The sequence below is a fragment of the Scyliorhinus canicula genome, chromosome 15, assembly GCF_902713615.1.
Source record: "Scyliorhinus canicula chromosome 15, sScyCan1.1, whole genome shotgun sequence".
Lineage (NCBI taxonomy): Eukaryota > Metazoa > Chordata > Chondrichthyes > Carcharhiniformes > Scyliorhinidae > Scyliorhinus > Scyliorhinus canicula.
Window position 1 is genome coordinate 28,439,339 of NC_052160.1, and position 288,358 is coordinate 28,727,696.

The 288,358-nt window shown below is 48.5% G+C and overlaps 3 protein-coding genes and 1 long non-coding RNA gene across 11 annotated transcripts in view; 2 read left to right on the plus strand and 2 right to left on the minus strand.

Moving 5' to 3' along the window:
• Positions 1 to 20,186: 20,186 nt before the first annotated feature.
• LOC119978557 lies at positions 20,187 to 140,686 on the minus strand. The gene is made up of 3 exons (XR_005463487.1): positions 140,542 to 140,686; positions 71,025 to 71,115; positions 20,187 to 20,261 (listed from the first exon to the last, which is right to left on the minus strand). It is a non-coding gene; the product is annotated as an uncharacterized LOC119978557 (long non-coding RNA).
• LOC119978556 lies at positions 138,402 to 229,196 on the plus strand. 4 transcript variants are annotated; one of them, XM_038820288.1, is made up of 8 exons: positions 138,402 to 138,538; positions 156,738 to 156,965; positions 162,861 to 164,078; positions 192,334 to 192,387; positions 212,275 to 212,338; positions 215,335 to 215,434; positions 218,859 to 218,917; positions 227,653 to 229,196. In XM_038820288.1, exons 1-7 carry the CDS (start codon positions 138,416 to 138,418, stop codon positions 218,899 to 218,901), a joined length of 1,830 nt encoding a protein of 609 aa, XP_038676216.1. In that variant the 5' UTR covers positions 138,402 to 138,415; the 3' UTR covers positions 218,902 to 218,917; positions 227,653 to 229,196. The 4 variants fall into 4 exon arrangements, with proteins under 4 accessions (XP_038676216.1, XP_038676214.1, XP_038676215.1 ...); XM_038820286.1 differs by lacking the exon at positions 138,402 to 138,538 and adding an exon at positions 140,975 to 141,506; XM_038820289.1 differs by lacking the exon at positions 138,402 to 138,538 and adding an exon at positions 150,494 to 150,529.
• A 10,336-nt stretch (positions 229,197 to 239,532) lies between these two features.
• LOC119978844 (glucagon-like peptide 1 receptor) lies at positions 239,533 to 286,531 on the plus strand. 5 transcript variants are annotated; one of them, XM_038820734.1, is made up of 13 exons: positions 239,533 to 239,606; positions 241,001 to 241,100; positions 253,275 to 253,382; positions 257,273 to 257,397; positions 257,669 to 257,775; positions 258,657 to 258,813; positions 259,405 to 259,564; positions 263,458 to 263,518; positions 264,972 to 265,041; positions 276,749 to 276,837; positions 282,005 to 282,143; positions 282,982 to 283,023; positions 285,278 to 286,531. In XM_038820734.1, the coding sequence occupies exons 3-13, from the start codon at positions 253,301 to 253,303 to the stop codon at positions 285,536 to 285,538; spliced, it is 1,293 nt and encodes a 430-aa protein (XP_038676662.1). In that variant the 5' UTR covers positions 239,533 to 239,606; positions 241,001 to 241,100; positions 253,275 to 253,300; the 3' UTR covers positions 285,539 to 286,531. The 5 variants fall into 5 exon arrangements, with proteins under 5 accessions (XP_038676662.1, XP_038676663.1, XP_038676660.1 ...); XM_038820735.1 differs by having other exon boundaries at positions 253,275 to 253,359; XM_038820732.1 differs by having other exon boundaries at positions 239,536 to 239,611.
• Positions 286,335 to 288,358, minus strand: part of ift140 (intraflagellar transport 140 homolog (Chlamydomonas)) — a 174,426-nt gene continuing 172,402 nt past the window's right edge. Inside the window, exons 29-30 of the mRNA XM_038820731.1 lie at positions 288,029 to 288,170; positions 286,335 to 287,519 (exon numbers count right to left, since the gene is read on the minus strand). Of these exons, the coding sequence (XP_038676659.1) occupies positions 287,304 to 287,519; positions 288,029 to 288,170 (358 nt within the window). The 3' untranslated portion in view covers positions 286,335 to 287,303. The remainder of the gene's footprint in view (positions 287,520 to 288,028; positions 288,171 to 288,358) is intronic.

The window sequence follows — 288,358 nt, forward strand, 5'->3', positions numbered from 1 at the left end:
CAGCAGGCAGAACACTTGGGGGTGGTTTCCCACTATAAAAGGCACGAGGCACTCACACTCCACCTCTTTCCACTGGGGACGTCTACAGAGTGAGTCAGGGTGCATATATCACAGAACACCTCCAGCACGTGGCTAAGAGCTAGTCTGGTTCAGTCAGACAGAGTAATCACACCTAGGTTAGCAGAGAGTCGAACTCACAGAGAACTGAGCTAACTGTGTGACAGGTTCAATAAATCAGATTGAACTAACGTCAAGGTCTGGAGTATCTTTCAGTTAAAGCTGCATCCAGTTGCAGCCCGCGTTATCTCAGCGTGCTTAACATGACAGAGGCCATAAGTATAAGATTGTCATTAATAAATCTAACAGGGAATTCAGAAGAAATTCTTTACCGAGAGAGTGGTTGCAATGTGAATTTGGTACTACAAGTCTTTTTGTTTTGTTACCACAAGGATTAGTTCAGGCAAATAATGTGGATACATTTAAGGGGTGATTAGGTAAGTACATGAGGGAAATAGGAATGGAAGGTAGGGAATAGAAACAATCAGATCACCTCCTGATCATTGTCCAGTTAATCCTGTTAAAAAGCAGGAGCATAAACATCATGTAAGTGTGTAAACAAGACAAGGCTCCATTGTGACAGTCGATTGGTCAGGTAATGTTCACTGTCAAGGCTTACAAATAAAGAATGCCCATGAGTAAGATAGCGGAAGGTGACCACGATGGTTAATTTTTATGAAACTATACTCCAGCAAAAGTAAGCACCATCAGGTTAGGAAGACAATAAGTAGTTTAGGACAGATGGATATTGGAGGGAGTGCAACGTAGGTTTACAAAACGCCTGGATTACAGGAGTTGAGTTACGAGAGATTACTCAAATTAGACCTGTTTTCCCTAGAATTTAGAAGGTTATGGCATAATCTGATAGAAGTATTCAAGAAAATGAAATGAAAGTCGCTTATTGTCACAAGTAGGCTTCAGATGAAGTTACTGTGAAAAGCCCCTAGTCGCCACATTCCGGCGCCTGTTCGGGGAGGCTGGTATGGTAATTGAACCGCACTGCTGGCCTGCTTTCAAAGCCAGCGATTTAGCCCTGAGCTAAACCAGCCTCTGTGAAAATCGCTTATTGTCACAAGTAGGCTTCAAATGAAGTTACTGTGAAAAGTCCCTAGTCGCTACATTCCGGAACCTGTTCAGGGAGGCTGGTACGGGAATTGAACCCGCGCTGCTGGCCTGCCTTGGCCGGCTTTAAAAGCCAGCGATTTAGCCCAGTATGCTAAACCAGATATTAACAGAGAAAGACAGTGTAGATAAAGATAAACTATTTCCACTGGTTGGAGATTCTAAAACTTGGAGGCATAGTCTAAAAATTAGGGCCAGACCGTTCAGGAGAGATGTTAGGAAGAACGTCTTCACTCAAAGGATGGTAGAGGTATGGAACTTCCTCCCACAAACAGCAGTTGTAGCTCGATCAGTTGTTAATTTAAATCTGAGATAGATAGATTTCTAAGGGATATGAGATAAAGGCAGGTATACGAAGTTAGGTCACTGATTAACCATGATCTCATTGAATGGTGGCACAGGCTCGAGGGGCAAAATGGCCTTCTCATGTTTCTATGTTCCTCTATATTGACATCTAACCCTCTCCTCCAACACTAATGAAAGTTTTGCAAAGCTTCTCTCCCGGGGTTCCAGAGTTTCTGTGCAAGCCTTGGCTGGATACTGTGCAAGCGATCAAAACTTCTGGAGCACCTTGAAATCCTGTGCAAAGGAGATAGTGTGAAGGTGAAGCACAACAAACCAAGAGGTAAAAAGGGACAGGTTTTCTTTTCCGTCAGTGCCTGTCGATACAATGGAGCAATCCTCAAGGAGGCACCAAGTGAGACTGGAAGCACCTGTGACATCAGACAGCTGAGCCAATCTTAGGAGGAAAGCTGTCAGCTGCTGCCTCAATTAACGGTGGACAGGAACGGGGAGCATTGGTGAATAATGAGTGGTCCCAATGTGTTTGGATGCTAGCTGTTCCACACAGCAGCTTTCTCTTCTCAAAGATTGAATGGTGTTTGCAGCAAATCACCGGGTGCAGTTTATTTTTGGATGCTGACAGAGATGAATTTGCTGAGCCCTGGATCGGTTTGGCTGTTTGTTCCAGCGAGTGGCTCAGGTGCTATTATCAGAATGAGGACATCTGCATCATCCCACAGGGCCTCCTGCTGCCATCCAATTAGGGCAGTGTCCCAGCATCCCTTGCTCAGCACCTGTCACCAGGTAATACAGAACAAAAACAAAAAAAGTATGGAAATGCACAACAGGACCAACGCCACCTGAGAAAAGAGGTCAACATTTCAGGCGAAGATAAGTAGACAGAAAGTCCAAGCAACAAAGGGTTAATAAAGGGCTCCATCCCAAACGCTCACCTGGTCACTGTTGTTTGAATATGCTGTTGAACCTGTCGTGAATTTGTAGATTTTTTTAGTCACCTGGAATATATGGTAAGGAACGGGATTAGAAGCTGCAGCAGCTGGGCTGATTATTATTTTTTTTTTTAAATTTCGAGTACCCAATTATTTTTTCCAATTAAGGGGCAATTTAGCGTGGCCAATTCACCTATCCTGCACATCCTTTGGGTTGTGGGGGCGAAACCCACGCAGACACGGGGAGAATGTGCAAACTCCACACAGACAGTGACCCAGGGCCGGGATTCGAACCCGGGTCCTCAGCGCCGTAGGCAGCAATGCTAACCACTGTGCCACCGTGCTGCCCTGGGCTGATTATTTAATGTTAGAAGTGAGACCCTGGTGCAGCTGCTCAGAGGCCTTCATCTGATTTATTTTTCTTATCAGCGTAAAAGTTCAGAGAGCACCTGACTCTAGAACTTAATTGTATTTCCTCTATGTTTACAGCAAAATAGTGTTAGGTGGGCAATACTGAGCCAGAGTTTGGAAAGGAAGAAACAACAGGAGTTACTGAGCCATGAGACTCGGAGTGAGATAAAGGGGAGACAGGAGCTGTCGTACCAAGTTCTAAAAAAAAGGAAACAAGCCAAACTGGGGGTGCAATAATCTATTAACTTAGTGGTTTTAATATTTATTGGGTTTATTTTTACCATAACAACTTGATTTCAATAAGTAATTATTGCAATTTGTAGAGAAAATTTACAGCTGCCATTTTGTCTTTAAAACTCAACAGGTCCACTGATATCTTTCAGGGAAGGAAACCTGCCATTCTTACCTGGTCTGGCGAATGTGTGACTCCAATCCACGCTATTCAATTGACTCTAAACACCCTGAGGGCAGCAAGAGGTGGGTTATAATTATTGCCTGGTAGTGCCATCCACATCCCCAGGACAAGATCTATCTCCTTCGGCTCGGAGACCTCGGGCGATTGCCATTCAGTACTGGTCTTCACATAGAACATTACAGCGCAGTACAGGCCCTTCGGCCTACGATGTTGCGCCGTCCTGTGAAACCCCTCTAAAGTCCCTCTACACTATTCCCGTATCGTCCATATGCCTATCCAATGACTATTTGAATGCATTTAGTGTTGGCGAGTCCACTACTGTTGCAGGCAGGACATTCCACGCCCTTACTACTCTCTGAGTAAAGAACCTACCTCTGACATCTGTCCTATATCTATCTCCCCTCAATTTAAAGCTATGTCCCCTCGTGCTGGACATCACCATCCGAGGAAAAAGGCTCTCAATGTCCATCCTATCTAATCCTCTGATCATCTTGTATGCCTCAATTAAGTCACCTCTTAACCTTCTTCACTCTAACGAAAACAGCCTCAAGTCCTTCAGCCTTTCCTCATATGATCTTCCCTCCATACCAGGCAACATTCTTGTAAATCTCCTCTGTACCCTTTCCAATGCTTCCACATCCTTCCTATAATGTGGCGACCAGAACTGCACACAATACTCCAAATGCGGCCGCACCAGAGTTTTGTACAACTGCAACATGACCTCATGGCTCCGAAACCCAATTCCTCTACCAATAAAAGCTAACACACCGTACGCCTTCTTAACAACCCTCTCAACCTGGGTGGCAACTTTCAGGGATCTATGGACATGGACACCGAGATCTCTCTGCTCGTCCACACTACCAAGAATCTTACCATTAGCCCAGTACTCCGCCTTTCTGTTATTCCTTCCAAAATGAATCACCTCACACTTTTCTGCATTAAACTCCATTTGCCACCTGTCAGCCCAGCTCTGCAGCTTATCTATGTCCCTCTGTAACTTGTAACATCCTTCTGCACTGTCCACAACTCCACCGACTTTAGTGTCATCTGCAAATTTACTCACCCATCCTTCTACGCCCTCCTCCAGGTCATTTATAAAAATGACAAACAGCAACGGCCCCAAAACAGATCCTTGTGGCACACCACTAGTAACTGGACACCAGTCAGAGCATTTCCCAACAACCACCATTCTTTGTCTTCTATCAGCTAGCCAATTTCTGATCCAAACTGCTAAATCACCCTGAATCCCATGCCTCTTTATTTTCTGCAATAGCCTACCATGGGGAACCATATCAAACGCTTTACTGAAATCCATATACACCACATCAACTGCTTTACCCTCATCCACCTGTTTGGTCACCTTCTCGAAGAACTCAATGAGGTTTGTGAGGCACGACCTACCCTTCACAAAACCATGTTGACTATCTCTAATCAAATTATTCCTTTCCAGATGATTATACATCCTATCTCTTATAAACCTTTCCAAGACTTTTCCCACAACAGAAGTAAGGCTCACTGGCCTATAGTTACCGGGGTTATCTCTACTCCCCTTCTTGTACAAGGGGACAACATTTGCTATTCTCCAGTCCTCTGGCACTATTCCTGTAGACAAAGATGACTTAAAGATCAAAGCCAAAGGCTCGGCAATCTCCTCCCTAGCTTCCCAGAGAATCCTAGGATAAATCCCATCTGGCCCAGGGGACTTATCTATTTTCACACTTTCCAGAATCGCTAACACCTCCTCCTTATGAACCTCAAGCCCTTCTAGTCTAGTAGCCTGTATCTCAGTATTCTCCTCGACAACTTTGTCTTTTTCCTGTGTGAATACTGACGAAAAATACTCATTTAGCACCTCTCCTATCTCCTCGGACTCTACGCACAACTTCCCACTACTGTCCTTGACTGGCCCTACTCTTACCTTAGTCATTCTTTTATTCCTGACATACCTATAGAAAGCTTTAGGGTTATCCTTGGGACCAGACCGAACAGCACCCATGGGGGTCTTCGAGGGGATTGGAGGCACCCAGGTGCATGCCCTTTGGGCATGGAGGCACCCTGGCACTGTTAGTGCCACCCGGTTGCCCTGGCACTACCATCTGGGTGACAGCCTGACACTGCCAGCTGGCAGGGGCACTGAAAGGTTGGCACTGCCAAGATGCCAAGCTGGCATTTTGTGCATGGTGGCGAACCGGCCAGGGGTGCCCTGCACGGGTGTTGGGGGGAGGGGGGTGGCTTCCCATAATGCACTGGTACTTGCTTTGCGGGCTCAACATTTTAAAATGACGTCCCAATCTCCCACTGCATTGAGGTGTTCTGGCGAGTGGAGCTCCTTTGTGCACAAAACAGGGCTATGTGCTGCCTTGGCCGACGTTCCCTGCTGAAACCTCCTGTCTTATGTGAGTGCAGTTTTATAACAATGTGTTTCTTGGCACTGCGAGTGCTGGGAAACACACAGCTAAACACACTCGCTTTGGGACTTTGCGCAATGGTCGGGGGGCGGCCTGTGGGGCGGGGAAAAGCACTCCTTCACCTGGGAGAGGGCCTCCGATGGGGTCTGGCCCGCCGCGATCGGGGCCCACCGATCTGCGGGCCAGCCTCTCCAGCCCTGGCCCTATTTTATTACGCGGCCGGCCCCTCAACCCCACGCTATGTTGCGTCAGAACTCCCCTGCACATTCGCAGGTTGGCATGGCCCAACTGCGCATGCGCAGGTTGGCACGGTGCCAATTTGACACTGGGAAGGGAGGCTGGAGCGGCGTGAACCGCTCCAGCACCGTGCTGGCCCCCTATGGGGGCCAGAATCGGTAGTGCCCACGCCCGTTTTGTGCCATCGTGAAACGTGTTCACGACGGCGCGAACACTCTGTCTCCATTTCGGAGAATCGCGCCCCCTAAGTCTCCTAAACCCCAGAAAGGTGTTCTCCATATCAAGATGTAAACAGTTCTTTTTTTGAATAAATTTCGAGTACCCAATTCATTTTTTCCAATTAAGGGGCAATTTAGCACTTCCGGTTGCGGCTATGACTAGCTAAGTCGCACGTTTGGCTGCTCCTGTTAGGAAGGTGTTTTCGGGCCGATTGGAGGGCCCCTAACGGCGCTGGAACGGCAATTCCCGGTGGGGGAAGGTTCCCAGAGGAGAACCCCGTCAAATTTATGGTCGTCACCCGAAGTGGGGCAGGAAAAAAAGCGGCAGCAGCTCCCCGAAAAAAGCGGGGGAAGAAATCCAAAATGGCGGCCGGCGGCGCACCCGAGGACTGGAGGACATGGGCGGCGGAGCAGCAGGCCGCTCTCCTGCGCTTCTTCACGGAGCTGAAAGTGGAGCTGCTGGAGTCGATGAACGCGACGACCACCAGGCTGATGGGGGCACAGGCGACCCAAGAGGCGTCAATTCGGGAGCTGCAGCAGGAGATGACTGTGAGGGAGGAGGAGGCCACGGTCCTCGTGGGAAAGGTGGAGGTGCACGAGGCACTCCACCTGAGATGGCAAAACCGATTGGAGGAGATGGATACCCGCATGAGGCGGAAAAACCTGAGGATCCTGGGCCTGGCAGAAGGGCTGGAGGGGTCGGACCTTCAGGGGTATGTGGCAGAAATGCTGGGCTCACTGATGGGGGCAGGGGCCGTCCCTTCGCCCCTGGAATTGGAGGAGGCCTACAGAGTAATGGCCAGGAAGCCAAGAGCAAACGAACCCCCGAGGGCGGTGCTGGTTCGGTTCCAGCGATTCAGTGACCGGGAGAGGGTGCTGAGGTGGGCCAAGAGAGAGAGGAGCAGCAAATGGGAGAACTCGACGGTGAGGATCTTTCAGGACTGGAGTGCGGAGGTGGCAAAGCGGCGGGCCCGGTTCAACCGGACGAAGGCGGTGCTGCATGCCAGGAGAATTAGATTCGGGATGCTGCAGCCAGCGCGCTTGTGGGTGACCTACAAGGACCAGCACCACTATTTCGAGTCCCCGGAGGAGGCGTGGGCCTTTGTCCAGGAAGAAAAGCTGGCATCGAACTAGAACCAGGGGATACTTGGCGGTCGTTGCCGCTCTGGTACTTTAAGCTGGACACGTGGCTTTCTGTTGGCTGGATTTTCACTTGGCCGTATTTTTGGACCCTTTTTGTTCTATATACCAGTTTTTTCTCTCTTTTTCCTGTTATTTATAATGTTATGGTGGGGTGGGGGGGGGGAGTGCCGGGGGTATGTGTTTCTTGTGGGGTTTTTGGTTGTTTTGTATTTATCGGTGGGAGATCGGGGACGGGGGTGGAACTGAAGATGGAGGGGCGGGGAGGGGCAGGGCGAAAGCGCGGGCTTTCCTCTGGTTTCCCGCGCACGGGGCAGAGGAGGGAGGGGGGTGGGAGTAAGGGGCGTGGTCAGCAATGGCTCCCTTTCCCGCGCTGGAGCGGGGTCAAGGAGGGGTGGTAAGGGGGGGGACGTCCCCCCATGCCGGGAGGAGCCGGAGTGTGGCAGGGGCAGCCGGGTCAGCGTAAACCAGCTGACTCACGGAAGTACTATGGAGGGTGCGTCGCGGCTAGGAAGGGTCCTAGCCTGGGGGGGGGAGGGGGGTGGGGGGGGGGGGGGGGGAGGGGGGTGGGGGGGGGAGGGGGAGGGGGGAAGGGGGGGGCCACCGGGTTGCTGCTGAAAAGGCCAGGGAGGAGAAGTTGAGGACTGGAGGGGTGGGGGGGGGGGGGGGGGGGGGGGGGGGGGGGGGGGCGCCATCGCCATGGGGAGCGGGTCAGAAAGGGAGGGCTGACTCGGGGCGAGCAGGTGACAGGATATGGCTAGTCGGCGGGGGAAAGGGGCGGGCTGCCCTTCGACCCGGCTGATAACTTGGAATGTGAGGGGGCTGAATGGGCCGGTCAAGAGAACGAGAGTAATCTCGCATTTGAAGGGGCTGAAGGCGGATGTAGCAATGCTACAAGAGACCCATTTGAAGGTGGCGGACCAGGTCCGCCTGAGAAGGGGGTGGGTGGGACAAGTGTTCCACTCAGGACTGGACGTAAAGAACCGAGGGGTGGCGATCCTGGTAGGGAAGAGGGTGTCGTTCGTGGCGGCGGAGGTGGTGGCGGATAAAGAGGGTAGATATGTCATGGTGAAGGGTAGGCTGCAGGGGGAGAAAGTGGTGATGGTTAACGTGTATGCCCCGAACTGGGACGACGCTGGCTTCATGAGGCGCCTACTGGGCCTCATTCCGGACCTGGAGGCAGGGGGCCTGATCATGGGGGGGGACTTCAACACAGTGCTGGACCCCGTGTTGGACAGATCGAGTTCAAGGACGAGTAGGAGGCCGGCAGCGGCAGAAGTGTTAAAGGGGTTTATGGAGCAGATGGGAGGGGTGGACCCCTGGAGGTTTGGGAGGCCGAGGGCGAGGGAGTATTCCTTTTTCTCCCATGTCCACAGAGTCTATTCTAGAATTGACTTTTTTGTATTAAGCAGGGGACTGATCCCGAAAGTACGGGAAGTGGAGTACTCGGCCATAGCGGTCTCAGACCACGCGCCACACTGGGTAGATTTGGAAATGGGAGAGGTGCGAGACCAGCGTCCGCTGTGGCGTCTGGATGTGGGGTTGCTGGCGGATGAGGAGGTGTGTAAGAGGGTCCGGAAGAGCATTGAGAGATATCTGGACATTAATGACACGGGGGAGGTGCAGGTGGGGATGGTATGGGAGGCCCTGAAGGCGGTGATCCGGGGGGAGCTGATCTCCATACGGGCACATAGGGAAAGGAGGGAGAGACAGGAGAGGGAGAGGCTGGTGGGGGAGCTTCTGGACGTGGATAGGAAATATGCGGAGGCACCAGAGGAGGGGCTGCTGGGGGAACGGCGTAGTTTGCAGGCTAAGTTTGACCTGTTGACCACCAGAAAGGCGGAGGCACAGTGGAGAAGGGCGCAGGGCGCGATTTATGAGTATGGGGAGAAGGCGAGTAGGATGCTGGCGCATCAGCTCCGCAAGCGGGATGCGGCTAGAGAAATTGGGGGAGTGAGGGAGAGGGGTGGGAACATAGTGCAGAAGGGGCCAGAAGTAAATGGGGTTTTCAGAGACTTCTATAAGGAGCTGTATCGGTCAGAGCCGCCGACTAGGGGAGGGGGGATGGAGGGCTTCTTGAACAAACTGAGGTTCCCCAAGGTCCAAGAGGAGCTGGTAGAGGGGCTGGGGGCGCAGATAGGGTTAGAGGAGCTAGTCAAGGGGATTGGGCATATGCAGTCGGGGAAGGCGCCGGGGCCAGACGGGATCCCGGTGGAATTTTACAAAAAATATGCGGATCTGGTGGGCCCTGTGCTGGTGCGAGCCTTCAACGAGGCATGGGAGGGGGGGCTCTGCCCCCGACAATGTCGCAGGCACTGATCTCTCTGATCTTGAAGCGGGACAAGGACCCCGTGCAGTGTGGGTCATATAGGCCTATCTCGCTCCTAAATGTGGACGCCAAGCTGCTGGCAAAGATCCTGGCTACCAGGATAGAGGATTGTGTGCCAGGGGTGATACACGAGGACCAGACGGGTTTTGTGAAAGGGCGGCAGCTTAATACGAACGTGCGGAGACTGCTAAACGTCATCATGATGCCGGCAGTGGAGGGGGAGGCGGAGATAGTGGTGGCATTGGACGCGGAGAAAGCATTTGATAGGGTGGAGTGGAAGTACCTGTGGGAGACGCTGGAACGGTTTGGATTTGGGGAGGGATTTATTAAATGGGTGAAGCTGCTCTATTCGGCCCCGACGGCAAGTGTAGTGACGAATGGTAGGAGATCGGAGTATTTTGGGCTCCACCGGGGGACCAGACAGGGGTGCCCCTTGTCCCCCCTGCTCTTCGCACTGGCAATTGAACCGTTGGCGATGGCACTGAGGGGCTCAGGGGGGTGGAGAGGGCTGACAAGGGGCGGGGAGGAGCACCGGGTATCGCTATACGCGGACGACCTGCTGCTATATGTGGCAGACCCAGAAGGGGGAATGCTGGAGGTGATGGAACTGCTAGCAGAATTCGGGGACTTTTCGGGGTACAAGCTAAACTTGGGTAAGAGTGAGGTATTTGTGATACACCCAGGGGACCAGGAAGAGGGAATCGGGAGACTCCCGTTGAAGAGAGCAGGAAAGAGTTTTAGATATTTAGGGGTGCAGGTGGCTAGGAACTGGGGGACTCTCCACAAGTTGAACTTCACTAGGCTGGTGGAACAGATGGAGGAGGAAATTAAAAGGTGGGACATGGTGCCGCTGTCGCTGGCGGGTAGAGTGCAGTCCGTTAAAATGACGGTCCTCCCAAGGTTTTTGTTTTTATTTCAGTGCTTGCCCATCTTCCTCCCTAGGGCCTTCTTCAAAAAGGTGACGAGCAGCATCATGAGCTACGTGTGGGCGCATGGCACCCCAAGGGTGAGGAGGGTCTTCTTGGAGCGGAGTAGGGAGAGTGGGGGGCTGGCATTACCCAACCTTTCGGGGTATTACTGGGCGGCTAATGTGTCGATGGTGCGTAAGTGGATGATGGAAGGGGAGGGGGCAGCTTGGAAACGAATGGAGAGGGCGTCCTGTGGCAATATAAGCCTGGGGGCCCTAGTAACGGCGCCATGGCCGCTCCCTCCCACGAGGTACACCACGAGCCCGGTGGTGGCGGCCACCCTCAAGATCTGGGGGCAGTGGAGGCGACACAGGGGGGAAGTGGGAGGTCTGATGGAGGCACCGTTAAGAGGGAACCATAGATTCACCCCGGGGAACATGGACGGGGGATTTCAGAGCTGGCACAGGGTGGGCATCAGGCAGCTGAAGGATCTGTTTGTAGATGGGAGGTTTGCGAGCCTGAGAGAGCTGGAGGAGAAATTCGGGCTCCCCCCGGGAAACGTGTTTCGACATTTGCAGGTGAAGGCATTTGCTAGCCGCCAGGTGGAAGGGTTCCCCTTGCTCCCCAGCAGGGGGGCGAGCGATAGGGTGCTATCGGGGGTCTGGGTCGGAGGGGGGAGGATATCGGACATATACAAAGTGATGCAGGAGGCTGAGGAGGCATCAGTAGAGGAGCTGAAAGACAAGTGGGAGGGGGAGCTGGGAGAGCAGATAGAGGATGGGACATGGGCTGATGCCCTGGAGAGGGTTAATTCTTCCTCCTCGTGTGCGAGGCTTAGCCTCATTCAATTTAAGGTGCTACATAGAGCCCATATGACGGGGACAAGGATGAGTCGGTTCTTTGGGGGTGAGGACAGATGTGTCAGGTGTTCGGGAAGTCCAGCGAACCATGTCCATATGTTTGGGCATGTCCGGCACTGGAGGAGTTCTGGAAGGGGGTGGCAAGGACGGTGTCGAGGGTGGTGGGATCCAGGGTCAAACCAGGATGGGGGCTAGCGATCTTTGGGGTTGGGGTGGAGCCGGGGGTACAGGAGGCGAGAGAGGCCGGAATACTGGCCTTTGCGTCCCTAGTTGCGCGAAGAAGGATACTGATACAGTGGAAGGACGCGAGGCCTCCAAGCGTGGAAACTTGGATTAATGACATGGCAAGCTTTATCCAGTTGGAAAGGGTCAAATTCGCCCTGAGAGGGTCGGTACAAGGGTTCTTCAGGCGGTGGCAGCCCTTCCTCGACTTTTTGGCTCAAAGATAGGGTGCAGAGGTCGCAGCAGCAGCAACCCGGGGGGGGGGGGGGGGGGGGGGGGGGTGGCAACAACGGGTGCGGTGGGTTATTTAAGGTTGTAATGCGGACAAATTTGTTCGCAGTTCATGTTTGATGTTAATTGTTGCTTTGTTTGTTTTTTGTTTGTTTTTTTGGGGGGGGGAGGGGGGGAGGGACAGCGCGCGCGGGGGGTCGGGCGGGGGGGGGGGGATATCTGTTAAGAGGGAATATTGTGTAATAGTCTATGGTTAGGGGGGGTAAATATTCTCATGTAAAAAATCTCTTCAATAAAAATTATTTTTAAAAAAAGGGGGCAATTTAGCGTCGCCAATCCACCTACCCTGTACATCTTTGGGTTGTGGGGGCGAAACCCACACAAACACGGGGAGAATGTGAAAACTCCACACGGCCAGTGACCCAGAGCCAGGATCGAGCCTGGGACCTCGGATCCGTGAGGCAGCAGGGCTAACCCACTGAGCCACCGTGCTGCCCAAGATGTAAACAGTTCTGCTGGAAACAGTTCCTTTGTTATCCCCCGATTAGCAGTTTTACTTGGATACAAAGTTAATGGGAGCAATTCTCCAGCTGCATTGCACCTGGTGCAAATCCTGCCACGTGAGGAGAATGGCGGGACCCCCGAAATGGGATCTGTGCCTGCTGCAAAACAGTTTCTGATTCTCCCGGCCCACTCCAACTGGAGTGATCATGATCTTATTCAGAAAGGGTGAGAAACTGATCACAGCTAATTTGCATTCATTTAAATCTCATTAGTGAGATTAAAGTTGAATGCAGTGGCCCCCTGGTATTTTCCACCCAGTGGGAAGTCACCTGGGCAAGAATCACTGCTGGTCCTTAAAAGCCGGTACCAGGCACCATGCAGTCCAAGGGGAACAAGAAGGTGAGTATTCCTCTTCCCTTGCCTGCAGGAAGGATAAGGGCACAGCATTCGCTAAAGAGATGCTGTTGGGGGGTTCCTTCAAGGGAGTTGGGGGCTAGGGTGCTCAGACAGGAGGAGGTCAGGTCTCTCCAGGATTTGGATCGACTTGGGTCTGTGAAGCCTGCTTTCGTTCATGTTTAACACCCCATAACAGGGCAAAACACAGCTGCAGCCTGCCTGTCCAAAAATACTCTCCCTGGACAGATCCATTCTGCGGCTTGTTTCTTGGAGAAGCATTTCATTCCCCTTGAAGTTTTCCCTTTGTACTTGCTTTTTACAGTAAGAAGTCTCATAACACCAGGTTAAAGTCCAACAGGTCTATTTGGAATCACTAGCTTTCGGAGCGTGGCTCCTTCACGCTGGCATCGCCACATCATTGCCCCCCAGGGCACAGGCCCGCCTGCAGATCGGTGGGCCCCGATTGAGAGCCAGGCCACCCTGGGGGCTCCTCCCGGGGCCAGATCCCCCGTGCCCCCCTCCCCGAGGACTCCGCAGGCTGCCGGCAGAGCCGGGTCCCGCCGGTAAAGACCTTGTTTGATTTATGCCGGCGGGACTGGCAAAAAACGGACGGCTACTTGGCCCATCGCGGAGCGGAGGATCGACTGGGGGTGGGGCGGTGGCACTGCCAATGGCCCTCAACCGGCGCAACGCGATTCCCGCCCCCACCGAATAACCGGCGCCGGAGAATCCGGCAGCCAGCGGCGGAGCGGGATTCACGTCGCCGCCCCGGCGATTCTCTGGCCCGGCGTGGGGACGGAGTATCCCGCCCAAGGTGTGCAGTATATTTATTTTATATATATTTTAAATAAATTTAGAGTACCCGATTCATTTTTTTTCCAATTAAGGTACAATTTAGCGTGGCCAACTCACCTACCCTGCACATCTTTTTGGGTTGTGGGGGTGAGAACCCGCAGACACGGGGAGAATGTGCAAGCTCCACATGGACAGTGACCCGGGGCCTGGATCGAACCCGGGTCCTCGCGCTGTGAGGCAGCAGTCTAATCGCTGCACCACCGTGTTGCCGCAAGAGCGTTTATTTTAGACTGGAACTTTTTAAACCTCTGATACCTGTAAAGGCTCCTCACACATTGGGGTGCCATTTTGTCTGGCAGCCCCGATCTTTCCCTCCTTATCAGGACCCCATGCTCTTTTGATCCCACCTCATACCCCAATCTTGAGGCCCCCCGAGGACCCCCCTTCAAACCCCTGCTACCTGACACGGCCTCCCCCCCCTCCCGGCCCCTGGCAATGCCAACCTAGCACCTGGGCACCCTGACAGTGCCACTGGCACTCTGGCAATGCTGAGGGTGGCACTGCCCGGGTGCCAGGCTGGCAGGGGTAATGCTAGCTTGCCACCCTTCCCTATCACTGACTACCTGGGGGTGTCTAATGGCCTGGGACATTTGTGTGGACCAGTGCTAAATGGCAGCCTGGCAAAGTGCAGCCGGTGAGTCCTGGGTGCCGGGTGAATCTGGTGTCCGGGTATTTTGTGCACGGTTTTTCTGGTCTGGGTGGGAGGTTCTTCCTGCCAAGGCCGCACTTAGTGATTTTGTCCCTCTCAGTTGTCCCTCTCCCGCTTTTTTGGCCCACCTCATCTCGCAACCCTTTTGAGACTGCCAGGAACCCAACCCACCCCCTCTTCCTGGCAAGGGGATAAGGAGCTAATGGTGGGAATGGTGACTTCCCGCCTGTCCATGCTGTAGAATCCATGACCTCCTCGCAGATACATAGTTAATGAGCTGAACAGTGCAAGATTGAGCTTGTTCAGCCATCCCGTTTCACAGCGGAAATCACTCCCAATTCTGCGCCTGCCATTGAATTTAGACTTCAGAGCGGAAGATTCTACCCAGAAAGGACATGCATTTGCACATTCTCCCCGTGTCTGTTTGGGTTTCACCCCCACAGCCAAAGATCTGCAGGGTAGGTGGATTGGCCTTGCAAAATTGCAAAAATAAAAAAAAAAGAAAGGTCATGCATAAACACATACCCAAAGAGACCCAAGTATGCAAAACACATGGAAATACATTTACAGAAACCCCAGAATCGCACATACAACACATGGACACACAGGGACTGGCAGATGCATAGAGATGTGCTATTTTCAAGGTTTCCTAAAAAAGCATTCCATCCATTCATTCCAATGCTACCGACTGAACAGTTCATTAAAGATTTGCCAATTCCAGATATGCCTAATTGAAGGCATGTTGAAGTACAGTGTGATTGAGTATGAACGGCTAATGGCTTTTATTGTCCCACTTATCCTGTGGAATCTCTGCACACATTGAGTATGCCTTATAATTATTTATGAGGAGATTATTACGGGGAAGAGCAGGTACTGTTTCTGTGCCAGCTCCCTGCTGTGTCTTTAGGGCTGCATTTCTCTGTATCCTTCTGGCTTGTCTGCCTGGTTTATCACAGTCTACATGCGTCTCTGTGAAGCCTACGCTGTCCTCATTTCTGCCCTCCCTGCAGGCTCTGGATTGGAGCATGGCCTGGCCTTGAATGAGAATCAGGGCAACGCCAAAAATAAACATTTTTCACAAGTGTGCTCATCTTCGCCGAACGCTGGGCTGCAACTAGAACTGTGCACACCGTCACTGAAAATAGCAGACAACCCCCAACGTGCAGGGAAACGGGGAAAAGGCAGGCGAATGGCACTGAGTCATGGTGCTCATTTGGAGAACAGGTGCAGACACAATGGGCCAAATGGCCTCCTTCTGCACCGTAACAATAATAGGTGAATGGTTCTCCTCATTCGTTATTATATTGTGAATAGAACAGTTTTGGAAGGGTCAGCTCCACTGCCTTCTGAGGCAGCGAATTCCAAAGTCGTGCAATCTTCAGAAAAATAAGTCCTAATCTCTGTCCTATAAAGGCACTGCTAATTTTCAAACAGTGCACCCCTCTCCATGGGACCATCCTGGACATGGTACAAGAAAGGCATCGGGTCAGAGGTTCTGAGTAGCTGGAATTTCACATTCCCAAACACAACCAGTGCCATTACCTCTAAACAAAAGACTTTCTCCAGGACCCAGCCACATTGCAGAACCATTGGGGAGGCTCCCCAACCTGAGTTGTACCTTCAATCCCCAGAAGATCTCGACAAACACATCTTAGCACTTTACTCCATATTTGTTGAACACCTGAGGTAGAGCTGCGAATGAGACCACCAGATTGCAGAAGGGTAATGCAGGCAGGTATGGAGCAAGTAACAACCATCGCAGCAGAATGTGCCTGGGGTCCCTGAAAATACTGCTGAGTGTGCTTCATCCCACTGACCTTCATTAATTCCACCCCTTTTAAAAGGTTGACTCTTGGAGAGGCTGCAGGCAGAAAAACAAACTGATATGTGTGTTCAGGTCTTTTCCCCACATTCACCCATTTTGAACAGCAGTCTGGGAGAGCACAGGAAAAGGCATGCTAAAGTCCTGCCCCAGTACTATCATTAGTGTAAAGTGCACATTTTCGGGGCAATATTTAGTGTGCACCAGATATCACAATCCATATATCACGGGCTGGATTCTCCGCAGCCCAACTCCGAAATCGCGTTTAGTGCGGGGGCAGAGGATCCAATTTCACGCCGAAATCGGGCCCGGCGCCAGTCCGCCGATTCTCTGGGACCCGAGAATCAGCGAGTTCGCAGAGTACTCCGCGCGGCTGGGGGCCATTGCCAGAGGTCCGCCCAGTGATCCTCCGACCGGCTGAGTTCCTGACGGAGTGGTTCTAACCACCTATCACCGTTCGGGAAGCTCGTGTGGTGGCTGCGGACTCAGTCCGCGGCCGCCCTGGTGGGAGGCGGGGGATCGGACACCCGGGGTGGGGCCTTATGGGCGGCCGGGGACAGATCGGGGCACGGTCAGGTGCACAGCCGATCACGTGGGGGGGGGGGGGGGGGGGGGGGGGGAGGGGAAGCGGCGGGGGGGGGGGGGGGGGTGTCCACATTCTTCATCTGCCTCTGCGGTCCGAGTCCGCCATGGTGCTCAGTGTGGCCGCTGGAGGTCTCCACCGTGCACATGCACAGACTCAAAACCAGACGTGTGGGGGCCCGTATACGCAGCTAAAGCTGCGTCATTCACTCTGGGTCCCTGCTAGCCCCCTGCAGGTGAGTGAATTGGCTGATCTTTTTGACAGAAAACTCCAGAGTGAAACACCAACATTTTAAAGCCGGCGTGGGGACATATTCCAATTTTGGGAGAACCCAGCCCCACGTCTTATTACAGAAGCAACACAATCTTTTTAAAAAAGAGAAAGCCATCACTGGTTAATTTACAGAGAAAAAAAGTGTCACAAAAGTACTTAATTAACCCTTACCAGAATGTCTTTGAATTCTTAATTAATGCCTATAGTTACTCAGGTCAAAGAAAAAGAAATCTAGTCCAACCAATAACTGGTTCCAGTAGAGATTTCAAGAATTCAAAGTCTTAAAGAAATTCACACTTACACAATAATAGTAAAATTCATTGCACATCAAATGCACTTTCTGGATGTACTTACAAACAATGCAATTGACTACTACTAGCATACATAAAATTTTACTTCAAAATAGTTTTCTGGGTGTGTTTCCTCCAGAAGATAAATCTTGCACCTTCAACATTGCAATTTGACAGAATTCCATGGAGTGCAAACACTACTGGCAAAACGGAAAATTTTTCACTGACTCTGGATGCAAGGGATTTTGTGTTCAGACCTATTTCAAAGCTGTTGGCCAGCTGTCCTTGTTTTTCAGGTTTGTGAAAGAGACAAGTATGACTCTCCCATGTTTAGCTAAAATCAAACAACAGTACCCCCCCCCCCCCATCCTGAGTGATAAGGGATTGCAAGTCAGCGAGGTCAGCCATGACTTCTGCAGCATCATGATCCATGACCCTTACTCTGAGTTAGTTTGCTCAGTTGAAGGAATACTGTACATTCAAGTCAAATCATTGTTGAAGCAGGCAGTTGTTCGCGAGCATCAGAGATTCAAATAATTTGTTTGGCAAGGGAACTGAAATTAGTTTAACTTGAATTGCTGAGTTTCTGTTTAAAAGAAATGTGAACTATGCTGCAAGTTTGAAATTAAGCTTTACAAATTTAGAATGGAGAAGGCCAGTTTGTTCCGAAAACAAAAGATAAGTCTGCAGTTTGGAAGGGACCCAATTGTGAACTTTCCAAAACATTTGAGCTAAAAGAAATAAGATTCGGTTAAAAGCACATCTCAGAAAGAATTTTTTGCAACTTTGATTTAGTAACAAATATTGGAAATTGAAATTGATTTAAGGAGAAAACGGATAGGCCAAAGAGATTAATTTTGAGCGAAATTGAAGAAAATAGAACAAAAGGAATCTTTAAAATTATGTAAAGTGACATTGCATGACAAGTTTTCTCCGCCCACTCTCTAGGTTCTGCAGAAAAAGTTAACCCTTTCAGCGGAAGTTGATTTAAACAAAAATCTTCACACAGCTTTTATTTTTAATGAAACCTATGATTTGACGCATTGAGCTTTTGACCAGAGCCAGAATGGATTGTTTGTGTTTTGCCTTAAAACAGCTGATGATGGTTTCCAGCTCGAAATGAAGCCAGCAGTTTTGAGAATTAAAACACAGAATGAAAGAAAACCTTTCAGAAAACCGCCAAGCCTGCTTTTGAAGTTGGAATTGATAAATATCTGGACAGGAGTTGCTGTTTCAAACATTCGAAATGGATTTTTCCTAATGTTTAAGGGAAAGAACAAACAAGCGAAATTTCTTAATGCCTGAAATCAAACAGAAATGTATTTTTTTTTGTTTTAGAGATATTGGCCCGTAACTCTCATTAGCGCCGATTTTAAGATAAATGTGTGCACTTTCCTGCGCTCCGATGATGCGTCCAACCTTCCTTTCTCTGCAGCAGCCTGGGGCCTCCAGCGCCCTGGTCTGCACAGGCCCCAGCGTGGCGCACGTGGTGTGCAGCCCCACCCCCTTATGATGCGCCCAGCTTGGGAACGCCCATTGATGGCAGGTATTTAAACAGCAGGTCTTTTTTTAAACAAGAGTTTTAAAGGTATGTAGACATTTTTAAAAAGCTATTTTGCTCTTTCTTTTAAACAGGCATTACTATTGTCGTTAATTATTTTAAAGTAACTTTATATTTTTTTATGATTAAAGATGATAAGAGAACATACCTTTGGTTATTTGTTTTAAATCTGTGAAAATATTTAAATCTGCGCTATGTTACATAATTTTACGTGTGGCATGCTTAAAAATGGTTGTATATTTTAATTTTGATTGTGGTCATAAGATTTTAAAAGCGTTCCAAGGCTTTTTGCTGTCACTGTCCTGTAACATCTGGGCGAGATTCCCGTTACGCTGGCAGCTCACCCGTGCCTGGGGATTTCCTGACAGCATGAGGCTGCCCACAGTGGGAAACCCCATTGATCGGCTGGCAGGATGGAGAATCCCGCTGCTGGCAGGGTGCTCCTCACCAGAAAACTGGTGCAGTGGGACAGAGGATTCCGCCCCTGATTTTTTTTGATTAATGTTTATAGAATTGGCCATTAAGTCTGCACTGACACTCCGAAAGCGCACCCTACCCATGCCCCGCCTCGGCCCTATCCCCATAACCCCACCTAACCTTTGGACACTGAGGGGAAATTTAGATCATTTGGACTGTGGAAGAAAATCGAAGCACCCAGAGGAAACAGTGGTGGTACAGTGGTTAGCACTGCTGCCTCACACCGCCAGGGACCCGGGTTCAATTCTGGCCTTAGCTGACTGTCTGTGTGGAGTTTGCACGTTCTCCCCATGTCTGAATGGGTTTCCTCCGGGTGCTCGGGTTTCCTCCAGGTGCTCAGGTTTCCTCCCACAGTTCAAAAATGTGCGGGTTAGTTGGGTTGGCCATGCTAAGTTACCCTTAAGAGTCCAGTACTGGTTGGATTCCGGGGATAGGGCAGGGGGATGGACTTAGGTAGAGTACTCTTTCAGAAGGTCTGTGCAGACTTGATGGACTGAATGGCCTCATTCTGAACTGTAAAATTCTATGGTTCTATTACATGGTTCTAGGAAACCCATGCAGACACAGGGAGAATGTACAAACACCACACGGTCACCCAAGGTCTGAATTGAACATGGGTCCCTGGTGTTGTAGTAGCAGTGCTAACTAGTGTGTCACCGTGTTACCCGTGTTATGTATGTCTCTGTCTTTTTTACTTCAATTATCTTATTTATATATAATTACCTCAGTTAAATGTTGTGTCCTGATGTTTCAGTAACTTTATCAGCTGACCAATGACGTAAAACTACCTCGACTTTTACAAATTCTTGCAATAAAATATATTTTCTCACTTAAACATAACAGTTCTATCTATGTGCAAAGGGGAGGGAAGAGGAGAGGGAGGAGGGGAGGGTGGTAAGGGGGAGAAGGGAAGGGTTTTGACAATTGTTAATTGACAAGCTGAACATCCGAAAACAGCAGCTGCTGAAGCGCAGTGTCCTGGCATATATCTCCTCTGACATCATTTTGGGATGTCCTTTGGCAGTACACTCTTCAGGGTGAGAATTGATTCGCTGCAATGCCTGTCAGACAGATAGTTCACATTAGCTTACAGGAGGCTTGCATATATCAACCGAGGCATTAAATTTTTTAAAAACCATTTTAAATTATTGCTGAGGCTTCTAAGGATGAACGTTACATTAGGGACACTCGTAAATCACTCAGCCTAAAATATATTGCAAACTCCAAATGAAGTTTAGCTCTGAATCAACTGGAAGGATAGGCGTACTAACATGACTCCTTGAAGGAGTCAATAGCACCATTATCGAGGCCATGATCATCCAAAACCAACTCTAATAGGCCGCTCATATGCTTAGGACGATTGAGTCCTGACTGCCAAAGCAAATCTTCTTCACCCAGCTCAAGGAAGGATCCCAAATAAGAGGAGGACAAGAGAAGATCTTCAAAGACACCTAGTAGGCTTGCCTCAAGAAATGGAACATAGATGTCAATGCCGGGGAGACCTTTGTTCAGAAGAGACCTACTTGGAGGAACCTCCTGATTGAAGGGTCACAATTCGCCGAGAACACCCCACAGCAAGAGGAATAAAAAAAATACAGCACAGGAACTGGCCCTTCGGCCCTCCAAGCTTGTACGAAGCCTGGATTTTTTTTTTAAAATCTTTTTATTGGCTATTCTCATATTTATAAACAGTTGTGTATATACATTACATTTTTCTTGCCCGCACTAGTTTACTTTATTGTACAGACAGGTTTATTTTTTCCTTCATTTAACTAACTCTATGTACATTTTGTTGCCCTCTGGATCGGTCTATAATTCTACCCCTCCCCCCTTTGGCTTCAGCATCCTTCCTCTTCTCTTGTGGTTTCCCCACCTTCCCTCTGCCCCCCCCCCCCTCCCCCCCCGCCCCACCCCGGTTGCGCAGTCCTTTGGTTCCTCATCTATGTTGTTTTGGTTTTTTTTTTCTTCTTAGCTGGCCTCGAACAGGTTTTGGAACAGGCCGAAGAACTGCCCCCAAGTATCCAGTGCAGCGTAGACCCTGAAGCATTGGAAAGAGAAATGGGCCGTGAGTTTAAACGGCATGCCTTCCCAGCATGCATGCATGCCTGATTGCCTGCAATTCCAGGTCATCACGCTGCGCATGTGTGTGCACCAGTGGAATGTGTGTGCACCAGCGGCATGTGTGTGCACCAGTGACATGTGTGTGCACCACCGGCATGTGTGTGCACCAGCGGAATGTGTGTGCACCAGCGACATGTGTGTGCACCAGCGGAATGTGTGTGCACCAGCGACTTAGGGCGTGATTCTCTGAAAAGATTTCTAAGTGTGATAACGAGCGGAAACTGCGGCAAGCTTCACTGGCCCCAAGATTTGGCGATGCGGACCTGGCGAGGCTCCTAGATGCGGTCGAGGCTAGGAGGGTGTCCTGTTCCCCCGAGGGTCCCGGAGGATGTGCTGTCTGGGGTGAGGTGGCGGCGGCTGGAAGCTCTGGGAGTGTGACCAGGAGCACTAGCCTGCAGTGCTGTAAGAAGGTTAACAACCTACACTGGGAAGCACAGGTGAGTTGATACCAAAGCCCCCCCCTCCACCTGGGACCCCCAATCCTTCTTCACAGCACCCCCCCCCCCCCAAGCCCCCCCCCCCCCCCCCCCCCCCCCCCCCCCCCCCCCACCACTGTGAACCATATGTTTGGCTAACAATGCCCTCTTTGTGTCTCTGCAGGAGAAGCTCTCACACCATCGCCGGGTGAGGACCCAGACTGGGGATGGGGTGCTGAACTTCAGAATCCTCACCACCTTCTAGGACCGGGCCCTGGAGGTGACTGAGGTGGCCGAGGACAGAGCGGTCACCAATGCAGAGGTTGGCGGAAGCCGCAGAGGTGAGGAACCACCCAGCCCCACCCGGAGGACTTGTTAAATGTGAGCTATTATTGCCTTACTGACCATCCCTCCTACTGACCACATGTCCATTCTCCCGCAGATCCTCCAGCTGACGACGCCAGCCCATCCCGGGTGAACCCCTTTCTAGCCTCCCAGGAGAACAGCTCGTAGGAGAGTTCCGAGGAAGACACGATTGATGCATCACAGCTGTCATCCCACCCTCCATCAGTGCAGATACCAGCACCTCGGTGGGAAATGTTTGTCAGGCTTCTGGGGCACAATTTGGTGAGCACCACCCAGCTGCTGATGCACATCAGGTGGAGGTAGGAACCCCCTGGCGAGACAGCAGTCGAAGGTCCCAGCTGGGCCCTAGCCTGATGCTGAGCCTCTGGTAGCGGGTTGTCTGGAGCTGATGAAGACAATAGGGAGCAGCTGAAGCATTCAGAGGGAGATGTCAGCAATACTCCAGCAGGTCCACAGCCGATTAGAGGAGTCCCAGAGGCTACGGGTGCAGGAGATGCCGCCGGCAATGCGTGGCATCTAGGCCAACACTGTTAGGATGGCGACCGCAGTGAAGAGCCTGGTGCATGACTTCGGCATCATTAGTGAAGGGGTCCAATGTGTCATGCGGTTGGTGACAGCCATGGCTGAGGTAGAATGTCCGATTCGCTGGGGGATGTGACCCAGTACCAGGCTGACCTTGATGAGGTTCTGCGGGACATGCCCCTCTCTCAGATGAGAATGGCCGAGGCACTGCGGGGCTTGTCCCAGTCGCAGGTGGGCATTGCCAAGGCTCTGCAGAGCATGGCCCGATCACTGAGGAGCATTGCCGAGGGTGTCGGCACCTTAGTGCAGGCATTGAGGAGCCGCCAGGGCTGGCTGGGCCAGATGATGCAGGGGCAGCCGGGGCTCGAACCAGCTGCCCCTCCGTCCCGAGGTGAATCCCGGGACCTCATGGGCACCGAGCGGGAGGAGGAGGCGCTGGGTGCCAAACCGGACATGTCCCATGGGGCAGCGACTATGGCCACCAGCTCTCCCAAGTTCCACCCCTCTGATGAGGCCATGTTTTGAGGTCAGCACATGGGACAGGGCAGCACAGCTGTGCATGTGCTGCTGTCAAGTGCGCCAGGGCCCTCCAGCCCCAGAGGATGTCAGCCAGAGGCATCATAGGCCATGGGATGAGGTAAGCAGCTGGGTGCCTCCACCTCAGATGTGCATCCTGGGGAAACAACTTGAGGTAGTGGTAGAACTAGGAATGTGAAGCACATTGAGGATTACTGAGGGCACCCAAGGAGTGAGTGGTAGGTAGGGGGTGGGGGGGATGGTGGGGAGTGTGCGATGGCATCATCGGGAGAGTGGGGAACTGTACGACACCTGTGACACATTAAAAACACTTGAGCACAACCAGTATGATGCCTCTGTCACTTTTTTCTGCTATGCGGGCCGACCTCCGACCCTTGGTTCATCTCTTCAGGCATCTCCCCCTCCCCGTAGCACTCACCCACCCTCCGGCCGTGGACGTGTTCCCGGAGCTGTGTCCAATCCCCTGCGTATTCGGATGTTGGCTGCTGCCTGTGTGATGTTGCCTCCCGCAATGTTCAAGCACAGTCTGTGCATCAAGGTGTGATTGGGATGCTAGGCAATCACCCCCACATGTTGCATTGCGCACCCACCCACGGAAATCCACTTGGGTTGTATGATGTGTGCACTTAACCACGATTGTCAATTCCCTATTAGCAATAGCCTTCAGCCGCTTGCCCAGAGGCCTCAGCAGGTTGTGTTGCTCGTTTTGAGTAAGTGTGCTTAACACTCACTTGGCTCTGTTTCTCTTTCTATGCTCTGGAGTCGCCAGGTGCCGTAAAAGACACCGTCACAAGTATCAAGGTCAAGTTCAAAGCAATAAAGCTGTACACCAATTAGTAAGTCCAAAACAATTATAGTTTATTATAAAACAATTATAATAACACTCATGCACACGCTAAAGACTAACTTACTTCTACCACTAGACGACTAATACTTATCTAAGAAGGAACAGGCGAGGTCAGGGAACAAGGCCTTCGTTCCGTTCTGGTCTGCAAGCTTCGGGTCACTATTGGTCGGCAAGGGTATAAGTAATGCCGGGGTCAAGTAGCGATCGTCGTTTGGCACTTACTTATTGATGGCTGCTGCTCGACAGCTGGTGTAAAAGACAGGGGTCTGGAGGCTGGAGTCGGAGGCGGAGACAGGAGACTGAACCATGTGCGGGACCTTCTTTTATAGGTCCCAGGAGGTCCGCGCCCCTTGGGGCGGGCTTCCTCACCTGCTGGGGATCGATTGGGCCTCTTCCCAATCGATATGATTTGAACCCCCCTATCCTAGGGCCGTTCCTTGATGGCTGGGGCGGTTCTTAGGACTCATTGTCCTGGCTTCGCTGGCTCCATCGTGTCTGGTTCGCTATTAAAAGTATCAATTGATTGTTTGCACTGGCAATCGAGCCGCTGGCGATGGCATTGAGAGATTCAGAGAGGTGGAGAGGCTTGGTGCGAGGTGGAGAGGAACATAGGTGTCGTTGTATGCCGACGACCTGTTACTGTATGTGGCGGACCCGGTGGGAGGGATGCCGGGAGTGATGGAGTTACTAGCCGAGTTTGGGACCTTCTCAGGTTATAAATTAAACTTAGGCAAGAGCGAGGTGTTTGTGGTGCACCCTGGAGACCAGGAGGAAGGAATTGGTAGGCTCCCGCTTAGGAGGGCAGGGGAGAGCTTTAGGTACCTGGGGGTGCAAGTGGCCAGGGACTGGGGGACTCTCCACAAGCATAACTTTACCAGACTGGTAGATCAGATGGAGGAGGAGTTCAGGAGGTGGGACATGCTGCCATTGTCATTGGCGGGGAGGGTGCAGTCCGTCAAAATGACAGTGCTTCCGAGGTTCTTGTTCCTTTTTCAGTGCCTGCCCATATTTATCCCCAGGGCCTTCTTTAGGAGAGTGACCGGCAGTATTCTGAGCTTTGTGTGGGCACATGGGACTCCGAGAGTGAGGAGGGTGTTCCTGGAGCGAGGAAGGGATAGAGGCGGGCTGGCGCTGCCCAACCTTCTGGGGTACTATTGGGCAGCCAATGTGTCAATGGTGCGTAAATGGGTGATGGAGGGGGGAGGGGCGGCGTGGAAAAGAATGGAGATGGCGTCATGTAGAGGTACGAGCCTGGGTGCCATGGTAACGGCACCGTTGCCGCTCTCCCCCAAGAGGGTTACCACGAGCCCGGTGGTGGCGGCGACCCTAAGAATCTGGGGACAGTGGAGACGGCATCAGGGGGTAACAGGGGGCTCGATGGAGGCTCCACTGGGTGGCAACCATCGGTTCATCCCGGGGAACACGGGTGGGGGATTCAGGGGATGGCAAAGGGCGGGCATCAGCAAATTGAGGGACCTGTTTATTGGCGGGAGGTTTGCGGGCCTGGGGGAACTGGAAGATAAATTTGGCCTTCCCCAGGGGAACATGTTCAGATACCTGCAGGTAAAGGCGTTTGCTAGGCGACAGGTAGAGGGATTCCCTTTGCTGCCCTCGCAGGGGACGATGGACAGAGTGCTTTCGGGGGTGTGGGTAGGAGAGGGGAAGGTGTCTGACATCTATAAGGTAATGCAGGAGGTGGAGGAGTCGTCAGTGGAGGAGCTGAAGGCTAAATGGGAGGAGGAACTCGGGGAGCAGATAGAGGACGGGACTTGGGCGGAGGCCTTGGAGAGAGTCAACTCTTCCTCCTCATGTGCGAGGCTTAGTCTCATCCAATTTAAGGTGCTGCACCGGGCCCACATGTCCGGGACTAGGATGAGTAGGTTCTTCGGGGGTGAGGACAGGTGCACCAGATGTTCGGGGAGTCCTGCGAACCACGCCCATATGTTCTGGGCATGCCCAGCACTGGAAGAATTCTGGAAGGGGGTGGCGGGGACGGTGTCGAGGGTGGTTGGATCCAGGGTCAAGCCAGGGTGGGGACTCGCGATTTTTGGGGTTGGGGTGGAGCCGGGAGTGCAGGAGGCGAAAGAGGCCGGGGTCCTGGCCTTTGCGTCCCTAGTAGCCCGTCAAAGGATTCTGCTACAGTGGAAGGATGCGAGGCCCCCAAGCGTGGAGACCTGGATCAGTGACATGGCGGGATTTATAAAATTGGAAAAGGTCAAATTTGCCCTGAGAGGATCAACACAAGGGTTCTATAAATGATGGCAGCCTTTTCTGGACTTCCTGGCTCAGAGATAGGTAACTGGGTCAATAGCAGCAGCAACCCGGGGGGGGGGGGGGGGGGGGGGGGGGGTGCATTATTGTAGTGTTTATTCTGTAACTTTATAGTGTGTTAATTTGCGTTGTTGTTAAAATGCTGGGTTGTTCATGGGGATGGGGCGAATGTATATGATTGTTAATATTATTGTTATTTTCGGTATTTTACTAAGGTGCGTTATTGTTGTATAAAATCAAAATTTCTCAATAAAAATTATTAAAAAAAAAAAAGTATCAATTGATACCTAATTGTATCCATTGTATCTGGGACGGCCCGGTATCACCTCATTACTATGTTAACGGCTTTCCCATTTACAGCGCTGCCTGAACTCTGCAGCTGTCGGGAAACCGGTTTCTGCAATTGTCCCAATGCTTCTGCAAGCTGTTTGCTCTTTACCATGTCCGTTTTTCCCTGCACTCTTTGCAGTCTTCCATTTTGTGTTGTTAGTGGCCATCTTAGATGGCTACAGTTGTGAGGGTTATGGGTGTTCAATGGGGCAGATGCACAGGGGCTACACACGATCCAGGGATTGGCATGCCGGTGCTGCACGCGGTTGTTCCTCCCGTGTCTTCCCCCTCCTCATGGCGGCCCCTCCGGAGGGTGCCCCCTTCCCCAGCCGAGGATCCCACACTCCCCATCGAGTACTGGGGCAGCAAGCACAGCGTCCCGGGTTCCTTGTCTCTGGGCAAAGGTGGCAACTCACCTCCTCGACTCCCCGCAGAAGCCCTTCTGCCAGGTTCACATTTTCCAAAAGGAGTACTAATCGGCACCAGCGTGACCACATGCTAGGGAGGCCAACAAATGACAGGAGGCCGTTGGATATGAGGTCGCTCCCGTTAAATGTATGGAAATAGGGCTTAAGTGGTGATAATTGGTTTCTCGCCCTGCTATGGCGAGATCCTGAATTTGCCTACGGGAGCTGGCCGGTTGCATCGAAAACTGTTTGGCGCCTGGCACATGTGGTGATATGCCTGGAAGTAATATCACAGATGGATGGCGTGTGACCTCCAACCAGCAGGTGGCAGTGCAGACACACCATGCGATCTTAAGACCGTGGGTCCGATGACCAGGAACTCCCTTATAAGTGGAGACACTTCTGGCCATCAGGAGATGGTTACAGGAGGTGGTAGTAAGACGTACAGGTGAATGGTCGGTGCTAGGTGTAGCTCCAGAGGAGCATAAAGACACTCCATGATAACATGCTCTGTATCAGATTGTTATCTTGCCACACGAGACTCAATAAAGATCCAGGTTTGGACAGGTCAAGGTGTTTGTCGGATTCCTTTGCAAGGTATAGAAGACCAAACATAACAGCACAGTTCTCGTTGTCAGCCTCTCCCGCTATTCACCGGCTTCGTTTCACTCAAGCGAGAGCACAACGAGGTCTGAGAATCGCGCCCTTAGTTGCAAATGATGCAGGAATTTAAGGGCCATTATGAGATTGTTCTAAAACAAAAACAGAAAATTTTGGACAATTTCAGCATGTCTGACAGCATCTGTGGATAGAAAAGGGAGCTAACGTTTCGACTCTTTGTCAAAGTTCCAGCATCCGCAGTAATTTCCTTTATATTTATGAGAATATTCTATGTTTTATTCAACTGTAAAGATCCCCAAGAACTCCTGAAAGCGTAGTTCAATGGATTACATAACTTTGGGTATTGATAAACATTCTAGTGAAAGGAAAGTATAGATGAGGTGAACAAGATGACAATTTTCACTTGGAGATATTTGTGTCTTTGCCATTGAATATTTAAGAGAACCAAATTATCCAAACCACCATCTGAGGCATTGGGCTGGGTTCTTCCACCCCACCTGTTGAAAGGTCGCCATGTGTGAGACATGGACCATGGAAAGGTCCATTGATCTTGGGTGGGAATTTCTGGTCACTGAATGGACGCTGCGGGAGAATATCGTCCATTGGCCCAGGGAGAAATAAAGAAAGAAATATCTTAAGGCAGCGACAGAGACTGTGACCTTTGAGAAGAATTATTGAATTGTGCATTATTTTAAAGACAGTGGAATCCAGGATGATGAAATTGATTGGCAAAATACAATCCCTAGAGACCTGATAAACTGCCGCTGGTAGTGGAAGATACACACCGATTGCATGATACCCTAATTTATAGGTCCACCCACGCGTGTGGCCTATTAAATTCATCTCCTGATGTCTTACAGTAATACAAGTACTGCTAATTGTTGGCAAAACAGATGTAATCTAATTAGGGAATCTAAATCCTCACATAGGGCAATGCTAATGGTTCTTAATGTACATGTTAACAGAGATAGGAGATCTATCACATTGTGAAGGAGCAAGTCAATTCATTTGATCTCATCAGCACTGATAACAATCAATGTAACGACAATCAACGGGAGTAGTACAGCCAACAGAGTCACTGATAAATCAGGCTTATTTCTGAAAGGATGAGTGGAGAGGCAAGACTAAAGTGGGCGGTAACTGCACCAAGATCTGATTGGGAAGTGGAATGATTTTTAATCTAGATTTTTGTTCTATTGCAGTGAAGTGGGGGGGCCGGGGGGGGGGGGGGGGGGGGGGGGGGGGGGGGGGGGGGGCAAATGCTTTTAATAGTCGTTCATGGAATGTGGGTATTGTTAGTAAAGTCAGCAACTATTTCCTGCACCCTAAATGCCCTTGAAGTTGCCAGGGAGCTGCCTTTTTGAGCCACTGCAAGCAGTGTGGGAGTCCACGGTGCTATTAGGAAGGGAGTTCCAGGTTTCCTCACCAGCGACAATATAGGAATGGTAAATGAATATGTATGACGTGGATGGCGTGTGCCTTGAAGTGGTGCTTGCAGGTGGCATTCCCAAGCATCTGCTGCTTTTGTTCTTCCAGGTGGTCAAGCTTGCGGTTTTGCAAACTGCTGTTGAACGAGTTTTGGTGAGTTGCTGCAGTGTATCTTGTTGATAACTTGGAATTCTTGGGTCACCACCGAAGCTAGTTATGGGTCACACTGGATATCTTTCCCAATTATATCTGTATTTTATCGTGAGCTTCAATTTCAAAAATAAAGCTTTACATTTATATAGTGCCTTTCATGACTATCAGATGTCCCAAAGTGCTTTACTGCCAATGAAGCACTTTTTAAGTGTAAACACTGCTGTAATGTAGGAAACGTAGAAGATTTGTAATACCCTGGAACTGATGTGAAGTATTGTGGCTCTCATCTCTCTGAGGATTCCAGTTTCTATCTTGAAAATCCTTTTAGCTGAGAATAAAGTTCCAAATTCCAGGCAGATTTAATCAGCTTGCATCAGAGATTACACCTTAAACTTCAAAGCTGTATTTTAAAAATAAAATGTCATGTTTTATTTTAATTCCAAGCTTTATGGCTCACTAGCTTTCAGTCCTATACCTGATCTGGTTGTAGAACAATCCTCCTGCACTGAACCTGAAATTCCCAGACAGGGGTTGGGATTTAAAATGGGTGACAGGTTGGGGAACTGATAGGAATCTCTCATTGCTCTCACTGGGGAGACTCGATCGAAATAAGTGTCTGCCAGGAGCTGCTGGCCAATCAGAGAACAACAGCTCTCCAGTTTTGGCAGTGCCAATAAAAGTGGTGGCTGCTGCTGGTAATGTTCTGAGTACTTCACCGGGAATTGACGTTGGATCCCTGGATACAGGTGAGTGAGGGCGGGCTGGGGGCCACAAAAGGAGCAGCCAGGTGAGTAGCTTTCAGAAGCTCCCCGCCCCTCCTCCCAGATGCCAAGACTCTCCATTGGGCATTGAGTTCCTGACAACGAAGGACGCCTCCCCCCCCCCCCCCCCCCCCCCCCTCCCAAGTGGACCATTGGCAAACCCAATAGGGTTTTCTGGATGGTCTTTGAGAGGTTGGGAAAGCCCTCCAGCTCCCATCTAATCCCTGAGCTACCACTAAATTCCAATGGGCCCAGGAATAATTGCTATCAAGTGGCTTATTATTTAGTTTTATAAATTTTGAGTACCCAATTCATTTTTTTCCAATTAAGGGGCAATTAAGTGTGGCCATCCACCTACCCTGCACATCTTTGGGTTGTGGAGGTGAAACCCAAGCAAACACGGGGAGAATGTGCAAACTGCACACGGTCAGTGACCCAGAGCCGGGATCGAACCTGGGACCTCGGCGCCGTGAGGCAGCTGTGCTGACCATTGCACCACCATGCTGCCCCCAAGTGGCTGACTGTTATTAAGCTTAATGACATCCCTCTGCAAGCGGGTGATTTTCTTGCACTGGCCCCCAGGCAATTAACAATTATTTTTCGGGATTTTGAATTTATATAGTGTAGTACAGCATACTAAAGCAATAAAAGACAATTTTACAAAGATGTCAGCTAAAAGCTGATGTGCCACCATCTGCAGCAGTCAGCCATTAGGGTCAAGCAACATGTTCCAGTTAGACCAGTTTCAGTGACCTTAACAGGACCAGACCTAAGGACCAGACACATCCATGGAGTCTGGCATCAAGTAGGAAGGTTAGCGAGGAATCCATAGAAAGACAAAGGGTAGATTAAGGTAGATAACGCTCATTCTGCCTGGGTGCACATATGTAACTTGTTTAATGTAAACATATATGATCAAATGTAAACAATATTCTTGCCTACATAATTGACTCTGTATAAATGTTACTTGATTCCATGTGTTGGGCAGAGTCAGCTCTGGAGGTCTATCTCTGAAGTTTTGCTCTCATCATAGAATTTACATTGCAGAAGGAGGCCATTCGGCCCATCGAGTCTGCACCGGCTCTTGGAAAGAGCACCCTACCCAAGGTCAACACCTCCACCCTATCCCCATAATCCAGTAACCCCACCCAACACTAAGGGCAATTTTGGACACTAAGGGCAATTTATCATGGCCAATCCACCTAACCTGCACATCTTTTTGACTGTGGGAGGAAACCGGAGCACCCGGAGGAAACCCACGCACACAGGGAGGATGTGCAAACTCCGCACAGACAGTGACCCAAGCCGGAATCGAACCTGGGACCCTGGAGCTGTGAAGCGATTGTGCTATCCACAATGCTACCGTGTTCTCCCAACGCGTTGGTCAATAAACAATTGTTCTGTGCCTGAGACGCCTCTGATTATTTCGTGGAAAATAGAAAAACCGCAACACGCATGGCCACCATGTTTCTCATAACGACAATCTGGATTAAAATCCAGCCTGGATCTTAATTTCTCCTTTCCCAACTACCTCACTTTTGGGACAAGGTGTCAATAGTTGCCAAGTTCAGATCAGAATAGGACAATCTGGTTTTGAACCTGTTATCTCCCAGCCCTTAAAAACAAAGTATTGTGCATTGGGCCCTAGTGACATAGGAAGGAACATAGGAACAAAGCAGCAGGAGTAAGTCATTCAGCAAGTTGAACCTGCTCCACCATTTAACATGATATTAGCTAATCATCCACTTCTATGCCTTTTTCTCAGTTAAATAGAAAATAAGAGACTCCGATTTAATTCATTTAGAGGCTAGAGAAGGAAGCACCTTTCACAACTTCAGGACGTCACAAAGCCAATGAAGTACTTTTGAAGTGTAGCTGCTTGAATAATGTAGATCACTGATTTATTTTTTTTTGGAAATAATTTTTATTGAAAAATTTTGAATTTATACAACAACAACGAACCATAATAAAATACCAAAAATAACAATAATATTAGCAAACATAAACATTCGCCCCACCTCCATGAACACAGCATTTTAACAACAACGCAAATTAACACAATATTAAGTTACATAATAAAAACTAAAATAAGGAACACCCCCCCCCCCCCCCCCCGGGTTGCTGCTGCTATTGACCAAGTATCTTTGAGCCAGGAAGTCCAGAAAAGGCTGCCATCGTTTATAGAACTCTTGTATTGATTCTCTCAGGGCAAATTTGACCCTTTCCAATTTTATAAATCCCGCCATGTCACTGATCCAGGTCTCCACACTTGGGGGCCTCGCATCCTTCCACAGTAGCAAGATCCTTCGTCGGGCTACTAGGGACGCAAAGGCCAGGACACCGGCCTCTTTCGCCTCCTGCACTCCCGGCTCTACCGCAACTCCAAAAATTGCGAGTCCCCACCCTGGTTTGACCCTGGATCCAACCACCCTCGACACCGTCCCCGCCACCCCCTTCCAGAATTCTTCCAATGCTGGGCATGCCCAGAACATATGGGCGTGGTTCGCTGGACTCCCCAAACATCTGGTGCACCTGTCCTCACCCCCAAAGAACCTATTCATCCTAGTCCCGGACATGTGGGCCCGGTGCAGCACCTTAAATTGGATGAGACTAAGCCTCGCACATGAGGAGGAAGAGTTGACTCTCTCCAAGGCATCCGCCCAAGTTCCATCCTCTATCTGCTCCCCGAGTTCCTCCTCCCATTTAGCCTTCAGCTCCTCTACTGACGAATCCTCCACCTCCTGCATTAGCTTATAGGTGTCAGACACCTTCCCCTCTCCGACCCACGCCCCCAAAAGCACTCTGTCCATCGTCCCCCGCGAGGGCAGCAAAGGGAATCCCTCTACTTGTCGCCTAGCAAACGCCTTTACCTGCAAGTATCTGAACATGTTCCCTTGGGGAAGCCCAAATTTATCTTCCAGTTCCCCCAGGCCCGCAAACCTCCCGCCAATAAACAGGTCCCTCAATTTACTGATGCCCACCCTTTGCCACCCCCTAAATCCCCCATAGATCACTGATTAATGATCAGGAACTTGAGCAAATTTTTTCTTTCCCTGGTCAAAGTTACAGAAGCAAATCGTATGCACCTAAACCGCTACCCTGGTTTCAATTGGCAAACTCAGCTCATGCCAGAGAACAAACTTGGAACTTTCTAGTAGAATTCAGTAATGCAGTGCCATTACCAACATTGCTGGGATCGATGGGCAAACACGTTTTATGTAGTAATATGCCTTTAAGGATAGCAGCATGCCATCACTTTAAAAGAAGTGTGATAAATTCTATCAAGGAATAATAGATGACATGTTACATAAAATATTGGCTGATCAACCAGATTAGGGGGCAGCACAGTGGCTAACATTCCTGCCTTACAGCACTGGGGACCCGGGTTCAATTCCGACCTTGGGTCACTGTCTGTGTGAAGTTTGCACATTCTCCCTGAGTCTGCATGGGTTTCATCCCATAGTCTAAAGATGTGCAGGTTAGGTGGATTGGCCATGTTAAATTGCCCCTTAGTGTCCAAACAAGGTGTGTAGGTTAGATTAAGGGGTTAATGGGATAGGGCAGGGGAGGGAGCTTGGGTGAAGTACTCTTTGAGAGGGTCAGTGCAGGCTCGATGGACCAAATGGCCTCCCTCTTCACTGTAGGGAGTCTATGATTCTTTGTAATCCAGCCTCAGTTTCACCTTGGCCTGGAGCAGAACTCAGACACAGCCTTGCTGCTGATGCCCTCAAGCTCTCTGTCCATTAATATATGTTCACATGTGCCTAAAACTAATAAATGAACCAGGCATTTTCTATAAGCAGTGGTACGTTTATCCGTGGTTTACGGGGCTATTTTGGAGGAGGAGAAGGCCCCGCTAGAAGGGATCAAGGCAAAGTGGGAAGAAGAGTTGGGAGAGGGTCAGGGCCGGCTCAAGGCACCGGCTACTCGGGCAGTCGCCCGGGGCGCCATGTGCTAGGGGGCGCCAGACTCGGGTCCCGCGCATGCGCAGTTGGGCCGGTGCCAACCAGCGCATGCGCGGTGGCCGCCCTCCCCCAGGGCGGCCCCGCCCCCCGCTCGGTCCGCTCCCCCCTCGGTCGCCCCCCGCCCCCTCCTCGGGTCCACCCCCCGATCGGTTCCCCCCCCCCCGCCCTCGGGTCCGCCCCCCCCGCCCCCCCTCGGGTCCGCCTCCCCCTCCTCGGGTCCGCCCCCCCCGCGGGTCCGCCCCCCCGCCCCCTCCTCGGGTCCGCCCCCCGCCCCCTCCTCGGGTCCGCCCCCCCCGCCCCCTCCTCGGGTCCGCCCCCCCCTCCCCCTCCTCGGGTCCGCCCCCCCCTCGGGTCCGGCTCCCCGCCCCCCCTCGGGTCCGCCCCCCCCCCCGCCCCCCTCGGGTCCGCCCCCCCCCGGGTCCGCCCCCCCCCGGGTCCGCCCCCCCCACCCCGCCCTCGGGTCCGCCCCGCCCTCGGGTCCGCCCCCCCCCCCCGCGTCCGCCCCCCCCCCCTTGGGTCCGCCGCCCCCCCTCGGGTCCGCCCCCCCCCCGCCCCCCCTCGGGTCCGCCCCCCGCCCCGCCCTCGGGTCCGCCCCCCCCTCGGGTCCCCCCCCCCCGCCCTCGGGTCCGCCCCCCCGCCCCGTCCTCGGGTCCGCCCCTCCCTCGGGTCCGGCCCCGCCCCTCCTCAGCCCCGCCCCTGTCCCTCCTCGGCCCCGCTCCTCCCCTCCCCTCCTCGGCCCCGCCCCTCCCCTCCTCGGCCCCGCCCCCCCTCGGCCCCCCCCCCAAGGGCGCCGAAGTTCAGCTTGCCCGGGGCGCCAGCAACCCTAGGGCCGGCGCTGGAGAGGGTATGGAGGAGGGGTTCCGGAGGGTGACCGCCTCCACCTCTTGTGCGAGGTTGAGGTTGATACAGCTGAAGGTGGTGTATGGAGCGCACCTTACAAGGGCGAGGATGAGCTGGCTCTTTGAGGGGGTAGAAGATGTGTGTGAACGGTGTGGGGTGGCGGGGGGGGGGGGGGGGCAAACCACATTGATATGTTTTGGTCCTGTCCAAAGCTGGTGGATTACTGGAAGGAGGTGTTTAGGGGAATCCCTAAAGCGGTGCACGTGAAACTGGACCTGGGCCCTCGGGAGGCCATATTCGGGGTGTCAGACCAGCCGGGATTGGAAACAGGCACGGAGGCAGATGCTGTAGCCTTCGCCTCGTTGATCGCTCGAAGGCAGATCCTGTTAGAGTGGAGATCAACCTCTCCACTCTGTGCCCTCGCAGGGGGATCTGTTGGAATTCTTGATGCTTGAAAAGGTCAGATTTGAACTGAGGGGAAGGATGGAGGAATTCGACAATTCATGGGCGTTATTCATTATGCAGAAGGTTTCACGCAGAAGTTTTGGTCGTAAAAGACCACACATGCTCCATTGATGCCAACAGTTAGCTGCTGAAACGGAGAATCCTGCCCACTACCTATTCTTATTTTTTATATAAATGTTTTTCATTGGGTTTTTGAACATAGTATATTTACAGTTATGTACACAGATTGAAATATGTATTTAAAAAAAACTGGCAGGATATTGTACACCAGCTCAAAAACACCAACTCTGTACAGTTAGCAATATTACATTTAACAAATAATTAGGCACCTGTTTGTGTGTGGGGGGGGAGAACTGGGGAGGTACATATACATTTGGGTGCCGGAGAAACAATTACTGTAGTTATGTGCAATACAGAGAGGGCAATACGAGATGGATCTGGTGTTGGTGTTGTTACTTGCTTCTCCCAGGCAGTTTTCGCTGCCGTTGTTGCGCATTCACCTCCGCTTCGGCCGTTCATCCCATCTTTCTCCTGTATTTTCTTGCTCTGTTACTGTATTTGCTGATTCTGTTGTCGTTTCCCGTGCTGTCCTTCCGGCTTTCATTCCCTCGCCTCTCCTCTCTCTCTGGTTCCCCTCTATTGTTCCCTGTCTCCTCCTTCTTCCATCTCCCCCCCCCCCCCCCTTCTGTTCCCGCCCCCCCTTTCTCCTGTGGTCCACCTTTCTTTTCTCTTAGGTTTAGCTGACCCCCTAGGTCTTTTTCTCTATCTCACACCGCGGCTGCTTTCCCCTGATTCTTGGCTACTTCTGCTTGTTCGTTGGCCACAAACAGGTCCCGGAACAGTTGGGTGAATGGCTCCCACGTTCTGTGGAAGTCGTCGTCCAACCCTCGGATGGCGAATTTAATTTTCTCCAATTGGAGAGTTTCTGAGCGGTCGGACAGCCAGTCTGCAACTTTGGGTGGTGCTACTGACCGCCAGCCGAGCAGGATTCTACGGCGGGCAATCAGGGAGGTAAAGGCAAGGGTGTCCGCCCTCCTCCCCATAAATAGATCTGGCTGGTCTGATACCCTGAAGACTGCCACTTTCGGGCATGGCTCCACCCTCATCCCCACCACTTTGGACATTGCCTCAAAGAAGGCTGTCCAGTACCCAGCAACTCTGGGGCAAGACCAGAACATGTGGGTGTGGTTGGCCAGGCTTCCTTGGCACCGTTCATATCTGTCCTCCACCTCGGGGAAGAACCTACTCATTCGAGTCCTTGTTAAGTGGGCTCTATGCATCCACTTTTAGTTGAGCCTTGCGCACGTGGAGGTGGAGTTGACCCTATGCAGTGCTTTGCTCCAGACTCCCCACCCTATCTCAATCCCCAGGTCTTCCCCCCATTTCTTTCTTATGGACACTGGGTGTGGACTCTCCCATTGATTGTCTCCGGCTCTGTTCTTGTTGCTACTGCATTCTTATTGACCGTAGTTTATCTTCTCCTCTCTTGGTTAAGTGCTGAGGATCATAAGACACTTATTCTGATACCCTTTTCGATCTAACTTGTGCCATAATAGGTGGCTAATTCGTGTACCCTTGAGTCGGGTGAAACTTCCTCTTAGCCAACCTGATTAGTTTACTATTATTTCATTATTGTGCATTACTGTATTGTAAATGTACATGTCCTTCATGTATGACATTTTTGTTTATTAAGCAGGTGGACCTTTAGCTAACAAGGTTAATATAACATAGTATAACATAGTTCTTTATCTTTTGTCTTATTACAGAGTTCAGCAGACAAAAATGTTTATCCAAGCCTCCAATCAGGCAAAGGTCAGACTACTTCCTGACATAAGCTTTTATAACAGCTTGACATTTCTTTCCACCGTCCTTCATACATCAGAATCTTACATTGACTAAATTATTTAAAATTATGCCTCGCTTCTTGGCATTTTCCTAATCCACACTATTTTACAGTTACTCTCCCCTTTCCGAATTCAAAATATTTAAACAGTGTACGTAGTGATGTTTCTTGATTCAAGTGTGTCTGAATCAGAAAGGCAAGTCATAAAAATTCACCTGGCAATTAGGAGCAAAGGTCACCAGAAGCTGAATATGTCAGGATTAACAATGGAACTAAAGGATGGACTACATTGGAAAACGGGTTCGGTATCAGGTTAAACTTTCAGACTTATCAATTCGAATTCATGTCACTTTGACAACAGCCTACATAGTCCATAGATCACGTCATGACATCACTTGAAGACGTATTACAACAGTATTGAGTACAGTGTCTGTATACAAATCCATCTTCATGAGTGCATCTTACAAATTACATCAATTAGAAAACATATCTCAGCTTCCTCATTACCAACATGAACGTTTGTATATGTCAACAGCCAGGTTCCTGTGCTCTGGGGTTTCTTACAGAATAAAAACAGATCTTCCCTACCACATCCAGATCTCATTCAGTCCAGTCTGTGCTGACTGTGATTCATGTAGTAGAAGGGCCTGGAAAGAATACAGTTAACATGGGACTGAGTACAGAACACCCCCATAGTGATGTTGGACAGAGACGTGTGCACAAGCAAGTATGGAGACTGCTCTTAACTTTACTGTATATATGTACACAGGTATTGTAGTTAATAAATAGATACAGTTAACCTATTTAAGATTACAAGGACTTCATTAAGATCTACTGAGCAGTATCCAACACTCTCCAACAGTTTGAGACTGTGTACTTGAGTTACTGGTCTGTGTGTTTGTGTGTGTGTGTGAGGACAAAGCAACCCTTTCTTCCTTTGCCTTCTCCTTTGCCTTGCATTGCCATGTCCAACTCAGGCTGCATAGTGCATATTTGCTATGCCTCATAGCTGTATGGGGAACACCAGAAGTTGAATTTCCAATATTAAAACCATTATAACGAAGAACCAGTTAGCTCAGTTGGCCGGTGTGCGGTGCAGAGTAATGCCAACAGCATATGCTCAATTCCTATTCTGGCTGAGAGAGGCTAAGCACCTGCCTCCTTGTCTACCCTGTGCTTGATGTGGGACGGTACTCCTCAAGCTAACTAATTATTTCTCTCTAATAGAGGGAGATGGCTTGTGGACTATAGTTACCTACTATTACAAAAAAAATTATATTTATACAGTGTCAATACTGTATAAAATGACTCAGAATCAAAATACTACAGTGCAGAAGAGGTCCTTCGGCCCATCGAGTCTGCACTGACGCATGAATGGCCCTGACCTGCCCATGTAATCCCACTTGCCAGCACTTGGCCCATAGCCTTGAATATTTTGGCGTGCCAAGTACTCATCCAGGCACTTTTTAAAAGGATGTGAGGCATCCCGCCCAGGCAGTGCATTCCAGACCGTCACCGTTTTCTGGGTAAAAAAGTTTTCCCTCAAATCCCCCTTAAACCTCCCACCCCTCACTTTGAAATTGTAACTGACCCTTCAACTATCCAACCTTTCCATGCCCCTCATAACCTTGTACACCTCAATCAGGTCATCCCATAGTCTTATCTGCTCCAGTGAAAACAATGCAAGCCTATCTAACCTCTCTTTATAACTTAAATGTTCCATCCCAGGCAACTTCCTGGTGAATCTTCTCTGCACCCCCTCCTGTGAAATTGCATCCTTCCTATAATATGATGACCAGAATTGCACACAGTACTCCAGCTGTGGCCTTATCAAAGTTTTACACAGCTCCATTATGACCTTCCTGCTTTTGTAATCTATGCCCCGATTGATAAAGCAAGTGTCCCATATGTCTTTTTCACCACCTTATTAACCTGCTCTTCTGCTTCAGAGATCTATGGACAAACACGTCAGATCTTTCATGGTACATTTCCTTGTTAAATTACTCCTCCCAAAGTGTATCACCTCACATTTTTCAGGGTTAAATTCCATCTGCCACTTATCCGCCCATTTGACCACCCCGTCTATATTTTCCTATAACTCAAGACCCTCAACCTCACTTTTAACCACCCGGCAAATCTTTGTGTCATCGCAAACTTACTGATCCTACCCCCCACATAGTCATCTATGCCATTGATACAAATGACAAGCACAAATCCTTTTGGTACGCCACCGGTCACTGGCCTCCAGACACTAAAGAGGGTTGAATGTGGGAATTGAGCCAGGAGTGCAATGAAACTGTGAAATCTGGAGATAACAAAGAATGAATAAGGGCTTCAACAGCAGATGGGCCGAGACAGCGACAAAGTTGGGTTAATGTTATGGAGGTGGCAATAGGCAGTTTTAATGATGGTATGAATATGTGGTTGGAATCTCATTTCAGGGTCAAATATGACACCAAGGTTGCAAACAGACTAGTTTTTCTCAGATTGTTGCCAGGGAGAGAGATGGAGTTGGTCGCTAGGGAACGGAGTCACAATACGTCATGGGTTTCTGAAAGAAAGCAATTAAATATTCTCCAAGAGTGAAGCTTGTGCTTGGGGAAAACAGACTCAGGTTTGACTACTTACTTCTATTGATTTTCAGCAGAATAAATGTGCCTGCTTCAGTTCATAATCCCTCTTCCACAGATCCAACAATCAATGAGGTAGTTTTGTTACATCTATCACAGGCTAGTTGGATTCTGACAAAGTTATCTCTTGGTTTTCCACTGCCTTTTCCCTCAAGGCCACCCCATCTTCCTGAGTCATGATTCTGAATTTTGATGTTGATTTTGATTAATAAGGGGATCAGGGGTTATGAGGAGAAGGCAGGAGAATGGGGATGAGGAACGTATCAGCCATGATTGAATGGTAGGGTAGGCTCGATGGGCCAAAAGGTCTCATTCTGTCCTTATATCTTATGGTCTTTTAGGCACTAATTTATAGGCAGCAAGAGTGGGACTCATGACAAGCTGAGTTTGAAGTGGAAACACCTGTAGTTGGGTGGGAGACAAGAAAGAGTGGAGAGATGCTTGGTTTAACGTTGGAGCAGGGGGAACCTGGCTGGAGGTTTATCTTGGTGTAAGAGGAAGATGAAACCAGCAGTAGCAACTGAATTAATGAGCTCAACCTTATGAAAAAGAAGCTTAGGATGCCATTTAAATGCCCAGACGAGGCTGCACTTAGTCCCATTTCCTGCACTGAGGAGCTCGACTCACCGGAACTCCTCAGGGCAGGAGGAGATTGGGCGCCATGGTTAAATGGCGTCCCGATTTGTTGACCTCACCGATGGGACCGCAAACCCCCAACTCACCTAAAAGGAGATCCTCAGGCCCCCCGGGCCCAATCCCCATCGCGGGGAAAATGCCAGCTTGGCACCTTGGCAGTGTCAGGCTGGCACCCAAGTGGCACTGCCAGGTTGCTAGGATGCCAATGCCAGGATGCCAGTGCCAAGGTGTCCAGGTGACACCAGCAGTGTCAGGGTGTCACCCTGCCCAGAGGGCAAGAACTTGAGGGCCTCCTATCCTCTGGGAGACCTCCACGAGTACTGTGCTCGCCCATGGTTTCCGAGGCGAAGAGGTTAGACCCAACGCCTCGGGTAGATCATGGGAGTGCTTGTTAGAGTGAGACTAGCTGTCCTGCCCACAATGACGGGATTCAGATCGCGACATCTCGCGTGATCGTGTTAGATCTCGGGATGCGTGGCGCGTTTGGTAGATCCTGGAAGAGGGATCGCCCAGCATTCTCTGGCCGCGCCACCTTTCGGGCACAACGCGGCCGGTAGATCGAGGCAAACATTTCAAGTCTGTATGACTCTTCTTCAGAGCAATATCTTCAGTATTTTGCTTTTATGAAACTTGGTAGTATTGTGAACCATGAGGAGTATAGTACAATGCTTCGAAATGACAGAGAATTTTGGTGGGATGGGAAGATTAAATGTAATACAGAAAGTCGGCTCTGATTAATTTTGGATGGAAAAATGTGGAGAAACAATATTTTTTAAATAAGAGTACAATTCTAAAAAGGGGGTTCAGGGGCAGAAGGACCTGGGTGCCTATGTGAATAATCATTGAAAGTGGCAGGTTGAAACAGTGGTTAATAAAGCATATGGCACCCTGGGCTTTATCAACAGGGGCATAGAATACAAAACAGAGAGGTAATGTTAAATTTGTATATGTAATAACCCCCATGGGACCTATGGGGATGACCTGATTGATCTCCCCGTGGAGACAATGGAATAAGAGCTACCTGCTGAGGGAGGCCTAACAGCATGGCTCGTTAAAACAGACCAATAAAAGCCCGTCAGGATGGGTACCGGCATCTGCAGCAGGGATTGCATGTACTGCCTGCCGCTTTGTAGCCTTGTATTTATTTGCGTAATAAACCTTTGAGATTAAATCCTTCTCGGGACTCCTGTGCTGATAATAGTATAAAACACTGGTTCGACCTCAAATGAGCATTGCATCCAGTTCTGGAGACGGTTGTGAGGAGATTTCATAGAGTGAGACTAGCTGTCCCGCCCACAATGACGGAATTCAGATCGTGACGTCTCGCGTGATCGTGTTAGATCTCGGGATGTGTGGCGCATTTGGTAGATCCTGGAAGAGGGATCGCCCAGCATTCTTTTAAAATTATGAGGGGTCTGGACAGAGGAAATCGGGGCAGACTATTCTCATTTGTGAAAGGATCAAGAACCACAGGTCACTCACGAGGATTTGTGGTAAATGGCAACATGAAGAAAAACGTTTCCAAGCAGTGTGGTTAGGATCAGGAATGCATTGCAGTAAGTTGTCAGGATGGCCGAGTGGTCTAAGGCGCCAAACTTAAGCAGAAATTGAGGAATGCATTGCCTGAGCACGGGGTGGAGCCATGGTCAACTCAAGATTTCAAAAGGGAACTGGATCACTATCTGAAAAGAAAAAAACTGCAGAGCTAGGTGAATTCCCCCTTCATAACGTCTGCACAGTCCCAACAGCCTGCGCCTGTGTTATAACCATTCTATGATAATCCCTTGCTTGAGTGACCAATTACCCTGGCTTTCCCTCATGGTCTTTGCTTGATGTCCATTGAAGAGTGAACCTTATCTCTGAAGCACATATAATCCTCAATTAACATTATATATATTACTCTATTCAGCTCTCTCACTATTTTACCAGCGATTGAATTTATTTATAATGTATGCCTGATGAAGACTTTCTTGCAACAGTGCAACGCCACACTAAAAATGGAATTCCTTTGTCCCAATCATAAAAGTAATCTTGGGACAGCATGGTAACGCAGTGGTTAACACTGCTGCCTCACGGCGTGGAGGACCCTGGTTCAATCCTGGCCCCGGGTCACCGTCTGTGTGGCGTTTGCATTCTCCCGTGTCTGCGTGGGTCTCACCCCCACAACCCAAAGAGGTGCAGGGTAGGTGGATTGGCCATGCTAAATTGCTCCTGAATTGGCCATGGAGAGGCCAGAGAATCTCACCCTGTAACTTTGCTTGTGTTCTCTTTATTCGTAGATGGCCTACGAATGGAATTTCATGAGTTATCCATATAATTTCTTTTCTTTATTCAGAAGGTAATACAACTCAATGTATTCTGTCCATTTTGCATCTGCTCTAATATGTGTGGGATGCCATTTTCTCATTAATATGTATTCCTTTACATAAATTATCTACCACTGTTTCTACCACTTCTAGAACCAATTCTCCCCTCTTCAAGCTACTCCTTAAGTTTATTTTCACCAGAGGAATTACTTCATCTCTCCTTAAATACTGCTAACCAGAACATCTTCCTTCAATATCCCTTCTGAACAACAAATATCTTTATCACTCAGCATTAGGGATTGAAATGCTCCTGTACCAGGGCAGCACGGTGGCGCAAGTGGTTAGCACGGTTGCCTCACGGCGCCGAGGTCCCAGGTTCGATCCCGGCTCTGGTTCACTGTCCGTGTGGAGTTTGCACATTCTCCCTGTGTTTGCGTGGGTTTCACCCCCACAATCCAAAAGATGTGCAGGTTAGGTGGATTGCCACACTAAATTGCCCCTTAATTGGAAAAAATGAATTGGATGCTCTAAATTTATTTTTTTAAATGCTCCTGTACCGGGCAGCACCTAACTTTCCCCATATCCCTCAGCATCGTCTTTTTTACTTTGAGGTGACGTATTCTTAGAATTGTCAACCACTTCCTCTCTTGCTTGACTGTCTTTTCACCCACCTTCCCATTTTCTAGATTTTTCAGAATTTAAAGTGTACAAAAAAAAGGCTTTGACCTATTTTACAATCCACAGTGATCAGCAAGCTCTGCGGCTTGCCTCGCAGTTCTAACTCTTTGCTCCTCCACATGATTTATTATCACTGCAGGTAATGAATCTTTGAATTTTCCAACAGAATCCCTTATCGAAGAGCCTCAGAGGTTTCTTTCCATTTTTTGTCACTGTGTCTGGGTAGCCTTCTTCACGGTGAGCTCACTCACCCCACTTGGGGAAGGGGGTCAGCAAAGGAGCCCTAAAAATAGCTTGCCAAGCTCCAAAGCTGGCTGGAAAACTATTCAGCAGGTTCACCCATCAGCAGTCGAAACTCACAAAAACAATCAAGACAGGATTTTGGAAATGTCAGGTCATTAATGGGTAACTCAGAATAACCTGAAAGATGAATGGTGACAGTAACTCATGAACGTCAATGCCTAGACATTGACAAATCCTTAGTGTGCATAGAGCAGGGGAAAATCAAAGTACACAGAGGTGGTAAACTTCCTTGTGGAAAGAAAAATCGCAGAATTTATGAAGTTGGCTTTGCCATCGATAACAAATTCACGGAGAGACTCCGCGAATCCCCTGCCTGGAACAATGTGCGTCTCATGACACTCAATTGTAAGCTCAGAAGCAAATCAATTTGCCACCCTGATTTATGCAACTACTGAGCTCGGATTCCAAGGATAAAGTGACATTTACCTGTTATTCCACCCTCTTCCCTCTCTTAAGAACTTTCACATTCTTCCCGAAGCGTGGTGATCAGACTGGATGCGACTGGGACCTAATGAGAACTTTATAGAGGTTCAGCAGAACTCCCTTGCTTTCCTGGCAGCTGCACCATCACAGTCAAATCTTGGTGATTTCAGTGGCAGGGACGGGGCAACCATGCCATTTGGCCAAACACAACTGAAAAGTATGGAGTATGGAGTTGGAAAGTTGGAAAGCCCACTCCCAACAGTGTACACCTCCTTACCATGTCTGCTGAATATAATCTTGTGGTCACTAACATACTTGTCTGCCAAAAAAATGTTTCAGCATCCTGGAAGCATCCAAGAATGAAGCACTGGCATTTTCATAGAGTCCATGAAAAGACGTGTACATTACATGTGCTATTGTTACAGCGAACGAATGTTGGACAGACCAGTGACTTGGTATGGGAGCTTGAGGAAGCCCCCAAAAGGATGTGAGAGCCACGACAGGTAGGGAGAAAGTTTGAGGGCTCGGGCCTGTCAAATGACATCTTGGTCAAGTAATTTCAAGAACAAATCAACCGGAAACTACAGGAATGGACGGTCATAATCAAACAATATGCAAGATCACTGGCAATCATTGAAATCTATGACTTCCGGTGGCGGCAATGAGGAGCTAAGCCGCACATTCGGCAGCTCCCGCTGAGAACGGACTTTGGGGCTCTTTTCAGGGCCCCCAACGGAGCTGTAGCGGCAAATCTCGACGTGGGAAGAGGTCAGGAGTCGACCCCAACGGTCCTATGGTCCGGATCAGGAGTGGGGTAAGGAGAAAACCGGAGAAAGCACCCCTGAAAAAGCGGGGGAAGGAAGACAAAATGGCAGCCGGCAGAGGCCTTGAGGAGTTGAGGCAGTGGGCTCAGGAGCAGCAGGCGACCCTGCTGCGCTGCTTCCAGGAGCTTAAACTGGAGCTGCTGGAGTCGCTGAAGGTAACCAACAGGGAGCTGATGGAGACCCAGACAGCCCAGGGGGCTGCGATCCGGGAGCTGCAGCAGCAGGCCTCCGAAAGGGAGGATGAGGTCGTGGCCGTGGCGGGGAAGGTGGAGATGCACGAGGCGCTCCATAAAAGATGGCAGGAGCGGTTCGAGGAGCTGGACAACCGGTCGAGGAGGAAGAATTTGCGGATCCTGGGCCTCACGGAGGGGCTGGAGGGGTCGGACCTAGCGGCCTATGTGGTGACTATGTTAAACTCGCTGATGGGGGCTGGGTCCTTCCAAGGGCCCCTGGAGTTAGAGGGGGCCCACAGAATTCTGGCTAGGAGGCCCAAGCCGAACGAGCCGCCGCGGGCGGTGTTGGTGCGGTCTCATCGGTTCGTGGATCGTGAGTGTGTGCTCCGGTGGGCCAAGAAGGGGCGGAGCAGCAAGTGGGAGAACACGGAGGTGCGGATCTTCCAGGACTGAAGTGCGGAGATGGCGAGGCGGAGGGCCGGGTTTAACCGGACGAAGGCGGTGCTCCATAGACGGAGTGTGAAGTTCGGCATGTTGCAGCCGGCGCGTCTGTGGGTCACCTATAAGGATCGGCACCATTATTTTGAGTCCCCGGAGGAGGCGTGGGCCTTTGTGCAGGCCGAGAAATTGGACTCAAACTGAGGGTCTAAGATGGGGGATGCTGTATAATACTGTATTTGTATTTGCCTGGTTTAATGTAAGATGTGGGTTGGCCTTAGGATGGGTGGGGTGATGTCGATTTGTCTTTTCTATATGGGTTTTTCTGCAGGGGTCGGGTGGACGGGTTCGGGCAGAGGGGTAAACGGGGAGTTCGGGGAGTTGTTGGGGGGGACTGACAATGGGAGTAGCCCTGGAGGAGGCGGGGCCGGGCAGGGTGAAAGCGCAGGCTTTCTACGGGTTTACCGCGCTGGGAGATGGTGGGGGCGGGGGTCGGGGCTGAGAAGCGCGGGTCGTTGCTGGCTGTTTTCTTTTCCCGCGCAAGAGCGGGGTGGGGGGGGGGGGGACCCGCTGACGGGCACGATGGAGGAGGGGTAGTCCCACGTGGGGAGGAGTCAGAGGTAGGGCGGTAGTCGCCGGGGTCAGCAGGAGTTATCTGGCTCACGGGAGTGCTATGGAGGGAGGGGCGCGGCTAGGAGGGGACATGCCGGGGGGGGGGGGGGGGGGGGGGGGGTGTACCGGGTTGCTGCTGAAACGGTCAGGAAGGAGCTGGAGGACGCAGGGGGTGCTGGAGGGGGGAAGTTGCCGCCGTGGGAAACTGGCAGAGCGGGGGACGCTGTGCAAGGGATGGGGTATGGCTAATCGGCAGGGGAAGGGGGCAGGGAGCCCTCTGATCCGGCTGATAACCTGGAATGTGAGGGGGCTGAATGGGCCGGTCAAACAGGCCCAGGTATTTGCACACCTGAAGGGGCTGAAGGCGGATGTGGCCATGCTCCAGGAGACACACCTGAGAGTGGTGGACCAGGTTCGGCTGAGGAAGGGGTGGTTGGGCCAAGTATTTCACTCAGGGCTGGATGAGAAGAGTACGGGGTGGCAATCCTGGTGGTGAAGAAGGTGTTGTTTGAGGCGTTAAATGTGGTGGCTGACAGTGGCGGGAGGTATGTGATGGTGAGTGGCAAGCTGCAGGGGGAGCGGGTGGTGTTGGTGAATGTTTATGCCCCAAATTGGGACGATGCGGGGTTTATGCGGCACATGTTGGGCCGCATTCCGGACCTGGAGGTGGGGGGCCTGATCATGGGGGGGGAACTTCAACACGGTATTGGACTCCCCATTGGATCGACCCAAGTCCCGGACGGGTAGGAGGCCGGCGGCGGCTAAGGTGCTGAGGGGATTCATGGACCAGATGGGGGGGCTGGATCCCTGGAGGTTTGCGAGGCCAAGGGCCAGGGAATACTCGTTTTTCTCCCATGTACATTAGGCCTACTCGAGGATTGATTTTTTTCTCCTGAGTAGGGGTTGGCTTCGAGGGTGGAGGATGCGGAATACTCCGCCATTGCCATTTCAGATCATGCCCCGCACTGGGTGGACCTCGGGCTGGGGGAAGAGAGGGACCAACGTCCGCTCTGGCGCTTGGAGGTGGGGCTGCTGGCAGATGAGGAGGTGGCCGAGAGGGTTCGGGGGTGTATCGAGAGGTACCTTGAGGCCAATGACAACGGGGAGGTCCGAGCGGGGACGGTCTGGGAGGCATTGAAGGCGGTGATGAGGGGGGAATTGATCTCCATCCGAACCCATAGGGAGAGGGGGGAAGCAGAGGGAGAGGGAGAGACTGATAGGGGAGATGGTGCGGGTGGATAGGAGATATGCGGAGGCTCCATAGGAGGGATTGCTGGGGGAGAGGTGTAGCCTTCAGGACAGATTCGACCTATTGACTACCAGAAAGGAGGAAGCTCAGTGGAGGAAAGCACAGGGGGCGGTGTATGAATACGGGGAGAAGGCGAGCAGGATGCTGGCACACCAGCTCCGAAAGCGGGACGCGGCCAGGGAGATTGAGGGAGTCACGGATGAGGCTGGGAAGGTGGTGAGGAGGGGAGTAGATGTTAATGGGGTCTTCAGAGACTTCTATGGGGAACTGTACCGGTCGGAGCCCCCGGTGGAGGGGGGTGGAATGGGGCGCTTCTTGGACAAGCTGCGATTCCCGAGGGTGGAGGAGGAGCAGGTGGAGGGACTGGGGGCACCGATCGAGCTGGAGGAGGTGGTCAAAGGGATAGGGAACATGCAGTCGGGGAAGGCGCCAGGGCCGGACGGGTTTCCGGCGGAATTTTATAAAAGGTATTTGGACCTGTTGGGCCCCATGTTGGTCCGGACCTTTAACGAGGCAAGGGAGGGGGGGGGCTTTACCCCCAACTATGTCACGGGCGCTGATTTCCTTGATCCTGAAGCGGGACAAGGACCCTCTGCAGTGCGGGTCATATAGGCCGATTTCGCTGCTGAAAGCCGACGCTAAGCTGCTGGCAAAGATCCTGGCCACTAGAATAGAGGATTGCGTGTCCGGGGTCATTCATGAGGACCAGACGGGGTTTGTGAAGGGAAGGCAGTTGAATACGAACGTGCAAAGGCTCCTCAACGTCATTATGATGCCGGCCATGGAAGGGGAGGCGGAGATAGTGGTGGCATTGGATGCGGAGAAGGCCTTTGATAGGGTTGAGTGGGAGTATTTGTGGGAGGTGTTGGAGAGGTTTGGGTTTGGGGAGGGGTTTATCCGGTGGGTGAGGCTGCTCTACGAGGCCCCGATGGCGAGTGTATCCACAAAGAGGAGGAGGTCGGAGTACTTTCGGCTGTACCGGGGGACGAGACAGGGGTGCCCCCTGTCCCCCTTGCTCTTTGCGTTTGGCGATTGAGCCCCTGGCCATAGCGTTGAGGGCGTCAGGGAACTGGAGGGGCCTGGTGCGGGGTGGGGAGGAGCATCGAGTGTCGCTTTATGCGGACGACCTGTTGCTGTATATGGCGGACCCGGTGGGGGGGATGCCGGAGGTGATGAGGATTCTTAGTGAATTCGGGGGTTTCTCGGGGTATAAATTGAACATGGGCAAGAGTGAGGTGTTTGTGGTGCATCCGGGGGATCAAGAGGAGGGGATTGGTAGGCTCCCATTGAAGCAGGCAGGGAAGAGCTTCAAGTACCTAGGGGTCCAGGTGGCTGGGAGCTGGGGGGCCCTGCACAAGCTCAACCTCACAAGGTTGGTGGAGCAGATGGAGGAGGAGTTTAAGAGGTGGGATATGTTACCGCTGTCACTGGCGGGGAGGGTGCAGTCCGTTAAGATGATGGTGCTCCCGAGGTTTTTGTTCCTGTTCCAGTGTCTCCCCATCCTTATCCCGAAGGCCTTTTTTAGGAGGGTCAACAGGAGTATCACGGGATTTGTGTGGGCGCATGGGACTCCGAGGGTGAGAAAAGTGTTCCTGGAACGAGGCAGGGATAGGGGGGCAGCTGGCGTTGCCCAACCTCTGTGGGTACTATTGGGCTGCCAACGCAGCGATGGTGCGTAAGTGAGTAATGGACGAGGAAGGGGCAGCATGGAAGAGGATGGAGGCGGTGTCATGTGTGGGCACGAGCCTGGAGGCGCTGGTAACGGCGCCATTGCCGCTCCCTCCAACGAGGTATACCACGAGCCCGGTGGTGGCGGCTACCCTCAAAATTTAGGGGCAATGGAGACGGCATAGGGGAGAAGTGGGGGGCTCGATGGAGGCCCCGATACGGGGGAACCATCGGTTTGTCCCAGGGAGCATTGATGGCGGATTCCTGGGCTGGCACAGGGCAGGGGTTAGGAGGTTGAGGGACCTGTTTGTGGAGGGGATGTTGGCGAGCTTGGGGGAGTTAGAGGGGAAGTTTGGGCTCCCCCCGGGGAACATGTTTAGGTACATGCAGGTGAGGGCGTTTGCCAGGCAGCAGCTGGAGGGGTTCCCCTTGCTGCCCCCACGAGGGGTGCGGGATCGGTTGCTCTCGGGGGTGTGGGTTGGAGGAGGGAGGATTTCGGACATATACAGGTGATGCAGGAGGTAGACGAGGCCTCGGTGGAGGAACTGAAGGGTAAATGGGAAGAGGAGCTGGGTGAGGAGATTGAGGAGGGGACGTGGGCGGATGCCCTGGAGAGAGTGAATTCCTCCTCTTCCTGTGCGAGGCTTAGCCTCATACAGTTCAAGGTGCTGCATAGGGCCCACATGACTGGGACGAGGATGAGTAGGTTTTTTGGGGGCGAGGACAGGTGTGCTAGGGGAGCCCAGCGAATCACGCCCATATGTTTTGGGCGTGCCCAGCGCTGGGGGAGTTTTGGAAGGGGGTATCAAGGACGGTGTCGAGGGTGGTGGGATCCAGGGTCAAGCCAGGCTGGGGACTCGCAATTTTTGGGGTTGCAGTGTAGCCGGGAGTTCAGGAGGCGAAAGTGGCCGGTGTTCTGACCTTTGCATCCCTCGTAGCCCGGCGGAGGATCTTGCTATAATGGAAGGATGCGAGGCCCCCAAGCGTGGAGGCCTGGATCAATGATATGGCGGGGTTCATCAAATTGGAGAAGGTGAAATTTGCCCTGAGGGGATCAGTACAGGGGTTCTTTAGGCGGTGGCAGCCTTTCCTAGACTTCCTGGCGGAACGGTAGGGAAATAGGCCGGCAGCAGCAGTAACCCGGGGGGGGGTTTGGATCGGGGGGAGGGAGAACTGTGTACATGGGTTTGTGGGATGTGGCGGGTGTTATCTCTTTCCCTTTTGTTGTTGGGTGTTCTTTTGTTTTTTTTCTCTCTTTTGTTTGTAGTTGCTTTTAAAGTTGGGTGGGAATTGTTCTTGGGGTGTTACCGCGGTTGGTTTGTTAATAGAGTTGAGTTGTTTATATTTTGTAAAAATTTCAATAAAAATTTTTTTTTTTTTTTAAATCATTGAAATCTATCATCACTCATACATGCTAAGAAGTCTTTGGACACACCACTGAGATACGAACACTGGTTATGATACAGAAATATGCAGACACATTGGGTGCGATTCTCCGTTAGCCGAAGCCGAAATTGGGAAAGGCAATTGGGCGGAGAATCGGTTCTGACACAAAAATGCGGCAGGTGCCGATTTGACACCAAATGACAATGCTCCAGCACGTTGACAGGTCATTCTCAACAACAGCGTCAATGCGTTCCGGAACACAAGTACAGTAGATACCGTTTGCCATAAGCAGGCCTGACCCAGTACTCTCTGGGCCTCCACGATTCTCTGCCTCCGATGGGCCGAGTTCCTGATGGCACAGTCCGCTTGTGCTTTTAAAAATTGTGAAACTAGCGTGGCGGTAGCTGAGGGAAATAGTGGGGGTACAGAAAGTGTCCAACATCGCCATAGTTTGCTAACAGTTGTGCAGCTGGCCGGGGAGCTTCTGCCAAGGCCAGGGGGAGTAGAAGGGGGGTGGCCAGGAGGAGGGCTGTGGCATCGGGCACGGAATACCATTTCCGCAGCTGGAAAGGCAGCCATACAGCTGTGCATGTGGCTAAGGATACGTGTGTAACGTTATCCCAATTGAATTGAAGAAAGACAAATGAATGTAACTCAGATGGAAATGTACAGACAAGACAATTTGAAATGTTCTGTAAAGTTTATGATAAATTTTATGAATAAAGTATATTTTTTGAAAAAAAAAAATAAATAAAATCTGTCAAGCTTGGGGCAGCTGCCGCCAAGGCGCAATGGGGAAAGACCACAGTGTAAGGTCTTACCAGCAAATGTACACCGAGGGATTGGCAACAGTGTAAAGCCCCTCGGTCCGGGTCTTCAATACCACAATGTATGAAAGAAACAAAGCAATGTAAATATTTAAGAAAGAACTGTAACTTATAGTAGGATACGTGTGTAACGTTATCCCAATTGAATTGAAGAAAGACAAATGAATGTAACTCAGATGGAAATGTACAGTCAAGACAATTTGAAATGTTCTGTAAAGTTTATGATAAATTTTATGAATAAAGTATATTTTTTGAAAAAAAAAATGTGGCTAACAGCCCACTGTGAACTTGTGCCATGGATTGTATAGATGTCCTCCGTGGGCACCCCCTGGGTTCCCTCTGGCCCCAGCTGACCCATCAGCTGTATGGGTGCATTCCAGCACAACCAGTGCCCTCTTTTTGGCTGGGATAAGTGTGTGTGGGGAGTGTAATGTGTATGTGCAGCTGTGGCTTGTCATTCTGCTGAGTGTCAATCACAGACCCGGCGAATCACGCACCGTTTTTCATTGGAATCAACTGTATTCCACGCGGCACCGGTGCTAGTCCCTCCACAGCAATGGAATTGGTCCAGGTGTGGCACCAGTTGTTCTGTCGTGAAAGTCCATGAATTTTGCATTGGTGTCAACACATAGGGTGGGACTCTCTGGTCTCCGAAATCGCGTTCGGCGATTTGCCAGAGAATCCATGTTGGTGCCAAAATCGTGGGCGGCGTTGCTTCTGCGATGCTCCGCCCCTTCCAAAACGGCATACTCTAGGAGTATGCCGCACGCCATCGGGGTGGCCTCATGACGTTACCTGAAGCCCTCCTCCCGATGCTCCAACCCCAATGGGCCAAGTTGCCGACGCTGTTGGTTCTCATGGTATTTATTTTTGGGAACTTGACATGGCGGCTGCAGACTAAGTCCAGCGTTGCCACAGTTGGGGGGGGGGGGGGGGGGGGAAGAGCCGATCCACGGGCAGGTGGGGCTTTGGCAGGGGGCACATGTGAGGGGTGGAGAGACTGGCCAAAGGGAGTCGTTATTTGGCAGGCCGGGTCCGCTCACGGCCGGCGCCATGTTGCTTGGTCACAGACCCGGCAATTCTCCGGCCATATCCGCAGCTGGAGCCGGGTGCTCTACGCCGCGTACCTGCTAGCCCCCCACCAGATGGAGGATCGGTGCCTGTTTTGCGCCATTTTTTCAGTCGTAAAACGCCATCGTTCCCACGCCGCCGACAGCACTTAGTCTCAGAATCCAGCCCTTAATCTCAGAAACGGAGAACCACGCCCATTCTAAATGTGCAGCATGACAAATTCCACAGAAAAGAAGCTCACCTCCAGACAGCCAAAACTGAAGTTCAAAGAAGAATCTTGAAGAACATATGGTGGACAGAGAAGGTTGAGGTAATTGAATTCCTCACAGACATGCATGACACACATGACTTTTCCAAGGCAACCAAAGAGATCAATAGACCCTCAGTGCACAAACCAACAGCGGTAAAATTCAAAGAAGGCAAGACGCGCCTCAAAAATACAGGCACTAGCAACAGCTGCTGGAAAGGGCACCATGTGGGACTACTCAATCAGAACTCCATGGTGGACACGTAGCTGCTGGAAAACCTTCCACAACATACAATCGGAAGTGCTCTGGATGATGATCCAATGCTCAATAAGGTGCTCACAGTAAGAAGTCTTACAACACCAGGTTAAAGTCCAACCGGTTTGTTTCAAACACTAGCTTTCGGAGCACTGCTCCTTCCTCCGGTGCTGACAGCCAGTTGACAAAAACAGCAAACCTTCTGCTCCTGAGGAGAATTTGGGCACATGCCCTTTAGTGAAGCTCTCACAGAATCAAGAAATCCTTAAGGTGCATGATGATCACAATCTTCAAGAAAAGAGACGAGTTGAACAGTATAGCAATGACAGAGACATAGTTTTGTTCTCAACTGTAATCAAAATCTGATCTAGATTATTTATTAATTGCATTTTTTCAATTGCAGAGGAGGTCCTTCCAAAGTGTCTTTGTGTTTTCCAACCCGCCAGATTAACAACCACAATGATCTTCACAACCCGCCAACTTCATGAAAAGTTCTGGTAGCAGAACATCCCTTTGTATACGTACATAGCTTTTGCTCCGAATCTGTAATGCTTTTTGGAAGGTGTTACACTGATATGAATGCCCAGCTGAGTATTGCTCAATTATTTTAATTTGTTGATTTATTTCTACACACATAATCACAATCACAGCATTTATGATAAATGTGAGATTCAAATGCATCAGTGCATATGGAATGTTGTTGTGTTTGTATGGGAAGGGAGGGGAGGGGAGGTCGTAAGCATTTGCTTGAAAATTGAGTCCCCTCGAGGACGGAACAGCAAGAGAAATAGAAGGATATATGAGTCATGGTGTATTGATGGGAAATAAAGCTGAATCCTTCTGTTAAACTCTGAGATAATTATAGTTAATTAGCGTGCATGAGTTTATACATTTACAATAGGAGAATGTTGATTCAAGAGCCAGGAAGGATTGCGTACTGAGAGCAATACTCGAGATTACCATAAAACATTAAAAAAGATGAGATCGATGATGGCTGATTTGCTACTAATATACTGCCACAGAGAACATCAAGGTGATTTTTTTTTCCACTTTAGACTTGAACAAAGGTTTTGTTGAGCTGGTTCAACTGTCCATGGGTATTGAATTCCACACAAATGTGTCTTATTGATTTATGCTCTGAAGCAGTTTTTGGATTTACCAGATGTACATTATAGGAATTTCTGGTCGGGGGTTGTGAATGACAGGATTCAACTGAAACATTTTGTTGAACAAAGGTGGCAATTGATTGGAATGAAATCGAAACATGAGAGCATTAAAAAAAATGTATATCTTCAATTTTCAAAGTCTTAAAGCAAATAAATAATGGGCCGGTGTTGAATTAGAACAGTACACATCTTTGGACTGTGGGAGGAAACCGGAGCACCCGGAGGAAACCCACGCACACACGGGGAGGATGTGCAGACTCCGCACAGACAGTGACCCAGCCGGGAATCGAACATGGGACCCTGGAGCTGTGAAGCATTTATGCTAACCACCATGCTACCGTGCTGCCCCTTGATACATGGTATCTCAATTTACACAATATTCCTGTAACGATGAGAAACATTTTTTGACACTGCTGCTATTTGTTCATTTCAATTTAAAAACGCGTCAATCAGAAACATTCACATGCAGCAATGACAATGTGCAAATAACAGTTCCATGCAATTGCCCCACCACAGACCTCCTTTCCTGTCAAAACAGGTGCCAGATAGGGGTGCATCATTGCATCAACATTATTCTCAATCTTTCTTGTGTCAGCACTGCAATTTACGACTGACAAGCTCGCTGTAAGAACTTACTGCACTGATGGTAAACTCTTTAACTTCAAGTGGCTGAAGGACACAGCTAAGGGGACAATCGCTTCTGTAATAGAACCAGAGGATGCTGATGACGTACAAGTTAGTGCTTACTCTGAAGAAGAATATCAAAAGATAGGTACCGTATTCATCAAAGCTTATGAAGTCTCCAAGATCCAGGCATGCTAAGTGTAGGGGCCATGATAATCTCACATCGGCTGGGATGGATGGGGCATGTCATCAGAATGCCTGATTTAAGACCGCCTTGGGTGGCATAGTGGCGCAGTGGTTAGCACTGCTGCCTCACGGTGCTGAGGACCCAGGTTTGGTCCCGGCCCTGGGTCACTGTCCGTGTGGAGTTTGCATGTTCTCCCCATGTTTGCATGGGTCTCACCCCCACAACCCAAAGGTGTGCAGAGTAGGTGGATTGGCACGCTAAATTGCCCCTTAATTTAAAGAAAGACTGCCCAACAGGTGTTCCACTCAGAACTATGCCAGAGAGCCATTCACGCATAGGCCAAAGGAAACATTTCAAAGACAATTTCAAAGCCTTCAAGTGAGAAGCAGATGCACAATCATGACCAAAATGGCGATCCATCATCAAAAATGGTGTCAAGCTTCCGATCAACAAGAGCAGCTACAGAGAGAGAAAACAATGATAGAGAAGGGGAGAGAGGGAAGCAGCTCAAATCAATAATCTGCCACTACATCTACCAGCAGACATCCTGTCCACGTTGTGAGAATAACGACATCTCACTTAACCCCAGCCACCTGTAAGAAAGAATCATCCTCGACACAAGAGATTACTAAAGACGATGATGCCATATTTGGTTAGATAGCAACAGTGTTTGCATTTTAACAATAATTCATTGGCTGTGAAGTGTTTTGGAAAATCCTGTGGATGTAAAAGATGCCATATAAATTGTCACAACACCTTGGACTAGTATATAGTCAATTCAAGCCCAGCTTGACCTGGGGTCGCAACACAGGTAAAACACCCATGGTCCTTGGTTGAGCCCAATAAACTAGTCACCAGGTTTGTAATTTTAAAACACAAGTAACCTTGTACAGTATTATAATTAAATGGATGGAAAATGTAACTGTTTCTCTATTACATCTTTCCCAACCCCCCTTCATTACTCACCCACTCTCTATACACACACACACAGAAATAAACAACAGAGGGAAAAGAATGGTGGAAAAGGGAAATAAAATATTGATAAAAATAAGAGGATAAGGATCTCTGGTGCACTTGGTTGGCTTCCACTTTATGTCTTTCTGAAGTTCAGGCTTTGGTTTAGATACTTTTTTCTTCTCGGCTTGAGGTGTGTTCTCTGTTAAGGGTGTCTACTTTATCTGAAGACTCATTTCAGGTCCACAGCAAAAGGTGTGCTTGGCATTCACTGCTTAGATCAACAGAGCAGTTCTTTCACTTCAGCAAGCAGGGACGAGAGAGAGAGCATTCCTTTCATCTCCTTTTTAAAAAAATTTTAGATTAGCCAATTATTTTTTCCAATTAAGGGGCAATTTAGCGTGGCCAATCCACCTACTCTGCACATTGTTGGGTTGTGGGGGCGAAACCCACGCAGACACGGGGACAACGTGCAAACTCCACACAGACAGTGACCCAGAGCCGGGATCGAACCTGGGACTTCAGCGCCGTGAGGCGGTTGTGCTAACCACTAGGCCACCGTGCTGCCCTTTCCTTTCATTTCCAATGTCTAACTACTTCTGCTAAATTCTCTCAGAAAGCATCATGCAGGAACCAATCATTGACCATTGTCAGGCCTGAATTGGCAGGAGGGCAGATTTGGCAGCCAGTTAAGGGTGGTGGACATAGAAAGGAGGCAAGCGTGGAAATGTAGACCTGATTTAAAATGATTAGGCAACCATTATTATGCAGCCCTATTGAAACTCTGCAGCAGGGGGAAGTGAGGAGCAGGAAAGGTGAAGGCCAGTCATCCACAGCAGAACCTCTGCCTTTGTGGTGATTCTGGAGGTGCTGAGCGATTATTGAGGTATCTAGTTCCCGGAAAGAGAAAGAAAAATGACATTGAGACAAACCAAGGAGGTCTGGCTGGACGTGGCAGCACAAGTGTGCAGCTGCACTGGTGAGAGGAGGACCTGGGTGCAGTACCACTAGAGGTTCAATAATATTCTTTGTTCTGGCAAGGTGAGTGCCGTGTGACACCTAGATGACAAACCCCCAGATCTATATCCACCAGCAGACACACCAGCTGAGCAACCTGAGAGAACATGGTGCTCCTGAAAGCAAAAGCAATATGTGTCCAGGGTAATAACTGACTTGTGAGCAAGATTCAAATCCCTAACCCTACTGAGGATCTGCCAGCAATGATAAATGCAGCATCTCATTTATATGGACCACTCGAATTGGTGAGTTGGCAGCATCGCCTGATCTCTCTCTCTCTCTTTTGTCATTCCTGGGGAAGGGGGTGCACAATACTAGGGAGAGGGCCTGCACAGGTTAAAGAGTGTCGCAGCTTGCAATCCTTATAAGAATGGAGGGGTTGGCCCTTGACATCTCATGAGAGTGGGTGATGGAAAAATCCGAATGTCTATGGAGAGGATGAAAATATATAGAAGTCTATGGATGAAGGGGTCTGAATTCATTCCTCCCTGTGCAACAACATGACAAACCATCACTTGCATTAGGGAACCTCAGCTCTGCAGAGGCTTCTGCTGTTTGAGGCGAGTTTTTGTGATCTTCTTGAAAAGTTACGTAATTGCTTAGGAGCGTAGAACTTGAATATTGCAGAATTGCAGAAAAGAGACATGCTGTCAAAGTTTTTCATTTTGTACACATCATGACAGACACAAGAATGCCAAATTTCAAAGGGAGCAACAATTTGGACAAGATCCTGACAAACATTTCAGATCAGGTGATCTTTCACCAGAACAGACAAATATAACTTTCTGAACAACAAAAACTAGGGAGCTACTAATCTTAAAAAGACTGCAATTACTGGAAATATGGAATTAAAGAGGAACACACTGGGTCTGCCAACGACTGTAAGAGAAAGGAAGAATACCAGAGTGTCACTCAGAACATTAACCTGCTCTTTCCCTTTCAGATGCTGGTGGACCGCTGTGTAGTTCGAGAATTTTCTGTTTTTATAATTAATGCAGCCAGCAAGAGTTAGAAATTGGAGGGAGAAGCATCTATTTATTGGCAAAAATAAGGGTGAAGAATGAAACAAGGAGAAACTGAATAAAGAAACTTTACATTCGTGGCATACGAGATGCTGCAGGAAAAGGCTGTCTGGCAGTTGAATCCAATTAAAAGCATTTATTGAACTACTGCCGTCATTAATTATCACATCAAACAAAAATTTTCATCTGCAGTGTAAAAACGTTTTAAATAAACCATTTTCAAATGCACAATCAGTGTGCTGCACTTTATTGCTTCCTACCCTGTACTTGTGTATCTCACAAACAATAATCTAAAAGAACGTCTTCATTTCCAAAGCAGGAATCACAGTATTGTGAATTTATTCCAATGGTGGCAGCAAATGCACTGTGATTTCTTTTACATTCCATTGCGTAGCCTGTTTGCACAAGTTCTCAGAAATCAGCCTCTACATCTGTGCCTGGAAAGGAGGCTTCAGAAGGTGGCACAGTGGCTAGCATTGCTGCCTCAAAGCGCCAGGGCTGGGTTCGATTCCGGTCTTGGGTGAGTGTCTGTGTGGTGTTTGCACGTTCTCCCTATGTCTAAATGGTGTGACGAATGCAGGATTTTAGATATATTGGATTATAAACATTTAACAATTTAAGGGTTAACTGCCTGGGTGATAGTGTGTTTGACTGCAGTAGTCATGTTTTTAAAAATAATCTTGTTTTGTAAGACCAAAAAGTTTCTGGGAGTCAGAGGTGAAATTGACCAGAGTAATGTTTTCAGCATGGGCTAATGCAGTGTTGTTTAACTAGGGGGAGTCCCTGGGGAGTTAAGTTGTTTTCAGCTTGGGGAGATGATGTCATTGCTGGCTGGAGCTAACTGTCAGATATTTTTTGAGAAAGCTTTTTGAGTTGAGTTATGACTCACCCTTTAGACCCCAAATAAGGGGCTGAATTCTCCGCCGTCGGGATTCTCCATCTATCCGGCAGCCCGGGGGTTTCCCGATGGCATGGGGCTGCCCCACAATGCGGAACCCCATTGACCAACCGGCGAAATGGAGAATCTCAACGGCGTGCCGCACCAGAAATCTGGTGCGCCGGGACGGAGAAACCTGCCCAAGGTCTTTTGCTCCCAGTAGGATAGTTAAAAATGAATAATAGTATTTAAAGTAGTGCAGCATTTTCTGAGGACGAGGAAGAAACTGAAACAAATCAGTTGAAACAATTTTTTGAAGACATCAAGCCAGAGTCTGCAGAAGTTCAAACAGGAGCCTAATCTGTTCTGGAAAGTAAGTGTTAGTCTGTGCCATTGGATTGAGAGCTGTATTTTTTTCCTTGTTGTTTAAAGGGCAATAGAGAAGTAATTTACTGTGAATTTACTGTTTTGTTTAAGGGGTAATTGTAAGTTATTTTCGGGTGTAATGTTAAAGAGTTTAATAATGTATTAATAATAGTTTTGTTTTGTGCAATCATGCCTGGAGCAAAGTATTCTTTCCACACAGTCTTACAAAATAATATAAAATATTGCAGTTTCGGCCCAGTGTCCTAGCCACTGTTCGGGTCTGGTCTGGGACTTAATAATGGATTTCCTCTGAGTGATCCGGTTTCCTCCCACAATGCAACCATGTGCAGGTTGGGGGGATTGGCCATGCTAAATTGCCCCTTAGTGTCCAAAGATGTTGGCCATGGTCAATGCACGAGATTCTGTTCCTAGGGTGGGAGACTGGGCCCAGGTACAGTGCTCTTTCGGAGGATCGGTGCAGACTCAATGGGCTGAATGGCCTTCTTCTGTACTGTAGGTATTTTATGGATTAAGCTGCCATTTCTTCTTGATACATGATCATGTTTTTAAAAATAAATTTAAAGTACCCAATTCATTTTTTCCAATTAGGGGCAATTTAGCGTGGCCAATCCACCTACCCTGCACATCTTTGGGTTGTGGGGGTGAAACCCATGCAAACATGGGGAGAATGTGCAAACTCCACACGGACAGTGACCCAGAGCTGGGATCGAACCTGGGACCTCGGTGCTGTAAGGCAGCAGGGCTAACTCACTGTTCCACCATGCCGCCCTTTATATGATCATGTTAACACCCATCCAGAGTGTCTGAAGGGCCTGTTCCTGTGCTGTACTGTCCTTTGTTAATAAGGTGTCAAACACAAACACTAAGCAACTTGTTTGCTGTTATGTTTCTTTTTTTTTTAAATTTAGAGTACCCAATTATTTTTTCCAATTAAGGGGCAATTTAGCGTGGCCAGTCCACCTATCCTGCACATCTTTGGGTTGTGAGGGTGAAACCCACGCAGGCACGGGGAGAATGTGCAAACTCCAGACGGACAGTGACCCAGGGCCGGGATTCGAACCCGGGTCCTCAGCGCCGTAGGCAGCAATGTGCTGTTATGTTTCTTTTTAATTGCCTTTATTCTCCATTTTCACATTTGCCTTCCAAATTTACACCCCAGCCACAGACAGTAAACGGTAACAAACAGAAAATCAATCCCCTTAACAATAACAACGATCCCATCCTCCCACCACCCCAAACAACGGCCCTCCTGTCAATATATGCATCCAATTAGCACAGGGCTAAATCGCTGGCTTTGAAAGCCGACCAAGGCAGGCCAGCAGCACGGTTCGATTTCCGTAACAGCCTCCCCGAACAGGCGCTGGAATGTGGCGAATAGGGGCTTTTCACAGTAACTTAATTGAAGCCTACTCGTGACAATAAGCGATATTCATTTCTCTTTTTTTTCAATAAAACAAACCCTCCCTCGGTGGAAACAAAAAACAAAGGAGATAAAGAAAAAGGAGTCTGGGACCACTCACTAGAGTCCACTAGAGTCCACTCACCCCGCCCCCTCCCCCCCCCCCACACTCAGCGGCATCCAACCTCTGAAAGAGTACCGTACATGATACCCAAGAGTTGTAAACACCACCCCCCCCCTCTCCAACTCCTCCCGTCCACTGCCTCTTGTAAAACTCCTCCCCCCAACCTTGGTTCCTTCCCCCCAACTTTACACCCTGGCTAGACCACTTGGGCCCTGTTCTGCCAGGCTCCGATGGCCGCAGCCCCTCCCCCCACCTCACTCACGTTCACTGGCCAGCTCAAACCGGCCAGCATGGAGGCCCCCGCCCAGGTCCCTTTCCCCCTTGCCCGGCCCTAGGAAAGCCCAGAAATCCTCTTTTAGCACACAAACCCCGCATATCCACCTACACCCCAAAGAGCCCTCACTTTGAGTGAAAGTCCCATCACTTCTCTTCTCCAAATATATACAATATTGGCTCCTTTAGCCCATACACCCGCACGCAGTGAAACAAAAAAGGAGAAAATAGTCATAAGGTTACATCGGCACATGGCCATTTCTCAATTTCTCAGTTCTGCCACAGTCCTTCTGCCTTCGCAAACTCCTCCGCTGCTTCCGCCGTTCCAAAATAAAAGTCCTTAAGCTTGTAAGTCACCCTCAGCTTCGCTGGATATACAATGCCGCACTGCACCTTGCTGATGTACAGTGCCCTCTTCACCCGGTTGAAAGCAGCCCGCCTCCTCACCAGCTCCACCGTAAAGTCCTGTTATACACGTATACCAGCTCCAGCCCACTGCACCACCCGCTTCTGCTTGGCCCAGGACAGGACCTTCTCCTTCACACTGTACCTACGGAAGCATAGAGTCACTACCCTTGGCGACTCACTCGCCTTTGGTACAGGCCTCCACGATCGATGAGCCCGATCCAGTTCATATCGGGAGGGATCCTCCCCCTCCACCAATAGTTTTGCCAGCATCGCGGCAAAATACTCAGTCGGCCTCGGCCCTTCAACTCCTTCGGGCAGCCCCACAATCCTCAAATTCTATCGCCTGGATCTGTTTTCCAGGTCTTCCATTTTTCCTCGCAGATGCTTGTTCATCTCCATCACCTTCCGCATCTCCTTCCCCATTGAGGTAAGTTGATCACCGTGCTGCAATAATGTCTTCTCCACTTCCTTCAGCGCCTCCCCTTGCTCCCGCACCTCTGCCACTGCACTCGCCACCGCCGTTGTCACCGGGGAAATCGCCTCCTCCATCAGCACACTCAAAACCTCCCTCCTCCTTCCTCATTGTCTCCATGTATTTTGTAAACTGCCTTTCGAATTCCGCAGCCATCACCTTAGTTATTTCTTCAGCCGTAAGCAATGCGGCCTCCCCTGGTGCTCCAGCCCCCATTTTCTTTGGTGACCCCGCGATGACCTTTCCACTCCCCAACGGACCTTCAGCTGTTTTTTGTACGGCCGTTTTTTTGCTCACCCTCGACATTTTCCTTTACTGTGCCTTCACTATGCCTTCTCCCTGCTTTTGCCGCCTCCGTGGACCCTGGGACCGGGCTTAAAGCCCCTGAAATGCCGTTCCCGAACGGGAGCCCTCCTTTGCGCGGCTGCCTCCCACCCGCCGTCACCGGAAGTCCTGTTTGCTGTTATGTTATCTTTACTTCTGAATAAAGCTTCATGGTCAACATCAGAAAAACCGGCGATCTGGTCATTATCACATTGCTCTGTGTGGAGCTTGCTGTGTGCAAATTGACTGCTGTATTTGCTACATTACAGAAGTGACTACACTTCAAAACGCTGTGGGACTTCTGGTGGTCATGAAAGATATGCAAGTCCTCAAAATTACAGAATCACAACCAAATACCTGCGTAGAACAGGTTATTTCCAGATGTGTAATGAAAAAAAAGGGCAGTGTTTAATGTAGGTGATAGAAATCTCAACTGTGAGCTGCAGAGCTGGCAAAAGCGCACCTTTGGGGACGGCTTATTGCATTTTATGCTAATTATGCACTTAACTGGGCAACTGTGGAACATCCTGGATCAAGGATTCTTGTGGAGGGTGTCCTGCCAATGAGGACTGCTAGCTGATCAGAGGCCAACAGCTCTTCACTGCTTGGAGATCCCACCAGGTCCAGGATTGCCAAAGGGCACAGGCGGCTGGTGAGTGATGGCAAATGGGGATGGTGGAATGGGGTCATGTGGGAGGGGCCAGCAACCAGGGCAGAGGGTGGTCTCAGTAGGTCACTTTCTTCTCGATGACTGGTCCCTCTATTAGGCAATGAGTACATTTGAACGAGATTCACCCCAACCCCAGAAGTGGGCATTTTGGATGGTAAATACCCTACCACAGAGACCAGCTTGGAGGAAATAAAATAAGGGTCACTTCAACCATGTGGAGGGTTTTGGAATGAGATGGAGACATTGGTGGAATTGGCAGACAAGTGCCAAATTATATTTGATGCGGAGAAATGTGAAATGATTCACATTGGTAGGAAGAACATGGAGAGACAATATAACAGTTGTGGGCAATGTGTGGCCAGGGGGCCACATGCGGCCCATCAGGGTTTTGCGTGGAGACCACACTGTTGTCCACACACAGAGTTGCTACATTCCACTGGTTTCCATCCGCATAGCTTTTTTCCGATTGGTATGACTGAAGTAATACGCATGTAAAACAAGGGCATGTGAATCCATAGAATCCCTAGAGTGCAGAAGGCTATTCAGCCCATCGGGTCACCACTGACCATCTGAAAGAACATCTTACCGAAGCCCATTCCCCCACCCTATCCCCGTAACCCTGTAACCCAACCTAACCTGCACTAAGGGGCAATTTTAAGAGTGGTCAATCCACCTTATCTGCACATTTTTGGACTGTGGGAGGAAACCGGAGCACCTGGAGGAAACCCACATGGGCACGGGGAGAATGTGCAAACTCCACATAGTCACCAAAGGCCGAAATTGAATCCCAGTCCCTGGTGCTGTGAGGCAGCAGTGCTAACCAGCGTGCCACCCATAGTGAGATATGTGCTGACTGCACTCACACTAAACCGTGTGGTCCCTCGTGTTCAGTCAAGCATAAAATGCCTTTTGTTTTTACCACTTGAAGTTGACGATAGTTCTATTAAGATATGAATGATTAAGCATTTTCTATAACTTGTTATGAAATATTTAACATGTATTAAATGTGTTCAATCATATTCAAGGATGTCTTGTTAAAGTTGTACAAGGCATTAGTAAGGCCACACTTGGAATACTGTGTACAATTCTGGTCACCCGATTATAGAAAGGATATTATTAAACTAGAAAGAATGCAGAAAAGATTTAATGGGATGCGACTGGGACTTGTTGGTTTGAGTTATAAGGAGAGGCTGGATAGACTCAGACTTTTTACTCTGGCGCGTAGGAGGCTTAGGGGTGAGGGGTGTAGATAAGGTAGATAGTCAACATCTTTACCCAAAGGTAGGGGCGTCTAAAACGAGAGGGCATAGGTTTAAGGTAAAAGCAGAGCGATACAAAAGGGTTCAGAGGGACAAATTTTTTCCACAGAGAGGATGGTGAGTGTCTGGAATGAGCTGTCAGAGGCAGTAGTAGAGGCGGGTACAATTTTGTCTTTTAAAAAGCATTTGGAAGGGCAGCACGGTGGCCTAGTGGTTAGCACAGCAGCCTCACGGCGCTGAGGTCCCAGGTTCGATCCCGGCTCTGGGTCACTGTCCGTGTGGAGTTTGCACATTCTCCCTGTGTCTGCGTGGGTTTCACCCCCACAACCCAAAAAAATGTGCAGAGTAGGTGGATTGGCCACGCTATATTGACCCTTAATTGGAAAAAATAATTGGGTATTCTAAATTTATTTTAAAAAAGCATTTGGACAGTTATATGGAAAAGATGGGGTATGGGCCATATTGGGGCAATTGGGACTAGCTTCGTGGTAGAAACTGGGTGGTATGGGCACGTTGGGCCAAAGGACCTGTTTTCATGCTGTAAACTTCAATGACTCCATCATTGTTAGTGAACATGCCCAATTTCAATTTTATAGCCACTGAGATGAAGAAGGACCACACAGTGGCCCACTCATTAGCCTAGGTTGCTCATCTCTGCAATATAAAATAAAGGATACAATTCTAAAGGGGGTACAGGAGCAGAGAGACCTGGGTGTATATGTACATAAATCACTAAAGGTGACAGGACAGATTGGGAGAGCAGTCAGTAAAACGCACAGCATCCAGGCTTTATTAATAAAGGCATACAAAAGCAAGGAAATTATATTAAACCTGTATGGAACACTGATTCCGCCTCAACTGGAGCATTTTGCCCAGTTCTGGACCTCAAAATATTTGAAAGATACAGGCGGGATTCTCCCTTTTGGGGACTAAGTCCCTACGCCCGCTGGAAAACGGGCGAGAATCACCCCGGACTTTTTCCTTGAATGTTCGGAGTGATTTCCCATTTTCCAGGGGGCTAGCAGGGTCCCGGTGTGTGTCCCACAGCTGGCCAGCGGGGCCCTACTGTCCAGACTGCGGGCCGCGCATGCGCATGGCAGCTGCAAGCGGGTCTGCGCATATGCGCGGCGTACCACTTCAGTGCAGGCATCGCCAACATGGTGGACCCACACATTGGGCCTGCGCGGAGTAAGATTGGTCCCCCCCAGATCACGATGGCCCGCCGATCGGTGGCCCCTGATCACGGGCCTGGCCATCGCTGAGTCAGATTTCCCCCGCTTCCCCCACTAGGACTGCCACTGCGGGTCCGAGCTCACACCGGCGGGAATTTGGCCAGTCGACCGTGGAGAATCGCTGCGCAGTGGCCTCTTCCAACGGCCCCTGACCGGTGCCGTGTCAACCGCGCATGCGCGACTGGTGGGTCCGCGAAGAAACGCGGAAGCACCAGATTTCCAGTGTGAACAGCTATTCTCCTTCCCTGTGCCAGGCGCGATTCCAGTGCGGAGGGTCGGAGAATCCCGCCCATGATGTGCAAAACAAATTCAAAGAAATGGTTGCAGAGATGGGGAACTTCAGATACACAGGCAGTTTGGAGAGATGGAATTGTTTTCCATGGGGAAGGAATGGTTGAAGGGGATTTGATGGAGGTCTACAAAATCATGAGGGGTCTGAACAGAGTATATTGGGCCAAACTGTTCCCACTAATGGAAGGAACGGGAATAAGAGGGCACAGGTTGAAGGTAATTGGCAAAAAAAGTAATGGAGAGTGGAGACTCTGGAATGCACTGCCTGAGAGTGTGCTGGAGGTAGGTTCAGTCAAAATATTCAAGAAGGAATTGGATTATTATCTGAAAAGAAAGAATGGCTTTGGGCTAAGTTATTCTTTCAAGAGCTATTGATGATTTCCAATGCAATCTGGCAAGATTCCACGTCCTCGGGTCAGGAAAGGAAAAATACTGAGCTTCAATGTCAGTCAGGTCCAACGACTGCTTCAAAGCAACATACCTCTTGGCCTGAGGTGGAAAATTATGATATTGTGAGTTAGTTTTCCAGGGCCAGCCTAACTTGAAAGGAAATTAAGCAAAAGTAATATTTTGTTTGCCGTTTGGCAAACTGAGGCATGATTTTGCTATTCTATTTTTTTTGTAAAATATTTTTATTCTCCAGTTTCACATTTTCTTCAGAATTTACACCCCACGAACAAGCAGAAAACGATAACAAATACAAAGTCAATCCCCTTACCAACAACGATCCCATCCTCCCATGGAGGCCCATGCCAATATAAGCATCAAATACAACAAACCCTCCCTCGGTGGGAAAAATAAAGGAAAATAAAAAGAAAAGGGAATCACGAATCGCCTATGGTCACCATTGCCCTATAGAGCCCCCCCACCCCGCCCCCACCCCAACATTCAATGCCATCCAATCCCCGAAAGAGTACCATAAATGACAACCATGAATTGTAAAACCCCCCTCCCCGACTCCTCCCCTCCACTTCCTCTTATAAAACTCCTCCCCCCAACCTCTGTTCCTTCCCCCCCAACTTTCCAACCCGGCTAGACTCATCGGAACGTGTTCTGCCAGGCTCCGATGGTCACAGCCCCTACCCCCACCTCACTCCCGTTCACTGGCCGACTTAAACCGGCCAGCGTGGAGGCCCCCGCCCTGGTCTCCTTCCACCTTGCCCGGTCCCAGGAAAACCAAGAAATCCCCTTTAGCACACAAACCCCTCGTACACACCCAAGTCCCAAAGAACCATCATTGCAAGTGAAAGTCCCATCTCTTCCCTTGTCCAAATATATATAATGTTGGCTCATTTAGTACATACACCAGCACGCAGTGAAAAAATACAATTAATTGAGGCTACAACGGTACATGACCATTTCTCAATTCAGCCACAGTCCTTCTGCCTTCGGAAACTCCTCCGCTGCTTCCGCCGTCGCAAAATAAAAGTCCTTGGATTTGTAGGTCACCCTCAACTTAGCTGGGTATACTATGCCGCACTGCACCTTACTGATGTACAGCGCCTTCTTCACCCAGCTGAAGGCAGCCCGCCTCCTCGCCAGCTCCACCGTAAAGTCCTGATAAATGCATATACCAGCTCCATCCCACTGCACCACCCACTTCTACTTTGCCCAGCACAGGACATTCTCCTTCACACTGTACCTACGAAAACACAGAGTCACTACTCTTGGCAGCTCACTCTCCTTTGGTACAGGCCTCCACGACGAATGAGCCCAGTCCAGTTCATATTGGGAGGGATCATCCTCCTCCCCGAATAGCTTCGCCAACGGCGTGGCAAAATACTCAGTTGTGAAGATCCCGCGTGTTAAGAGACTGTTCTTAGAGCGCAGTCGGGGGAGCGGGGGGGGAAGAGGCGTGGAAGCAGTTGGAGGAGGCGTCTTGCAGGGATATTAGCCTGGGGGCATTGATAACGGCACTGCTGCTGCTCTTGCTGACACGCTACACTACGAGCCCGGTGGTGATGGCAACATTGAGGATTTGGGGTCAGTGGAGACGGCACAGGGGGGAGGTGGGGGCCTCAGTTTGGACGCCAATACGGAACAATCACAGGTTCGTTCCAGGTAGAATAGACGGTGGTTTCCTAAGCTGGCACAGAGCGGGTATCAAAAGGATGGGGGACTTGTTTATTGACGGGACTTTTGCTAGCCTAAGGGTGCTGGAAGAGAAATTTAGGTTTCACCCAGGGAATACCTTTAGGTACCTGCAGGTCCGGGCTTTCGTGAGCAAGCAGGTGGGGAAATTTCCACTGCTACCGGCCCGGAGGATACAGGACAGGGTGGTCTCGGGCGTGTGGGTAGGGGACGGGAAGGTATCGGACATATACCAGCAGCTGCAGGAGGCGCAGGAGGCCTCAGTGGAAGAGCTGAAGGGCAGGTGGGAGAAGGAGCTGGGTGAGGAGCTGGATGAGGGCCTGTGGGCAGACGCCCATGGCAGGGTCAGTTCCTCCTCATCTTGTGCCAGGCTTAGCCTGGTTCAGTTTAAGGTGGTGCACCGGGCGCATATGACAGGGGCGAGAATGAGCAAGTTCTTTGGGGTGGAGGACAGGTGTGTGAGGTGTTCAGGGAGCCCAGCAAACCATGTCCATATGTTTTGGGCATGCCCGGCACTTACAGAATTTTGGAGAGGCTTTGCAAAACCTATGTCAAAGGTCTTGGACACTCGGGTAATACCGAGCTGGGGGATAGCGATATTTGGGGTGTCAGAAGATCCGGGAGTGCAGGAGTCGAAAGAGGCTGAAGTCTTGGCCTTTGCCTCCTTGGTAGCCCGGAGACGGCTCTTGTTAATGTGGAGGGATGCAAAGCCCCCAAGTGTAGAGACTTGAGTCAGTGACATGGCTGGGTTTCTAAGTTTGGAAAGGATAAAGTTTGCCTTAAGAGGGTCCTTGCAGGGGTTCTCCAGGCGGTGGCAACCGTTCCTTGACTTTCGCGCCGAACGTTAAGTGGAGGTCAGCAGCAGCAGCAAACCAGAGGGGCCCACCTTGCTTTGTTAAGTTGTTAATTCGTTTTTCTTTAGTATTACTATTATGTTTTGTGTTGTTTTCTTTCTGTAGTGGTTTGTAAAATTTTGTAAACATTTTGAATAAAAACAAAAAAAAAAGTAGAGCTGCTGCAGCCATTGTGTGTTTTCCCGCCAGCCCATTTCGTATAGGCCCAGACAGGCCTCCACTCCGAACTTGAACAGTTCAATGCTGGTACCGATGACTGGATCCAGTACATCGAGCGGGTACAGTATTTTTATCGGTCTAACACAATTGTTGGGGATGAGCGACAAACCGTTATCCTACTGACCGCAGACATGGGGACCCACCTATGCCCTCATCAAAAGCCTCACCCATCCGGTCAGGCCGGACTCCAAGTAATTTGTCGCATTGGTGGCCCTGGTTGAGGCACATCTTAACCCAGAGCCCCCCAAAATGGTCCACTGATTCCATTTCCACATGGCCTCACAGGCCCAAGGGGAATCAAATGGCAACTTTTTGGTGCACTTAAGGACTCTCACTGCCTCATGTGAGTTCGGGGCCGCACTGTCCGCATCACTACGAGACAGTTTTGTCTGTGGACTTTGAGACGGCAACACCCAGTGGGTGGTAGACATCGCCATTTCCCAGGAGAATGCGGAGTGCGGGGGTCCAAGAGTTGCAAGACCTGGCGGTCCTGAATCTCTGTCACCAAAGCAACTGCCGACTGGCTGCACCCAGGCCCAAAAGACACGCGTTTCACAGAGCCGTACCGACTGTGGAACCCAAGGCCGTCACTATGACAAGGTGACTGTGAACTGGGTTTATTGTCTTGACTGTTACCGGTCCCTCGCATCAAGGGCCTGCACGCCACACTCAGCGGGGGCAGGAAGGATGGAGGGGGAAGTTCAGAAGACTCGACATGAGCCATGTTTATCTACAACTGGTCCTGGACCCATGCTCTCGGAGGTTTGTCACAGTCAACACCCATGGAGGATTGTACGAATACACCCGGCTGGCGTTCAGGGTTTCATCGGCCTGTGCGATTTTCCAGCGCGTGATAGAAAACATCCTGTGGGGCCTATCCAATGTGGCCCTGTACCTAGAAGATATACTCATTACCAGGACTCAGACAAAGAACATTTGAAGAGCCTGGGCGAAGTCCTCCGGTGTTTTGAACAGGCCGGCGTGCGCCTTCGCAGAGAGAAGTGCGTTTTTAACGCCCTCAGCATCACCTATTTAGGGTACCGAATAGACAGGCATGGTCTTCACCCGGTGGAAGATAAAGTGCAGGCCATCCGGCAGGCTCTCACCCATCAAGGTCCGACCTAGCTCCGCTCTTTCTTAGGGCTCATAAATTACTAAAGGAAATTCACCCACAAATTAGCCAAACTGCTTAGCCTGATGCACCAATTGTTGAAGAAAGAACACCATTGGGAATGGGCTCCCCCGCACCAGAAGGCTTTGCAAAAGGTCAAACATTGGTTGCCATCCGATAAGCTGCTGACACACTTCCACTCAAAAAAAACACTTCTCCTAACTTGCAATGCTTCCCCTTATGCATGGGGGAAGTTCTCGGACACCGAATGCCCGACGGATTGGTGTGGCAGATATCTTTTGCGTCTCGCACATTTGCCGACTTTGAGTGGAACAATGGCCAAATTGAAAAGGAGGGCCTGGATGCTGTGTTTGGCATGAGGAGGTTCCACCAATACGTCTACGGCCACGCATTCATGGTTTATACAGACCCCAAGCCCCTGCTTGGGCTATTCAAAGAAGATCGAGTGATTCCCCCTATCGCGTCCACCAGGGTCCAACGGTGGGCGTTACTCTTAGCGGCATACAAATATACACTGGAACACTGCCCGGGCATGTGGATCCCACATGCCGATGCAGTGAGCCACCTGCCCTTCTCCACGACATTATGTCTTCTGACTCCAGAATGGTGATGCAGACCTCTGAGATCTCGAACACTGCCTCCGTAGTTCAGCCGCCTCCGAACAATCATCCGCCATGTCGTTCCTGCCGCAGACAGTGTTCACCTGTGAGGTATATGCTGGCTGATCTGCCGTATAAGCTCCATGCTGACTTACCAGAGCCAATGTCCTCCGCCTGCTCCTCCTTCTCCACCCCATCGCTCATCGAGCGGGTCTTCAGAATTTGGGGTGGAGGAATGTAATATCCTGCACAGGACCTAAGGGGTAGGAATGCTTGACTTCCCCGTGCTCCTTGCGTAGTATGAGCTCACCCACTAGGGGTGGAGTATCTCAATTGCCCAGTGTATATAAGTTTGGCCAGTAAGGCAGGGACCAAGCAGTAACCCGGAAGGGGTCTACAAGGTAGTGTATATATCGTTTCTGTGGACTCCCTGTGCTCTTATTAAGGAGAAAATGTAAAGTCACCATTGTGCAGAATATTCTATTCCATTGGCTGCTGATATCAAGTCAACATGAGCGAGCGCAGTCTGCCATGTGGCTGTGTTATATTTAATTATCACCGTGTCACTGGGAAACCCCCATTTCTCCATCATCAATGGCCAAGCATTGCAAGATGTGGCTTACCTCCAGCTCCTCTTCCTTTGTACAGTCAATGTGGTGATGACTGGAGGGCCATCTCTGATTCTCTGTCTCTCCTGCTGCATTGCACCTTCTTCTGCACGGTCAGAAAGAAAAGAAAAATAAGTGAGAATTGAAACGCCTTAGAAAGATGAAAGGACAGCATTTGTGGAGATAAAAGCAAATTACTGCAGATGCTGGAATCTGAAACAAAAACAGAAAATACTGGACAATCTCAGCAGGTCTGACAGCATCTGTGGAGAGAGAAGGGAGCTAACATTTCGTGACTGGATGATTCTTTATCAAAGCTGGAGAGAACTGGAAATAGGGTCAGATTCATACTGTGGTGCGGGGGACCCCATTCCCAATGGTGTTCTTTCTTCAACAATTGGTGCATCAGGCTAAGCAGTTTGGCTAATTGATGGGTGAATTTCCCTTAGTAATTTATGAGCCCTAAGATTCACATGGAGCAGTGGAGCTAGCTTGGGGCCAGCGATAGGTGGAGATAGACAAAGATGTTGTGGACAAAAAGACAAAAGGAATGTAAATGGGGATGATTAAAGGCTAAGAAGGGTGCTGATAGTGACACATGATGTGGAGATGCCGGCGTTGGACTGGGGTGAGCACAGTAAGAAGTCTTACAACACCAGGTTAAAGTCCAACATGTTTTTTCAAACACTAGCTTTCGGAGCACTGCTCCTTCCTGGGATCTCCAGTATCTCCACCTGAGGAAGGAGCAGCGCTCCAAAAGCTAGTGTTTGAAACAAACATGTTGGACTTAACCTGGGATAGTGACACATGAAGAGATTAGAATGTGTGAATGGCAGATCAAACGTGAGCAGTGTGTCAAAGGGCAACTAGGAATGGAGAACAGACGGCCCAAGTGGGATGGGGGCATTTGTGGAGCGTCACTGGGGATGGGTGTGACATTAATAAGATGAGAGTCAGTGATGGCTGATCAGATGGGGATGTGAGAGAAAGGAATGTGTGCATCTGCAATGTTTGTTGGTCTGAGGAATTAAATACAGGGATAGGCTGCGGAAAGCAGATTGTGGGGTTTACACTTGAATGTGCCTTGTCATTGACCTTTCCTGCCCTGATCAGGTCATTAAACCTCCCGTGGCATTCCATCCAGGAACGAGGCACCACACTACTGCTACTGACCTCCACTGCAACTTGCATGCTTCATCCTTCTGTCTGCAGATAAAATAATCTCCTCGTGGGCCCCTTTTGGACCACAGGATGAAGTAATGCAGCTTTTACAGGTTGACAACTGAAGTTAAAGCCACTTTAAAGACTCCAAGAATTCTTCCACACCAACCTTTGCATGGTCTCTTTAAATAATGGAGCTGAATCAGATTGTTGCTGTTGGAGGGCATCATGCACTCCTGCTCTGATGGTTGGGAAACATGAAAGTTGGGTGCAAATACCGAGGTTAAGTTAGAAAGCAATTGACAAATGCGCTGCTGAAATTTCCAATGCAGTAGTGTTCCCAAAGAATCAAGCTGACACTTATTAATCACTCACTACAATGTTCTCCACTGTATCACACATTCACTGATGCCCACTTGTATTACGTCTTTCAGTGCGACTTTATTAATACTCTCTCATTGTGACTCCTTAGAATGCTCTCTCAGTGAGTTTTTATATCACTATAACCCACTGTAACATATTCCCCACTGTAATTCTCTGTGTTACACACTTCCTAACAGTGAATTATCATATAATAATAATCTTTATTAGTGTCACAAATATCAGCCATGGCGGAGCAGACCCGATGGGCCGAGTGGCCTATTTCTGATCCTTGGTCTTGTGGTCTAAGTAGGCTAACATTAACACTGCAATGATGTTACTGTGAAAATCCCAGCACCTGTTCGGGTACAGAGAGGGAGAATTCAGAATATCCAATTCACCTAACAAGCGCGTCTTTCAGGACTTGTGGGAGGAAACCGGAGCACCCGGAGGAAACCAACATAGACACGGGGAGAACGTGAGACTCTGCACAGACAGTGACCCAAGCCGGGAATTGAACCTGGAACCCTGGCGCTGTGAAGCCACAGTGCTAACCACTATGTTACCATGCCGCCCATATCATAAACTGATTACCTGCCCCAGGACACTGTCTGTGTGGAGTTTGCACATTCTCCCCGTGCCTGTGTGGGTTTCACCCCCACAACCCAAAGATGTGCAGGTTAGGTTGTTTGGCCACGCTAAATTGACCCTTAATTGGAAAAAAATAATTGGGTACTTTAAATTTCTAAAAAAAAATATATTGCAGGTTATATTACACAAGGTGAAGCAAATTACATTGCAAATAATAATGTATGATTGATTATGATACATAAGAGGTACTCATTATTATTTTATCCACGGACAACCTGCACCTCTCTCACAGACCACGGGTTGGGAACCACTGATCAATAGCATTCCCTGACTGTGGGTGAGGTTTGAACTCATTCAAGAGCTATTCACTTGTGTCGAGTTAAAATCAAGCCCTGTATTTCTATATACACTTCACACTGTGAGCGCTACATAATACAACCCTCACTGCAACTCCATATAAAACCACTCTCTCGCTGTGAGTCATCATATAACAGAGAGGGGTGTTTCTATCTATTTTAAATGACTGCCATTAAAAAGGGGTGTTAGGTCTAAGCCAGTTTCATTGATTTACAAATAAAGATTTATAGTAAATTGAAAAATAATACATTGAATCATTAAGTTTTATTGTTACCCTGTTGATATTGATGACTTGTTTCAGTTCCTTCCTTGAACTGGTTAAGTACTGAGGCAGTAATTCTGGCCAGGTATTCATGATATCGTGGAGGTAATAGCATTCAAAAAGCTCCATACATGAATAATGAATACAAATTGATCCCTAATCGCCTTTCCACTCTGAATTCCAATATGATTCAACTCTGTGGACCACCTTATGCAAAAGACATCTAATCATCCCTAATTATGTCAACTGATTGCCCAGTTGACCAAGAAGCAAGGCATTCCATGCTTTTGGAATGTGGGAAAACCTAACAAGCCCAGCATTTATTCCCCATTCAGTTTAACACAACTGAGCAATTTGCTAGGGTTTAAGAATCAACCACATTGGTTTAGTACTGGATGCATATATAAAAAGTTTCAATTTACATAGCACCTTTCATGACCTCAGGATGTCACAAAGTGATGTACAGCCAATGAAGGTCTTTTGAAGTGTCATTGTTGTAACAAAGGCCAGACCAGGTCAGGCAAACAGCTTTCCTTGCCTAAATGCCATTCATGAACCAATCGAGGTTTTAATAGAACAGCAGCTTCAAGGTCACTTTTACTGACACTGATTTCTTATTTCCAAATTTTTAAAATCTTAATTCAAATTGTCAGGTTACCATTGTTATATGTAAACCCATGTCTCCAATTTATAATCCGGTAACATAACCACTTACACAATCATTCGCTTTTGTGATTGAAATGTGGCAATATGGAAAAAGGTCACCCATTCTGGAGTCATTCCAGACATCACAGAATAACTACTCCCATTTTCTTCAAAGTAACAATTGAACGTGCAAAAAAGAGTCCAGTTTCGTTTGCATATTGTTGCTCTTTTTGGCCTTGGCGAGGAACACCCCGCCGAGGATGCACTTACCTCACTTCCTGTTCTGACGTGCTAAGCTTATAAGTGCAGGAAAAGATCAGGGTGCCATTTTTAAATGCTGTCCTGATTTTGCGACCCCCTCAGACACCCCACCGCTGCCCCCGGACCCCCCCACAGCCCCAACGTATCTCCTTGGTGGTCCTCAAGCTCCCCTCACCCGTCCGCTTAAGGACAGGGCACCCCTGGACCCGATCCCTGGCACGGGCAACCTGGCACCTTGGCTCTGCCATTCAGGCAATGCCACCTGGCCACCCTGGCAATGCCAAGGTGACACTGCCAAGGTGCCAGGCTGGCTGTGCTAAGATGCTGGGTGCCAGCATGAGTGCCAGGGTACCACCCTGCTCAGAGACTGACTGCCTGGGGGCCTCCGATGGTCTGGGTGACCCCCCCCCCCCCCCCAGATGCTGCTATGCCTGGTCCACGTTTCTATGGACCAGTGTTAAATGAAGCCATGGCAAGGTCTCCCAGGCACTAGTGTTAGCTCCCGGGCCCTGGGAGATCCCTGGCACATACATATTTAAATTAGCCAAATGGCTCACTTAAACATGTTAATCTGGATTTTACCCGGCAAGGACGAGATTCAGATCGCAATGTCTCATGAGATTTCATTCGTTTCCGTGAGGCGTTTCGAGCATCAAAAATCTCACGAGAGGCCTCTTGCGAGATTTAACAGCCTCGTCTCATCACCGAGTTGGGCATGACGATGCCATTCGCTCGCGCCTGGATTCCTTCCTGGATTCCAAACAGATTACTGTCTTGCAATTTAGGAGGTAACAATAGAACAATTGATTCACTTTTCCCAGATATTGGAGATTAAATTGGTTAGCCACCAAAATCATTCTGCACACCCTGGTTGAATGGAATGTAAGTAGCACAACAAATTTGTACTGCCTGCCAGTTGTAATAATTTCAGCGCACAGTCAGCATTCCTGTGCTGTTTACTGGCCCCACAAACTATTGCACTAACTTGCACTACTTAAAGCTAGCCAGTATTTCCCAAAGGGGGAGGTGCATTGGGACCAGACCAGGTGCCGGGAGTCATTCTACAACTGAATTTGACCTAGAAAGGAGAGAAGAAAAACTGACCCTGGGAAGGAAGGTGGATCTTCTGGTTTTTAGATGTTACACCAAAGGTCTTGTTAGAGGAGGTGTAAAAAGAGATCTCCTGATGCACCAGTAGTCTTAGCCATTACTAAATTCACATGCCCATCACTCACCTACAATAATCCCTATCAATCGGGGTCACACTTAAATAAAAGCAAAATGTTGTGGGTGCTGTAAATCTGAACCTTGGCAGTGCCAACCTGGTAGCCTGGCAGTGCCCCTGCCAGTGACACCGGGGCACCTTGACAGTGCCAGGCTGGCACTACCAGGTGCCAAGCTGGCGGTGCTCGTGTATCCAGGTGCCACCAGCAGTGCCAGGGTACCACCCTGCCAAAGGACAAGCACCTGGGGGCCTCCGATCTCCTGGGAGACCCCAACAAGTGGCATTCGGTCTGGTCAATGTTTGTGGGGACCAGTACTGAACAGCGCTCACCCAAGTTCTCCGAGGCGAAGGGGATAAATCCCAATGCCTCGGGTGTTTCGAGAAATTCATATTAAAGTTAGAGCAGCTGTCTCGCTCTAATATGCAGATTTGCCAAAAAGTGATCCCTCCCACAATGGGAGGGATTCACGTCACAACGTCTTGCGGAATCGCTGTAGATCTTGCAAGGCATTGCGTGTTGGGTTGACCTCGGGAAAGGGATCTCCCGGCTTCTATTGGCTGCATCGCACCGCGTGCCCTATGTTCTCCTACCAGAGGCAAATCGGCTCTGATTTGCGCTTGGAGCTACGCCCAGAGGTGATTCACTGTCCCTTGCCGTGCAAATTTATGTATGGGGGGATTGCAAGGGATTTTCTTGCAAATCCCTCTAACGGGCCACCATTTTGAGTGAGTGTGCCAATAGCGAGGTCCGGCAGCTGCTCCCCCCCCCCCCCCCCCTGGCAACGCAATTCTGGCCCCCCCACCACCATGGGATTTTCTGGGTCACTCCCATCCCCCTTCCCCACAGTACACATGCATGAGGGTGACCAGATCCACCCACCCCTCTCATCAGTGACCCCCTCCAGAGACCCTCATAACACAGAAAGCCCCACCAGAGTACCTCCATAACAAAGACCCCCCAAAACATTGGCTCCTCATGTCAGAGATTCCCTGCCCACTCCCATAACAGAGACCCCTGTGTGAAAGCTAAAGAGCGGTCCAAACAAAAACAGTGACAAAAACCACTGTTCTAAAACTCACTTGTCCCTTATATCTGTTGCTTTAGAGAAAGCAGCAGCTGTAAATTCCTGGAAAATAAAAGTCACATCACCCCCTCAGATACTTTGATTATCAAGGCTTTTCTTCACATCAATGACAAATAAAGTTTACTAAGCTGTGATTGACAGCTTCCACATAGCTGGATGTCGTTGGATTGTTTAATTTCATTTCCCGTCACACTTGAATGGATCCCAAGAACCCTACTGTGAAACTAACCACAATGTTTATGGACATCTAGTTATGATTGACAGATTTCGACCACAAAAAAGCAGTTAAGTGCTTTCACTTCCTCATTTTCTCAACAGAAAGCACTTAATTGTTTTTGAGGGATTATACATGTACAGTAATAATTATCTTTATTATTGTCACAAGTAGGCTTACGTTAACACTGCAATTAAGTTAGTGTGAAAAGCCCCTAGTCGCCACACCCCGACGCCAGTTCGGGTACATTGAGGGAGAATTCAGAATTTTCAATTCACCTAACAGCACGTCTTTCAGGACTTGTGGGAGGAAACCGCAGCACCCGGAGGAAACCCACGCAGACACGGGGAGAATGAGCAGACTCTGCACAGACAGTGACCCAAGACGGGAATCGAACTCAGGACCCTGGCGCTATGAAGCAACAGTGCTAACCACTGTGCTACCAGTAGCCTACATTGCAACATTACCACCACCAACTTCTGCTTTAGAGACTGGCTCCCAGGTACTATCGCACACCTTCGAATGGTATACATCGGGGCTTTTCACAGTAACTTCATTGCAGTGTTAATGTAAGTCTACTTGTGACAATAAAGATTATTATTAAAAGAGGTTAGGTCTTGGTGAACGCCTCTGACAAACTCCGCGATACCCTCGAGCAGTATGAGGAATCAAAAAGGCCTCCAATTCTCCACCTTCTTGAAAGTCTGGCCAAAATTAAACATGACTTGCGGAAGGTGATGAAACAGTATTACGTTTTACGGACAGAATTTTAAAAACGAATCAATGATACAGAAGACAATTACATGCCCAAGATAGTGGGAGCAAGTGTGGGACTGGGATCAGAATGTAGCCTTTATCTACTTAATACCATTAAGTTGTAACTGATAATGTAATAAAACCAATTGAATATTACATCTGGGCTCCCAAGTGTTGGAATTTTGTAACAAGAGTGTTTCTTGGACTTTTCACAAGCAACATGACTGCTGCAGTAGAAGCTGAGAGTGCTGTCATGAAACTCAGTTTGGAACTTCCGATGGCGGCCATGGAGTAAGTGGTCACACATTTGGCGGCTCCCGCTCAAGGTGGATTTTGTTGGTCCTTCCACATCCGTAAGGGGGGCTGTTTTGAGGATGAATGATGTGTGATTGCCCAAGGAAGGTAACACTCTTCTGGTGAGTCTGGTGCATGGATCAGAGCACACAAAGTGCCACGAGAAAGTGAGAGCAGCTGGAGCAGGATAGTATTCATGGTGCGCCACAGGTCAAGACGGCAGAGGGGAAGGAGGCAGCGCTGCCTGCCCAGTGGTCAACGGAGCAACTGGTGGAGTTTTTAAATAATAAGTTCCAGCAGCAGAGGAAAGAGGACTCAGAAGACCTGGCTAAGATGGTGGAGTCCCTCAGAGCAGCGATTGAGAAAGTGGGCCAGAGGTTGGAGGCTCAGGGCCTGGGGATTCACAAGATGGAGGAGGCGATGGGGGAACATGAGGAGCGGATGGCCTCGCTGTGGCAGAGTTGGGATAGAGGTGGGCAGCCAGAAGCTGAGAGAGGGGGGGGGGGGGTACAATCGGGAAGGCGGGACGTGGAGGTGGGTCGGTGTCAAGGAGCTGGAGGATTGAGGTTGCTTGTTGGCTGATATGTTCTTCAGATGCTCTTTGGTTGTTCATTTGATATTTTGTATATGTTTTTGTTGCAAAACCTTAAATAAAAATAATGGAACTCTGCTGCAATGGAAGCTGAAATTGCTGCCAGCATGTCTCTGGATATCAGACTGCGCAAAGGCACTTCCTTGGTGTCACAGCACTTTCACAATCTATTCTTCAACAGATTTGCTCCCTAAAGATCACCTACAGATATTGCCTCCTGCTGAGGGACTTGTCCTTCTCTTCTTCCTCCATCTTCTAACAATTTGCCCTGCTGTACATGGCCGTTGATCATTCTGCCAGTCAGGTCCAATGCCAAGAGGAAGATCTGATGGTCCACCCATATTTGGCAGCAATCATGCTGTGCATGAGCCTTTAAGTCTCCAGAAGCATTAGCCAGACCACTCCCTATAGGCTAGTGAGAAACATCCAAAATATACAGAATTCCTCCAACAGCCAGAAAAAGTCATCCAGTAGTTAAACTGTAAATATTTGAATATCCTTTTAAAAAGCATTGGTGGAGAATCCTTGATGCTGTTGCATTCCGTTTTGAGAGGATAGGAGGGGCAGAGGCTGGACGGAAGTGGAGCTCCAAAATGGCAGCAGTGGATCTGATCAGTATTGCATGTTGATTGATGTCATACTGTGGGTGCTGCCAGTGGATGTTTGGTTTGTGCACTAACACCTTTGCCATAATGCCACCCAGTGCATTTTGCATCGGATTTGTGTGTGTGAGCCACTGATGCCATTTTGGAATTTCACTGGGTCTCATAGTCCCCAAAATGGTGCTACTGAGTCCATTTTCACACCCATTAAATTTGAAATATTTTTGGGTATCTGAAATGTTTTAATAGTTTTTTTCCCTGTAACATTGTAACAATCTAATACTTCACATGTAGTTAATAGTTGAGCTCTATCGTTTGTTTGAAAGTATTTATTGTGTTTTGGTTGTTATTCTGTGCACTAGTTTCTTTTAGAGGTTAATACAATACATATTGAATGCCAAGCTACAAGTTTCATCTCAACACAATTCAACTCAATACAAATAGCACATAAAGGATTCATAAGGGTATTGTGCATTACATATTTATTGTATGAATAGTGGTTTATGTATATACTCAGACATTGCTGACAAGAGAGCCCATTACTCTAATGATATCACCATGCTCCAGCGCTGATTTCCATTTATAAAAAGCTATAAAACATCAGGCTTCTATTAGGATATTGGAAGTAAAAGTCCAGAGAATGAAAAGTTAATACACTTGTGGGTAATAGACGGCTAGGCTTCAGTGGGAGAATTATGATTTTGAAGGAGTGGATTTTTATGAGAGTTAAGGTACTGGATGGAAGGGTTAGGTCCCAGAAAATTGAACTTTGATGACCATTTTTGTACTGTAAAGCAGGGAGTTAAAGTTATTAAATGTTGATTCAATTTTCTAAATATATCACTTGCTCACATTCATTTTCACTTATTGCAAGTTGTGTCTGCTCCAGAATTAAACCTATTGTCATGTAGCTTTTCTTTGCTACAGTTCTACAGAGGGTAATGCCTGACAGTTTCATAATTGCTGCAATTCACTGGCATTGAGTTTTCTTGTTTTGTTTCAAGGGATTGTCAGTCATGCTGGTGCCTTTAGAAATGGGATTGATGTAAAGTCATTTGGAAAAGTCAGATCAATAACTTTGTAGGCCATTTGCCTCACACCCTTCAACCCATTATCATGACCATTACTGAGTTTGATGCTCGTAATTCAATAATTATCGATCAGCTTTTACAGTGACAGCAGTGTGATTTCGCTACTCTTATCTCCTTCCAGTAATCATAATAAAATCAGCGGGAATTAAGGAGGTGTTTGCTCTAGATTCCTGGCTGTGTTGAGTTTGTTGATCTCAGCTGGGGCTCTAATTAAGACAGTCCGGGATTCTCCATTTGGGAGACTCTGGGCTTGATTCTCCGCTGGCAGGATTCTCCGTTACACTGGCAGCGCATCCACGCCTGTGGGTATCCCGGCAGTGTGTGGTGGCCACAATGTGAAATCCAATTGGCAGGTGGCAGAAACGGAGAACCCCGCTAGTGTGAGGGCCCGCCGCCCAGGAAAGTGCCGCTGGCAGACCAGAGAATCTCCGTTTCTGAGACTAAGTGCGGTAGATCTGTGGCGTTTTACGTCAAAAAAATCGGCGATGCCCCCTCACCGATCCTGAGACTGGTGAGTATCTAGCAGCCGCGCCGTGTAAAACTCCCGGCTCCCACGATATAAACAGCCGGAGAATAGACGGGTCCGTGGCTGCACATGTGCATGGCGACGACCTGCAGTGGTCGCGCTGTAAAACATGGGACAGGATTCTCTCAGCCCGGGGCCGGACCCGGGGGGGTCAACAGCGTCAAAACTTAGCCTCAGGATCACAGAATCCCGCCCATGCACAGACCCAACCTGCCAGGTAGTGCTGCCATGCCAAGTTCCCGACCGCTGAGACCACACATCCTCCGCGCGGTTGGGACCTCGGTCCATCGGGGACAGCGCATTGGGGGAGGGCCTCCAGGTGACGCGCTAAGCCCGTCCCAACGGCGTGCACTGCGTGATGATGCCATTTCGGGGGGCGGAGAATACAAAACCTGTGTCAAACAGGCGCCGTTCCCAATTTTGGCGTCAAAGTAGATTCTCTGCCGATCGGCGATTACGAAATTGGTGTCGGGGAACGTAGAATCTCGCCCCATGTTTTCCTGCTGGAGGCGAATTGGAACTGATTTGCGCCAGGAAACAATTCAGTATCCCTCGCCATGCAAATTTATGCCTTGCAAGGATTATGAGGGATTCTAGACGGAATTCCGCTATCGGGTCGTCATTTTGAGTGGGCGGCCCGGTAGCGAGATCCCGTGACTGTCCACCCCCCCGCCCACATCGCAAAGCAGCCGCCCACCCTCCCCGCATCGTGATTCAGCTCCCATCCCCAGATTTTCTGGGTCCCCCCTTTCCTCCAAGTATGGGGATGAGCTGACCTGCCCATCCCCCCCTCTGAATAGGAGGACCCTGCCTGAGACTCCTTGGATAGAGGAACCCCCCCCCCCCACTGCCCCAGAGACCCCCTGAGTAGGGGGATCCCTGAGACCCCTGAAATAAAGGGGCCCTGACACCCCCTAACTAAATGGACCCCCAGAGACCCGTAAATAGAGGGACTCCCACCAAAGAGCCCCCTAACTAAAGGAACCCACAGAGCATTCCTAACTAAAGTCGTTTTTTTCACTGCCTCCGTTTGGATTGCTCTCTAATCCCTTTTCTGGGGGTCTGTGGTGGGGGGGAGCTACTTTAGTTAGGGTGTCTCGAGGGAGGGGGGAACGATGGTACTTGGGTGGACTTTGGGGGAAGTTCCCTGAATGGGTTACCCCCTTGAGCCATGGCGAGGTCCGCCATGTCAAGTACACATGTTTGGTAATACCTGCCGTGAATCCCGCCCATGTGATTCCTGGCCCAGAGAATCGTGAGGGCCCGGAGACTCTGCTGCTGGGTCCGCTAAGTGGGTGCATTTGCATCCATTAGCATCGCCCCGCTGGCGCGAACCCTCGTCCCGCTGTCAGCGGGGAACTTGAGCACAGCGGTGGGTACGGTGCCTGGCGCGAACCTCCATTTTGGCTGGACGCCCGATTCTCTGCCCAATTGCAATCTGCTTTGCCAGCGAAGCAGAGTGGAGAATCCAGGCCAGTGTTAAATTTGTCAGTATTCCCATCACTATTTGCTATCCATTAACCCACTTGCTCTAGAAAGCATGTGAGTGAATCTTGGGTGAAATTGTGACTAGGTAAGGATGTGGTGCTCTCTATTAACTCAACCTTTGCGAGCAGGATGCTCCAAATGTGAATTGGTGTTCATAGTGAGTGCGGGTTCAGAAACTACACCTGGAACCTGTGATTCACCAACAATGCATCTGTTTAGAGTTTCTATCAGTTAATGTGTTTCTTAGAATGTCTATTATTTGGAGAACCTATTACTTTTTAGCTAATCTGTAACTCAGAATTTTTATTATTCAGAGTACCGGTCACTCAGAGGCTGTTACTTGGATTATTAGTCAGTGATTTATTCAGAGTATTTATACTTGGAGTGACTGTTTCTCCAATCAGAGTGTTTGTACTCAGAATGTCTGTCACCATATGTGACTATTACTCCAATCGCCTTTTACTTGGGGCATATATTATTTGGATCACTGGCTGGTTTGTTGCTCAGAGTCTCTTTAATGCAAAATGCCTATTGTTGTGTTTCATTACTCATATTATATGTTATTGTTCTGTCTGGTACTCAGGACATTTTCTCTCACAGAATACAATTTACAGTTTAAGTTAAATGGTCTACTTGCGGCTGCTTCCTTTCTTCCCCCCCATCTCGCAGTACCATAAATCCAACAATTATTCTGTCCTGAATCAGTGAGTTTACAATCGTCCCTCAGCACTTGGATTGAAACTGACTCCGAATAAATTCATTAGGAACCTTTTAGATTCTTTAATCGCTTAGGATTCATGGAACAGTAATGGAGCAAGCAAACAATTGGGTTACAGGTTCCATTACGCTGCAATAATGAGCTAATCAGTGTCTCTGGTTTCTGGTATTTATCTGTAGCAATTACATCAGTATCCTATTAAACCTGTTCTCTTCTGGATCATTGTGCTGTGATTTTGGAGGGGTGTAGGCAGCTAGAACTGAATGTTCGCAGGTCAGCTTTATTTCCTTCTCAAACTATAAACTACCATTCTCATTTACCAATTTATTACTCTCACGTGCTCCTTTCCAGAACTTGTCTGGGCCCCTATTCATGCTCCAGTTTTCATTTTCTCCAAATCAGAAGTTTAATGTTATCTAATCACCACTCCTTGATCTACCAACTTGATTTAGTTTTTTCAATCTTCATGGTATTCTGCACTGCATGCCTCACATTAACCCTGGATTTCTCAATAAAATACCCATTAGATTAAGTGTGGCAATATTATTCTGAGAGATTTGGGACCCAATGTAAGTGAATGAGTTTTGAGTTCGCTAAAAATGGGCCTAAGGATCCATGTGTAGTGCTTGAACCAGTCATACCCACGTACCCACTAAGTATTTGAGCTGGTGGAGGCTGGGTGGCAAGGATATGACAAAATACCTCTCCTCAGAGATGGACTAATATACCATGGAGATGGTGGCTCTCTGGTCCTGTGATGGACCCACATGAGAAAACAGCGATCAAGCCCAATTCCAAACAAAAGCCCACAGAATCAGCAGCAACTGTTCATTGGAAGAGGCAACCATCCTTCCTACTTACCTGGTGCTTCTAAGTTATCAGTGTCTCCAAACTTGTGTTCTTACACAATGCTGCCTCTACACGCTTCCCACACCGACCCCCCCCCCCCCCCCCCCCCCCCCGACCCCCCACTTCCTAATCATGGTTATATTAGCCGCCCAGTAATAGTTATAAAAGTTTGGCAGCACCAACCGACCCTCCCCCCGACTACGCTACAACAACACTTTCTTCACTTGCGGGGTTTTACCCGTGCACACAAAGCCCAAAATCACCTTATTCACCCGTTTAAAAATGGTCCTCGGGATAAAGATGGGGAGATACTGAAAGACAAATAGAAATCTGGGGAGGAGCGCCATTTTTACAGTCTGAACGCCAGTGACAGCGGGAGCATGTCCTATCTTCTAAAGTCCTCCTTCATTTGTTCTACAAGCCGGGACAAGTTTAACCTGTGCAATGTCTCTTATTCCCGTGCCACCTGGATTCCCAGATAGCGAAAGCTCCTTCCTACCATTCTACATGGCAGCTCTCCCAGTCTCCTCTCCTGCCCCCTCGCCTGGATCGTGAACATCTCGCTTTTCGCATATTCAATTTATACCCGAAAACCTGCCAAATTCCCCTAAAATCCACATAATCTCCTCCATCCCCTCTAACGGGTCCGAAATGTACAGGAGCAGGTCATCCTCGTAAAGCGAGGCCCGATGCTCCACCCCCCCAGACCAGCCCTTTCCTGTTCTCGGATGCTCTTAATGCCATAGCCAATGGCTCTATGGCCAGAGCAAACAACAGTGGGGAAAGGGGACACCCTTGCCTTGTCCCTCGGTGCAGTTTAAAATAGCTCAACCTCAGCTGATTCGTACGCACACTTGTTCCTGGTGCCTGATACAGCAACCGCACCCAATCAAACCTGACCAAACCCGAACCTTCCTAACACCTCCCATAAATAATTCCTCTCCACCCAATAAAAGGCCTTCTCCGCATCCATCACAAACACCACCTCCATCTCTCCCCACCTCTGAGGGCATCATGATAATGTTTAAGAGCCTTCTAACAATGGCCGTGAGTTGCCTGCCCTTTACAAACCCCGTCTGGTCTTCCCCTATCACCCCCCAGGACACAGTCATCTATCCTTTTGGCCAATATATTAGCCAGCTGTTTGGCGTCCACATTCAATAGGGAGATCGGCCTGTCTGACCCGCATTGCTCCGGATCCTTCTACTGTTTCAGGATCAATGAGATCAAGGCCTGCAACATTGTTGGGAGGACTATCCTCTCCCTTGCCTCATTAAATGTCCTCACCAGCAGTGGGCCCAATTTCTCCGAGAACTTCTTGAAGAATTCCACCGGTAGCTGTCTGGCCCCAGGGCCTTGCCCGACTGCATGACCTCCAGCCTCCCCATTATTTCCTCAATTTCAATTGGGGCTCCCAGCCCTTCCACCAGTTGTTCTTCCACCCTTGGGAACCTCAGCGGCACCAAGAACTGCCTCATCCCCTCCACCCCAACCGGGGGTACGACTCATATAACTTGCTATAACAGTCCTTAAACACCGCATTCACCCCCACTGGGTCCAGGACCGCATTCCCGCCTCTGTTCTTTACTCTCCCTATCTCCCTGGCCGCCTCCCTTTTCCTCAGCTGGTGTGCTAGCATTCTACTGGCCTTTTCCCCATACTCATACACCGCTCCCCTTGCCGTCCTCAGTTGATCCACTGCCTTCCCTGTAGATAACAGCCCAAACTCCACCTGTAACCTCCGCGTCCGGGGCTTCTGAATATCTCCTATCCACCTGGAGTATCTCCCCAACCAACCTATCTTTCTCTGCTTATTCCACCTTTTCCCTATGGGCCCATATCGAAATTAACCCCCTCTCTAACCACTGCATTCAGAGCTTCCCATACCGTTGCTGCCGAGACCTCCCCTGTATCATTTATCTCCAAATAGTTCTGGATGGACTTGCTCAGCCGCCCACACACCCCTTCATCTGCTAATAGTCCCACATCCAACCTCCATAACGGGCGCTGCCCTCTTTCCATACTAGCCCGTAGATCCACCCAATGTGGGGCATGATCCGACACCGCGATTGCCGAGTACTCGGTATCAATCACCCCTGGCAGTAGAGCCCTGCTCAGGATAAAAAAGTGGAACCATGAGTATACCTTGTGGACATGGGGAAAAAACTCTTGGTCGTCCGAACCTCCATGGATCTACTCCCTCCATCTGCTCCTTAAACCCCTTTAATTCCTTCGCTATGGCTAGCAACCTCCCTGTCCTAGATTTTGATCGGTCCAATCCTGGATCAATGACTGTGTTGAAATCTACCCCATGATCAGATTGTGTGACTCTAGGTCCGGGATCTTACCTAACTCCCACCTCATAAATTCCACATCCCAATTTGGTGCACATACATTCACAAGTACCACCCGCATCCCCTCAAGCTTCCCACTCACCATAATGCTCCTGCATCTGACATGATTCTCCCTGCCTCAAATGCCACCCGTTTGTTAATCAGGATCGCAACCCCCTGTTCTTAGAGTCCAGCCCTGAATGAAATACCTAGCCAACTCACCCATTCCTCAATGTGGTCTGGTCTATAACCTTTAGATGTGTCTCTTGTAACATTGCCACGTCCGCCTTCAATCCCCTCAGCTGCGCGAACATGCGAGCCCTCTTAACCGTATAGCACTCTGACGCTCCAAGTAATCAGCCTAATCGGGGGGCTTCCCGCCGCCCCGCCGATTAGCCATCACCCTTCTTAGGCCAGTTGCCAGCTCGTGTCCCTTGCCTCCTTGGGCCCGCCCTCGGGCATCCGCTGTCCTCGACCTCCCCTTTGTCCCCTAGCAACAGTTTCTCCCCTGTCAGCAGAGCAGCTCCCCCTCACCACTCCCTCCCCCTAGTAACAGCACCAGAAACCCAACCCCCCATATCAAACTTATCACCTGCTCAACCCCCACTGCGCTTCCGTGAGCTAGCTAACCTAGCTAGCCTGGTAGCTCCTGCCCATGGCACCAGACATCCTGTCTCCCCATTGTTCTCCCTCCTGCCCCCAGCTTCGACATACATATTCAAAGCATCATAGTCCCTAGTAAACAAACAGTAGAAAAAACCCTCCACCCAACTTCCAATGGAACAGAGTTATTTTTACATTTCTTTTTTTTTAAATTTAGAGTATCCAATTCATTTTTTCCAATTAAGGGGAAATTTAGCGTGGCCAATTCACCTACCCTGCACATCTTTGGGTTGTGGGGGCGAAACCCACACAAACACGGGGAGAATGTGCAAACTCCACACGGACAGTGACCCAGAGCCGGGATCGAACCTGGGACCTCGGCGCCGTGAGGCAGCAGTGCTAACCCACTGTGCCACCGTGCTGCCCTATCTTTACATTTCTGAGCAGCTGCTCAAACATCTTATCACAACGAAAAACAAAGAAAAAGGGAACAGGCAAAAGCAATCAAGGAAAAGAAAACAGGGAACAAGAAACAACAATAACCCCTTGTTACAGAGAGCACTGCATATTCAAAACAACACAGAAGTGATTTTGACCATATCACCACCGCAATGCCCTCCACCAGGATTCAATGACTTTAATCCCCTGCTAGCCTTTTGTCCTTGATAAAGTTCATAACTTTGGTGATTCAAAATAATGTTCCTGGCCCTCAAACGTTACCAAAGACGCGCTGGATACAACATCCTGAACTTCACCCCCTTCTTGAAGAGGGACGATTTTGCCCTATTAAATCCGGCTCGCCTTTTGGCCAGTTCCGCGCCCAGATCCTGGTAGACGTGCAACTCACAGTTCTCCCACACGCGGCTCCGTATCTCCTTGGCCCACTGCAAAATCTGTTCCTTGTCCAGGAACCGGTGCATTTGCACCACCATCGCCCAAGGCAGTTCATTTGTTCACGCCTTCTTTGCGCTCTATGCGCTCAGGCCACTTCCAAGGGCCGCATAAATGCCCCATCTCCGATCAGGTTATCCAGCATACTTGCCACAAATGCCCTCGCGTCCGAACACTCACTGCCCTCAGGGAGGCCAAAGATCCTCAGATTCTGTCTCCTGGACCTGTTCTCCAAGTCCTCCAACTTATCCTGCAACCTTTCCTGGTAGTTCTTCATCAGCCCCACCTCAGCCTCCAAAGTGGTTAAATGGTCCTCTTGCTCGGACACCTTTTCCTCCACCTTCTGAATCGCCCGTCCGTGGGTTTCTAGATCCTGTTCCACCCAATCAGTCGATGCCTTAATCAGGTCCAGCGTATCTTTCTTTAGCTTGGCGAAGCTCTCCTCAAAGAACTTCATCAGGTGTACTGCCGACCACTATGCCTCCACCCCAGGATCCTGCACCTCTGCCATTTTTTCCTGCGCTGCCGACTCTGCAGGCATGTATTTGCTTGACAATGTCTCCTTACACAGCCACTTCTAGTTTACTGCTCCATACACTGGTGAGGGATTTCTTCTCACTGTCTCACTCTTCACCGATTTATCCAAAAAATTCTGAAAAAAATGGGAGAATAGGTCCAAACGTTTTGTCACAAGCGGGAGCTACCAATGTGCAACTTCCTACTCCATGGCCGCCACCGGAAGTCCCCACTGTCTCCATTAATAGGGAACAGACTTTCATAGAACATAGAACAGTACAGCATAGTACAGCCCCTCGGGCCCACAATGTTGTGTCGGCCACTTATCCTAATCTAAGATCAACCTAACCTACATCCCTTCAATTTACTGCTGTCCATGTGCCTGTCCAAGAGTCACTCAAATGTCCCTAATGACTCTGACTCCACCACCTCCGCCCGCAGTGCATTCCAGGCACCCACCACTCTCTGTGTAAAGAACCTACCTCTGACAATTCCCCTATACCTTCCTCCAATCATCTTAAAATTATGTCCACTCATGACAGCCATTTCCACCCTGGGGAAAAGTCTCTGTCTATCCACTCTATCCAAGCCTCTCATCACCTTGTGCACCTCTATCACCTCTCTTCCTTCTTTGCTCAGTGAGAAAAGACCTAGCTCCCTCAAACTTTCTTCATAAGACATGCCCTCCAGTCCAGGCAGCATCCTGGTAAATCTCCTCTGCACCCTTCAGACACTTCCGACCGACCGGGCATCGCATCCCTGGGCCTGCGAGATACCAGGGAATCTCTAAGGATTGTAGGAACCACCGTGATCCTGGTTACCCATTGGCAGCAGACAGTCCAACTCCCTCTGATATTTGTGTGAGGGTCAGGGCCTACTCTTCTGGGCAGAGACTGACTCCAACAGATCCGTCGTGACTGGTGGAAAACTTTTAAATTGGGAACTGGCGGTAGACGCAAAGTAATCGGGAAATATCCCAAGGTATTTCTTGACGGCCTCGGTAATATCAAGGGAGTAAGGGCAAAAATCTATTTAGACCCCAATGTCGTCCCACGACCAGTCCCCTATGCCTTGCTCACCAAGGTGGAGACCGAACTCGAGTGATGGGAGAGTCTTGGCACCATACGCCCACTGCAATTGTGGAATGAGCTATGCAAGTAGTCCCGGTCCTCAAGCCCGACAAGTCGTCCTCATTTGTGGGGACTATAAACGCATTGAGGACCTCTATGCAAAACTGGCAGGAGGCCACACTTTTACCAAGCTTGATATGAGCTTGATATGTACCTCCTGCTGGAGCTCGCTACAGCATCCAAAAAACACGTAACTACAATACCGATAAGGGCGTGTATGAATACATACGCCTGCCTTTTGGAGTCTCGTCGGGTCACTGTCTGTACGGAGTCTGCGCGTTTTCCCTGTGTCTGTGTGAGTTTCCTCGGGATACTCCGGTTTCCTCCCACAAAGTCCTGAAAGATGTACTTGTTAGGTGAATTGGATATTCTGAATTCTCCCTCCGTGTACCCGAACATGTGCCAGTGACTCAGGGATTTTCACAGTAACTTCATTTGCAGTGTTAATGTAAGCCTACTTGTGACACTAATTGATGCACTATCAATTACGCAAAGACGAGAGTAGGATATAATCGATGCTTTATTACACTGAGATGTGTGGCCTCCTACAGCAGCTGACGAAATGGCGGCTGTACGGCGAGCACACATATTTATACTCTGCCTACTGGGCGGAGCCAGCAGACAAGGATCTACCCCCGTACCTGTAGTACAGGGGCCTTACCGTAAAGCACCTATATCAGCATCCTATATATACAATATATACATCAGTGGTGACTACCACATTCACCCCGTGTTAAAAAATGAGTCCGGCGGGGGTGGTGGAGAACTATATACAGAAAGTTGTGTTTTAAAAGTACAGATAATGTTACAAATTCAGGCGGTCCGGTGCCTTGATCTGTCGTTGAGAGCGCCGCAGTGCTGGTGGCGACTCCGGCGGCGGCTTGTTCTTTGGTGATTCTGGGAGCGTGTCAAAATCCTCTTCATCCCCGGGTGTGAGCAAGGGGAGGACGGATTGTCCTGGAGCCGGGGCTGCGGTGGGGTGCGCCGGGGGAGGGGAGGGTGGCGCCGGGTCGGAGGGGGGTGTGTGTGTGGAACCAGCTGGTGCCAGGTCCCTGAGGCAGACTGTGTCTTGGCGGCCGTCGGGGTACGCTACGTAGGCGTACTGCGGGTTGGCGTGAAGTAGCTGTACCCTCTCAACCAACGGGTCCGCCTTGTGGAGTCGAACGTGTCTACGGAGGGGAACGGGTACTGGAGCTGCCAGCCATGTCAGGAGCGAAACCCCAGAGGTAGACTTCCTTGCACAGGAGCGACCATATGAAGTGAAGTGTGTCGGGGAGGACCTCCTGCCAGCGGGAGGCCGGGAGATTTCTGGACCGTAGGTACAGCTGGACGGCCCTTCAGACCGTCCCATTCTCCCTCTCCACCTGCCCGTTTTCCGTGGGGTTGTAGCTGGTCGTCCTGCTCGAGCAATGCCCCTGTTGAGCAGGTACTGGCGCAGCTCATCGCTCATGAATGAGGATCCCTGGTCGCTGTGGACGTAGGCGGGGAAACTGAACAGGACGAAGATGGTGTTGAGGGCTTTAATGACGTTGGCAGATGCATGGGACGGCGAAGGGGAATCGGGAATATTCGTCGACCGCACTGAGAAAGTACGTGTTGCGGTCGGTGGAGGGGAGGGGCCCTTTGAAGTCCACAGCCTCTGGGAGGGGTGGGAGGCCTTCACCAGGCGTGCACGGTCTGGCCAGTAGAAGTGCGGTTTACACTCCGTGCAGACCTGACAGTCTCTGGTGATAGCCCTGACTTCCTCGATGGAGTAGGGCACGTTGCGGGCCTTGATGAAATGGTAAAAACGTGTGACCCCTGGGTGACAGAGGTTGTTGTGCAGGGTCCGGAGTCAGTCCACTTGTGCAGTGGCACATGTACCTCGGGATAGGGCATTGGGGGGCTCGTTGGCGGCTGTACGGCGAGCACACATATTTATACTCTGCCTACTGGGCGGAGCCAGCAGGCAGGGATCTACCCCCGTACCTGTAGTACAGGGGCCTTACCGTAAAGCACCTATATCAGCATCCTATATATACAATATATACATCAGTGGTGACTACCACGGGCAGCACGGTGGCCTAGTGGTTGGCACAACCGCCTCACGGCGCTGAGGTCCCAGGTTCGATCCCGGCTCTGGGTCACTGTCCGTGTGGAGTTTGCACGTTCTCCCCGTGTCTGCGTGGGTTTCGCCCCCACAACCCAAAAATGTGCAAAGTAGGTGGATTGGCCACGCTAAATTGCCCCTTAATTAAATTTAATTAAAACATTTTTTTAAAAAGTGGTGACTACCACACTAATAAAGATTATTATTAAGCAATCTCCATGTGGGGCTTGTAGAGTACGAGTTCCCGTGGAAGTGGGCAGAGACTCACCCAGCTGGAACTCATTAATGAACCCTTTAAATGCTGTTCCCAGGCCCAGACCAGGAGCTCCAAAGTCCCGGGCTGGGACATTTGTGTTATACGCCGCGGTAGCAGCTTTACTTTGTGTTTAAATAAACATGCTTATCCTTCTTAGAATCCCTACAGTGCAGGAAGCCATTCAGCCAATCGAGTCTACACCGACCCTCTGAAAGAATATGCAACCCATCCACCCCACCTACCTTAACCTACACAACCCTGGACACTAAGAAGCAATTTAACATAGCCAATCTACCTATCCCTCACATCTTTGGACTATGGGTAGAAACCGGGACACCCGGTGGAAACCTCGTTTGTGTGTATTTGGTGATGTGACTGGAGGGTGAATACCTGATTGAATCCCTCCCCACACACAAAGCAAATGAATGTTTTCTGACCTGTGTGAATTCGCTGGTGTTCAGTGAGCATGGCTAAGGACTTGAATTTCTCTTCACAGACAAGGGGAGAACGTGCAAACTCCACACAGACACCCAAAGGCTATATTTGAACCCCAGTCTCTGGCACTGAGAGGCAACAGTGCTAACCACTGTGCCGCCATGCTGTCCTTCTTCGGGTCTCCTGGATTACTATAAAACTCTCCATTCATAAAATCACAATACAAAAGTAGCCTGTGTGGCCTTTCCAGCTCGTTGGTTTTTATCCTCCTCACAATCGCAAGTTGAAAGTCAAAGCGTCCATCCTTTAACCAAGTCCCAGATGGAGATAGAGTGGGATGTGTTGTTTTCAGACAAATTGGGTCTTCGCTGATTTGCTAAGAGATGAGTGTTTGATATTTGCCATTTAGCTGAATTCAGATTTCCTCTTATAAAGGAGGCTTGATTTTTTTATATGTGTGTGCTTTTAAGAAATGCTTTCTTCTTGCAGGATGAGTAATTGAGAGCGACATGAGAAGCACGGGGGTGTAATTGTTTGTCATCTTCGCTGTAAAACATCAGCCTGAGATTGCGGAATTGTGACTGACAACTCAACTGAGCCATTACGTAGCTGAAAGACATCAAACACATTTTTAACACCAACTGCATATGAAGTGCCACCCAGAGGAGCATATGCTTGAGATCACAGCGTTGTCACCTGCCACTAATTGGACGAGTTTCCAATCCAATTCACACACAGCCCTTCAACAGATAGCAGACTTGAAAATCACTGCTATCACAGTCACAATCTGATTTCCAGTATTGGAAGTTAAATTAGTGAGCGTATCTTCCATCCAAACAGAGTTATGTCAACTTGGCTCGGGGATGGCCTCTTAGTCAGCAGATTGTGGCTTCAAGCCCCATAACAGAACTTGAGCTAATCTATACTGGCTCATTTATTGTTGAAGTGAGGGAGTGCCATGTTATCACAGTGGCAACTTTCCAATAAGATACTAAATCAAGACTCTGTCTACTCGGATAGTTGTAAAAGATCCCATGGCACTATATGAAGGTGAGTAGGGAGTTCTATTGGTGCCCAGGCCAACATTCATCCCTTGATCAATCCTGCCAGAAACACATTAACTGATCATTCATTTTATTGCCCCTGTGTGGGACCTTATAGTGCATAAATTGACTGCTATACTTGTTGAGGTACCAACAGCAATTGTTTTTCAAAAAAGGTAATTGTCGGTGAAGCTCTTTAAATATGCGGATTGTTGCATAGAAAGGCAACTTCTTTAATTCTTCTTGAATACCAATCTTTCTTTCATCTGAACTAAATTTGATGAAAATCAATCCTTTCACCTTTTTTTTAAACAGCCCCCTATTTTTGCCTATCCGTTTGGAGGCTGAGACTCCTTTATGGAATGTACTTTTACTGTAAGTTCTCTCAAATTATTCCCCCTTTCATCTTTTGCCTCAAGGGTGTCAACAAATTGTCCTAGCACATAAAACTTTGCAGTCAAGTCCGATCCCATCCATGTCCATGGAGGAAATGACTTGGAGATAATTGGAATGGCTGTCTGACCATTGGCTTGGCTAAAATCAGAGGGTGATATGTTTCTGCCGATTTCTCCAACAGGTGAGTAACATGGCTGAGGAGGTGCCCTTGTGGAATAACAGTGGTTCATTGAGTGCTAAATTACTTTCCTGACAGCATTCATGCTCCCACCACTGCCATTCTAATGGCATTCTTACTGTTGCCTGTCAACCAGGCAGCTGCAGAAAGTAATGGCACCATAGGACTCAATTTTGTGGCCTAAGAATTGAGTGGGAGAAAACCCTGATGGTCATGGTCAAATGTGGCTGAAGTCTTGGTCTTGAATATGAGTCCAAAGTGCTCTGAGAGGAGTACCAAGTATGTCACAGTCTCACTAGTAAAGGAAAGTACACGATCAACACAATTGGAGAGGCATAAATATCCTGGCCGCGAGGTCTGCTAGTGTCACACGGGAGGGTTTGAACTAGTATGGCAGGGGGGTGGGCACCGGAGCAATAGGTCAGAAGGTGAAAAAAGCATTGAGGGAGAACTAGGGAATAGTATGGCTCTGAGGCAGAGTAGACAGGGAGATGTTGCTGAACACAGCGGGTCTGGTGGCCTGAAGTGCATATGTTTTAATGCAAGACGTATTACGGGTAAGGCAGATGAACTTAGAGCTTGGATTAGTACTTGGAACTATGATGTTGTTGCCATTACAGAGACCTGGTTGAGGGAAGGACAGGATTGGCAGCTAAACGTTCCAGGATTTAGATGTTTCAGGTGGGATAGAGGGGGATGTAAAAGGGGTGGCGGAGTTGCGCTACTGGTTAGGGAGAATATCACAGCTGTACTACGGGAGGACCACCTCGGAGGGCAGTGAGGCTATATTGGTAGAGATCAGGAATAAGAAAGGTGCAGTCACAATGTTGGGGGTTTACTACAGGCCTCCCAACAGCCAGCGGGAGATAGAGGAGCAGATAGGTAGACACATTTTGGAAAAGAGTAAAAACAACAGGGTTGTTGTGATGGGGGACTTGAACTTCCCCAATATTGACTGGGACTCACTTAGTTCTAGGGGCTTAGACGGGGCAGAGTTTGTAAGGAGCATCCAGGAGGGCTTCTTAAAACAATATGTAGACAGTCCAACTAGGGAAGAGGCTGTACTGGACCTGGTATTGGGGAATGAGCCCGGCCAGGTGGTAGAAGTTTCAGTAGGGGAGCATTTCGGGAATAGTGACCACAATTCAGTAAGTTTTAAAGTGCTGGTGGACAAGGATAAGAGTGGTCCTAGGGTGAATGTGCTAAATTGGGGGAAGGCGAATTATAACAATATTAGGTGGGAACTGAAGAACCTAGATTGGGGGCGGATGTTTGAGGGTAAATCAATATCTGACATGTGGGATGCTTTCAAATGTCAGTTGAAAGGAATTCAGGACCGACATGTTCCTGTGAGGAAGAAGGATAAATACAGCAAATTTCAGGAACCTTGGATAACGAGAGATATTGTAGGCCTCGTCAAAAAGAAAAAGGAGGCATTTGTCAAGGCTAGAAGGCTGGGAACAGACGAAGCCTGTGTGGAATATTTAGCTCACCAGGCTAAATCGCTGGCTTTTAAAGCAGACCAAGCAGGCCAGCAGCACGGTTCGATTCCCGTACCAGCCTCCCCGGACAGGCGCCGGAATGTGGCGACTAGGGGCTTTTCACAGTAACTTCATTGAAGCCTACTCGTGACAATAAGCGATTTTCATTTCATTTTCATATAAGGAAAGTAGGAAGGGACTTAAGCAAGGAGTCAGGAGGGCTAGAAGGGGTCACGAAAAATAATTGGCAAATAGGGTTAAGGAAAATCCCAAGGCTTTTTACACGTACATAAAAAGCAAGAGGATAGCCAGGGAAAGGGTTAGCCCACTAAAGGATAGGCATGGGAATCTATTTGTGGAGCCAGAGGAAATGGGCGAGGTACTAAATTAATACTTTGCATCAGTATTCACCAAAGAGAAGCAATTGGTGGATGTTGAGTCTGGAGAAGGGTGTGTAGATAGCCTGGGTCATATTGAGATCCAAAAAAGACGAGGTGTTGGGCGTCTTGAAAAATATTAAGGTAGATAAGTCCCCAGGGCCTGATGGAATCTACCCCATAATACTGAAGGAAGCTAGAGAGGAAATTGCTGAGTCCTTGACAAAAATCTTTGGATCCTCACTGTCTTCAGGTGATGTCCTGGAGGACTGGAGAATAGCCAATGTTGTTCCTTTGTTTAAGAAGGGTAGCAAGGATAATCCAGGGAACTACAGGCCGGTGAGCCTTACGTCAGTGGTAGGGAAATTACTAGAGAGAATTCTTCGAGACAGGATCTACTCCCATTTGGAAGCAAATGGACGTATTAGTGAGAGATAGCATGGTTTTGTGAAGGGGAGGTCGTCTCTCACTAACTTGATAAGAGTTTTTTGAAGAGGTCACAAAGATGATTGATGCAGGTAGGGCAGTGGATGTTGTCTATATGGACTTCAGTAAGGCCTTTGACAAGGTCCCTCATGGTTGACTGGTACAAAAGGTGAAGTCTCACGGGATCAGGGGTGAGCTGGCAAGGTGTATACAGAACTGGCTAGGTAATAGAAGGCAGAGAGTAGCAATGAAAGGGTGCTTTTCTAATTGGAGGGCTGTGACTGGTGGTGTTCCGCAGGGATCAGTACTGGGACCTTTGTTGTTCGTAGTATATGTAAATGATTTGGAGGAAAATGTAACTGGTCTGATTAGTAAGTTTGTAGATGACACAAAGGTTGGTGGAATTGTGGATAGCGATGAGGACTGTCAGAGGATACAGCAGGATTTAGATCGTTTGGAGACTTGGGCGGCGAGATGGCAGATGAAGTTTAATCCGGACAAATGTGAGGTAATGCATTTGGAAGGTCTAATGCAGGTAGGGAATATACAGTGAATGGTAGAACCCTCAAGAGTATTGAAAGTCAGAGGGATCTTGGTGTACAGGTCCACAGGTCACTGAAAGGGGCAACACAGGTGGAGAAGGTAGTCAAGAAGGCATACGGCATGCTTGCCTTCATTGGCCGGGGCATTGAGTATAAGAATTGGCAAGTCATGTTGCAGCTGTATAGAACCTTAGTTAGGCCACACTTGGAGTACAGCGTTCAATTCTGGTCACCACACTACCAGAAGGATGGGGAGGCTTTAGAGAGGGCGCAGAAGAGATTTACCAGGATGTTCCTGGTATGGAGAGCATTAGCTATGAGGAGCGGTTGAATAAACTCGGTTTGTTCTCACTAAAACAACGGAGGTTGAGGAGCGACCTGATAGAGGTCTACAAAATTATGAGGGGCATAGACAGAGTGGATAGTCAGAGGCATTTCCCCAGGGTAGAGGGGTCAATTATTAGGGGGCATAGGTTTAAGATGCGAGGGGCAAGGTTTAGAGTAGATGTATGAAGCAAGTTTTTTACACAGAGGGTAGTGGGTGCCTGGAACTCGCTGCCGGAGGAGGTGGTGGGAGCAAGGACAATAGTGACATTTAAGGGGCATCTTGACAAATACATGAATAGGATGAGAATAGAGGGATACGGACCCAGGAAGTGCAGAAGATTGTAGTTTAGTCGGGCAGCATGGTCGGCACGGGCTTGGAGGGCCAAAGGGCCTGTTCCTGTGGTGTACCTTTCTTTGTTCTTTGTAATTGCTGTTATCCTAATCCAGTTTGCTACTGCCGCTGACCAAGCCAAGCGCCACATAGATTGCAGTGAACGAATCAGTTGTTCCAGTCCTCAGATGGGTCCACACTCAAGGTTCAAGGCAGAGAACACTCTCTGGCAAAACCTGGGTTAAAGGGCAGCAACAAAACCAGGGATAGTTTCAGGTATCTGGGGATTCAGGTCACTGGAGAGTGGCCGTTACTGCATAAGTGGAAGCTAACAAAGTTGGTGGAGAAGATCAGGGAGGATTTTAAGAAATAGGATACACTGCATCTGACTCTGGCAGGGAGGGTCCAAGTGAAAATGAATGACCTGCCAAGGTTCTTATTCATATTCCAGACGCGTCCGATTTTTGCTCCAAAGGCCTTTTTTCAGAAGTTGGACACAGTTATTTCAGAGTTTGTGTGGGTGGGGAAGGCGGCATGGGTAAAGAGGACCCTGTTGCAGAGGCAGAAGGGGAGGTTGGCGTTACCGAACTTGCTGCATTATTATTGGGCGACGAACGTGGAGACGGTGTGGTGGTGGTGGTGGGAGGGAGCAGAATGGGTTAGAATGGAGGAAGAGTCCGGGAGAGGGTCTAGTCTGAGAGCTCTAGTGACGGCGATTAAGGGTGGAGCCAGCTGAGGAGGCATTTCACAAAAGGTGTGGAAAGGGTTTCCCAAGCTGCCAAAGTATGCCCTATTGGAATGGTTGCTGCTTCCGGACGTGGAAGGGGAGGGTAGGATTGGGGACATATATGGATGTTTGGGAGAGGGGTGTGTGTGTGTGCAAGTGGTGAGGATCAAGGAGAAGTGGGAGGAGGAGCTGGGAGGGGAGATGTTTTGGGGAGTGTGGAATGAGGCATTACGCAGGGTGTATGATTTTTTCTGGTTGCAGAAAATCCAGTATAAACTGAGGGGTTCGATGGATGGCTTTGAGATGAGGTGGGGACTGTTCATGGCCATGCTCGTCACGGGGGGGGGGGGGGGGGGGGGGGGGGGGGGGGGTGAAAATGGGGGGGAAACCCTGTACAGACTGTGAATTGGGGAGCATGTTTCCCGGATTATTTGTTTGATAACTGTTTTAATAAGTTTGGAATAAAATACATTAAAAAAAAATAATGGGCAGCAACAGAGTAGTCAACCACCAGCCACACTCTGGGAGCCTTCCACCTCATTTGCTTGACAGTAGTGTGGGCTGAAGCAGGTTCCTGACTGCTGACATCGTCTTCACACTGCCTCTAAGCATAGCAGGAGACTGAACAGTGTTGTTCTCCCGTAACCTTGTCTGTTTTCAGACTTAAGTTGATTGTCCGCTGTACATGTGCAGCGTGACCAGCTAGAAGTGTAGACGCACGGACATGAGTACTGGAGTGCGCCACATTTAAACTCCCGCTTTCCTTCTACCACTGTGTTGAACAGACAAATGAAAAATCCCGGGACAGTGGTAATTTGGCTGGCTTGACCTGATGTAGCTGGGTTTTTACACTTTTGTTATTTGTGCTTTTTCATCTCGATCCAGAATCATTGAGCAGAGGCAGGAAACATTGAGAGCCATTTTTGTGGTGGGTTAATGTTTTATTTTATTAGTGTTTAACGTTTATAAATATGTTTCAAATGCAAATAAAGTGAAAGGAAGATGTATTTTTATTTTGTTAAAGTTTGTTAAAAATTTGGTTTGTCATGATGCTGTTAAATTCCATTAAAAAGGTACTTTACTATATAAAAGTTAGAGTTGGGAGTCCCAGAAAGTGAAAGAAAGATGTTTTTCAACTTTGGTTTGGCATGAGGATATTTTTCCCAAGAAGAATTATAATGGATAGAATGGGTTTGGAATATATGTAATCTTCGATGATCTTTTGCTAACGAGTATGATTGTCCAACTAAAATAACCTGCTACTGGTCACCGATTCTGTGGGTCCTTGCGTGGCTGATGAGCCCAATCCTAGAACTGCATCTGCAATCACTCACTTGCCAGGGGTTTCCAAACGATGGGATCAATCCTTGAACTCTAGGTTGCCTGTATTTCTTTCTCGGGTTCCTTTTCTGGGCCTCAGATGTTCACGAAGAATTGTGTCCCTTCAATCAGGAGGTTCCTTCAAGTCAGTCTCTTCTGAGCAAGAGTCTCCCAGGCATTGACGTCTATGTTCCATTGAGCCTCGAAGGTGACTTTGAAGAGCTTCCTTTGTCCTCCTCTTGTTCAGGATCCTCCCTCCAGCTGAGTGAAGAAGATTTGCTTTGGCTGTTGGGACTCTGATATCCTAAACGTATGGGTGGCCCAGCAAAGTTGGTTTTGGATGATCATGGCCTCAATACTGGTACATTGACTCCTTCAAGGACACTAATGTTAGCACGACTGTCCTCCCAGCTGATTCAGAGCTAAGTGCATTTGGATTTTGCAATGTATTTTGAGCTGTGTTGTTTAAGAATCTCATCCTTACAAGCCTCAGTGATTACTTCAAATGCTTTAACTTATTTTTAAATTTAGAGTGGCCAATTCATTCTTTCCTATTAAGGGGCAATTTAGTGTGGCCCTTCCACCTACTCTGCACATTTTTGGGTTGTGGGGGCGAAACCCAAGCAAACACGGGGAGAATGTGTAAACTCCACACGGACAGTGACCCGGGGCCAGGATCAAACCTGGGACCTCGGTGCCGCGAGGCAGCTGTGCTACCCACTACGCCACCGTGCTGCCCATTCAAATAATTTAATAACGTTTAATGCATTACTTTTCTTTTTTTTAAATAAATTTAGAGTACCCAATTCATTTTTTTCCAATTAAGGGGCAATTTAGCGTGGCCAATCCACCTAGCCTGCACATCTTTTGGGTTGTGGGGGTGTAACCCACACAAGCACAGGGAGAATGTGCAAACTCCACACGGACAGTGACCCAGAGCCACGATCGAACCTGGAACCTCGATGCCGTGAGGCAGCAAGGCTAACCCACTGCGCCACCGCGCTGCCTTTAATGCCTTACGTAATATATTCAAGCCTCCTGTAAGCAATGAACTATCTGACAAATATTGCAAATCTAGTGCAGATTCAAAATCTGTAGTCCGGCTTCACTACTGGGGCATCACACTCACATCTTGACTTGTAAACATCCTTGAAGTTCTTTCGAGGCTTCGATATAGGCAGCGGGATTATGAGAGAGGAGTCAAACTATATCTCCTCCTGGCGAGGAAGCAAATCAATTACCCACCCCGAAGAGTGTATAGGCAAAGTACATCCCAAAATGATGTCAGAGGAGATGTGTGCCAGGAGACTGCGCTTCAGCAGCTGCTTTCAGACTTTGAGCATGTAAAATTAACAATTGATATGTCAAAATCCTCTCTCCGTCCTCATCTCATTCCTTTCCTCTCCCCCTTCTTGCCCCTCCTCTTTACAAATCGACAGAACCCTTGTGCTTATGTGGAAAAAATATAATTTATTGACCATTGTATTTAAATGTTTTCTATTAAGCTTTACAAGCTTTTAAAAATGTCTTACTGAAATATCAAAGCACAACATTTAATTATGAGATCATTATAAATGAACAAGATAATTGAGTAAACAAGACAGAAACATAATAATATGGGTAACACAGTGGCACACACCAGGGACCGGTGTTCAATTCGGACCGTGGCTGATGGCGTGTGCACATTCTCCCCGTGTCTGAATGGGTTTACTCCAGGTGCTTCGGTTTCCTCCCACAGTCCAAAGATGTGCTGGTTAGGTAGATTGGCCTTGCCAAATTGCCCCTTAGTGTCCAAAGGTTAGATGGGGTTACGGGGATAGGATGGGAGCATGGGCCTGGTGCAGACTCGATGGGCCAAATGGTTTTCTTCTGCACTGTAATGATTTTATAAACACAAATCAAAAAAATATCTGATGTTACAAGGGCAGTGACAGCAAAAAGCCCTGGGGCGCTTTTAAAACCTTATGACTATCATCTAAAATAAAATTAATAAGCACTTTTAAGCAGACCACACTTAAAGTTGCATAATAATATAATGCAGATTTGAATAGTTTCATAGGTTTTGTTATTTGTTTTAAATCTATGTTTACTTATAAATAATCACCTTTAATCAGAAAATAATTTTAAATGATTTTGAAAGAATCAATGACAACAATGCCTGTATTAAAGAACAAAAATAACATAGCTTAAAACACTTCTAAAACTTGCTGCTTGTTGTCTTCAATATAAATCTGCAGTTTAAATGCCTACCCTCAATGGGTGCCACTGGAGGCCTGTGGTTACCGCTGAAACACATAGGTTCTCCGTGATTTCTGAAGTAAATGCACACATTTCTCTTCCAATATCGGTGGGCTGTGGCTTTTCACCAAAACTCAGAGGTTAAGGGCCCATGTGGTGCAGTTAGCTTGCTCTTGTTCTCACACACACCTCTCACTGCCCCCCCATACCTTTGGCCATTCAGCTATGGCAGACACATCACCCAAATACAGCGCTCTCCAATCACTGACATTCTTTTTTTTTTTAAATAATTTTTATTGAAAGAGTTTTTCCATACAAACATTTACCCCTACTAATTTTTAAATTATTTACAACACAATCCCTCTAGGCAAATGTCCCTCCCTCGCCCGCCCTCTCGCGCGCACCAGTCCTCCCCCCCCCCCCCCCAGGCAACCTTAACAAACAAGGCAGCCTACAGTTTCAGACATGAGCAGCGAGCAGACTTGCCCGCGTTACAGTCGTGCATGTCCCCCCACGACCCTTGCTGCCCCCCCCTCCCCTCCCCCCCCCCCCGGGTTGCTGCTGCCACGACCCCGAACGTCTACCTCTGATCTAAAAAGTCAAGGAAAGGTTGCCACCGCCTGGAGAATCCCTGTACCGACCCTCTCAGGGCAAATTTGATCCTTTCTAGCTGAATATAGCTAGCCATATCGTTAATCCAAGTTTCAACGCTTGGAGGCCTCGCGTCCTTCCATTGAATTAATATCCTTCGTCGAGCCACTAGGGACGCAAAGGCCAATATTCCGGCCTCCCTAGCCTCCTGTACCCCCGGTTCTACCCCGACCCCAAAGATCGCAAGCCCCCATCCTGGTTTGACCCTGGACCCCACCACCTTCGACACCGTCCTTGCCACCCCCTTCCAGAACCCTTCCAGCACCGGACATGCCCAGAACATATGCACATGGTTCGCTGGGCTTCCCAGACATCTGACACACCTGTCCTCACCCCCAAAGAACCGGCTCATCCTTGTCCCCGTCATGTGAGCTCTATGCAGCACCTTAAATTGAATGAGGCTCAGTCTCGCACACGAGGAGGAAGAATTGACCTTCTCCAGTGCATCCGCCCACGTCCCGTCTTCTATCTGCTCTCCCAGCTCCCCTTCCCACTTGGCTTTCAGCTCCTCCCCTGATGCTTCTTCCGCCTCCTGCATTATCTTGTAGATGTCTGATATCTTCCCCCCTCCGACCCAGACCCCCGAGAGCACCCTATCACTCGCCCCCTTACTGGGGAGCAGGGGAAACCCCTCCACCTGCCGCCTAGCAAATGCCTTCACTTGTAAATATCTGAACATGTTTCCCGGGGGGAGCTCAAACTTCTCCTCCAGCCCTCCCAGGCTCGCAAACCTCCCCTCTATAAACAGGTCCTTCAGCTGCCGTATGCCCACCCTGTACCAGCTCTGAAATCCCCCGTCGATGTTCCCCGGGATGAATCTATGGTTCCCTCTTATTGGCGCCGCCAACAGACCTCCCATTTCCCCCCTATGTCGCCTCCACTGCCCCCATATCTTGAGGGTGGCCGCCACCACCGGGCTCGTGGTGTACCTCGTGGGGGGGAGCGGCCATGGTGCCGTTACTAGGGCCCCCAGGCTTGTGTTGCCACAGGACGCCCTCTCCATTCGTTTCCAAGCTGCCCCCTCCCCGTCCATCATCCACTTGCGCACCATTGACACATTTGCCGCCCAGTAGTACCCCGAAAGATTGGGTAGTGCCAGCCCTCCTCTGTCCCTACTCCGCTCCAAAAAGACCCTCCTCACCCTTGGGGTGCCATGCGCCCACACGTAGCTCATGATGCTACTCGTCACCTTTTTGAAGAAGGCCCTAGGGAGGAAGATGGGCAAGCACTGAAATAAAAACAAGAACCTTGGGAGGACCGTCATTTTGATTGACTGCACAATCACTGACATTCTGATCTCTCTCTTTTTAAATAAACATTTTATTGAGGTATTTTTTTGGCATTGTAACAACAGCAATATAAACAATGTACATGAAAATATAAACATAGTGCAAATTCCACCTCCCTCCCCAACAGGTCCCACCATTAATTAACCCCTTAATCTATGCTAACCTAACCGCACCCCCCCCCCCCTCCCCCCCTGCTGACAATTAATTCTCTGCGAAGAAGTCGATGAATGGTTGCCACCTCCGGGCGAACACTAACAGTGACCCTCTCAAGGCGATCTTAATTTTCTCAAGACAGAGAAAGCTAGCCATGTCCGATAGCCAGGTCTCCGACTTCGGGAGCTTTGAGTCCCTCCATGCAAATAGTATCCGTCTCCGGGCTACCAGGGAAGCAAAGGCCAGAACGTCTGCCTCTTTCTCCTCCTGGATTCCCGGATCCTGCGACACCCCAAAAATCTCCACCTCTGGACTCAATGCCACCCTTGTTTTTAATACCTTGGACATGACGTCAGCAAACCCCTGCCAAAATCCCCTCAGCTTTGGATATGCCCAGAACATGTGGACATGGTTCGCTGGTCCTCCCGCACATTTTGGGCACCTATCTTCCACCCCAAAGAATCTGCTCATCCGGGCCACTGTCATATGAGCCCGGTGAACGACCTTGAATTGAATCAGGCTGAGTCTGGCACAAGTTGCGGTCGCATTGACTCTACTCAATGCGTCTGCCCAAAGGCGCTCCTCTATCTCTCTCCCCAGCTCCTCCTCCCACTTTCGCTTCTGCTCCTCGGTCTGCGACTTCCCTGACCCCATAAGTTCCTTATAAATGTCAGAAATACTCCCCTCACCTATCCATCCTCTGGAAACTACCCTATCCTGATCTCTCTCTTGGAGGACAAGATGACACACTATAGAAGGAAGCAGTACAGAGTAGGTGAAGGTCAAGGGCACCTGCATATCCTGAGCTCTTGGATGAGATGGCTCAGCATCATGGGGTTGGCTGTGGCAGAGCATGTGGTGTCCTGTGTGGCTGAGAACATTGAGGGTGATGCTATGCTCATGCCAGGTCCTTCTTGAAAAACAGCACACCCGTATCTCACTACTTGAGATAATGAGCTAACTGCTGATGGTATGACCATGGAACTCTTGCTTTGTTTGCTAAGAGCTATTTTACACAATTTGGAGATCTAGTTGATCGGATCAGGATGGGCGCTGTTTATGTTACATTAGTTTAGACTTCAAGATGACAAACAACATCACCAACAGCAGCAGTTCATTAGAGAAAAAGTATTGAGAAAACTAATGGAACTAAAGTCTGGCAAATCCCCAGGACCCGATGGCCTGCATACTAGGCACTTAAAAGAAGTGGCTGCAGAGATAATGGAGTGAACTCAAAGCCGGCAGGAATCTCTATTCCGTCAGCAGCACACCACTGCCTGTGGGTTTCCTGGCGGCATGGGGTGGCTACAATGGGAAATACTATTGGCCAGTGGTGTAACGGACATCGCGCAGCCAAGAAATTAGGGGTTGGTTTAGCACAGGGCTAAATCACTGGCTTTGAAAGCAGACCAAGACATGCCAGCAGCACAGTTCAATTCCCGTTCCAGCCTTCCCGAACAGGCGACTAGGGGCTTTTCACAGCAACTTCATTTGTAGCCTACTTGTGACAATAGCGATTTTCATTTTCATTTCATTTCAAATACAGTTAGGGAGGGAGGGAATTCACCCGAATGGGTGCATTGGTTATAATCTTCCGAAATGAAATTCTGAGAAGGTTCCAGTGGATTAGGAAAGTGCAAATCACTATTCGAAATAGGAAGGAGGCAGAATTATCCAGTTAGTCTAACATCTGTCTCTGGAGAAAATGCTAGAATCCATTATTAAGGTTTGTGAAAAGAAAACCATGTTTGACAAATTTATTTAAGTTCTTTGAGGATGTAACAAGCAGGATGGATAAAGATGAACAAGTAGATATATTTGGATTTCCAAAACTTATTCCATAATGTCCAAGATAAAAGGTTATTGTACAAGCTATGGAGCAGGTGGGAAAGTGAAATTAAGGCCACAATCAGATAAGCTATGATTTTATTAAATGGTTGGCAGGCTCGATGGGCCAAAATGCCTACTCCTTATGATCTTATGGTTAGAACCCTGTAGTTCCAACCCTGTAGTTCTAAGGGAGTGGATAGCAGCATTGAAGTGAAGCTCACAGGAGTTTCTGGTTCTTTGATTCAGGCATCGTGTGTCAGCTCTATTTCTGTATTCAATTTGGAGCAAAGGCAGCACTATTTTGAGATTCACACAGAACCTTTCAATCTAACACTTGGTGTGACTTTGAACTGGAACTTCATTATCTATCTGTCAGTGACTCTGAGCTGAGGTGAAACGGAAATAAAGACTGTTTTTTCTGCTTGGTTCTTTAAGATTGGAAAGCACACATGACTTAAAATATAAAAGCCAAGAGATAATGCGGGGCCTTAATAAGACCACAGAGAACTGACTGCCTGTAGTATTACGATCCACACAATCGGAAGGATATTGAGGCTTCAGCAAGTGTACAGCACAGATTGACGAGAATGTTATTTGGTGCATTGAAATAAAAGTGTGAAGAAAGATTCGTAAAATTTAGCCTACTGTTTGTGTGTTAGGGAGAAATATGATAGAAGTGTTTAAAATTATGAAGGGATGGAGCAGGATTGATAAAAACAAACATTGATGGTTTTCAACAAAGGACATTGATTTAAGGGATTTGGAACCAAAGGCATAGTGTTTCTATTGCTAAAGTAGTAATTCAGGGACCTGATCCACTAATCTGGAGACCAGACTTTAAATCCCACCATGGTTGTGAAACAGAGGTCAGCATGGGCTCAATGTAATCATAGAATTTACAGTGCAGCAGGAGGCCATTCAGCCCATCGAGTCTGAACCAGCTCTTGGAAAGAGCATCCTATCCCCATAACAAAAGTTCAGGTGCCCACCTGAACTTTTGTTTGGAGACAAAGGCAATTTATCATGGCCAGTCCACCTAACCTGCACATCTTTGGACTGTGGGAGCAAACCGGAGCACCTGGAGGAAACCCACGCAGACACGGGGAGAACGTGCAGACTCCGCACAGACAGTGACCCAAACCGGGAATCGAACCTGGGAGCCCGGAGCTGTGAAGCAACAGTGCTAACGGCAAAATGGAGAACTGCGCCGGGTGCCAATCTAAGATTTAACCAGCCTGCCACCGTTGGTGAAATCAGGATCCTGCCATAGCGAGGGGAGAAATTAACAATCACCACTTAAAGCCAATCTCCATACAATTAACGGGTGCGACCCCCTATCTAACGGTCTCTCGTGATGTAACGGCCTCCCCAGCAAGTGGTCAAGCCGATCAGTGCTCCTTTTTTAAAATGTGAAGCTGACGGAAGTGCTGCTGTGGAGACCTGAGGAGGTGCGTAGCCATCGTCGCTCTCAGGCAATGTGTCCGGGGGCACTGGGGTTGCTGCCGTCGTGGAGGAGAGTGAGGGAGCCCCCTGGGTGCCAGCCTCAGTCGGGCTGGGCCACCATTGGTGGGGGTTGCGGAGCAGGCGGATGGCCGCACGTAGCCTCGGATGGGGAGGGGGTGGAGATGGGTGTCTCAGTACCCGGGGGTCTGCTATGCCACCCCTGGATCATGTGTTCCCATCCCTGGAGCACCCCAGCCTGCCAGCCCCACCGAATACCCATAACTCCCACTAATTGCGGAGGCCTCTGGTCATGCTGCTGAAGGCTACTGCTGATTTGGAATTGACAATCGTATGGTATGGCTGCCATTTAGAATCTGGGGTTTATTGCCTAGCATCCCAATCAGACCGTGATATGGGCAGGGCGTGCTGGATGGCAGGTGATGTCGGTTAGCGGAGGAGCAATGGGGGAAATGGAGGGTGGGAGCAATGGGGAGGAAGTGGGAGGAGGGAACAATGGTGGAGGGGGTAGCAGAAGGAGCAATGGGAGAATGGGGAGAGCAATGAAGAAAATGCAGGGAGGGGAGAATGAAAAATGAAAATGAAATGAAATGAAAATTGCTTATTGTCTGTGGTGAATGTGATTCACACCGGATTATAACCTGTATATACATGTGTCTATATTGTAAGTGCAGTTGCGCTACCTGTCCTCCAGGGGGAGTAGCTCTGGGAATGCTCGAGAGTTGTACGGGACTTCTCCCGTGGCTCTGCCCAGGACTCCTCCCCCGGGAGCTGCTGTATAAAGATCAGTGCCACAGGGTCAGCCGGCCAGTTCATCGAATGTTCAACGGCTAACAGGCTGGCTCTGTTGTAAGTATATTAAAACTGCTATTCTAATCCTACAAGCATGTGTCTGTAGAATTGTTGGTTCCAACATTGTCACAAGTAGGCTTCAAATGAAGTTACTGTGAAAAGCCCCTAGTCGCCACATTCCGGCGCCTGTTTGGGGAGGCTGGTACGGGAATTGAACTGTGCTGCTGGCCTGCCTTAGTCTGCTTTCAAAGCCGGTGATTTAGCCCTGTGCTAAACCAGCCCCAGGGAGGGAACAATGGGAGGATAGGGAGGGGAAAGCAATGGGGGAGGGGAATGAGGGGAGGGGGGGCAATGAGAGAGTGGAGAAAGCAATGGGAGAATGGGGAGGAGAGAGCAATGGGGGAGGGGAATGAGGGGAGCAATGGGAGAGTGGCGAATGGAGGGAGCAATGGGAGAATGGGGAGGGGAGAGCAAGAGGGGAGGGGATTGAGGGGAGGGGGAGCAATGGGAGAGTGGAGAGCAGTGGGGGAATGGGTAAATGGGAGAGGGATGGGGGGGAAGAGGGGGAAATGGAGGGTCCCGGGATGGGGGGCACTGCTGGCTGTCAGACTCTCTCCCTCTCCCAATTCCTTACAGATACTACAGGCAATGGATGATATCTAGGACTCTGCAGAAACTGCCCTCGTGGTGCTGCTGGCAAGGGTGGTTCGCCATGCCACCCCAGGATCTTGTGTTCCCGTTCCTGAGGCAATCCCAGCCCTATCCAGTCAATTCCACCGACCACTCATAACTCCCACGAATTGAGAATCGGCAATCATGGTTAAGTGAGCCGCTCACACCTGCCAAGTGGATCCCCGTGGGTAGGCGTGCCATGGAGCATCCGGGAATTATTGCCCAGCATTCAAATCAGACCGTTATGCCTGGACGCTGTGCCTGAACATTACAGGAGGCAACATCACAGTTGCAGCAGCCAACATCCAAACACCCAGGGGCTGTTCCTGTGTGTACTTTTCTTCGTTCACCCAGCACGGGGAACATTTTGGCGACCAGAGGGTGGGTGTGTGCATCAGGGAGGAGGCCAGCGCCCGGTCCAGGTAATGTTATGTGTGGGGTCTGGTGAGCAGGGGACCCCCGGTGGGAGGGAAGCAATCAGGGAAATGGCAGGGAGTGGGAGAAATGAGGGGTCGGGGCGAATCAATGCGGGGGGGGGGGGGGGGAAGGAGGAGCAATGGGGAAATGAGAGAGGTAGGGGGAGCAATAGGTGAATGGAGGGCCCGGGAGTGGGGGACACCACTGATTGTCAGTCTCTCACCCACTCCCAATTGCTTACAGATATTACACGCAATGGTTATTATTTGGACCCCGTGGAAGACCCAGTGCTGCTGGTAGGCCAGGCGGCCAGAGGAGGCAGCAGCACTAGCGTCGACAGAAACTTGAGGTGGCGGCCCATGTGCCCGGCCCCACCCCCTAAGGACCCGGCCGCCCATCAGTTCAGGAAGGGACCCACTGGGGGAGGCCGGCTACTGTCCAAGGTGTACAGGCGTCAGTGGTCTTTCGAACAGATAAGGCGCAGCATTGCCATAGGGACTCCACCTCAACAAGGGAATGGTGCAGCACCTGTGTCATGTCCTCGCAGACTTGGCACCACGTGGAGGAGGATAACTTCTCCTGGTGGCCGTCAAAGTCACCGCAGTCCTGAACTTCTACGCCTCCGGACCATTCCAGGACCCGAGTGGGGACTTGTGTGGCATCTCACAAGCTACAGCCCACAAATGCATCTGTGAAGTCACGGACGCCCTGTTTGCTCAGGCAGCGAATTGTATAAACTTTGACATGGACCAGGCCCAACAAGATGCCCAGGCATCAGGATTCTCCGCCATCGACGGGATGCCCCAGGGGCTAATAGATGGTACGAATTTTGCATTGTGCTCACCGGGCCATCTGTGAGTGCCCTACATCAACAGGATGGGGTTCCACTCCCTGAACGTCCAGCTCATGTGCGACCACCACATGAAGAACATGCACCTGTATGCACGTTTCCCAGGCAGTGTGCAGACAATTACATCCTGGGGCAGTCGGACATCCCCGATCTCTTCAAGGACCACCCCAGGTTGGTGATTGGCTCTTGGGGGGGATAATGAGTACCCGCTAAGCGCCTGCTAATGATGCCAGTACGGAGGCCGGTGACTGATGTGGAAAACCAATACAAGGAACATGCAGCCACTCGGGCTGTCGAGCGGTGCATCGGATGCCGCAAGGTGTGGTTCTGATGCCTCAACCCCTCTGGTGGTGCACTGCAGTACACTCCCCCCCCCCCCCCAGGTCGCCCGCTTTGTGGTGGTCTGATGTGTCCTCCACAACCTGACACGACAGTGGGGCGGCGTGCGGGAGATGGAGGAGGAACATGTCATCGCCTCTGAGGAAGAGGAGATGCCAGGTCAGGAGGAGCCCGGGGAGGACCAGCAGGTGGATGGAAGACAAGCGGTGAGTGTCCGGCAAGCCCAGAGGTCCTTAGCCTTGCCCGCTTCACATAGGACATGGCTAGGCCCGTCATTCCCCCTCCCCCCCCGCCTGCCTCCCACCCTCACAGGATCTGTGTAACTGCACTCCAGAGTAGTGGGGGGGGGGGGGGTGTTGGCACTGTCAACGGATCACTGCTGAGGGCCGAGAGGTGATAACCCGCTGAGCGCTGCCGCTCCTCAATCTATGCCATAGTTTGATCCCTGCCTGTCTGCTGAGTGCTCGCTCACACCCGTCACCTGCCCATGGTGTGCAGGGGGTTGGTGTGGGGCAGAGGCTTCCAGGACCTCCATGTCCAGGGTGCTGGGGCATGGGATTGCTCCTCGGCTTGAATTGCGGAAGAAAGTGCCAGAGCCATCATATCGAGGTCAACTTTTTAAAAAATTCTATACACATGTCCCCAACTGCCCAATCCCCCGATGGTGTCACCCCACTCTCCTAATGAGACTCACGATGTGTAAGGGGCCTCAGCGGGGAACACTCAGCCAAGGTCGCATATAGCCCCGTTTTGTACACTGGGGAACTCACTAGTGTAGCAAGAATTCGGGACGCCACTTTTAAATGGCATGCCGATTTCCGAGTCCAGCAGGCGACACCCTCCCCCCACGGCCCGTATGCAGAATGGGAGGGACTCTGTCCCCACCCCCCCACGCAGGGCACCCCACGGGCCCGATCACGCAAAAAATACCATCTTTGCAGTGCCAATGTGGCACCTTGGCAGTGCCAGGCTGGTTAGATCATGGGAGGCTGTTAGATAGGGGGTCATTCCCGTTAATGACATGGAGATTGGCTTTAATTGGCGATTATTGGTTTCTCGCCGCGCTGGAATCATCATCTCACCAACGGCGGTGGGATCTTCATCTTGCCAACAGGAGCGGGCCGATTAGATCGCAAACCAATCAGTGCTTGCTACGGTTCCTGATTTTGGACTCACCCAACAGCTGCATCCTGCTTTGGTAAATCGCCCCCTCAATTTCCATTTCAAACTCAGCTGCTCCCCAATATCCAGTTCCATTTTATACAGAGACAATCCCTCCAACATTATATTGAGAGCTTGATTTTCATCTTATTGATCAATTTCATCTTATTGATCTCACCACATGGATAAATATGTTGGTGCTTCAGTGCCCTTTCCACCCCACGTTTTCCTGATGTGCCTCTTGATATTAAATTCATTGATTTTCAATGGTGTTCCACATATGTTAGGCAACTAAACAACCCTGTTTTGAAGTGTGGGGGTTGCCAAGGTGATGGTGGTTAGCATAATGCCACTGGAACTGTTGGTACATAGTTTAATTGGTCAACATGATTATCACATTAACAAGCGTGTGGTTGTCACAGAGATGATTGTTTGTGAGACAGGTTTAGTCAGAGAAAAGATGATACAGATTAGAATAACCACAGAAGGAATGGGACAGATCTGAACACGTAGAAAGAAGTGGAGTAAGAAATAGCAGAAAGACTGTGAAAGACAAAGTGAGAAATGTTGGAGAAAGAGAGAGACAGTGAATGACAGACAGAAGGAAGAGAAGCAAAGAAAGGCTGCCTGACAGAAAAAAAGTAGTGCTGCAAGGGAAATGTAATAAGCCAAGACATCTTTGCATCCAATGGATTTGATACCATTTGTTCCCCATTTTTTATTTATAGTATAACTTGAACATAATTCAAAGGTGGTGATTTCTACAGATTGGATAATGTGATTTTTCGATATAATTTGATGGATGTTATGTCTGAGTGCAGCACTAAATTAGATTTATTAATACATTAAAATCTCGATCCATGTGTGATTTATTTTTGATGAACAGTGGGAGACTGACTCAGACAAACTCAGGCTTGGAGATATGTTTGTCGTTTTCACCAGTTTTTGCCTCTTCTGAAGGTTGTGACTCTGACTGGGGTAGAGATACATGTGGTGGGATTCTCCATCGGCTGATGCCTGAATTGGGAAACTCGATTGGGCGGAGAATCGCACGTGAGCTGAAAACCGTGGCCGTGCCAGGCGGAATGCCATACACCGGTGCCTCGACAACTGCGTCAATGCATTCTTCTCCACACATATAATAAACGCCATTGGCATATCATTTACGGGCCCGATCTAGTATTCTCCGGGGCTGCCGTTATGCTCCGCCTCTGCCAGGAGGAAATATCGACGGCGAGGTTCGCCGTGGCTGCTGAAGGAGAGAGGTAGGACATGTTCTCAGAGGCTTGAACATGGGCTGCCGGGGAGAGGAGTAGTGGGAGATGACATGGGGATGGGCCGTGCAGTTGGGGTGACCCCCCCCCCGACACCGGGTGTCCAGGCACAGACCACCATTTCCCGGGGAGGTGCAGGAAGGCGCTATCTCCGAGGCAGATGTCGGCATGCAACAACTAAGTGAGCCCCAATGCAAAATGATGTCTCCATACCAACTGAGTCACCCCTCTCCCCAGAGTCATTTTGCGGTACACCACACTCACTGCCACCGTGGACTGTGGTTACACCATGTGACATCGGCCTTATGGGTGCCTCCACCCCACCATCCCCGCACTCCACCCGACCAAGCACCCCTGACACAACTCGGCATCACACAGCCCACCCAAGCGTGGTGCCCACAGTAGACCCTATGGGAGGGCACTGGACAGGGGCCGCAAGCGTACCTCTGGCATGGGTAGGGCCAGCCACCGGTACTCCTTCAAGCCTGATCTGATGGCGATCCTTCAAGACAAAAGACAAGATGGTTTAGCTCACTGGGCTAAATCGCTGGCTTTTAAAGCAGACCAAGCAGGCCAGCAGCGTGGTTCGATTCCTGTACCAGCCTCCCCGGACAGGCGCCGGAATGTGGCGACTAGGGGCTTTTCACAGTAACTTAATTGAAGCCTACTCGTGACAATAAGCGATTTTCATTTCATTTCATTTCAAGATACATGATGAGATCATGGGAATGAGTGGTCTGGGGAGAGAGATGACTCAGTCGGTATGGGGACATCAAGTGAGCATTGGGGCTCACTTAGTTGTTGCATGCCGACATCCGCCTCGGAGATAGCGCCCTCCTGCACCTCCCCAGGTAATGCCATCACCCTCTGCTCGGCAGGAGTGAGAGCCGGGGGTCTGGGTGACCCCTCCATTCTTCTCCTACTCCTTTCAGTTATGGGCGGTCTTTTCCTAGGGAACACATAAAAGACATGAGGAGACACATGAAGGCAAGTTACAAGGTGGGGGGCGGTCTGTAGCTGGTGGCATGTGTGCAAGGCCAAAGAGGACAAAACAGGTATTGGGGTTTGGTGCAGGGTGAGATGTGAGGGAGATCCGGGCTGGTGGGTTTTGATTGGCCTCTCTGGGAGTTGGGGTGTGATGTGAGAAGTGAGGGACATGAGTAATGTCAGGGGAACAGGGGTGGTGACTCACTCAAGCTGTCCTAAAAGGGTCGTTCATCTTCTTGTGGCACTGCTTGCCAGACCGCCTAGTGAGGCTCACCGTGCTGAGCACCTTGGCCACCTCTGCCCAGGCCCAGTTAACAACTGCAAGTGGTAGCCTCCTGCCCACCCTGGGGAAGGGGGTATCCCGTCTCTCCTCCACTACATCCAACATTCACATCCGCGAAGCGTGATGCTGCTCTTCATGGAGCCATTTTCTTGGCTGGAATGAGTATGTGTGGGGATTGAAGTGCTTACAAGCAGCTCCAGCTTGTCAAGTTTGCCAGAGCCAATTCCTTCCCCAGCAATTCAGATGCCCGCGGGAATGAGAATTGCTCTAGATTCTGGAGTGCTGGCCCAATAACATGTCCTGAATTGTTCTGGAAATAGCACCCCCAACGAGAACGTGAACTGCATGCAATTCAGTCCCACGTCAAGTTAGGGTGCGATTCAATGGAAAACAAACAAAGTCCTGTTTTGGACGCATGTAAAGGGTGTATCCAGGCACTTGCAGCACTGAGAATGATCTCTCTATTTAACGAGACTCTGCTTCTTTTTTGTGCCTCAGCGATGAATATCCCGCCAAGGCCGGATTTGGACTCATCTCCTGCACAAACGAGTTCAGATCACCTGTGCAGGAAGACGTTGGGGTGCTATATTTAACTGGCCCTCCGACCTCTCAAGCCCCCACCATCAACTTACTCTGCGGGGATCCCGAGCCCCCTGCACTCCACCTCGTAAAGGCCTGATCCCCGGCACTAGCAAAATGCCACCTGGGCACCTTGGCACTGCTAGCCCGGCATTTCCAGGATGGCACTGCAGGGTGCATGAGTGGCACTGCCAGGGTACACGAGGGCACAGCCATGGTGCCCGGGTGGTAATGGGAGTGTCAAGGAATCACCCTGTCTAGAGCCCGACCATCCCCCGGGCTCCCAATCACCAGGGAGACCTCCCCAAGTGCCGTTATGCTTAGTCCACCTTTGTGGAGACCAGTGCTAAACAGCGCCATGGCAGGGTCTACAAAAAACCATAAACTGCTGAGTGCCAGTCATAGTCTGACACCTGTCTGTCTGCTGAGTGCTCACTCACACCCATCACCTGCATGCGGTGTGCCTGGGGAGGGGGAGATGCCTAGAGAGATGGGCCAAGGGTTCGGAGGTCGGTCCACATTGCGTAAGAAAGTGACAAGAGGCAACATACTGGTTGTACTCAAGTGTTTTATTGTGTCCCCATTCTCCTGATGGTGCCGTCCCACTCTCCACACCACACACCTCTCCAGGTCCCCTCATTGAACCTCGATGTGCTTTGCCTTCCTAGCTCCTGGGATTGTATTCTTTGGAGTTTAGAAGGTTAAGGGGAGATCTAATAGAAACTTACAAGATAATACATGGCTTAGAAAGGGTGGACGCAAAGAAACTGTTTCCGTTAGGCGAGGAGACGAGGACCCGTGGGCACAGCCTTAGAATTAGAGGGGGTAAATTCAGAACAGAAATGCGGAGACATTTCTTCAGCCAGAGAGTGGTGGGCCTGTGGAATTCATTGCCGCGGAGTGCAGTGGAGGCCGGGACGCTAAATGGCATCAAGGCAGAGATAGATAAATTCTTGATGTCGCGAGGAATTAAGGGCTACGGGGAGAATGCTGGTAGGTGGAGTTGAAATGCCCATCAGCCATGATTGAATGGCGGAGTGGACTCGATGGGCCGAATGGCCTTACTTCCACTCCTATGTCTTATGGTCTCTACTGCTACGTCTAGATGTATCCCCAGGATTCACATGAGATGGAGGCAGCTAGCCGCTTACCTCGTTTAGTGGCCTTTGATGCCCCTGGCGGGCATCCTCTGAGGGTTCTGGGCCGGAAGGCACCGGTGCACTTATTTTTTTTTTAAAAAATAATTTTTATTAAGATTTTTACAAAATATATACATCACAACAATATTAACAAAACAACCGCGGTAAAAACCCAAGAACACCCACCCAACTTCAACAGCAACTGCAAACAAAAGAAAAAACAAAAGAGCACCCAAACAACAAAAGGGAAAGAGATAACACCCGCCACATCCCACAAACCCATGTACACAGTTCTCCCTCCCCCGAACCAAACCCCAGGAAAGGCTGCCACCGCCTAAAGAACCCTTGTACTGATCCCCTCAGGGCAAATTTCACCTTCTCCAATTTAATGAACCCCGCCATATCATTCATCCAGGCCTCCACGCTTGGGGGCCTCGCATCCTTCCATTGTAGCAAGATCCTCCGCCGGGCTACTAGGGACGCAAAGGCCAGAACACCGGCCTTTTTCGCCTCCTGCACTCCTGGCTCCACTGCAACCACACAAATTGCGAGTCCCCAGCCTGGCTTGACCCTGGATCCCACCACCCTCGACACCGTCCTTGCTACCCCCTTCCAAAACTCCCCCAGCGCTGGGCATGCCCAAAACATATGGGCGTGGTTCGCTGGGTTCCCCGAGCACGTAGCACACCTGTCTTCGCCCCCGAAAAACCTACTCATCCTCGTCCCAGTCATGTGGGCCCTATGCAGCACCTTGAACTGTATGAGGCTAAGCCTCGCACAGGAAGAGGAGGAATTCACTCTCTCCAGGGCATCCGCCCACGTCCCCTCCTCAATCTCCTCACCCAGCTCCTCTTCCCATTTCCCCTTCAGTTCCTCCGAGGCCTCGTCTACCTCCTGCATTACCCGGTATATGTCCGAAATCCTCCCTCCTCCAACCCACACCCCCGAGAGCACCCTGTCCCGCACCCCACGTGGGGGCAGCAAGGGGAACCCCTCCACCTGCTGCCTGGCAAACGCCCTCACCTGCATGTACCTAAACATGTTCCCCGGGGGGAGCCCAAACTTCCCCTCTAACTCCCCCAAACTCGCGAACATCCCCTCCACAAACAGCTCCCTCAACCTCCTAACCCCTACCCTGTGCCAGCCCAGAAATCTGCCATCAATGCTCCCTGGGACAAACCGATGGTTCCCCTGTATCGAGGCCTCCATCGAGCCCCCCACTTCTCCCCTATGCCGTCTCCATTGCCCCCAAATTTTGAGGGTAGCTGCCACCACTGGTATACCTCGTTGGAGGGAGCGGCAACGGTGCCCTTACCAGCGCCTCCAGGCTCGTGCCCACACGATGCCACCTCCATCCTCTTCCATGCTGCCCCTTCCTCGTCCATTACCCACTTACGCACCATCGCTGCGTTGGCAGCCCAATAGTACACAGAGGTTGGGCAACGCCAGCCCCCCCCAATCCCTGCCCCGTTCCAGGAACACTCTTCTCACCCTCGGAGTCCCATGCGCCCACACAAATCCCATAATACTCCTGTTGACCCTCTTAAAAAAGGACTTTGGGATAAGAAACTGGAACAGGAACAAAAATCTTGGGGGCACCGTCATCTTAACAGACTGCACCCTCCCCGCCAGTGACAGCGGTAACATATTCCACCTCTTGAACTCCTCCTCCATCTGCTCCACCAACCTTGTGAGGTTGAGCTTGTGCAGGGCCCCCCAACTCCCAGGCACCTGGACTCCTAGGTACCTGAAGCTCTTCCCTGCCTGCTTCAGTGGGAGCCTACCAATCCCCTCCTCCTGATCCCCTGGGTGCACCACGAACAACTCACTCTTGCCCAGGTTCAGCTTATACCCAGTGAAACCCCCGAATTCACTAAGAATCCTCATCACCTCCGGCATCCCCCCAACCGGGTCAGCCACATACAGCAACAGGTCGTCCGCATAAAGCGACACTCGATGCTCCTCCCCACCCCGCACCAGGCCCCTCCAGTTCCCTGAGTCCCTCAACGCCATGGCCAGGGGCTCAATCGCCAACGCGAAGAGCAAGAGGGACAGGGGCACTGTACTCCGACCTCCTCCTATTCGTGGCTACACTCGCCATCGGGGCCTCATAGAGCAACCTCACCCAACGGATAAACCCCTCCCCAACACCTCCCACAGATACTCCCACTCAACCCTATAAAAGGCCTTCTCCGCATCTAATGCCACCACTATCTCCGCCTCCCTTTCCACAGCCGGCATCATAATAACGTTGAGGAGCCTTCGCACGTTCGTAGTCAACTGCCTTCCCTTCACAAACCTCGTCTGGTCCTCATGAATGACACCGGCACGCAATCCTCTATTCTTGTGGCTAGGATCTTTGCCAGCAGCTTGGCGTCGACATTTAGCAGCGAAATCGGCCTATATGACCCACACTGCAGAGGGTCCTTGTCCCGCTTCAGGATCAAGGAAATCAGCGCCCAAGACATAGTTGGGGGAAAGCCCCCCCCTCCCTTGCCTCGTTAAAGGTCCGGACCAATAGGGGGCCCAACAGGTCCACATACCTTTTATAGAATTCCGCCGGAAACCCATCCGGCCCCGGCGCCTTCCCTGACTGCATGCTCCTTATCCCTTTAATCACCTCCTCCAGCTCGATCGGCGCCCCCAGTCCTTCCACCTGCTCCTCCTCCACCCTCGGAAATCGCAGCTTGTCCAAGAAGCGCCCCATCCTCCCCCCCACCCACCTCCACCGGAGGTTCAGGCCGGTACAGTTCCCCATAAAAGTCCCTAAAGACCCCATTAATGCCTACCCCCCTCCGCACCACCTTCCCAACTCTATTCGTCACTCCCCCAATCTCCCTGGCCGTGTCTCTCTTTCGGAGCTGGTGTGCCAGCATCCTGCTCGCCTTCTCCCTATATTCATGCACCACCCCCTGTGCTTTCCTCCACTGAGCTTCTGCCTTTCTGGTAGTCAATAGATCGAACCTGGCCTGAAGGCTCCCCCAGCAATCCCTCCTCCGGAGCCTCCGCATATCTCCTATCCACCCTCACCATCTCCCCTACCAATCTCTCCCTCTCCTTCTGCTGCCCCCCTCTCCCTATGGGTTCGGATGGAAATCAACTCCCCTCTAATCACCGCCTTCAATGCCTCCCAGACCGTCCCCACTCGGACCTCCCCGTTATCATTGGCCTCAAGGTACCTCTTAATACACTCCCGAACCTTCCCGGCCACCTCCTCGTCTGCCAGTAGCCCCACCTCCAAGCGCCAGAGCAGACGCTGGTCCCTCTCCTCCCCCAGCTCGAGGTCCACCCAGTGCGGGGCATGATCCGAAATGGCAATGGCAGAATATTCAACATCCTCCACCCTCGAAACCAGCCCCCTGCTCAGGACAAAAAAATCAATCCTAGAATAGGCCTTATGCACGTGGGAGAAAAACGAGTACTCCCTGGCCCTTGGCCTCGCAAACCTCCAGGGATCCACCCCTCCCATCTGATCCATAAACCCCCTCAACACCTTAGCCGCCGCCAGCCTCCTACCTGTCCGGGACTTGGATCGATCCAATGGGGGATCCAGCACAGTGTTGAAGTCCCCCCCATGATCAGGCCCCCCACCTCCAGGTCCGGAATGTGGCCCAACATGCGCTGCATAAACCCCGCATCGTCCCAGTTTGGGGAGTAAACATTCACCAACACCACCCGCTCCCCCTGCAGCTTACCACTCACCATCACATACCTCCCGCCACTGTCAGCCACTACCTTTAACGCCTCAAACGACACCCTCTTTCCCACCAGGATCGCCACCGCCCTAATTCTTCTCATCCAGCCCTGAATGAAATACTTGGCCCACCCAGCCCTTCCTCAGTCGAACCTGGTCCGCCACCTTCAGGTGTGTCTCTTGGAGCATGGCCACATCCGCCTTCAGCCCCTTCAAGTGCGCAAACACCCGGGCCCGTTTAACTGGCCCGTTCAGCACCCTCACATTCCAGGTTACCAGCCGGATCAGAGGGATCCCTGCCCCCCTCCCCTGCCGACTAGCCATAACCCATCCCCTGCCCGCCACTGGCCAGGGGCCCCCACGGCGGCAACACCTCCCCCCACCCCCCCAAGGCTAGGACCCCTCCTAGCCGTGCCCTCCCCTCCGCAGCACTCCCGTGAGCCAGCTAACTTCTACTGACCCCGGCGACTCCCGCCATACCTCCGACCCCTCCCCACGTGGGACTACTCCTCCTCCTTCGTGCCCATCAGCAGGCCCCCCTTCCCCCACCACCACCCCCACCCCCCTTGCACGGGAAAATAACAGCCAGCAAAGGCCCGCGCTTCGCAGCCCCGACCCTGCCCCCCATCATCCCGCAGCGCGGGAAACCAGAGAAAAGCCCGCTCTTTCGCCCTGCCCAACCCCGCCTCCTCTAGGGCAACTCCCATTGCCAGTCCCCACCACCATCTCCCCGCACTCCCAGTTTACCTCCCTGCCCGAACCCGTCCACCAGACCCATACAAAAAGACATAAAGACATCGCCCCACCCACCCTAAAGCCAACACACATCTTGCATTAAACAGAGAACCCCCCCCTCCAGAGCAAAAATTAAACACAGTTACATTTTCATACAAAAACCCCCATCTTTAACCCTCAGTTTGAGTCCAGTTTCTCGGCCTGCATAAAGGCCCACGCCTCCTCCGGGGACTCAAAATAATGGTGCCGGTCTTTGTAGGTGACCCACAGACGCGCCGGCTGCAACAAGCCAAACTTCACACTCCGTCTGTGGAGCACCGCCTTCGTCCGGTTGAACCCGGCCCTCTGCTTAGCCACCTCCGCAATCCAGTCCTGGAAGATCCGCACCTCCGTGTTCTCCCACTTGCTGCTCCGCTCCTTCTTGGCCCACCGGAGCACACACTCCTGGTCAACGAACCGGTGAAACCGCACCAACACCGCCCGCGGCGGCTCATTTGGCTTGGGCCTCCTAGCCTGAATTCTGTGGGCCCCCTCCAACACCAGGGGCCCCTGGAAGGACCCAGCTCCCATCAATGAGTTCAGCATAACGACCACATAGGCCGTCAGGTCCGACCCCTCCAGCCCCTCCGTGAGGCCCAGGATCCGTAAATTCTTCCGCCTCGACCGGTTGTCCAGCTCCTCGAACCGCTCCTGCCACTTTTTATGGAGCGCTTCGTGCATCTCCATCTTCCCCGCGACGGCCACGGCCTCATCCTCCCTTTCGGAGGCCTGCTGCTGCAGCTCCCGGATTGCGGCCCCCTGGGCTGTCTGAGTCTCCATCAGCTCTCTGGTGGTAGCCTTCAGCGACTCCAGCAGTTCCACCTTAAGCTCCTGGAAGCAGTGCAGAAGAGTGTCCTGCTGCTCCTGCGCCCACTGCCTCAGCTCCTCGAGGGCTCCGCCGGCCGCCATTTTGTTTCCCTTACCCCGCTTTTCTAGGGGCGCTGCCACCGCCTTTCTGCTCACCCCACTCCTGGTCCGGACCATAGGACCCTGGGGATCTACTGCAGACCCCTTCCCACGTCGGGAATCGTCGAAGAAGCTCCGTTGGGGGCCCTGAAAAGAGCCCCAAAGTCCGTTTTTAGCAGGAGCTGCCGAACATGCGGCTTAGCTCTGCATAGCCGCAACCGGAAGTCCACCGGTGCACTTATCAACGGCACATGCACAACCATGCCGCCCTGTCCAGTGTGCTGACCTCGCAACATGACCTCATAGAGGTGGAACTTGGGGTAGCTGGTGGCTACCGTCGCCACTCCATGGGGCGGGCCCAGGTTGGCACCCAGGACCCCCTCCTTCTGGTTGGTGCCCATAGGGTTCACATGGAAAGGAGGGGCAGCTGGTTCAGGCCTTGGCTGCCCCTGCATCATCTAGCTCTGTCAGCCTTGATGGCTCTCCGACGTCTGAATCAAGGTATCAACGCCCTCGGCGATGCTCCTCTGTAATTGGGCGATGCTCTGCAGTGACGTTTTAAAAAAATATAAATTTAGAGTACCCAATTATTTTTTTTTCCAATTAAGGGGCAATTTAGCGTGGCCAATCCACCTAACCTGCACATCTTTGGGATGTGGCAGTGAAATCCACGCAGACAGGGGGAGAATATGCAACCTCCACACAGATGGACAGCACAGTGGTGCAGTGGGTTAGCTCTGTTGCCTCATGGCACCGAGGTCCCAGGTTCGATCCCGGCTCTGGGTCACTGTCACTGGGTACTCTAAATTTAAAAAAAAACTCCGCACAGACAGTGACCCGGGATCGAACCCTGGTCCTCAGCGCCGTAGGCAGTAGTATTAACCACTGCACCACTGTGCCACGTGCTCTGCAGTGACTTGCAATGCGCATCCCCGACTGGGACAAGCTCCGCAGCACCTTGCCATTCCCATCTGAGAGCGAGACATGTCCCACAGCACATCTTCAAAGTCAGCCTGCTACTGGGTAATATCCTCCAGCGAGTTGGACATTCTGCTAAGACCCTCAGCTATGGCCATCACCAACTGCGCGATGCCTTGGACACCTTCACTCATGGTGCCGACTGGAGGATCTGTGGGAAAATGGACATGTGGTCAGTGGGAGGGATGGGTCAGTCAGTAAGGCAATAACTCACGTTTGACAGGTTCTCCCAGTGGGGCCCGTGGTTCTTCACCTCTGCCGCTCCTCCCAACCTCCTCGTTGGTGACCGCTCTGTCCTCGACCACCCCCGTCACGGCCCGTTCCTCGAAGGTGTTGAGGATTCTTAGGTCCGGCACCCCACTCCCAGACTGGATCCTCTCCCAATGATTGTGTGAGAGCTTCTCCTGCAGAGACACAGATCTGTAATTGTTAGCCACATTCCTGGTTCACACAGTGGTGGAGGGAGGGGGCGTTGTTTGTGTGAGAAGAAAGGGTTGGGGGGGGGGTTGAAGGGAGAGGAGGAGTAAGGGAGGGTTAGGGGCCGAATGGAGAGTTGGGATGGGTGTGGGGGTGGGCATGGGGATGCTCGCGTGGGTATGGAAAGGTCTCGGGCTGGGGGGGGGGGGGGGGGGGGGAGCAGCATTGGTGTCTACTCACCCCTGCTGTACCGTGTAGGTCGATGACCTTCTTAAGGCACTGGAGACCAGTCCTTCTGGTCACGCTCTCAGAGCTTACAGCCAGCGCCACCTCATCCCAGGCAGTGCTGGCGGCCCTGTGGACAAACTTGCATTTGTCTTTGCGAACTCGGAGGCCATGCTCCTCTGGCCTTTGTAGGGTGGCATCAAGTTCTTGTGACAATTCTCATTAGTTTTGCCATTGCCAAGATGTAGTCAAGGCAGCACTAATTCCATGGGACGGGGTTGGGAGTGAAGCTATTGTGGCGCTAACAATTATACTCAAAGCCGAGAGACTAGTACAATAGAGGCTTTATTGCTGTACGATGTTGTCCCTCCATCTGCAACAGTAGACTAAGGGTCTGAGCAGCTCTCATACATTTATACATAAGCTCCCTGTGGGCGGAGCTAGCCGGCAGGGGCTGACCGGAGGAACCTGTATTACAGGTACAGGCATACATCCCCCTACTGCAGTACACATAACTACAGTGGTTATCTCACCACAGCTATCCCTGAGGCTCCCCCACCACCTGCCGCTGATAGTCCTGGAGGCCCGCTTGTGTCTCGACCAGGGTCTGCATGCTAGTGGTCATGGAGCACAGGGAGTGGACCACCTCCGGCTGAAACTGCGCCACATCATGCTGCAACTGTGTCACATCAGCCAGTGATTGCACCATCTTCCTCTGGGACTGGGCTCCCTCTCGCTTTGTCTGTGCCATGTCGACCAGCGCCTGGGCAATGCCGCTCTCAGCCAGGGCCACTGTGACTGGGCCATGCTCAGCAGTGCCGCTGCAATGTCCAGGTGGCTCTCGCACATGGCAGCGCTGTTCTGGGCCTCGGCCTCTGATTGCCCCAGGCCTTGGACATGCTGATCTATAGCTGAAACCCTCACCCCAAGGCCTCCACCACAGATGCCAACCGTGCGGCGTTGGCCTGGGTGACTCACCACCTGTGCCGGCAAGTGCTGGATGCTCGCTGACAAACCCCTCATGCAGTCCCTGGCTCTGCGACTGCATCTCCACGATCGATGAGACTGTCTGTTCCAGAAACCCGTTTGGATGGGGGAGGTTTGGGTTGCGCGTGTGTGTGATGGAGGTTGGTGGCGCGTGTGTGTGATGGAGGTTGGTGCCAGGGCAAAGTGCTGACTACTCACCCTGGCCATCCTGAGGAGGTCGTGCGGTTTCTTACGGCATTACTGACTGGTCCGGATGGTGTGTCCCACGGCGCTTACAGCCTCTGCCACCTGCGCCCAGGCATGGCGAACGGCCGCCGCTGGCAGTCTCCTTCCTGGACCGGGCTACAGTGTCGCCCGCCTCTCCTCCACGGAGTCTGGCCGGGTCTCAAGCTCGGCATCCGTAAAACAGGGTGTCGCTCTCCCTTGCTACCATTTTATTGGTTGGGATGTTGTGCGTGCGTGTGTGTGTGTGTGGGTGTGGGGGGGGGGGGGGGGGGTGAAGTGTGTATATGCGGCTGCAGTTTGTCAGCCTCCTGAGTGTCAATCGTGAACCTAGCGAATCCGCATAGTTTCTCATTGGAATAGATTGTGTTCCACGTGGCGCCAATGCTAACCTCTTAACGTCTTTAAATGGTCGTTGATTCGGTCCAGCTGCAGTGCCTGCTATGCTGACGTAGACGTCCACGAATCCTGCTCCGGCATTAACACTTAGTCTCAGGAATGGATAATGCCACCGCATGTATTTGTTTAACGCCTTTAACATAGTAGAATATCCCAAGGCACTTCACAGGATGATAATCAAACAAAATTTGACACTGAGCCACAGAAGAGGATATTAGGGCAGATGACCAAAAAGTTGGGTAAAAGAAGTATGTTTTAAAGGGGCATTTTAGAGGAGGAAAGAAAGGCAGAGGGATGTAGGGAGGGAATTCCAGAGTATAGAGGCTTGCCTGCTAATGGCATGATCTCCAATGGTAGATTCATTAAAATGCTCAAGACGCCGGCATTGAAGATATAAAGCAAGATCTTCCAGCTGTTCACACCGGCAGAATCTTCTGGTCCCGCCAACAGCACATCCCCACTGTGGGCCTCCCAGCGGCGTGGGGTGGATTCAATGGAAGATCCCGCTGCTGGTCAACTGCAGGCTGCCTTCTGCCAATAAGAAACATGCCACAGAGTAGCCAGATAATCTTGCCCATATTTCCAGTATTCCCATCCTAGGGTCCTAATTGCCAATAGAGATCCAATATCCTTAACAGAGTGCATGGTGCAGGTACAAATCCAGTACCATCAACTCTAACATAGTTTGGCACAGAGCAGTTATTTGTACAAGCCATGATTAGTAACAACTTCCTACAACACTGTAAAGCTAGAAAATAAATTTACTTTATAAATGTATCTAAAAGGATCTAAGATTCCGAATATTTGGAGGAGGTGTTAAAGTTAGACCCTGTCTGTCTGTATTTGTGGATGCAAAGGATACCATGGCAGTATTCAAAGAAGAATTGGAAGCTCTCCCAGTGTCCTGGTTAATATTCATGCCGTAAGCCCTTCATCTCTTTGCCTGCCTGTTTAAAATGACTCTTGTGTTTTTCTACACAAGAATAGCGATTCAACTTTAAACCTTAACATGGTGGTATTTTGAGTTGTCTAATTTGTATGGTAGTTTAGAAATGTAAATATTATACGCCCACAGTTTTTCTACATTGCAAACTATGACGCCCTTTGCTATTCAACAGCAGTCACTGATGCCCCCTGGTGCTCAAAATTATTCTTACAGCACAAGGGATTTTAAGCAGAGAATCAAGATCAGGGACAGGATTCTCCCCTACCCGGCGGGGCGGGGGCTCCCGGCGTGATGGAGTGGCGTGAACCATTCCGGCGTCAGGCCGTCCCAAAGGTACGGATGTCTCTGCACCTTTAGGGGCCAAGCCCTAACATTGAGGGGCTAGGCCCGCGCCGGAGTGGCTGGCCCTCCGCCGGCTGGAGGGAACGGCCTTTGGCACCATGCCAGCCGGGGCCGAAAGGACTTCGCCAGCCGGCAGAAGTCCACGCATGCGCCAGAGTGTCAGCGGCTGCTGACGTCATCCCTGCGCATGCGCTGGGAAGGGGGGTCACTTCCGCCTCCGCCATGGTGAAGACTATGGGGAAGGCGGAAGGTAAATAGTGCCCCCACGGCTCAGGCCCGCCGGCTGATCGGTGGGTCCCGATCGCGGGCCAGACCACCATGGGGGCACCCCCCGGGGCCAGATCGCCCCGCGCCCCCCCCCCCCCCCCCCCCCCCCCCAGGACCCGCCCGCGCCGCCTGGTACCGCCGGTAAGGTAGGTGGTTTGATCATGCATGACAGCGGCGGGACTTCGGCCCATCGCGGGCCGGAGAATCGCCGGGGGGGGCGCCCTGACCGACATGGCGTAATTCCTAACCCCGCCGTATCTCTGGTGCCGGAGACTTTGTGACATGGCGGGGGCGGGATTAACGCCGGCCCCCGGCGGGGGGTCGAAGAATCCCGCCCCAGCTTTTCAATTACACCGACGGGTAGAAAAGTAAACCACAATTTGACTACTCCTAAGCTTTAGTCAGTGAGAAAAGCTGTTCAGTTGCTGTTTTAATTTGCACTGTGCAATAGGACTAGTTCTGAGTATTGAGGGGTAGTCATGGAGGTAAAAATATAGAGCACAGAAGGAGACCATTCAGTCCATCATATTTATGCTGATCAAAAAAGAGCTATCCAACCAAATCCCACATTCCACTGCCTGGTCCTGCCACATTATTGCACTTAAAGTGCGTATCCATATACTTTATAAAAGCAATTAGACCTCTAAACAAACTCCATTCTCTAGTCACTGACTCCAAACCCACCTCTCTGCCAACTGCCTGAGACTGAGCCAGTCTGCTCACAACGTTGGTGTCATATTTGACACCCAGATGACTTTCAGCCGACATAACCATACCATCACTAAGACCACCTATTTCCACCTTTGTATGTCACCTGACTCTGCCCCTACCTTAATTCATCTGCTGCTGAAACCTGCATCCACGTCTTTGTTATCTGTAGATTTGACTATTCTTATGCACTCCAGGCCAGCCTTCCATGTTCTACTCTTGGTAAATTCGAGGTCACCCAAAACTCTGTTGCCTGTGTGTTTACTCAAACCAATGTTCATCCACCCATCTACACAGACCTACACAGTCTCCGAATTAAGCAATTCCTCAATTTGAATATCCTTGTTTTGAAATCCCTTCACAGCCTCACCTCTTCCTATCTCTGTATTCTCTTTTTAAAAAACTATTTATATTGGCATTGTGGTGAATGTAACTCAGTAATTCACACTGTGACATATATATGAGACCGTACGATTGTAAGCGCGGTTGCGTTGCCCGACCACTAGGGGGAGTAGCTTTGGGAATGCTTAGGATTTTGTACAGGGCTCCACCCTTGGCTCCTCCCCCTGGACTACTGTATAAATATCCATGCCCAGAGCCAGCCGACCAGTTGATCGAGAGGTCAACGTGTAACAGGCTGGCTCTGTAGTAAGTAGATTAAAACCACTGTTCATATCTCAAAGCACGTGTCTAGTGAATTGGTGGTCTCATCAGGCATGTTCAGTTTTATATACATTGCATTTTGTGTTTGTTATTGTACAGTACACATGGGACGCGATTCTCCGAAATGGAGACAGAGTGGGCGCTGGCACTTCCGATTCTGGCCCCCATAGGGGCCGGCTGCGTAATAAAATAGGGCTGGGGCTGGAGAGGCTGGCCCACCGATCGGCGGACCCCAATCGCGGGCCAGACCCCATCAGAATCGCCTGCCGGTGTTGGACCAGAGCCGCGGGAAAAAATGGCGTGAACGGCGATTCTCCCATACGGTGCGGCATGGGGGAATCGCGCACAAGATTTTCTTGTACCTATTTACAATTTATCACTGTCTGTCTCGGTGCCCTCTCCTCTCCTCTCCCCCCACCCCCCCTCACTCGGGGGTGTGCCCTCTCTCTACTTCAGCTCTCCCCCTTCACCCCCCTTCTTTCCTGTGAGTTACCTTGTACTGGGGGGGGGGGGGGGGGGGGGGGGGGGGGGGGAGTCTTCTGCCCCTCCCCGTCCCTCTGTGTTGTTCCTTTTATTCCCTGCAGGTTCGCTCCTCTCTTCCCCTATCCCTGGGTAGTGTATTCCTGTCATTCCTCTTTTAATTTTTTTATTTTCCTCTCTGCTAGTTATTGTTGGCCTCGAACAGGTCTTGGAACAGGCCGACAAATTACCCCATGTTTTAAGGAAGCCTTCTTTCGACCCTCGGATGGTGTATTTGATCTTCTCCAAGTGGAGAAATTCCGACAGGTCTGTCAGCCAGTTTGCAGCAGTGGGTGGTGCTGCTGATCGCTAGCCGCGCAGGATTCTCCGGCATGCGATTAGGGAAGTGAAAGCTAGGACGTCAGCAGCTCTGGCTGCTCTGATACCCCGAAGATTGCCACTTTTGGGCACGGCTCCGCCCTCACCCCCAAAACCTTGGACATTGTCTTGGAGAAGGCGGTCCAGAACCCAGCATGTTTGGGGCAGGCCCAAAACATGTGGGTGTGGTTAGCCAGGCCTCTCTGGCACTGTTCACATTTGTCCTCCACCTAGAGAAAGAACTTGTTCATTTGGGTTCTGGTTAGGTGTGCTCTGTGCACCACTTTGAACTGCATGAGGCTGAGCCTTGCGCAGGAGAAGGTGGAGTTGGCCCGGTTCAGTGTTTCGCTCCAGAGTCCCCAACCCACTTCCGTCCCCAGTTCATCCTCCCATTTCCATCTGGTCTTGTTTAATGGCGTTCGGGCCTTGTCCAGCAGCTATCCATATATTTTCCCAGAGTTCCCCTTCTTTACTCATCAGGTCCTCAAATAGTGTGGTCTTGGGGGCCCTGGGGTATCCTACTGTCTCTTTGCGGAGGAAGTGTTTTATTTGCAAGTGCCTCACTTCTTGTCCTGTCAGTAATACCCAATCCTCCGTCAGTTCATTCAGTGTCGATAGTCTGTTTCCTATGTCAAAGTCCCTAACTGTCAGCCTTCCCCCGTCCAATCTCCATTTTTTAATAATAATCTTTTTATTGTCACAAGTAGGCTTACATTAACACTGCAATGAAATTACTGTGAAAAACCCCTAGTCGCCACATTCTGGCGACTGTTCAGGTACACGGAGGGAGAATTCAGAATTCTCAGCTGCTACAGGAATTGAACCCATGCTGCTGGCCTTGTTCTACATCACAAACAGGCTGTCTAGCCCACTGAACCAGCCAACCTAGCATGGCTGGTGGGAACCTGTGGTTTCCGGAGATTGGGGCCATGGGGAACATCTTCGTCAGTTCTAAGTGTTGCCTCAATTGGTTCCACGTTTTCAGTGTGGCAACTACCACTGGGCTGGATGTGTATTTTGTCAGCGGGGGGATGGGAGTGCTGCTGTGGCGAGGGCCCGGAGGGCCGTCCCTCTGCAGGAGGCCTCCTCCATCCGCACCCATTCCGAGTTGGGTTTATGTACCCATCCCCTCACTCTCTCCACTGTTGCTGCCCAGTGGTAGTACTGCAGGTTTGGTAGTGCCAGGCCACCCTTAATTTTACTCCTTTGCAGTGTTGGTTTGGGGACGCCTAGATTCTTTCCCCAATACGTGAATTCCATGATTAAGCTGTGCACATTTTGGAAGAAGGCCTTGGGGATGAAAATCAGTATGGATCTATACAGGAAGAGGAACCTCAACAGCACATTCATTTTGATCGTCTGCACTCTCCCCACCAGGGGGAGTGGGAGCGCGTCCCACCGTTGCAGATCCTTTTTGACTTCCTCCACCAGACTTGTGAGGTTCCACTTGTGACCAGTCTCTGGCTATCTGGATCCACAGGTATCGGAATCTATTTTTGGCTATTTTAAAAGGGAGCCCCTCCAGCTCTGCCCCTCCCCCGTTTTGGTTCACTGGGAATGCCTCGCTCTTGCCCAGGTTGATTTGATTTGATTTATTATTGTCACATGTATTAGTATACAGTGAAAAGTATTGTTTCTTGCATGCTGTACAAACAATGCATACCGTACATAGGGAAGGAAGGGGAGACGGCAGAATATAATGTTACAGTTATAAAAGAGTTAGAATGAAGTTTTAGAAGCGTAGAACGAGAGTAAAAGATAGAATTAGAGGGTATGCTGGGCACAGCTTGTGTGGTGAACCACTGTGTGCACCTGTATTAGGGGATATAAGGTAAGACCTGTATTACAGGTACGCCGGTAGCCCCTGCCGGCTGGCTCCACCCACAAGGAGCCGTATAAATATGTGTGTCCTCCACTGATCTGCCAATTCTCCAGCTGTAGTAGGCCACGCATCTGACTGCAATAAAGCCACAGTTGTATCAATCTGAGTCTTTTGTGCAATTGATCGTGCATCAGCTTGCAAGAAGTTGCCTCACTCCGGCGCCATCTATCTTTTGGTTGAGCTTGTAACCCGAGGAGGTTCCAAACTCTTTCAGGATCTGCTTGCTTTCAGTCCTTCCTGTGGTTTCAAGACGTATAGGAGCAGGTCATCCTCATAGAGTGAACTCTGTGCTCTCTGTCTCCCCTTTAGATGCCCTTCCAGCTTTTCACGTCCTGCAGAGCAATCACTAGAGGTTGAATTGCTAGGGAAAACAGGAACGGAGACAGTGGGACTCCCTGCCTTGTGCCTCTGAGCAGCTCGAAGTATTCGGAGCTGGAGGTGTTGGTTTGAACGCTCGCTTTGGGACAGTTGCACAGGAGTTTCAGCCAGGCGGTGAATCCTGCTCTGAGCCCAAACCATTCCAGTACCTCGAGGAAGTATTTCCATTCGACTCTGTCGAAGGCCTTTTCTGCATCCAGGGAAACAATCACCTCCAGTGTCTCTCCAGGGTGGGAACCCATCGGGACCCGGCGCCTTCTCTGCATGCTCTCTATGATTTCGCCCAGATCTATTGGCGCTTCCAGTTTCCCCCGTCTGTCCACCCCCACAACTGGCATATCCAGTCCGTCGAGGAACTGTTTCATCCCCGCGTCCCCGTCGGTGGGCTCGGAGGTGTACAGCCCTCGGTAAAAGGACTCAAATGCTCAGTTGACCTCTTTTGGTTCCGCCACCAGTCTGCCTCTGTTGTCCCTTACCCTCGTGGCTGCCTACTTTCTCGGCTGGTGAGCCAGTTGGCGGCCAGCCTTTTCTCCGTGTTCATAGAGGTCCCCCCCCAGTGTCTGGCGGAGTTAGTGCACTGTTTTCCTGGTGGATAGCAGGTTAAAGTCCATTTGTACCTTTTTCCTCTCCGCCAGCAGCTCTACGGTCAGGGCCTCGGAGTATTTTCTGTCGACCTCCAAGATGGAATCCATCAGCTGTTGCCTGGCCGCTCTCTCTTCCCCGTCTGTACGTGCCTTGTAGCCTATAATTTCCCCTCTGATCGCAGTCTTTATTGCCTCCCAGAACGTAGAAGGTTAGACTTCCCCATTCTGGTTGTTACTCATGTAGTCGCCTATGGCCTGTGATGTTTTCTGGCAGAAGGCCTTGTCGGCCAGGAGGGCCGTGTCCAGCCACCATGTGGGGCGCTGGGCACGGCCCGTCTCCAACCTCACATCCACATAATGCGGAGCGTGGTTGAAGATGATGATTGCAGAGTATTCCGTTCCGATTATTCCTGGAAGGACCGATTTCCCTACTGCAAAGAAGTCGATACGGGTGTATACTTTGTGTACTGGTGAAAAGAACGAGAATTCCTTTTCTCCCGGGTGTAGGAACCTCCGTGGGTCCACCGCCCCCATTCTTTCCATAAATGTTCCCAGTTCCTTAGTCATGCTTGCTTTTTTCCTCATTTGGGGGTCCGGTCGGTCAATCAGCGTGTCCTGTACGCAGTTAAAGTCGCCCCCTATTAGTTGGTGTGTCAATGTCCGCCATGGACTATTTGATAAATTATGTGACGTCCCAGTTGGGAGCATACACATTCACCAGAATTACTGATACCCTGTCTAGGACACCGCTCACCTTGACGTACCATCCCCCTTGGTCCGTAACAGTCCTGGACTCAGTAAATCTCGTCCTCTTGCTGATCCGCATGGCTACTTCCCTAGCCCTCGTTCCGTAGCATGAATGGTGCGTCTGTCCCACCCAGCCCTTTCTTACCAGCAGTCTGTCCTTCTCCATCAGGTGTGTCTCTTGTAGGTAGATAATGTCAGCTTTCAGGCTTCTCAAGTGGGCAAAGACTCTGGATCTTTTCACCGGGCCATTAAGTCCACTTACATTCCCTGTGACTATCCTGGTGGTGTTTTTTGTCCCCCCGTTCCTGCGGGATCAACCATACTTGCCTGTTTTGGACACACCCCTGCACCCCTGCAAAGGGTTTCCCTTTGTTAGGGGGCCATCCAAAATAGCCGCGGTCATCGTTCTCACCATGAGATCGGGCCCTGTGCACCAGGGTTTCCCTTTGTCCAGGGGGCACCCAACATGGCATCTCACATTCTTCTAAACTCCAATAAATATATCCCCAACCTGCTCAACCTTTTTCCTCATAAGACAGATCCTTCATCCCAGGAATCAGTCGAGTGAATCTTCTCTGAGCAGTCTCCTTAAGTAAGGTGACCAAAATTGTACACCGTACTTATAGGTGCAGCCTCATCAATGCACTGCACAATTGCAGCAAGACGTACTTACTTTTATACTCGTTTGCAATAAAGACCAACTTTCCTTTGGCTTCTGAGCTAACCAGCATGCTGACATTTTGTAATTAATGTACAAAGACATCTAGATCTCTCTGTACTCCAGCAGTCTGCAGTCTTTCTCCATTTCAATAATACCCTGTTTTTCCATTCTTCCTGCCAAAGTGGACAACCTCACATTTTCCCACATTATATTGCATCTGCCAAATTTTTGCCCACTCACTTAACTTCTCTTTATGGCTCCTTTGCACCTCCTTGCAACTTCCTTTCTTACCTATTTTGCAGTCAGTAAATTTGACTGCTGATACCTTTAATTCACAGTGAGGCAGAGAGAGCAAGTGAACAGTAGGCTTTATTAGTCATGAACTTGCCTAGCCAGAGTCAGTAGTACAGATGAATGCCACCCACAGGCAGCTGGCCTATATATGGCCCCGGTGAGGGAGGAGCCAGAGGCGGAGCCATACCAGGGTTACAGTGCAGTACCTGGAAGCAGTTCATATCACCACTTCCAGGTCATAGGTCACAGGTATCATGCATGCATAATGGTGAATACATCCACCACATTCACCCCCTGTTAAAAAAAATCAAGTCCAGCGGGGGTGACGTGGGGTCATTACATATTCAGTCTATCTGGAGGCCGGATCGTTCCCTTTGACCTCCGCAGGTCTGGCGGTGCGGCAAGGACAGTTGTCGTAGGTGGTGACTCCAGGGGCGTTTGTCTGGAGCTTGAGCCTCAGTCTGGGGTGTCGGAGATGGTTGGGGTGCGGGCGTAGGGAGGGGGGTAATGGGTGGGAGCAGTGTCAGTGCGGGACAATACAGGAGACCCAGGAGAGCGTATGGGGTGCTGTGGGTGGCGGCGGGCAGCGGGGAGGGACGACGCGTTGGCGGGGGAACCAGCTGGCGCTAGGTCCCGTAGGGAGACCGTATCTTGCGTCCGTCCTGGTGCGCGATGTAAGCGTACTAGGGGTTAGCGTGGAGCAGCTGGACCCTCTCGACCAGAGGGTCGGTCTTATGGCTCCTCATGTGCCTCCGGAGAAGGACTGGTCCTGGAGTTTTCAGCCAAGATGGAAGCGAGACCCCGGAGATGGACTTCCTGGGGAAGATAAACAAACGATCGTGAGGGGTCTTGTTTGTGGCCGTGCAGAGGAACAATCTGATGGAGTGGAGGGCGTCAGGGAGGACCTCCTGCCAGCTGGGGATCGGGAGATTTCTAGACCTAAGGGCCAGAAGAACGGCCTTCTGTACCGTTGCGTTCTCCCTCTCCACCTACCCGTCTCCCTGCGGGTTATAGCTCGTAGTCTTGCTCGAGGCGATGTCTTTGTTGAGCAGGTACTGACGTAGCTCATCGCTCATGAACGATGTGCCCCGGTCGCTGTGGACGTTGGCAGGGAAACCGAACAGTGTGAAGATGCTGTGCAGTGCCTTTCATAGAATTTACAGTGCAGAAGGAGGCCATTCAGCCCATCGAGTCTGCACCGGCTCTTGGAAAGAGCACCCTACCTAAGGTCAACAACTTCACCCTATCCCCATAACCCAGTAACCCCACCCTCCTAACCTTGTTGGACACTAAGGGCAATTTATCATGGCCAATCCACCTAACCTGCACATCTTTGGACTATGGGAGGAAACCGGAGCACCCGGAGGAAACCCATGCACACACGGGGAGGATGTGCAGACTCCGCACAGACAGTGACCCAAGCCGGAATCGAACCTGGGACCCTGGAGCTGTGAAGCGATTGTGCTATCCACAATGCTACCGTGCTGCCCAATTTATTACGGTGGCTGTTATGTCGGGGCAGGGGACGGAGAAGGGGAAGCGGGAGTACTCATCGATGACGGTGAAAAAGTATATATTCCGGTTGGTGGAGGGGAGGGGCCCTTTGAAGTCAATGCTTAGGCACTCAAAGGGCTGGGAGGCCTTTGCCAGGCGGACCTTGTCTGGCCGGTAGAAGTGCGGTTTGCACTCCGCGCAGACTTGGCAGTCCCTGGTCATCGCCTTGACCTCCTCGGTGGAGAAGGGCAGATTGCGGGCCTTAATGAAGTGGGTAAGCCGGGTGACCCCCGGGTGGCAGAGGTCATTGTGGATAGCCTGAAGTCGGTCATCTTGCGCGCTGGCGCATGTGCCGTGGGACAGGGCATTTGGGGGTTCGTGGAGCTTCCCAGGACGATACTTGATATCATAATTGTAGGTGGAGAGTTCGATCCTCCACCTCAAGATTTTATCATTTTTTATTTTGTCCCGTTGTGCATTGTCAAAACATGAAGGCTACCGATCGTTGGTCGGTGACGAGGGTGAACCTCCTACCGGCTAGGTAGTGCCTCCAGTGCCGCATGGCTTCCACTATGTCTTGTGCTTCCTTCTCGACCGAGGGGTGTCGAATTTCGGAAGCATGGAGGGTCCTTGAGAAGAATGCTACTGGCCTGCCAGCCCGGTTGAGTGTGGCGGCCAGTGCGACGTCTGACGCGTTGCTCTCTACCTGAAAAGGGATAGATCATCCACCGCCTGCATTGCGGTCTTGGTGATGTCGGCCTTGATGCGGCTGAAGGCCATGCGGGTCTCAGCCGTCAGGGGAAAAGTGGTTGCTTGAATAAGTGGGCAGGCTTTGTCCGCATAGTTGGGGACCTACTAGGCGTAGTAGGAAAACAGCCCCAGGCATCGTTTTAGGGCCTTGAGGCTGTGGGGAGGGGGGAGTTCTGTGAGGGGGCTCATACGGTCGGGGACGGGCCTTAGGACTCCGTTCTCTACGACATAGCCGAGTATAGCTAGTCAGGTAGTATGGAAGACGCATTTTTCTTTGTTGTATGCGAGATTGAGGGATCGGGCGGCCTGGATGAACCTCTGGAGGTTGGCGTCATGGTCCTGCTGGTCATGGCCGCAGATGGTCACATTGTCCAAGTACGGGTATGTAGCCCGCAAACCGTACTGGTCCACCATTCGGTCCATTGTTCTCTGAAAGACCGAGACTCCGTTAGTGACGCCGAAGGGGACTCCGAGGAAGTGGAAGAGCCGGCCGGCTGCCTCAAAAGCAGTGTAGTGGCACACTTCTGGGCGGATTGGGAGCTGGTGGTGGGCAGACGTCAGGTCGACCGTTGAGAACACATAATACTACGCGACCTGGTTGACCATCTCCGCTATGTGGGGGAGGGGGTACGCATCGAGTTGCGTGAATCAGTTAATTGTCTGGCTGTAGTGCACAACCATCCGATTCTTTACCCCGGTCCGGGCGACCACCATTTGTGCTCTCCCAGGGGCTGTTGCTGACCTCGATGATCCCTTCACTCAACAGTCGCTGGACCGCCGACTTGAAAAACATCATGTCTAGCAAACTGTACCGCCTACTCCTGGTGGCGATGGGCTTACAGTCAGGGGTGAGATTCGCAAAGAGTGAAGGGGCGGGGGGAGACATTGAGGGTCGTGAGGCTGTACACCGTGAGGGGGGGCAAGGGTCCACCGAACTGTAGGGTCAGGCTTCAGTGGTTACATTGAAAGTCCAATCCGAGCAGTGGGGGGGGGGGGGGGGGGCGGCGGCGCGCGCGCAGAGGTGGGGGAGGACGTAGAGCGTGAAACGAGTGTACTCTGCGCCCTGCATCGCGAGATTGGCGATACACTACCCCCAGATCAGAACCGAATGGGACCCGGAGGCAAGGGAGATTGTTTGGGAGGCTGGGTAGGTGTGGAGGGAGCAGCGCCTTACCGTGTCGGGGTGGACAAAGCTCTCTGTGCTCCCGGAGTCGAAAAGACAGGGGGTCTCGTGCCCGTTGACCCTGACGACCATCATGGAGTTCTTCAGCTGTTTCGGCTGCGACTGGTTGAGGGTGACTGCGCCCAGCTGCGGGTAGTATGTGTGGTCGATGGAGTCACAAGATGGCGGTCCCCATGAGTCGCACGTGCCGGGCTGGGGTGAAGATGGCGACCAAGATAGCCGCCCCCATCGGTCACACGTGTTGGTCGGTGCCGTGGCCGGCGGCCAAGATGGCAGCCCCCATGAGTCGCACGTGTCGGTCGGTGTTGGGGCCGAAGACCAAGATGGCGGCCTCCACGAGCCGCATGATGCCGATGACGCATCTGACAGGGGCGTTCCGGGCAGGCACGCAGCCGCATTGCGGGGTCTGTGGGGCTGCGAGTCCATGGGTCGGGCCTGGTGCGTTTTCGATTTCTGGGCCTTAGGCCGGCCCAGACAGACTCTAGCGAAGTGCCCCTTTTCCCCCACAATTGCTACACGTCACCGTGCAGGCTGGGCAGAGCTCTCAGGGGTGTTGACCCTGGCCGCAGAAGTAGCACTGTGGTTCCCCGGTCTGGGCTGGCAGATGCGCGGCACAGGCCTGCGACGTAGTCGGGTCCAACGGGGGCTGCGACGAGTGTGTCAACAAGGGGTTCGCCAGGCCCGCGGGGAACGCGCTGAGGTTCTGGTCGGCCACCTCTAGCGAGGTCGCTAGCTTTACCGTGTCCCGCAGGTCGGGGGTCGAGTTTTCCAGCAGGCGCTGCCTGATATAATTCGAGTGGACCCCCGCCACGTAGGTGCCCCGGATCTCTGAGTTCATGTGTTCCTCCGCCGTCACATTTCGATTGCTGCAGTTCCTCGCGAGTAGGGTCAGGGTTTCGAGATACACGTCCAACGATTCTCCGGCGCGTTGACGGCGAGTAGTGAGGAGGTGTATGGCGAACACCTAATTTACAGGCTTCATGAAGTGTGCCTTGAGAGTTGCAACCGCCGCCTCGTACGTGGCCGCTTTCTCGATCATTACTGAGATTCGATGGCTCACCCGAGCGTGGAGCTTGAGAGTCTCTGAGGGAGGTGTTGTGGAGGAGTCGAGATAGACCTCAAAGTATCGGAGCCAATGTTAGAATATTTCCTTGGCTTCGGATGCGCGGGCGTCGAGTTCGAGCCTCTCTGGCTTTAGAGCGGCTTCCATCGTGCTGTCTATAACTAATAAATTGATATACCTTCAATTCACAGTGAGGTAGAGAGACCAAGTGAACAGTCATGAACTTGCCTAGCCAGAGTCAGTAGTACAGATGAATGCCGCCCACAGGCGGCCGGCCTATACATGGCCCCGGTGAGGGCGGAGCCAGAGGCGGAGCCGTATCGGGGTTACAGTGCAGTACCTGGAAGCAGTTCATATCACCACTTCCAGGTCATAGGTCACAGATTACGGTATCATGCATGCATTATGGTGAATACATTCACCACAACTGCAATACAGTCGGTCCATTCATCCAAGTCATTGGGAACACCACCACCAGAAAGTTCCCCTTGCCACATGCCATCCTGACTTGGAACTATACTGCCATTGCTTCACTGTCATTGGATCAAAATTCTGGAACTTCTGCCCAACAGATATGTGGGTGTATCTACACCAGGTGAACTGTAGTGGATGACAAAGGTAGCTTAGATCCACTTTCTCAAGGCCAATTAGGGATGGACAACAAATACTGACCTTGCAAACAACATCCACAACCTATGAAAGTGCAGGAAAATGGGATTGGAATAGATAGGTGTTTGGTGGCCAGCATAGAATATACGGAGCAGAAGGAGGCCATTTGGCCCATCGAGTCTGCACTCAGTTCTACCCTTTCCCTGCAACTAAATAAACCCTCCTAACCTTGTTGGTCACTAAGGACAATTTATCATGGCCATCCACCTAACCTGCACGTCTTTGGACTGTGGGAGGAAACCGGAGCACCCGGAGGAAATCCACGCAGACACAGGGACAAAGTGCAGACAGACAGTGACCCAGCAGGGAATCGAACCTGAGACCCTTGCGCTGTGAAGACACAGTGCTATCCACTTGTGCTACCTTGCTGCCCTGCCATGAGACAAAGGGCCTCTTTCAGTGATGTAAAATTCTTTGACTCTAACATATAAAAACAAGTTAGCTAGGATGGGCCGAAGGACTTTCTGGACCATATTTATTTTAGGTAGGTTCTTGCTGCTGCAGGAAGTGATGTTCCACTAATCTGCCAAGTCTGTGAGGGTTTGCTGGCAGCCTCTGTCTCTTTGCTACTGGTATGTAGGCCTCATTAACTCATGGACAACTTGAATGCAGGGGTTTCAAATGTATCTCCTTATATGGTGTGCATGTATTTATTGAGGTCATATCCTTGGCACTGGGACAGCTCAAATGTTATGCCTTTTCAGGCAAGTGGAGATACAGATAGCAACCTACAACTTAACCAGATGGCAATCTCTTCACATAATATGTCATACTGTCACATGGTTCAATATATTGGTGCTACCCAGGATTCTCAGTCTTGGCTTCATCTTTTGAGGAAACGTTCCTATCTTGTGTGCCGTCAGAAGGTAAATACAGCGGAACAAAATCTGGAAATTGCTATGGGGCTATTTTTCTATTGATATTCTGTTAAATTCTAAATGTGGCTACTGATAATTTGCAGTATTTTGTGAGCACGATTTAACGGGAAAAACAGTTCCATTTTGGGCAGGTTTAGTGGGGCGTTTCTCGGCACCTGCAGCGCAGAGAACGATCCCACTATCAAACCGGACTTTGTTTTCTTTTGGCCTCGGTGAGGAACGCCCTGCTGGTGCGGCACTTACATGATTTCCTGCACTATCAAGCTCAGTAGAGGGAGAGATTGGGGCACCATTTTTAAATGGCGCCCCATCTCCTGACCCTCACACCCAATGCTCCAATTTACCTGTTTAAGGGGTCCTCGAGCTCCCTTCACCCCAGCTCATAAAGACATGACATCCCCGGACTGGATCACTGGCAGTGTCAACCTGGCACCCGGACACCTTGGCACTGTCAGTGCCCATGCCAACCTGGCACTGCCATCTGGGCACATTGGCAATGCCAGGGTGGCACTGTCAAGAAGCTTGCATGACAGAGCCAAGGTGCCTGGGTGCCAGTGGGAGTACCACAGTACTCACCCTGCCCAGAGCCTGACCACCCCAGGGCCTCTGATGGCCTGGTCCATACTTGTGTGGATCAGTGCTAAACCACGCCATAGCCAGGTCTCCCAGGAGCTGGCGTTTTTTCCTGCTCCTTGAGAGAATCCGCTGCAGACATATTTAAGGGATCTGTTAAATATGCAAATCTGGATCCCACCCTGTGAGGGCAAGATCCAGATCGCTAACATCAAGATCTCTGTCGCAAGATTTACCAGCCTCTACAAGTCCCTAATCAAGCGCGACGAGTCTGTTCAACTGGGCACACCACAGGGAGGTATCAAACAACTCCCACAAAGGTTCAAGTCTGCAGCCTTTAACATCCAGATTTTGGGATATCTGGGGATGATACATTCTCTGGAATCACCATTGTTAAAGTTGGTATAGAAAGACTGGATGTTGCTACCTAAACCTAGAGGGTAGGAGCCCAATCAGAAAACTTTTCTTGCGCTCTGTTTGGTCATAATTGATGAGATCGATGGGCGAAATTCTGATGCTGAAGAGGCTGCCCTTGAAAAGCTTCTATCGAAGGACCATGTGGAAAACTGGAAGTGAAACAAACTTTGGGGGAAATATAGAATAGTCAAAAATCAGTCTCTACTGCCAAAGGAGAATGAGATTCAGAGGCTATGCTGGCTCTTCTACGACACAGATGGAATCATAGATTTCACAAGCTCCCTACGGTGTGATGCCCAGAAGTCAAACCAGTGTTTTATCAAGGTTCGTCATAATTTCCCTACTTTTGAGCACTTGTCTCCTTTTCTAAAACCCATGATTCCACTGGCCTTTTTAGCCTTTCTCAACCTGCCCTGCCACCTTCAACAATGTGTACACATATCATCTAGGTCTCTGTTTCTGTCCCCCGCCCCTCTTCGAACTGTATCCTTTATATTGTTTTCCTTGTTCTTCCTACCAAAATGCAGCTCTTCATGTCATTTATTGCATGTTCACCAGTCTATGAATATCCTCCTCACAGTTCACAACCTTTCCAAGTTTTACATCATCAGAAAATTGTAGGCTATTAATGTAGATCAAGAATAGAAGTGGTCCTAACATTCACATCCCCCCAGTACTTTCCACCTGCGGGAAAAAGACAACAAATCTCCATTTCTTTGTACTCAAGCTGCTACTATCCCTGTTTTTGCGTGAGTTCCAACTTTGCCAACACGCTTGTTATGTAGCACTTAATCAAATGTCTTTTGAAAGTATAGACCAATCACATTAACCTCATCATACCTCTCCGTTACTTCATTAAAAAAAAATCAATACATTAGTTAGACATAATTTGCGTTTAACAAACCAGCTTTCCTTAATTAATCCACGTTTGTCCAATAACTATTAATTTCGTCCAGGACTCTCGTTTCTAAAAGCTTTCCCAACTCCGAAGTTAAACTCACTGGTCTGTTGGGACATCTCAGCGTAAAACATGCCGATGGTGGGGGAGGAAGGATACCAAATCCATCACTACAGATTGACAATTATATTGAGGTAACTTCTCTGTTATTATCTGCCCCGAGCCGGCAATCCTCCTCATATTCCTGTCTGGCGGGAAAGCAGGCATTGGTGCGGCAGAGCGCCTGCGCAACATTTGAATCTGCAGCTCGCGAGACCTTCCGTTAGCCGGAGGGGCGGGGCCGTTACAGCGGGCAACGTCATTGGCCTGCGGACCTTTACCTGACCCGCCTCTGCTGTCATTCGGTTGGTTGCGTCTTTTGAGTTAGCCGCTGCTCTATTGGTTGGGAGTAGTCGTATGCTGTGATTGGTGAAGAGCGGGGCACGCTGTGTGTGTATTTGGTAATTGATTGGGCGAAAGGGCTGGACAGGTGGGCGGGCTAGAGGCGAGCACGTGCGGCATTAGAGGCGAGCGCGTGCGGGGCAGCAGGGGTTTGTGGCTGGAGCCGAGTGGGCGGTGGAAAGTCGATGACTGGAGGAGGAGTGAGTACAGCCGGTGGCTGCTTGCTGCTCCTATACCGCAGGCATGGACGAGGTGTGGATGGTCTCTCTGTGCCTGACTTTCTTCGCATTCGTAGTCGCCTTCCTGTCGTTGAAGAAGTCCGATGGCACGCGCGAGAGCTCGGCTAAGGGCAAGGAGCAGAGGAGCCCCGAACCCGTGACTTCCTCGCCCCAGCCGGCTGCCCGCTACATGGAGCTGACCCTGGAAGACATCGAGAAATCGCTGGAGCGATTGGGAGCGGTGCTGGGCATGGAGTCGCCCGGCGTCAAGGCACCGGCCTCCGACTCTGACTCCCACTCGCTCTCCGGCACCGAGGAGCAGCCGTACCAACGCGGGGGGATGGGTGCAGCATCCCGGGGGTGGGCAGAACGTAGAGGTGGTGAGGCCTGGAGTCACCCCGAAAGACAGGTACTGGACCTGCCACAGGCAGTGACACGGGGTGGGGGTTTCTTCTTGAGGTCTGGGATAGAATTCCCTTTGGTATAAAATTCCCTATGGTATAGAATTCCCAATGGTTTTATTCACAGGATCTGGGATGGAATTTCCTATGGTTTTATTCACGGGATCTGGGATGGAATTCCCAATGGTTTTATTCACGGGATTTGGGATGGAATTTCCAATGGTTTTATTCACGGGATCTGGGATGGAATTTCCTATGGTTTTATTCACAGGATCTGGGATGAAATGAAAAATGAAATGGAAATTGCTGATTGTTACAAGTAGGCTTCAAATGGAGTTACTGTGAAAAGCCCCACAGTTGTCACATTCCGGCACCGGTTCGGGGAGGCTGGTACGGGAATTCTCTATGGTTTTATTCACGGGATCTGGGGTGGATTCCCCTATGGTTTTATTCACGGGATCTGGGACGGGATTTCCCTATGGTTTTATTCACGGGATCTGGGATGGAATTCCCAATTGTTTTATTCACGGGATCTGGGATGGAATTCCCTATGGTTTTATTCACAGGATCTGGGATGGAATTTCCTGTGTTTGCGCCGTGGGGTTTGGGGTGGAATTCCCTGTATGTTTGCACAGTGGGGTCTGAAATAAAATTCCCTGTTTCCCTGTGTGTATGCTCTACATAGTACATAGAACATACAGTGCAGAAGGGGGCCATTCAGCCCATAGAGTCTGCACCGACCCACTTCAGCCCTCACTTCCACCCTATCCCCGTAAACCAATAACCAACCCCCTCCTAACCTTTTTGGTCACTAAGGGCAATTTATCATGGCTAATCCACCTAACCTGCACGTCTTTGGACTGTGGGAGGAAACTGGAGCACCCGGAGGAAACCCACGCAGACAAGGGGAGAAAGTGCAGACTCCGCACAGACAGTGACCCAGCGGGGAATCGAACCTGGGACCCTGGCACTGTGAAGCCACAGTGCTATCCACTTGTGCTGCCCATAAACCTCTGACCTCTGTGGGGTCTGAGGTGGAATTCCCTGTGGGTTTCGGGATTAGCGAATTCTGTTCATTGTTTTGGTAAAATGTGTAAATTGTTAGATTTATTATGGATCTGGGGTCAGATGGAATCAATGGGCTGGTGATTTTGGAGTTTGGCTGGAATGATATTTGCTCCATTATTATTTGCAAAGTTCATTCCTTTAGTAAAAATAGAATTTGACATCAGTGTTCAGTGGTAATGGGACACCAGTACTAGAATTTCATTAGTGTTAAAACACATGAATAGTCTATGAAATGTGTTGTCCATTATGACATAATACAAGATGAATAGTTTTATAGTTTTTGTCTTAAATTGTTGAGCTCTCAACAAATGGCCATTGGGCAGTTTCACTAAACTGTTATTTGATTTTACCTTTCTTTTCTTTTGCTCTTTCTGCATGAATTTGAGCAATTGCTGTTACTTGAGAATTGAGTTAATGTCAGTAAATATTTAATAATCATGGTTTGGTACATTGCCTGCACTGTATGATTTGATTCAGGTAAGTTTTCCGTACCTGATTGCGCATGCCCAGTTTTAAATTAAAGTGAGTGAAAATTTCAAGTAAATTCTGTGCGATAGGGTGGCAGAAAATGAAGTACATTTTACAATTTATTTCTTGATCTTTTTCTTTAGTCACTAAAGTGGTTCACCAACTATAAAACTACTTTCTAATATTGCTTTGCATCGCCTGTGTTGCCACTCTGCCCTTTTCTATTAAGCCACACTTGACATTTAAAAAAAACATCTCACTGACTCACAGTAATTATACACTATAAATAATCACTCCAGACCTCTTCAACCCATGCAAAGTTATGCAGGCAATTTTCTTTGAAGCACTTTACACAAATTTTGCAAACCAAGTTGCTGACTAAGCTTCTAAAGGGACTACTCTATCAAATGTGCAGGATTACAAGGAAAAGGCACAGAATTACATTTGATATGCTCATTCTGTGATCTTCATGATAGTGACTCCTAAAACAAAGGTTTCCTTAAACTTGCATCTTAAAAGTTAAACCGAATATTTAGCATGTAAACTGAACATTACATGCCTTCCCCCCCCCCCCCCCCCCCCCCCCCCCCCAAAAAAAACTATTGGGATGCATGGCTGAACATGTATGATCTTCCACTGTCCAGTGGTGCAATGGCTAGCACTGCTGCCTCACAATGCTGAGGACCTGGGTTCGATCGCGGCGCTGGTCACTGTCCGTGTGGAGTTTGTACATTCTCCCCGTGTCTGCGTGGGTTTCATCTCACAACCCAAAAAGATGTGCAGGATAGGTGAGTTGGTCGTGCTGCCCCTTAATTGGAAAAAAAAAATTGGATACTCTAAATTTATTTTTTAAAATTCTGTAATGGGCTGTGACAGGCCAGCATTTTTAAGAGTCATGTCTGCCTGACGTGAGGTGGGCTGTTTCTGACCAATGAGAGAAAATAACAGCAGAAAATGCTTGATAAACTCAGTTTATCTAGCAACATCTGTGGAGGGAGAAACAGAATTAACGTCTCGTTTAAACCTACATTGTATTAGATACCTCTCCTACACCTTGGAATACGAACTCCCCAGGTGATTAGGGGGCAGAGCTTCCTCCCAATTGGAGGATCCCCCACAGGATATAAACCTCAGCCTGGGAACAGGTCGGGGAAGAGGACCCTGAGGGGGGAGTGGAGAATGAGAGAGTTGTATTAAGGTGTTGCGGAAGTCGTAAAAAACGTTTGAAAAATGTCACAGTCGTGACTTGTAACAATGGGTGTATAAAAAATGTAATGCCAACCTCCATGAAAGCTAAGATAGTGGCATACATTATTGCATTGGCTTTACATTTCAACAGTTTTCAAACTGACCTCACATTTTTACAGCGGGATATAAACATCAGTGAAAATAGAATTTTGAACATTGCCAGAGCAATGGGTTTAAAGATTGCAAAGAAAAAGGTGGATACGTCACGTGGTACTGCAGAGGACCATAAAATAGTGACACTATCACTACCGTTTGCTGTGCGAAGTAAACCTCAAGGTCGCAAAAGAAAGAAAATGTAAAACATTGTATCCAGTCTGGCTACGTGTGGAGTCTTTACCTTTGGCCACAACACTGGCGACAAGCATTAAGTGGAGCTGCCACAACCAGAGGACTCTGCGCCTTAAGCCTGCCTCCGCAGAGCTTGGAGAGGCCTCTGCCACAGGTAAACAGATTGTGCTCTCAGTAAGCTTAAAACCTTTACTACCAATATTGACAACTGGGCCAGTCATGTTGAAAGGGTACAACTGTTTTATTGAACTAATGCCATCGCGAACAGCGAGTAACAGACAATGACTTTGCTGACCAGCGGCCCATCTTGAGCCTTGCTTACGAGGACAAGCCTGATGAACTAGCATTTGATACGTTGGTTGATTTGGTCAGCCATCACCTGAATCCGCAGCCCCTGTAAGTCCACTGGTACCGTTTCATCCGGCTTTGCAGGTCTTGATGGAGTCAAACGGAGTATTTGGCATGCCTGCGGAGTCTCGCTGACCCCTGCGAGTTCAGAGCCTCCCTGACTGAATCCCTGAGAGACTGCTTTGTTTGTGGACTGTGGGACCGGGAAACGCAGCGGTAGCTGATTATGGAGAATGTACAACCCAGGAATTCTCATGCCCACCCGGTGGCGTACGCACTTTGACCCAACGTCGACCATGAGTTGGACTGATTGGAGCAATTGGGCATTATCCGCAACTTCCATTTCGCAGATTGGGCAGTGCCAGTGGTCCCAGTACTGATACCCAAAGGGTCGGTGGGACTATGTGACGACTGTAAGATTCCAATCAACCAAGTTTCCCGCCTCAACCATTACCCGGTCCCTTGGATCGAAGAAGACCTTTTTGCCGGGCTCACCGGGGGAAAGACATTCACACAGCTGGACACAAAGACAGACATGAAGGGTGGAATTTTCTACTTTTGAAATTATGTGTGGCGAGTAGCACAGTAGTTGGCACAGTTGCTTCGCAGCTCTGGGGTCCCGAGTTCGATTCCCGGCTTGGGTCACTGTGTCTGCGTGGGTTTCCTCCGGGTGCTCCGGTTTCCTCCCACAGTCAAGGGATGTGCAGGTTAGGTGGATTGGCTATGATAAATTGCCCTTTGTGTCCAAAAAAGGTTAGATGTGGTCACGGGAATAGGGTGGAGGTATGGGGTTAGGTGGGTTGCTCTTTCAAGGGCTGGTGATGGCTCGATGGGCCGAATTGTCTCCTGCACTGTAAATTCTATGATACCTACAACTGACGCTAGCCCCAGGGTCGCGACGTATATAACAATCAACACCCATCGGGGTATATACGAATATACCCGTTTGGAGTCTCCTCAGCCTGCGCGATCTTCCAATGTGTCATGGAGAACATACTACGCAGGTTACCACATTTGGCCATTTATCCAGACGGCATCCTTAAACCGCTCAAGAAAGGACTCCTGTTACGGCCCAAAGATCCGCACCTTCGAGACGGGCGACGCAGTCTACATCCGGAATTTTGGGGCAGGACCCACATGGATCCCTGGCGCGTCGTCCACATAACAGGCCTGGTGTCCTGCATGGTCTGGGCCCAGGAAAATTAAACACTCTGCCACCCAGGACCACATGCTTCGGACCAGGAGCCGCCGGAGCAATATCGAGACATCCCCACTCTGGATCCGGACGGCATCCCGCATGTGCTGCCTTTGGGGATTTCCAAAGTCCCACCAAGGCCGGATCCCCCCTTGCTGTACCTGCCGGCCTACTGAAGTCAGGAAGACGAGGTGACCGTTGCAATGGCAAGTTCGTCCAACGATAGATCCGACATGGGCATTGGGCCGCCAACTGACCATGTACCGCCGGTGATAGCACCGACAGCCTCGCTGGCCGAGCAGCTCCAACTTTGCCGCTCTTCAAGAAAACAACGTTCTCTGGGGTGCTAGACGCCTTCTGGGCCGGATTTGCAGGCTCTGGACCCCTGACCACTGTCCACGTAATCCAGGGATTCGCTGCCGAAAGATATGGACATTTCTCCTGACTTGGGGGGGGGGGGGGGGTTGTTACGGCCCTCAAAGGGGTTTGAACCTACATTGTATTAGATTCCTGTCCTATCCTTCACCTTGGAATACAAATTCCCCAGGTGATTAGGCCAAAGTTTCCTCCCAATTGGAGGATTCCCCACAGCTTATAAATCACGGCCTGGGAGCAGGTCGGGGAAGAGGACCCTGAGCCGGGGGTGGAGATTGAGAGACTATTGTATTGAGGAGTAGTAATTAATGCTAGTTGTATCCTGCCTGTCAGGCTACGTGTGAAGTCCTTACCTTCGGTCACAACAAGTCACAAGTCCATATGACTCTTCGGACCTGAGAAATGTGATGGGTTTTATACTGTATTCTAGGTTGACAGGGTGACCCAGTCGCTAACACTGCTGCCTCATGGTGCCGAGGACCCTGGTTCAATCCCGGCCCCGGGTTACTGTCCATGTGGAGGTTGCACACACTCCCAGTTTCTGGGTGGGTTCCATCCCCCAGCCCAAAGATGTGCAGGGTAGATGGATTGAACACGTCAAATTGCCCCTTAATTGGAAAAAGAAAATTTATACTTTATAAAGTGGAGGTGGAGCAAACACCAGGAGGGAAATGGAATGACATAAAGGTGACACCCAGTCAGAGAGAAAAGCAGTACTTCTTCAAGGGAGGCAATCCTGGAAGAGAAATGGCTGTAAATTAAACACTAAAATAAAAACAAAATATTGCAGATGCTGGAAGTTTAAAATAAAAACAGAAAATGCTGGATAAATGAAGGAGGTTGACAGTATCTGCAGAATGAAACCGAGTTTATGTCTTGAGTCCATATGATACTTCTTTAGAGTTGAAGAGGAGAAATGTGATGGATTATATAATGCATAAGAGGGGTGGAGCAAACACGAAGAGAGGCATGGACAGCAAAGAAAGTGAACATGGTAAAAGCGACTAATGGAAATCCCTTTGTAGAGAAGGGCAGTATTTAGTGTAAGGTAGTGAGAGACAATGGCCCCTCGCTGTCAGAGGCAACCGTCAGCACCCATTCTCTACGTCAGTTGAGTTGGACTTTTCACTCTTAACCTCTGTTTCCCATGTTTTGTTAATGCTCTGATGCAGTGAAACGGGAATGTTCTCGTTCAAGCCTGGGCAAAATCTATGGAGATCGTGGACTGACCAATCATTAGGGATCCTCTCTTGGTCTTGCCAGTTGTGCCCAAAGAAATGCAAAGCACCAAGTTTGGCACAGGCTTGGTTGCATGAGTTGCTGGAAAGATGACCTATTTAGACTTCTGTGCTTTGGCTCCATTCTAGATTCTTTGTTAAGAGTTTATTACCTTTACCCGTATGCAAAATTAGAGGCCAGAAATATAATATATTTTCTAGCAAATCCAACAAGTGAAAAAAACAATCTTGATTTAGAACTTGGAATTCGCTACCAGAGGAAATGAGGCAACTAGCTTACTTAGATGCCTTCAGGAAGGAACTAGACAGGTACATGAGATTAATGGAGGTTCAAAGACATTCCACCAAGTAAGATAGGTGGAATGGGAAGAGTGTTGTTTGGGATATCTAACACTGACTAGTTGAGCTGAAGAGCCTGCTTATTTGTTGTATACTGTTATTTAATGTCATTAGTTTGAAGTCTTTGTGCAGCCAAATCCTGGAAAACCAATGCCCCTGACGAGGATGGCCTACGTTATGTTGAAGGTAAACATGTAGGGCATAAAACATATTTTCTTCAGTTTTCTTAAGTCATCAATGCTCGTGGTTAACTCAGACATCTATACTTTAGGGAATACAACAATCTCTGCTGGACCTCAACATTCGGCATCAGCCATAAGGTTTGTTCAGAGTGTTTCTGGCCAAGTTCCATGCTCCGTTTTCCATGTCCCCCCCCCCCCCCCCCCCCCCCCCCCCCCTCCCCTCTTATTGCCCCCTCCCCTCTTATTGGCACAAGTGTAGATATTGCTGGTTTTAACTTTACTTGCAAAAAATAAATAAAACCACCAGGAGGTTTCCCTCAAAGTCACTCACCACCCTGACTTGGAAATATTTTGCCGTTCCTTCACTGTCACTGAGTCAAATTCCTGGAATTCCCTCCCTGACAGCACCATGGGTGTACTTGCACCTCGGGGACTGCAGCGGTCAAGAAGGCAACTCACCACAACTTTCTGAAGGGTAACTAAGGATGGGCAATAAATGCTGGCCTAACTAGCTACACCCAAATTCTGTTTAAAAAATTTTTTTTTAATTGGAATCCAAAAATTCTGTTACATGTGTTCTTTCTGCTATTAATCTGATTCATTCTTTATCACACCTCATGAACTGTAGACTGTCTTACCACTCAGCCTTTCCTTTCTTCATCCTACAATTTTAGATTTGAAAATCCAAGTTTAGTGTCAATTGGTCGACATTTTCTGATTTGCCTTGCATTTTGTTACTGACTTCAACTTTGGTATGGTTCACTCCATGGGTGGAATATTACGTTGGCAGGATTTTATGGTCTTGCCGAAGCTAATGGAATTTTGAACGGGTTGCCACATTTTATGGCCTAGCCTCTGCTGCAACAGGATCATAAAATTCCACCCTATCTAGGTGGTGTAGTGGTTAACACTTCTCCCTCACAGCGCCAAGAACCCGGGTTCGATCCCGGCCCCGGGTCACTGTCCGTGTGGAGTTTGCATATTCTCCCTGTGTCTGCATGGATCTCACCCCCACCACCCAGAGATGCGCAGTGTAGGTGGATTGCCCCTTAATTGGAAAAAACTGAATTGGGAACTTTAAATTTATTTATTTTTAAAAATCCATCCCAAGTCTCAGTCTTTTGCTGACGTTTTATGATAGAATGTGAAAAATTGTAAAATTTCCACGGCAGTCATAGTCAAACAAAATTTGCACAGAACCAAATAATGTAACTGGATAAAAGCAAATTACTGCGCATGCTGGAATCTGAAACCAAAGAGAAAATGCTGGAAAATCTCAGCAGGTCTGGCAGCATCTGTAGGGAGAGAAATGTTAGCTCTTTTCTCTCCCTACAGATGCTGCCAGAGCTGCTGAGATTTTCCAGCATTTTCTCTTTGGTTTCAAATAATATAACTGCTATGCAATCACTTCTAACTACATGTTGCATTTAAAGCTTTTCTTTATTTTCAAAAATGAATATGAAAACTGAAAGTATATGGTGGAGTTCAGAGTCTCCGTTTGGCATCTGTGAATGTTAAAACTGGACTATGCAATGCTAAATTTAAGAGATGCCATTCGTTTGGAGTGTTAAAACTGTAAAATAATGAAGGGCTTTTGATATACTACAGACCATAACGGCAAAGTTGGCCACTTTGAAACTTCTCCTTTATTCTTGGCATGTGGACATTTCCTTTGAACTTGGGGCTTGCCATGCCATTTCAGAGGGCATTCAATAGTCACCCACATTGCTGTGTTTCTGGAGCCACTGTAGGCCAGACCAGGAAAAGGTGACAGATTTCCTTCTCTAAAGGACATCACTGAAACAGATGGGTTTTTACAACATGGTCACCTTACTGAGACTAGCTTTATACTTTAGATTTATAAACTGAATTCAAACTCCACCATGTGTTGTGGTGGGATTTGAACTCGCGTCCCCAGGCCTGGGAAATGCAACGTTTGTGAATTACAATAATATAATAATATATATATTATACACACATGTATGCATTATCGCATTATTAGTGTCACAAGTAGGCTTACATTAACACTGCAATGAGGTTACTGTGAAAATCCTTTAGTCGCCACACTCCGGCACCTGTTTGGGTACACGGAGGGAGAATACAGAATGTCAAATTCATCTAACAAGCACGTGGGAGGAAACCGGAGCATCCGGAGGAAACCCACACAGACACGGGGAGAACGTGCAGACGACACACAGACGACGACCCAAGCTGGGAATCAAACCCGGGTCCCTGGAGGTGTGAGGCAACAGTGCTAACCACTGCTACCCATGATGTCAGAAGTAGGTGTGCACATGTGGTCTGGCTTTGTGTAGAAAATGTGTGCATGATACCTTAGTCTCTTAGGTACTCCACTGCCTCTAGCATTTTGCCATTTAGAAAGTATTGTTCTATCCTTTTTAGTTCTAAAGTAGATAACCTCACTTATCTCCTTCTGCGCTATAACTATTCTGGGACTCGTATTGAAATCTGTTTGCCACAGTTTCACCTCTTCACCTTGGCTATTAACAACACTGCCTATCTTTGTGACATCAACATATGTGGATGTGTAACTTACTATCCCACCCAAGTAGTCATAAATAGTTGAGACCCGAACATGACCCCTGTGAGATGTCAGTAGTCACATCCTGCCAAATAAGTGTTTGCCCATTATCCCTATTGCATCCTGCTGTTCAACTAATCTGAACTTTATCAAATGCCGTCTGAAAGTCCATATAAATAACATTGATAGAGTTCCCCTATCCATTATTTTACCACCCTCTTCAAAACATTCAATCAGATTTGTCAAGCTTGACCTGACCATTACAAATCCATGTTGTTTTAATTATAGATTAATTATAACTGTGTCCATAGACATGAGTAATTTTATAAGGATATAAGACATGGTAACCGGTTGACCTTGCGGCCCCTTGATCCTGCTTCACCATTCAGTATGATCATAGCTGATCATCGACCACTTTCCTGCCCAGTACCCTTACCTCTTTGTTTCCTTGGAGACCAAAGATCTGTCCATCTATTAAATTTATGGAGCAGCCACAACCTTCTGGAATCGAGAATTCCAAAGATTAATAACCCTTTATCACAGAATCATTACAGTGCAGAAATTTGAGGGGTGAAATTTCTTTTCTCAGTCTCAAATGGTTATTTCCTCTTGAGGCTGTGCCCCAGTGTTCTAGATGCCACAGATATGGAAACTACCTCTGTGTCTACCCTGTCAAGTCTCTTGAGAATCTTGTATGTTTCAATGAGATTAACTCTCGTTTTTCTAAATTCCAGAGAGTAATAGGCCCAATTTACTCAACCTTTCAGCATAGGCCAGGAAGTGATCTAGTGAATCTTTGCTGTGCTACCTCCACTGCAGGTATATCCTTCTTTTAATATTGAGACCACCATACCCCAGGTGAGGTCTCACCAAAGCCCCATACAATTTAAGTAAGACTTATTTGTTCTCATACTCCAATCCCATTGCAACAAAGGCCAAAAAGGCTTTTTTGCCTGCCTCATTGTTGTACCTCAGTGCCAACCTTGTACTCCTTGCTCTTGGGGCCTTGGGGCTCATTCGTCAATATTTACAAGTTTCACAGGTTTTATAAAATATTCTGTTTTTCTGATCTTATGACCAAAATGAATACCGTAGTTTCCGGACTATAAGCCGCGACTTATTTCACACGTTTCGAACCTCGCGGCTTATACAACGACGCGGCTTATTTATGGATTTTTCCCGCTTTCTTTTCACTAAACCAATGAAATTGCGTAACGGGTCAAGGTAAAACAATGTAACTTTTTAGTTTACTGTTTAGATTAAATCGAGCGCGCTCAAACATCCCATCATTCTGATTACGGTAGTCATTTTGTCACCCTCATCATGGCAAAGACACGGAGAAATGCATATGATGCAGCTTTCAAGTTGAAGGCGATCGATCTGGCTGTTGGGAAAGGAAATAGAGCTGCTGCACTAGAGCTTGGTCTTAATGAGTCGATGATAAGACGTTGGAAACAGCAGCGTGAGGAATTGACTCAGTGCAAAAAGACAACTAAAGCTTTCAGAGGGAAGAAAAGCAGATGGTTCGAACTAGAAAATGAGCTCGAAGACTGGGTCAACGTGCAGAGAGCAGATGGCCGAGGTGTTTCAACTGTACAGATCCGACTGAAAGCCAAAACAATCGCCACCGCAATGAAGTTTGAGAATTTTAGAGGTGGACCATCGTGGTGTCTCAGATTTATGAGACGTAAAGGCCTGTCCATCAGGGTACGGACGAGTTTGTGTCAGCAGCTCCCTCCCGACTACGAGGAAAAAATTTCAAACTTCCGCAAATTCACTGATGCAAAGATAGCAGAGCATTCCATTGCCCCGCACAATATCATAAATATGGATGAGGTTCCTCTGACATTTGACCTGCCTCTCACTCGGACTGTCAACAGGAAAGTTGAATCATCCGTCATGCTGAAAACAACTGGGCATGAAAAAACGCACTTCACCTGTGTTCTGAGTTGCACGGCATCGGGAGAAAAGCTTCCACCGATGGTGATTTTTAAACGCACGACGATACCAAAAGAAAAATTCCCTACAGGAATTGTTGTGAAAGTCAACAAGAAAGGATGGATGACGGAAAGCCTAATGCATGAATGGCATACGGAGTGCTACGGCAAGCGACCGGGAGGATTCTTTCACAGGAACAAGGCATTGCTCGTTTTGGACAGCATGAGGGCCCACATAACAGATTCTGTGAAAGAAGCCATCAAGAGGACAAACTCAATTCCAGCTGTGATTCCTGGGGGCACAACAAAGTATTTACAGCCACTCGACATCAGTTTAAATCGTGCATTTAAGGTGGCGCTTCGTGTTCAGTGGGAGGCTTGGATGACAAGTGGGGAGAAATCCTTCACTAAAACGGGCCGCATGCGAAGAGCAACTTATGGTCAAGTCTGCCAGTGGGTCCTGACAGCGTGGAGCATTGTTAAAAAATCCACTATCATCAACGTGTTTCGAAAAGCTGGATTGCTGCGTGTTGAAGAGGGCAGCATGAGCTCAGCGGGAAATTTGCCTCCGGATGAAAGTGATGAGAGCGACAATGAAAACAATCCAACATCGGATGAAGCAATTCTGAGGCTATTCAACTCTGACACCGAAGGAGATGACTTCAGTGGTTTCAGTGCACAAGAGGAGGATAGTGACTCTGATCACCTGGGTTGGTGATATCTTGATTATGATCAGTAATAAAATACTTCTTTTTACACATGATTTATTTATTTTTAATGTTTCAAACTGATGATTCTATGTTAATCTTAAGAGCTTAATCGGATTGATTTCGCTCCACAGTGACCAATGACTTTCTTGGTAGGCTATTCTTTACCGCTAATTTTTTATTTTTGTTACAAGCCGTATTTCGTTAAAGCCTGTGTAAAGCTCATTTGTTTCAATGTACCGGTAAGCACCTGCGGCTTATATACGTGTGCGGCTTATTTATGTTCAAAATTTAAAAAAATTTCAAAATCAGTGGGTGCGGCTTATAGTCAGGTGCGCTTTATAGTCCGGAAATTACGGTAACCTCTGTTCCCCAAACACTCCATCTGCCACCTTGTTGACCACCCAGTTAACCTGTACATCTTTTTACAGGTTCTCACAGCTTTCATTCCCACCCAGCTTTATATTGTCAGCAAATATGGACAGAGACCAAGAGTAATGTATCAAAGTCATCAATGTATAGATAGCTGTGGTTCTAGCATTGATCCTTGTGGCACTCGTCACAGACTGCTGATTTGAAATTGTCTCATTTTCCCATTCCCCCTGCTTCTTGTTAACTAATTTTCTATCCAAGTTAATATATTACCTCAACTCCTTGAGTCCATATCTTGAGCATTAACCTTTTGCGTGGCACCTTATGGCTTTTGGAAATCCTATGTTCACTGGTCCCCTTTATCCATCTTACTATTGTAGTTACATCTTCAAAAAATCTCTAAGGGCAGCATGGTGGCACAGTGGTTAGCACTACTGCATCACGGTGCTGAGGTCCCAGGTTCAATCCCGGCTCTGGGCCACTGTCCGTGTGGAGTTTGCATATTCTCCCCATGTTTGGGTGGGTTTCACCCCACAACCCAAAGATCTGCAGGCTAGGTGGATTGACCACGCTAAATTGACCCTTAATTGGAAAAAGTGACTTGGGTACTCTAAATTTATTTTTTTAAACTCTAAATTTGCCACGTGCAGCATCTCTTTAGTAAAATAGTGTTGAGTTTGCCAGTTGATACAATGATTCTCCAAGTACTTGGTTAAGACTTACTTAATAAGAGATTCCATTTTCCCAAATGATGTCAGACGAACTGGTCTGTAAATCCCGGGATCCCCCCTTGTATATCTTGGGAGCAGAGTGACAGTGCAATTTTCCAGTCTAAAGGAATGCCTTCCGATTCAAGAGAATTTTAGAAAATCATAGTTAGAACATCTGCAACAGTATCACTTCCTTTCCTTCCTTCAAGCAGCACGGTAGCATGGTGGTTAGCATAAATGCTTCACAGCTCCAGGGTCCCAGGTTCGATTCCCGGCTGGATCACTGTCTGTGTGGAGTCTGCACGTCCTCCCCGTGTGTGCGTGGGTTTCCTCCGGGTGCTCCGGTTTCCTCCCACAGTCCAAAGATGTGCGGGTTAGGTGGATTGGCCATGCTAAATTGCCCGTAGTGTCCTAATAAAAGTAAGGTTAAGGGGGGGTTGTTGGGTTACGGGTATAGGGTGGATTTGAGTAGGGTGATCATGGATCGGCACAACTTTGAGGGCCGAAGGGCCTGTTCTGTGCTGTACTGTTCTATGTTCTATGTCCTTTATTATTTGGACTAAAGTTGTGTTGCAACAGTTTTCCTTGGTACACCCTAGCAGGATTAACTTAAGCAGGAGACAGACATGGCAACTTATTCAAATGCTGTCTTCCACAGTGCACTTTCTGGTCAGACGAAGCACGCTGCTAGTACCTCGATAACCCAACTCGTGGTTTCCCCTTCGATACATTCAGGGGTTCTCTGGTAGGCCAGGATGGCGTATACTATTTACAAAATGCTATTATGATGCTCATTCAATCAGAGACTGGCTTCTTTGTGCATTGGCTCCTTGAGCAGGCAATGTACTGAAAAGTCAGGTGAACTGAAAGGTCGGGAAAGTAAGTCTTCACGTTTCCAGGCCAGAGCACGAGAGAGAGAGCCATGGGTGGGAGGGCATCAACCATGGGGGTGAGAAAGGTGTGTGCATGAGTAAGAGAGGGAGCTGTGTGTGAGTGAGTGAGGAGGAAGTGACTGCATGCATGAGTGAATCCGGCTCTCCAGCAGCACTCCCAATATTAAACAAATTTGTGAGCAAAAGTAAAATAACTCCTGCAATGAGAATGTCAAAAGGGTACTTTGCTGAAGAAGGAACATTTTAATTATAATATTTATACTGTACACATTTTACAAATTTGTTTTTTTATGTTTCTACCTATTGTGCAAAACAATCAAATTTTTATGTTTAAATTCGGCAGTGTAATAAGAATGTTTCTTAAAGGTTTCGCCAGTACTGGAAGTTGGTCTAAATGTGGACAGAAAGGTTTTGAAAACCCTGCCCTAACTTATCCATCAATTTAAACTGAAAGCACCACAGGAGTGTGGGGTAAAACCACATATTGAACCAATGTTTAGACCTTGTCTGCTAAATGCTTATGTTTTTCCCCCTTCTGTAACTGATTTTGCTAATGTTTAACCCAGTGACAGAGCCCTCTGTTTACTTCCTTCACCTCCTGACTAAGAGGAGACTGATGCTGTTTTTCATACCCTGCTCGAATATCAGTGATGCATTATTCCTTGTGTCTGAATAAAGCCTGTAGTTTTACAGTTAAAGTAGATGCTTTATTTGTATGAGTTTGTTCTCCAGCGTTTATACTATGTTACATCTAAGCTGCCTGTCTGTGTCCTGCTCACCAGCTGCCGTTCCTGTGAAGTGTCTTCACTTCCTATTTGTCTATATATTTATATAACACATCTCTGATGCTCCCTCTAGTGGTTACTTAGTTGTGGTGTATTTACATTAACCCCCTGTGTATGCACAGTGATGCCTATCACTACAAGTGATAGTGGAATTAGTTATCTGTGATTTCTATGAAAATCTAAGATGTACAAATTTCATTGTTTTACAGAGCAGTATTGATTGTATATGGACATTCTTCCTGCCTTCCCTGGTCACCTAATTCACATGTTTGTGGATGTGCTTTTAAAAAAAATATACATCTTTGTATTTTCCTCGACACATTTACTCAAATAAGCAGAGAAGCTGTGTGGGGATCTTACTGCTCATAACTCTCCACCTTGTTGGGTTAATCATTTTGTTCATGCTGCTAATTTCACATGTTGTAGAATATAAAATTGCGATAGTAAAAAAATAATTTTAGAGAAGTTGAGTTGTATCAATATAGATAGAAGAAAAACACTGAATGTTACTTGATTCTAAAAATGTAGGTTAATCTGATTACAGGACAGGGTTGTAAAAGCTCTGCCATTGCCGAAACTTGAGCTGGCAAATCAGCTCTTTGCCACAGAAGACTGGGAATTTGAAGATGAGGAAATTTGTGCATTCCAATGTGAGGGAGCAGGCAAACAATATTATCACCTCTACTGGGATGAAGAAAGCTTACCTGACAGGTCCAGCAAGTCAGTTGTAGAAAGAACAGAATTAAATAGGAGGAAGGTAAACCATGACCAAGTAAGTAAGGCAGTTAATGGAAGAAATAGAAATTTGAGACATGAATTAGAACAGACAAAAAATTGAAATGAAGAAGAAATGCAACTTTATACAGTAATTCTTAAGAGTTCAGATTGCAGTTGAGTTGTTTGCAAATGGCGGACTCTGGTATCTTTTGCAAGCTGACCTCGCTCACCTCACAAGAACTAGGAGCAGGAGTAGGCCATCTGGCCCCTCGAGCCTGCTCTGCCATTCAGTGAGATCATGGCTGATCTTTTGTGGACTCGGCTCCACTTTCCGGCCCGAACACCATAACCCTTAATCCCTTTATTCTTCAAAAAAAACTACCTATCTTTATCTTAAAAACATTTAATGAAGGAGCCTCAACTGCTTCACTGGGCAAGGAATTTCATAGGTTCACAACCCTTTGGGTGAAGAAGTTCCTCCTAAACTCAGTCCTAAATCTACTTTCCCTTATTTTGAGGCTATGCCCCCCAGTTCTGCCTTCACCCGCCAGTGGAAAGTACCTGCCCACATCTATCCTATCTATTCCCGTCATAATTTTATATGTTTCTATAAGATCCCCCCTCATCCTTCTAAATTCCAACGAGTACAGTCCCAGTCTACTCAACCTCTCTTGTCAACCAGCTTTGACAAAGAGTCATCGGACTCGAAACGTTAGCTCTTTTCTCTCCCTACAGATGCTGCCAGACTTGCTGAGATTTTCCAGCATTTTCCCTTTCTACACATCCTCTCCTCGTAATCCAACCCCTTCAGCTCTGGGATTAACCTAGTGAATCTGCTCTGCACACCTTCCAGCGCCAGTACATCCTTCCTCAGGTAAGGTGATCAAAACTGAACACAATACTCCAGGTGTGGCCTCACTAACACCGTATACAATTGCAGCATAACCTCCCTAGTCTTAAACTCCATCCCTCTAGCAATGAAGGACAAAATTCCATTTGCCTTCTTAATCACCTGTTGCACCTGTAAACCAACTTTTTGCGACTCATGCACTAGCACACCCAGATCTCTCTGCACAGCAGCATGTTTTAATTTTTATCATTTAAATAATAATCCCTTTTGCTGTTATTCCTACCAAAATGGATAACCTCACATTTGTCAACATTGTATTCCATCTGCCAGACCCTCGGCCATTCACTTAACCTATCCAAATCCCTCTGCAGACTTCCAGTATCCTCTGCACTTTTTGCTTTACCACTTACCTTGGTGTCGTCTGCAAACTTGGACACATTGCCCTTGGTCCCCAACTCCAAATCATCTATGTAAATTGTGAACAATTGTGGGCCCAACACTGATCCCTGAGGGACACCACTAGCTACTGATTGCCAACCAGAGAAACATTCATTAATCCCCACTCTTTGCTTTCTATTAATTAACCAATCCTCTATCCATGCAACTACTTTACCCTTAATGCCATGCATCATTATCTTATGCAGCAACCTTTCGTGTGGCACCTTGCCAAAGGATTTCTGGAAATCCAGATATACCACATCCATTGGCTACCCGTTATCTACCGCACTGGTAATGTCCTCAAAAAATTCCATTAAATTAGCTAGGCACGACCTGCCCTTCATGAACCCATGCTGCGTCTGTCCAATGGGACAATTTCCACCCAGATGCCTCGCTATTTCTTCCTTGATTGATTCCAGCATCTTCCCTACTACCGAAGTTAAGCTCACTGGCCTATAATTACCCGCTTTCTGCTTACCTCCTTTTTTAAACAGTAGTGTCACATTTTCTAATTTCCAATCCGTCGGGACCACCCCAGAGTCTAGTGAATCTTGGTAAATTATCACTAGTGCATTTGCAATTTCTCTAGCCATCTCTTTTAGCACTCTGGGATGCATTCCATCAGGGCCAGGAGACCTGTCTACCTTTAGCCCCATTAGCTTGCCCATCACTACCTCCTTAGTGATAACAATCATCTCAAGGTTCTCACTTGTCATAGCCTCAGTTCTATCTGTCACTGGCATGTTATTTGTGTCTTCCACTGTGAAGACCGACCCAAAAAACCTGTTCAGTTCCTCAGCCATTTCCTCATCTCCCATAATTAAATCTCTCTTCTCATCCTCTAAAGGACCAATATTTACCTTCGCCACTCTTTTGTTTTATATATTTGTAGAAACTTTTACTATCTTTTTATATTCTGAGCAAGTTTACTCTCATAATCTATCTTACTCTTCTTTATAGCTTTTTTAGTAGCTTTCTGTTGCCCCCTAAAGATTTCCCAGTCCTCTAGTTTCCCACTAATCTTTGCCACTTTTTATGCTTTTTCCTTCAATTTGATACTCTCCCTTATTTCCTTAGATATCCACGGTCGATTTTCCCTCTTTCTACCGTCCTTCCTTTTAGTTGGTATAAACCTTTGCTGAGCTCTGTGAAAAATTGCTTGGAAGGTTCTCCGCTGTTCCTCAACTGTTTCACCATAAAGTCTTTACTCCCAGTCTACCGTAGCTAATTCTTCTCTCATTCCATTGTAATCTCCTTTGTTTAAGCACAGAACACTAGTGTTTGATTTTACCTTCTCACCCTCCATCTGTGTTTTAAATTCCACCATATTGTGATCGCTCCTTCCGAGAGGATCCCTAACTATGAGATCATTAATCAATCCTGTCTCATTACACACGACTAGATCTAGGACTGCTTGTTCCCTCGTAGGTTCCATTACATACTGTTCTAGGAAACTATTGTGGATACATTCTATAAACTCCTCCTCAAGGCTGGAAAGAGAAACTGGTTTAGGTCACCAGGAACCCAATCCAGGGCAGTTTATTTAAGAAACACTTTAAATGCTGTGTTTTGAAATGTGCCAGGCCATGTAGTTGAATACAATTCTGCTGCTGATGACCCACAGTTCTCATGGACGCCAACTTTTGAGCTACTAGATCTGTTTTGAATCTATTCAATTTAGCAGTCATAGTGCCACACAATGCAAGGCAGGACTAGTCTCCGCAAGATTTTGTGGTGGTAATTCCTGCTAATACTATCATATACAAATGTACCTACAAGTAGCGGGGGGGTCACTGAATATTTTTTAAGGCGGTGAGAGAGTTTGTTTTAGGTAATGGTACCAAAGACCATCAAGGCTAGATGGAGAATGTGGCACTCAACACAAACATCTGTTTCAAGGGACTAAATGGCCTACTTCTGCTCCTATTTGTATGTTTGTATCACTTAAACAGAATATTTTGTCCATGGTATCTTTCCAAAATGTATAAGGGAAAATGTTGACATATGTTAAGCTAGATTGATGTATGCTGTATTTGACAACTTAAAGAATTTTTTTAGAGTACCCAATTATTTTTTTCCGATTAAGGGGCAATTTAGCGTGGCCAATCCACCTAACCACATCTGTGGGGGTGAAACCCACGCAGACATGGGGAAAATGTGCAAACTCCACACAGACAGTGACCCAGGGCCGGGATCGAACCCAGGTCCTCAGCGCTGTAGGCAGCAGTGCTAACCACTACGCCATTGTGCCGCCCTGTATGTGACAACTCATCAGAATACCAGCAACATCTCTTTTCTGTTAAATCCAGTTACTCGCCAAGAATATAGGACTTTGCTGTTGCAGTATAGTTCTTTAAGTAGTTTTCATTTCGGTATCTCCCAAACGGGTATGATCAACAAGTGACTATTCTAGTCTGAAGCTGTTGAAGAAAAAGAAAAACATTAATCAAAGAAATCATAGAAAATTTACAACAGAGAAGGAGGCCATTTGGCCCATCCAGTCCATGCCGGTCAAGAAAACCAACCAGCTAATCCCGCCTTCCTTTTATTAGGTCTGGAGTCCTGCAGGTCACAGTTCTCCACTTAGACTCTCAAGTATCATAGAATCCCTACAGTCCAGAAGGAGGTCATTCAGCCCATCGAATCTGCAATACCCCTCCGAAAGAGCACTCTTTCTAAGCCCTCTCCCCTGCCCTATCCCTAACCATACCTTATCTTTGGACACGGGGACAATTTAGCATGGAAAATCCACCTAACCTGCACATCTTTGGACTGTGGGAGGAAGCTACAGCACCCGAAAGAAATGTTTGGAGAACGTGCAAACTCCACACGGACAGTCACCCGTGGTTGGAATTGAACCTGCGTCCCTGGTGCTGAGAGGCAGCAGCGCTATGCACCATGCCCGTTAAGTTTTTAAAACTGATGAGAGTTTCTGCCTCTGCCTTTTAGGCAGGCCACTCCAGTTTCCCATTAGCTGGGTGAAATAAATTCCCCATCTCCCCTCTGATCCTTCTTCAGGCACTTTAAATCCACCCCTTAGGGCGGCAGAGTGTCGGTGTGGTCAGCAATGCTGCCTCACAAGCCGAGAACCTGTTTGCTCCCAGCCCCGGATCACTGTCCGTGTGGAATTTGCATATTCTCCCTGTGTCTTCTTGGGATTCACCCCCCCCCAACTCATAAAGATGTGCGGGATAGGTGAATTGGCCACACTAATTGCCCCTTAATTGGGAAAAAAAGAATTGGGCACCCTTTTAAAAAAAAACATTTTAATCTCCCTTATTTTTGACCCCTATGTTAAGGTCATCTATGCTAGGTCATCCATGATTTTATATATCTCAATTAAGTTACCTCTCTGCCTCTTCTTTTGCAAAGAAAACATTAAACCTGGCCTACCCAATCTTTCCTTATGGCTAAAATGTTCCAGTAATGGCAACATCCTTGTAAATGCCCTCTGTTGCCTCTCCTTTACGATCTCATCTATTCCTACAATGTTACCAGAGCTGCTCGTAGTACTCGAGCTGTAACAGTTCTAACATAACCTCTCTGCTTCAGCTAATGAAGTATGCCGTGCACCGTTGCAACCATCTTATCGACCTGTTCTACCGTTAAGGACCTGTGGCCATGTACTTCGATGTTACTCCATTCCTCCACAATCCTCCCATTTATTATGTGTCCCTTGCCCAGTAATGCTTTAGAATCCTCTTTATGGGCATGATTTACCAGGAAGAAAAATCAGTCCCGCTTTGGGCATATTTAGCGGGGTGATTCTTGGCGCCTGCAGCACCAAGAATGACCCTGCTATCAAATGGGAGTCTGATTTTTTTTTTGGCCACGACAAGGAATGCCCCACCGAGGCCGCACTTACCTCTATTTCCTGCACTGACAAGATCACGGTGCCATTTTTAAATTCCTCCCCTATCTCTGGATAGCCTCCGGACCCCTCCAACTTACCTGTTAGGGGCTCCTCGAGCCCCCCCCCCCCCCCCCCCCCGTCAGCCCACCTCATAGGGCTGGGCACCCCCAGACCTGATCACTGGCAGTGCCAACTTGGCATCTTGGCACTAGCACCCTGGCAGTGCCCTTGCCAGGCTGTCAATGCTGCCTGGGTGGCATTGCCAGGCTAACAGTGCCCAGGTGGCAGCTAGAGTGCCAGCGTACGATCCTGCCCAGAGCCCAACCACCTGGGTGCCTCCGATGGCCTGGGAGACCCCCACAACATGCTGTTATACCTGGTCCACATTTGTCCGGACCAGTGCTAAACAGCAGCATGGCGAGGTTTCCCAGGCATGGGCATTCAAGCCCGGGCTTTGGGAGAATCCGGCGCCGACATATTTAAGTGAGCCTAACTGCTCACTTGTATGTAAATTTGAATCCCACCCAAAGACGGCAAGAAGATCTCACGAGGTGTCCCGAGCGTCGCAAATCACACGAGAAGCCTCTCGCTAGATTTACCGGCCTCGTTTTATCCCGAGCCGGGCGCAATGATGCCTTTCGATCAAGCCCTATATCTACAGGTATGGGGGGGAAGGTTCACTTCAAGGAATGAAGGAAAAACATGTCAGGAATCTACCTGGTTTTAGGAAAGGAAGATAGTTGTTTTTTAATCTTTAGTAGAAATATTGAAATTAATGCCATCTTAACAAATCTAACTCATTTTTACAGCAGGTATACATGGAGACCAGAGAGAGCGACAGGACCTGTTCAGCATTGTTGCAGTCAGGCAGCAATCCCCTTTATTTGCAGGACCCTGGTAAACAACCTATGACTGGCCAGTTGGGCACAACCCTGGTCAGATTTCACAGCAGTGAGCAGATAGACAATGATAAATTGGAGTCTTGCACTGCAAAGGAATTTGACCCTATTTCATCCCAGCTGGTCAATGAATTATTGTCACTTCAATCAACCAGTGGAGACAAAAGTAGTGAGACTGATCCAGAACTAAATTTAAATTTATGCACAGATAGACAAACGGGTCACGAAAGTGAAAACCAGATTAGTTCTTGGACTGACAGAAACACAGATGAGGATGGAAGCTTGTACTTTGAGGAATTTAGTTTATTACGTTCTAAGCTTCAGATCAGGCACAGAGGCAGCGACTCAGAAAATTCAAGCATGGATAGCTGTCTACCATCATTTCCAGGACTTGATAAGTGGCCTTCAGTTCCTTTGTCCCTCAGTCATTATCTGGAAAGAGATGATACTTCCAGTACTGATGATATTAGTTCATCACCTGCTAATAGCAGAGAGAGCAGGTTTACATCTCATGATGAAAGTTCAAGCAGTGATAGCAGTCTCCTTTCATTTTGGAATGACACCAGCTTGAGTGAATCTAATACTAAAAGTGCAGATTGCAGAGACTCCAGGAACATAATTGCAAAACTGAGAACTGATTTGGTGACTAAAGTTCCAGAAACTGATAAAGCATTGTGGCCTCTTCCAATCAGTGAGCCCCCAGTAGTAAAGCTAAATGCCAGCAGTGAAATGCTTGTATCAGGTGATCTCCCAAACATACTTACTGAGACTGCTAGAAATAATCACGTTCGGAGTGGCAGCAAGTGTGAAATTTGCTCCTGTGCAAGTAGCTCAGAGAAGCAGCCACCAAATAGTTTGTATACTCTGCAGTCAACAGCTTTCTATACTGGAGAACCTAACACTGCAGAAGAGTTGCTTAATGTGGAAAGTGCTAACTATCAGAGGAATATAGAGGACAGTGGAGAACCTGTAAAATGGAGATTGGAGAAGAAATGTGGATTGAAACAAGTGAAAAATGATGATTCTGTTGTCCATTACTTATCACATTGTGAGGATCCTCGCAAGTGGCAGGATAGTACTTTGTGGGAAACAAGATCACTTCAGCAGCTTTGGCCAGAATGTGAGCAGGTAAATTTTACCACAGAAATTTAATACATATAATGAATCTAATCTTGATTAAGTTGAGAGGGATGAAATTGAGTGGAAGTTTCTTGATGCAAGTCTCTAAAACATTTGATTAATATTCCAAAAACAATGCCTGTGTGTTTAAGTTGCATATAACAGTGCAAACAGAAACTCTTTGATGTGAATGTAGAGTTTTTTGGTCATTGCCATTGCTGATCTCAGACTCTTTTGACCCACTTGGAAGAAAGATCACAAAGTAGGTTTGCATGAAAACCTTTGGACCCTTCAATCTCACCCTTCCAGAATACTGTTTTCTATGACATCATTTAACTCTTTACAGGTGACGTCCAGTACCTTACCTCAACATCCCTCTCTGATAGCTTGCTCCAGCTATTGATTAGAACATGTATGTATCTGAGGTGAAATAAGTTTGAGCAATTACCCATGAAATTAAAAGGTTCATTTTCTGACTTTGCACTCCTGATAAAGATTTTTGCCCCTGAGAAAATTCACAGGTACGTAAAATATTTTTCCCAATCATTTAAAATGACGAGCAGTACATTCTTGGAATTCCAATCCTCATCAGGCGAGGCTTTCTGCGGCAACCCAAAATTTTAGTCTGTATTTGTAATATTAGATTTCAGTCGCCTGTGAAAAATGACAACTACCCAAGTGGCAATATGAGACTGTTCAGTGAAGTTGCAAAAAAATACTTGTTAATGGAATGTAAGCGTTACTGGCAAAGCCAGCATTTGTTGTCCATCCCAAATTGCCCTTGAGAAGGTGTTGAGGAATCGCCGCCTTGAACCACTGAATTCCATCTGGTGATGGTACACCCAGAGTACTGTTAGGAAGGGAGTTCTACCCCACAACCCAAAGATGTGCAAAGTAGGTGGATTAGCCACACTAAATTGCCCCTTAATTGGAAAAAATAATTGGGTACTCAAATTTTTTTTTAAAAAGGGAGTTGCAGATCTTTGACCTGGCAGGGGTGAAGAATAGGTAACATAGTTTGACGTCAAGATGGTGTATGACTTGGAGCAGACGTTGCAGGTGTTCCCATCTGTCTCCTGCCCCAGTCCTTAGGTGACAGAAGTTGAAGATTTGGAAGATGCCCTCGAAACTGCAGTGCATCTTGTAAATGGGACAGCAGGTGAATTTGCCCTTTAAACCTCTCAAATATCCCACCAGTAATCAAAGATTGAGTGCCAAAATATTGAAAGAAAGGTGTGTATTTGATTGGACTGCATCAAGAACTGGCCATCCAGCCAACTGCTTTAAACAGGCCTCAACACTTTCTGCAGCTCAGCTGTAACCAATATGTCTTCATCAGTGATAATATCCTAACCCTTGACTCCATTGAAGATGTTAAGGAAAAATTATATTCTGACCTTGATAAGGCCTCTCTGCCATCCCAAAGCAGAAAACATCATCCTTCTGGGGAACTTTAATGCCAGAGTTTGCTTGACAGCAATGTCTGGAGTGGAAACATTAGGAAAAGGCAATGCATGTGGTGTCCTGCTGCTGACAAAGTGTGCTCAGCATACTCATTATAACAAACGCACTTTTCTGCCAGGAGGATGAATACAAAACCATAGGGAGATTTAAAAGTTCATAGCCCCTCGAGCTTCCGCTGCCATTTAATAAGATCATGACTGATTTGATAACAGCCTCAAACCTGCATGACGCCTCCTCCCTATCACCCCTTGCTTACCAAGAATCTATCCATCTCTGCCTTAAAAATATTCAAAGACTCTGCTTTCACCACCCTTTAGAAATAGAATTCCAAAGAGAGTTCACAAACCTAGGGGTGAAAAGATTTCACATCATTTCCGTTTTAAATCCCTTATTTTGAAAGTGACCCAGAGTTCTAGATTCTCCCACAAGAGAAATAGGATTCTCTGACCCGCCCGCCAGGCCGGAGAATCGGCAGGGGTCAGCATGAATCCCACCCCAATACTGGATTCTCCGTTACCGGTTTGCTGGTTTTTCGGCAGGACCGGGCATCGCGCCGCGCCGGTTGAGAGCCATTGGCAGCAGCACCCCCCCCCCCCCCCCCAGCGATTCTCTGCCCCGCAATGGGCCAAGCGGCTGCACGTTTTCGGCTTGTCCCGCCGGCCTAGATACAGCAGGTCCGTATCGGCGGGATCTGGCTCTGCGGGCGGCCTGTGAAGTCCTGTGGGGGGCATGGGGGATCTGGCCCTGGGAGGGGCCCCCACGGTGGCCTGGGCCGCGATCAGGGCCCACCGATCCGTGGGTGGGCCTGTGCCGTAGGGGCACTCTTTGCCTCCGCGACGGCCGCTGTAACGGTCCATCATGGGTGGCGCAGAGAAGAACCCCCCCTGCGCATGTGCTGGGATGGCGCCAGTACACGTTGGCATCCCCGTGCATGAGCCAACTTGCGCCGGCTGGCAGAGGCCCTTTGTTGCCGGTTGGCACGGTGCCAGCCTAACCCCTAAAGGTGCGGAGGATTCTGCACCTTCCAGGCGGCCCGACGCCAGCGTGGTTCACTCGTGGTGGTCTCCCAGGGAATTGGAGGCCCCCAGGTGCATGCCCTTTGGGCAGGGTGGTATCCTGATCATGCTGATGCCACCTGGGCACCCTGCACTGCCCAGGTGGCACTACCAGCTGGAAGGGTGAGTGGCCACCTGGCAGTTGTAAATGGGCTGGGAATGCCCTGCGCAGGTGTTATGGGGCCGGGTGGCCTCCCATTGTGTATGTGGCTTATGTGGGGGAGGGGGGGAGGTCAGCAGTTGCTTTCGAGGCCTCCGAGATTGGAATGCCATTTAAAACTAGTGTCCAGATCACTCTCTTTAATGAGGAGTTCTGGCAAGCAGAGCCCCTCGGTGTACAAAATGGGGTTATGTGCGGCCTCAGTCGCGCATTCCCCGTTGAGGTCCCTTATCAAACACGAGTCGCATTTTATAGCCTTGTGTTTTTCGGCGCTGCGAGTTTAACGCACTTGCTGTGGGACTTTGTTACCATTTAATTAAATCGCGCCCCTGAAGCATTGTCACCCTACTTTTGTATGTAATTTCCCTTGCAATAAATGCTAACATTCTGTTAGTGATGTGACCATCAATTTACTCGAGACACGAGAGGAAGTAAACTGTGGCTTTAATAGACTTACAACTGAGCCTGCCTGCAACTAGAAGAACTTAGGGCAGACTCACAAGGCTGCAGCACTTTATACTTCTGGTAGTGGGAGCGACCATGGGCGGAGCCACGGGTGGATCCCTGTACAATCTCCTCATCTCCCCTTGTGGGCAGAGCCGCGCAACGGCTCACAGACAGAGCCCACAAGGACACAATGCTATACAGTGTGAATTAAGCAATGTGCATTCAACACATTCACCCCCGTAAAGAAAAAATCAAGTCCGGTGGCAGTGACGGGTCTACAGGTTGAGCCGGTCCGGTGGCCGAGTCGTCCGTTGGGATTGGCGGAGCACTGGGGTTGCAGCCTCTTCGGATGGCTGTGTGATGATGGGCGGTGTGGATCTGAGGGTGGACTCCGGGGGTGGTTCGTTCAGAGCTTCGTTCCTGACCGGTGCGACGGGCGAAGGGGGACGCAGGAACCCTGTAGGCGTGGGGGGTCGGGAGGGGTGTAGTGTGAGGTGGTGGATCCTGCAGGCGCCAGGTCCCGGAAGGAAACGGTGTCCTGACGGCCGTCGGGGTGTTCTATAAAGGCATAATGTGGGTTCGAGTGTAGCAGTTGTACCCTTTCTACTAGTAGGTCCGTTTTATGTGTCCCGACGTGCTACCAGAGGAGAACCGGGCCCGGTGTCCTCAACCAAGATGGGAGCGAAGCCCCCGTGGTGGTGCCCCTAGGGAAAACAAATAATCGCTCGTGAGGGGTCTGGTTAGTGGCAGTGCACAGGAGGGACCTAATTGCATGGAGTACGTCGGGGAGGACCTCCTGCCAGTGGGAGGTCGGGAGATTCCTGGACCGTAGGGTCAGTAGGACGGTCTTCCAGACCGTCGCGTTCTCCCTCTCCACCTGCCCGTTCCCCCTGGGGTTATAGCTGGTAGTCCTGCTCGAGGCGATGCCCTTGTCGAGCAGATACTGACGCAGCTCGTCGCTTAAAAGGACGAACCCCTGTCGCTGTGTACGTAGCTGGGGAAGCCGAACAGGGTGAAGATACTGTGCAGGGCTCTGATGACTGTATGGGAGTTCATATCGGGGCATGGGATAGCAAACGGAAAATGGGAGAATTCGTCTATGACGTTGAGGAAGTACATATTTCGATTGGTCGAGGGGAGTGGCCCTTTGAAATCGATGCTCAGGCATTCAAAGGGCCGGGATGCCTTCACCAGGTGGGCCTTGCCTGGTCTATAGAAGTGCGGTTTGCACTCCGCGCAGATCGGGCAATCCCTGGTGATGGCTTTTACCTCCTCGGTGGAGAAAGGCAGATTTCGGGCTTTGATGTAGTGTGTGAGCCGGGTGATCACTGGGTGGCAGAGGTCATTGTGGATAGCCTATAATCAGTCGTCTTGCGTGCTGGCGCATGTGCCGCGGGATAGGGCATCTGGGGGCTCGCTGAGCTTCCCCGGCCGATATATGATGTCATAATTATAGGTGGAGAGTTCGATCCTCCACCTCAAGATTTTATCGTTTTGTATTTTGCCCCTTTGCGTGTTGTCGAACATGAAGGCAACCGATCTCTGGTCGGTGAGAGGGTAAACCTCCTATGTGCGAGGTAGTGCCTCCAGTGCCGTAAGGCTTCCACAATGACTTGAGCTTTTTTCGACTGAGGAGTGTCGAAGTTCTGAAGCGGAGAGGGTTCGGGAGAAGAAAGCTACTGGTCTCCCTGCCTGGTTCAGAGTGGCGGCGAGAGCGACCTCTGAGGCGTCGCTCTCCACCTGGAAGGGGACGGATTCATCCTCCGCCCGTATGGCGGCTTTGGCGATGTCCTCCTTGTTGCAGTTGAAGGCCTGGCGGGCCTCTGCTGACAGTGGGAAGAGTGTAGTCTTAAATAGTGGGCGGGCTTTGTCCGCATACTGGGGGACCCACTGGGCGTAATAGGAGAAGAATCCCAGGCACATCTTGAAGGCCCTGGGACAATGAGGGAGAGGGAGTTGTAAGAGGAGGCGCATACGGTCCTGGTTGGGGCCCAGGACTCCATTTTCCACGACATAGCCGAGGATGGCTAGTCTAGTTGTGCGGAAAATGCATTTCTCCTTATTGTATGTGAGGTTGAGTTTCTGGGCGGTTTGGAGAAATCGGTGGAGGTTGGCATCGTGGCCCTGCTGGTCATGGCCGCAGATGGTGACGTTATCCAGGTACGGAAACGTGGCCCGCAGCCCGTACTAGTCCACCATTTGGTCCATCGCTCATTGGAACATCGAAACCCCATTCGTGACGCCAAAGGGAACCCGGAGGAAATGGAAGAGGCGGCCATCTGCCTCGAACGCGGTATAGTGGCGGTCCTCCGGGCGGATTGGGAGCTGGTGGTATGCAGACTTCAGATCCACCGTGGAGAATATGCGGTACTGGGCGATCTGGTTGACCATGTCTGCAATTTGGGGGAGGGGATACGCATCGAGGTGCGTGAACCAGTTAATGGCCTGGCTGTAATCAACCACCATCCAGAACATTTCCCCGGTCTTGACGACCACTACCTGAGCTCTCCAGGGGCTATTACTGGCCTCTATGACTCCCTCACGTAGGAGCCTCTGGACTTCGGCTCTAATAAATACCCTGTCCTGCAGGCTATACCGCCTGCTGCGAGTGGCTACGGGTTTGCAGTTAGCCGTGAAATTAGCGAAGAGTGGAGGGTGGTCGATTTTTAGAGTCGCTAAACTGCATATCGTGAGAGGAGGTAGGGGTCCGCCGAAGCTGAGTGTGAGGCTTCTAAGATTGCACTGAAAATCGAGCCCGAGTAAGAGTGGGGCGCAGAGGTCCGGGAGTACGTACAGCTGGAAATTAGAGTAGCTGGTGCCCTGTATTAGGGTCGCAACGGTGCGCCCTTGTATTTGGACCGAGTGCGAATCCGAGGCGAGGGAGATAGTTTGCCATGCAGGGAAGATAGGGAGCGAACAGCGACTTACCAGGTCTGGATGCACGAAGCTCTCGGTGCTCCCGGAGTCGAAGAGGCACGGTGTCTTGTATCCGTTGACTTGAACGGACATCATCGAACTCCTGAGGTGCTTTGGCCGCGACTGGTCCAAAGTGACTGCGTTGAGTTGCGGGTAGTTGGTGGCTTGATCAGCAGTGCTGGAGTGGCCCCGTGATGACTGTCCGCGGAGGTCGTAGTCGTCGAGATGAACATCGGGTGATGGCCAAGATGGTGGCCCCCGTTGATCGCACGTGGTGGGCGGCGAGGAAGATGGTGGCCCCCATGACTCTCACATAGCCGGCCGCATGGGGGAGGATTGGCAAGATGGCAGCCCCCATGAGTCGCACATGTCGGGCGGAGTCGGCAGACACGCTGCAACATTACGGGGTCTGCGGACCTGCGAGTTGGGGGAGCGATTGCTCTGGACAGCGGGAGAGTTAGAGGGTTTCGATTTAGACAGTCATACCTTGGCATAATATCCTTTTCGACCGCAGCTGCTGCAGGTCGCGTTGCGGGCCGGGCAGTGCTGCCGTGGATGTTGGGGCTGACCGCAAAAATGGCACGCTGGCGCTCCATAGTGGGTGGGTGGCCGCGCGGCGCAGGCATGGGGCAGTCGCTGGTCGGGGGTCCACAATTGGGTCGCGTGGTCTGCGGGGAATGAGTTCAGGCTTTGAAACGCGACCTCCATTGAGGTTGCTAGCGCTACCGTGTCCTCCAAGTTCTGGGCTACTTTTTCGAGGAGGCGCTGGCGCACATAGTTAGACCGGACCCCTGCAACGTACACATCACGGGCAGCGCGTTCCATATGCTGGGAGGCAGTTGCAGCCTGCAAGTTACATTCCCGTGCAAGGGCTTTTAGATCGTGTAGGTAGTCCTCTAGCGACTCTGCGGGGTGCTGGCGGCGGGTAGCGAAAATATGCCGCGCGTAGACTTCGTTTACAGGCCGCACGTATAGTCGGTCGAGCATAGCAAGGGCCTCGGTGTACGAGTCGGTACTGTTGAGTTGCATAGAGATGCGTTGGCTCACCCGTGCGTGCAGTAGACTGAGTTTCTGCTCGTCAGTAGTAGCGGAGGTAGTCGACGCAGCCAGGTAGGCCTTGAAGCACCAAAGCCAGTGTAGAAAGATTTCCTTCGCTTCTGCAGACTGCGGGTCGAGTTCTAGTCGATCAGGTTTGAGGGCTGATTCCATAGTGGGTTTTTTAAGTCTATTAAATTGATGTGACCATCAATTTACTCGAGACACGAGAGGAAGTAAACTGGCTTTAATAGACTTACAACTGAGCCTGCCTGCGACCAGAAGAACTGAGGGCAGACTCACAAGGCTGCAGCACTTTATACTTCCGGTAGTGGGAGGGGCCACGGGTGGAGCCCTGTACAAGCTCCTCATCTCCCCCTGTGGGCAGAGCCGCGCAACGGCTCACAGACAGAGCCCACAAGGACACAATGCTATACAGTGTGAATTAAGCAATGTACATTCACCACAGTTAGCTTTCCTAATTACTTGCTATACCTGCACAACTAGCCTTTTGTGACATGTGCAGTAGGACATCCAGATCCCTCTGCACCTCAGAGCTTGGCAATCTTTCATTATTTTGAGGATTCCTGGCTTGGGTCACAATCTGTGCAGTCTGCATGTTCTCCTGTGTCTGTATGGGTTTCCTCCCACAAGTTCTGAAAGACATGCTTGTTAGGTGAATTGGACATTCTGAATTCTTCCTCAGTGAACCCAAACAGGCACCAGAGTGTGGCGACTGGGGATTTTCACAGTAACCTCATTGCAGTGTTAATGTAAGCCTACTTGTAACACTAATAAAGATTATTATTATTGAAGCCAATAACTGATAGAAAGGGAGGGGGTCAGGCGGGCGTATAGGAATCATCACAGCCACAGAAAGCAGACAGGGGGGAGTGGCAACGGGGAGAGACCCAAGGCGAGACCGACACAGAGGCCAGAGTCCCTCCACAAAGCTATAGAAGCAAAAAGAGTGACAAATACACCATCGTCGGTGGAGGAAAGGGCCTAACATAGGGCCCAAAAATAGTAGAAAAGAGGGGGGGAGCCAAATTGGAACAGCATGGAAATTGCAAATAATAATCATTTAATCCCATGAGGTCATTTAAGAACCTGCAGTACAAAGGTCTGGTATAGAAAGGGTTAACATGGGAATCGGTACAGTACTGCCCACACTGTGATGTAAAATAACACGTGACCCAAGTCTAGAGGTCAGCTTTGTACTGGACAGAAAGTACAAGGGTTGGTCGAGGCAAGCATGGAGACAGCTCCTAGTTTAGACCTTATACTGTCTATATGCATATAGTTGCAAGTAGTTAATTAACACATGATAAAGTATACAAAATTCAGAACCTCGTTGTGACACCCAGCAGACTACACACAACATCTTACATTATGATGACAGTTATCGACAACACAGAACCTCTCAGACGCTGGAGCAGAAATTTTAAACCTGGTAGATTAAAAAAAGTAGCATTCTGATTTGGCAAAAAATACCAGAAATGAAGATGCACAAGCAGATCACCAGTGTTGGGATATTGTTGTAAAACTTCTTGTTTATCCTGTGTCCCATTTTTAGTTCCTGTCCTGCTGCCTGTTTTGATCTACAGTCTTCTGATTAGCGGCTACAACATTACTGCATTTGGGATTTCTGTTTAAATCACAGTCCTTGGCACACAAAAAAACCTGCCTTGATGGAGTGACCCAAGACATCCCTTTAGGTTCTGTGGCTGAACCTGTGATGTCTAGTTGATAGACTTGGCAAGCACCCAATCGAGAAATGAAAATGAAAATCGCTTATTGTCACCAGTAGGCTTCAATTAAGTTACTGTGAAAAGCCCCTAGTCGCCACATTCCGGCGCCTGTCCAGGGAGGCTGGTACGGGAATCGAACCGTGCTGCCTGCCTGCTTGGTCTGCTTTAAAAGCCAGCGATTTAGCCCAGTGAGCTAAACCGCCTCCTATTGTCTGTGATTAATGGAGCCAGTCAGAAACCTTTAGAAAGAAGGCGGATCTTCTGAGAAGTTCCATTTTGTATGAGTTCCCTGAAGAGATCCAACCATGAGGCTGTTTTAAAACTCTCCCTCTCTACCTCTGCCTGGTGATTTAGCGAGCATTCTGCAGGTTCAGGTTGCAGACCTCATTAGGAGATCGCTGGCTACATAGACTGCTACGTCGGCAGCAAAGGGCTATAATATTTCTTAATCGCTGTTTATTTTTTAACCTTTCCACCATGTGTCTGTCCAGTGTCTGTCTGGGTGGGACAGGGTTTTGGGAATAGTTAGATTAGCAAACCATTGTTCTACTTTTATCATTATATATTAATCTTTTTCCTTGTTATAAATAAACCATTTTGTAACATTTTATTTATACATCTGGTACCGGTAACTCATTGGAGCCGTCTAGGGCCAAAACCTCGACAGGTTTATTAGGATTATTTGTTCATTCACTTATGTTGCGATTCCGAGACGAGGGCGGCTGGAAATGCCCACGCGCTCGCCCAGGATATCGCAACACCAGAGAAAAGCTTCAAAGCAGGATTTTTTTTTAATAAATGTTAGTGTACCCAATCATTTTTTCAATTAAGGGGCAATTTAGCGTGGCCAATCCACCTAGCTTTCACGTTTTTGGGTTGTGGGGGCGAAACCCACGCAGACACGGGGAGAATGTGCAAACTCCACACGGACAGTGACCCAGAGCCGGGATCGAACCTGGGACCTCAGCACCTTGAGGCGGTTGTGCTAACCACTAGGCCACCGTGCTGCCCTTCAAAGCAGGATTGAAAGAAGAAATTAGAAATAAAACTGCACCCTAGAGTAAAAGTTCAACTTCAGTATCCAAAGAGTCCAGAATCATAATATCTAGCGGAGGTGAGCTAAAATATTTTTCTGGCCAGAACGAGTTTTAAAACCTTTTCAGCTGCAGTCAAAATTGCTGTTTTGAAACGCACTGTGGGCAGCCAGAGTCGGTGCCTTACCTTGCTCCAATCAAAATAAAATATATAATTAAAGAAATCAGCAGTTTAAAAAACTTTGCAAAGGCTGGGAATTGACAGGTCATGACCTGAGAATACTTAGATACTGTGGGGAAAACTCAGGTCGAGCCACAGAAATTGCGAACAGTATTACTTTTTTAAAAATACATTTAGAGTACCCAATTCTTTTTTTCCAATTAAGGAGCAAGTTAGCGTGGCCAATCTACCTACCCTGCACATCTTTAGGTTGTGGTGGTGAGACCCACACAGACACGGGGAATGTGCAAACTCCACATGGACAGTGACCCGGGACCGGGATCGAACCTGGGTTCTTGCTACCGTGAGACAGCAGTGCTGATCACTGCACCACCGTGCCATCCTTGAACAGCATTACTACAGGAGTCTGCCAAAACCAAAAAGCACAGAAAACCTCTTTGAGAAGAAGCGTACTGGAGTGCCATCTTGGAATTCCTAATAAAATTTAACGGTATAAACACTTTTAATTAGAAATGACCATGGATCAAAAGCTAAACAGGTTAACTCACTGCTTTACTCAGTAGGATCAATAGCTGATGATATAATAGCTAGACAAGGAATCTAAGAATCCGCAGCAAAATTTGATTAAGTTTTAAAAGTATGTGATGCGTTTCAATTTGAGCAGTCACAAGATCCTTAAAAGAATAAAGTTTAGTAAATGTGTTCAACATCCAGGAGAACTTGTTGACTATTAATGAGCTGTACAAAATGATGGCTGTGACCACAGTTACCTGAGGTCAGAGCTACTCGGGCACAGAATTGTTGTTGGTGGATGATGCACTCACACATGCTTCAAGCTGAGGAAGATTTGACCCTTGAAAAGGTCATTCAGATTCAGGCAGTTCGAAAGCTGTTTATAGCACAGATCCATCTTAAGGGGATGAAGGCACCATGGTACAGAGCAACTCCACTGTCCAACTAGTAAAACAACAGAGGGTAGGGACACTCCATACCCTAACCAACCAATAGAGGGTGGGCAACCATGCCAGCGTTTATGGATCCAAGCATCTCACAGGCATGATCTATGTCTCAGCAGTGTTTAATTGCAAACACAGAGGACATTTTGGAAAGCTATGCAAAGTTAGCACAAGTAGACGCACAAAAAATCTTAAGATGATTCACCACACCTAGAGGAAACACCATGTGAGGTCAGTAGGTTTTCATTCTGAAATACGAACATTTTGGTTAATGGCCTTGTAACAAACTTTAAATTGGATACGGGAGTCAGTGCGGACAGAGCTATTCGGACAACAAACCATGGTGGGTGACCCAACGGCTGACGCCCTACACAACATAGTTGTACAGAGCATCCCACAATAAACTACTGCTAAAAGGTACTCTGCAAGTGACACTCGGGTACAAGACAAAAGAATACAAGACACCCTGTTCATTATCCACAACCAGAAATGCACCCTTTTAAGATGAAAAACCGGTGTCGACTTCAACCTCCAACAGAAAATTGACATGGCCAACCAGCAAGGGCCTCGTTCTATATTGAAATATAAATTTCCGAAACACTACCAAACGGGCAACTGAGGACCTCATACAGGCTTACACTGTGAGAGGATGCCTGTGTGCAGAAAAATACTTCATCCACTCATGAAACAAGTGCAACAAGAGCGGGATGAAATGACAAAAATGGGTGTCATCGCCCCTGTCTTTCAGCCAACCGAATGGTGTTCTGGCAATGGTTCCAGTCCCAAAACCGAATGGGTCCATCTGTATCTGCACAAATTGACACAACTCAATAAGGCCTTCACGAGAGGACCCAATGTCCTTGGTGGACGGCGGCCTGACCAAACATTCTAAAATTTAGCACAGTACTTTCAAGGCTCAATGCTAACAGCAGCTTTTGGCAACTTCCAGTAGATGGAAAGTCCAGATTGCTGAGCACATTCATTACTAATTCTGTTCCAACAGCTTACCATTTGGAATTACCTCTGCTAGAGGTATAAGCTGCAATATGGGTGATGTTTTGATTCATAGCACAAACTAACACTTTCCAGGGCCACAGTGGAATTCTGAACAAAACATGATGTCAGCCTAATCAAGGAGCTTGAATCGTACTCTCAAATTGGAGAGGAAATACTTGCCAGCTACCACAGAAAAACTCCAGCAGCTCCGGTGGGTTGGCCAGGGACAGTGTTCTGCCTGGCAATCGTAAGTGATTGGTTCCTGCGCCATGTTTTCTGAGAGAATGTAACAGAAGTGTTTAGACCTTGGGAAGTGAAAGGAACGTAATCTTCCTCCTGCTTGCTGAAGTGAAAGAATTGCTCTATTCTGAAAGCATTGACTCCCTAGCACACACATTGCTGTGAACCTGAAATGATGCAGAGAAGGTAGACAACCTTGCCAGAAAGAACCATTTCAAGACTAGAAGGAAGTACAAAACAAAAGCCTGAACTTCAGAAAGACATTGACTGGAAAGATCCCCTATCCTTTTATTTTTCTTATTTTCTTTCCCTTTCCACCACCTTGTGTATGTGTTTAATTATTTTTTAAATTTAGACTAACCAATTCATTTTTTCAAATTGAGGGGCAATTTAGCGTGGCCAATTGAAAAATGAAATGAAAATCGCTTATTGTCACGAGTAAGGCTTCAATGAAGTTACTGTGAAAAGCCACATTCCGGCGCCTGTCCGGGGAGGCTGGTACGGGAATTGGCCTGCTGGCCTGCTTGGTCTGCTTTAAAAGCCAGCGATTTAGCTCAGTGAGCTAAATTCACCTACCCTTCACGTCTTTGGTTGTAGGGTTGACACCCATGCAGACACGGGGAGAATGTGCAAACTCCACACGGACAGTGACCCAAGGCCGGCATCGAACCTGGGTCCTCGGCGCAGTGAGGCAGCAGGACCTTGGGCATTCTAAATAGCATCTAATTTCGCCTGTGTTGAGACTTCAGGTCAAATGAAGCTAGAATTGACCGTGCACTAGTCCAGGGTATTGTGACAGAAGCAAACTGCTGGTTGAGCAATACACAAGCAAGACCAGAAGGAACCCCTTAACCCCACATAGTTCCCAACCAGACCATGGAAGCAGTTCGACAACAATTTATTCATCTATCACAGTACTTTCCTCATTGTAGTGGATTACTTCCCCCAATGGATTGAGGTGAAGCAATTTTACACAACGACCAACGAGGCGGTGATGAGAACATTAAAGGAGATGTTCATGAGCATTGGTATCCCGGGCCATAGAGCGTTGGATAATAGTCCACAACGTATGAATGAAAACGTCACAGAAAATTCTGTCAAGTCCACCTAGTTCGTGGGATGTGAGCTTCGCTGGCGAGGCCAGTATTTCCACCCTAAATTTCCCTTGAGCAAATATTAGTGAGCTGCCTACTTGCTAAGCTGTTTCAGAGGACGGTTCAAAGTAAACCAGGTTGCTATGGATCTGGAGTCACATGTGGGCCAGATGCATGTGGTTAAGGATGGCAGATTTCCTCCCCAGAAGGCGATAAATGAATCAAATGGATTTTTAAATCAATCTGGTAGTTTCATGATTATTTAATAAGGAGACAAGCATTTTATCCTAGATTTATTAATTCATTGAACTTCAATGCCTTGTAGATTTGAACTCCTGACTCTGAAACATGAGTCCAGGCCCGGGATTACTAGTCCAGTAACATATGCCACTATGCTACCATCATTTATTATAACTAAAGAAGGTTGACTGAAATTTTCCAGTCAGCAGTTTAGGTGCCTGGAGGTGGGCACCTGACTGGAGGCATGTGCGCCCAACAATTCAGAGGCTTCCCAGGTCACCTGGTGCTGCAGCAGCCACAGTCCGTACGGTATTGCAATTTCCTTTCGCTTTCATGTTAAAACTCTTGCCTTTCATTGTAGCAGTTTTCTCCTCTCCTCAAGCTGGAAGGTCTTTAATTTGTCCTGAAGCTTTGAGTGTTTGACCTCTGTGTTTACTTGAGGAAAGAACTTGTCTAAAATTCCAGTGAATCACTTTCACCGCTCAGGATGGGTTTGGGACCTCTGAATCCCACCCAGAGGGAGAACCATGTCCATTTATTCTATTGACTATACTGGTTTCATAAACCAGGTGAAAACTGGCTATTACCAAACCTCAGACAATCATGCTGGTATCAGACAGGAGTCATGGTCAGGTCCAAATACATCGAAGCAACTGTCAGGGCTCAATATCAGTATTAGAGGCAAAGTAGGCTGGTAATAATGGGACAGAAACACAACACCATCACAATTGATGAGATACCCTACTCAGAAATAGTTGTGCTTGTTTTCTTGTCTACTTTCAAAGCTTTCATGCAGTAACTTCAGTATAAAATTAAAATATCTTGAGGTTTTTTTACAATTGTGGCACTGTGCCACATTTAAATAGTATGTTTAAAAAAAAACTGCTTTTCCGGGGCAACACAGTGGCGCAGTGGGTTAGCCCTGCTGCCTCACGGCGCCGAGGTCCCAGGTTTGATCCCGGCTCTGAGTCACTGTCCGTGTGGAGTTTGCACATTCTCCCCGTGTTTGCGTGGGTTTCGCCCCCAAAACCCAAAGATGTGCAGGGTAGGTGGATTGGCCATTCTAGATTGCCCTTTAATGGGAAAAAATTAAGTGGGTACTTAAAAAAACTGCTTTTCCTAATTTTTTGAATCTCTATGTACAACTAAAAATTACCACCCATCCCTATGTGGAGAATGAGAAAGAGGGAAATCTCAACAGGTATTAGCTGGCCTTACTCCATCCTTAGCCTGGGCCAGTACCATAACCTTAGCCTGGGCCAGTTTTCATTCCCTTGACCTTGATTGAGGAACAGCACACTTGACTTTTGAATCAGAAGGTTGTGTGTTGAAGCACTAATCCAGGCTGACACTTAAATGCAGTACTTGAGGGAGTGCTGCACTATCGGAGGTGTAATCTTTCAGATAATTCATTAAACCAAGGTCCCACTTGCTCTTTTGTGTGGATATAAAAACCTCATGGTAAAAATGAAAGGACAGGGAAGTTCTCTGTCCTCACCAACATTTATTCAAACTATCACAATTTAACAAATCTGATCATTCATCCCATTACAGTTTGTGAGACCTTTGTGTAGACAGATTGGTTTTGTGGTTTCCCTACGTAACAAAGTGACTATACTGCAAATGTACTGCATTGTCTGTAAAGTGCTTTCGGATTTTCTGATATTCTGAAAGGTACAAAGTGCTTCTTTTCTATCATTTAAAAAAAAAATCAATTAAAGGGTAATTTAGCGTGGCCAACCCACCTACCCTGCACATCTTTGGGTTGTGGGGCTGAGACCCATGCAGTCACGGGGAGAATGTGCAAACTCAACATGGACAGTGACCCAGGGCCCGGATCGGACCCAGGGCCCGGATCGAACCCGTGTCCTTGGCACCGTGAGGTAGAAGTGCTAACTACCGTGCCACCCCTTTTCTATCCTTGCTCTTGAACAGAAGTTGGTTTCCTGTATGAGAAATTGTTATCATTTATTGTTATAATTTGTTTGCACAACTTTGTCATTTTATTTTATTATCATACCTTCATAATCCTTAGACATTTTTAGTCTTCTACATATATAATAGTTCTACTGTTGTTTGCCGTTGTTTTGGATGGATAGATACTCAGCATTTGTCACCTGATGTAACCTTGGTTACATTTTTGGCTGTTCTGGTGGATGTTAATATCTGGTTTAAGATTTGCAAAGTGCAATAGAGCTGCATTTGTGATACTGTTGATAAGATCTACCACTCAGGGATTCAGTTCAGGCACCCATTCGCTACAAGGGGTTTTTGACCACCAGAATGCTCAAGTGTAACTTTGGGCTCAAGGGATGTTCATTCCTCCTTTCCTAAAATTCAGTTCTCTTCATAAGTTAGCCAGAACTGATGATTTCTGTTTATGATAGGAGTTTTATTTGATTAAAAAACTTCCTTTAAAAATTCACATACAATAGACAACATTTATACAATAGTATAAATTATATCCTATACGGTAGCAAGGTTGAGTGTGACGGATTGTTTTACAGAAACCGAAGAATAAGCATGAGGAAGCCTGTGAATACCCTAAATACTGCAAGAGATTTGATCTCTTCAGATGTTTTCATAAGACATAGGAGCAGAATTAGGACATTCATCCCATTGAGTCTGCTCCGCCATTCAATCATGGCTGATATGTTTCTCATCCCCATTCATTGCCCCGCCCCATAACCCCTTATCCCCCTATTAATCAAGAACCTATCTATCTCTGTCTTAAAGACACTCGGTGATTTGGCCTCCACCATGTTCGGCGGCAAAGAGTTCCACAGATTCACCACCCTGTAGCTAAAGAACCTTCCTCCTCATCTCAGTTTTAAAGGGACTACCGGTGACGGCCATGGTGTGAGTGATCGCAAACAGGGCAGCTCCTGCTTGAAGATGTACAAAAGAGCTCTTTCCCGAAATTAGGTGCAACATCGACAGAAAGGTGTAGCTGAAGGTCGGAGGAGAAGTTTCTCCCAGGAGTAGTATGTCTGCTGGTTACCAAACCCAGCAGAAGAAGGTGAGAGACTTGGCCAAAGAGTTGGAAGAGACCTGTGGCACAGCAGCCTCTAGAAGGATGGCGGAGGGGGATGGGCTGGTGTAAGTTGTAAAGCCCCAGATGTAACAGTTGATGGCCTTCATCAAGGAAGAGTTCCGCCAGCAGAGGAAGGAGATGCAGGAGGATCGTTCAAAGGCCATCGGAGGGGCCAAGGCACCCCTGAAGGGCTCGATGGAGAGGGTGGAGAAACGTTTGGAGGCACAGGGGTCGCAGATCCAAGAGATTAAGAGGGTGATGTCGGACCACAGTGATTTTGTGGTGACATTGGAGGCAGAGGTGGGTTCTTAGGAGACCTTTGCAAGATGTTGAGAGCAAAGGTGGAGGGGCTGGAAAATAGATGGAGAAGGCAGAATTTGGAAAACGCTTGGAGGCCGCCTTGGCGAACACTCACCCGAAGATCAGAGGCTGAATGCCCTTGACTGCAGACGTGTTCCCCGACTAGAAAGGAATATTACTGCCTCTCAATTGTTGCGCGATGTCCGTTCTCCAAGGCGGCCTTCAGGATGCGCGACAACGCAGAATTTGTTGAGCAGAAACTTATAGCCAAGTTCCGCACACATGAATACAGCCTCAACCGGGACCTTAGATTCATGTTGCATTACATTCACCCCACCACCATCTGGTCTGGGCTTGCAAAATCCTACCAACTGTCCTGGCTTGAGACAATTCACACCTCTTTAGCCTGCTCCATCTGGACCTGTAAAGACTTAATTATCTGCAAAGACTCGCATTCAAAGTATCATCTTGCATCTTTAACTTTGTCCATATATATGTTTCTGGAACCTGCCTCTTCATTCACCTGAGGAAGGAGCAGTGCTCCAAAAGCTAGTGATTCGAAACAAACTTTTTGGACTTTAACCTGGTGTTGTAAGACTTCTTACTGTGCTCACCCCAGTCCAACACCGCATCTCCATCATGAATATATCAGGACATTGGAACTGGGCTGGCAAAACGGCATGCGGGGTTCAACAAAGCCAAGGCGGTGCTATATCGACAGCAGGTCAGGTTTGGTGTGCTCTACCCGGCGAAGCTTGGGTGACGTATGAAGGCCAGGAATACTATTTTTAAAAATAAATAAATTTAGAGTACCCAATCATTTTTTCCAATTAAGGGGCAATTTAGCATGGCCAATCCGCCTACCCTGCACATCTTTGGGTTGTGAAGGTGAAACCCACACAGACACGGGGAGAATGTGCAAACTCCACACGGACAGTGACCCAGGGCCGGGATTCGAACCCAGGTCCTCAGCGCCGTAGGCAGCAATGCTAACCACTGTGCCACCGTGCTGCCCTAGGAATACTATTTTGAGACCGCAGAAGTGGTCAATGACTTAATCAAGGCGCATAAACTGGGGGAGACCTGAATTGAACAATTCTGGGATACTGAGGTGTTGGCACTTTGAAGTAATTAAGAATACAGGTAGAGTGTGTTGGAGGGAGTTGGGGGTTTTCTTTTCCTCCGCTGTGGAGGGTTTTCCCCCCTTTTTCTAACTCTTGGTTTGACAAAGGGTAGCTGGGTGAAATGTTTGTAAGGGGGCTGCTGTCACCCATCCCCCCTCCGGCTGCTTGGGGCTGTGTGGGTTTTTTCTGTTTGGTTGTTCTTGGGGAAGGTGACTTGTGCTTCGAGATGAATCTTTGTTTGGATTGGGGAGGGGGAGGTCAGCGGGGGAGCCTTCACAGAACAGAGAGGTGAGGGAGGGGGAGGCATGGGAGTCAGTAGGAGGAACCTTGGGGCAGGAGTTGCCATGCTGGCAGGTAATGCTGGTGAACGGAAGTGAGGTAGGGGAGAAGGCCGAGGGAGGTGACCGTAGGGTGGGGAAAGGGGAAGGGCACTGGGGGGAAGGCAGGGTGACGCGACAAGGCATGGTTGGATAGTTAGCAAACAGCAGCTCAAGTGTGCTGAGCCAATCAAAACCTTGCAGTGCTGGTCCGAGGCATCCAAGGACATCCTCCGCGACTGCTTGGAGTCTGTGGACTGGTCCATATTCAAGGCCGCGACAGCTAACCTGGACGAGTATGCAACCACCGTCACAGACTTCATCAGTAAGTGTGTCAAGGACTGTGTATCAAAGCAGACAATACGGGTATTCCCCAATCGGAAACCCTGGCTGAACCAAAGGGTTCACTCCCTGCTGAAGTTCCAGACGGAGGCGTTCAAGTCTGACGACCCGAACATATATAAGAAATCCAGGTACGACGTACAGAAAGCCATCAGGGATGCCAATGCCGGATCAAACTAGAGTCCCAGGCCAATGACACAAACCCACGGCGACTATGGCAGGGGTCACATGAGATCGCAGGCTACAAAGCAAAGCCAGGCGGAATATCTGAGGCGGAGCATCCCTCCCCGATGAACTGAACAAGTTCTATACCCGCTTTGAGCAGTCAGAGAATGCATCAGTGCCAACTGCCCTGGACACACCCATACTCACTATTACACCCTCAGAGGTAAGAGCTACCTTCTTGAAAGTGAATCCGCGGAAAGCGACAGGCTCCGACAGAGTCCCAGGGCGAGCACTCAGAGCCTGCGCAGACCAACTGCCGAGTGTATTCGCAGACATCTTCAACACTTGCTCTTCCGCTCCAAGGTCCCCACCTCCTTCAAGAAGACCACCATAATACCAGTACCAAAGAAGAACAAGGTAGCCTGCGACTCTACCTTCAAGGAACTATGAACCTGTATTTCTAGATCTCTTTGTTCTACAACTCTCCCCAACCCCCTACCATTAACTGAATAGGTCCTGGCCTGATTTGATATTCCAAAATGCATCACCTCACATTTATCCAAATTAAACTCCATCTGCCATTCATCGGCCCACTGGCCCAATTGGTCAAGATCCTGTTGCAATCATATATAATCTTCTTAACTATCTACTATGCCACCAATCGTGGGTGTCATCTGCACACTTATTAACCATGCCTCCTATATTCTCATCCAAGTCATTTATATTTATCACAAATAATGGTGGACCCAGCACCGATCCCTGAGGCACACCGCTGGTCACAGGCCTCCAGTTTGAAAAACAACCCTCCACAACCATCCTTTGGCTTTGGTTGCCAAGCCAATTTTGTATCCAATGGCTACCTCGCCTTGGATTCTGTGAAATTTAACCTTTTACAACCACCTACCATGCGGTACCTTGTCCATGTGGACAACGTCGTCCACACTGCCCTCATCTACCTTCTTGGTTACCCCTTCAAAAAACTCAATCAGATTTGTGAGACATGACTTTCCCCTTACAAAGCCATGCTGACTTTCCCTAATTATCCCTTGCCTGCCTAAATACCTCTAGATCCTGTCTCTCAGAATACTTTCTAACAGCTTACCCACTACAGAAGTAAGACTCACCGGTCGGTAGTTCCTGGGCTTATCCCTACAGCCCTTCTGAAACAAGGGCACAACATTTGCTACCCTCTAATCTTCAGGCACCTCTCCCATGGCTGTCGATGATTTAAATATCTCAGCGAGGGAACCAGCAATTTCCTCCTTAGCCTCCCACAACGTCCTGGGATACATTTCAGCAGGTCCCGGGGATTTGTCTATCTTGATACGCTTTAATACCTCCAGCACCTCCTATGTAATATGACTCGAAACGTTAGCTCTTTTCTCTCCTTACAGATGCTGCCAGACCTGCTGAGATTTTCCAGCATTTTCTCTTTTGGTTTCAGATTCCAGCATCCGCAGTAATTTACTTTTATTTAAATTTAGGCTTTTTGTTTGTTTGGTTTCGGGTTGGGTCAGGAGGGGACTTCTGTTTCTCTGCTGATTGTTTGGTTTTCTGGGTGGGTGGAGCTGGGAGGGGGAGGGGGTGGATTGCTTTGGTTTTTGGATTGGCTTAATGGGGATGTGATGGTCATTTTGGGTGGGCCTGGAGGTGGTGCTGGTTGAGACGCTGCTGGATTGCCTCACAGGGTGGATATCGCTGATCCTGGCTCGGGGAAGGCTCCCAGTCTGGTTGATAACATGGAGCGTGAGAGGGTTAAATGGCCCAATAAGAAGGTCCAGAGTGTTTGTGCACCTGAGAAGTTTGAATGCTGATGTGGTTTTCTAACAGGAGACCCAATTGAAAATCGGGTTGCAAAAGGGTTGGGTGGGGTAGGTATACCACTCGGGTTTTGATTGTAAGACGCGGGGGGGGGGGGGCTCTGTGTTGATTAATAAGAGGGTGGCTTTTTCTGCAGTAATATATTAGCAGATCCAGGTGGGAGGTAGGTAATCATCAGTGGGTCACTAGCGGGTGATGGTGTTGGTCAATGTGTATGCACTGAACTGGGATGACACTGCATTCATTAATAAGATACTGGCTTCTATTCCAAACCTTGATTCACATTTTTATTATGAGAACAGCACAGTACAGGCCCTTCAGCCCACGATGTTGTGCCGACCATTTATCCTAATCTAAGATCAACCTTCACTTTACATTGGTTCATTATGGGGGTGGACTTCATGTGGGGGGGGGGGGGAGTAGACCTGTGGAGATTGAAGTTTCCGAAGGATAAAGAGATTTATTTTTTTCCCCCATGTCCATCGGTTTACTGCCGGATTGATTTCTTCATGGTGGGAAGGTCTCTTCTCCCTGGGGTGAAGGGGGCGGAGTATCGGAGATCATGCTTTGTATTCTGGGGACTTGATGTTGAAGTCGGACTGCTCTCATCAGCTCCCGCGGAGATTGGACACGGTGTTGCTCGCAGATAAGGGATTTTGTGAGCGGATGTCCTATGCCATTGGGGAGTACGTTGAGTTAGGCGGTCTCACCTTCTGCGGTCAGGGAAGCCCTGAAGGTGGTTATTAGCGGGGAGATTATCTCTTCTAAGGTGCATGGGGATACATCTGGGAAGGTGGAGAGGCAGAGATTGGTGGACGCCATTCTTTTAAAAAATAAATTTAGAATATCCAGTTCTTTTTTTCCAATTAAGGGGAAATTTAGCGTGACCAATTCACCCACACTGCACATCTTTTTGGGTTATAGGGGTGAGACCCACGCAGACACAGAAATAATGTGGAAACTCCACGTGGACAGTGATCCGGGGCCGGGATCGAATCCGGGTCCTCGCTGCCGTGAGACAGCAGTGCTAACCACTGAGCCACCTTGCCACCCTCTGGCGGATGGAATTCTTGAGATGGACCACCAGTACTCGATTGCCACAACACCCAAGATATTGGCGAATAGAAAAATGATGAAAACTGATCTTGACTTGTTGTCGACGGGTAAGGCGGTGAGCCAGCTGCGATGCTCGAGGATGGGGAGAAGGCCAATCATCAGTTGGCCCACCAGTTGAGACGGCAAAATGCTTCTCAGCAGGTAGTGTAGGTTAGGAACTCGGATGGCGGGTTAGTTTCTGCCCCAGCGAAGGTCAGTCAGGTGTTTGAGGCCTTCTATCGTAGGTTGTATGAGTTAGAACCTCCACAGGCTGGTTTAGCCACAGCTAAATCGCTGGCTTTGAAAGCAGACCAAGGCAGGCCAGCACCACGGTTCAATTCCCATACCAGCCTTCCCGAACAGGCGCCGGAATGTGGTGACTAGGGGCTTTTCACAGTAACTTCATTTGAAGCCTTGTGACAATAAGCAATTTTTATTTCATTTCATTTCACAGGAGGGTGTATCGGTGAAGCATTTTTTGGATGGGCCAACCTTCCCGGAAGTGGAGCAGGAGATAAGGCAGAAGTTGGAGATGCCGATAGGGCTAAAGGAGATTATAAGCTGTATTCGGTCTATGCAGTTGGGTGTAAAGCACCAAATCCGGATGGATTTCCCACTGAATTTTACAAACAATTTTCTGTCAATTTGGCCCACTTCTGCTGGATATGTTTAATGATTCCATGTCCCGGGGAGTATTGCAGGCATGATCTCCTTGATCTTGAAGAAGAACAAGGATCCCAGAGAATGTGGGTCATGTCGGCCTACTGTGTTATTAAATGCCAATACTAAATTAATAAAAGCAAATTACTGTGGATGCTGGAATCTGAAACGAAAGGGAAAATGCTGGAAAATCTCAGCAAGTCTGGCAGCATATGTAGGGAGAGAAAAGAGCTAACGTTTCGAGTCCGATGACTTTGTCAAAGCTAACATACAGAGAAAGTGGGAAATATTTATACTGTGGAGTGAGAATGAAAGATGAGTCATAGCCACAGAAACCCAGGGAAACTGGGTGCTAATGGCCACAGATACCAATAGGAAAGAGTGTTAATGGCAGTCCCCAGAGAGAACAAAAGATGTGAAAGGTCAAACAGCAGGGAAACTAACATCAGAGGATGAACTGTGGGTGTGGGGGGAGGGGAAGGGGGAAGCAAAGAGGAGAAAGGTGCAGGAAAGGTGGATAAGATGGGGGGGGGGGGGGGGGGGGGGAGGGGGAATTAAATGTATATTAAGAAAGAAAGAAATGGTAAAAGACAGTTAAAATGAAATGAAAACAAATGGGTCGACGTGATTCGATGTTCAGGCCGGAAGGCTGTAGTGTGCCTAACCGGAAGATGAGATGTTGTTCCTCCAGTTTGCGTTGCGCTTCACTGGAACATTGCAGCAGGCCAAGAACAGACATGTGGGCATGGGAGCAGGGTCTTTTGTTAAAATGGCAGGCAACAGGAGGGTCAGGATCCTGAATGCGCACAGACCGAAGATGCTCAGCAAAGCGATCACCCAGTCTGCGTTTGGTCTCTCCGATATAGAGGAGACCACATTGGGAGCAGCGAATGCAGCCAATACTAAATTGTTGTCTAAAGTATTGCAAATGCACTTGGAGCCCTGCCTACCTGCAGTGATCTCGGTGAAGCAGACTGGATTTGTTACGAGCGAGAAGTTGTTGGCCAATATAAGGAGATTTTTAAATGTGGTATTGGGACCCTAGGGACCGAGCCAGAGGTGATTATTTTGATGGATGCGAGAAGGCGTTTGCTAGGGTTGAGTGGGGGTACCTCTTTGAGACCCTTGGGCAGTTTAGCTTTGGGCCAAAATTGATTTCATTGATTAGACTTTTGTACAAGGCCACTACAGCGAGTGTACGTACTAAAGCCCTGGGTTTGGGTTATTTTCAACTGAGTGTCCATTGTCTCCGCTATTGTTTGCCTTGGCAATTGAACCGCTGGCTATTGCTCTGAAGTCGTCGGCCAGATGGAGGGGGAATAGAATGTGGGGGGAGGGAGCACAGAATGTCCTTGTACAATTTGTTACTATATCTCACGGTTCCACTCTCCAATGTGGGGGAGATAATGGAGTTGCTCAGGAAATTTTGCTCCTTTTCAGGGTACAAGCTGAATCTGGGCAAGAGCGAATATCATCTGGTGAACACCCCCACCCCCAGTTGATCTGGTGAGGTTGCCGTTTCGTCCAGCCAGGACCAGCTTTTCATATCTGGGAATCCGAGTGTCCCATGACTTTTCTAGTCTTGTAAAGGGGTGAAGACCAATTTTGAAAAGGTATTATGGGTACAGACGGTGAAGGTGAATATTTTCCCGAGGTTTTTGTTTTTGTTCCAGTGTCTCCCAGTCTTTCACCCCAAGACTTTCTTTTGTAACGTTAATAAAGACTGGTAACACTCCTGAGCTTCGTAGGATGTTTTTGCAAAGGAATAGGCAGCCGGGGGGGCAATGTGTTGGCACTACCCAATCCGTTGTTCTACTACTGGATTGTCAAATATCAATAAGGTGGGGTGTGGTTCATGCATCCAGACTCTCTATGGGAGCAGATGAAGGAGGTGTTGTGCCTGAGGGCTCTGGCTATTGTGCCACACCCGTTTTCCCCTGCTAAATTCTCTTTGAGCCCGGTGGTGACAGCCCCTTTGAGAATTTGGAATCAGCTTAGGCAGCATTTTAAACTGGGCTCCATGTCACTGTTGGCTCTTATTTGCAGGAACCATAGGTTTGTGCCGTCTGACTTTGATTCATCACTTGGGGCATGGGAGAGGAGGGGTTGGAGAGGTGTCGGGACATGTTTCTGAAAGGTAGGTTCGCCAGCCTGGATAGGTTGTTGGAGAGGTTCCAGCTCCTGAGAGCGAATGTATTCAGGTACTTTCAGGTGCACATTCTTTACGCAAGGAACTTCCTTCATTTCCCTTCGTACCATCGTCTTTGCTTATGGACAGGGTACTGTCCTTGGCTGAGTTAGGGGAGGGTATGATTTTGGATGCCTATGGGCAGATGTTGGCGACGGAACAGGCATCATTGAAGGAAGTAAAGAGGAAGTGGGAGGGTGAGCTGGACTTGGTCTTTGAGAGGAGAGTGTGGAGTGAGGCTCTTCACAGGTCAACTTCACATCCATATGTGCGAGGTTAAGCCTGATCCAGTTCAAGGTGGTGCACAGGCTGCACCTGACCAGGGCGCCAATGAGTGGGTTCATCGGGGGTGGAGGATAGGTGTGATAATCTTTATTAGTGTCACAAGCAGGTTTACATTAACACTGCAATGAAGCTAATGTGAAAATCTCCTAGATACCACACTCCGGCGCCAGTTCGGGTACACCGAGTGAGAATTCAGAATGTCATTCACTGAACAAGCACATCTTTCGGGACATAGACCATAAGACATAGGAGCAGAATTCAGTCTGCTCTGCCATTCAATCATGGCTGCTATTTTTCTCATCCCCATTCTCCTGCCTTCTCCCCATAATCTCTGATCCCCTTATTAATTAAGAACCTATCTATCTCTGTCTTAAAGACGCTCAGTGATTTGGCCTCCATAGTCTTCTGTGGGAGGAAACAAGAGCACTCGGAGGAAACCACAGACACAGGGAGAATATGAGACAGTGACCCAAGCCAGGAATCAAACCCGGGTCCCTGGTGCGGTGAAGCAACAGTGCTAGCTACTGTGCCGCCCTAGGGCGGTGCTCTATGGTGATATGCATCACTGTAAATACACAAGGGGTTAATGCAAATACAATAAGACTAAGTAAACACTAGAGGGAGCACCAGAGACATCATGACACACAGCTAATGAACACATAGCATAGATCACGACCAATGGGCAGTCAAGACACCCAGAGGTGACACGACCACAAGGGGACAACCCATATAAAAGGACAGGGCACACATGCTCTTTTTCTTTCCATAGGCGACACAGAGAGACGGGCAGATCAGAAGAATCACACCCAACGCATGGCTTAGAGCAGACTGGTTAGTTAGATTGAGTTACTATAGTAAACGTTTCTACAAATATATAAAACAAAAAAGAGTGGCTACGGTAAATATTGGTCCTTTAGAGGATGAGAAGGGAGTTTTAATAATGGGAGATGAGGAAATGGCTGAGTAACTGAACAGGTTTTTTTGGGTCGGTCTTCACAGTGAAAGACACAAATAACATGCCAGTGACTGATGGAAATGAGACAGGTGAGGACCTTGAGAGGATTGTTATCACTAAGGAGGTAGTGATGGGCAAGCTAATGGGGCTAAAGGTAGACAAGTCTCCTGCCCCTGATGGAATGCATCCCAGAGAGCTAAAAGATATGGCTAGGGAAATTGCAGATGCACTAGTGATAATTTACCAAAATTCACTAGACTGGGTGGTCCCTGTGGATTGGAAATTAGCAAACATGACACCACTGTTTAAAAAAGGGGGTAGGCAGCGAGCGGGTAATTATAGGCCAGTGAGCTTAACTTCGGTAGTAGGGAAGATGCTGGAATCTATCATCAAGGAAGAAATAGCGAGGCATCTGGATAGAAATTGTCCCATTGGGCAGACGCAGCATAGGTTCATAAAGGTCAGGTTGTGCCTAACTAATTTAGTGGAATTTTGTGAGGACATTACCAGTGCAGTAGATAACGGGGAGCCAATGGATGTGGTATATCTGGATTTCCAGAAAACCTTTGACAGGGTGCCACACAAAAGGTTGCTGCATAAGATAAAGATGCATGGCATTAAGGGTAAAGTAGTAGCATGGATAGAGGATTGGTTAATTAATAGAAAGCAAAGAGTGGGGATTAATGGGTGTTTCTCTGGTTGGCAATCAGTAGCTAGTGGTGTCCCTCAGGGATCAGTGTTGGGTCCACAATTGTTCACAATTTACATAGATGATTTGGAGTTGGGGACCAAGGGCAATGTGTCCAAGTTTGCAGACGACACTAAGATGAGTGGTAAAGCAAAACGTGCAGAGGATACTGGAAGTCTGCAGAGGGATTTGGATAGGTTAAGTGAATGGGCTAGGGTCTGGCAGATGGAATACAATGTTGACAAATGTGAGGTTATCCATTTTGGTAGGAATAACAGCAAAAGGGATTATTATTTAAATGATAAAAATTAAAACATGCTGCTGTGCAGAGAGATCTGGGTGTGCTAGTGCATGAGTCGCAAAAAGTTGGTTTACAGGTGCATCAGGTGATTAAGAAGGCAAATGGAATTTTGCCCTTCATTGCTAGAGGGATGGAGTTTAAGACTAGGGAGGTTATGCTGCAATTGTATACGGTGTTAGTGAGGCCACACCTGGAATATTGTGTTCAGTTTTGGTCTCCTTACTTGAGAAAGGACGTACTGGCACTGGAGGGTGTGCAGAGGAGATTCACTAGGTTAATCCCAGAGTTGAAGGCGTTGGATTACGAGGAGAGGTTGAGTAGACTGGGACTGTACTCATTGGAATTTAGAAGGATCAGGGGGGTTCTGATAGAAACATATAAAATTATGAAGGGAATAGATAGGATAGATGTGGGCAGGTTGTTTCCACTGGCGGGTGAAAGCCGAACTAGGGGGCATAGCCTCAAAATAAGGGGAAGTAGATTTAGGACTGAGTTTAGGAGGAACTTCTTCACCCAAAGGGTTGTGAATCTATGGAATTCCTTGCCCAGTGAAGCAGTAGAGGCTCCTTTATTCAATGTTTTTAAGATAAAGATAGATCGTTTTTGAAGAATAAAGGGATTAAGGGTTATGGTGTTCAGGCCGGAAAGTGGAGCTGAGTCCACAAAAGATCAGCCATGATCTTATTGAATGGCGGAGCAGGCTCGAGGTGCCCGATGGCCTACTCCTGCTCCTAGTTGTTATGTTCTTATAGCAAGATCAGCAGGAGAGTCAAACTCAAGTAGGAGAATTGTTAACTGTTCAACCTTCCTTTGTCAGAGTATACATCAAGGAAGCAGCTTATGCTACATGAAGAAGCATAACACAACACTCTAGGGGGCCAGCGAATCACACACACATGATTTGATCTTGCCCCAGGCTCATTAGTTTCTGGATCTTCTTCTTTGATACAATGTCAGGGATTTGGTTGTACAGCGGAAGCCATGCCTGTTGGTGGCAGTTTTTGGAGTTTTGGACTCGCCAGTGCTGCAGTCGAGACAGATGTTCTCGCCTTCGCTTCGATAATAGCCCGGAGGTGAGTTCTGCTTGGGTGGAGGTCCCCGGTGCTGCCTAAGGCTTTGGCATGGCTGGGGCCACCTGATGCAATTCTTGTACCATGAGGGGGTCAGTGAAAGGGTTGGCCTTTTTCATAGAATTGGTTACTGTCCGCTGTGGGGGGGGGGGGGGGTTTGTCTCTGTATTTTGTCTAAGGTTTGGCTCTTTTTTTGTGGAAGGGAGAGGGGGATCAGGCGGTTGTATTATTGTTGTTTGTGTATACTGAAAATTTTGCCAGAATAAAAATATATATTTTTAAAAGCTAGTACGGTAAAATAGAATATTTTTCTGCCAGTCATTGAAGCTCAATTTTTGTTTATTGGCCAGGTCAAGATCGAACCTTCAGAGCAGGTAGACCCTCGGAGACATGGTGGAGGAGAAGTAAGATATATTTTTTACATTTAATGACCCTACTAGGTACTTCCGGTGACAGGGGTGTGCTGAGTAGTCCCACATCAGGTGGCTCTCCTCCTACAAACCCTAAAATAGGCACTTTTGCCCAGAGTAGCCTGCTAAAACAGTGAAAAAAAATCCCCACACCCTGGCTAACAATAATACAAGAGAGGATGAAGAACAACAGTAACTTCAGAGGCCATCAGGAGATAAGAAATGGAAGAAATCACGAGAAACAAGCGGCGGGATGGCAGTCGCACAAAGTGCCGGCCACACCAGAGCGAGAAGGACAGGCAAATTGCACATGGGGTTCCCTCCCACTCACCAGAGGGCGGATGGAAGATAGTCCTTTCCAGTGAACTAAGAGAACATCGGGAAGAGACAAAGACCGATATCCAGACTGCAATCAAGGTGGCAGTCACAGAAGCTCTGGCTACCATGCAGGTGGCCCTGGACAAGGCAAAGAGGTGACTGGAGGCCCAGGAGAACACCATCAAAGAATTAGAAAAAGCCTCAACAGACTAGAGCGACCTGATTGCCGTCCTGCAGACGGAAATAGCGAGGTTGGTCGCGCCACATGGAAGTCTGAAGGGGAAAATAGAGGACCAGGAGAACCGGTCATAGCGCCAAAACGTAAGAATATTGGGCTTGCAGGAAGGGATCGAAGGCAGAGACCCCACGGACTATGTGGCCCAGATGCTGGGAAACCTGGTGGGATGGGGAAACTTCCCCAACCCGCCAGAAATAGACAGAGCCCCCGGTTGCTCCAACCAAAACCCAAGGCTGGAGAGCAGCCGAGGGCGATAATCAGCATAATACACCGTTAACAGGACTGGGAAAGAATCCTGCACTGGGCCAGGCAGACAAGGACATGCCACTTGGAAGGGCACCAGATGAGGAGTTAACAAGGCACTGGGGTGGACCTAGCCAAGCGTCGTGAGTTAAACAGGGCAAAGGCGGTCTGTACAAAAGCAAAGTAAAATTTGGAATGCTTATCTGGCTAAACTCTGGATTACATTCAAGGGAGCAGGGAGTTTTTCTTCACGACCCCTGCAGGCGCAGACAGACTTTTCCTGGAAAATGGGCTGGGAAAACAACAACAGAGACAGAATTGAGAAGATCTCCCGAAGGGACATTAATCAATCTGGGATCCACTTTCCTGCCTCACTTTGAAGACAGGAACTAAAGCTTAGGAATGAAGGGGCTGTGGTAAACCACTGTTACACCTGTATTAGGTGATGTAAGGTAGAACCTGTACTACGGTAGCCCTTGCCTGCTGGCTCCGCCCAGTAGGAGGAGTATAAAATGTGTGTCCTCTATTCAGCAGCCATTTCGCCAGCTTCTGTGGGAGGCCACACATCTTACTGCAATAAAGCCACAGTTGTATCCAACCTTAGTCTTTGTACAATTGATCGTGCATCAATTTATTGCACTAAGATGTGTGGCCTCCCACAGCAGCGAGCTCCCACTGCCCCAAGGCCCCCGTACGCTGCCTGGGGTTCTTCTCCTACTACGCCCAGTGGGTCCCAAACTATGCGGACAAGGCACGCCCACTCATTCAATCCATCCACTTTCCTCTTACGGCTGAGGCACAACAAGCTTTCGCCCGTATCAGAGATGATATAGCCAAGGCCGGGATGCACGCAGTAGACGAGACACTGCCCTTCCAAGTAGAAAGCGAGGCATCAGACGTCGCACTTGCTGCCACCCTCAATCAGGCAGGCAGACCCGTGCATTCTTTTCCCGCACTCTTCATGCCTCAGAAATTCGGCACCGGTCTGTCAAAAAATAGGCCCAAGCTATCGTTGAAGCTGTGCGGCATTGGTGGCATTACCTGGCCGGCAGGAGATTCACTCTCCTCACTGACCAATGGTCGGTAGCCTTCATGTTAAACAACACGCAACGGGGCAAATCAAAAACGATAAAATCTTGCGGTGGAGAATCGAGGTCTCCACCTATAATTACGAGATTTTGTATCGTCCCGGCAAACTCTACGAGCCCCTAGACACCCTATCCCGAGGTACATGTGCCAGCGCACAAGTAGACCGACTCCGGGCCCGACACGACAGCCTTTGTCACACGATTGTACCATCTTGTCAAGGCTTGCAATCTGCCCTATTCCGTCGAGGAAGTACGGACAGTCACCAGGGACTGCCAGGTCTGTGCGGAGTGCAAGCCGCACTTCTACCGGCCGGACCATGCGCGCCTGGTGAAGGCCTCCCGCCCCTTTGAATGCATCAGCGTGGATTTCAAAGGTCCCCTCCACCGACTGAAATACGTATATTCTCAGTGTGGTCGATGAGTACTCCAGATTCCCCTTCGCCATCCCATGCCCCGATATGACGTCTGCCACCGTCATCAAAGCCTTAAACACAATCTTCGCTCTGTTTGGTTACCCCGCCTATATCCACAGTGACAGGGGATCCTCATTCACGAGTGATGAGCTGCATCAGTTCCTGCTCAGCAGGGTATCGCCTCCAGCAGGACGACCAGCTATAATCCCTGGGGAAATGGGCAGGTAGAGAGGGAGAACGGGACGGTATGGAGGGCCGTCCAACTGGCCCTACGGTCCAGGAACCTCCCAGCCTCTCGCTGGCAGGAGGTCCTCCCTGATGCACTACACTCCATCCGGTCACTACTATGCACCGCTACAAATAACACACCTCATGAACGTCTTTTTGCCTTCCCCAGGAAGTCCACATCCAGGGTGTCGCTCCCGACTTGGCTCGCAGCTCCAGGACCGGTCCTGCTCCGTAGGCACGTTCGACACCACAAGGTGGACCCGTTGGTGGATAGGGTGCACTTGCTCCAAGCCAACCCCCAGTATGCCTATGTGACGTACCCCGACGGCCACCAAGATACTGTCTCCCTCAGGGACCTGGCACCAGCAGGTTCCACCCATACACACTTCTCCGGCCCAGCACTACCCTCCCCTCTCCCGGCACTCCCAACATTAACCCCACCAGGATCATCCCTCCTTCCCCTGCCCATGCCAGAGGATGAAGAGAATTTCGGCACACTCCCGGAGTCATCCAACATTAGGCCAGCATCGACATCGCCGCCACCGCTATGTCGCTCCCAGCGGAACGTCAAGGCACCAGACTGGTTGAATCTCTAACTGGCACCGGACTTTCAAAGGACCTTTTTTTCCCCCTGATAAAACACTGTACATAAATTCACTACTGTATATAGTTCTCCACAACCCCCGCCGGACTCATTTTTAACAGGGAGTGAATGTGGTAAACCACTGTTACACCTGTATTAAGTGATGTAAGGTAGGACCTCTACTACAGGTTCGCCAGTAGCCCCTGCCTGCTGGCTCCACCCAGTAGGAGGAGTATGAATATGCGTGTCCTCTATTCAGCAGCCATTTCGCCAGCTGCTGTGGGAGGCCACACATCTTACTGCAATAAAGCCACAGTTGTATCCAACCTTAGTCTTTGTACAATTGATCGTGCATCAGGGGCGAGAACAGCGGAGCATAGGGGAGGGCAAGGAGGATGGCAGGAGGTGAAACCAGATAGCATGTGAAGGGTTGACAAGTAGCCGACCCCAGGAGGGGGATCACACCACTAACAGGAATGCTAGCACCAGGAGGTACAAGCGAAAGGGGGGGCCGCGGTGCATTTCCTGCAGACGATTGAGCGCAACACACAACACCAAGGGGGGACAATCAGAGGAGTAAACAGGTAGGGGAGTATGGGGTGGAACAGTAACAGGAGGAGGGGAAAGGACAAGGGGGTGAAAGAATCATAGGGGAAGCATAGGGTCAAGGATAGTAACGGCATTAAGCTGGCTACAACAGGCCACATGTGGCAACTTGGAACACAAAGGCACTGCAAGCAGCCATTTTGTAGGGTCTCCAACCAAAGGGAAACCCCGGAGTGCAGGGGCTCACCCACATGGTGCACACATAGTTGGCGACCATGTTATGTAGCATGTTTTGTTCCCTTGGACAAAGGGAAACCACGGAGTGCGATGGCCCGGCATCGTGGTGAGAACGGTGCCCGTGGCCATTTTGGATGGCCCCCTTACAAAGGGAAACCCCTGTGTGCAGGGGCACATCCACAAGGTAAGAACGGTTCATCCCACAGGAAGGAGGGGACAAAATCCCCATCAGGATAGATCATAGGATTTACAGTGCAGAATGAGGCCATTCGGCCCATTGAATCTGCACAGCCCTTGGAAAGAGCACTCTATTTAAGCCCACACCTCCACCCTGTCCCCATAACCCAGTAACCCCACCTAACCTTTTTGGACACTTAAGGGCCGTTCAGCATGGCTAATCCACCTAACCTGCACATCTTTGGACTGTGGGAGGAAACCGAAGGAAACCCACGCAGACACTGGGAGAACGTGCAGACTCCGCACAGACAGTGACCCATGCCAGGAATCGAACCTGGGACCCTGGAACTGGGAAGCAACAGTGCTAACCACGGTGCTGCCGTGCCACCCACCTGTCACCTGGAACGTCAGGGACTTAACGGCCCAGTGAAAAGATCCAGTGCCTTTGCCCACCTTAAAGTATGAAAGTTGACAAAGTCTTCCTCCAAGAGACATACCTGAGGGAGCAGGACCGACTGCGGGTAAAGAAGGGCTGGGTGGGACAGACCTATTTTTCCTGCTGCAGGTTGAGAGCCGGGGGATAGCCATACTGTTAAATAAAAGATGATGTTTACTGCGACGAGGACAGTTACGAACCCGGGGGACAGTACATCATGGTCAGCAGTGTCCTGGACGGAGCACCACTGGTCCTGGTGAACGTTTTCGCGCCCAACTGGGACAACAGAGTTTATAAACTCCCATTGAGAGTGGAGCAGAGTCTGGAGGATCAGGGCCTGGCAATTCAGAAAGTGGAGGAGGCAGTGGAATATGAGAAGCGGTGGTCCCATTGTAGATGGAGGATGGTTTTGTTCAGCCAGAAGAGGCTGAGAGAGAAATTAGAGGACCTGGAGAACCGCTCCAGGATGCAGAACCAGAAGATCATTGGGATGCCTGAAGGTATCGAGGGAGTAGAAGCTGCCAAGTATAAAACAAAAAAGAGTGACTAAGGTAAATACTGGTTCTTTAGAGGATGAGAAGGGAGATTTAATAATGGGAGATGAGGAAATGGCTGAGGAACTGAACAGGTTTTTTGGGTCGGTCTTCACAGTGGAAGACACAAATAACATGCCAGTAACTGATGGAAATGAGGCTATGACAGGTGAGGACCTTAGATGATTGTTATCACTAAGGAGGTAGTGATGGGCAAGCTAATGGGGCTAAAGGTAGACAGGTCTCCTGGCCCTGATGGAATGCATCCCAGAGTGCTAAAAGAGATGGCTAGGGAAATTGCAAATGCACTAGTGATAATTTACCAAAATTCACTAGACTCTGGGGTGGTCCTGGTGGATTGGAAATTAGCAAACGTTACACCACTGTTTAAAAAAGGATGTAGGCAGAAAGTGGGTAATTATAGGCCAGTTAGCTTAACTTCGGTAGTAGGGAAGATGCTGGAATCTATCATCAAGGAAGAAATAGCGAGGCATCTGGATGGAAATTGTCCCGTTGGACAGACGCAGCATGGGTTCAAAAAGGTCAGGTTGTGCCTAACTAATTTAGTGGAATTTTGTGAGGACATTACCAGTGCAGTAGATAACGGGGAGCCAATGGATGTGGTATACCTGGATTTCCAGAAAACCTTTGACAAGGTGCCACACAAAAGGTTGCTGCTTAAGATAAAGATGCATGGCATTAAGGGTAAAGTAGTAGCATGGTTAGAGGATTGGTTAATTAATAGAGAGTGGAGATTAATGGGTGTTTCTCTGGTTGGCAATCAGTTGCTAGTGGTGACCCTCAGGGATCAGTGTTGGGCCCACAATTGTTCACAATTTACATAGATGATTTGGAGTTGGGGACCAAGTGCAATGTGTCCAAGTTTGCAGACGACACTAAGATGAGTGGTAAAGCGAAAAGTGCAGAGGATACCGGAAGTCTGCAGAGGAATTTGGATAGGTTAAGTCAGGGGTGGGCAAACTACAGCCCGCGGGCCATATGCGGCACACCAAGATCAAGTCATATGAGGCGCCCAGAATCAGAGAAAAAGAGGGCTAAAGGCAGGATGCCGCCGGGGGAAGCGCTGAGGTATATGCCGCACGCTAATTGGTTACAACCGGGACTACTACGACCGTCCTATTGGTCGCACCCAACTATACCCACCAATAAGACAGCCCCGCTCATCTACGCTCGCCCGCACCGTTGACTCTGCTAGGCTCATGACTCGGATGGCTTCTGTTGGCTTCCCGCGCTTTTATTGTCTTACAAACTTTACCCCAAAAGAGTTGTTCGAGGTTATCTAAAAAGCGAAAAATTGAAGACGAATGCCGTGTTTTTAACAAAGAGTGGACTGAAATGTATTTCTTTACTGACGTTGGAGTTAAAGCTGTATGTTTGATTTGTCATGAAACAGTTGCTGTGTTCAAGGAATACAATTTGAAACGGCACTTTCAAACCAAGCACGCTAACTTTGGACACAATTTATCAAAGCAAGAACTGCAAAAGAAAGCAACTGGTCTGGTAAAAAGTTTGAAGCAACAGCAAACTGAGTTTGAGAAAACTTCATCTTTACAAAGGAACGCGACAAAGGCAAGTTTTATATTGGCCAATAAAATTGCAAAGCAAAACAAGTCATTTGCAGAAGCAGAATTTATTAAAGATTGCATGGTTGATGCTGTCAGTGTTGTGTGTCCTGAAGCTAAGTCAAAAGTAGAAGCCATATCTCTCTCACGAAGAACTATTGTTCGTCGCATAGATGCAATTGCAGTGAATATTCAAGAACAGCTGTTGACAGCCAGTGGTAGTTTTCAGTGGTTTTCTATTGCTTTAGATGAGAGTACTGATATTCAGGATACTGCTCAGTTACTCATTTACATCAGAGGAATTGACGAAAACTTTGAGATTACAGAGGAATTGTTATCTATGGAGTCTCTCAAAGACACAGTTACTGGAAAAGATTTGTACAACAGTGTCATTAACAGTCTAATCAGGTCTGGATTAAGCCTGGATAAACTGGCAGGTATTACAACTGATGGTGCTCCTTCACTCACAGGTAAACATTCTGGCCTTGTGAAGTTGATGAATTATAAAATCAAAGAAGATTTTCCACTACACAGTGCGTTGTCTTTTCACTGCATCATACATCAAGAAAGCCTCTGTAAATCTTCTTTAAAACTCAAACATGTTATGGATCCAGTGGTGCATGCAGTGAATTTAATAAGAGCACGGGGACTGAAACACAGGCAATTCCGAAGTTTCTTGGAAGACATCGAGGCAGATTTTACTGATGTGCTGTACCACACAAATGTCCGCTGGTTAAGCATGGGAAAAGTACTAAAGAGGGTTTGGGACCTCAAAGCAAAGATTGTCATGTTTTTCAATATGAAAGACATCTCTTGTGACTTTTTAAAGGAAATGGAGAGTGACGAATGGGTTTGTGATTTTGCATTTGCTGTGGACATAATGCAAAAGCTGAATGAGCTAAACACAAAACTACAAGGCAAAGCTGTTTTTGCTCATGAATTGTACCTGGAAGTGAAAGCCTTTCAATCGAAACTCAAACTTTTTACCAAGCAGCTGAATGAGCAAAACTTTTTTCATTTTCCTCTGTTGAAAACACGAGCAGTTACACAAGCATTATCGCACAAGTACAGTTCCCAGTTGATGGCTTTAAAAGAGGAATTTATCAGAAGATTTGCTGATTTCAAGGCAATTGAAGGACAGTTCGGTTTGCTCAGCTCACCTTTTTCCTGTGACATTGAAACAGCTACTGAAGAACTGCAGATGGAACTGATTGATTTGCAAGCCGACAACTCTTTAAAGAGGATGTTTGAAATTAAACCACTGGTCGAGTTTTATGCATTTCTGCATTCAGAAAAGTTTCTAAATCTGAAAAAATTTGCAAGAAAGATGTTTGTGTTGTTTGCATCAACTTACATTTGTGAGCAGACTTTCTCTATAATGAAAGTTAACAAGTCAAAGAACAGATCACTTCTCACAGACTCAAATCTTCAGTCAGTGTTAAGGATCAGCACAAGCAACTTGACACCTGATTTTCACAAACTGGTAAATGACTGCAGTCAGATGCATCATTCTCATTGACATTGTTCTGTTACTTACTGAGTTACTTGTTTTTCAAATAAATGTGTTTCATGTGAAGTTTCTACTTTAAAATATTAATTAATAAAAATTAATTGCTTTTTTTTTCTTTAAAAACCTTTTATTTTGGCTATTTTAAATATTAATTATTTTACTTAATATACTATGCGGCTCTTTAAAATTGTGAATTTCTGAATGTGGCCCTTGCACGGAAAAGTTTGCCCACCCCTGGGTTAAGTGAATGGGCGAGGGTCTGGCAGATGGAATACAATGTTGACAGATGTGCGGTTATCCATTTTGGTAGGAATAACAGCAAAAGGGATTATTATTTAAATGATAAAATATTAAAACATGCTGCTGTGCAGATAGACCTGGGTGTGCAAGTGCATGAGTCGCAAAAAGTTGGTTTACAGGTGATTAAGAAGGCAAATGGAGTTTTCTCCTTCATTGCTAGAGGGATGGAGTTTAAGACTAGGGAGGTTATGCTGCAATTGTATACGGTGTTAGTGAGGACACACCTGGAGTATTGTGTTCGGTTTTGGTCTCCTTACCGGAGAAATAACGTACTGGCACTGGAGGGTGTGCAGAGGAGATTCACTAGGTTAATCCCAGAGCAGAGGGGTTGGATTAAGAGGAGAGGTTGAGTAAACTGGGACTGTACTCGTTAGAATTTAGAAGGATGCGGGGGGATCTTATAGAAACATACAACATTATGAAGGGAATAGATAGAATAGATGTGGGCAGGTTGTTTCCACTGGCAGATGAAAGCAGAACTAGGGGGCATAGCCTCAAAATAAGGGGAAGCAGATTTAGGATTGAGTTTAGGAGGAACTTCTTCACCCAAAGGGTTGTGCATCTATGGAATTCCTTGTCCAGTGAAGCAGTTGAGGCTCCTTCATTAAATGTTTTTAAGATAAAGATGGATAGTTTTTTGAAGAATAAAGGGATTAAGGGTTATGGTGTTCAGGCCAGAAAGTGGAGCTGAGTCCTCAAAAGATCGATCTCATTGAATGGTGGAGCAGGCCCGAGGGGCCAGATGGCCGACTCCTGCTCCTAGTTCTTATGTTCTTAAGTATGTGGCGAGAATGCTGGAGAAGTTGATGGGGACGGGGCCTTTGACTGGCCCCTTGAGGTGGATTGGGCGCCCAAACGCTGAGGAGGATACCGCATGTTGGGGCACCGCCAAGGGCAATGGTGGTGTGGCTGTATCGATTCTTGGATAAAGAAAAGATCTTGAAATGGGCGAGGCAAAGCAGGAAAGGTACCTGGGAAGGAAGTGAGCTGCAGGTCTACCAGGACTTGGTGTGGAGTCAGCAAAGAGGACAGCCGGGTTCGACCAGATAAAGGCTGCCCTCTTGAAGCCGTGGTGAAGACAAGTCCTAAGACGTCCAGGGTGTCGTCAGTGGCTAGGGAGCTGAGGGGGTTGATGGGGGCGTGGGGGGTGCAAACCCATGGAGGTTTGGGAGGCGGAGGGTAAAGGAGTTCTCATACTTTTCCGATGTGAACTGGGTGTATTCCTGAATTGATTTTTTTCGTAATGGACAAGGTGCTGCTGGTGGCAATGGCCGACTCGTCGTATTTGGCCATTGTGGTTTCTGACCACGCACCGCATTGGGTGTGTTTGCGGGTGGTTCAGAGAGAGGCCCCATGGCCACAGTGGAGGTTAGATGTTGGACTGTTGGTGGACGAGGGGGTGTGCGAGCGGATGTGGGCTGCCATTCGCGTCTATGTGGAGTTATACGACATGGAGGAGCTCACAGCCGCCACGCTGTAGGAGGCACTCAAGGCTGTAGTTCGAGGGGAGTTTATTCCGATTCAGGCGCACAAGGAGAAGGTGGAGCAGGAGGAGAGAGTAAGGCTGGTAGGTGAGATTTTGAGGGCAGAGAGCAGGTACTCAGTGGCATTGGAGGAGGGGTTGCTGAAGGAGAGGCAGAGGCTCCAGATGGAGTTTGGCTTAGTTTAGGGAAGGCGGTGGGGCAGTTGGGGAGTGACAAGGAGCAGTGTATGGGCACAGGGAGAAGGCGAGTAGGATACTGGCCCATAAGTTGAGGAAGCAAGCAGCAGCGAAGGAGATCGGTAGAGTAAGGGACAAGAGGGATAAGGTGGTCATGGATCTGGAGGGGATGAATGGCACATTTGAGGCCTTTTATAGGAGGCTGTATGAGTCAGAACCTCCATGGGGAAAGAGGGGATGCAACGGTTCCTGGATGGGTTGGAGTTTCCCAAGCTAAAGAAGGAACGGGTTCAGGGCCTGGGGGCCCCATTTAGGTTGAGAGGGGTGATGGATAGCATGGATGCGATGCAGGCAGGGAAGGACCCGGGGCTGGATGGGTTCCCAGTAGTTTGCAAAAGGTTTGGGTGGAGCTGGGGCCATTGCTGGTGAGGACTTATAATGAGGCGAGGGAGAGGGGGGAACTCCCCCCTACATAGTCGCAGGCTTCCATCTCCCTGATTTTAAAGAAGGATAAAGACAAGGAGCAGTGTGGGTTGTACCACCGAATATCATAATTGAATGTTGATGCCAAGCTATTGCCGAAAGTGCTTGCATTGCGGATGGAGGACTGTGTGCCGCGGTGATGGGGGAGGATCAGACAGGTTTTGTGAAGGAGAGGCAGTTGTTGGCAAATATGTGGAGATTACGTAACGATTGTGATACCTTCGGAGGGGTAGGAGGTGCTCGGCCTAAGAAAGCAAGAAACCCAGAGTCGTGAACTCGGCCCAGTCCATCACACAAACCCTCCTCCATCCATTGACTCCATCTACACCGCCCACTGCCTTGGGAAAGAGGGCAGCATAATCCAAAGACTCCTCCCACCCAGTTTACTCACTCTTCCAACTTCTTCCATCGAGCAGGAGATACAAAAGTCTGATAACACGCGTGAACAGATTCAAAAACTGCTTCTTCCCTGCTGTTACCAGACTCTTAAACGACTCTTATGGGCTGACCTGATTAATATTACACTCCTGTATGCTTCATCTGATGCCGGTGTCAATGTATTCACATTGTGTACCTTGTGTTGCCCTTTTATGTGTTTTCTTTTCATATACTAAATGATCTGTTTGAGCTGCTCGCTGAAAAATACTTTTCACTGTACCTCGGTACACATGACAATAAACAAATCCAATCAAATCCCAGAGATAGTGGTGGTGATGGACATGGTGAAGCCATTTGATCGGATGGAGTTGACGGATTTAATAATAATAATCTTTATTGTCACAAGTAGGCTTACATTAACACTGCAATGAAGTTACTGTGAGAATCCACTAGTTCCCACACTCCGGCGCCTATTCGGGTTCACTGAGGGAGAATTCAGAATGTCCAATTCACCTCACTAGCACGTCTTTTGGGAGGAAACTGGAGTATCCGGAGGAAACCCAAATAGACATGGGGAGAACGTGCAAACTCCGCATAGCCAGTGACCCAAGCCGGCAACTGAACCTGCGTCCCTGGCGCTGCGAAGCAGCAGAGCTAACCACTGTGCTACCATGCCGTCCTAAGGTGCTGGGGTGATTTGGGTTCAGACTTGTGGACTGGGTCCAGTTGTTGTGTAGAAGGTGTCGGTGGCGAGTTTTCACACAAACCGAGTGAGTTTGGGGTACTTTGGGTTACATCGTGGGATGAGGCAGAAGTGTCTGCTCTCCCCGATGCTTTTCACCTTGACGATAGAGCCGTTGGCAATGGCGGAGTGCAGAGGGATTGACTGGGAGGGGTGCCAAGCATAAGGTTTTGCTGTATGCGGATGACTCGTTATTATGTATTTTTTAAAAATACATTTAGAGTACCCAATTATTTTTTTCCAATTAAGGGGCAATTTAGCGTGGCCAATCCACCTACCCTGCACACCTTTGAGTTGTGATGGTGAAACCCACACAGCTACGGGGAGAATGTGCAAACTCCACACAGTGACCCGGGGTCGTGATCGAACCCGAGTCCTCAGGGCAGCAGTTATTATGTATGGGCAGCATTGGTGGGATTGTGGAGATCTTGGACGAATCTGGCCGGTTTTCAGGATATAAATTGAACATGGGAAAGAGTGTCTGCGATCAATGCCAGAGGGCAGGAAAGGAGATTAGGCGACTTTAGGATTATTTTCCTATCTAGCATGTAGTTATGCTCTAGAACGCATTGCCTGTAATGCATTGGAAGCAAACTTAACAGCAACCTTATAAAAGGAAATTGGATACATTCTTAAGGTTGAATATTTTTCAGGGCTATAGGATAGTGTTACGATCACAGTTAGTGTTACTACTGGACGGGAAAGTCCCAGAATGGAACCCTGGCTCAGAAGGCCATAGTTTTCATATTTTTAAGAACACTCAGAGGAACAGAGTCTAGGACATTAAACATGAAACGTTTGATTGTAATACAATCATGTATACATGTGTACATGTTCACAAATGTATACATTTTTCAAAGATTTAAATTTAAACTTAGAGTACCCGATTATATATTTTTTCATTTAAGGGGCAATTTAGCATGGCCAATCCACCTAACCTGCACATCTTTGGGTTGTGGGGGTGAAACCCACGCAGACACACGGAGAGTGTACAAACTCCACATGGACGGTGACCCAGGGCTGGGGTCCTCAGCGCTGTAGTCCAAGTGCTAACCACTGCGCCACCTACCACCCCCCAGTTTTCAAAGATAACAACCCGCTCTAAAATCAAATGGCAGGTGCCAGTCAACTAATCTGTGGATTTCTTCTCGCAATCCCATAGTCACAAGTGTTTGAAACCTCCACTCTCAAAAAGTCACACTTTAAAATCTTATTTCAAACAATACATACATCAGCTGTTTTCATTAAGTATTCCAACTATCTTTTCAAACAAATCTTCCACTCCACTGTTTTGATGAGGAATCCTGATCCAGATTTTCCACCTCTCCTTTCAAGCTTCCTTTGTCTTAAATGCTGATGAACCATCAATCGAACGCGAGACGAGTTGCTGTACAAAAGTTAGGCTTTAATAAGCTAGAAGTTAGCCCTGCGGTCGACTACAGTAAATGGACGACCGCCGGGCGTTCTGACTATTTATACCTCGGAATGGAGGCTGTCACATGACTGGTCTCAACCAATCGGTCGAAAGGCACATGACCGACCAGGGCCAATGGTAAGCCGGTGTTCTGCACCAATGGCAGACAGCTATGCAAATCATACCACCACATTCACCCCTTGCGGAGAAAGAGGGGGGGGGTATCAACGAGAGCTGGGGGGGGGGGGGGGGGGAGAGAACTGGTGGTATGAGTAGCAGCCAGAGAAGGGAGAGAGTAAAAAACATTTTCTCTTCTTTTGTTTTATTACATTTTTTTTCGGCTTCCCACTGGCCCAGACAATTAACAATAGTACACAAAGTCCATGGAGTTGTTGTAATTTAAATCGATTCGATCAGTCTTTTCGTGGCCCGTGACGTTCTGGCAGACCGCCGCAGTGGAGTAGGTGACGTCAGTTCAGCCGATGGTGGTGGTTCTGCTGACGTGCTGGAGTCCGGGAGCGATGGTCCTTGAACAGTCTACGTCACCCGAGCTGGCTGTGGAGACGCCATGGATGGGGAATGGGTGGCCTGGGTGGGGCGCTGGGGGGAAAAAACAGGGGGGGGTCTGTGGTGAAGGGGGGGGAAGGCCGCACGCCGGCGGGTGCCAGGTCCCAGAGGGAGACCGTGTCCTGCCGACCGTCGGGGTACTCCACATACGCATACTGCGGGTTAGCGTGCAGTAACTGGACTTATTCCACTAACGGGTCGGACTTGTGCACCCGCACATGCTTCCGGAGCAAGATGGGTCCGGGGGCGGCCAGCCATGTCGGGAGAGGGGATCTGGAGGACGACTTCCTGGGGAAAACAAGAAGACGTTCATGAGGTGTCTGATTTGTTGCGGTACAGAGGAGTGAGCGGATAGAATGTAGGGCATCGGGGATAACCTCTTGCCATCGGGAAATAGGGAGATCTCTGGACCGGAGGGCCAGTAGTATGGTCTTCCAGATGGTACCATTCTCCCGCTCGACCTGTCCGTTACCCCGGGGATTATAGCTGGTCGTCCTGCTAGAGGCAATGCCCCTGTTGAGCAGGAATTGACGCAGCTCGTCGCTCATAAATGAGGACCCCCCGATCGCTGTGTATGTACGCGGGGTAGCCGGACAGGGAGAAGATGGAGAGGAGGGCCTTAATGACGGTCGATGTGGTCATGTTGGGGCAGGGAATGGCGAAGGGGAAGCGGGGGTATTCATCGATTACCGCCAGGAAGTAAATGTTGCGGTTGTTAGAGGGAATGCTGAGACGTTCGAAGGGGCGGGATGCTTTGATCAGGTGTGCGCGCTCAGGGCGGTAGAAGTGCGGTTTGCACTCTGCGCAGATGTGGCAGTCACTGGTTACTGTCCTGACTTCCGCGATGGAGAAAGGCAGGTTGCGGGCCTTAATAAAATGGTAGAGACGGGTCACCCCTGGATGGCAGAGGTCCGCGTGGAGGGAGCGGAGGCGGTCTATCTGCGCGCTGGCGCAGGTACCGCAGGACAGGGCATCAGGAGGCTCATTGAGCTTCCCAGGACGATACAAGATCTCATAGTTGTACGTGGACAACTAGATCCGCCACCGTAAGATCTTGTCATTCTTAATCTTGCCCCTTTGTGCATTATCAAACATGAAGGCTACTGACCGTTGGTCTGTGAGGAGGGTAAACCTCCTGCCGGCCAAATAGTGCCTCCAATGTCGCACCGCTTCGACTATGGCCTGGGCTTCCTTTTCCACAGAGGGGTGGCGGAGTTCGGAAGCCTGGCGGGTTCTGGAGAAGAAGGCAACGGGTCTGCCCGCTTGGTTCAGGGTGGCTGCCAGAGCTACTTCTGATGCGTCGTTCTCGACCTGGAAGGGGAGGGACTCATCGATGGCACGCATTGTGGCCTTTGCGATGTCCGCTTTGATGCGGCTAAAGGCCTGGCAGGCCTCTGTCGACGGCGGGAAGGTCGTGGTTTGAATGAGGGGACGGGCCTTGTCAGCGTAATTGGGAACCCATTGGGCGTAGTAAGTGAAGAAACCCAGGCAGCGTTTAAGGGATTTGAGGGTATTGGGGAGAGGGAGTTCCATCAGGGGGCGCATGCGTTCGGGGTCGGGGCCTATCACTCCTTTACGCACTATGTAGCCTAGGATGGCTAGACGGTCGGTGCTAAACACGCACTTATCCTTATTGTATGTGAGGTTAAGGGGTTTTGCGGTTTGGAGGAATTTCTGGAGGTTGGCTTCATGGTCCTGCTGATCGTGGCCGCAGATGGTGACATTATCAAGATACGGGAAGGTAGCCCGTAAACCGTACTTGTCGACCATTCGGTCCATCTCCCGTTGGAAGACCGAGACCCCATTTGTGACACCAAATGGAACCCTAAGGAAGTGGAAGCGCCCATCTGCCTCAAACGCGGTGTATTTGCGGTCACTCGCGCGGAGGGGGAGCTGGTGGTAAGCGGACTTAAGGTCCACAGTGGAGAAGACTTTGTATTTCGTGATATCGTTTACCATGGCGGATATACGGGGGAGAGGATACGCGTCCAATTGCGTAAACCGGTTGATGGTCTGGCTATAGTCGATGACCATCCGGTTTTTCTCCCCAGTCCGGACCACCAGCACCTGGGCTCACCAGGGACTGTTGCTGCCCTCGATGACCCCTTCCTTCAGCAACCTCTGGACCTCGGACCTGATGAAGGACCGGTCCTGGGCGCTGTACCGTCTGCTCTGTGTCGCGACGGGTTTGCAATCGGGGGTGAGATTAGCAAACGAGGGGGGGTCCACTTTGAGGGACGCGAGGCTGCAGATAGTGAGGGGGGGTATAGGGCCGCCGAATTGGAAGGTCAAGCTCTGCAGGTTACACTGGAAGTCCAGTCCTAGGAGTGCCGGTGCGCAAAGGTCAGGGAGGACAAGGAGTTTATAATTTTTAAAAACCTCCCCTTGGACCGTGAGGTCCGCGATGCAGCAGCCGGTGATGCGGACGGAGTGCGAACCTGAGGCTAACCCGATTTTGTGTTTTACAGGATGGACAGGGAGCGCGCAGCGTCTTACCGTGGTAGGGCGAACAAAGCTTTCCGTGCTCCCTGAGTCCAGCAGGCAGCCCGTCTCGTGGCCGTTGAGGTGGATCAGCGTTGTCGTTTTGGCGAGCGTGCGTGGACGTGACTGGTCGAGCTGAATGGCTGCGAGCCGTGGAGAAGATCCATAGTCATCATCGTCGGCCGAGTAGGTGCTGGAAGAACCTTGCGTGCCAGTCCCGGAAGGTGGTGCCCAGGATCCGCACGTGGAGTCGGGATCCCAAGATGGCGGTGCCCAGGACCCCCACGTGGAGTCGGGGCCCCAAGATGGCGGCGCCCAGGACCCGCACGTGGAGTCGGGGCCCCAAGATGGCGGTGCCCAGGATCCGCACGTGGGGTCGGCGCCCCAAGATGGCGGCACCCAGGACCCGCACGTGGAGTCGGTGCACCATGATGGCGGGGCCCTCGTGGTTGAGGGGGGCGGAGTTAGTGGTGCTGGCGAGCCGACCGGAGCGGCTGAGAGCGGGGGCAGAGAGGCGCGCAGGCCAGGCGCGGGGGCCCGGGGGCGGCGGGGAGAGAGTTGCACAGTGCGCTGGAGGGGCCCGGGGACGGCGGGGAGAGAGTTGCACAGTGCGCTGGAGGGGCCCGGAGGAGAGGGGGAGGCGCGCAGGCCGGGCGCAGGGGGCGGGGGGGAGAGATCGGCGCGGCGTACTGGAGGGGCCAGCAAGGGCCCGGAGGGGGGGATCCCCGGTCGCTGCGCGGTACAGCAGCGACCGATTTGGCCTGGCAGACAGAGGAGAAGTGGCCCTTCTTCCCGCAGCTCTTACAGAGGGCGGAGCGGGCTGGGCAGCGCGGGCAAGGGTGTTTTGCGAACCCACAAAAATAGCAGCGGGGCCCCGTGGACTTGTCGGGGCGTCCCGCGGCGCAGGCCTGAGGGAGGTCGGGTGCGGCGGATGGCGGTGGGGAAGCGTGCCAGGAGGCCCAAGGTGGTGCAGCACGGCTGGGGACATAGGCGCGGGCGTTTAAATCGGCGACCTCCAGGGAGGTGGAGAGAGTCCGTGCCTCAGTTAAGCTGAGGTCGTCTTTCTCCAGCATCCGCTGGCGGATAGCGGGGCACTGCATCCCAGCCATGTAAGCGTCTCTGATCAGCAGTTCCATGTGCTCCGTGGCTGAAACTTGGAGGCTGGAGCAATTCCTCCCCAGGACAGCGAGAGCCTGGTAAAATTGGTCTAATGACTCACCGGGGAGCTGTTGTCTGGTGGCCAGCAGATGTCGGGTGAATACTCTGTTGACTGGTTTAAGAAACTGTCCATTCAGCTTAAGCATGGCCGCATCATAATCTTTCTCTTCCTTGATCATCGCGTAGGCTGCTGTGCCCACGCTGGAGTGGAGGAAGTGAAGTTTCTGTGCCATGGTGGGGGGGCTGTTTGCAGACTCCAGGTATCCTTCGAGACATGCCAGCCAATGTTGAAACATTTCTGAAGCGTTCTGAGTTTGCGGGCTGATGCGGAGGCATTCGGGCTTGATCCGGAACTCCATCTTCAAAAATCTAGCTTATTAAATTGATGAACCAATCGAACGCGAGACGAGTTGCTGTACAAAAGTTAGGCTTTAATAAGCTAGAAGTTAGCCCTGTGGTCGACTACCGTAAATGGACGACCGCCGGGCGTTCTGACTATTTATACCTCGGAATGGAGGCGTGGTTAACTCAGCCTCTCAACCAGTCGGAGAGCCGTCACATGACTGGTCTCAACCAATCGGTCGAGAGGCACATGACCGACCAGGGCCAATGGTAAGCCGGTGTTCTGCACCAATGGCAGACAGCTATGCAAATCATACCACCACAAATGCTTTTACACATGGAGCAGCATTCTCCGTCCCGCCACCCCTGTTTTCTGGCACAGCATGCCCCCGCCAGCAGCGGGATCCTCCATTCTGGCAGCCGGCCAATGGGGTTTCCCATTGTAGCCATACCACACCGTCGGGAAACCCGTGGGCATGCGTCTGCTGCCGGCGAAGCATAGGATCCCGCCAACAGAGAATCCCACAGATAAACTCTGAGATCCAGCCACCAATTTCACAATTATTTCAAATAATTTCTCTCTCAAACTGTGGTAAAATTTCACAAACCTTAGAACAACCTTCTTACACTTCATGAGCCAACTTTTCAGCTTTATCAGTGCTTTACTGAACAGTACCCTGCTCTTCTTCACGTTTTGTCTCTTCCTTTACTTCAGACTCCTTGGAAACCTCTTTTTTTTCTCTAGATTCGTTAACTATCTGTCCTTTAAGTTTCCAACACTGGTCCCTCCCGATCTTTCTCCCTAAGGCCTTCTTCCAGAGGATGGAGGCACTGATTTTGGAGTTTATATGAGCAGGGAAGGTGCCATGGGTGAAGAAGGCTCTGTTTCAGTCCGAAATGGAGGTTGGTGCTCCCGAGCCTTCTGCAGGGGATCCAGTCTGAGGGTCATGGTGACGGTCCCGTTGCCGTTAGCTCCGGGAAAATATACTGGGAGTCCAGTGGTGCAATTGACGATCAGGGTATGGAACCAGTTGAGGAGTCATTTTAAGTTGGAAAGAACATCGGTGCTAATGCCATTGTGTGGGAACTACAGATTCAAGCGGTGAGGATGAGTGGGATGTATGGGAAGTGGAGGGAGGCGGGGCTGGAGTGGGTTAGGGACATGTTCTCAGAAGGGAAGTTTGTGGGATTAGGCGAGCTGCGGGAGAGATTCTAGCTGCCGAGGGCCAGTGAGTTCAGGTATATGCAGATGTGGGACTTTGCGTGAAAGGAGAGGGGGCGTTCCCCAATCCACCAGAGAACACACTGCTGGAGCAAATGCTGCTCCCTGATTTATGGAGGAGGTCAGGATTGAGATATACATGGGTGGTTGGGGAAGTAGGGCAAGGCGCAGGTGGTGAGGGTCAAGAGTAAATGGACGGAGGAGCTGGGGAAGGAAATAGGTTGGGGGCTGTGGTATGAGACGATGTGGCGGGTGAACCTAACCTGAGGATGAGATTCATTCAGTTCAAGGTGTGCCTAGGATACACATGACTCTGGCAAGGATGAGTGGGTTCTTCCAGGAGGTGGCTGACGGGTGCGAGAAGTGTAGACATTATTTTAAAAAGCAGATTGAAATGGTGAGTAATGTATAACAACAAAAAGGAGACAAATTCAAGTTCCAGAATGGCGCAAATAGAGGTTAGAAACAAATCAAAATCGAAGAAGAGGGTCCATGGGTCCTTTGGATATAATCACAATAAGAGATTTCAAGAAAATAAAAGCACAAAGGCGAATCGCAAATCATTTAAAATAATTTTTAAAATACTTATGACAGATGGACAAGAAAATGAAAGATGGAGTTCAATGTCCATTATAGTGGCACATATTTGTTAAAAAATAATAAATTGTATTTTGAATGTGTGTCCAACTTGAGGGCTAAGGTATTTGTCTGCTCTGGATTGGGGTTGAGATTTTTGACAGGATCCATTTGAGAGTTCGTGATATTACTATCTGGATCAAAAAATCATTTTGTATGAAGGATTAAGTAGCTGATCATTGACTTGTACCAACAGGTTCACTAAGGCCGCTGTAGATGTATTTGTACATGATTATTTCCCTTCGCCAAGTCATTGGGATGGGGAGAGTGCAAGTAATGCTGCTTTGTGTGAAAGTAAAGAAGACAATTTATACAGAATATCAAATAGTAATCCTGCATTACAAACACTATCTTTGTTTTTGTAGGGGAAAGAAATCCAGGCGCATCCACCTGCAGCTACTGCAACGCAAAATATAATGGAACAGATTGGTGAGTTAGAGTAAATTCATTACATTAGACCTTCCAATGCATTGTAATGTAGCTATAATGTTGTATTGTTAGAAGTATATGAAACTCTTAAATGTATTTAGCATTTTACTTTGGTGCAATAGCCAGGGTTGCATGTTAGTCTTCCGGTTAGGAGGGGGTTTAATTTAAACAGCCCTGATATCTCCTCCCACCACCTCTCCTTAAACAAAAAGGTTGATTTTGATTTCCCCCTTTCTGAGTGGTGGCTTATGTCCCAACCTCTAAGTTTTGGTGTGATCCAATTTCTGTTAATAACCCCACAGCAAACACATGATAGGCTTAGTTTATTTGACAACACTCAAAATGCGGGAGGAGGGTTGCCTCTGTGAATTGCGCTTTCACGTATCTGATCGTCAGTCCAGAAGTAAAACACTCGAACACGTCAGTAACGAATATTCGTTTATTTACGGCCGGGACAAATCTCTAAGCAGTCGGGTAACTACCTTCGAGAAGTGCCAAAATCCCAGAATAAGGACGGTATCTTTATACATCTTACAGCTTAGGGGTGGTCCCCTTAAATTCCTAGATACACCTATGATTTGGCAAGGATCCAGAACATGTACATATATGGAATTATTCTTCGAGGTCGGGAGGTTATTTTTGACATAATCATTAGCACAAGTCACTATCAATATTAATACAAAGGTTTTTGTATCCCATGGCCATCTGGCTTATCTCATTCCAAGGCCCTTCCTTTTACATTTCAATGTTTATTTGTTCCAACTGGTCAAACGAGCTTAATTACGTTATCTCTGCAATAAAGTAACGGTTCCCATTCATTCCATTCTTTGACTTTTTGACCTCTCTGCTTTCACAGATGCGGGTCAGAACATTAATTAGTACCAATGCCACACTCCCTATATTCCATCCCTTGACCTGTTGACATCTCTTTCACAGAGCTTTTCAGAACTGTTATATTAACCCTATCAGCGAAGTTCCAAATGAAATCCACTTCTACACCTCCTTTTTCACTTGCACAATAATAGTGTGGATAGAGAAAGAAAGATTAACAGGGCAGAGACTAAAGAGTAAAAATTAATTGTTTCTCATGAGCCCAGAATCAAAGTCCAATGGTGTATTCCTTCACAGAGATCGGCAGGCTGAACTGATGATGCTGGATAATTCACATCTACACTTGAGGTGATTTCCACGATGATATAGGCACATGGAGATGAATCGGTCTTGTAGGCGATGGTATAGAAGTTCAGAAACCATGTAGATGGGGCCAGACATTCAAACCTGGACAGAGCCCTTTTCTGTGCTGCTACTTGTTAGATGGAAAATATGGCAGACTGATTTGCAGTACAGTCAAACAATGAGCAGCCATTTTTCTTTCTAAATATGGTGCCGGGCAATTCTGGTGATGCCATTCCCGCTGGCCGGAATGGTGTGAACTCGCACATGATTCGGTGCTTGCAACTCATAATTATGCACAAGCAATTATCTCTCCAAATCTCCTAGCGGGTCAGGAGCTGATATCCGGCCACTATCGACTTTGTGGGGTTGAAGGTCCAGGAACCATATGTAAACCCCAGTCCAGCACACCCTGATCCGTCTCTCCAGCGGCCACTATCGACTTTGTGGGGTTGAAGGTCCAGGAACCATATGTAAACCCCAGTCCAGCACACTCTGATCCGTCTCTCCAGCACACTCTGATCCGTCTCTCCAGCACACCCTGATCCGTCTCTCCAGCCTACCAGTTTTCACAAAATCCTTTTGAACGTCCAAAACCCAGAGGCAAATAGCTAACGGCCTCAAGAAGAAGTTTTGTACCTTGACTTGGCCACAATGACCACGGTGCCTTGATTCCAGAAGTTTGTTTCCAGCGGCATATTCTCTATCAAAGGAAGACTCCAGGAAGCACACCAACCTCATCTTTCCATGCTACTTACAACTAGGGTTTACTGTAGAATAATCAATCCAATCTGATCTTTTAGTTTCAAACAGGCTTATTGTAAGAGACTTTCTCATAGCAACTAACCCACAAGAAGCTCTCACACCAAAGTGTTCCAGCTGTCAAATGTTTAACTAGCAATTCACTTAACAAGGCAATTGCGATATATTTGTACACTGACACTCCGACCTAGGAGGCTGTTGCTCAGGAGGTTAACGCAACTGGCAACGATGCCAGAAGCATCACATAGTGCAGGAAGCAGATGAATAACCTCATCTACTCCACCAGATAGATTCTCTCTTAAGCTCTCTCCACTATCAAACTGTCAACATGGTATTATGTACTCAAATGGCAACTCTCTTCATGGATCTCACACATCCACGAACGCATTTTCTCGTGGACACTTTCAGATCACCACCATCCCATTTGTCATGTTGCTCTCACTCCATCCTCTGGTTCTTCTGGGGAGGGCGCACCACTTTGCAAACTGTGATCATGCAGGAAATCATCTCTAGTGTGTATTGCAGAGAGCCACCTGAGCAGTCCATGCATCTGAATTGCATCTTCAGAAGTCCTATGGTCTGCCATATGAGGGTTAAGTGGGTAGCCCTTATCCCCCAGCAACGATCCATGCAGATGTCCTGGATCCAGTTGTTGTGGTGGAGATTTCCACCCTACCCTCGAGCCCATAACCTACCCAAGCTCTAGTCTACATGGACCTCTACCCACCCCATCTGGAGTCTACATGCATCCCCTTCCAGTAAGCGATGTACCCCTTTAATCCCCTTGTTTGAGAGCATTTCATGCGGCCTTACAGGGACCAACATTTCTCTGATGCTGCCAAATTAGCTCCTAATGTTTGAAAGTCACAGACAGACATGGCTTCAGTCATTTTAAAAGGTCATTGCCCACTATTTTTAAAGTTTAGGAATTAGCCATGCTAATAAATATATATATTTCATAAGAATATAGTGTTAGATCTTGGCCCCATTACAATATATTAGAACATGTGAATCTATTTTGGAGACCTAATGACACATGTTGCTTTATTTTGTCTTACCAGAACAAGCTGTCCAGGAAACACCAGATCACAACAGGGAACGCTCAGAATTTATTAGAATCAGACTTGCACCGCCTGCTCCACAACTTGAAACTCCACCAAGGTAAAGGTTTACATCTCACAATCACTAACTCGTATTATGTTTCTTTATTATCCTGCAGTTTTGGACATGTCATAAATGGAGCTCTTCACAATGGCAGAATGCTCCAAAACAAGGCAATGGGCAAAACTTTTACTTATAGTCACAGTTTTGATTTCTTCTGTTTATTATAGGAAAAAAACCTGTAAGTTGGTGTTCCATACATCAGCAGAACTTTAATTTCTCTTGCTCCATTCCCTGTGTGCACCATGCCCTGAAGGCATTACTTAGAGTCATTCCATCCCATTGAATGCCCCGTGTGAAATCCTATTTATAAACATTGGGCAAAATTCTATGTTTGGGAAACTATGTTCTCCCTCCGGAGCTAAATTGTACAAAGGGAGAGAAATTCAGGAAGCGATTTCCAATCCTTCACCATGCAAATGAGTGCATGACGAGGGTTGCAAGAGCTTCCAGAGGGAATCCAGTTATCGGGTCGCTATTTGAGCAGGTGGGCCGAGAGAAAGGTCACACAACTGTGCCCCCCCCCCCCCCCCCCCCCCCCCACCCAGTACAAGGGTGATCCCCCCACCCCACCCTCCGCACACACACACACAACAGCTAAATAAAGAGACCCCCGTAAATATGGAGACCCTCAGAAAAGAGACCCCTGTCAGGAGGCCCCCCGGAAAAGAGACAGATCGTTGTCAGGCAGGCCCCCCAGAAGAGAGACACAACCTGTCTGGAAGCTAGAAAGCAGACCAGACGGAGGCAGTGAAAAAAAACACTGCTTTAACACTCAGCTGGGAAATACACCTGCTGGCTCAGCCATGTTAATTCCTGAAAGAGAAAATCAGTCAGCTGTGCTTAAACCCTCTCAGATCCCTCTGACCTGCAAGCCATTTATTCATTTGTCTTTGATATTGATTTTACTAGGCTGCGATTGACAGCTTCCACACACCACAGCTGTTAGCATTGCTCCATTCATCTTTCTCACAGTTGAGTAAATCTGAAGTGCTCTAACCACAGTGTTTATAAACATCAAGCATTGACCGCTGTCATTTTCTAGCTGACCACCAAAATCACTCAACTGTGAAGGTAGGTAATTGGAAAGCACTTCATTCTGGGGTGCTTTCTGATAGGGGTCTCTCTTTTGGGGTCCTTCCTGACTGGGGTCTCTCTCTCCGGGGGGGCTTCCTGACAGGGATCTCCATATTTAGGGGGTCTCCTTTCTGAGGGGCACTCCATATTTAGGGGGTCTCTTGATTTAGAGGGTTTCTGTGGGGTTCTGCTTATTTAGGGGGTCTCTGATGAGGGTGAGGTGGGAAGGTCTTGCATGGGGTGGGGGGGGGGGATGGTCCTCTGATGGACTTTGAGGACAATTCCCTTAAAGAGTTACCCCATTTGCCCACCGCTAGGTCCACTGCGTCAGGACCACGTTTGTCAGAACCAGTAGTAATTCTCTCCCACATGATGCCCGGCCAGAAGACCGGAGAATCACATGGGCCCCGGAGAATATGATGTCTGGCCCACTAAGTGGATACAAATAGGTCTTAATGACCCATTTGCATCTGCCCACTGGCACGGGGCTCAAACCTTGATCCGGACGCCAACAGAGGACCGGAGCATTGGAAATGGGGCGGCGTCCAACGCCAATCCCGTTTTCTTCACAACGCTGGATTTTACGCTACCAACATTGAGAAGCGGACAACTTAGCCCAGTGCATATATGATTTCATTTCATGTATTGTACAATGGCATTTTCATACCCATGAATTCTCCTTCCAGAAGTTAAATTCAAATCTATTTTCTTGCTTCCTTATTCCCACACCCGAGTTATTTGGTTGTGGTCAACTCTGGAGTCTTCAGCAGATAATCTATTTTCTTTAACATCGCCAGCAGAATGTAGTGTTTTGTTTTCCTTTTGAATGTATCTGAAAATTTCTATCTCTAACGAAAAAAAGGAGTGCATGAAATGTTGAGTGGCCCAAATAAGGAGCTGAAGATTGTGACGATTGGAAGATTAGGAAATTTGTTTATAAATGTAGTGGGCAAATTAAGGGTTACAAGCCTGGGGTTAATGGACAGCACTGTTGCCTCATGGCCTTGGGTCACTGTCTCTGCGGAGATGCACATTCTCCCCGTGTCTGTGTGGGTCCCACCCCCACAACCTAAAGATGTGCAGGATTGGTGGATTTGCCATGCTAAATTGTTCCTTAATTGGAAAAACAATTTTAAAAAGTGCCTGGGGTCAGTGTGCTTTAGACAAGGGGAAGTCCCTAGAAATTTAATGATTTGCAGCCTGCCTCTAGAGATACTCCTTTTCATCTTGGAAGAGATGAGGTCAGTGCTGGGTGGAGCTCAGAGACACAGAGTCATTTTGAAAAGCATTGGCAGATTAGTGATACAGCTTAAAAAGTGACAACGAACAACAGAGTAGCCTTGTCTGGAGTCAAGGAAAAGAATGAAACAACTCCCACAGTCCAAAGATGTGCATGTTAGGTGGATTGGCCACACTAAAATTACCCCTTAGTGTCCAGGGATGTGCAGGTTAAGTTAAGGGGTTATAGGAATAGGGTAAGGAAGTGGGCTTGGGTGAAGTGCTCTTTCAGAGGATCGGTGCAGACCCGATAGTCCAAATGGTCTCCTTCTGCACTGTAGGGCTTCTATGAAACTCCAGTGAAGCAGCCATTTGAAGACCACCAGATTGAGAATGAAGGGGTTCTCATAAGAGCCACAATCTTCTTTGTAATGCAAGTATCACTTTAAATTTTGCTGTTTAAGCTGGATTGAGAGCTGTATGTGTATTTTCTTGTTTAATGGGAAATTGAATAGTAGTTTTAAGGTGTACGTGTAAGCTGTTCTTTTTGGGTTTGAAGTTTAAAAGTTTAATATTGTAGTTATAATGAAATGTTGTTTTAAAATAACCTAGCCCTATTTCTTCGTGCAATCACTCCTGCAGCGAATCCTTTCCACACAATTTTTAAAAATATATATTATAATCTTTATTAGTGTCACAAGTAGGCTTACATTAACACTGCAATGAAGTTTCTGTGAAAATCCCCTAGTCGCCACACTACAGCATCTGTTCGGGTACACTAAGGGAGAATTCAGAATGTCCAATTCACCTAACAGCACATCTTTCGGGACTTGTGGGAGGAAACCAGAGCACCCGGAGGAAACCCACACAGACACGGAGAGAACGTGCAGACTCCACACAGACAGTGACCCAAGCCGGGAATCGAACCCGGGTCCCTGGCATTGCAAAGTAACAATGCTAATCACTGTGCTATTGTTTCGGTCCAGTATTCTAGCCACTGTTTGGGCCTGGTTTGCGATCGTAATAAGATTAAGGCAGAGATAGATTCTTGATATGATTATCCATTATAGAACTTTGTTCCTCTTTGTTCAAGTGCTATAAATCAGTGTGTACGCTCTGTCTCTTACAGGGATGATGTGCTGCAGTATAAACACCCGTATTCCTCTGACTAGATTGGCTCAGTCTGGGGTAAGTTGCATTTCCAAACAAACAGTCAAATGCAACGCATTCAATTTGACCTATCTTGTTACTCGGAACCTCGCAATATTTTCTGGAGGAAGTTCACAAGTTACCTCTCAGCTAATTATCAGAAAAAGATGTGGACTGGTTGAATTGTATAGTATTGAATTTCTCCGAGTACCACCTTGCACTTGGCCTACGCTCAATTGAAGCAGCACAAAAACAGGCCATTCGCCATTTGAGCCAGTTAGTTTTTACTCAGCTAAGCTGCTGCACAGTGGCGGCGGAGAATTCACTATTCTAACAACAGTGTAATTTTAACCTTTTTCTGGGTTATTTCTTGGCGATGGGGCTGTTATATCACTTACTCACTGATGTCCTAGTTGAAAAGAAAAGATTTGCTTTTATAGAGTACCTTTTATGGTCTCAGAACATACTTTTTTATTAAAGTTTTATTTTATAAAACATAAAATAAATGAATCCTAACAAACAAAATACTATTTACAAACCCCTACCCTTGAAACAAAAACCCCGTGGGCGGCATGGTGATGCAGCGGTTAGCACTGCTGTCTCATGGCACTGTCCGTGTAGAGTTTGCACATTCTCCCCATGTCTGCATGGGTTCGTCCCCACAACTCAAAGATGTGCAGAGTAGGTGGATTGCCCTTTAATTGAGAATAAAAGAATTGGGTACTCTAAATTTATTTTTAAAAAAGAAACGAAAACCCTAAACCATAAAACTCCCCCTTACCCTCCGCTCCCCCCGACCTACTGACTGTGACCAACGCCTGAAGATAAAAAACAAAGGTTGTCATCTCTGGCAGGCCTGAGCCTAGAACCCACCCAAGACAGCCACCAACCTTGCCTCTAAGACGAGACACCGAAAACTCCTTAGTCCCAGTTAGATCCCTACCCCTCACCACCACCCCCCAACCTGAGAAACAAATCCCAAATACACAAACTCCCTCCACCCCCTCTCTCTCTCCTCCACCCTTGCCCAACCAAACAAATAAGCTAGACTCACTGAACCTTGTCCAAGTAGGCCCAACAAGCCGCAGCCCCTTCTCCCATGCCAATTCCGTTCACTAGCTGAAACTTTACAGCTAGCAACGGTAACACCCCCCCACTCAGTATGTATGCTCAAAGAAAAACGATGCTCCCCAGCCCGTCTCAGCTACGGAAGAGTAACCGAAACTCGACACCATTACAGTACTTAAACTTTCACCGGGAGCCATGTATTTCCTGTACTGTTACCCAGACCAGTACCCCTCGACAACCGTAGCCCCAAACATACACCAGATACAAACTACAAAACATCTCAAACTGACCTCTCCCAATCGTCCCCATTAAAGTCCCAATCAAATCCATTCAATCAAGCCCAAGTCCGTGCTCCTTGACAAAAGCCTCCGCCTCCTCCAACTTATTGAAAAAATGATATTTGGACCAAAAAGTCACACTAAGTCGAGCCAGGTACACCACTCCAAACCTGACTCCACTCCTGAATAGTGCTGACTTTGCCTTATTAAAAGCCACTTTGCCATCTCCACTCTGACATCTTGGTATATCAATTACCTGCTTAAGGGTTTCCATCATCACCCTGCCTGGCTCCTCAAAATGTTTCACAAACTGTTTTTCAAACTCTTGCACCATTAACCCAGTCAGCATTTCCACTGTAATATGGGTCCGCCGCCTTCCATCTTGCTGAGCTTTGTGGGTTTACTGGCTCCGTCAAAGGATTACCCCCTGTAATCTTCACCAACCTTCTTCATAGATTTCAACATATTTCCACCGACAAATTCCTTGTCCCATACTATGGGCTGGTTTTGATGACCAAAATCCCCGGGTGCTGGGTTAAAAAGTCCAAAAGCAAAGACCGTGGCAGGAGCCACCTTATGTGTGACCTTCTCCTACTTGTCGCCACCAGAAGACCCCATCTCAGACATATTTACTGAAATGTTGACACTATTGTAATGTATTTGTATACAAGGTCCCACAATAAGCAATGAGGTAATGACCATATAATCTGCTTGAGTGGCATTAGTTGAAGGATAAATATTGACCAGGACATTGGGGAGAACTTCCTTTTTTGTCTTCAGAAAGTGCCAGAGGGTCTTTTACGTTTATCTGAGAGGGCAGTTGGGGCCTCAGTTTAAGACTCATTCAGAAAGGAAGCACCTTTAATAGTGCAGCACTCCGATCAGTTCTGTATTGGAGTGTCAGCTATATTTTGCGCTCAAGTTACTGAAGTAGGGCTTAGATCCAAAACTTCCTGATTCAGAATTTAAAGTCTTACCCATTGAGGCACAGCTGACAGAATTAGCTAAAAATAACTCAATCAGCAGAGATGTTAGCTACAGGTCTGCATGGGTTAACACTACAAAAGGAACTATGATTGGGCAGCGAACATGGCAATGATCAAGAAATGGGTAGTAAGGGAGGGGTCAGTGTGGGAGCAAGTGGAGGCGCCATCGTGTAGGGACACAAGTTTAGGAGCGCTGGCAATGGTACCTCTGCTGTACACGCCAACCCGGTACTCCACAAGCCCAGTGGTGGTGGCGGCTTTGAGGGTGAGGGGACAGTGGCGGAAGCATATGGAAGTGGAGGGAGCATCGGTATGGACTCCAATTTGTGGCAACCACTGGTTTGTACTGAGGGGGGGCTAGATGGGGGTTTTGGAGGTGGCAGCGAGCTGAGATCGAGCGGCTAGGGGACATGTTCATTGACGGCAGCTTTATGTGCTTAGAGGACTTAGAGGAGGAGTTTGAGCTGCCAGGTGAAAATGAAATGAAATGAAAATTGCTTATTGCCACGAGTAGGCTTCAATAAAGTTACTGTGAAAAGCCCCTAGTCGCCACATTCCGGCGCCTGTCCGGGGAGGCTGGTACGGGAATTGAACCGTGCTGCTGGTCTGCTTTAAAAGCCAGCAATTTAGCTGAGTGAGCTAAACCAGCCCCAGGTGGGAGTGGGTTCCGCTTTCTGCAGGTGAGGGACTTGGAACGGAGGCAGGTTTCGACCTTTTCGCTTTTACCACCCTGGGGATACATAAGAAGGAAGTTTCAAAAACGGGAGTGGGGGAGGGGAAGGTCTCAGAAATTTATAAAGAACTCGTGGATAGATAGATAGAGAAATATAGCACAGAACAGGCCCTTCGGCCCATGATGTTGTGCCGAACTTTTGTCCTAGGTTAATCATAGAATTTTGGACACTAAGGGCAATTTATCATGGCCAATCCACCCAACCTGCACATCTTTGGACTGTGGGAGGAAACCGGAGTACCCGGAGGAAACCTACGCACACACGGGGGGGATGTGCAGACTCCACACAGACAGTGACCCAAGTCGAAATCGAACTTGGGACCCTGGAGCTGTGAAGCAATTGTGCTATCCACAATGCTACCGTGCTGCCCTTAAGAAGAAATTAATCTACACTCCATTATTCTACCCTAATCCATGTACCTATCCAATAGCCGCTTGAAGGTCCCTAACGTTTCCGACTCAACTATTTCCACAGGCAGTGCATTCCATGCCCCCACTACTCTCTGGGTAAAGAACCTACCTCTGACATCCCCCCTATATCTTCCACCATTTACCTTAAATTTATGTCCCCTTGTAATGGTTTGTTCCACCCGGGGAAAAAGTCTCTGACTGTCTATCTATTCCCCTGATCATCTTATAAACCTCTATCAAGTCGCCCCCCCCATCCTTCTCCGTTCTAATGAGAAAAGGCCTAGCACCCTCAACCTTTCCTCGTAAGACCTACTCTCCATTCCAGGCAACAACCTGGTAAATCTCTTTTGCACCTTTTCCAAAGCTTCCACATCCTTCCTAAAATGAGGTGACCAGAACTGCACACAGTACTCCAAATGTGGCCTGACCAAGGTTTTGTACAGCTGCATCATCACCTCACGGCTCTTAAATTCAATCCCTCTGCTAATGAACGCTAGCACACCATAGGCCTTCTTCACAGCTCTATCCACTTGAGTGGCAACTTTCAAAGATCTATGAACATAGACCCCAAGATCTCTCTGCTCCTCTACATTGCCAAGAACCCTACCGTTAACCCTGTATTCCGCATTCATATTTGTCCTTCCAAAATGGACAACCTCACACTTGTCAGGGTTAAACTCCATCTGCCACTTCTCAGCCCAGCTCTGCATCCTATCTATGTCTCTTTGAAGCCGACAACAGCCTTCCTCACTATCCACAACTCCACCAATCTTCGTATCATCTGCAAATTTACTGACCCACCCTTCAACTCCCTCATCCAAGTCGTTAATGAAAATCACAAACAGCAGAGGACCCAGAACTGATCCCTGTGGTACGCCACTGGTAACTGGGCTCCAGGTTGAATATTTGCCATCCACCACCACTCTGTCTTCTATCGGTTAGCCAGTTCGTTATCCAACTGGCCAAATTTCCCACTGTCCCATGCCTCCTTACCTTCTGCATAAGCCTACCATGGGGAACCCTATCAAATGCCTTACTAAAATCTATGTACACTACATCCACTGCTTTACCTTCATCCACATGCTTGGTCACCTCCTCAAAGAAGTCAATAAGACTTGTAAGGCAAGACCTACCCCTCACAAATCCGTGCTGACTATCCCTAATCAAGCAGTGTCTTTCCAGATGCTCAGAAATCCTATCCCTCAGTACCCTTTCCATTACTTTGCCTACCAACGAAGTAAGACTAACTGGCCTGTAATTCCCAGGGTTATCCCTATTCCCTTTTTTGAACAGGGGCACGACATTCGCCACTCTCCAATCCTCTCGTACCACCCCTGTTGACAGCGAGGACGAAAAGATCATTGCCAACGGCTCTGCAATTTCATTTCTTGCCTCCCATAGAATCCTTGGATATATCCCGTCAGGCCCGGGGGACATGTCTATCCTCAAGTTTTTCAAAACGCCCAACATATCTTCCTTCCTAACAAGTATCGCCTCGAGGTTACCAGTCTGTTTCGCACTGTCCTCGCCAACAATATGGCCCCTCTCGTTTGTAAATACTGAAGAAAAATACTTGTTCAAGACCTCTCCTATCTCTTCAGACTCAATACACAATCTCCCGCTACTGTCCTTGATCGGACTTACCCTCGCTCTAGTCATTCTCATATTTCTCACATATGTGTAAAAGGCCTTGGGGTTTTCCTTGATCCTACCCGCCAAAGATTTTTCATGCCCTCTCTTAGCTCTCCTAATCCCTTTCTTCAGTTCCTTCCTGGCTATCTTGTATCCCTCCAGCGCCCTGTCTGAACCTTGTTTCCTCAGCCTTACATAAGTCTCCTTCTTCCTCTTAACAAGACATTCAACCCCTCTTGTCAACCATGGTTCCCTCACTCGACCATCTCTTCCCTGCCTGACAGGGACATACATATCAAAAACATGCAGTACCTGTTCCTTGAACAAGTTCCACATTTCACTTGTGTCCTTCCCTGACAGCCTATGTTCCCAACTAATGCACTTCAATTCTTGTCTGAAAGCATTGTATTTACCCTTCCCCCAATTGTAAACCTTGCCCTGTTGCACGCACCTATCCCTCTCCATTACTAAAGTGAAAGTCACAGAATTGTGGTCACTACCTCCAAAATGTGTGGTCACTACCTCCAAAATGCTCCCCCACTAACAAATGTATCACCTGCCCTGGTTCATTACCAAGTACCAAATCCAATATGACCTCCCCTCTGGTCGGACAATCTACATACTGTGTTAGAAAAGCTTCCTGGACACACTGCACAAACAGTACCCCATCCAAACTATTTGATCTAAAGAGTTTCCACTCAATGTTTGGGAAGTTGAAGTCACCCATGACTACTACCCTGTGACTTCTACACCTTTCCAAAATCTGTTTCCCAATCTGTTCCTCCACATCTCTGCTGCTATTGGGGGGCCTATAGAAAACTCCCAACAAGGTGACTGCTCCTTTCCTATATCTGACTTCAACCCATATTACCTCAGTAGGCAGATCCCCTTCGAACTGCCTTTCTGCAGCTGTTATACTATCTCTATTTAACAATGCCCCCCCCCCCCCCCCCCCCCCACCTCTTTTACCATCCTCCCTAATCTTGTTGAAACATCTATAACCAGGGACCTCCAACAACCATTTCTGCCCCTCTTCTATCCAAGTTTCCGTGATGGCCACCACATTGTAGTCCCAAGTACCGATCCATGCCTTAAGTTCACCCACCTTATTCCTGATGCTTCTTGCATTGAAGTATACACACTTCAACCCATCTCCTTGCCTGCAAGTAATCTCCTTAGTCAGTGTTACCTTCCCCACTGCGTCACTACACGCTTTGACGTCCTGAACATCGGCTACCTTAGTTGCTGGACTACAAGTCCGGTTCCTATTCCCCTGCCAAATTAGTTTAAACCCTCCCGAAGACTACTAGAAAACCTCCCCCCCAGGATATTGGTGCCCCTCTGGTTCAGATGCAACCCGTCCTGCTTGTACAGGTCCCACCTTCCCCAGAATGCGCTCCAATTATCCAAATACCTGAAGCCCTCCCTCCTACACCATTCCTGCAGCGCTCTCTCCCTATTCCTAGCCTCGCTATCACGTGGCACCGGCAACAAACCAGAGATGACAACTCTGTCTGTCCTGGCCTTTAACTTCCAGCCTAACTCCCTAAACTTGTTTATTACCTCCACACCCCTTGTCCTACCTACGTCGTTGGTACCAATGTGCACCACGACTTCTGTCTGCTCACCCTCCCCCTTCAGGATCCTGAAGACACGATCCGAGACATCCCTGGCCCTGGCACCCGGGAGGCAACATACCTTCCGGGAGTGTCGCTCGCGACCACAGAATGTCCAATCTATTCCCCTAACCATTGAATCTCCTATTACTATTGCTTTTCTATGCTCTCCCCTTCCCTTCTGAGCCCCAGAGCCAGACTCAGTGCCAGAGACCTGGCCGCTAGGGCCTTCCCCCGGTAGGTCATCCCCCCAACAGCATCCAAAACAGTATACTTGTTTTGAAGAGGAACAGCCACGAGGGATCCCTGCACTGTCTGCCTGTTAGTTTTCTTTTCCCTGACTAACCCAGCTACTCTTGTCAGTACCTTGGGTGTGGCTACCTCCCTGTAACTCTTCTCGATAACCCCCTCTGCCTCCCGGATGATCCGAAGTTCATCCAGCTCCAGTTCCCTAACACGGTCTCTGAGGAGCTGGAGTTGGGTGCACTTCCCACAGGTATAGTCAGCGGGGACACCAGTGGTATCCCTCACCACCCACATCCTACAGGAGGAGCATGCAACTGCCCTAGCCTTCATCCCCTCTTACTTTACAGAATTAGCTGCCCCGTAGACCTACTGGACCTCCGCCCTCCGACTCTGCTTCCATTCAGCTGTACTCTAAACTCCTGGCTCCCTTCACGCTCTTTGATAAATGTAGGAAATGAAATGAAAAGGAGCACCTTACTGCCTCCTCACCTAACTCCCTCAGTCACCAAACTCTCACTGTAGCACTCAAATGCAACCAGTTCAGCACTCAGGGGAGGTAAAACGTAAATGGGAGGATGAGTTGGGCAAGGGATTAGAGATGGGACTGTGTGAGGATGCCTTGAGTAGGGATAACGCATCATCGTTGTGTGCCAGGCTCAGCCTGATACAATAAAAAAATACATTTAGAGTAACCGATTCATTTTTTTCAATTAAGGGGCAATTTAGCGTGGCCAATCCACCTACCCTGCACATCTTTTGGTTGTGGGGGTGAAACCCACGCAAACACGGGGAGAATGTGCAAACTCCACACAGACAGTGACCCAGAGCCGGGATCGAACCTGGGACCTCGGCCCTGTGAGGCAGCAATGCTAACCACTGCGCAACCGTGCTGCCCCTTGTCTGATTCAATTTAAGGAGGTCCACAGGCCCATATGACTGTGGCCTGTATGAACAGGTTATTTGAAGGTGTGGAGTGTAGGTGTAGGCGATGTGTGGTGGCCCGGAAATCAAGTCCACATGTTTTGGGCATGTCCGAAGCTTAGGGGATTCTGACAGGGATTTGCCGATGTCATGTCCACGGTATTAAAGACAAGAGTGGCACAGAGTCCAGATGTGTGGTGATCTTTGATCTGTCGGAAGACCCGGGAGTCCAAGGGGTGAGAGAGGCTGACGTTTTGGCCTTTGCCTCTCTGGTAGGCCGGCGACGGATCTTATTGGCGTGGAGGGACTCGGAGTCCCCGAAATCGGGGGTTTGGGTTAGTGTTAAGGCCGGGTTTCTCATGCTTGAGAAGATCAAGTTCACCCCAAGAGGTTCGACGTTAGGCTTCGCCCGGAGGTGGCAGCTGTTTGTCGACTTCTTTGGAGAAAATTAAGCTGTCAGCAGATACAATAATGGGGTGGGGAGGTTTTAGGGAAGGAGGGGGAGATAGTTGAGGCGGGATCATTGAGTGGAGATGGGAAACTGTGTGTGTAGGCCATGTTGGCTGGGTGTGGTTTGGGGGATGTTATTTACTGTGTCATGTTTGCTTTTGAAATTGTTGTTAAAAAATTACAAATGCCTTAATAAAATGGAAAAAACACGACAAAAAGAAGCACTTTTTCTAGTTCATTGGGAGGTCGGCGGAAGGGGGTTGTAAGAATGGCTGCTGATGATAAATGTACAAGTATTTGGATCTGACCATCTTAGAGTTGGATCTGAATGCAAGGAAATATCTGGATCTGTGACCAGATCTCTAATTGTGATTGTGTTATGACAAAGGAGCTCAGTCACCAGTAACATTAATCATCTGCTTTCTCTCTTTAGGTGGCTTTCCTGCTGTTGTGTGAATCTCTTAAGTGACTTTCGATTTTGATCTTTGAGGGTTCTGAACAGGCAGGAGTTGCTGTCTCACTGAGTAGTTCTTGAACTTCCGAGATGCTGCTGGATTTGGGTTACCTTTCTATTTTAATTCAAAATATTACAATGGACAATAAGCACATGCATTTTAAAAGTGTTTGCTAGGATGATAAATGTATTTTACTTGATGCGTCTTTGAACAGTCTTAATCTCCAGCAAGCTTGCCGTTGCACAGCCCATGAAGATAATCCCACAAGCCTCACACCAGCTTCTCTGTTCTGCTGGCTGTTATTGTAGGATTTTGTTTAATTTCACATTGAAAAGTGAAGTGTTGAGGAATTTATACTCGTGACTGTTGCTTAGATTGAGACCTGTTAATATGCTTAAATTAGCTGAGTGACCCTTTGCAACACTGCAGGTGAAACACCTGCTGTATATGGTTTCCTTTTCTATATTATCTCCCCTGTTTATATGTGACATGGAGTAAAAACAGTAATCCACATTGATTAGCATTACCTTTGACCCATGTAGCCTGATTTGTTTTCTAAATTTCAATTTTAACTTCTGATCAAACTCTTAAAATTGTACTGTCAATATCTTTGTTAAATGGAGTAAGTTTTAAAAAGTTAAAGGTGAATGTTAGTTGAAGCCCCATCCCAAATGCTGCAGCTCTCCACCCTGCCCCCTACACTTGGCACAGCACCGCAGTAAGTTCCAATGTGCTCCAGCTGATTCTGCTTCTCCAGTTTAAGTTTCACCATCTTAAAAGGTTTACTTAGTGGTTTTGATGATGGTAGCAAAACATTTAAAAACAAATCCCAAGTTGCTCATTCTGCTGGCACAGTTCACAGCTATCTCCTTACAGCACTGTTTATCCCCCATGTTACCTCAACAGCCCTATGACGCTCTTCACTAGTGCTCATTACTGCCTGCTTGAGTTTGCTCCTTTGCTCATTGTCTTTTTTTACACTATCAATGGTCTGACATTCACTAGCAGTCAAATGATCAAGTTGGGTCTGTATTGGTTGAGCTTGGCCCACTGCTGATTGCACAATGGGGAAGCGCATGGTTCCAGCAAACTAACTATCCACTCCAACCAGTCTGAGTTGCATTAATGCAGAAGCCTGCTATTCACCCTACCACACGGGGACAATAATGGACTGCTGGTCTGTGGCGAGTACTCTGCCTTGGTCACTGTCAGATCGCGATCAGTACAGAAACTCAGCGAGTGGGAGGAATTTTCTGACTTTACAGACCTCGCTTCATATTTGGAGGATCACAAAGTGATATTCTTTGAAAAATTCGACAACATGCCTTCTGGAATTTTCTATCCTTATGGAAGAAATTTGTAGGCATCGTCCACTAGAATATCCAGTATCTAATACACCAGCCCCCAACTCCAGATTCTGCAACTATCAGCCACCTTGAACAGAGGCTGGGGTCAATGGTGATATTGGAGCAGCCAATAAAGGAGAAAAAGTGAGGATAATAAATATATCTTTTAACAAAAATATGTCCCCTGTCTGCTCTTTCTTTTTCTTTCACTCTAACTAGGCAAGCAAGGAGTGAATCATTCAGTTTTAGGCTTGCATATATAATTGGCAGAATTATTCTCTCTACTTTAAGTGGAATTTCAGAAATCCACCTCCAACATGTAGTTTGCACAGTGGCTGAATGTTGAATGTAGGGTGTTTAGTGAACCACGGCAAGGAGGAAGATCCCTGCTTTTGCCCTGCTCTGTGTTTTAACTGCCCTCATTTCCAGGATACTTTGTGTAAGAACAGTGGACGAAATTCAGATTGACAGCTCAAAACTTTCTTGGACACTTTAAAAGACATCCCAGAGACCTTGCACCTTTTTAGCATTACCTGCTCATTGAGTTCTTACTGACCCAATTTGCATATATCTGAGGGAGAGTCATTAGCTCAAGGGTTTTCTAGCACTACTGCTGTACCTTGGCATGTTACACGCAGAGACCGGGTCAGCTGAGGCATTCCTGATACAAGTCTGAAGGGCATCATATTTGGATTTCTGCAGGTAGTGGTGCTGCGAAACAGCAGTATCATCCACCAACAATTCTTAGGCACCTTGATGTTTGTCAACCTCATCATCCACTTCCTCCTTGTTTGCCAATTGAATCCATAGAATCCCGACAGTGCAGATGAAGGCCATTTGGTCCTTAGAGTCTGCATCAACCCTCCAAAAGAGTACCCTGTCTTGGCCCAGTCCCCCGCCCTATCCCCGTAACACTCTTTGTCAAAATCATCCAAAATCAAAACATTATTTCCCTTCTCTCTCCAGAGGTGCTGTCAGACCAGCAGAGATTGTTCAGTATTTTCTGTTTTTGTTTCAGATTCCAGCATCCACAGTAATTTGCTTTTAGCGCCGGAATTTGCACTCAGGTCCCCGGCACTGTGAGGCAACAGTGCTAACCACTGTGCTGCCCATGTGGCATACAGCAATTGCTGTAATAGATTTACATCTAAAGAAGTTCATTCTTCTTCTGTGACTTGGTGTCAAGTGTGGCTACCCTCTCGCATCAACTAGTTCTGTACAAGTGAAGATACAAATAAAACAATAAAAATTGCCACGGCAATTTACTAGAGTGCAGTGAAAGAACTTGGTCTGCTTGCTTTCATACTTGTTTGTTTTCCAGACTGCTGCTAACAAATGCAGGCTGAACTGGGAGTTTAACATCAAGGCAGTTTGTCTGCTGATCAGTTTATTGACATTAAAATGGGCAGACCTAAGAAAGCTAAGTGTAGCTCCCTCTAGAGGTCACTGGAAGGAAGCAGTGTGTAACTAAGGTCTCAAGTTTAAATAACATGCCTCCCTAAAAGGACATGGCTGGAAATTAGCAAAGCTTCAACTGATGCATTTAAAACCGGTGGTGTATTGCTTCAGTAAGCAGTGGCTGTACTCAATGAATCAATTTCAGTTTAACAAAGATATATAAAATTTGAAAGACTGACGATCATTTTGGACTTTATTCACTTTGGCAAGGGTGACGGTTGGAGCAAAATGCTCAAGAGGAAACTGCCTCAAAAACAAGGTGATAGGGGTGGCACAGTGGTTAGCATTGCTGCCTACGGCGCTGAGGACCCGGGTTCGAATCCCGGCCCTGGGTCACTGTCTGTGTGGAGTTTGCACATTCTCCCCGTGTCTGTGTGGGTTTCAACCCCACAACCCAAAAGATGTGCAGGTTAGGTGGATTGGCCACGCTAAATTGCCCCTTAATTGGAAAAAATAATTGGGAACTCTAAATTTAAAAAAAAACAAAAAAACAAGGAGAAGATATGCATGAATTAAAACTCATTGGGCTGCAAAATGGATCTTGAGAAATTGATTCACTAATATATTAAAATTTGCTTGGACAAGGATATAAAAAACATTATGGTAAATCGGATTCAGGTAAATCGAAGCAGTGCTCCGAAAGCTAATGATTTGAAACAAACCTGTTGGACTTTAACCTGGTGTTGTAAGACTCCTTACTGTGATCGAAAACATTATCAGAAAGTTTGTTAATGATATTTAACCAGAGCCACTGCAAATAACAAGAAAAATATAGTAAAATATTTTACTAATACAAACCAGAATAGTGCAAATAATAAAGGCACAATGTCAGAATAAATGAGAAAATCTGATAAAGTCAATCCAGTGAAGTAACAAGTGTTCTGCATCTCTGGTTGGTTTTCTGAGCCATGCCTGACATAGATCCTATTGTATTGCGAATAAATTAGACATACTGCAAAATAGAAAGAAACCATTATCGTACTCCACTTATCTGTTTGTTCCCTTCCTTCTTTGAAACAACTTCCTTTGTAAAAAAACAATTTCTGCACTCTGCTTTCACACAATTTGTGACAGGGAATTCCACTTTCTAACCTCTCATTTAATTATTTTTGAGATTTTAAATTAGTGCCTTCTCATTACTGTCTTGCAAACCAGTGTAGGCAGTCTTTTATTATTTCTCAATCCTGGAAACTGAATTATGCCTGACTTCATCTTGGCTCTACTGGAAATTAAATACAACTTCTCCAATTTCCCTTTAGAATTACGACGCATTATCTCTCATGCCCCAGTCATTCTACACAGCATCTTCAGTATTGCTTTTTAAAAAAAAATACTTATTCAAAAAAATCTCATATTAATCAAAACAACCCAAAACAAACAGAAATACACAACAGAAGAGAGAAACAAAAAAACAAAACACACACAACACCTAATTAACTTTAACTAGCCTAAACCCCCCCAAATAGCTGACGTGACTAACTCCTTAAAGAAAGAAATGAATGGCTGCCATCTCGGGTAGAACGTCTCCATCGACCCACTGATGGTACTTGACCTTCTCCAAATGCAGAAACGACATGAGGTCACCCAGCCAAGCCGAGACATTGGGCGGAGAAGGAGACCCCCACCCAAGCAGAATTCACTTCCAGGCTGTTAGCGAGGCAAAGGCAAGGACATCTGCTTTCATCCCACACTGTGCCAAATCCAACGGCGAATCTGACACCCCAAATATGGCCACCAGCGGACATGGATCCAAATTTACACAGTATCTGCGACCTGGTGTTAAAGAAAGAAGCCGAGAGGCCTATCAACTCGGGCAGGACCAGAACATAAGTGTATGATTAGCTGGCCCTAGAACAGTGCTCACACTTATCCTCAACCTCGGAGAAAAACTCACTCGTCCTAGCTCTGGTCAGGTGCAACCTATGCAAAACCTTGAATTGAATCAGACTCAGCCAAGCCATGAAGACGTGGAGTTGGTAATGTGGAGAACTTCAGTCCACACCCCTCCCATTAAGAATGGGACCCAATTCCCCCTCCCATTTTGTCCTCAATAAACGGAACAGAATCAATTGAAAGGATATAGAACATAGAACAGTACAGCACAGAACAGGCCCTTCGGCCCTCGATGTTGTGCCGAGCCATGATCACCCTACTCAAACCCACGTATCCACCCTATACCCGTAACCCAACAACCCCCCACCCCTTAACCTTACTTTTTAGGACACTACGGGCAATTTAGCATGGCCAATCCACCTAACCCGCACATCTTTGGACTGTGGGAGGAAACCGGAGCACCCGGAGGAAACCCACGCACACACGGGGAGGATGTGCATGGCCATATATGTCCAAAATAGATGCTCCATCAGGCCTAGCCATGGACAGAATTTTCTTCAACAGGAAGAGGGTGGCAATAAAGGAAGTGGGGGGGGGGGGGGGGGGGAGCTTTGTGTGAAAAATCACAAATTTGAAAAGACTGGGACCAAGCAGTTGGAATTTCTCAGCTAACTCCTGAAAACTAGCAAACCTCCCCTCCACAAACATGTTCCCAAACCATTCCCTTCCCAAGACTTGAATGTCGAGTCCAAACCAGCCAGTAAGAAAAGGTGACTTTTGCAAATGGCTAGCAAAGACAGGAACAGGAGCTTGAAATGTTGCCAAAACTGCTTCCAAATTCTCAGGGAGGAGAACACCACTGAATTTTAGGAGAATCAAACGGTGGAAAGCATTGATTTTGTATGTTTGATGATTAGATAATGTACAAGTTCAATCTCACCTTCCTGCTTTCTATTCTATGCCTCAATACAAAACCATGAATGTATACCTATGCTGCTGCCTTAAATGACCTATGGAATCCAGCACTTAAATGTGAAAGCGCTGGACTCCATTCCATAGCTTGTTCCCGCCCAGGGGATGCTTTGAATTAGATTGGGTGATTACTTAACTGTGCTTCTTTATTGATTATTGCAAATCACCTTGATGTACTTGACAGGTTGACCTCCTTATTGATTGAACATCGGGTTTCACTGGTCAGGAGCAGTGAGTCCAGTGTGGTACATCTACAGTGTGGAATTAGTGAATGTGCTTGAAGGGCTGGCATGGAGCCAATAAAGGTGTGATCAAAACACAACAGACATCCAGTTCTTCTGACATGCCAGCTTAGATTCTGGCCGTGCCTTAAGGGTGGTACTCTAACTTTTCCACCCCTTTGCTGGGGTCATTTCCCCTCCCTGTATTCATGAATCAGTTAGCACCACTGTTTCCTCCGTCTTGATATTCCTCAGTTGAAGTGAGTGGATACAGCAGGGTGTAGGGTTTAATAGCATGGGATGGATGAATAGACACTGGCCCTATCTCCGCTTTCTTCTAGCAATCACTCCTTTCTTCCAGATTGCCGCTCCTGAACAGGTGAGGATGTTTAAATATCCACTAAGTGACAATATGATGGGGGAAACTGACATCACCTGAGAAATTGCTGGGGAAATAATTATCTGTTTAATTTTTCTTGCCTGAACAGAACTATGCAGAGAGTTGATCATAGCCCACAGAGTTATTTTATTTTATGGTTGAGTTTTACACATATTCATATTCCTGACTTGTGGAGAATTCCATAATTGCATTAACATTTCCAGGACTACAGTCTCTATTGTTAACAAAGAATCCAGGTATTTAAAGGTTCAAATGTGATTTATATAATCAGTTTCACTCTTGAATATTGTCACAATTTCACATCCTGGAAGTTGCTGCGGTGATATTAGTCGGGCCTCGCTTAACACATTTGTCTGACATTCCTTTGCTGTTTACTTTAGTGCAGGTATTCGCCTGATTCCAATAAACTGCCTTGAGCTGCTATTGAAACAGCAACAAGTGCAACTTTATATGAATATTTTACAATTGAACTTGCTCATATCAGCAGCAACGATTTCTGGACATGTGTTTAAAAGTTAATGGGGTAGAATTTCAAATTGTCGGCTGGGTATAAAACTGATGATGCAGGGCAGCCAATTGTTTTGCAATCCACCCGATTTTAATTTCCAAATTCAAGGGGAATGAATGTCAGATATACACTGGATCCCAAATGTTAGTTTAGGACAAATATGGACCATAATGAAAGAGAAAATGCTGGAAAATCTCAGCAGGTCTGGCAGCATCAGTAGGGAGAGAAAAGAGCTAATGTTTCGAGTCCAATGACTCTTTGTCAAAGCTCATTTGTCAAATATGGACCATGCCAGGGAATTAAACCAAGCTGGGTCAGGTGTGCTAGACTACTACCCAGCACAGAGGTGTTGGGGGAAAGCAAAGGAACATTAAGCTGGAAAAAGAGGATTTTTTTTTTAATTTAGAGTATCCAATTATTTTTTTTCCCCAATTAAGGGGCAACCCTGCACATCTTTGTGGGTTGCAGACATGGGGAGAATGTAAACGCGACACGGACAATGACCTGGGGCCGGGATCAAACCCGGGTCCTAATACAGAGAAGGAAAGTTCATAGTCTGAACGGAGTTAGGCTGTGTGAAAGGAGTGTAACAGATGGGCTGAATGGCCTTTTCTTATGTCATGCTTAAATGTTTGTGCATATCTAACTCAATCAGAGCAACCGTGAGTGTCTTTATGGACATGCATGAGGATAAAAATCTGAAAGGTAGCAACTCCTGGTAAATCTCGGGTGAAGAAATGATCCAGGTGTTTTTTGATGTGCAGGGTGAAATAATTCAACACATTTGTCATTACTACACTGATTAGTAAATACTTAATTGATGAATACACCAGAACACACAGAACAGGAGCAAAGCATGAATGGCCACGTTATAACTTTGGCAGTTCCGGAATATTATATTGAATTGGGGACCTTGAGCTTTTTAAACAAGGGACGATGCTAGCAACTTTAATTTGACCTTTGACTCCCTGTAAAATGGGAAATATGATGGAATGTTCCCTGTAAATGTAATGTGAGTCTTACAGGTTGGGATGTAATTGAGGGGTTCGGGAGGTTTATATATCGAATAACAGATACCCAGGAGTAGGTTACAGACTGAAATCTAATCAGGGAATAAGGGATTTATATATAGAATAACAGATACTTGGGGAGTGAGTTACAGGCTGGAATCTAATCAAGGAGTTTGGGGTTTTATATATAGAATAGCATACCTGGAAGTGAGTTAGCAGCTGAAATCTGTGCAAGGGGTTCAGGGGGTTTATGTTAGGATCCTGTTGGGATCATTAATGTCAAAAGGAGAACTCCGTATACCCAGTTGACAAATTTATGCCACAAGATTTCACACTTTTAAACCGAAACACATTTAATTTTATGTAGAGAGAAATGAAGCAATGCAAGCACCACTAACTTAATATAGCTCATAAAGACTTATGTTATAAACTCATTCTACTTTTTAACCCCCCCCCCCCCCCCCCCCCCCCCCCCCACCCAAGAGTTCCCTTATCTTATGAAATCTTAAAGGTTCATTCATTTTTTCTGGGACCAACTCAAAGGTATGCCACAGCACTTCGGAATTTAATTCTCCCCAATATTCCGGCTATTTCCAAGGTAATATTCTGTAGGGATCCTCTTGTTAGCTTTTGGCTACACAATCCTCAACCTTTTTTTTAATACCTCCTGATTGTGGATGCCTCAACTCCTTGTTCGGGTTGCAGGCAGTTATTCAACTGCCTTCCCACGATTTTTCTAATTGAACTCCACGGATCGTTTTCTGCCACAAGACTCTGTGAGGATCACTGCAGATATCTTCCACTCGCTGCAAGGTAGAAAAAATCTTTCAGCTGTCATTCCTTCACAAAATCCAAACTGATATTGAGCTTTATCCACATTCCATGCGGTGAATGATAAAGTTAGTATTTTCTCTGCATAGGGTGAAGGCCTAACTAACATTTATTTTCTTTGACTCTCAACTCTGTGAGTTGCAACCTGCACAAGGCCAAATCTGCAACTGCTTTTGTTCCCAAACTGAACTGTTTGCTTCTGTCAGCAAAGCCACATGGATAAATTAAACAAACGGATCTTCTAACGAAGGTTTCACCCTGAATCACTACCTCTGTGGCAACAAAAAATGCTTTGGGTGGTTCAAATAGAAATTAGTTATTTTACCTTCAACACAACTCTTGGATTCTACAATCCATATGAATAATTTATATTTCTCATAGAATTAGGGTTGGATTATTCGGCCACATCCACCGCAAGATCGCCACAGACAGGACGTGGACTATGTACAGGCCTATTGACTTCGGGCCGGAATCTCCAGTCACCAGGCGGGCAAGGCTGAAGAATCCCGCTCATAATTGTCTTCTCTCCAGACTCCCTGGCTCCATTACAAGCTTAGAGATGATCATTCATCGTTCAAGTTTTTCCATGATCAATTCTGACCTTGCAAGATAAACAGGCTACCTTTAAGTGCAATAAACACAGGCTTGTTTGAGTTTTATTTACATTAGATTTTTTAAAATATGTATATTCATTAGGATTTTACATTTTAGATATTGGCACAACATAATTACAAAATATTACCATACATAAAAAGGATGCAAAGAAATGCCTTAACATACAGACCTCATCTGTAGACAATCAGGAGACAACAGCATAACTGGCTACAGCCATTATAAAAAATACAGATAAATTTGCCGCAGCTGGATCGGGTACACGCCAACCTGCAAGTCCCTCAGCCCCAGTAGCACCACAGGCATCAGTGACATAACACAGCCATCTCCTTTGGATATCAGACCCAGCCACACCCATGTAGAAGCCAAGAGCAGATTAGTCATGCTCAACATAGAGTCATACAGCACAGAAAGGGTCTTCCGCCCATCATGTCTGTGTTGGTCAAAAACAACCTCTGAACTATTCTTTCTAATCCCATTTTCCAGCACTTGGCCTATAGTTTTTAATGACTTGAAATCGCAAGTGCACAACTAAATACTTCTTAAATGTTATGAATTCGCAAAAACGTAGTTGTCCCCATGCTCACATCATGTGACCCCCGAACAGAGAAGCTTTTCCCTGTTTCTCAACCATATGTCCACATTTTTCTACAGTTAAAACTTTAATTCCTAAAACTAAAATTTATGTTGTAAAATATATAGGGGGCGATTCTCTGAGCCCCGCCCATGCCAACAGCGCACGATTCTCTGAGGTGCGGAGAATCGGCACCATTTGCGCCAGAGCGTTTGGCGCCGGCCGTGGGGCACAGGAATCGGCGGGGCCTCCGATTCTCCGGCCCGGTTGGACCAAGCGGTTGCATGGATATGACAGAGTCCCGCCGGCGCCGTTCACACCTGGTCACAGCCGGTGGGAACTCTGCGGGAAGGGCTGGGGGGGGGGGCGGGCTCCGTCCCCGGGAGGGGGCCTCCGATGAGGTCTGGTCCGTAATCGGGGCCCATCAATCGGCAGGCCGGCCGGCCTCCCCCCCCCCTCCCCGGCCTACTTTCCTGCGCGGCCGGCACCTGAGCACCGATGCCATGTTGCGTCAGGGCCAGCGCGCAGAAGAAGTCCCCCGCGCATGCACGGGTTGGCGCGGCGCCCATTTGGTGCCGGGAAGGGAGCCTGGTGCAGCGTGAACCGCTCCAGCGCCGTGCTGGCCCCCTGTGGGGACAGAATAGGTCGTACCCGGGCCCGGTTCACGCTGTCGTGAAGCGCGTCGGCATTCATGATGGCGTGAACATTTGAGCTCCATTTGGGAGAATCCCCCCATAGAATTCCTACATTGTAGAAGAAGACCATTCAGCCAATTGAGTAAGAGATCCCTCTGTAAGAGCACCCTACCTAGGCCCACCTCCGCACCCTATCCCCATAACCCCATCTAACCTGCACATCTTTGGACACTAAGGTTCAATTTAGCATGGCCAATCCATCTTAACTGCACATCTTTGGACTGTGGGAGAAAACTGGAGCACCCGGAGGAAACCCACGCACACACGGGGAGAACATGCAGCCTCCGCACAGACAGTGACCCAGCCGGGTCCCTGGCACTGTGGCTAACCACCGTGCCGCCCTTGTGAATGATGAACTAGATATAGACAATAATAGATATATCCAGGAGTGAGTTGCAGGCGAGATCTAAATGGGATATTCAGGGATTTACTTTTGTATATCAGGTACCTCAGCGTAAGTTACTGGCTGGAATATTAAGCAAGAAGTTCAGGAGGTTTATATATTTAGAATAACGGATATCTGGGAGTGAGTCACAAGGTGAATCTAATCAAAAGGTTTAGGGTTTTATATCTCGAATAGCAGATACCTGGGAGTGAGTTACACACTGGAATCCATTTGAGGGGTTTGCTGAAGTGTTTATGTATAGAATAACCAATACTCAAGTGTGAGTTACAGGCTGGAATCTAATGAAGGATTTTGTGTGGTTTATATGTAGAATGATAGGGACCCAAGAGTGAGTTAGAGCCTGGAATCTAATCTGGTTATTTGGATGGGTTGTAAAGAACCAGGCAAGAAACCCCAACAGAATCTATCTGGACTAAAGCATCATCTTCATCCTTCTGGACCATTTTCCACTCATTTTCTCTTTGTTTGATTTTGATACTTGTTCTATCTCAGTAAACCTCTCTACTATTTCCACTGAATGACTAAACACAAGTTATTCATTTCCAACATACATCCTGCTGGGCAAAGCTCACCAGATCACTTGTGTCTAACTGTGCCCGTCACACACACACTTCTTCACTATCTTAGACTCTCTACCTTTACATCTCTCTGAACTCATTTTCTTTCCCACTGCTTCTCGAAGAGCCAGTCTGGAGACTATTGCAGTGGGTGTTAGTTTCTGCTTTGTTCTCACCATTCCCAGGGAAGTGAGTGAAGTGTTGTGCAGAGTGAGGGCCAAAAGGATTTCCAGCTGCAGGTGGAGCCTGTGTATTACCGGTTTGGACTGGAGTCTGTGCCCCTGGTGTTTTGGGCACTTGTTTACGGGGAGCTGCATTCAAGTTATTGATTTTGCTTTGGGCAGCAGGAACTGCGTGAGCTTGTTTGGCTGTTTGCCAAACATCCGTGCAACAGGGTCTCTAACCTTTCGGCTCCAGGGCCTCTGTCAAAGAGGCTGGAGACGGGACACAGGTGGAACATAGCTTTGGCTGAGGACAGAGTGAGATGTCTGGTGTGGAGGCTGTGACTGGTGAGGTATTCTTGACCATTATTATTCTGCTGCAGCCCTTCAGTCAAGTACAAGTGAGCAACGACATTATCACCTTGTGTAAATGTTATTGGGTAATCTGTAATTAAATGAGGTAGGCCCCGGATCTGGCACAGATCAAGGTCCACAAGAACTGAAGAGTGCTGACACGTGGGCTTCACGTTGCTGGCGATCTTGCCAGAATTAAATAAAAACACAGCCGTCCAGGAGGATGGATGTTAGATTCCGCTGGAGAAACAGGTTAAATGGAGCAAAGTGCTATGAGAAGGAGGATATAAAGCCCCTTATGTATATCGCACTCTATATATATAAAGGGCACATGAGGAGGCCATGCCTGAGTGAGATGGAAACCGAGTGATTAGCAAATTAGGTTCACATGGGAATTCAGTGCAGGTTGGTATACATAGGAATTACTGGAAGTTATTGAAGTACATAATTAAATTAAGTTAACTAAATAACCTAAGTAACAATGGCAAGACAGGTGTTATGTTGCAGCTGTGGAATATGGTCAGTCCCATCTTCCCAGGAATCAGTCTGGTAAACCTTCGCTGCTCTTCCTCTAGAGCAAGAACATCTTTCCTCAGGTAAGAAAACCAAAACTGCACACAATATTCAGGGTGTGGCCTTACTACGGCCCCGTATAATTGCGGCAAGACATCCTTGCTCAAATCCTCTTGCTATGAAGGCCAATATACCATTTACCTTCTTTGCCACGTGCTGCACCTGCATTCCCAGCTCAGAGACACCGAGGTCTTGTTGCACGTTCCCCTCCTTCAATTTATAGCCATTCAGATAATAAATAATCTGTCTTCCTGTTTTCGCTGCCAAAGGATAAACTCACATCTATCCATATTACACTGCTCTGCCATGCATTTGCATTTGCATCTTATTGAATAGCGGAGCAGGCTCGAACAGTCAAATGGCCTACTTCTGCTCCTGTTTCATATCTTCGTATATTTGTAAATCAATGATTTTAGTAAAGCCAGAATATCTCAGGGGAAATTTCAGAGTGCCTGGACACAGGGTCACCTCTAGCCCACCAGCCTTTGCATCTTTCTGATTGGGGTAAAATGCAGTAGCAACCTGGAGTGACACCTGGAACATATTCGCTCATACTGACTTTCAATTCCACAGCTGCAATGAAAAATGTCTTGTTTGCGCTGCTTTAACATGCTGAATTTTAACAGCTCTGGATTGTCATGTGTTAGTCTGAATGTTCACCATAGAATTGAAGAGTTCCCAGGTGTTTGCCATTTACATTTAAAGTTTCAAGACCTAGGAAGACTCTGGCCATATGCTCCAGTGCAATCGGATATCTCAGTGCTGATGGTCCCTGGATATAATACCCCTTTCACACTGTTGCTCTTGCTTTCCAGAGTGCCACATCCTCTCTGTTTGAAGACACGGTTCAAAGATGGAGGCTGTACCGCAATGAATGCTTTGAGAATGTGCTGTCTCAGCCGTATTCCCTAACAGGTACCATCACTTCAACATCACAGCTGTACACTCACCCAGATCAAAGCTCTCATTGTTCACTTTCACTTTTCATTTGTATTTTTGAGACCCCCCCCCCCCCCCGCCTCTTTGTTGCTCAGAGTTCCAAATTGACATTTTTTAATTCATTCTTTCATGGGATGTGGGCATTGCTGGCAAGATTACCATTTATTGCTGATCCCTAATTGCCCTTGAGAAGGTAGTGGTGAGCTGCCTTCTTGAACCACTGCAGGCTATGCTGTGTAGGTACACTACTCACGGTGCTGTTAGGGAGGGAACTCCAGGATTCTGACAGTGAAAGAACGGTGATATGCTTTCAATCGTTAATCTGCATATGGATTTGGCGAATCCAAAGATGTGCAGGTTAGATGAATTGATTGTGTTAAATTGGCCCTTAGCGTCCAAAGATGTGTAGGTTAGATGGGGTTACGGGGATAGGTCAGGGGACTGAGCCGGGACAGGATGATCTTTCAGAGGATTGGTGCAGACTCGGTGGGCTGAATGGCCTCCTTCTGCAAAGTAGAAATTCTATGATTCTACGATTCTGTGAATCAAATTGGTCACAGTACAATAGAGGAGGAATGTTTGGAAAGTGTACGGGATGGTTTTCTGGACCAATATGTTGAGGAACCACCAAGAAAACAGGCCATTTGGACTGGGTATTGTGCAATGACGAAGGATTAGTTGGCAATCTAGTTGTGAGAAAACCCTTGGGGATGAGTGACCATAATATGGGTAGAAATCTTTACCATGGTGGATAGTGAGGTAGTTGATTCTAAGACCAGGGCCCTGAACCTCAATAAAGGTAACTATGATGGTGTGAGGCATGAGTTGGCTATGATGGACTGGGAAACTTTATTGAAAGAAGGGGACTTCCAGCGGCGACATGTAGGTGGAGGTCGCACATTCGGTGACTCCCCCTAGAGCTTTCGTTTTTTTGGCCCTTTCCACACAGTTTTGGGGGGAGATTTTACATGAACAGTCTCCAGTAAGGTTGTGGTAATTAGAGGATGTTGAAAACCTACTGAAGAATATGGGACGAAAAGGAACGAGCGCTAGTCCAACTGAGAGCTTGAGTTCGGTGAGGAGTGATGTGAGAGGAACGATGGTGGGAGCAAGCTCGCTGGGTGTGGCTGCATCCATTATGGTGGCTGGCCGAGGTGATGGCGGTGGAGTTTGATCGGCACTTTAGCAAACATTTTGAGCAGCATGGAAAGGAGATGATGGGAATGCTCAAACATTTGGCGGATGATACGTTGGCCCTGATAAAGGAGGCTCTTGGAAAGATGTCGACGGCGGTGAGCAAGGAGAGGTGTTGAAGGGCGGAGGAGGCATTGTTGCAGCACAGCAACCAGTTCACCTCGGTAGGTGAGGAGCTGCAGAAGGTGGAGGAGAGTAATAAAGGACTGAGAGCCAAAGTGGAGGACCTGGAGAACACAGTAGCAGAATATTCAGATCCTAGGACTGTCTGAGGGGCTGGAGGGCCGGAGGCCAACAAAGTACTTTATGGGGGATGTTCATCACGTTTTTGGGCTCCCTCTTTGAGCCTGAATAGGGCTCATTGGTCGCTCCGACCAAAGCCAAAGGCCAATGATCCACCAAGAGCTGTGATAGTCTGCGTTCAGAGATTTCAGACGAAGGAGAGGGTCTTGAGATGGGCCAAGCAGAATCGGGAGGTGAGGTGGGAGGTAGTGGTATTCGTATATACCAGGACATCATGGTGGAGCTGGCAAGATGATGGGCGGCCTTTAACAGGGCAAAGGCGGAGCTTTATGAGAGTGATGTGCATTTTGGGGTGGTCTGCCCTCCTGGTGAAGCTGAGAGTGACAATAAACCCCAGGGACTATTACTTTGAGAGGGTGGAGGAGGCGGAGGAGTTTGTGAGGGCTGACGGATTGGGACTGAACTGAATTTGGGCTTTGTTCCCTTATGTTGTGGGTGGGAGAGATTGGTTTGTGGATGATGGGATAATGTGTTGGGGGGGGGATTTCTTTCCCTATTTGTTGGTTTATCATGTTTGGTTGGTTTAGAAGGGCTGGGTATGGGGGGAAGGTTCTGTTGATTTTTGTACTAGGTACGTAGGGGGAGAGGGCTCTGGCAGGGGCCACCTTACTAGCAAACTTAAGTTGGCCGGTGAGTGGGAGCAAGGTGGGAGGAGGGGCCGTGAGCGGCCGAACGTGTGTGGACAGGTTTCGATAAGTCTGGGAGGTGTGAATGGTGGGGGGATTGCGGGTATTGTTATGGGCCAGGGTTTAGAGAACCCCAAAGTGTATCATGGAGTTCACCTGACCCACAACCTTTAATAGATTGTGGTATGGGGAGCACACGGCCCACTCTACAGTTGAGGTAGAGCAGAAATGGAAAAGTATTTTTTAAAGCAAAACAATGTTTATTCTATGAACTCAAGTTAACCTTTTTAAAACAAACAGTGAACATCTTAGCAACCATCAATTCAAATACAACCCCCAAAGAGTGCAACACTAATTAATGCTTATGCTGTCCTTTTAACATCCAGAAGACTTACAAAAAAACATAACCTTTAACAGAGGCACATCAGGGGCGAAATTCTCCGACCCCACGCAGGGTCGGAGAATAGGCGGGAAGCGGCGTTATTTCCGCTCCCGCAGGTTTTTGAATTCTCCCGCCGGTCATAAACCGGCGTTGTGCAAATCCCGCCGGCAGCCTGTGAAAACAGCTGGCGCCGGCGGGATTTCATTTTTTAAAAAACTTACCTCAAATCTCCGGCCCGGATGGGCCGAAGTCCCGCCGCTGGGAGGCCTTCTCCCGCCGCCGAGGTTTAAACCACCTTGGTGGCGGCGGGCTCAGCGGCGCAAGCAGGCCCCCGGGGTCCTGGGGGGGCGGGGGGCGATCGGACCCGGGGGGGTGCCCCCACGGAGGCCTGGCCCGCGATCGGGGCCCCCCGCTCACTCTGCGGGGCAGTGCCGTGGGGGCACTCTTTCTCCTTCCGCTCCGCCACGGCCTCCGCCATGGCGGACGCGGAGGAGAACCCCGCATCGCGCATGCGCCGGCCGCCGAAATCCTTTCAGCCAGCCCCGTTTCCGACGGCGCCGGGTGTTTGCGCCGGTCTTCTGGTGCAAACTGCTCCGGCGCGGGGCTGGCCCCCAAAGGTGGGGAGAATTCCCCACCTTTGGGGAGGCGCGACCCCTGAGTGGTTGGCGCCACTCCCCTACGCCGGCACCCTCCGTCACGCCGGGTAGGGGAGAATCCAGCCCCTGATTAGAGTCACTACTGAAAACATTTATAATTCTGAATTCACCAAATGATCAAGAGATAGTCTTTTCATGGCAGAGAGATCAACAGTACACATGCTCTGTCTGGCTTCAGCTCCAACATTGAAAACAAAACTAAAACACACCCTGTAGCAAACAGCCTAAAACGAAAGTCAAAAGCTGACAGACAGCCCAGCTCCACCCACACTCTGACATCACTGCAGTAGTAAACACCCATTTCTTAAAGATACTCTCACTACAGATATTTATATACACACCCATTTATAAACACCCATTTCTTAAAGATACTCTCACATGATAGTATGTAAAGAGGAGTGGTTTCGAGAGGAAGTGGTTTAGGGATCTCTGGGAAGGGGGAGGGGCACTGGTTGTTGGGAACTAGGAGTAGAGCCTGGTCCCACTTGTGGGGTGGGGCCAGGGGCCATCATTATGGCTGATGGGGGAGGGGGGTGTAGAGACCCCCAGTCCAAATGGTAATGTGGAACGTATGGGGGTTGGGTGGATCGATGAAGCGGGCGAGAGTCTTCTTGTATTTAAAGAGCTTGAGAGCCAATGTGGTGCTGTTGCAGGAGACCCATCTGAAAGTGAAGACACAGATTATGTTTCGGAGGGGTTGGGTGAGCCAGATGTTCCACTCGGGCTTTAATAGCAGGGCCTGGAGGGTAGCGGTATTAGTGGGTAAGAAAGTTAGGTTTCAGATGGAGAAGGTGGTGGCAGAGCAGGGGGAGACAGATACATTACAGTAATGGGTGCTTTGGAATGGAGGTTGGTGGTGTTGGTTAGTGTGTATGCCCTGAATTGGGATGATGCCGGGTTTATGACAAGGGTGTTGGTGGCTGTGCCAAGTCTGGACATGCATAAGTTGGCAGTGTTTATGAAGGAGATGGGGGGATTGGTCCTTGGAAAGAGCACCCCACTTAAGCCCATGCCTCCACCCTACCCCCGTAACCCTGTAACCCCACCTAACCTTTTTGGACACTAAGGGCAATTTAGAATGGCCAATCCACCTAACCTGCATGCCTTTCAACCGTGGGAGGAAACCGGAGCACCCGGAGGAAACCCACTCAGACACGGAGAGAACGTGCAGACACCGCACAGACAGTGACCCAAGCTGGGAATCGAAACTGGGACTCTGGAGCTGTGAAGCAACTGTATTAACCACTGTGCTACCATGCTGCCCTATTCTGGTTGTTAGTAATGTACTCACCTATGACCGCTGATGTTTTCTGGTAGAATACCTTGTTGGCCAAGAGGTCCGTGTCCAACCTCCACGGGGATCCCGCCGTGCCGGACCGGGGCTGTTGGCAGTGGTCCCCCTGGCGATTCTCCGGGCCCCGATGGGCCGAGCAGCCGCCCGTTTGTGGCCGGTCCCACCGGCGTGGATTAGACAAGGTCCATACCGGCAGGGCCTGGCTCTGAGGGCAGCCTGCGGAGTCCTCGGGGTGGGGAGGCTTGGGGGGAATCTGGCCCCACTGATCTGCGGGCGGGCCTGTACCATGGGGGCACTCTTTCCCACCGCGCCGGCCTGTGTAAAGTTCCGCGATTGCCGGCGCAGAGAACAAACCCCCTGCACATGCGCAGGGATCACGCCAGTGGTTCTGTGCATGTGTCAGAACACACTGGTACTCCTGCGCATGCGCCAGATCGAGCCAGCCAACAGAGGCCCTTTGGCACTGGTTGGCACGGCGCCAACCACTCAAGCACTGGCCTTGCCCCCGGAAATGCGGAGGATTCCGCACCTTTCAGGCGACCCGACGCCGGAATGGTTCACGCCACTCTTTGGCACGGGTACAGCCCACCCCGCCGGTTGGGGGAGAATCCCGGCCCTTAAGTGGCCAAGATAGAGCAGCACAGTAGTGCAGTGGTTAGCACTGCTGCCTCATGCGCTGAGGTCCCAGGTTCAAATCCTGGCTCTGGGTCACTGACCGTGTGGAGTTTGCACATTCTCCCCGTGTTTGCGTGGGTTTCACCCCCACAACCCAAAGGTTAGGTGGATTGGCCATGCTAAATTGCCCCTTAATTCGATAAATCTTCATCCCAGAGTATTTAAGGAAGTGGCCCCAAAAAAAGTAGATCTAACGGTAGTCATTTTCCAAAATTCTTTGTTTTATTTTTTAAAAATATTTTTATTCTCCTTGTTTTCCACTTTTTCATGAAATAAGCACCCAACAAAAGATAACCAACAATAACAAACACAATAGCAATCCCCCAAACTGCATCCCCTTCAACATACAGATCCAAACTACCACCCCCTACATCCCCAGTACAAAACAAGAAAGACCAAAAGAGAATCCACATTCATCCCATACATGGTAAATAATAAACAATACACTCCCCCTAGCCCCAATGGTCAATGGCATCCAATTTTTGAAAGCGTAGCATGGACAATGCCCATGAACTTCCCCAGAACCTTCTCCTGACCATTACTAAGGAGAAGGTTCTGGGGAAACTGAAAGGTCTGAAGGTGGATAAGTCACCTGGACCGGATGGACTACACCCCAGGGTCCTAAAAGAGATAGCTGAGGAAATTGTGAAGGCATTAGTGATGATCTTTCAGGAATCACTGGGGGCAGGAAGGGTCCCAGAGGACTAGAAAGTGCCTAATGTAACACCACTGTTTAAGAAGGGAGGGAGGCAGAAGATGGAAAATTATAGGCCGGTTAGCCTGACTTTGGTCATTGGTAAGATTTTAGAGTCTGTTATTAAAGATGAGATTGCAAAGCACTTGGAAGTGCATGGTAAAATAGGACTGAGTCAGCACGGCTTTGTCAAAGGGAGGTCGTATCCGACAAATCTGTTAGAGTTCTTTGAGGAGGTGACAAGGAAGTTGGACAAAGGAGAACCAGTGGACGTGATTTATTTAGATTTCCAGAAGGTCTTTGACAAGGTGCCGCATAGGAGACTGTTAAATAAGTTAAGAGCTCATGGTGTTAAGGGTAAGATCCTGGTATGGATAGAGGATGGGCTGACTGGAAGAAGGCAGAGAGTGGGCATAAAGGGGTCTTTTTCAGGATGGCAGCTGGTGACTAGTGGTGTGCCTCAGTGGTCTGTGCTGGGACCACAACCTTTCACAATATACATAGAACATAGAACAGTACAGCACAGAACAGGCCCTTTGGCCCTCGATGTTGTGCCGAGCCATGATCACCCTACTCAAACCCACGTATCCACCCTATACCCGTAACCCAACACCCCCCCCCCCTTAACCTTACATTTTAGGACACTACGGGCAATTTAGCATGGCCAATCCACCTAACCCGCACATCTTTGGACTGTGGGAGGAAACCGGAGCACCCGGAGGAAACCCACGCGCACATGGGGAGGACGTGCAGACTCCACACAGACAGTGACCCAGCCGGGAATCGAACCTGGGACCCTGGAGCTGTGAAGCATTTATGCTAACCACCATGCTACCATGCTGCCCACATTAATGATCTGGAAGAAGGTACTGAAGGCACTGTTGCTAAGTTTGCAGATGATACAATTATCTGTAGAGGGACAGGTAATATTGAGGAAGCAAGGTGGCTGCAGAAGGACTTGGACAAGCTAGGAGAGTGGGCAATGAAATGGCAAATGAAATATAATGTGGAAACGTGTAAGGTTATGCACTTTGGAAGGAGGAATTTAGGCATTGACTATTTTCTAAATGGAGAAATGCTTCAGAAAGCAGAAGCACAAAGGGACTTGGGAGTCCCTGTTCATGATTCTCTTAAGGTTAATGTGCAGTTTCAGTCAGCAGTTAAGAAGGCAAATGCAATGTTAGCATTCATGTCAAGAGGGCTAGAATACAAGACCAGGGATGTACTTCTGAGGCTGTATAAGGCTCTGGTCAGACCCCATTTGGAGTATTGTGAGCAGTTTTGGGCCCCGTATCTAAGGAAGGATGTGCTGGCCTTGGAAAGGGTCCAGAGGAGGTTCACAAGAATGATCCCTGGAATGAAGAACTTGTTGTATGAGGAATGTTTGAGGACTCTGGATCTGTACTCGTTGGGAGTTTAGGAGGATGAGGGGGGATCTTATTGAAACTTACTGGATACTGTGAGGCCTGGATAGAGTGGATGTGGAGAGGATGTTTCCACTTGTAGGAAAAACTAGAACCAGAGGACACCATCTCAGACTAAAGGGACGATCCTTTAAAAAGAGATGAGGAGGAATTTTTTCAGTCAGAGGGTGGCGCAGAAGGTTGTGGAGGCCAAATCACTGAGTGTCTTTAAGACAGAGATAGACAGGTGCTTGATTAATAAAGGGATCAGGGGTTATGGGGAGAAGGCAGGAGAATGGGGATGAGAAAATATCAGCCATGATTAAATGGCGGAGCAGACTCGATGGGCCAAGTGGCCTAATTCTGCTCCTATGTCTTATGGTCTTATAGTCTTATGGAATTGTAGAACCCTTCCATCCTTCCCTTCAACTCAAACTTCACCTTTTTGAGCGTCAAAAATTCCAGCAGGTCCCCCCACCAAGCCGAGGCACAGGGCGGAGAAGCTGACCTCCACCCCAACAGGACCCACATTTGGGCAATCAGCAAGGCGAAGGTTAAGACATCTGCCCTCACACACTCCTGCAGGGTGGTCCAACACCCTGAATATGACTTCTAGGGGCCCTAGGTACAAACCTCTCAAGCACCACACCCGAGATGACCTTAAAGACTTCCCTCCAATACCCCTCCAGTTTCGGACAGGATCAGAACATGTGAACATGGTTTGCGGGGCTCCTCCCACAGCGCTCACCCCCTCACTCCTCTACCCCCTCAAAGAACCGGCTCATCCTCGCCCTTGAGAGGTGCACCCTATACACAACCTTCAACTGTATCAGCCCCAACCTCACGCACGAGGTTGAGGCATTCACCCTCCAGAGCACCTCACACCGCAGCCCATCCTCCATACCCTCTCCCAACTCTTCCTTCCACTTTACTTTAATCCCCTCCAATGATACTTTGTCCTCCCACAGAATCTTCCCATAAATCGCCGATACCACCTCCTCTCCACTCCCCCTACCGTCAATACCTACTCCAACAATGTGGAGGCCGGTGCTATCGGGAAACTCTGAACCTCCTTCCTGGCAAAATCCCGGCTACAGATATCTAAATACCTCCCCTGCCCCAGTCCACATTTTTCCCCCAACTCCTCCACTCTTGCAAAATGGTCCCCCAGAACCAAATCCTTTAAATCGCCAACTTCCCTCTCCTCCCACCTCCGAAATCTCCCATCCGACTTCCCTGATTCGAACCTATGGTTCCCCCTAATCGGCATCTCACTTGACCCCGCCCACAACTTAAATTACTGCCTCAACTGCCTCCAGATCTTCAACGTCGCCGCCACCGCCGGACTCGCTGAATATTTACCCGGGGCTATCGGGAGCGGCGCTGTTGCCAACACCCTCAGCCCCGCCCCCTGCACAGACTCTCCTCCATTTTGACCCACAAGGACTCCCCCCCCCCCCCCCCCCCCCACCCAACCCCCACAACGGTTCCTCACCTTCTGAGCATTCGCTGCCCAGTAATTTCCAAAATTCTTTAGACTCTGGAATGGTTCCTACAGGTTGGAGGGTAGCTAATGTAAGCCCACTATTCAAAAAGAGAGGTAGGGAGAAAACAGGGAAGTATAGACCAGTATGTCGAACATTGGCAGTAGGGAAGTTGCCAGAGTCCATTATCAAGGATTTCATAACGCAGCATTTGGACAGGAGAGATGTAATCAGACAAAGTCAGTACGGATTTATGAAAGGGAAATCATGCTTGACAAATCTACTAGAATTCTTTGAAGATGACGCGTAGAGTTGACCAGGGGAACGGTGGATGTGGTTTATTTAGACTTTCAGAAGGCTTTCGACAAGGTTTTACACAGCAGATTACTATGTAAAGTTAAAGCACATGAGATTAAGTATAGTGTCTTGAAATGGATAGAAAGCTGGTTAGCAGACAGGAAGCAATGAGTTGGAATAAATGGGCCTTTTTCTGATTAGCAGGTCGTGATTAGTGCATGATTTTTCAAACTGCAGATCGCGCCCTGTGGGTGGGACACAAGGGGGGGGGGGGAGCGATCGGTCGTGACATACCCGATTCCAGAAGCACCCAGCGGCCGCAAGCAGCTTTTAAATAGAACAATGCAGTCTAGCGGCCAGAAGAAGTGGCAGAGAGCTGGTCACAGGCCCAGCATGGACACTGACCCTGATTATTGTAAAATCAGGAGGAGAAATTCCTCCATTTTCTAGCTCCAAGCAAGCAAGCAACAGGACTGTGAAGAACTGAAGATGGATTGTTTAAATCAGGAACAAAGCAGTGTGAAGATGATTTCTTGAGCTGTGACTTTGTTAATTGCGCCAATGCAAATCAGGATGCAAAGCAGGGAAGTATTGGCAAATGAAAGTTTGAAACACTCAAAACTTCAAAGGCTTTTGAAGACGAAGCATGGCGAGTATGCGGACAAACCGCTTGATTTTTTACAATTGTCGCAACGAGAACTTAAATCATCAGCTGACCCCTTAGCAGAAATGCAACATTGAATGACAAAGCAAGTGAGATCGTGAGGACCAAGCAGGCTCACCTGTTGAATTAAAGGTAAATGAAAATGGTGTGTCGCGAATGTTAGCTGGCGTGGGTAGCAAAGATTACCCTGGGTCCCGAAGGTTGGCCAGTTAGTAAAAGTAGGTCCAGGGATAAAAAGTTTGAAAACACTGGATTAGCAGGGTACCACAGGGATTGGTGCTTGGACCCCAACTGTTCAAATTATATATTAATGATTTGGACAAGGGAACTAAATGTATTTTCTCCAAATTTGCAGATCATACAAAGTTGGGTGGGAGGGTGAGCTGTGAGGAGGATGCAGAGATGCTTCAGCGTGATTTGGACAGGCTGAGTGAGTGGGCACATGCATGGCAGATGCAGTATAATGTGGATAAATGCGAGGTTATCCACTTCAGTAGCAAAAATAGGAAGTCAGATTATTATTTGAATGGGTGTAAATTGAGAGAGGTGGATACCCAGCGAGACCTTGGTGTCCTCGTGCATCAGTCACTGAAAGTAAGCGCACGCAGGTACAGCAGGCAGTAAAGAAGGCAAATGATATGTTGGCCTTCATAGCGAGAGAGGATTTGAGTATAGGAGTTGGGATGTTTTACTGCAATTATATAGGGCATTGGTGACACCACACTTGGAGTATTGTGAGCGGTTTTGGTGTCCTCATCTGAGGAAGGATGTTCTTGCTGTGGAGGGAGTGCAGCGAAGGTTTGCCAGGCTGATTCCTGGGATGGCGGGACTGGCAAATGAGGAGAGACTAAATCGGTTAGGATCATATTCATTGGAGTTTAGGAGAGCGAGAGGGGATCTCATAGAAACTTATCAAATTCTAACAGGATTTGACAGGGTAGATTCAGAAAGAATGTTCCCAATGGTGGGGGAGTCCAGAACTAGGGGGTCATAGTTTGAGGAAAAGGGGGTAAACCTTTTAGGACTGAGGCGAGGAAAAATTTCTTCACCCAGAGAGTGATGAATCTGTGGAATTCACTACCACAGAAAGTAGTTGAGGCCAAAACGTTGTGTGATTTCAAGAAGGAATTAGGTATAGCTCTTGGGGCTAATAGGGATTAAGGGATATGGTTGGGAGGCAGGATCAGGGTATTGAATTTACAGGCGGCACTGTAGCACAGTGGTTAACACAGTTGCTTCACAGCTCCAGCGTCCCAGATTTGATTCCTGGCTTGGGTCACTATCTGTGCGGAGTCTGCACGTTCTCCCCGTGTCTGCATGGGTTTCCTCCGGGTGCTCCGGTTTCCTCCCACAGTCCAAAGATGTGCAGGTTAGTTGGATTGGCCATGATAAATTGCCCTTAGATTGGGTGGGGTGCTCTTTCCGGGAGCCAGTGTGGATTTGATGGGCCGAGTGGCCTCCTTCTGCACTGTGAATTCTATGAATTTGATGATCAGCCATGCTCATAATGAATAGCAGAGCGGGCTCAAAGGGCTGGATGGCCTCATCCTGCATCTATTTTCTTTTTTGTTTCTAATTTTTTAATTTTTCCAATTAAGAGGCAATTTAGCGTGGCCAATCCACCTAACCAGCACATCTTTGGGGGGCGAATCCCACACAGACAAGGGGAGAATGTGCAAACTCCACATGGACAGTGACCTGAGGCCGGGGTCAAACCCGAGTCCTCTGCTCCTATTTTCTATGTATATTTGTATGTGTGTATGTTTCAAGTCAGGATGGTGAGTGACTCGAAGAGGAACTTGCAGATGGTGCTGTTTCAATGTGCCCAAAGTCCTTGCTCTTCTTGGCGGTCATGGGGTCATAAGGTGCTGTGAAAGGGCTTTGGCAAGGAATTGCAGTCCATCTTGGTATATGCAACAGACTATTCCCACTGGTCATTGATGAGGTCGGGAGTGAATGATTAAGGTGGTTGAAAGGGTGCATGGGACCATGGGATGGCCTAGGCAGCATCTCCAAATCCTCGAATAAAGGCCAGATATCGCAGGAGAACTGCTGTTTCCAGCATCATTCTCTCTCATCCATCAGTCAAAAATAAGAATAGAAAATGTTATTGATACACAGCATTTACCTCACAGAGGGATAAAAATTGCAAATTAATGGGATGAAAATTATATCAAGGGTTTCCAATCAGCCCTACCAGATTATCACCAAGACAGTGAAGATAAAAATCTACCGCACTGTATTTTACTGGGTATATTGCAATATAATATATAATAGACTCCTGTATAAAACATATAAACCTTGTTACTGGCTGTAACACCCCTGTATGTTATATAGTAACCATGTTACCGGATATAACACTCCTCGTTCTTATTTAAAGACACATTATAAATGCTCTTGGATCTATCAATGATTGATTGGACGCAGATCTTATCCAGTTCTTTACCAGTCTCTGTTTCATTGTTTCTATATCCTAAGGTACTTTCTGCCATCGTTTCTTCGACATGCACATCTGCTGGCCAGATGCTTTACCTGGGACCAGAGTGAATGTTTCATGCCCCTGGTATGTTCCTTGGATAGACCGAGGTAATTATTGAATTATACTAAGGTATCCCAATGATGTTCCAGGGACTGCTGCTAAGATGTCCCCAAATGTTTGGGATTGTAAATAACTTCTCTGAGAACGTTACCTAAATTAACACTGCATATCAATATTCCCTTTAAATTTTCCATCCATTTGCAGAATGAATTTTGTTATGTACATCAATATCAATCTAATGTGCAGATTTGCTATGTTTTATTTATATATATCTTTAAAAAGTTACCATAGGTGTTGAAGCAAAGAATATTAAAACAAGGAGCACTGCTTATTTATTCAAGATGAATTCAAATCAAAAGAAAATTAACACTGCGGAGTTTTCAGTAACATTTTACAAGCTGACATGAATATTCATGCTTCAAATTCCTGAACCACTATTCACTTACTGAAATTAAACCCGGACCCAGCAGCACAAAGCACTAATTAAAGAGGTTAGAGTTGTTAAAACAACTGTAGATCAAGTAATTCAGAAACCGGAAGAAAGGGGCTGCATTTTGCTGTAACATAGCAGGTTAGGATTCCTCTTTCCCATCCATATTATGATGTTGTGCTTTGCCATTTAAAACATGCCATCCGTTAAATATAACATAATTTCCATCTAGATCTAAAGACTGTCACTTCTGTTGCTGGTGAAATAGACATCATATCAAGTGAAAAACAAGTGTTTCCTTCAATACTCAATAACTGCATCGATAATAATCCAATGCGGTCTTTACATTGGCTCTAACTGCATTTGTACATAAACCTAAATAACTCTACATATCTGAATTAAAAAGGTCATTATAAATGAAACTGGTTGCTAGTCGCTTGTTGCAGCACCATTTGAGAAATTGTGCAGGTTAGGGAGGTCTCTCCCGGACTAAGGTGAATGAGGTGTTTGAGGCGTTTTATCGGAACCATTACGAGTCGGAGCACCCGGAGGATGGATTCTCAATGCTAGAGTTTTTGGATGGTTTGGATATTCTGGTGGTGGAAAGGGAGAAAGGGACTGGAGGCCCCTCTGAATTTGGAGGTGATTATGGAGGGTATGGGTTTGATGCAGTCGGCGAATGTGCCAGGGCTGGACAAGTTCCCGATTGAATTTCATAAAAAGTTTGCCGGGTTTCTGGCCCCAGTGCAGCTTGAGATGTTTGAGGATTCTTTGGCTCGGGAAAGGTGCCAGCCATATGGCACAGGCGTCAATCTCCTTGATCTTAAAGAAGGATAAGAATCCAATAGAGTGTGGGTCGAACCACCCTATTTCATTATTGAACACGGATGCAAAGTTGTTGGTGAAGGTGTTGGTTTTCTGCATGGAACCCTGCCTCCCAGGGGTCATATCGGAGGTGCAGACAGGGTTTGTTAAGAGAAGACAGTTATTGGCCAATGTTCGGAGGTTGCCTAATGTTTTGTCCCCCTCCCCAGCATCCAAGCAGGAGGTGATTACCTCACTAGATGCAGAAAAGATGTTTGATAGGATGGAGCGGGGCTATCTGTTTGAAATCTTGGGGAGGTTTGGCTTTGGGCCTCGGTTTGTATCAGTGTATGCGGATGACCTTTTGCTGTATGTGACGGAGCCCTCTCCAGTGCAGAGGAGATAATGAAGCTCCTTGAGAGATTTGACTCTTTCTCGGGGTATAAATTGAACTTGAGTAAAAGTGAATGTTTTCTGGTGAACCTCCCGGGGAGGGGAGCCTATCTGGTAAACATAGAACATAGAACAGTACAGCACAGAACAGGCCCTTCGGCCCTCAATGTTGTGCCGAGCCATGATCACCCTACTCAAACCTACATATCCACCCTATACCCGTAACCCAACAACCTCCCCCCTTAACCTTACTTTTATTAGGACACTACGGGCAATTTAGCATGGCCAATCCACCTAACCTGCACATCTTTGGACTGTGGGAGGAAACCAGAGCACCCGGAGGAAACCCACGCACACAGGGGGAGGACGTGCAGACTCCACACAGACAGTGACCCAGCCGGGAATCGAACCTGGGACCCTGGAGCTGTGAAGCATTTATGCTAACCACCATGCTACCCTGCTGCCCAAAAACGTTGCCTTTTCTCTTGGCCAAGTCCACTTTTCGTTATCTTGGAGTGCGGTGGCTCATGATTGGGCCTTGCTACAAAAGTTAAATGTTGGGGACCTGGTTAAAGCGGTGAAGGCTGACCTAAAGGAGTGGGATAACCTCCTGCTGACTCTTACTTTGCGAGAATCAATAAGATGATCTTGTCTGTTATTTGGGCCGGCAGGATCCCTCGGGTCCATGGGAGGTGTTTACAAAGGGATAGGCAGTCAGGGAGCCTAGCATTGCCCAACCTGTTAAACTGTTATAAGGCGGTGGAAGAGTTGAAATATTGAAAAACATTGCACATACATGGATGGTTGGTAAAAATATATATATTTTAAATAAAAATTGTTATTCTGCATTTTTTAAGATGTGTTAACTACATCTCTAAATCTTACCTATTTTGTCATTGCAGATTTATTTGTTAAGGAGCCATCACATTTCAGTACATTAATGATTCACTTACTTTTATGGGAGCTGTGTTGAATTTAACTTTCCTCTTGGTTGGAATATGAGAGGAGCTGTGTCCACTCAGTTTGCTTTCACCTGTTGCCATGTTTTGCTGCTCAGTATTTTCAAAGCTGCCACTGAGCTGATTGACAGTGGGAAACATGGACTCCATGCTGCCGTTGGACTCAGTGCTATTGTGCTGGGAGTGTGGTGAATGTAATATATATATGTATATATGATAAAGCACGGTAGCATGGTGGTTAGCATAAATGCTTCACAGCTCCAGGGTCCCAGGTTCGATTCCCGGCTGGGTCACTGTCTGTGCGGAGTCTGCACGTCCTCCCCGTGTGTGCGTGGGTTTCCTCCGGGTGCTCCGGTTTCCTCCCACAGTCCAAAGATGTGCGGGTTAGGTGGATTGGCCATGCTAAATTGCCCGTAGTGTCCTAAAAAAAGTAAGGTTAAGGGGGGGTTGTTGGGTTACGGGTATAGGGTGGATACGTGGGTTTGAGTAGGGTGATCATTGTTCGGCACAACATCGAGGGCCGAAGGGCCTGTTCTGTGCTGTACTGTTCTATAATTCACACTGTCTTTGTAAGCGCAGTAGCACTATCCTACCACTAGGGGGAGTAGCTCTGGGAGTACTCAGGAACTTGTACTGGGCTCCACCCTTGGCTCCGCCCACGACTCCTCCCCCTAGTGCAGCTGTATAAATACCCTTGTCCAGAGTCAGCCTGAGTTCACTAAGAGTTCATCAACGGGTAACGGGCTGGCTCTGAAGTAAGTCGATTAAAGCCTAGATTCATATCGGAAACACGTGTCTGATGAATTGATGGTTCCATCAGGGAGCAGGGACCTTGCTTGTGTGACTATTCAGGTGCCACAAATGGAGCATTTATCACAAATGGTGGTCTGGTTAGTTCAGCTGCTTTGTGATGTAGAGCCAGGCCAGTAGCGCAGGTTCAGTGCCCGTTCCGACTGACGTTATTCATGATGGCCCCGCCTTCTCAACCTTGCCCCTCACCTGAGGTGTGGTGATCGTCGGGTTAAATCACCACCAATCAGCTCTCTCCCTCAAAAGGAAAGCAGCTTATGGTCAATGGCAGTTTTATTTTACTTACAATTTATCACAAAGACGTGAACAAAAACTGCTCACAACAATCGCACTTTTTGTTTATTTACCCCTCGAAAGTGGGTGCCTGTTGGGGTGTGACTGACTGAACCCCTCAAGAATTCACTGTGACTGACCCCTCAAGTGTGGCTGAACCACTGGGTGACAGACTGACTGACCCCCACCAGAGTGCAGCCCTGTCTTTGTCTGACTGACCCTTCGTGTTGTGTAAATGGCTGAGTAGACTGAATTTGCTTTTTCCTAGTTAATAAAGGCTCTGCATTCAGATACTGCACTGAACAAGGTGCCTGGCTGGTAGACAATTACACAAATGAGGCCTGGGTTGATCATGCGGAATGTGATGAAGATGATATGTTTCTACAGCAGCAGGTCAGTGAGAGCTCGGGCTAATTGGAGTGTAGTATGTGATCGATTTTGGGGTACGTTGGGGAGGGTATAGTGGGTAAGGGGCACTGTGTATTTGGGTAGTGGGTAAGGGACACTGTGGATTTGGGGCACAATGTGTTTGGCATATGGTGTGTGTGGTGTATACAGTGAGCAAGATGTAAGGTGGATGAAGGGTGAGGCTGGGATAGGTACTGGTGGGGGTGGGATTATTATGGGCTCCTGAATCCTCACCGATGTCTCTGTCTGTCTGTAGCTGGTCAAGCAACAGATTCTGAGCACGTTCCGTCTTGTCTACACGGCTGGTTACTCTCTGTCTCTTGTCTCTCTCCTCGGGGCAAGTCTCACTCTCGTCTCATTCAGGTACTTCCACATTTATCTCAAATTTTTTTTTTTTTCATTTGCTCCTCATCTCTGTCTTGTGGTGTTACCTCCACGCATCGTCCTGCAGCCCATGGAACTCCTGGGGACCTGCAGGAAGTTACTGGGAGTTGCCTTGCTGACAAATCTCACTCTTCCTGTGGGAAATCTCTGAGCCCAAACTCAGATCTGACAGCACAGCAGAGGTCTGAACCTCAACCTAAATCTGCCATTGTGAACACCACAGAGGGGGAATGCAGCATTCCTTTTCATTTTTGAATGATCCTCTATTTTAATGTTTTATAATGATAAAGGTGCTATTGTTTTGGAGCTGATTCTCCAAGGTGCCTTCTTGTTCACGTCACTGTGAAAGTCACCAAATCCAGTTTCTCGGATACAGGTTCCTGCCTCTCAGGGTACATCGCCAATCGGTTTTGTGGGTTTCCAACTTTCCAACTGGAAAATCAACCCAGGAAAACCACCAGGGATTTTTATCCTGGATTATCATTCCCCAGGGTGCAGATATCACCTAATCCTGATCCCAAACAGCTGATCAAAGAACAAAGAAAAGTACAGCACAGGAACAGGCCCTTCGGCCCTCCAAGCCCCTGCTGACCATGCTGCCCGTCTAAACTAAAATCTTCTACACTTCAAAGTGGATCTCCAGATCCCACCTCTAAACAGCTGATCTTCTGACCCCTCTGACCCCAAATAGCTGGTTCCTTGACCCCCCCCAACAGCTGATTTCCTGACCCCAAACAGCTGACCCCAGACAGCCTTGGAGTTGTGTCCTGGAGGAAGGGAGGAATCCACAATTGAATCAAACCTAAGGGATGGGGAAACTGGCTGATAGTTACGAGGTCATCGCCTTTCTTGTTCCTCAGGAAACTCCATTGCCTGAGAAACTACATCCATCTGAACCTGTTTGGCTCCTTCATCCTCCGAGCCATCGCCGTGCTGATCAAAGACGGGCTGGTGGACAACCTACATCCAGGAAATGGCAATGTCAGTGTGGAGCTGCAGGCCGCTGACCCACACATGGTGAGGCACGGGACTCCCAGCCAGGGCACAGTAACAGTAATAATATCACTGCCTCAACCTTGTCCAGACTCCTTCACCTTGCTGAACCTGTATCACTGAATGGGGAAACAGCTGTGAGGGGAGGAAGGAGTAGGCTGTGTGGGCCGGGTATAACTACAACTGAGAACCCATTCGCAGCCTGTTCACTGCCCAGAAAGAATCTTTAGCTAAAAAGAAACCTTAATTATGGTTATGCTTCTGCCACGTCCTGATGTTGCATTTAATTACAAGCCTGGTTGAGGGAGGGCGGGGCATTGTACAGCACCGTCGACATCCTCAGAACATCATAATGCAGTGGCTGTATGTTCATAGCATGTTTCTGTTGTTCAACTGTCCTGATGTGTCCTTATATAGATTGCTACCACCCAGTCTGCAAAGCGCTCTTATGAAGCATGCTTGACCATCCAGAATGTGCCAAATAAATGCAGGTTATTGATGTTACTGGTTGAGTTTATATCAAGTTTGTGTTTGTGCCGTGCGCTGTTATAGTGGAGTGTGTGCGCATGTGTCTGTAGCACTGTCCTGAGCTGTAACTTTACCATTTACTTCCAGGCCACAATGTGGTGCCGGGCTGCACAGGTCTTCCTCCACTACAGTGTGCTCTGCACCTACCACTGGCTGCTGGTCGAGGGCCTCTTCCTCTACTTCCTGCTTATTGTGTCTGTCTTCTCTGAGCAGAAGTGTTTCCGGCTTTACCTGCTGATGGGCTGGGGTAAGATGTGTGTGAATTTCAGGTTTTAAATTCACTTGTTTAATGATTCTAATAGCAGAGAGCGAGGATATGTCATGTCCAGCTCTCTTTCCAGTGGCTGGGATCAGCCTCTGTTTGCCCAGTCCCAAAGGAGCCACAGGCTCAGAATTAGATTGAATTACTTTAAATTGTGTTCTGGCCAGCATTTATCACTCAACATCACACAAACAGCTGATCAGTAACATATTGCTGTTTGTGGAACTTGCTCTGTACAAGTTGGCTGCTGAGTTTCCCACTGCCTGTAAAGTGCTTTGTGATGTCCTGAAGGTGTGAAAGACACAACCATGCCAATCTACTTCACACTATGAATATGGAGAATGGGCTGTCCAGGAAGGGAGGGAATGTGGAAAACCTTCAAGGAGATTTGGTGATGATGTTTGAGGAGAGGTGATGGAAATGGACGGGCAGCACGGTGGTACAGTGGTTAGCATTGCTGCCTCACAGCACCAGGGACCCAGGTTCAATTCTTTTTTTTTATAAATGTTTTTATTCAGTTTTCATATTTTATATTGAACAAATTACAAATTGTTAGGAGAGAAAAAAAAACAAACACGCAAAAATTAACATACATATTTACAGGTAAGCATCTTCGTAGTAGTAACTGCCAACCCCCCCCCCCCCCCTCAACATGTTTATTTAGTTTGGTTTTGGGCCTTAGCTAGCCATCGAACCCCCGTAACGAACCTGTAGCCCCCCCCCCCCCCCCTCCCGCTACCTTCCCCCGACTATTCTTCCTCTTGTACATTGGCCACAAATAGGTCCCGGAACAGTTGCATGAATGGCTCCCACGTTCTGTGGAAGCCGTCGTCCGACCCTCGGATGGCAAATTTGATTTTCTCCATTTGGAGAGATTCCGAGAGGTCGGACAGCCAGTCCGCAGCTCTGGGCGGTGCTGCTGACCGCCAGCCAAACAGGATTCTACGGCGGGCGATCAGGGAGGCAAAGGCAAGGGCGTCCGCCCTCCTCCCCAGGAATAGATCTGGCTGTTCTGAAACCCCGAAGACCGCCACTATCGGGCATGGCTCCACCCTCACTCCCACCACTTTGGACATAACCTCGAAGAAGGCTGTCCAGTACTCCACGAGTCTGGGGCAAGACCAGAACATGTGGGCGTGGTTGGCCGGGCCTCTTTGGCACCGTTCACATCTGTCTTCCACCTCCGGGAAGAACCTACTCATACGGGTTCTTGTTAAGTGGGCTCTATGTACCACTTTTAGTTGCGTCAGGCTGAGCCTTGCGCACGTGGAGGTGGAGTTCCAGGTTCAATTCTGACCTTGGGTGTCTGTCTGTGTGGAGTTTGTATGTTCTCCCCGTGTGTGCGTGGGTTTCCTTCGGCTGCTCCGGTTTCCTCCCACAATCCAAAGACGTGCAAGTTAGGTGGATTGGCCATGCCAAATTGCCCTTTAATGTCCAAAAGGTTAGACGGGGTTACTGGGTTCCGGGGATAGGATGGAGGCGTGGGCTTGGGAGGGTGCTCGTTTCAGGGGCCGGTGCAGACTAGATTGGCCGAATGGCCTCCTTCTGCACTCTAAATTCTATGGGTCGATTTTGGGACCAGTCGGATCCCTGAACAACAGATTTCTCCCCCATCTTGGACTTCCTGAGGTTTCATCCAGATCAAGGTACGAATTTGTGGGACACTGTCAACGGGACACTGACTCAACCACTCTCTGCACTCTCTGCCCCACATTGCCCAAACCACCACCCCAACCTTCTCCTCATTTCCCTACCCTGAGCATGCTGTCTCTTTCCTGGGAAGTAGTCCCATGGGCCTGGACCGCTCCCTCGTGGCTTCTCTTCATTTGCAAGACTTGACGGTGACCTGTTGCAGGCTGTTCAACCACCCAAAGCATCACACCTGAGCCTAATACTGGCCCAACCTAACATCTAGGAATTGGTGCAAATTTGGCCGGGACACTAATTTATTTTGATAAGTAATTTAGTGTTGTTTCAGAAGCCTCACTGCCACCCAGACGACCATGTGTGGGCTGACATTTGGATATGTGTGTGTTTATGTGCTCTTTATTTTAAAAAATAAACAAATTAATTAATAAACTAATTTAAATCCCCTGTGACAAAAATACAAAAAAAAAAGAAAGAAAACTTCTCAAAACAAATGACTGTTCCTCCAGCTGATGATGAACTCTAGCCTCTGCAGCATCCACTGTGGCATCAAGCATACATACCGGCGATAATAGTGCTCCCTTTTCAGGGACACCTGGGTATGAATGTAGTGCAACATAGGGGCAGACAGCCAGGTTTAACAACCCCCTCTATAGCCTGCTGCCCGGACCTGTTAATGACGACCTTGGCCAGGCCCAGGAGCAGACCCATGAGGAGGGCTTCCAATGTGCCCACCCTCCTCTGCATCAGTTGGTCAAAGAGCGGGAGCTTGGGGCTGAAGTGGAAGCAAAACCCGAGGAGCAGCCCTTCAAATAATCGAAAAGGGGGCTGCAACCTCACATTAACCATGTAGACATGGAACACAGACACCTCGAGATCGCAGAAAATACATGTGCCCTGGGAGTCCGTGAAGCATCAGAATTGTTTGTTGTCAGGGACTTCTGCATGCAACACCCTCCTTGCTAAATTGCTGATGGTAAATAGGGGGACACCCACATAAGAGAACCTTTTCATACCCTTTCAATTCCAAAAATTTTTTTTTTTTAAATTACAAATTGGCAGACCCTTAAAGGGGACTATAACGAAAAACAAAACTTTAAAGGAAACTAATCTAATTAAATAAAAATTTTACTTTGGGGCGAATAATGCACCCCAGCCCCAACGGTACCAATTGGTCATGGAAAACCTCAAGCATACCAGTGTTCACCGCATGGCCCCTGCACCTGGGCATGAACATAGCCGCAGAAGAGGGGCAAACAGTTGGGCTGGACAACTCTCTCAGCCGCCCGCTGCCTGGACCTATCAATTGCCACCTTGGCCAGGCTTACAAGGAGGTCCTCTACCCTTCCCGTTCCGTCTGCACCAGGTGGACAAAGATAAGGAAGGCAGGGTTAAAATGCAACCAGAAATTGCAGAGCTGCCCCTTCAAGTTGCTAAAAAGAGGCTGCAAACTTTGGCAATCTACATACATGTGGAACATGGACTCCCGTTGGCCACAAAAAAGGCAGGGTGTCTGGGAACCACTTTAATCTATGGCTGCATGGCACTGCTTCATGCAATACCCTCCATGCCAGGTCCCGATGGAAAAATGGAGGACTCCCACGTAGAGAGCCCTCTGTTGGTGATCTCTCCCACTGTCAGGTGGTAGAACAAATGCCAAGGTGCATCCTGATGGTGGAGAAAGGCCAGAAGGCAGAGGGTGTAGCAGCAAGCCACACCGGAAACTGCTACAGGCCAAACGCAAAGGCATGGAGGGAATTTCCACGCGATGGCTCACATTGTGGGGTTGCAGCTCCCGAAAGAGGTGTCAGGGCACAGGACCAATGCGGAATTCCGTCTGAACTGTTTAGATGGGAGTCCAACACACACTTGAGCCACCTTGACACCTATCGAATCAAAGCACCACAGTTTTCAGGCCGTGGATGGCTTTGGCCACCAGCTGGGCATCAATAGTGTGTGATGCACAAGTTGAGTGTCTCTACTCTCTTAAAATGCCAAAATAAACTAATTAGCAAATGAGTTAATTGACAGCCATTTAAAGAGACAAAATGTCAGTTTATATGTGCATAAGTAATTATCCAATGATTGCTCCCCATCTGTACATACTTAACTTTAATTTGTACAATCAACAGAGATAAGCCTGTGCTTTAAAATGAACTGCAGACTTTGAGGAAGACTAATGAATGCTTAATGTGATGCAGGATTGTCTGATATGTTTTGTCAATTTTTAGGCGCCCCCCTGATGTTTGTGTTACCATGGATCATTGTCAAGTTCTTGCAGGAGAATTCTGGGTAAGGCAAAAAACTGATCTTGCTTTGCTTTTCTAAGTTGTTTTTCCTATCATGTTTGTTTCTTTGATTCTCTCAAAGAGCTTCCTGAATTAATCAAGTTTGAGAATAGACAGAGAATGATCGCAGGCTATTTTGTAACAGAATTGATTGATTGATTTATCGTCACATGTACCGAAGTACAGTGAAAAGCATTTTTCTGCGGCCAAAGGAACGTGCACAGTGCACAAAAAGAATAATCGACAAAGTACATCGACAAATAGTGATTGGTTACACTGTGGAACAAGGGCCAAACAAAGCAAATACATGTGCAGCATAGGGCGTTGTGAATAGTGTACTTACAGGGAACAGATCAGTCCAAAGGGGAATCGTTGATGTGTCTTGTAGCTGTGGGGAAGAAGCTGTTCCTATGTCTGGATGTGTGGGTCTTCAACCTTCTATATCTTCTGCCTGATGGAAGGATCTGGAAGAAGGCAATGCCTAGGGGGGGGGGTCTCTGATAATGCTGTCTGCCTTCCTGAGGCAGCGGGTGGTGTATACAGAATCAATGTGGGGGTGGAAAGCTTGTGTGATGTATTGGGCTGAGTTCACCACACTCTGCAGTTTCTTGCAATCTTGGACCGAGCAGATGCCATGCCAAGCTGTGATGCAGTCGGGTAGGATGCTTTCTATGGCACATCTGAAGCAGTTTGTGAGAGTTGATGCAGACGTGATGCAGAAGCATCATAACTGAGTGTAATGCTGACATCAACTGACAGATACTTCCCAGGAGGAGTCACTGGTCAGCAGAAAATCCACCACTCCCTATTATCCATCCTTCCCAGCCCCAGCCTATGAGACAGACGAGCAGACGTAGGCCACTCGGCTCATCGAGTCTGCTCTGCCATTCAATGAGATCGTGGCTGATCTGATGAAATGAAAAATGAAAATCGCTTATTGTCACGAGTAGGCTTCAACTAAGTTACTGTGAAAAGCCCTAGTCGCCACATTCCGGCGCCTGTCCGGGGAGGCTGGTACGGGAATCGAACCGTGCTGCTGGCCTGCTTTAAAAGCCAGCAATTTAGCCCAGTGAGCTAAACCAGCCCCTGATGTGATAATCCTCAACTCCACTTTCCTGCCTTATCTCCATAACCCTTGATTCCCTTACTGATAGAAGTTCCTCATTGCTGGAACCAGTCTCATTCAGAACCCATCCTCATGCCTCCACATTCTTCCCGATGTGTGGCACCCAGACCTGGAGCAGTCCTCCACTTAGGCTGAGCCACTGTTTGGCACAGATTTATCCATGATTCACTGGCCCTATTCATAAATTCCAGGATTCTGTAAGTTTTGTTTTAGCTGCGTTCTCAAACTGCCTTTAATGGTTCGTGCACATCTATGTCCAGGTCCTCCTGCTTTTGTACCCCCTTTTCCGAAATGATTTCAAATTTGGTTTCTGGTTTTGATTTTCTGACAGGTGCTGGAGGCAGAACACTAACATGTCTTTCTGGTGGATAGTGCGATCTCCGCTGTTACTCGTCATCACTGTGAGTGAGACTCTGTTTCTGGTCAAAGCGCGTCCTTCCACATTCAGGCAGCAAGATTAAATGCTCTCACTGTGTGTGATATGCAGGCCACTACAACAACAACTGTAACATGGCGCCTTTATTGCAATTAAACCTCCCAAGGTGCGTCACGGGAGTATAATCAAACAAAATTTGACAAAAGCTTGGACAGAGTGATAGGATTTAAATAGTATCTTGAAGGAGGAAAGCAAGGTAGAGAGCTGAAGAGGTTTGGGGAAGGGATTTCAGAGCTTAGGGTCTTGGCAGCTGAAGCCAGAGCCACCAATGGGGAAGTGATTTAAAATCCGGGACGCTCAAAAGGCCCAGAATTCAAGGAGAGCCGATCTATCTCAGAGGCCTGTGGGGTGTGGTAAACCACTGTTAATGTATTATATGTATTGTGGTAAACCACTGCCTGATGGCTCTGCCTCCCCTTGGGCTCGGTATAAAGGTGGCTGACCTCCGACCCTGCCCCAGTTCGGGATCAGTGGCCAGGAGGCTTTCTGTTTAGCTTATTAAAGCCTCAGTTTCGTTCACTACTCGTCTTGTGTTAATTGATGGGCATCATGGGGCAGGTGAGGATTATGGAGACTGGGAAGTCAACATCATTGGAGGATTCAAAAACCAAGGCTGAGGATTTTCAGATTGAGGCATTACAGAACGGTGAGCAAGCACAGGGGTGATGGATGTACTTGGCACGAGTAAGGACATGAACAGCGTTTTTAATTATTTCAAATATGTGGAGGGTAGAATGCGGCAGGTCTGCCAGGAGCGTTTTGAAATAGTCAGGTCTAAGGGTAACAAAGGGGCAGATGAGCTGAGGTAGGTGTGGAGTCAGGCGATGTTACAGAGGTACAAATAGATAGTCTTAGTAATGGAGTCAATAAGAGGTGGAGAACATGTCCTGGGGTCAAATGTGGCATCAAGTGGACAGTAAAAGGTTAACATCACAAGCATAATGATGCTGAAATAATAATGATGTCAGATCACATGAGTGATAAGTAAGAGAGATAAGGAGAAGCTCCAACCTTGTGTGGAAATCCAAATATATGGGGTGGGATTCTCTGATCCGGTGCCGAATTGGAGAATCGGCGGGGGGGGGGGGGGGGGGGGGGGCGCGAATCCCGCGACGCCGCTCCACGCCACCCCGTTGATTCTCCGGTCACTGGAGAATCAGCGCCAATGGCCGCTCAACGTGGCCCCGCCGGCGATTCTCCCCCCGCGATGGGCCGAGTACCCGCCGCGTTTGGCCGAGTCCCGCCGGCGTCGTTCTCGTGTGGTCCTACCTGGCAGTACCTTGGCGTTCTGGCTGCAGGGGGTCGGCCTCGTGGTGTGGACGGGGGATCCGACACCGGGGGGGGGGGGGGGGGGGGGGGTGGGTGTCTCCACGGTGGCCTGGCCCGCAATCGGGGCCTACCGATCGGTGAGCGGCTATTCGGTGGGGGCCTATGTTCCACCGCGCTGTGCTCCTGTAAGTCTCCGCCATGTTGTATCAAGGCCGGTGCGGAGACGGCAACCCACGCGCACGCGCGAACTCACGACGGCCGTGGCATGCGTGTGCGAACTCGCGCCGGCCGTGCATGTGCCCGTATCTGCAGCTGAAGTTGTGTGAAGCGCTCCAGTGAGGTGCTGGCCCCCTGTGCGGCGCAGGATCGCTGTTCCGAGGGACCAGGTGACGCCGTCGTAAAACGCTCCCGAATCGGGACAGTGGGGGATATATTGAACAATAAACACCCTTGTGCACAACCAGTAGGACGTCTGTGTCACTTTCTTCCGCAATGCAGCACTGCGTGCAGATGATGGGTGTGAGCGAGCACTCAGCTGGTAGGGAGGCTCAGATTATGGCATAGATTGAAGAGCACAAGCGCCCAGCTCTCTGCAGGTTATCATCACCCTCCTGCCCTAGATAGTGACCCACGCACAGTGCTGACACAGTCGCAGCACCCTGCAGTGATGTGACACGTACTCCGGGAGGGTGGGAAATGGGATGGTGGGAGGGTAAGAATGCAACGATGGACCAGGCCACTTCCTATGTGAAGTGGACGGGTATAAGGGCCTTCTTGCCGTGGTTATCACTGGGGGTCCGATTGAGAGGATCAAGTGATACCATTCAGGCCAGAAAAGAGTGTGGGCTAAAGCTTCAGACTGTTAAAACGGGGAAAAGCTTGCTGCCTGCCATTTTGAAATGTCTTTGGTGTAGCAGGGACGAACCACAACAAGTGTGAAGAATGTCCAGCAGAGGGGGCAGGGTGCCCAAACGGTAAACAAAAGGCCATTTCAGAACTGTGTTTTCAAAATATAAATTTAAAGTGCCCAATACTTTTTATTCCAATTAAGGGGCAATTTAGTGTGGCCAAACCACCGACCCTGCACATCTTTGGGTTGTGGGGGTGAGACCCATGCAACATGGGGAGAATGTGCAAACGCCACACAGACAGTGACGGGGAGCCGGGATCGAACACGGGTCCTCAGCACCATGAGGCAGCAGTGCTAACCACTGTGCCACCCTGCCGCCCTACATTTCAAAATCAATTATCGTACAAACACTGACAGCCTGTAAAAAGAGAGAGAACATTTTAGAACAGAGCCACATATAAGTGGAAGAAACTATAAAAAAAACTAACCTTGTGTGGGGAAGGTAAATGATACTGAAAACAAGTATTGGAATATTAAACCCAAAGTGGATGAATGAGAAACAGGAGCAAGGGTTTCTCTTTCATCAGATGAAGTCAAATAGCTCAAACATTGCAACCCTCGTCTATCAAATTATAACGGTCCTGGTGGGGTAACTTTAAATGTCAAAGGCAAACACATGGCAAAGCTGAAATATAAAGACCAAGAAATCCTTGAACCTCTCTTTGTCATTCAAAATCAAGAGTGCTTTCTGCATCGCAGAAAGGCATGCCTAAAACTAAATTAATGTATAAAATGGATGAAGATGCTGACGAGGACCCAGTTTACTAACTACATTTATAATGCAATTCGGCCATTAATGTTTCAATAGTGTCCTTTGGCATTGTATCCAGTCCAGAAATGTTCTAAAGAGTCAATCAGCGGAATTTTCCGTTCCTTTTTAAAAAATAAATTTAGCGTACCCAATTCTTTTCTTTTCCAATTAAAGGGCAATTTAGCGTGGCCAATCCACCCACCCTGCACATCTTTGGGTTGTGGGGGCGAAACCCAGAATGTGCAAACTCCACACAGACAATGACCCAGGGCTGGGATCGAACCTGAGACCTCGGTGCCGTAAGGCAGCAGTGCTAACCATTGAGCCACCGTGCTGCCCCAGGAAATCTCTGTTCCTGAGAGTAAGTGTTGACGCCAGCGCAGGATTCGTGGAGTTCCACGACAGCAAAACTGCCGACGCACCTGGATTGATTCAGCTACTGTTAAGGGGCTGGCACCAGAGCCATGTGAAAAACAATCGATTCCAATGAGAAACGGTGCCAGATTCACGGGTCTGAGTTTGACACTCAGGAGGTTGACAAGCTCCAGCCACGTTAACACACTTCATTCCCCACACACACCATCCCAGTTAACAAGATGGCAGCAAGGAGCGTGGCCCCAAGATTCACCATCGCCAAGCTGGAGGCCCTTCTGGATGCGTTGGGAGTAGAGGCGGTTGACCCTGTACCTCAGCCGGGAAGGGGGCTGTCAGCTGCCACCATCAGCACCGTGGGCAAAACCATCCGGACCAGCCAGCAGTCCCAGAGAAAACTGCACGATCTCCTCAGGGTGGCCAGGGTGAGTAGGCAACACTGTGCCCCTGGTACTTACTTGCGTCCTGCACACCCATAACCTGATCTCCCCGCCGTCCATGGTGGAGGCATTGGGAGCGAGGCTTGTGGCTGTGGAACACTATGTCCAAGCCCTGGGGCACACTATGCAGGCACTGGCCGAGACCCAGGACATATGCGAGAGCCACCGGAAATTGCAGCGGCGCCTCTGAGCGTGGTCCACCACAGCGGGCCATGGCTGAGACGGTGGCGGCATTGCCCAGGCGCTGGCCGACGTGGTGCAGAGACAGAGGGCGGCCCAGTCCCCAGAGGGAGATGGTGCAATCACTGGCTGATGTGATACAGACACAGAAGGTGATGGCATAGTCAATGGATGATATGGCGCAGTCACAGACAGCAAGAGGGTGGCCCGGGGGGGGGGGGGGGGGGGGGGGGCAGTGAGATGCCGTGTCCGTGCCCCTGGCCAGATGGTCACATATCAGCTGCATGTTCATTGACTGGTACCCCTTTCGGTTTGCATAGTCATCTGCAGGTGCTCATAGAGGACATGCATCCCATCGAACACCCCCTGGACCCGGGACATGGCGGTGAACCCCGCTGCCCGGGCATCCTGCTGGGCTCGGTCTACATTACAATTGATGTACTGAGCCGCCAGGGCATCCAGGGCCTCCATTACAGCGCAGATGCACCTGTGCACATGAAAAAAAGAAAAAAAAAAAGAAAATCGCTTATTGTCACGACAAGGCTTCAATGAAGTTACTGTGAAAAGCCCCTAGTCGCCACATTCCGGCGCCTGTTCTGGGAAGCTGGTACGGGAATTGAACCGTGCTGCTGGCCTGCCTTAGTCTGCTATAAAAGCCAGCGATTTAGCCCAGTGTGCTAAACCAGCCCCATTGGTCTGTAAGATCCCCGAAAGGTCCCCACTTGGCGCCTGGAAGGACCCCGTCACATAAAAGTTCAGGGCACCTGTCACCTTGACGGCTACTGGGAGTGGTGTCCTCCCTCATGCTGACAGGTATGTCATGATCTGACAGAGATATCACATTGTCTCTCTGCTTAGCCGGAATCTTCGACGGGAGCTCCTCGAATAATAAGCGCTGTAGGTACACATGAGGCCTCATGCAACACCTCCTTTGCATCTCCTCGGCTTGTTGGGCGGCCAGCTCTCCATCCTGGGTGGCTGCCTCTTGTTCCTCTGGGGCACACTCCACTGCTGCAGCTTCCTTCTCCTTGAGCAGCAGCAGCTAGTACAGCCGCAGGGCATCCCAGGGCTGCGGCGACTAGCAAGAAGGCGATCATTGCTAGTTGAATTCCAATATCCATTCTCTGCAGGGGGTGAAAGGCTGACATGTTAGCATGGTGCGTACCGCTGTGCCCAACCAGGTTCACCAGGCTACATGGTGGCCCCGGTTGGCACTGTGGGCTCTGCGCCCTCATCTCCGCACCCCTGCCCGGCATGGTGGGGACCTCTGGCCCTGGCGCAATTCACTGATGCCAGGGGTACAATCGGCTGGCATTGCCCTTGCCAGGGGTACACTCCGCACCCCAGCCTGGCGCCCCTATAGAGTCTTGAGTGGGCTGGCTGATGCTCCGCTGGCAGGTGGCAGAGGGTGACATGTGGGAGTGGGGCCACCCATACAACCAGTGTCACTCTGCAGAACCAGGGGCCAAGGTCAGTGGGGTGCGCAGCAAGGTGACTGCCTTGCAGGTTGCAGCAATGGCGGTCAGTGCCTGGACACCGCCCCAGTCCCGAGGGGGGTCACCCCTACCACACGCTCCTGTCAGCCACCCCCTGGCCCTGAATACCCCCCCCCCCCCACCCCGTGTCCGGCCGGCAGCCCGCAGTTGTGCCTCGCTGTGTCCTACCTCCCCTCTCTCCCTTATCAGCCACAACGCCGGTTTCACGATTTTTAAAAGCACAAGTGAACCGTGTCGTCGGGAATGTGGCCCATCAGAGGTGGAGGCCTCAGAGAATACCGGGTCAGGCCCGCTGATGATATGCAAACGGTGTTTATTTACGTGTGTCCGTACTGCATTGACACCGTTGCCGAGGTGATGGAGAATTGCGTTTGGTGCAACCCGCCGCAATTTCAGCATTGGGACTGATTCTCCACCCAACAGCCAACAAAGAATTTAGGGCAGCACGGTAGCATGGTGGTTAGCACAATTGCTTCACAGCTCCAGGGTCCCAGGTTCGATTCCCGGCTTGGGTCACTGCCTGTGCGGAGTTTGCACATTCTCCCCGTGTCTGTGTGGGTTTCCTCCGGGTGCTCCGGTTTCCTCCCGCAGTCCAAAGATGTGCAGGTTAGGTGGATTGGCCATGCTAAATTTCCCTTAGTGTCTAAAATTGCCCTTAGTGTTGGGTGGGGTTACTGGGTTATGGGGATAGGGTGGAGGTGTTGACTATGGGTAGGGTTCTCTTTCCAAGAGCCGGTGCAGACTCAATGGGCCGAATGGCCTCCTTCTGCACTGTAAATTTCATGAATGAAATCCCACCCAATGTCTATCACTCCTCACTCTAGAATGCATGGCAGGAGTAAAAACCACATGCACGACATACTTATCCATGGCTCCATGAGAGAAGAGTATGATCGCAGAGTCAAAACAACCCTGAGGGTTTTACAGAATTCATGCCAAACATTGAATGAAAAATGTGAGTTAGGGTAGCCACCTGAGATGGCCACTAACGAACACAAAATGGAAGACTGCAAAGAATGCAGGGAAAACGGACATGTTAAAGAGCAAACAGCTTGCAGAGCAATTAAGTATTGGGACAACTGCAGAAACCGGTTTCTGACTGCTGCAGAGACCAGGCAGCGCTGTGAATGAGAAGTTGTTAGCATACTAATGAGGTGATACCGGGCAAGTCCCAGATACAATGGACACAAATTAAGTATCAATCGATACATTCAATAGGAGGCCAGACCCAGTGGCGCCAGAGAAGCCCAGGACAATAAGTCCTAAGAACCGTCCCAGCAACCAAGGAACGGCCCTATGATTGGGGGGTTCAAAACATATCGATTGGGAAGAGGCCCAATCGATCCCAAGCAGGTAAGGGAGTCTGCCCAAAGGGGTGCGGACCCCCTGGTACCTGTAAAAGACAGGTCCCACACATGGTTCAGTCTCCTGTCTCCGGCCTCCGGCTCCAGCCTCCAGACCCCTGTCTTCTACACCAGCCGTTGAGCAGCAGCCACCAAAACGTAAGTGACTAAACAACGACTGCTACCTGAAACCGGCATTACTGACACCCTTGCCAACTTATAGCGATTCAAAGCCTGCAGACCAGAACAGAAAAAAGGCCTTGTTCCCTGACCTCGCAGTTCCTTCTTAGCTAAGTATTAGTTGTTTAGTGGTAGAAGTAAGTTTAATCTTTAGCGTGTGCATGAGTGTTATTATAATTGTGTTATAATAAACTCTAATTGTTTTGGACTTACTAATTGGTGTACAGCTTTATTGCTTTGAACTTGACCTTGAAACCTGTAGCGGTGTCTTTACGGCACCTGGCGACTCCAGAGCTTAGAACGTGAAACAGAGCCAAGTGAGTGTTAAGCACACTCACCCAGACCGACCAACAGTTAGCCAAACCTATGATCAAGTTTCTAGGTCACGTAGTCCTAGCCATTGAAAAATCACAGTTGATTCACAAAAAACAAAAGTAATCAAAGAATTTCCACAACCCAGGAACATAACTGAGCTTCAAAGGTTCCTTGGGACGATCGACCAAGTAGACATATTGCTACCAAATTTAGCAAATGTCAGCGATACCTTGAGACAACTGTTGAAGCAGGGTCAACAGTGATGCTGAAATGGGAATCAGTAAATCCCTCCTGAAACTTTGGGAAATTATGACCCAGAATTGTCGATCGTAGTAATAGCAGATGCATCGTCTACATGCCCGGGTGCAGTTTTATTTCAATTGCAGAGAGATGGCAAGTGCAGACCTGTCTGTTATGCTTGTAAGTCACTAACAGAAACAGAACAATAATATGCTACAATTGAAAAAGAATCATTGACAGCAATGTGGGCATGTGTAAGATTTAAGATTTATGTTGTGGGATTGTGTGTCAAAATTGAAACCCACCATAACCCTTCTGAACGTGAAAGAAAGTGCAAAGATGTCACCTAGAATCCAGCACTTCAGATTAAGATTGAGATATGACTCCATCACAGAGTATGTTCAAGGTAAATATCAAACAATGGCAGACACACTGTCATGAATACCATCAGAAGGAACTAAACAAGAGAATTTACACTTCATTGAGGAGGTTGAAGTATATACACTCTTAACATAGAATCTTTAGCGTGCAGAAGAGGCCATTTGGCCCTTCGAGTCTGCACCAACCCTCTTAAAGAGCTCTTCACCGTGGCCCCACCTTAGTGCAGGGCAGTGGGCCATCTCCATAACCATACAACCCCACCTAACCTATACATCCCTGGAAACTAAGGGCAATTTATCATGACCAATCAACCTAACGTGCACATCTTTGGACTGTGGGAGGAAAATGGAGCACCCGAAGGAAACCCACGCAAACACAGGGAGACTATACAAACTCCACACAGACAGTCACCCAAGGCCAGAATTGAATCCGGATCCCTGGTGCTGTGAGGCAGCAGTGCTAACCATTGTGCCACCATGCCACTCATTAATCACTCCGCACTTACCAGAACTATTGCAAAAATCTTGCAGGAAATATAACAAGTGCAGCAATGAGAGCGAATGGTGCACCTCCAAAAAACATGCAGCTGTGGGACCGGCGAATCCAGCCCATTATCTGGAAGAACGGCCAGGCTATTTCCCCACTAATTCAATGCAATGGTAATACTTTGAACAGTGTAAGCACCTCATGTTCATTAATGACCAACTAATAGGGCAGCACGGTGGTGCAGTGGGTAGTACTGCAGCCTCACGGCGCTGAGGTCCCAGGTTCGATCCTGGCTCTGGGTCACTGTCTGTGAGGAGTTTGCACATTCTTCCCGTGTCTGCGTAGGTTTCGTCCCCACAACCCAAAGATGTGCAGGGTAGGTGGATTGGCCACACTAAATTGCCCCTTAATTGGAAAAATGAATTGGGTACTCTAAATTTATTTTTAAAATATTAATGACTAACTAGTCTTCAACAAGAGAGAACACTTTGGTTTGAAATTCTTCAAAGATCTCATCAAGGTAATCTAGGAACAACAAAATGTGGTACAATAGCACAACAATCGGCCTGGTGGTCAAACATTATGCCCTATATAGAAGAAATTATTTCTAACTGTTTTATTTATGCCGTTAACAGCCAAGAACAAAAAGAACCACAATTAACTTCTATCTTTCCATCAAGGCCATGGGAGTTCCTGGGAATGGAGTTATTTGAATTTAGAGGGAATATCTTCCTTCTTGTCACTGATTACTACTCGCGATGGATTGAAGTAAATAGATGCATAGCACCACAGCACAAGCAGTCATTCAATCCCTCAAGAGAATTTGTGCAACACATGGCATCCCGGACATTGTAGTGTCCGATAATGGGCTGCAGTTTGCTCATGAACTTTTCCATTATTTCGCTAACAAATATGGGCTCACTCATGTAACCAGTTTACCTTGCTGACCTAAAGTGAATGGAGAAGCTGAAAGTGGGATACAAACTGTTAAAGATTTATTAAAGAAAAACAAAGACCTTAATCTCACGGTAGCATGGTGGTTAGCATCAATGCTTCACAGCTCCAGGGTCCCAGGTTCGATTCCCGGCTGGGTCACTGTCTGTGTGGAGTCTGCACGTCCTCCCCGTGTGTGCGTGGGTTTCCTCCGGGTGCTCCGGTTTCCTCCCACAGTCCAAAGATGTGCAGGTTAGGTGGATTGGCCATGCTAAATTGCCCGTAGTGTAAGGTTAATGGGGGGATTGTTGGGTTACGGGTATACGGGTTACGTGGGTTTAAGTAGGGTGATCATTGCTCGGCGCAACATCGAGGGCCGAAGGGCCTGTTCTGTGCTGTACTGTTCTATGTTCTATGTTCTAATCTAGCTCCTCTGAGTTATCGAGCCTCACTACCACAAAATTGTTTCTTGCCATCAGAGTTACTAATGGGTAGGAGCATGTAAAAAGAATGGAATCATTATTATAGGTGACTTCAATCTCCATGTTGATTGGGTTAATCAAGTTGGAAAGGGTGGCTACGATAATGAATTCATAGAGTTCATTAGGGATAGTTTCCTAGAGTAATATGTCATGGAGCCAGCAAGGGAACAGGTCATCTTGGATCTGGTAATGTGTAATGAGGCAGGTTTAATACATGATGTCAAGAATAGAGAGCTTGATGGGAAGAAAGATTAAGGAAGGACAGAGGGTAGTGATCTTAGAGGAGAGAGAGCACAATGAATTGAGATGGAGGTTGAAATCATTGAGGATAAGAATTCTTTGGTACAGAGGCTGAAGGAGAAAAACAGTGAAGATATCTTGGTGAGAACATTCTGATCATATCTGGGTGGGCAATAGAGAACGAGAATGTTAAATAAGAGATAAGAGGGATATAACTAGCTGAAATGCTTGAAGGGGGAAAAAGTGCCAGAGGAGTGGGGGGTTAGTGAAAGGTGGGAGCTTGCGTAAGCGCAAACCCCCCCCCCCCCACCCCTGTGATCATTGACCAGGCTAGTGGTGCAAGTGACAAGGTGTCATCACCCCTCAGCTAGGTTCCTGTTACATGGATATAATCATCCACAATAACTTCACAATTGATCATATATTTTGGAGCAAGATGCACAGAGGGACATTGAGAGCTGATCTGCTAAAACGTCCACAGGATTAGCAGTGGGAATGGTGAATTGGGGTGAAGATTGGGCAGATTAGTCCCCAGCAGACGCACTGGAAGGTTGACTAGAGAGTGGGATGGGTCAGTTGGGGTCGAGCTAAAAGTGACCCAGTGCCAAGAACCTTGATGAGCCCATTGAAGAGTGCCAAATGAGACAGAGAGGAACATAGAACATACAGTGCAGAAGGAGGCCATTCGGTCCATCAAGTCTGCACCGACCCACTTAAGCCCTCACTTCCACCCGACCCCCGTAACCCAATAACCCCATCTAACCCTTTTAGGAAAGTGTAGACTTATTTCAGAAGGAGTCACATCTGGGTGACAGCGAGAGAGCAAGAAGGTCGAGGAAAACTGAAGGTTTGGGCAGAGGTTTTGGAGGGCAGGGTGTCTGAAAGAGGAAAAATGAAAAGGCAAGACTGCAGGATTTCAGAGGGGTAAAGAGAAAAGGAGTAAAAGCACGACAGAAAAAGTACAAATAAAAGTGATAGGCGCGTGTAAGCCCAAGCAGCCAAACAGTGCACATGAATGCACACAGGGAATATACAAGTTACATAGCAATCATTAAGCTGCATATATCCCTGGATTTAGAGGGAAACCAGAATTAAAGTCGGAGATCCATGCTGGAATTAAAGTTGATGCAGATAGGGTGGAATTTGCACGGAGCATTGATGAACTGTTGTCCAACTGTTCGTAGACTGGTGAAGCTCTTTCAGTTTAGTCTTGGAGGATGCACTGAGGGAGGCATTTCCATGCAAATGAAGATTCAGGAGGTGCACAGAATTTGTTACATGTGCTCTCTCCATGTTATACACAGGTTACACACTCTCCCATTTTATGCATGGATTACATACTGTCTATGTTAAATACAGGCCAGACTCTACAGATTGCAGTGCCTACATGCTGTGTATTTCTTTTAGAACAGGTTTTTATACCACTCCTGATCATCACCAGCTGAATTTTTGCCCCACACTCCCTGATAAATGTCAGTCGGGTATTGAAGATATCACCTCTAAGTCTGATCATGTTCTTGCCCATACCCGTAGATTATTAACATAAATTTGATAAGAACATGTTGTTGTGAAGACATTGTATTAGCATCTTATTCAGCCAAAGGGAGCTATGAAAGGGTCTCACTAATACAATCATTTATCTGACTGGTTTCAGATTAATTTTGCGATATTCATTCGAATAATGATTCTGCTTATCTCAAAGATGCGATCTCATCAGGTGCACAACACAGATTTCAGAAATCGGTAAGATTTTCCTTGTTTCTTTGTTGTGAGAGTGGAGATCGATACGTGAGAGGATCCATCCATGTTCCATGATGGAGAGAGGAAAGAATTTCTCTGGCTGCGGTGTATAGGGACACTCTTGGTTAATTTGTGAACATTTCTTCTACTTCGAGCACTAGTTTGATGCTCAGGGGGTTGAAGGCGATGATTGGTTTTATGACCATTGGGCAGGCTGGATGTAGGGACAAGTAGGATTGACAGGCACTTTAACCATGGGTGTTGTGAGTTACAGCATTATGCCAGGAAGAAATGCTTATCACCATCATTGCTGTCACACTGTTACTCAAATTTTTACAATTTCCATATAACCACTGCTCAGAGGAAACTTGTCATTTACGATGCCACATAGACATAAACCCAATGCCATACCCAGAATGGTCCCACCTGCTGAAAATCATTTGCACCGAGTGGTACTTCATTGGTAAAGCCTTGGGTGCCTACATTCTTGATGTGTTCTACCATCTAAGCTCAGCTTGGTGATGGACTCTAGTGCCAGGGAATGGGATAATTCTTTGATGTGAGCACACAGTACCAGCATCAGTCAATCCCGAGGTCAGCAGCAGCAGGCTTAGATGTGGCGAGGAGCTCCCAGAGAGGAAGGAAAGACTTGGAGGAGGAGGAGGGATTCCTACCCCAGTGGACTGGAAGAGACTTGGAAGCAAGGATAATGCTAAACATTCACTATTTGTTCCAAAGCCAGTAGATATTATTTTTCACATGTATAAAATTGGGCAGAAGCCTGACTCAGATATATTTCACCCATTGAATGAACCAATTCATAGCAGTAATCAGAAGTTTTGCTTGTCTCCCCCTTGGGGTGGGGCAGGTTCCAGCTCAGCTGGAACTGCAGGAGGGGGGTGGGGGGTGGGGGGCTGTTGAGAGAGTGAAAATTTTTGCCCGTCTCAAAAAGTTTTGGGTGGTGTTTTTACAAGAGAAGTACATGTGGGCACAAAACCAGGTTAGGCTCCAGAAGGCCTGTGTGAGCCAGGTGTTCCACTCAGGGTTTGATTGTAGGGCCTGGGTGCTAGCGATTCTCATTAATAAGAGGGTTTGGTTTCATGTGGCGTGGGGTGACGGCAGATCCAGGGGAGGTGATATGTGATAGTGGTAGGGGTGTTGGAGGGTAAACAAGTGGTGTATGCCCCACATTGGAACGATGTGTCGTACATGAAATGGTTGGTGGCGACGGTGCTGTACCTGGACACTCGCCAAATGACCATGGGGGTGATATAAACTGTGTGCTGGACCTGAAGGCAGATCGATCTAGGCTGAGATCACTGCCTATGGTTGGGACGGTGAGAGTATTGTCTGTGTTGATGGAGGAGGTGGGAGCGGCGGACCAGTGGAGGTTCACACACCCGGGAGAGAGGGAGATTTTGTTTTTCTCCACGGTGCACAAGGTGGACTCATGGATTGATTACTTTATTATGAGTCGGACTCTTCTGGCTGAGGTGAGAGGCTGAATATTCAGCAGTGGTGATCTCTGATCATGTCCCGCATTGGGTGGACTTGGCACTGGAGGTGGGTCAGGAGAATCGTAGGGGGTGGCGTTTGGATGTAGGGTTGTTTTTGGACTTGGGGGTCTGTGTGAGGATTTCGAGGGCCATACAGGAGTACACTGCAAACAATGATTTAAAAAATAAATAAATGTCGAGTACCCAATCCTTTTTTTCCCCAATTAAGGGTAAATTTAGCATGGCCAATCTACCTACTCTGCACGTCTTTGGGTTGAGGGGGTGAGACCCACGCAGACACAGGGAGAAAGTGCAAATTCCACACGGACAGTGACCCGGGACGAGGATTGAACCTAGGTCCTCGGCGGCGAGGCAGCAGTGCTAACCACTGCACCACCGTGCCATCTAACACTGCAAACAATGATAACAGGGAGGTTTCACCCTCGATTCTGTGAGAGGCATTGAAGGGGAAAGATCATAGCGGTTAAGGCACATGCAGACGTGGAGGCTAGTGTGGAGCGACAGAAATTGGTGAGTGAGATTTTAAGTGTGAATGGTAGGTATGCGAGTGATCCGACACCAGAACTACTGGCGTGCAGGAAAGAACTGCAAATGCAGTTCAACTTGATGTCCACGGATAATTGAGGCATGCAAAAGGGACAGTACATATGAATATCGGGAGAAGGCTCTTGGCTCATCAATTGAGGAGGACAGAGAGGTTATCCAGGTCAGGGACTGGGAGGATAGAGTGGTCTCCATCCCAGAGGTGAATGGGGTGTTCTATGAGAGGTTATATCGGTCAGAGCCGCCAGGGGATGGATGAGGGATGGTGGAGGTTTTGAGGGATCTGGAGTTTTCCAAGGTGGGGTGAGCTGCAGGAAGAATTGGAGGCCCCGTTATGTTTTGAGGAGATCCAGGGAGCGTTGAAACAGATGCAGTCAGGGAAGGCATCAAGCCCGGGTGGGTTCCCGGTGACGTTTTAAAGAAGTTGGGTTCTCTGTGGTTGGGCATGTTCAGAGACTCCTTTAACAGGACACACTCCCGGGGACATTGGGGCAGGCGTCTATCTCGCTATCCTTGAAGAAGGACAAAGACCCCACGGAGTGTGGGTCATACCATCCGATTTCCCTGTTGAATGTAGATGTCAAATTGCTGGCCAGGATGTTGGCTTTAAGGCTACAGTCATGCCTCTCGGAGGTGATAGGGGAAGATCAGACGGGGTTCGGGTACCGGTGGAGGTTGTTGGAGAATGTGCTTAATGTATTGCTTACTCATGTGGCTGGTCCAGCGCTGGAGGTCACTGTATCTCTGGATGCAGAGAAGGTGTTTGACCGGGTGGAGTGGAGGTACCTCTTTACAGTATTGGAAAACTTTGGGTTGGGTCTGGGGTTTGTGTCCTGGGTGTGGCTGCTAATGCAGCTTCATTTGCTATTATCTGTACTAACAATATGACCTCTGGGGCCTTTTGGTTGCATTGGGATACGAGGCAGGGGTGTCTGATGTCTCCCTTGTTGTTTGTGACGGCAATTGAGTCGTTGGCCATGGCGTTGTGGGCCTTGAAGGAATGGAATGCGAACATTAGAGGCAGGGGAGAGCACATGGTATTGTTATATGCTGACAATTTGTTATATATACATTTATACATTATTTATACATTCAGGATCCGGGGGTATTGGTCAGGAGTATTATGGGGATTCTGTGACGATTTGGGGCTTTCTCTGGCTACAAGCTGAATACAGGGAAGAATGAATACTTTGTGATAGGGACATGGTTTCAATTGGCAGGGACTAGCTTCTGGTATTTTGGGATGCAGGGGTTGGGGAATTGTGTTCAGCTTTGGAAGCTGAATTATACGAGTTTGGTGGGGGAAGGTCAAGGTGGACCGGCAGAAGTCGGATAGTCTCCCATTATCGCTGGCGGGCCAAGTCCAGTCGGTGAAGGTAAAGTCTTGCCAAGATTGTGCAAAATAGGGGGGGTTATAGGGCAGCATGGTGATACAGTGGTTAGCACTGCTGCCTCACGGCGGTGAAGTCCCAGGTTCGATCTCGGCTCTGGGTCACTGTCCATGTGGAGTTTGCACATTCCCCCCCCGTGTTTACGTGTGTGTTGCCCCCACAACCCAAAAGATGTGCAGGGTAGATGGATTGGCCACACTAAATTGCCCTTAATTGGAAAAAATGAATAGGGTGCTCTAAATTAAAAAATGAATAGGGAGGTTATCGGGTGAAGGCCGGGGTGTGGGCCTAGGTCGGATGCTCTGTCAGAGGGTCGGTGTAAACTCGATGGGCCGAATGGCCTCCTTCTGCACTGTAGAAATGATATGATATGATTCCTATTTCTATTCCAGTGCCTCTTGGTGTTTCTGCCCAAGTCATTTTTTTCAAGAGGTGGACCGACTTATCCATGCGTTTATTTGGCTGGGCAAGGTCCCGAGGATTTGGGGAGGGGGGGGGGGGGGGGGGGGTGTGCTTCAGATCAGAGGAGAGACAGGCAGGGAGTCTTGCGTTGCCAAATTTGTTATTTTATTATTGGAATTGGGTGGCTGACGTGGAGAAGGTGCTGGGGCAGTGCGGGGTTCCGGGGGCGTTTTGGGTCCAGATGGAGTCAGAATCAGGTGAAATATTCAACAAATCCAGTGTGGTGGCCACATTAAAAATCTGGAGGCACCTCCGCCAACATTTCAAGTTGGGGGCAGCTTCACGCAGGCTCCCATTTGTGCCAATCACCTTCTCAAGGCAGCAAAGTGGGTTGCCACATTTGGGGTATGGAGGGGGAGAGGGTTGGGGATCTATTTTTGATGGGGCAGTTTGCTAGTTTGGAGGAGTTAAAGGAGAAATATGGGTTGGTGGACCTGGACAGGTTTAGGTACCTCCAGGTATGGAACTGGGTTAAGAAGTTTTTCCAGCTTTCCTTGTGGTACAGCTATTTACCTTGTTGGAGCGGAGCTTTCCTGCTCAGGATCGGAGGAGGGTAGTACATCCGGGCTGTACCAGCGAATAGTGGGTGAGGAGTTAGAGTTCGATGGAAAGGGTGGAGGCGAAATGGGTGGAGGACTGGGGCCTATACTGGAAGACGGGGTGTGGCGTGCGGTGCTGAGGCGGGTGAACGCGACTTTTTGCACAAGACGGGCGGATGTCCTGGCCTTCGCTTAGTTGGTGGCACGGAGGCGGATTCTGTTGGGCTGGAGTTTGGCAACATCGCCAAGTGCTTCTGCATGGCTGGGGGACTTGGAGCTTTTGCACTTCAAGAAGGTCAAATACACCATGAAGGGGTCGATTGAGGGGTTCTTTGGAAAATGGTGACCGTTTATAATGCACGTTGAAGAATTGGTCATTGTTAGCTGTGGGGGAGGGTTTATTCATGTTTTTTGGGGGCACTTCTGTTGGTTTGGGGGGGGGGGGGTTGGGGTTGGTATTTTGTAAAGTGTTTGATTGCTCACGGGCTGTATTCTCTGACGGTGGGATGCTCCGTTTTGCCGGCACCCCATTGACCAGCCGGCGTAACGGAGCATCCCGCCGGCGGGGTGAAATAGAAATGTGGTGCGGCGGGGTGGAGAATCCAGCCCCACAGCTTTTGTAACTGCAGTATAAAAGGTTAAAAATGAAATTTTAATAATGAGCCGTTTCATCTCGTCTTACTTTGTCTGTTATAATTCAGTATCATTTGTATTTCAGGTTAACAAAATCAACGCTAATTCTAATTCCTTTGTTGGGAGTTCATGAGATTCTTTTTGCTTTTGTCCCGGATGAGATTGCTAAAGGAATAGTGCGATATATAAAGCTATTTGTTGAACTCTTCTTTGGCTCCATACAGGTAATGTAATTAATTGCATGGTCTAATTCTAAACATGGATTCTGAATATTTGCTGAAAAAGGTTAAGACTGCAAAAGCTAGTGTTGTTCTCCTTACAGCCAAGAAGGTTATTCAATCGAGATGTTCAAAATTATGAATGAGTTTTGATGGAGTAAGCAAGGAGAAATTATTTCCATTGGGAGGAAATTTGGAAACCAGAGGACACAGATTTAAGACTATTGGCAAAAGAAATACTGTTTTCATACAGCAAATTGTTATGATCTGGAATACAGTCAGAAAGAGCAGTGGAATAAATTGCAATAATAATTTTCAAAAAGGAGCTGGATAAAGACTTGGAAGGGAAAAATTGTACAGAGCTATGGGAAAAGAGCAGGATGTGGGACTAATTTGTTAACTCTTTCAAAGAGACGGTACAGGTGCGATCGGCCAAATGGCCTGATTCTGTGCCGTATTGTTCTGTAGTCCAGGAATTCAAGTGCATTCATTCCCTTTGCCTGAATGATGAGACCTAAAGCTCCTCAGATTTGAGGCCACTGATCTGTCAATGGAACTGTTGTGCTGCTTGAGTGGTGCCAGATCAGAGCCACTGCTTGTGCCACAGTGGCCCTTGGGTAAATGGAGTCGAGGCCTGGGGATTAGGGATCTGGAATCGCAGGGCTGCAATTTGAGGGACTGAGAGATTCAATATTTACCCAAATCCTGATTACATTGCCAGATTGTGGTGCAAGAGTTGGTATCACGTGGGTTTAGCTGAATTGATAAATCCCTGAGGTGTAGCGGATGGATAGTCCATTGTCGGGTTGTGGTTTTTTCTTTACTCTTTCCTTTTATTTTTCAGGGCTTGTTGGTGGCAGTCCTGTATTGTTTTATTAATGGCGAGGTAAGGTGACAAGCTACCCATTACCTAATCCAGTTATAATTGAGGTTCCTCTCCCTCAGTCACTCTACTCAAGTGCTTCTGCTCTACCTCCTGCTCCCACAAGCTCAGTTCTCAAACATGGGTGGTCACAACTTCCATAAGGGATCTCTGCTTGACTGAATGGTCATGTGCTCTTGCCTCTGCACACTACTTAGCAGGGTCAAATGATTTCCCCCATACAAAGATTGGGGACTTGAGCCGGGGCCTGGAAACTAGCCTCTCTCTTGGTGCTGTCTAGAATTTTTAAATGACAAGCTCAAAAATGTCAGTTCCTGACCCCACTTCTGTTAATCACAGGAGCGCTTAAGAGAGGGAGAACAGACACAACCCCACTTCTGTTAATCACAGGAGCGCTTAAGAGAGGGAGAACAGACACATTGACCCAGAACCAGAAATTGACACACAGACTTAACACAGGCACCAGGAAAGACACACACACTGACAGACACACAAAAGTACAGAATGACACTGAGACGCCGACAACTGGATAAGGAATACACACTGATACAGAGATAATTAGGGCCTTATACAAATATGGACTAAGATATACACAACCACCAGTTGATATAGAGAGAGACTTGGATGTGCATGCGTGTCTGCAAGCGTATGGAATTTGTGTGTATATTTACATGTTCCAGGTTTCTATTCATAGTTTTCTTGTTGCTAACACATCCTCAATTTCCTTTTGGCTATCTCTAACCGCCTTCTAATTTCGGCATTGCATCTACCACCTTCTATTATAATTTTTCCTAAAATAGACAAACTTACTTATTTGTTCCAGTGTGATACCATACACTTCAATCTTCACTCTAGTTTCTTCTAATGTGTTCCTTCTGACTACTATTGTTTTTGACCTTTTTGACATTCATACTCAATCCAAATTCTAAACTTCTAGATTTTACTTGATCGGTGATATTTTGTAGGGCCTCTTTTGATTCTGGAAGTAGCACCGTGTTGCCAGCATACTGCAAGTTTGTTATGTTCTTGCCATCAATTTTTACCTCTGGAAATCCATCTCTAATTCCCTGAAAATTTGATGTGTACGGATTGAATCATTTTAGTGACCGTATACAGTCGTGTTGTACTTCTGTCTTCACATGAAATATGCCTGATTGTCCATTTTCATGCAAGATGCTTGCTACTTCGTCCTACTATAGATTCTGGACAAATCTGACATCTTTACTTACTTTTGGTAATGAACATGATCAAATGCTTTCTCACAGTCTATGAAGCATATATCTATGTTCTTGTTTACACCACAGAATCTATTTGATTTCCCTATTCATCTCCTCGACTACTTCAAGTGTGCCGTCTTCTTCTCGGTTGCTTAAAAAAGGTGTGTCACCATTAGATAATTTTCTTGACCATATTGCATCAGATTCTCCTCTTTAGTTTCTTGATCCAAGGTCATGTTGACTGACATGTGTTCCTGATGTTTCTTCGCTGACTGACTTTACCACTTAAGTCTCCCATTACAATTTCAGTTGATTTGATTGTAACACTTGAGGATGTCACCATAAAATGTCTCTACTTACTGCAAACTGTAATCTTGTGTCAGGGCATAAACTCGTATGACAACATGATCAAAAGGCTTTCTTTCAACCTTAATCATGATCACTTTTGAGGTTGGCCAGTAATCTTGAACTGATGTTTTGTTAACTTGGATTCCTACTCCATTTCTATGCTTCTCATCTACTGAGAAGTAAAGCACATAATTCTTCCTTTCCATCTGACCAGATTCTAACTATCGTACTTCTGCAAGTCGTGGTGCGTCAATATAGTGTCTATCCATTACATGTCATCAATTATCAAACTTCCCTGCCCAATATGAAGTCCTTATGTTTCATGTTCCTATTCTGAAGAATCTACCTCTTGCAATGAGTATAATGGGCTTAGAAGCTGACCTCCCATTGTGGGTTTAGATCAACTTCATCATAAATTTCTTGGTTACTTCTTTGGGCAAGGACGTTAACCTTCCCTGTCACTATTTAAAATCAATTGCATGGGACCCAACCGCTTCTGTATTTCCCATTCATCGGCTATTACCTTCCATGATGAATGATGGGGCTTATACTATGTGAAGTCCCAGACTCTTCACAGATGACTGGTCACATTGTGCTGACTGAACACCATGACTGTGCCTTTCCAAAAAATCTCTCTCATACCCTAAAGGATAGTCTGTGTTTAAAAAGTCTGATATTCTACTCACACACAGGTCCAGAATGAACTGAGGAAGAAGTTGCAGCAGTGGAGGATGAAGAAAAATTTCAGAAAGTCCCATCGCCACTACTGCAGTGACCAGAGGGAGAAGTCAGACAGTACTGGTCAGTACATTGAGATGGGAACCAGAGATGACCTGGAGTCTCCCAATACAGATGAAGGTCTCCTCAACACTCTCAGCTCCAACCAGGGACTAAATTCAGAGATCAGTGAACTCCCACGACAGGCATCCGAGATCCTGCTCAATGCTGTTTAGAGGAGCACAGCAATAAAGTAGGTGTGGATGGAGCATCAGAACCATACACCATCTATGGTACCAATAGCTTAAAGGCAAAAAGCAAGTACTTTAGAACCAGACATCCTTCTATGGGACTAAGAGAGTGACTGAGTTGGTGAGAATGAGATAAATGCATTAGAGGTACATAAATGCGGAAAACTCAAACTATGAGGTTATTCCAATCTCATTTTGATGTTTGTGTTACATCTTTGTCTTGTGATGAGTATTGTGTCATGCTGTGAACCACACCTTAGCATTGTTAATATACTCAAGTCTTTAGTATGGTCAAGGTCTAAAGATTGAGGCTACTGCTGTTCATCACAGAAAGAAATCTCACTCTCTGCGACCAAGCTTCTCAAAGTTGGGCTCCCGGTCTGGAGGGGGAAGCTTTGGGAACTAGAGGAAGATGCAGTCTCAGAGCCATGAATGCACCAGCAGCACATTACTGCACCACAGTGTATTCAATACTTGAATCAAGACTTTGCAGGGATGCAAGAATGGTCTAGTGTTCAGCAGAATGAATTACTGCCAATGCCATCGAGCCTAGACAACCAACCTACAGCACAGAGAGATGCAGGTTACCCAACATGACGATGAATTGATAAGTGCTAGAATGGATGAGGCCTCTTTGAAGTGCTAATGTGCTTTGTTTCATCCAAGCACATATCAAACCCACTGTTCAGTAAAACACCAACATTACCTGTGGATGTTAAACACACATGGTGCTTCCTATTAGAATTATTTATCTTTATGAATGAAAAGTCAAAAGATTTTCCACACCAAAGGAAAGTTTTTATTGATTTTAATCCTGTCGCAAAATTCAGGATGTGATAAAAAGGGAATTACAAATCTTAAGAGTAATTGAATAAATACTAATAAAAATATATATAAAAGTGTCAATAAATGATCTGCTTCAAATTGTTTTACCACAAATTGTGCATTAAGGATAATAAATTTGAATGTTAAAAAGTTGAGGACCAATGAGAACTATAAATTTCTGGTCTATATAACTGATTCCAGTAAGCTGCAAATGTTATTTTCACAAGCTGACGAAGCCCAGGGTAATCCCCAGGTAAGGAGTGTTCTCAGTTTTCCCCATAGTCTGATCACTAGTTGAAGCCAGTAGTCTTATTAAACTCAGTCCTGGGGATTGGCTGTTAAGTGTAACGCTGTCAGTTACTTATTTTGATTGTTTCCCCCTGTTTGAAGGCAGCTCAATAATAGAAGTGGAAAGGCTGGTATGGTACAGTGCAGTAATGTTGCTGCCTTTGGACTCTTCTCTGCCAATTTACGCTTAAACCCCTTTCCATGTCTGACAGGAACTTTGCAGACAACAAGCTAATTAAATTCTATTTGTACTAACACAATGACTGAGTGATAGAGTATTTGCAGCAAGTTATTTACAGCATTTCCTCCATCACCAGCATTTAGGCAATGTGTGTGTTGGTGTCTGTGTTATCATTTCTTGTGTGGTCAGGATCTACCAGGCAGAAATGAAGCAACAATGACCCAAGAGATTAATGTTCACTGGGGAGTGGTTATGGAACTCAATGGAAGTGTAGTTGCCTGTCAGTGTAGTGACCCAGTCTTGTCTTTGGGTTTCATATAAATGTGGACTGGAGGTGTTCCTGAGCCAAAATTCTGAATCCTAGACCAATGGAACAGATTGTCTCTTGGTAAAATCTTAGTATAAAAATGAAGTTGAGTTGAACGTCTTTGAGGGTCAATTTGTAGAGTTTGGAGATCAGTCCTCCGGTCCATTATAAGAATCCTCAGCTACATCTTCTTCCACTTCATCTCCATCCTCCGCACTGTTGTGTCGAACCTTTTCGACTACTACATTGGTCTTTAGTGGAACACCCACGGCCTTGTAAATGGCATCAGTAATTTGCTGGTTGACGTAGTAGGTTACATTGACAGAGGGCAATTTCTTGGTCATCTCTTCCATGTACTTATAGGCCTGCAACATTGTCATGTTAGCATTAAGGTGTCATTAAAGGTACATAATATGCCAGAACATTACAGCTGCAAATATCATCCTGGCAGAGACAGTTCTGTCAAGACCGTCCCACAGTCTCCTGAAATTCTCCCTCAGAATCACTAATCTTCCCACCTCCATTCCTCAAGAACAGTTCCTATTGATGGTGGCTAGTGTGGAATATTTAGATTTTACTTTTAGAAACAGAGCATTACTAATTAACACAGGGGCAAATACAATTAAATTCGATTCAATAGTTGCCGTAGCATAGTCTTGATTCTCTTTCACTAAATCCTTCTCTTTCACGAAATCCTTCAGAGTTCTTTAAAATTATTTTTCACCTACACATTTTTCTCTCTTCTCTGAACTCACCCATGGGCTCTTTGTCAAGTTGCTTTATGTAAAGTGTCTCAAGACAGTTTGCTGTCTTTAAGGCACTCTAAAAATTCCAGGTTTATGCATTTGAGCCTCAGAACTGTTGGAATACTCACCACCTCAAAACTCCCCTGTTGTGCATGATGTTCTATCAAGAGTGCATAGACATCGCCGGTTCGAACAGTCTGGTCGAGTTCTGGCTCCCCCAGTAGATTTTCACACTGGTTTAAGGCTTCCTTTGGATCCTCTTCATAAAGCCTAGGGAATCACAGGGTTAAGCTCCTCTTACAACTTATGGGTGTCACTTAGTTAACCCTCTCATACCACCTAGGTGAGTCACAGGGTTAACACCCTCATACAGGCTTAACTCCTTATACAGCCTAGGGAGTTACAAGTTTAACCCTCTCATATTGCCTAGAGGGGTCACAGGTACAAATGGTAATTTA

Coding starts and splice junctions, on each gene's coding strand:
- LOC119978556 (XM_038820286.1), top strand. CDS start 141,123: ATGGACGAGGTGTGGATGGTCTCTCTGTGCCTGACTTTCTTCGCATTC. Junction 141,507..156,737: donor GGAGTCACCCCGAAAGACAG/GTACTGGACCTG, acceptor ATCTGATTACAG/GACAGGGTTGTAAAAGCTCT. Junction 192,388..212,274: donor GGAGACATGGTGGAGGAGAA/GTAAGATATATT, acceptor TTGTTTTTGTAG/GGGAAAGAAATCCAGGCGCA.
- LOC119978844 (XM_038820732.1), top strand. CDS start 239,582: ATGTCTGGTGTGGAGGCTGTGACTGGTGAG. Junction 239,612..241,000: donor TGGAGGCTGTGACTGGTGAG/GTATTCTTGACC, acceptor CTTGCTTTCCAG/AGTGCCACATCCTCTCTGTT. Junction 253,383..257,272: donor TGTTCCTTGGATAGACCGAG/GTAATTATTGAA, acceptor GCTTTTTCCTAG/TTAATAAAGGCTCTGCATTC.